Genomic DNA, 226,118 nt, shown 5'->3' with positions numbered 1-226,118 from the left:
AAACCTGAAAATATTTTTCCAAAGTGCTATATGACAGTCCTGGCCTGACCATACAGGGATGAGTAAACTTCCCTGCCCTACCTGGGGGAGGAACGGATGATGGAAACATGGCATCTACTCAAGAAAGACAAAGAAGGCCCTTCTCCCCCACCACACTTTTCCTTTGAATATAAAACTGTAGCCCAGTGAGTTCTTGGGGCACAGCATTTCTCACCCGCCTGCTTGTAAGCCTGACAGACATCCTATTCTAATAAATTGCTTCTTACCTACCACATTGCTCTTGCTGAATTCTTTCATGCACCGAGGCATAAAGGACTATGGTACCAGAGCTCTTCAGAGCCCCTGAAGTGACATCAATAGGTTCTGAAAGGACCGCCTGCAGGCAAGCCCACTGGCAAGGGGTCCGCCCCTGGGTCTGCCCTGTGCACTGGGCATGCTGAACCCTGGGCATCAGCTTTGCCAGCCAGAGCAATGATTCCCAGACCCTGAGAAAGCACTAACAGCCCCCAAATCAGAGGCCTGTGGAGTGCTGGATGAGGAGGAGAGAGCATGACATGGTGGGCCGAGTGTGAGAGGCCCTTCCTGCCCCTGCTTCCTGACTCTAAGAAGCAAGTCTGTGGAGCTCTTGAGACATCTTGGGGAAGAGAAGAAGCCTTGATGACCAAGGAGATTAAATTCCCCACCAGTTTGGGACTCTGAGTTAGATTTAGGTTGGTTCCCGCCCCGCTTCTTTTCCCTTTTTTTTTTAATAGTGATCTTGGAGAAGCAGGAGCAACGAGCAGTAGCTTGAAGTGAGATCTCAGTTCCCTGCCCAGGAATTGAACCTGGGCAGCCTGGATGAAAACCAGGAATCCTAGCCACTCGTACAGCAGGGGCTAGAGACTAGAAGCAAAATTCCCCTGGCCCTTGCCTCCATTGAAAAGTGCATTCCTCAAGGAGGCGAAAACTCTAAAAATAGATTAAAAGTGTATTATTAGAGACACAGCACAACAAATGGGAGAGTACACAGAGAAACAGCTTGTTTAGTTAAGACAGAAGCAACACAGAGATACACACCCAGAAAGAGCGGTTGGGTGTCCCCTCTATGAGAAGGAGCGCGGTAAAGAGGTGGTTAAGTCATTTATATGGGGAGTCTTTGCTTATCTTTGGCCAATTACCTGGTTTCTTTTTCCTGACCTGCCTTAGGACCCTCCCCAACATGCATGCACAACTTTTTTCCAAGAAGGATTTCAGCCCAGAGGCCTATATAGAGGGGCCTTGGCATCACTTGTTCTGAGATGATACCCCTCCTTCTCAACCACCAAGGAGCCTCTCCACACAGGTGCAGTGTCTCCCCTGCTCCAAGGATGAGAAATATGTGACCTCTTGATCTTCTAGTCAGGTAGGGCTTAGCCCCTCTCCATCCCTGCCATGGCTATTATCTTCAAGTGTCCTCAGGAGACAAAGCCTGGCTAGTCAACCTGTTTTTGTTGCTTATTTCTAAGTGCAAACAGGAGGCTGATTGTAAATATCTAGCCCTGAGCCCACCGGCTCCTTCCCCAGGAAATGTAAACAGGAGACTAATTGTAAATGCCTACCCTGAGTCCATTTATCTCCTGCCTCAATAGGATATCTTTTGTCCACCTGGGTTTCTGGAGGAAGGCTCATACCTCCCATGCAGACAGCACTCAGAACACTAGTGGCTGTCCCAGGGTGCACCCCTGAGCCAGGTGAGTATGGGCCCCACAGTCAGCCTCCTCTGTGCCCTTAGGGATGGAGCTGAGAAGACCCTGGCCTCGCTGACCTTCAGTGGTGTGTGGTAGATTATCAGTTCCTTGAACACACAAGCCCCTGCATCCCCGCTGTCTTCCCATCAAGGTGACCTCTCTAGGCAGAGTTCCCTGCCTCCAGCTGCCATGGGCTCAGCACACAGGGAAGCCCCCCATCCAGATCCCTTTTGCATATAAGCACCTTCTGGGTCACTACTCTTCCTAGAACAGGCCTGTAAACCTACTTCCTGTGACCATTCTTCATAGGATGCTGCTGCTGCTGCTGCTAAGTCGCTTCAGTCGTGTCTGACTCTGTGCGACCTCATAGACAGCAGCCCACCAGGCTCCCTCGTCCCTGGGATTCTCCAGGCAAGAACACTGGAGTGGGTTGCCAGTTCCTTCTCCAATGCACGAAAGTGAAAAGTGAAAGTGAAGTCGCTCAGTCGTGTCCAATTCTTAGCGACCCCGTGGGCTGAAGCCTGCCAGGCTCCTCCATCGATGGGATTTTCCAGGCAAAAGAGTACTGGAGTGGGGTGCCATTGCCTTCTCCATCTTCATAGGATACAGCACAGTAAAGTAAAAAGAGGTGGGGCTTGAGAGCAGAACACTTTTGATCCAGTTCTGACCTTATCACTATGGCTAGGGCAGTCAGCCTCCAGGACTCAGCCTAAAATGGAAGTAACGGCTGCTTCCCATCTAAGGAAGTGCCAGGTAAGTGGCAAAATGCTCCACTGCTAGAAGAAGTTCTTAAAGGCAAGGGACCATCTTCTCTCCCTTCTCCCTCTAGACCTTCCTAGTGCTACCGAAAGGAATTTGTGTGGTGGGTCTGGCTGCTCATCGCTCAAAAGCCAATAAACAGGCCAGGTTGGTGGAAAGGAAAGTTTGCTTTACTTCAGATGCTGGCAACTGGGGGTTGGGCAAGGGGAAGGTTGTAGATGTCTGTCCAAAGGCCGACTCCCTTCCTGCCACTGCCCCCAACAAGCAGGGGGTGAGAGCTTTTATAGACAGGGTGGGATGGGGGGCTATGTGTAGAAACAGCACAGTCACCTCTAACAGTCATCTTTAAATTGGTCATCAGTGGTCTTACCAGCATCATCTTGATTGTTGTAGGTACAGGGCCAGTTCCAGGGTCAGTTTGTTTCCACTTCTTTGCAGTCAGTTCTTAGAATTATGGCAGCGCATGTCCTGGGTACAGTCTGGTCATCACGTAGTTATCTTCTCCACCTGGGGTTTTGGTATCTATAAGACAGCTCACAGGATATGGCTCAGAATATTATCTATAGCCCTTGAGAAAGAACTAAAGGTCCTTGACTATGCTTAAGAACTACATTATTATTATTAATTTCCTTTGATTGTTTTCCTTTGTTTCAGCATTTCTCACTTCTCTGATTAAACTTATTTTTTGACTAAAGTTTTCCACAGGCAAAAGGCAGGCAGAGGATATGGGGGGCAGGGCAAAGACCATACGGTCCTGCTCCATTTCACTAGAACTAGACCAGAAATCTTGGAGGGAAGGGCCTATTATTCCTCTTTATCTGAACAACGCATGCGCCAGTGCTCTGCACTCTGAAATCTCTGAGCTAGAATAAACACAGAATCCTTAAATTAAAAGGGTTGTTTGCCCCTTAAATCTGCCCTTGGCCACAGTGTCTGCAGCAGCCTCTCTCCCTACACTGTAGTGAGTCCCCAAATCTCTTTGGAAAGCATACGGAACAAGGCAATGGCATATCTGGTTCCGGTCTATATTTTTAACATCAAGCAAAGTTTTCTCTGGACTTTCCTGGTGGTTCAGTGGTAAAGAACCCACCTACAATGCAGGAGATGCGTGTTCCATCCCTGGGTCAGGAAGATCCCCTGGAGAAGGAAATGGCAACCCGCTCCAGTATTCTTGCCTGGGAAATCCCATGGACAGAGAAGCCTGGTGGACTACAGTCTATGGGGTCACTGAGTCAAACAGGGCTTAGTGACTAAACAACAACAGTAAGTTGTCTCCACTGTGTGAATTAACAAAGGGCACAGGATGAAGACCATGAAGAACTCTGCCAACTTTAAGCACCCACTTTCCTCATGTGCAAGGCCTTTCAGGACGGCAGCCACTCGATGCATGACTCCCCTCAGCCTGTGGGGCCAGGGGTACGTGATGCTCATGGAGAAACCGAGGGGCTGGGAGGGCAGGGATCTCTGGTTGGTCCCACTCCGCTGCCCCCCGCCACCGCCCACCCCTAAGAGCCCCGGTGAGCTCACGTCTGCAGTAACCTCACTGCTCATAACCGGATGCTCAGATAACCTTGGAAGCCAGGCACAGGTGAGAAGTGATGGGTGGCTCTTCAGGAATGTGCTGCCCAATTAAAACAGCCACCTGGATGGCCATGGGGGATGCTGAGACTACTCCCCCAGGCAGTGCAGGCCAGGCTCCAGGTGAGGTCATTCCGCAGGCATTTATTGGGGGCCTACCACACACAGGGCTTTGAGCTGGGTGCTGGGGAGACAAGGAGGAATAGGAGGGTACAGTCTGTTCCAGACAACAGACTGTCAGAAAGCCTCATGGGTTCTGCTGGTTAAACCCCCAGACCCCTTTTATATTCCCCAGCAACCTGAGCACTGATTTTCCTCACATGGGCCCAAGCCCTTAGCCTGTCTCACTTCCTTTATGAAGCATCCACAGCCCTCAATCTTCCCCTGGCCTTCTCTTCTGCTGCCTTCCTCACCCTCCCTGCTCCTGGGACAGCCTGGATTCCCTCCGCAGTGTCCATCCATAGGGCAGACATTAGGCTCACTGACACTTGCCCTTGGCAGGCTTCCAGCAGAAGTCACGAAGTGAGGCCCCACGTGACTGAAGGATGGGCTCATTCTCCAGATGCCCCAGGTGAATTTCCTGTGAAAAGGGGGTCTTCAGATAGGGAAACTGAACTTGGTAGATGGGCCTCAGACAAGCAAGGGTGGCCTGAGGGCAGATGTTAGAAGATGATAGAAACATACATGGTGCTTGGGTAAAGCAGTCAGACTGCCTTGTGAAAATCCAGGCTTTCCCTTCAACTAGCTCCATGTCTGTATCTTTTAAGACTGCACCCCACTATGAGAACGACACACACACACCACAATTTGTAGAGGTGGGGGTGGTTATTTTTCTCATGTAATGAAAAGTCAGAAGATAGTCCAGAGCCTGACTGTGGTTCCAAATGTCATCAGCCACCTGAGCCCTTTTAATCCCTCTACGCAGCCTTCCTTAGCACACACTTCTTGCCTCACGGGCAGAAGATGGCTGCCCCATCTCCAACATCAAGTCCAAAGTCCAAACAGGAAGAATAAGGTCAAAGCACCAGTTGAATCTTCATCCCTTATAAGGAGCTTTCCTGGAAGTCCCACACATCTCATTGACTAAAACTGTGTCATATGGCGAGTAAGGTGGGGAAACATATTTTTCACTGAACATACTGCTGCCTCCAACGAAATCAGAATTGTGTAAACAAGGAATGTAAACTGGTATAGAGCTTGGAAGGAGAGAAGTGAAGAACAATTTCATGAAGGAGAAGGTGTGGGCCAGAAATGGAAAAAGAGGAGCAATGGCTCCTTGTTGCTTCTGACAATTAATCTTTGCTTGACCAAACTTTAGTCAGGTTCCTGAACCTTTTCCCAGGTCCATCTGTGTACCTATTATAAAATCCACTTTTAGCATGAACCCTCATAAATCAGGGCTTCCCTCATAGCTCAGTCGGTAAAGAATCTGCCTGAAATGCAGAAGACATGGGTTCAATTCCCAGGTCACGAAGACCCTCTGGAGAAGGAAATGGCAACCCACTCCAGTATTCTTGCCTGGAGAATCCCATGGACAGAGGAGCCTGGCAGGCTACAGTCCATGAGGTTGCAAGAGTCAGACATGACTTAGCGACTAAACCAACACCACCTGATAAATCAGCTTTGTAGGACTCTCAGGCCCTCAAAATCTGATCACCTTCCATATCTGATTGGATTGCTTGTCCTCCTCCAAGCCCCAGGTGATGTCTAATCACCATGGCCTGTCTTTAGCAAGAATCCTGTTGGGTCTGTTTAGCCAGGATTCCCCTTACCCATGATGCTGTCTCTTAGTAATTTTCCATCCACTGACCCTCACCTGCTCCTTGGCTCTAAGTTCCCACTTGCCCTGCTGTATTCAGACTTGAGCCCAATCTCTCCGCCCCAGGGCAAGACCCCATTGGTAGCAGCCGTCCTACACCCATCACTGTATCCCCCCCCCCTTGAATAAAGTCTGCCTTACTGTCTTCAGCGTGTCACTCAGTTCTTTTCTTTAACATTTCTCACTCTAAATGTTCTGTGGGCTGACTGTGACCAGTAGTTGGCAGGTGGCTAGACAGCAGCAGGGACATCAGCCCTCCTCACAAGAGAAGGAGGAGAGAGGGATGGAGGTGGCACGAAGCTCACAGGTCGCTATTTTCACTTCCCATTGCAGGGCACGCCCCCAGCTCCGAATCTCTTCTCTCCCCAGCATCATCTTTATAATTTCATGCGGTTAATGTATGCTTCGGAGAAGGAAATTGCAACCCACTCCAGTATTCTTGCCTGGAGAATCCTGTGGACAGGGGAGCCTGGTGGGCTGCTGTCCATGGGGTCGCACAGAGTCGGACATGACTGAAGCGACTTAGCAGCAGCAGCAGCAACCGATGTTCTTGCCTGGAGAATCCTGTGGACGGAGCAGCCTGGTGGACTGATGTTCGTGGGGTCACACAGAGTCGGACACGACTGAAGTGACTCAGCATGCATGCATGCATTGGAGAAGGAAACGGCAACCCACTCCAGTATTCTTGCCTGGAGAATCCCAGGGACAGAGGAGCCTGGTGGGCTGCCATCTATGGGGTCGCACAGAGTCGGACACGACTGAAGCGACTTAGCAGCAGCAGCAGCAGCAGCAATGTCTGCTTCTGCGGCAGGTGAAGCTCAACCAGGCAGTCTCTACAGAGAAACTCGCCCTTTAAAAAGTGTCCTCTAACCCCTCATGTGCATGGTGTGTGTGTGTGTGTGTGTGTGTGTGTGTCTGTCTGTCTGTCTCTAGGGCTGAGGACGCCCTGAAACAGGTTGAGGGCAGGTTCTGTGATGCATGTTTCTACCCTCAGCGTCTACACAACTCCTGTGCTCAAAGACTAGCTGAGAATGGTTTTGGCTGCCAGCGCTTTCCGCCTCCCTCTTCATCTGGAACTTTCACTGGCATCTTTCCCGGTGTTTCTGGGGGACCGCGGAGCATCTCCACTGGTCCACCAGCTTCAAGCCCCGAGCGGCGCTGCTCCCCACCCCGCCCCGCTCGCCTCTCTCTGCTGCCCTCTATCGGCGCCGCCAGCTGGGCGTCGAAGAGCGCACGCGCGCGCTCACGCCGGCGTCCCCGAGCTGGCTTGCGCACCTAGTGCATGCGCACCGAGAGCGTGCAGCTCTAAACACCCGAGAGGCAGGTAAACCCGCAGCGTCCGGCGGGTGGCAGGGGGGTCCGGCCCGGAGAGGAGCTGCCGGGAGTTCGTGTCCTGCAGGTCTGGGGTCTTCGATGTTCGCTCCCGCCTGGGCGACTCTGGTGGGCTCGGAGCGCGCTTTTTGACAAGGGGCGTGAACTGAGCCCGCCTCCTGGAGCTGGGGGCGGAAGACAGTGGGGACTCTCTGAGGCCTGTTATTAATTTGGGGCTTGTTGTTTATCCGGGAAGGTATTTTTTTCCAGGAAGACACAGAGTTTGCAAGTAGCAGACAGGAGGGGTGAGCCTGGACCTCGTGGGAGCTGGGGTGCCCCGATTCCCGGGGCGATGAGGAGCTGGGCAGATAGGCAAATGCGGCCCCTGTTCCCCCAGGCTGTGTGTCGAGAGTCGGTGGTGGGTTAGGGAGCCGTGGTAGAAAAGGAGGGGCCTGGTAGAAATTGTGCAGGTGTTCAGGATCACACTCGGGAGGGGAATTTGGTCATTTTTGTGTTACACTTTTCTCATAGAGATGCACAGCCAGTAACACGCACTCACTTGCCTCTTTGCATCCTAGGACATGACACAAGGCGCACATCCTGGCCATGGGGTCCCCTCATTCCACCTATGCTCACCAGCCTTTCAGCAAGCGAAGGAAAGCAGATGACACTGAGGATTCTCTGGCTGAACGGGAGCAGCAGGAGGCCATTGCTCAGTTCCCCTATGTGGAGTTCACCGGGCGAGATAGCATTACCTGTCTCACGTGTCAGGGGACAGGCTACATTCCAGGTGAGAATCTTTGGTGATCATGGTAAAAGGTGATTCCTCAAGGAGAATCCCAGAGTACCCACAAGACTTCTCCTTTCTCCCAGACTGAACTTTTTTCCTTGCAGCAGTACCACGGTCATAGACCATGCCCTGAGCAGGAGCCAGCTCAGCTGGATTGATAAACTTGGGCAGGTTCCACAGCTTCTCTGCGTTTCCTGATATTTGAAAGCCTTACTTTTGTTCACTTTCACTCTTCTGTTTCTTGTTTTCTTGGTTTGGAACACGTGGTTTACTCTACATTCTGCAGTTTGATGACAGGTACATTTCTTCATTGCTGGCACTCAGGGCCTGGCATGGCTTTGTGGGGGAGGAGGAGCAGACACCATCTTGGAAGCTTCTATTCAAGGAAGCAGATAGTGAATCTTTAACAACCTAAGGTCTGAAAAAAAAATCAAGTCGGGGGAGAAAAACATGCCTAGGACTGGAGCCTGGATTGGGTAGAGAATTATCTATCACTGAGTTGGCTCTCAAAAAGTCTTAGCAGCTTAGATGGAGAGTCACAGAGATTTAAAGCTAGTAAAAACCTTAGAAATCATTCAATCCAAAACCTTCATATTATAGATATCCAAAACCTTCATATTATAGATGAGGACACAATGGCCTAGAGAGGTAATGACTTACCCAAGGCTAGGCAGCAGTTTCTAACCATGCCTCAGCTCAAGGCCATGCAGTAAAGCCAGAACAAGATCCGAGATTGCTTCTTCTTCTTAATATTTATTTATTTGGTTGCGCTGGGTCTCAGTTGCGGCATGCAGCATCTTTAATTGTGGCATGTGGAATCTCGTTCCCTGACCAGGGATAGAACCTGGGCCCCGTGCATTGGGAGCACCCAGTCTCAGTCACTGAACCATCAGGGAAGTCCCGAGATCCTAGATTTCTCAGCTTCCATGTCACCGCTCTGGCAGCACTGATGGATGTTTTGTAATTTGTAGCACTCTCTACAGATTTATTTGTTGCTTGTTCGTGAGACCCAACATGTGAAACTGGTATCTTAGAAACAAATAATCCCGGACAAATATATGTTGTGGCAGGCTACTGTGTATGTGAAGGAAAGTACTGTCACACGTGGGATTTATTTAACCAAAATTGTCAATTGTTTCTTTTCTAGAGCAAGTTAATGAGTTGGTGGCTTTGATCCCTCACAGCGATCAGCGGTTGCGTCCTCAGAGAACGTGAGTCATCTGAGTCTCACATGTTAATGCCTACAGCAGTCCCTAGTCTCTTTTTTTCTGTGTATGAATGCCAGTTCACTTTTTGAAAATGTTATCTGTTCTTGTAAAATTCCCCACTTCCTTTAATACTTTTTGCTCAAGCAAGATGTCTCTGCCCTGATCGCAATCTGAGAAAGGAAACTTGGAGCTAGAAACATTCTGAGGGCCGAGGCTCGAGTGCAGGAGCTGAATTGGAAGGAATTGGAGAAGAGGGTGTCTGGCAGGGGAAGAGATGTTTGTGTCCACACAGCTCCTCTCATCAGCTTCTTTTCCCAGATTGCAGACAGCATTCAGAGGGCTTTGAAAGGCTTCTCCCGCTCTACCCCTTCTTGCTGGTTTGTGATTCCTGGCCTTGTGCACTTTCTTGTCCCGCCCCTCCTCGTTCCTGGTTTTGCATTTTATCTCAACTCCTTGGACCTTCATATCTGACTCCCTGGGTTGGTTGTGTGCTTTGTCATTTGCAGTAAGCAATATGTCCTCCTGTCTATCCTGCTCTGCCTCCTGGCATCTGGTTTGGTGGTTTTCTTCCTGTTTCCACATTCAGTCCTCGTGGATGATGATGGCATCAAAGTGGTGAAAGTCACATTTAATGAGCAGAGGTCCCTTGTCATCCTCGCCATCACGGTAAGATTAGGGCCACCCTTCCTGGGTTGTGCACCTGCAAGTCTTATACCCAGAACACTTAACGTGTTTCCTCACTTGCACTGACGCAGGCCACCCTGAAAATTAGAAACTCCAACTTCTACTCTGTGGCAGTAACCAGCCTGTCCAGTGAGGTTCAGTACATGAACACCGTGGTTGGGTCGTACATGACAACTAACATCTCCCTCATTCCACCTCGGAGCGAGCACCTGGTATGCCTGCTTTTAGGAGCCTGGCCCTGCTGGGCTGTGAAATGCTGTTGCCTCATCCCTCTCCTCTCCCTCTCCTCATTTCTACTTGTAGGAACTAGTTGATGAGGAAGATCTGACAAGCTCTGTAATTATGAAAAATTAGGGAAAAAGTCAGCTAAGAATTAAGTGTTACAGAAACAAGAATTTGTAGGAGAAAACAGTTCACCAACAATCAAGAAGAGGCCTTATGATAATCTGGGGCCCATTGACCTCTCAAAAGGGAAGAGGTGGGAAGTTTTGTTAGAGGCTCATGGTCTTAGGATTAGTGACAATCTGGGGGAAATATTTTATATGTGATAGAAGAATGCTCTCAGGTTCTTTGGTTGCTAGTAATAGAACTCTTCTGTGTCAAGCTTGCCTGGCCACAGACTGACTCTGGTGACTTGTTTTCAGGTGAATTTTACCGCGAAGGCCGAGATGGGAGGACCATATTCCTATGTGTAGTAAGGACAGTGTTCTCTATGTGTGTGCATTTTATGGGATGAAAGGGGTTCAGAGTTGAGCTCAATTAAGGGGAGCTGGTCCTGCCTAAAGTTCCAGCCTTTTAGCCTGTGGGTTTGCTATCTTGCGATTTTTTTGGAGGATGTGTTATTTGATATGTGACTCAAGTGCTCAGAAACCCACTCCAGTATTCTTGCCTGGAGAATCCTAGGAACGGGGGAGCCTGGTGGGCTCCCGTCTATGGGGTCGCACAGAGTTGGACACGACTGAAGCGACTTAGCAGCAAGTGCTCAGATTTCTGAAAAGAGAACATTAGACCACTAGAAATGTTTCCAAACTCCAGAATTTTGTGATGGGCATTGAAAAAAAAAAAACCAAGAAGATAGTGATGTGGGAGGATGGAAGGACACTGTGGGGACTCGGAACCAGTGAGCTGGGACAGTGCTTAGGCCAGGAGGGCAGGTGTGCTGGGGAAGCACCCAGGTGGGGCTGACTCCTCCTCAGTTTGACAGTGTAACTCAGCATTCCTGCTGATTCTCCTTTTTTAAAAAAAAAAACAAAAAACACCTAAACTGACCATTTCTCTGTTTGTTGTTTGACAGCTTCTTCTGCACGTTACCCTATAGTGGAGTGCACAGCATAGTGGTCTTCATTCGGTATGTTGCTCATTTCGTTGTGCCCAGGGCCTGGACTCTCAGGCCACGTGAGCTGGCCAGCTTTGCTCGAGAGAGCCTGTGGGACCCACAAGGCAAAGAGGTTATGCTGGATGCACTGTAGGTGCAGCCACGGCAGAGCCTTGCTGTCCTTTAGATGCGGTGTCCAAGTCCCTGTCACCAGTCACCAGACTCATAGGAAGCAATTAGATAAAGAATTTTTCCATGAAATGGGGTCAAGTTGTGTGAGTGCTTTAGAATTCTCATGGGACTAGTAAAGAGGAGAAAAGCTTTCTCAAGGCGTAAGCTCAGGGCATCCAGCCAGACTTACTCTCTAACCACACAAATTACCACATGTCATGGACCTGTAGGGTTATTTTTAGGATCATGACAATTAAATTTGCAAGTGACAAGGGTCTGCTGCGGACATTTGAAATATGAGGGTTTAGAGCAGGGTTTTTTAGCCTTGTTACTGTTGACATTTTGGGCCAGACAGTTCTTTGTTGTGAGGGGCTGTTCCGTGCATTGTAGGATGTTTTACAGCATCCCTGGCCCTTACCTGCTAGAGGCTTACCTCCTCCCCCGCTCAGCTGTAACAACCCCAAATGTCTAGACACTGCCAGAAGTTCCCTGTGGGGTAAAAATGTCCCCAGCTGAGAACTACTTATTTAGAAGGTCATCTCAGGGCACAGTGTCTCTGGGGATATGAAAAGATCCTCTGACTTCCTGGTTGTGTAACCATGAAGACATGCATCTGAGACCTGTGTGTTATCGCCTGAGCTTGCAAGAATTTATTTGGGCAATCTCTCTTACTTAATTTATCTCAGAAACAGAATTAATTCTTCTCAGTTTTCTTTTCCCTAGAACTTCGGTGAAGATTTCCTACATTGGCCATGTGACCCAGAGCTCCTTGGAGACACATCACTATGTGGATTGTGGAATAAATTCCACAGCTGTTTAGAAACTGCTCTCGGTTCTTCCATGGCAGCACCTGTCAGAAGAGACACAGCTTCTCTTCCCGGGACCTGAGCCCTGTACCTGCCCCAAGTGGTAGAACCAGAGGAGAAATTGATTCTCTCAATCCCCAGCCACTTGGGAGTAAAAGTCCTCCTTGTAGCACCATTGACCTTTCTCAGAACCAGCAGGATCACTGCCTAGCACCTAGCCTATGCCAAGCCAATAGTAGGCACTCAAAGAAGGTTTGAAGAGTTTAATTGAGATCTTTTCAGCTGTTTGGGAGGGGGGGTTGGTGTTATAAATTGAAATCATACTACGGTTCTAGGTTATCAGACGATACAATGATATGGAACTAGGACTGTCAGTGCAGCTGCAGAAAGGGCCTCCTCACAGAAGAGGCAGCAGGGAGGGAGCATTTGAATACATTGAAGAAGAAAGCACAGACTATTCAACATGTGAACGTTTTTCATCTGTTTCCAAATGCCTAGGAACTTTATTTTTAAAAAAAACTTTTTTTTTTCTGTAGAAAGTTAAAATTGTTTTTACTAAGAGTCTATGTGGGGTGTAATTTACCCTTCAGCAATTGGCTGGAACATGGATTGGGGAGTTTGGTAAAAAAAATAAACCCTGCTTTTGATTCATCTGTGTCACCTCTGATTTCCTGCATGTCTCAAGTAGGCACCTCTGGGGGACCGTAGAACAGTTGCCTGTGAAGTGGATCAGCACAGGATGGGAAGGGAAGAGAAGCCCTCTGGCTGTGAGCTCCTGTCACCGAAAGCAGCCTTCTGCCAGGGAAGCCTCGCTCTTGTCCGTCTGCCTCTGGTGGTGTCTGGCTGTCCTAGTGCTGTTTTAATGCCCCCTGGAGGTTGGAAGAGGTAGCGCCATGGTGCCTGAGAGGTGAGAAGCTGCTTCTCTGAGGAGGAATAGTAGTAGTAGTGGCAGTCGCTCAGTCGTGTCCATCTCTTTGCGATCCCATGGACCATAGCCCACCAGGCTCCTCTGTCCATGGGATTCTCCAGGCAAGAATACTGGAGTGGGTTGCCATTTCCTTCTCCAGAGGATCTTCCCAAGCCAGGGATCAAACCTGGGTCTGCCTGCACTGCAGGCAGATTCTTTACCGTCTGAGGAGGAATAACTTGCTGATTAAGAGGACCTGGTGTGAAGTTGCGGGTTTCTTGAACTTTTCCACCGTCTCAGCCACTGCAGAGCAGGCTCCAGCCCCAGGAGGGCAGAGCATCTGGGGGAAGCTTGAGTAGTCGGTTTCAGAACTCCGCTAAGATAGGCTCCAGCTCCTTCACGTACTCAGGAAATCCCTAACAACAGTAGGTGGTGGCTGGGGGTCTGTTTTTTTGCCCCCATTCCCATAGCTTGATTTTCAGTATTAATGATTTTTGCACTCTAAGTCTTTAGATGAGGCTAAATTTCCTAGCTGTTTGGCTGATTCTGACCATGATGAAAGTGAAGCCGCTCGGTCATGTCCAACTCTTTGCGACCCCATGGACTGTAGCCTATCAGGCTTCTCCATCCGTGGGATTTTCCAGGCAAGAGTACTGGAGCGTGTTGCCATTTCCTTCTCCAGGGGATCTTCCCAACCCAGGGATCGAACCCGGGTCTCCCGCACTGTAGGCAGATGCTTTTACCTTCTGAGCCACCAGGGAAGCCCTCTGACCATGATAGTGTAACCCAAAAGCTGAGTTTCCCTGTTAACCTGAATCCTTTAACGGTCTCTGTGTACATGATGATGATGACTGTTCTCTGTGTAAATGATGAAACATGACTTGTATGGAGGCACATGTACACCAGTTTTGAGAACATGCCCTAAATACTTGAAGATGTTCAATTGCTTCATTTTTTTCTTTTTCCATTTTCCAAACAGCCTCCAGCATATTTTTCGTGTGATTCTCAAAAAGCTACTCCTATTGGTACTTCAGTTTTGAGTAACTTTTTGTGACCGTGTGCCTCAATAGCATTTCTTGCACCTCAACATTATCTTTAAATGCAGATATAATGTTCAAATGAGAGCAGTTATATTTTTAAACATAAATAAGTCTGATCTAATGATGATATAAACTCTCATATCTGTTTATATCCTCAGTATCCCATCCTGCACTGTGGGATGCTCTCTGTTAATACTTGAACAAATGCATATAGAATTTGCTCTCGGCAATGCCAAAATAGAGGAAGTGGTTGGCTCAGGTGCCATTGCCATTACCTTTGTGTTAGTACTAGATTGAGATTTGCAAGGAATGTGTTTCTTTTTAAAATTTTATTAAAGTATAGTTGATTTACAATTTGTGTTAATTTCTGCTGTGCAACAAAGTGATTCAGTTATGCATATATATATATATATTTTTTTCATATTCTTTCCCATTATGCTTTATCACAGGATATTGACTTTAGTTCCCTGTGCTATGCCATAGAAACTTATTGTTTATCCATCCTATATATAATTGTTTGCACCTTAATTCCAAACTCCCAATTGTTCCCTCCCCTCCTTCCCTCCCTCTTGTCAGCCACAAGTCTATTCTCTATGTCTGTGAATCTTTTTTTTCTGTTTCATAAGTATGTTCATTTGTGTTGTACTTTAGACTCCACATTTAAGTGATATATGGTATTTGTCTTTCTGACTTTCTTCATTTAATTTCTGGGTCCATCTGTGTTGCTGCACATGGCATTGTTTTATTCTTTTTTATGGCTGAGTAATATTACCATATATTCCATGTGAGATATATACACACACACAGACATACACATAGCACACCTTCTTTATCCATTGATCTGTTGATGGACATTTAGGTTGTTTCCATGTCTTGACTGCTGTAAATAGAGCTGCTGTGAGCTATCTTTTGTGTGTGTATCTTTTGGAGTTACAGTTTTGGCCATTTACTCAGGAGTGGGATGCTGGATCATACAGCTACTCTATTTCCAGTTTTTTTGAAGAACTTTCATAATGTCTTCCATAGTGGCTGTACCAATTTACATTCCCACCAATAGTGTAGGAGGGTTCCTTTTTCTCCACACCCTCTTCCACATTTATTATTTGTAGACTTGTTAATGATGGCCATTGTGACCAGTGTGAGGTGGTACCTCTTTGTAGTTTTGGTTTGTATTTCTCTAATAATGATGTTGAGTATCTTTTCATGTGTCTATTGGCCACCTGTATGTCTTCTTTGGAGAAATGTCTATTTAGTTCTTCTGCCTATTTTTCCAGTTGGGTTGGTTTTTGTTGTTATTTAAGTGTATGAGCTGTTTGTGTATTTTGGAACTTAAGCCCTTGTCAGTTTCATTGTTTGCAAATATTTTCTCTCAGTCCATAAGTTGTCTTTTTGTTTTGTTTATGGTTTCTTTTGCTGTGCAAAAGCTTATAGGTTTGATGAGGTCCCAAACCACAAGAACACTATGCACAATTATATGCCAACAATACCAGGTCCCTTATAGGCTACAGTATACCCCCACTATCTGTTCTGCAACACTAGTTACTCCAAAGCAGGATCCCTGAGACCTCTAGGTCAACTGTCCTGCTAGGGTTTCTAGCCCCAGATGTGAAACAAATTATTGAAAGAATCAGTCCGTTTGTAAAAGTTCTGCATGAATCTAGGGGTCCTAAATATTCCTCTGGGCAAAAATAACCCTTATTCTTTGCCTTTTAAAGTAAGATTCTTCACCACCTCAAGTTTCATTCTATGTTTCTTCTCTTGTTTAGAAGAGGAAACTATTTTAGAAGTTGGTCTATGATGTACCCAGGATCTTGAGTAAGTCTTCACTGGAGTCAGACTCCTGGGTTCCACGCAGTGCCAAAAACTAAAACCCTTTGAGGCTGGACACTTTCATAGAGATGAGGAAGCTCCAGAAAGGGACAATAACCTGACTGAGGACTACAGCTAGTCAGTCAGGTTTGTCCACCCAGTCCTGCTGGGGTCAAAATGTTATTTGAGAGGTTATTGTGCCTGGAGAGACCTTCTGCCTTTCCTGGGTGCATTAGGGATCATGGGAATCAGTCCAAGCCTCTGGCCCAGTTTAAGACAAGGGGGCAGTAATACTGCATTGCAGCACTGCCGCCAAGGGTGGTTTTGATCTGACCGCAGATGCAGGGCTTTCTGTCCTGCTGCTTCTCTTCCCTTGAGCTCCACCTTCTGGTCCATTCATCAGTTACCTATGCAGCAGCTGCTATTATTTCTAGGTTTTAACTGGGTCCCCGGGAAATGGGTGGGCTGCGAGGGATCAACTTGATATCCTGGTGCACATGGGACCCCTCTTACCAGGGTCTGAGCTGATGGTTGGGATCTACTGAGCCATTGTAGAGTAAGTAGCTCTGATTCCACCATGGCCAGTGAAGTGAGCCAAGGGGCAGGATGGGCTTTGAGTGTGGCTGACAGGTTAGAACCAAACTCAACTATCAGCTCCACCTGTGGTCTGAGGAAGTTTTCATAAGCACCTGTGTACCTCTCCACACTGCCCCCATTAGCTCTTTTGGTATTTAGAAGTGTTGTTTAAATTATGAGAGAGCTCTTCTAATTATGTTTGCATTGTACCCTTTTAGTTTGTCATCCACCAGCCCCCTCTAGTGGAAAAGGTGTCCACTTCCTTATTTTTTGCCCCACATACACAAGTCTTTGAAAAGCAAGAAGTGGAAGGCTGTCCATTCATAAGCCCACAGTTGAGAAGACATCTGTGGAAGCTTCAAGTGCCAGCCCAGGAAGTGAGGAATAGGGGCCAGGAAAAAGGAATAAGGAGTGAGTGTTTAGCCCTAACACTTTTCCTTGAACTAAAGTCTTAGGGAAAGACAGATAAGTAGGTCAGCAAGATTGTCTGATTATGTGCACTTATGGGCCTCTGTGGATTCACTCCCCTCCCTACATCGTGCACTCCCCTCCCCACCTCCTCCTATGGAGCATCTCTGATCTCTCCCCAGTAGCAGGATGCAGCCTGCCCCCCCCATTCCCCATTCGAGCTCAGAGCGTATCTCTCCTCTTGCACTAATCCGCCCTGGAGGTATGCCCGGGTTTTATGCTCAAGAACAAGCCCCTCCACCTCCGCCTCGCGCCTCCCTTCCCAAACCTTGGGTCTCTGTTTCTCGTTCACCCCTGGGCTCCACTCAGTGCCAGGGGTTACGAAAAAAGGCAAATTTGTGTGAGGGGGCTAAACCAGGCAGTGTGGCTTCAGTCAAGAGAAGGCCTGAGGACAGCTGTTTTGTCCTGCCCACAGAATCCAGGACTCGTGGAAAATAAATAAAGCACAAAGCACAAGCCAGTATGTACTTTCCAATAATCTTTTTGTTTTTAATATCAATTGACATTTTAAAAAATACAGAGGTGTTTGACACAGAATAGCACCATTGTGTAGGACACACACAGTTCCTGCGCCCGGCACCTGCAGGGGGCCTCTTGCCTGGGCTGGGGGGCAGTCACTCAGGGGGCGTTTGACTCACACCAGTTAGTTTCCTGTCTCTGCCTTGACCCAAAGGTCTTACAGGAAGACAATAAATAAATAGAACACCGAGATTTTATTTTGCAGTCTGCCCAGTTCAGGTCTCTTAGAGAGGGGAGCAAAGTCCGAACTGTGAGAGGGTGGGATGAATGGGCATCAGGTCAGGTCAGCCATTCAGTGCAGAGTCCTAGAGTGACTGGGATTGGAAAGTACTTGGGTCCTTTGGGTTTGCAATGGATTGTGTTGGTCCTGGGTTCGGGTTTTTACAAGAAGCAGACAGGCCCTATGTCCACACCGAATTCCTGCTCGGGCCCTCCTATGTCCATGGGTGCAATGTCAATGATGGGGAGACGTGAGGTCTTCTGTGACCGGTACTCGATCATAGTCTTGCCCCACTTACCGGTGTGTTTCTAGGGGGGAACAAGAGGAGAGTCAGTGGATGCCCTGTGATTGGGAAAACCGAGCATCACAGAACACCAAGTGCAGAACACTCTGGGGGGCTCTATTTCTCTTATGGATTGACCTCCACCTCAACTCCAGACTCTAGTTCTCAGCAGCAGAGCCTCCCCCGGCCCCCGCCCTTCTCCTCCCCATCCCCTACAGTGAGCACCCCAACTGCAAGGGCAGAGGCCCTCACACATTGCATGACTGTTCCTACAAGTCACTGGATACACTGAGCTGAGGGAGGGGAGGAGACAGAACCGACAAGCTCCTCTTCCCCAGCTGTCGCTGGTGTGTCGTGCCTACACAGCGCCTTACATGTGTGCCCCTTTAGGACCACGATGCCTGCTGTGGACCAGCCCTCAGGCTGCTCCAGCCTGACCCCTGGGCCCCGGGAAGCTCTCTCTCTTTGGCGGCCCAGGCCGCCTGACTCACCGTGCAGCCATCCATCAGAACGGTGTATGTGAACCTGCTGTTGCCCTCAGCCCGGATCTCCACGTCATTGGAGCCCTGGATGAGCAGAGCCTTCTTGAGGTTGCCAGCAGCTTCGTCCAGGTAGGCAATGCTGTTCTTGCAGTGGTAGGTGATGTTCTGGGAGCCCTCGGTGGACAGCAGGCGCAGGAAGGTCATCTGGACGTTGGCGGTGTTGGGAGCCAGGTTGTCATCTCCGTAGCTGAACTGTGAGGATGGAGAGCAGTGGCATGAGGCCCGGGGATGGGGGCTGCCAGCTGACCGGGGTGAGGAGGAGCTGAAGGGGGAGGGGTCCCCGGGAAGACACTTTTGCTTCCAGAAAGTGGAGAAGGCCTCCGAGGACCTCTTCCTCCACCTCTAAATGGGGGGGAAAATCCTCTCTCTCCTCTTTCCTTCCTCTTAAGCCCCATCTCTCACCCAGAACTGGTGGGAATGTGAGCAAGGTGCTGAAAACTCCCCAGAAGAAAGCAGAGGGAGGTTTTGAGGCACCGTCCATGGCCTAGAGCAAGTGGGGGACTCACATGGAAGCCACCGTTGATGGTTTCTCCAAACCAGATGTGTTTCTTGTCCTTGCTCTTGCTGCTCCACCAGTTCTTCTTGGGAACGCTGGCCGGGTTGGGGTAGACGCAGGTCTCGCCAGTTTCCATGTTGCAGAAAACCTTCATGGCATCCAGGGTGCAGCCCTGGTTGGGGTCGATCCAGTAGTCTCCTGCAGCGGGGAGGCAACAGCCCATTGGGGCTCAGCTAGGCACAGACACATGCTCCCGAGAGGGCCAGGCCTGCCTGGAGTGACAGACAGGCCTACGGGGACACCCAGGGGGAGAGGAGCAGGGTGTGAGGGCCACATGCAGCCAAAGGGAGGGGAGAAGGAGGGAACGGGCGAGGGGAACGTCCAGGGCTAAACAGGGGTGCGAGCAGAAGGGCAGGCTCAGGGCCAGCCTGTGGATGCAACTTGACCCTGACGTCACTTCTGCCGTGTGGCCACGGCAGGACAGGGCCAAGGCTGCAGTTTCTCTGCCGTGAGATGTGGGGTGCAGGGGGACACCCATGCTAGACCCTTCCAGGTCTGACTCTGTTCTGAGTGGGGCTGGGTCCAGGGGGCTGACTGCCTGCTGTCTGTGGTGGGGGTCCTCACCGCTCTTCCACTCAGGGTGGCAGAGTTTCAGGTCTCGGCAAGTGCGAGCTGGGTTCTTGCGGGACCCCTCAGGGCTGCGGAGGCTCTCGATCTGGTTGTTGAGGGACTTGAGTGTGGCGTCCACCTCGGCATCATGCTGTCTCAGGTTGCCAGCTGCCTCGTCGGCCCGCATGTACTGCAGGGGGTCGGGGCCCTTCTCTCTCTGGCCGAGGCCAGCAAAGGCGGACATGTCGATGCCAGGGCCGGGGGGGCCAGGAGGGCCAGGGGGTCCAGGGTTTCCAGGAGGACCCTGCAGCAGGAAACAGAGAAATTAGCCAGGAATGACAGGGACGCCGCCCTTCCTGTGTCCATCCCCGCCTTCTAGAATGTACTATCAATAGAATGTCTTTTTCCCAGTCCCATGAGTTGGGGATGTGTGTGTACGTGCAATGGGAGAGGACCAAGAAAACTACAGAATGCTCCTCATTCTTTCATTAGTCCCTCTCTTCTGTTTCCCGTGGACCCTCTGAACCTCCAGGGGGCTTCCAGGATAAAGGGTGCTGTCACATTAGCTGTAGGTGGACACCCCGAAAGAAGCCCTTAGCATCAGAGAGCTCCAGCCTTCCAGTGCTGGGAGGGCCCCACGCAGCAGGCCGGGGTCTGCACACTCACAGCAGGGCCAGTCTCGCCAGAACGTCCACGGGGCCCAGGAGGTCCAATGGGGCCAGGGATTCCATTAGCACCATCTTTGCCAGAGGGACCGACGGGGCCAGGAGGACCCTGCAGACCAGGAGAGAGGTAGGCAGTAAGGAAAGAGCATCAACAAAGGGAAGGTTGGGGACAAGCTGGGGTTGGGGAGGGGGCCCTGCAAGCACTAGCCACTCTGTTCCCGATTTTCCTCACTTCTCAGTAACGGAACCCCACGCTGGCCCGTGTGTCACCGAGAACCAGCAGGGTGGCCTCACAGCTTTCCTACCCTCCTACAATCCTCTCTGTAAGCCCTTGTTCCCAGGGGGTGCTATCTGACAGCCGAAAGCCGCTCGTATGTTCATCCTGGGGTCTCAGGTTCTTCTCTGGCCACATTCTCACCAAGCTGGTCCCACCTCTGCTGCCCAGTGAGGCTCCCTGAGGCCAAGGCTTCCCTGGAAGCAGCCACACTCCCCTCCTCCTCAGACAACTGCCCAGCGCCCCAGCTCCACCCTGAGGGAGGGCTCACTCCCTCTCACTCACTCTGGGGCCAGAAGGACCTGCAGGACCGGAAGCACCCTGGTCTCCAGAAGGACCCTGTGTGGAAGGAAGAGGCCAAGGTCAGAGGTCAGCACAGACGGGCCCCAGGCTGGGAGGCCTTCTTGAATGGGTATATACATCGGGAGCTGGCTGGACATGTATCTGCTCCCCCAGGCCCACGCCACTTCCACGTGCTCCTCCCTCTGACCCGGAGGTAGGTCCAGGCCTGGACATTTCTTAGGATCATCCCAAGTCACTTCAGCAGCCTGGGAAATTCAAGTGGTCCCTGCGGAGCGGGAGGCCCTGGGGAGCCAAGCACAGACAACAGCACTCACAGGGGGGCCGGGCAGACCCTGCAGACCGGTGAAGCCACGGTGTCCCTTCAGTCCCCTCTCGCCAGCCTCTCCAGTTTCTCCTTTGTCACCTCGGGGGCCTTGAGGGCCCTGGGAACGAGACACACAGACACAGGTTGGGTCAGCTCAGCCCAGAGAAAGAGCCCTCTGCAGGCTTCACCTGAGCCAAGGAGCCCCAGGTCCCTGCAGCGTGGCCCCCCTCCGCCCCCCACAGCCTGCCCGTCAGGACCCAGCATAGGGCACTCAGATACTCACTGGCATTCCCCGGGCTCCAGCAGGTCCTGCGGGTCCCATGGGGCCTTGTGCACCCTGTGGGGAGAGTAGGGGAAACGTCAGCAGCCGAGGCAGAGATGGCCCACTTCTGCGTCTGCCCACGGGCTGGGCACCGAGGCAGCTGCTCCACAACCCAGACCCAGGGTTGTCCCCGGAGGCCTGGGGCAGGGCAGGGGAGGGTGGGAGGTGGAGGAGCTCCCTGCCCACCTGGCCACCCTCCTGCACCATGGGTTTTACTGACTCAAGATACTCACAGCTTCTCCTCGGTCTCCCTGCTTGCCAACTGGGCCAGCGGGGCCAGGAGATCCAGGGGGCCCGGGGGCTCCAGGGGCACCCGCGGCGCCAGTCTCTCCACGGTCACCCTATCAGGAGAGAGGTCCCAGGTTCAGAGAGGAATTTCCAGAGGAGGCAAGGAGGGACGTGGCTCTGACCCCGACCCTGCCAGGCCGACGAAGTGTCCTTCCCACCCCACCTGAAGAGACACTCACCTTGACTCCAGCCGCGCCATCTCTGCCAGGGGGGCCGTCAGCACCGGGACTTCCCTGTGCAAAGGGGAGGAGACACCATCAGAGCTGCCCACCATCCCCATCCTCCATCAGAAGTCCAGGTTCATTCCCCTCCGCCCAGCCAAAGCTTTCCCACCTAGCTTCCTCCTGCTGCCCTCCCGTGCACCCAGCTCTTAGTCTCCCTAGCCTTCTCTCTCCCGTCATGACCTTCCCACTGCATCTGGGCACTTGGGCTTGGCCCGCCCTGTCACCGCCCCCCACCTCCAGGGCTCCTCTGTCCCCACAGTGGGACCCACTGCTCACCTCACGTCCAGGCTCACCAGCAGGACCAGTCAGGCCAGGAGGACCCACGGGACCAGGGGGACCTCGGTCTCCAGATGCTCCAGGGGCTCCCTGCTTGCCAGGCTCACCCTGCGGACAGCAACAAGGTGGGTGAGTGTGCGCTCCGAGGCCCCTCTCAGCCCTTCCAGGAAGACAGCTGACGATGAGTTTGTTCCAAGGGTGCAGAGCAGGTGGCCGGGCCACCAAGAACACCCAGTGAAGACCATCCACCTGAGCCAGGCTGGGCCGGCTCGCCTGGAGGAAGGGGCATCCCCACTTACCGAGGGGCCGGGGAGACCGGGGAATCCTCGCTCACCACGCTGTCCAGGCAGACCAACAATGCCCCTCTGACCAGCCAGACCCTGAGGACCTGGAGGACCGTCGGGACCCTGAGGGAGGAGAGGAAGGAGGTGAGAACTTGAGAAGTGACATGCAGCCGCCTCCCATCTGTGCTGCGGCCAGCTGCCCACTGCGGGGGTCAGGGTCAGCATTCCTCCTGCCCTGCAGGGCACTTTCTGCAGCACCCCCCATGCCCTCCTGGCAGCCCCACAGCCCTGCTCCCCCCAACTCCAGGCTCTGGGAGCCCATGCCCTTTGCACCCCTTTCCCAGGGACCTTGACCCTGGGGTGGGACTTACAGAAGGACCATCATCTCCAGGCTCTCCCTTCTCGCCAGGGGGTCCAGCAGGACCCTGGAGGCCAGGGTCACCAGCTCGGCCAGGGGGGCCACTGTCTCCTCGAGCACCTTTAGGACCATCTTTTCCAGAAGGACCAGGAGGACCGGGGGGTCCAGGGTTGCCCTAGGAGAAGCAGAACACAGGAAGTGAGAATTCTTCTTACCCTTCTCCATCCCTCCAGGCTGCCATGACCCTCTGGGGGCTTCCTCCACAGTAAGGGCAGCTTGACCCCCTTGGTCTACCTCTTCCATCTTCGCTCCACATGAGCTCTGGACAGCCAGCCTGGTTTCTCCAGCCGCTGCACACTCTCCCTGTTCTGACTCTCCTGCTTCCTTCCCTATGGCCTCACTCCCACCACCAGTCCTCAAGGAACTGCTCTAGCCTCGATCCCCTCAGCCCGGAGCCTCTGTGCCTACCCCCCTGCACTTGACAGTGTTGGTGAGCCCGATGACTTATCATCTCTCCTCCCTCCACTGTAAGTTCCCTAAGGGCAAGATGCAGACTTTCTCATAAAGCACAGTGTGTTCAAGAAATGCGTGTCCACGGTGAAGCGGAGCCAGAAGCCCCATGGCCAGCGAAAGGGCCCCACGGTCAGTTAACTGCTCCTCCCAGGTGTGGGCCTGGGCACAAGATGTGCATGGGGTTGGGCCAGACTCTGTGACCCCTGCCTGTGCCTCCTGCTAGGGGTAAGGTAGAGTCCAGCTGGGGCGGCACTCACATTGGAGCCTGGGGGTCCAACGCGGCCAGCAGCTCCGGGGAATCCGGTGGCTCCCTATGTGAGGAGAGGGGAGACTCAGCACCTTGGACCCTCAGGAGGCCCCAGAATCAAAGGTGGGGGGGTGGTCTCACAGGCTGGGGTGGAAAGGGGCAAGGGGCTGTACAGCAGCCAGGGGAGTTAGAACGGCAGAAAGGGACCCCGGGGTGTGGCCACTGTCTCTCACTGCGGCAGCTTCTTGCCTCTGCAGGGGAGGATTGGACTGGGGCATTCAGACTTTAGGGGCATCCTCTCTCCCACCTGGCTGTGGGATGGGTGGGGGCAAAAGTGGGTGAGAAGGAAGGAGGTGGGGTGCAGCCTTTGGGGCCAAGCCTTCCCTGTGAGGCCTTGGGTGGGTGTGAGAGAAGCTGCCACTGCCCCCCCAACCCCAGTGCCCTCCACCGGGCCCAGCGACAGTGGGGACGGGGGCCCGACTTACCGGGGGCCCTTGAGCACCTCGGGCTCCTTTAGGACCAGTCACACCAGTAGGACCCTAAGGAGGAAGGAGGGAGACAGTGAGGCCCAGTCGTCCTGACCACAGACTCCTGAGAGCTGGGACCACAAAGATGCAGCTTTGTCAGCATGAACATCCCAGCCTGGAGAAGCTATCACAGGCGGGCCTGCTACCCTGATCAATAGAAGACTCATGTTCTAGGAGATCTTGGGAGGAGAAACCCATTAGGCTCAACCAGGGTCTCCCAGGAGACTGGCTGCTCCATCCTGAGCTGTATGTATACATCTGCGTTCCCTCCCCCAGCCCCCACCACGCACCCACACCCATGACAAGGAAAGCCAGTGTAGCGTAGCTCCTTGAACCTTCCATCCCTGAGTACAAACTCCTCCCTCCTGCAGCCTCTGCCCTCCACCGTGGCTGCAGCAGCCAGGCCTCCCAGCCACCTTTGGCCTGCTCAGGCCCCTCGCCCTGCACCCAGCCTCCCTGTCCTGTGGGGTCAGCTCCCAGGGGAGCTCAGTTTTACCCACCTGAGGCCCAGGAGCTCCAGAGGGGCCCTGAGGACCGGGGGCACCCGCATCACCTTTCTGGCCAGCCTCTCCTTGTTCACCTTTGGCACCAGGCTGGCCGTCAGCACCCTGGCCAGGGAAGAAGGAAGCCACTGAGTGGGGGGCAACAACTCCTCCCAAAGGACCAGAGACTCTGCGTGAGTGTGTGTCCACCCTGGGTCTGAGCGCCTGCTCTGAGGTCGGACTGTCACATCGGTGTGGAGGGAAAGGAGCCATTCCCCTCTTTAAGCCCTGTCCCTCCCTCCCCCGCAGGCTGGGGAATGATGCGGAGCTGACCAGAGTAGAAGGTGTGGCAGGGAAGGTGGACAGAGATACTCACAGGGGGACCGGCGAATCCAGCAGGCCCAGGGGGGCCAGTCTCTCCACGTTCGCCCTGTGAGGAAAGAGGCCCGGAGAGCAGAGGCTCAGCTGCCTGCCTGCTCAGTTCCCCTCCTGGGAGCCCAGAGCCTACCCTGCCCCAGTCTACTGCTCAGTAACCCCCAGAGAAAAGGGGTCAGGGAGCTCCATCCTAAACAAACCGAACCAGGTCAGAAGGCCTCCTGTGGCCAGAGGGTCTGGGGACCTGAAGGCCCTCCACCGTGATCACATCATGGGAGGGAGGTGTGTGCCTTCTCCCTTTCCTTTCTCATCTCTCCTCCCATCCCCAGACCCAAGCTGCAGGGAGGGAGCCACACCCCTGCAGGGCCAGGCTCCGGGCAGATACTCACCGGGGCACCTCGAGCACCAGCAGTTCCAGCAGGACCAGGGGGTCCAACTTCTCCCTAAGGTGTGGGGGGACAAAAGCCAGAGATGAAGGGTGTGGATTCAGAGGCGGCCCTTCCAGAGCAAAGTGCACCCAGGAAGCAGCCCTGACGGCGGGCAGGGGCTCCGGTCTCCCCAGCGACCCGCAGCCTGTTTTCTCCTTGCTTCAGCCACACCTGCATCCTCCTCAGGGCCTCGAGAAAGACACCTGTGCCCCACCCCTCTGCTTCTCTCAATGGCGCGCACCGCCAGGACTCTGCTGCTAAGAAGGCCTCCACCCTCACTCCTTACAGCAGTTGGAGAGGAGAAGGGTGACAGCTGTTGATCGAGGGGAGGAGAGAGCAGTCTTTGGCAGGAGGTGAGAAGGCGATTTGATGGGGGCAGAGTGAAGAAAAGGGTCCACGACTCACCTTCTCACCGTTGGCACCGGCTGGGCCAGGGGGGCCAATGGGGCCAGTCAGACCCTGGGAAGAGAAGGCCGAGTGAGGGCCGGGAGAGGCAGCCAGGGACGCGGTGCCCAGCAGGGAGCCTGGGGTCCCCACACCCAGGGAACCTTGGTGTGTCCTTCCATGGCCCCCATAACACCCTCTTACCCAGGGGTCCCAGTGTTGACAAGGAAGTCCCTGCGGATGCCCAGCCCACACAACTGAGACAGGACCAGGGACCACGCTCACACACGGCCCCTCTGTCCCGAGTGCATGGGATCCCTGCATCCATCCCCATCCCAACCCCGGGGAGCCTGCCACCAGCATCCACTTACTCGTCCACCGTCCTTCCCGGGGGCGCCCTCGGGCCCTTTCTCACCAACATCACCCTGTGGAATACAGAACACGGGCCATCTCAGGGAGGCACTCCAAGACCCCCTTTGCCAGCTCAGTGTCCTCCTTGAATGGGGTTCCGAACGGGGTTCAGAGCCTGGCCAAGAGGGGTTTTCTGTGGTCTCAGGGTGGGTGACGAGGAGTAAGAGAAGTGAGAGGGAGGGATATGTCAGGGGATGATGTCACTAAAGGTCAAACAGCCATGGAGGGGCCTCTACGTTCCTCAAAAGGGTGACTGGGTGCCGTGGGGAGCGGAAGGGAGTGGGGGGAGGCCTGCTCAGCCTGGTACTCACCCTGTCTCCCTTGGGTCCAGCGATACCAGCTGCTCCCCTCTCACCGGGCATGCCCTGCAGACCTGGAGGGCCCTGAGCCCCAGGGGGGCCAGCTGGGCCAGCTGCGCCCTGTGGGGGAGAGGACTCTGTGGTGGGCAGCTCCTTCTCTGGGCCCCCCCAAGCCCACTTTCCTCCTCTTCTTCCTCTGCCCAGGCCCCTCTGGGTCTCACCCTCTATCCCTCCCTCCTTCCATCTTCATCCCCCAAGCCCCCTCGCCTTCCACCCAGAGGACCACACCCGCCTCACTCACTTTTGGACCATCGGTGCCAGGAGTGCCAGGGAGGCCTCGGGGCCCCTGGAGGCCCTGGGAACCGGGGGAGCCACGTTCTCCTGGGAAACCTCGTTCACCCTGGAGCAGAGACACCACGGAGCAGTCAGGCAGAGGCCGGAAGAGAATGGAGAGCCAGGGAGAAGCAGGGAGGGAGGAGCGGAGCTGAATTGGGTGGATGGGGGGGGGGGAGGCACCAGGACCCGGGGCTGCGCTTCTGCTGGGACAGGCAGGCAGAACCGCTCAGAGAGGCCACTTGGGAATGGCCAACGGGACACTCACCCTGGGACCCACGAGGCCGGGAGCTCCAGCTTCACCAGGAACGCCCTGAAGATCAAAGAAGAATGTGAGAGAGCAAGGTTTTTCTGTCCCGGAGCCTTGGCCAAGCAGCCCTCTTGCTACTGCTGAGCTCAGACTGTGGAGAGCTGGGCTGTGGGTCCCAGACCCTCCCTGCTTCACTGGGCTCCTTGTTCCTCCTCCTGCCCTTGCCTCCTGGGCATCAGAATAGCCTTCCCACCTAAACAGGCTGCAGGTTCACAGAGCCACATACTCACCTGGTCACCTGGTTTTCCACCTTCACCTGGGGGGCCGGGAGGGCCAGGAAGTCCCTAGAAGCCAAGGTGACTTAGTTAGGAAAGGAGTGAGGTTGCTGCCCCACCCTCTGGGGAGGCCAGCACAGGGCAAAAGTTGGGGTGCAGGAAAGACCCATCCCCTGGCCCCCATCAAGGGGGCGCTGCTGCCACCCCACAGCCCTGGAGAGAGAATAAACAGGAAGCCGGTCCAGTCACCTACCTGGAACCCAGATGGCCCAGGAGCACCCTGCTCGCCTCGTTCACCAGCTGGTCCCTGCAGAGGAAGACAATGGTGAGCTGAGCCAGCTTCTGGAGAGCCTGGGCACCACATCCAGGGCTAGAGGGGCCAGGGGGCCACCCACGGCAGGCAACACCACCCTCACTGCCCACTGTTCTCCCACCAGTGAGTGACCCGCATCCCGGACCACCAGGGCGGGGTCCACACTGCCTCTGCTCAGGCTGGGTCAGGGGTCCTGGATCAGCCCAGATCCACATTTGTCAGCTCCATCACCACCACCCCCACCCCCCCCAAGCCCCTGCCCACAGGCTACCCGGAGAGGCTGGGTGGGTACTTACAGCGGGTCCAGGGGGGCCTGCAGCACCTGTCTCACCATCTTTGCCAGGAAGACCCTAGCGGGGAGAGAGAGGGGCGATATAATGATACACTTCTCCAGTTCTGCAGACCCCAGGCCCAGGCAGATGCACTATGTGGCCTAGAGTTTCCAGCCAATCCTCTGCCTGAACTCCATTTCCCCTTCTCCCTTCCCATCCCCCTCCCTTCCCTCAGTCCTTCTCAGCATAGGAGCTTTCTCCACCTCCCTGGCTGCTGTCAGCCACCAACGTCTCCTGGTGGAGACTCCTACAGGGCCCAGAGCAGCACGGGCTCAGCCATGGGCATCATGCTGCCAACCAGGGGTCCCAGGAGCATGCCACAGGGATGCTCCCTCCCTACAGGTGTCCAACAAACACCCAGGGTGGGCAGTGGGGAGGTACTTACTCTCAGACCAGGAGCACCAGGCAGTCCTTTCTCACCAGCTTTGCCAGGCTCACCCTGGAAGAAAGAGGGCAGGGCCATGAGGTGGAGGGCTTTGGTGGGAGTAGAGGTATGGCCGGCTGGGGAGACTGGGGTGTGGGGCCACTGCCTGATGGACAGCAAAGGCTAAAGTCGAGGATCAGCACCTCTCTTATGCTCAGAGGTGTGAGCTGATAGCACTGACCCGGGGATCAGTGTCATGGCTGAGATGTTCTGAGGGCTCTAAAGAGCTCTGGGATTCCCCTGATCACGGGCACTCCTCGGGGAGTGGAGGTCCGAGCCACCCAGAGCACCATGGATCTCGCTCATTACAGCCCTTGGGTCAAGTCTGTTTGGGAACCAGCCCTTTTCCCAGGGGCAGGGAGGCAGCAGCACCATGTGGAAGAAAATGGAAGGGCATACCTGCCCTTACTTACATTGGCACCTTTGGGGCCAGGGAAACCCATGACACCAGGCTGCCCACGAGCCCCCTGAGGACCTGGGGGTCCAGGGCGACCATCTTCACCAGGAGCTCCCTGAAAGAGAGGACACCATTCTCAGCACATGGACACGAGACCACATTTGTCCATCTACTGAGTGCAGGCTCAGGGCAGGTCACCGGCCAGACAAAGAGCATGTAGGATCGACCAAGGTCACAACCGGCAGCCCACATCACACACGGGACTCATCAGTGACAAGGCACTGCTTAGCTTAGAAGTTTTGTTCCTGAAAGTACACATCAGGCTTTATCTTCCCTAAAGGAAGGCCCAAATGTACAAGGGGTGGCATTTTTAGAACTTGCAGCCACTGCATAGGCCACACCTGGCCACAGGACCTATCATCCCATCCATTCCCCTCCCCAATTCTCAAAATTCCCAGGTTGCCCCCACCCAGCTCCTGTCTCTTTTCCCACCTGTCTCCCCAAGAGTACCCCCCAACCTCTCCCAATGACCCCAGAGGACAGACTTACGGAAGGACCAACTTTGCCTTGAGGACCAGCATCACCAGGGCGACCAGTGAGACCCTTTGTTTAGGAGAGAGAAGGGGATGGGTGTCAGCACAGGGTTGGAGGGACCAGGTGGAGTAGGGTGTTAGTCTTCTCAGAGTCGGAAGCTGAAAACAGAAGCATCTCTGCTACCTACCCGGGCTCCAGGAAGGCCAGGCTCTCCGGGACGGCCAGGGTCACCGTTGGCTCCTTTGGGACCAGCAAGGCCACTGGGTCCTCGTTCTCCAGGGGCTCCCTACACAAGAGGAGGCAGAGGGTCAGCAGAAAGCCACTTGACCAGTGATGTGTGGACCCCAGTCCTTGTTTCCCCACTCACCTTGGGACCTGCCAGACCATCCTGACCTGGGAAACCACGGTTGCCAGGAGCGCCCTAGGAAGAAGTGGAGGGGAGAGGCAATGAGTTAGAGAGGCCCTTGACCCAACTGTGGCTGCAGAGAGCCTAGTCAGGATCCAGGTGTCCATGCCACCAACCCTCCAACCACAGTCTCTGCAGAGCAGAAGCTATGTGCATGCATGCCTACTAAGTCACTTAAGTCGTGTCTGACTCTGCGACCCTATGGACTGTAGCCTGCCAGGCTTCTCTGTCCATGGTGATTCTCCAGGCAAGAATACTGGAGTGGGTTGCCATGCCCTCCTCCAGGGGATCTTCCTGACCCAGGGGTCGAACTATGTCTCCTGCGTTGGCAGGCGGGTTCTTTGCCACTCACGACACCTGGGAAGCTCCAGGTGCAAGATTCTGAGAGATTAACTTCTTGGGCCTGCCCCCACCTTTTGGAAAGGAATTCCCACTGCTTCGTGTCATCCAGGGGTGAGAGACACAAATAAGGAGTGTGGAGGTGGGTGGAGAAAAGGAATATGAGGTCCACAGACTTGGCAAAGACCCAGAGCCACAGGAACTCAACTTGCATCTCCAGGGCACACCCCAACGAGCATGGGGAAGGACTCCTGGCCCACTTACTCTTTCTCCAGGGGGACCGGCGGGCCCAGCACCACCAGGCTCTCCACGGGCACCTCTTTTCCCTTCTTCACCAGCAGGACCAGGGGCTCCTTGGGGACCAGCAGGGCCCTGAGAACCAGCATAGCAGAGAAACAGGGTGAGTCTTTGCCTGGCCCTGGGGCAAGCACGGGCCTGGCACGAGGGGGAGGTGGCTATGGCTGCTGTTTCAGGGCTGGGGGCCTGGGGAAGTGAGGTCACAAAGGATCAGCTGGGTGAGGAGAAGTGGCCCAGTGGGAAGTCAAGCTGGTCAAGCCAAAGATGGCAGCTGAGACTGCATCAGCTTCTCTGTCACATCTCATCACTGGGTACACCCTCAGAGGACCCAGGGTAGGGGACACGCCTGCTGTGGAGGTGGGCAGTGGGCCAGGGGTGGCAGCCAGGTACTCACCGGTTCTCCCTTGGGGCCTTGTTCGCCTTTGAAGCCAGCAATACCAGGCTCACCCTTAACAAAGGAGAAAAGCAGGTTCTCACACTCAGTTCTCCCCACGGCCCTAAAAATCCTCCACCACCCCCACCCTTAAAGGCAGCCCGCTAGAGAACACTGTGAGCACAGGAAGTAGGGGTGGCGGGTTTGACTTTGGGGCTGTGGGTGGGACTTGGAGTTCACTTGATCTTACCGTTTGACCTTTCGGGCCCAGAGGACCGGTTGCACCTTGAGGGCCGGGTGGACCACGGGGTCCAGGGAAGCCGGGAGCACCAGCAATGCCAGGGGCACCCTGTCAGCATGAGCAGAGAGAAGGGCATTAGGAGGGGGGCGGGAGGAGGGACTGACCCCACCTGGAGGAGCCGAGTCTGAGGGCAGCACTCACAGCAGATCCTTTGGCTCCAGGGATTCCATCAGTTCCAGGGTTGCCCTGAAAAAGGAGACAGTGCGTTATAAGATAAGCAGTGAAGAATACATTCCCACCTCTCATCGCGCTCCCAGGCCCCTGGTCCATTCCAGGCTTGGCTCTGCTGGACACTTCAAGGGAGGATGGGTGATGGAGGGAGACGTGTCTCTAGAGGCTGGCGGGGGGTGGCAGGCATTGAGCCAGAAGGAAGGTTTGATGATTGAGGCGCCAGTTACCTCAGCAGAGAGTCAAGTGTGCCAAGGCCTCAGACCCTAGACCCTTCAAGCAAAAGAGCAGCTACACTTACAGCGGCGCCAGCTGGCCCAGGTGACCCAGGAGTACCCGGTTCACCGCGAGGACCTTGGGCGCCTTCGGGACCTCGAGCACCGGTGGGGCCAGCTTCACCCTGGAAAGAGACAGGGAAGGATGCAGTGAGGACAGGTCAGGGGGACACAGACCCCGTGGGTAACAGTTCAGGACAAGCTGTACACACATACCGAAAAGTTCTGCACGGGAGCACCCGGGTTCCCATACAGGCTGCCTGGCTGAGCCGGCTGACCTGATGACTTTCTACCCACCCCACTCTACTCTCCATCTCTCCCCTACATGGTGACCACCACAAGCAGGCACACGGGTTCATGTTACAAGCTGGGCTTTGTGCTGGTTCCATCAGCACCCATCAGAAAAGCCTGAGCTGGGCAGCCTGCCAGTCCAGCTTTGGGGGATGATGGACAGATGGCTGAGATGGGTAGGCACCTTTACCTCCCCTTCCCCACCTATTTTCTCTTTTATTGAGGCTCTTGAACATCTCAGCTCAGGGCACCACTGGGCTTGTATCTGGCTAATGTGAACCAGGCTCTGAGTCAAGCCTGTTTGAAGGAAGCCAGGAAGCCAGGGCAAAAAGCAAGCTGGGGGACCAGCGCCCCGACACTATTTTTCCCAAAAGGGCTTCTGCTTTTACTTTTCATTTTTTCCTGAAAGTTACAGCTGGCTGTGAGCTGGGCTCTCTGGACGGTGGAGTCGCTGGGGAGGACTGCTAACCTGGAGGGAGGGCACAGCCTCCTCAGGTTTCTTCTCAGAACATTCTTGCTTTACTTTTGTAATTATTATTTTCTAAAGGTCAGGCCCCCTCACCTTCGCTGTCCCTCTTCACAATGGGTCTCCTTCACCCAGCTCCTGGGGCCTCAGACTGTCTGGTTGCCATGGAAACCCCCAGAAGGGGAAAAGCAACCTGATGCCAGTGACCACATGGAGGCTCCTTATTCATCTCCTGGCGGCACCAGGAGAGAATTCCCAGGGACGCACGTGTGTTAGAACCCCTCCTGGGCCACAGGGGCCATTCCCTCAACTGGCTGACCTCCCACTGGCCTCTATTAATCCTTGGAAGAACTCTATTAACACGGTTTGGGAGAGACAAGTCCCCCCCACCCCCCCGCCGCCCAGATGAAGCAGGGGTGAGAGGGAAGGATGGAACCATCTCTGCGCCCACTTCCCTCCAACTCTCTTCCGGGTCTAAGTCAGCCAAGCTTTGCCTTTTTTCCTCGGTTTCCTGATCTTCGGTCCCCTCCCAGGTCTCAGGGGTCCCCCCATCTTTTTCTGCCTTGTCCCACTCTGAAGCTGTAACTGTATCTCCAGCTTTTTATCATTCCATCTTACTTTCCCTTCCAGCTGGTGACTCTGCGAAATGCCTGGCTCTTTCCTTGCTTCCATGGAGAGCAGCCGTGGGGCGAGGGGAGGGGACACTCCTCCAAAGGGAAGGGCGGTCATCGGGGGGGGCAGTCAGCAAGGGTTATGGGGGAAGGGGGGGGTCCCGACTCGACAAGCAGGACACGCACCTTGGCACCAGGAGCACCGGGGAAGCCAGGACCGCCAGCAGGACCCACGGGACCCTGGAGGAAGCAAGCAGATACAGAGGTGAAGGCCCAGTCTGGGCAGACTACCTCTAGCCTCCAAAGCAAGCCACCCCCTCACCTCACATGCCTTCCCACCTTTGTACTAATACTGCTCTACATCCACTGTGGCCGGAAGTCCCTGGATGAAAATTGTCCCCACTGCCAGTGTCCCCAAGCCTCGCTTGGGGAAACCACGTTTCTGACGTGGTATATAGTTTCTGACTATATACATGGTGAGAATCAAATAGTTCTTGCACCTCCCTCTCTATCCCTCCCCAGAAAAACTACCAAAAGTGTAGCTGAGAAAATCGAATCATTGCTTCAAAGCTTGTTATCAACATACTCCCTTAGTAATGAAAAGTTGTTCCTCCTTTTCCAGAAGAATCCAGAGCATGACCTGGATCCTGAGTAAACACTGCCACTTCATTGGGCGGCTGTTTGGGACTCAGATAAACCTGCCGGGGGTGAAGTGAACTTACCGGAGGCCCTGCAGGGCCTGGTTGACCGTCGTTGCCTCGAGCACCCTGTGAGCGAGAAGGAAGCAGCCGTTATGAGAGACACCCACATGTCCAGTCCCTCTCACAGTGCCCCAGGGCTGAGCAGGAGGCCGGCAGGTGTGTGCTGCGGGAGGAAGCAGCCCCAGGACCCTCCATGGTGGCTTTGAGAACTGGGCCTGCAGTGGGCTTGTTCTCAGCCTCACAGAGCTTGGATAATTTCCCACCTACTCCTTCATTTCTTAAACTTCCATTTAGACCCCAAGTATCCCCAAATTCAAGACCATGTTATCATTTAAAGACTCAGTGAAAATGAAACAGCCAAGCATCGATTCTGACTCAGTTCTTCCTGCCTGTCGCAGCGGAAAGCCCTTTCAGGACTCTGTTAATCTCCTTGGTCAACTCTTGGATCTGTGTCCCCATCCCCAACCCATAGAACAACCTGCTTCTATGGAAGACAGAGAAGCTGCAGAGTGTCTGCTACCAGCTCAGGAAGAAGCTTGGTGATGAGGACAGGGCACTGGGCACAGCCCAAGGACCGAATTTGTCCTGAGACTTCTTTCACAGACAGGCAAGGCTGCCAGCTCTTCCTCTGTAGGCCATGCACTTTGAGGGTGAGCACCTCCAGGGTCTCTCTCTCGAGGCCCCTCCGGGTCCCGAGAATCATTAGGCCGGGTGGAGCTGGGCCAGGCACCTGGTCCTTGGAAGACCTCAGCTGAGCCCCGCTTGCCTGCCTCTGCCTCTCCTGGGAAGCTGAAGAAGGATGCTTTAGGGGGAGCTCCTGTTTTAAATAAGACTCAAGTCTTTCTCCTGGCTGTGGTCTGTTTCTCATGACTGAGACTCTCCCAGTTGGCATTAACCAGGGAAGCAGAAGACTTAACAGAAGAAAATGTCACAGGGAACATAAAGCCTCAGCATTGGCCAGAGCCCCTTCTGGGCTGGCTGCTTTGCAAAGCACCCTCCCTCCAGGGGTCAGCCAGAGGAGAGGCCTGGGCTGCTTGTGAGCAAGGGGAGTGTGGTGCTGCCCAAGAGGCCAGAGTTGGACAGGCATCCAGGGCTCCCCCTGCAGGAAAGCTGGGGAGTGGGCACCATCTGGCCCAAGGTGGGGGGCACATGACCACAGCCCAGCCCAGCCCCTGGCCAGCCGTGGACACCAGGCCTGCACTGGGAACTATGTGACGTTGTCAATCTTCCATGCCAAATCCTATGCACACCCTGCCAGTCTAACTACCGTAGGGACAGGAGTCAGCAAGGAGAAGCAAGAAGCAGGGCCAACTGGAGGAGGAAGGAGAACAGGAGTGCAAGGTTATCTGTGCCCCTCATGGAGTGTGGCCCCCATGACTCCAAGCCCGGCCAAAAAGGCACACAAGCCAGGTGTGGACAATCTGTAGCAATCACAGTACTTCTTGGCAGGCCCAGGGCTCTCTAATCCCCTCATACAAAGTGACCCGGGGACAAGCCACTTCAACAGCTTTGGCTGACAAATGGGGGTCGAGACTGTGTGCTATTTCACTGATCTGCTTCTGAGGGAAATTTCTGCCAAAACAGATACATTATCTGGACAGCAGCACAACCGAGGGAAGCTGATTTACTTTGGCCGGTCCTGCAAGGACCCATGAGGAGGGGCCTCAGAGCTTGGGTGGCTGGGGTGTGAAATCAACAGAGAGCATAATCTTTCTTAAACACAGCTTTCATCGCATCACTCGCCTGACCAGGCGCCCACAAGGGCTCTCTATTGCTAAGGGATCAGAGCTAAACACCTGCACCCGCCACTGCTACAAATCCCCACACTCTTAACTCCCCCATTAACGAGAGGCCACCGGCGTCTGAGGCTGCAGAGCACGGCTTGTCTTAGGTGAGTTAACCATTCAGCGCCTCAGTTTCTTCTCCTCTAAAAGGGGGAGGACAACAGAATCCACCTGGCAGGATTCGAGGGAAGGTTGGATAAGACAAAGCATCTGGGTATTAAACAGAGGACGTGCCCATGAAGCAGTGGCTACTGGTAAATCACAGTGTCACCAACAGTGCAGTAATGTAAACTATGTGAGTTGACCCTAGACTTATACTTTTCTAGGGCAGCATCTAAGCGACCAGAAAGAACTAAAAGGAACACAGTACTATAGCCAACTAAAGTCTGTCCATAAATTCAAACAGGATTGATTGGGGAGTGGGTAAGACTGTCGAGGGGTTACCTGAATAATCTAGACTGGTTAAAGAGACTCTGTCCTCACCCGCCAGCTCTCCCATGGCCTCCCCCCACCCCCCCCAGTCCTCTGACTGTGCAGACCCAGCCAGGGGATTTGTGACAGGCACACTCAGAGTGAATCCTCATGGGAGGATGATACTGTCTACACCTCATGGGGTTGCTTTGAGGGTCAGGCGAAATAACCCTGAATGCAAGTGCCTTGTGAACTCCAAAGAGCTGGGCAAATGGTGGCTCTGGGTCTTGTCAATTACTCACTGCAGCGCCGGCAGGGCCAGTCCGTCCTCTCTCACCAGGCAAGCCTCGGGGACCCTGGAACACACCAAGAGGCACAAGCATGAGTTGGTTCAAGGACCGCTTGGCACCATCACTTAACTTGCAGGCCCTTCGCGGACAGTGGACGGGAGGGAGCTGGTAGCACCCAGGAGGCAAAGGTGTGGACGCCCCTGGTCCCACCTTCCTGATTCAGGACCCTCCTATCACACCAAAGGTTTCTCTGCCATGACAGAACACACAGGTGCTCCCATTGTTACCTATTAGGAGCCTTGTTATAGGCACATCTTGCTCCTTGCAATAGATTGCTAAGTCACTTCAGTCGTGTCTGACTCTGTGCGACCCCATAGATGGCAGCCCACCAGGCTCCGCCGTCCCTGAGATTCTCCTGGCAAGAATACTGGAGTGGACTGCCACTTCCTTCTCCAGTGCATGAAAGGGAAAAGTGAAAGTGAAGTCGCTCAGTCGTGTCCAACTCTTAGCGACCCCATGGACTGTAGCCTACCAGGCTCCTCCATCCATGGGATTTTCCAGGCAAGAGTACTGGAGTGGGGTGCCATTGCCTTCTCCTTTGCAATAGATGAACTCCCCCAAATGTTGAAAATAAACAGAATTTGTAAAAATTGAAGCACACCTTAAGTGTGTTAACAGGGTTATTTCAAAGAAATGCTGGTGAGCCCTTACACAAACCATCCACTTGACACACTTTACTTTTTGCTCATAATCGAATCAATCTACAAAACTGAATATCTACTTTGCCCAAAGGGAGTGGTGGCATCTACAGTGGTGCCATCTGCTGGGCTTTAGAAGGTGTCTCAAGAGTGTCTGGAGGCCCTCCAGGGGGTGGTACTCATACTCACCATTGGGCCTGGAGAACCGTTCTCACCTGGGGAACCACTCTCACCCTGGAAAAAAGATGCAGAGGGTCAGTGAGCAGGGCCCCCACTGCCAGCCCACAAGACAATTCCCATAGAGGAAGCTGAACGTTCTGGTCATCTCAGCTAGCATTGACACCTCCAAGCTTTAGTTCCATGAGGGACAATTCCCGGAGCTCTCCGGACCTGCTGTTCATTCATTAGGATATAGCGCTGGGTGTTCCTAACCCAAGCTGTTCAGATGTCCTAACTCCACTGAGCTCAGCAGCATCTCCTCATCATCCGTCCCCCATGCCCATGTGCTTCTTGCTCCTTACCTTCACACCTGGAGCACCAGCTTCTCCCTTAGCACCATCTAGACCTGGGTAACCCTACGGGACAAGACAAGACTTTCAATTACACTTCTGGGAAAGCCGAAGAGGACGATTCATGTCCCCCCCAAGACTTTTTTCTCCCTTAGTCAATCTTTTCCTTCCAGCACTCTCCCCCCATGATACTTACTCTGTGACCTTTGACACCAGGAAGGCCAGGGGTTCCTGGGAAGCCGCGAGCACCCTGCAATCCAAAGAAGAGATGTTCAGAGCACTGAGCAGAACCAGGTAAAAGCTGCCTTGGGCTGATGGGAGAGGCCTTGAAGCCAGGTCCCTGGGTGGCCAGGAAGCAGGGGAAGCCCGGCACCAGGAACATCTTTCGGTCACTCCCAGAATCCCCCTCTCTGTGCCTCACCCCAGCTTAGGCAAGTGGCTGTAAATATCTGCCAGTGCCCCTGGACGCCCCTAGCCTGTGCTAGGATCAGAGACACGGTCATCAGCATGAAAGCGTGACATATGTGGGGACCGCTGGAACTTGAGGAGCGAGCTATCGGAGCTGGACAAGCTGGGTGGGAGGCCACTCATTTGTTGCAAGGACGGAGACGCTGGGAACGAGACTAGAGACTGGGAAAGGTGGGCTTTACCTGAGGGCCAGGAGGGCCTCTCTCGCCAGATTTTCCAGGCTTTCCAGCTTCACCCTGAAGGGAGAGAGATGTACCTCAGCTTCCTCAGAAGACACATTGGCATCACTGGTGCACTCTGGCATGTCATCACTCCTCCCAGCCTGCCATGCCTTTGCCCACCTGCTTCCTCATCTCCTCCAACCCTTGCAGGTCCCAGGCTTCCCTGAATGCCTTCCTTGCCTGTGCCCTGGGCAAGCTCCTCAGCCCCCGACAGCCTCCAGCCTCCCCTGGTGGGCTCACTGTCTCCTCTCATAGGCGCTGCTGACTAGCCTGTGTTCCCTAACCTCAGAGACGTTCACTGCCTAATGGGATTCTCACGAGCAGCTTCAGTGCCAGCTCTCCTCTCTCCCCTTCGTTTACATCCCTTGCAGACATCTTGACTCAGCCTGAGCTTTCCCCAACTCATTTACAATTAAGATAATCTTGGGCTCTTGAGTGTTTCTCTTTTGTTTTTCCTTCTCTGCATCTTTCCCCTTATGTTTTCCCTCTCCCTTCTCTCACTTCTCAATTTCCCTTCCTGGAGCTAATGATGTTTTAATTAGTTCTCTTCCCAGTGGGTCCAAAGCTGTCCCCAAAGGTACTTGCAAGCTAAGTTGCCAGTGGAAATGTAGATGGTGCAGTGTCCGAGTCTCCGACCGACTAGCCCCGCCCCCTGGGCCAAGTCGAGGGTGCATCCGCCCATCACCAGCCAGCACCCCCTCTCTCCAGGCCCTTTCAAGTGAGGCAGCCACTTGACTGACTCAGGTGTACTCACATCATCACCAGGTTTCCCAGGGGGGCCAGGAGGACCACGAGGACCCATGGGACCCTACAAACAAAATAAGCAAGCTTAAGAGATGGTTGGAGGGGGGAAGACACCTAATCAGTGGGCAAACTCAGGGATTATAGCTTTTGGAAGGTAGTTCATCTAAAAGGAAAAAAAGATGGAGGAACCCAGTTTGTGCTGAGAGGGAGCAGAGGCACAGAGCAGATCATAGCGGGAGGCAGTGGACAGCACAGGCCAGCAGGGGTGACCCAGAAAAAGGACTGACATGACAGAATTTTGGGTGGTTCCTGCCACATCTGGCTCCCTGTCAGAGTTCCCCCAGAGCTAAGAGGGGACATCTGAGTTTCCTTTGAGCCCTTCACTGTAGAAAGTGTTGGGCAGAGCCCAGAAGGTGATAGGACTAGGGTGTGAATAATGCATCACTGGAAGGTCCCCCTAGGAGGGCAGGGCCAGCGCCAGTACTCACAGAAACACCGGGTTCCCCAGGTTCACCAGGGTTGCCTTGAAATCCTTGAGGTCCCTAAAAAGTAAAGCAAGGACACCAGGTTGGCCCCCCAGAACTGACATCAGAGAGCTTGAAAGCATCTGTGTCTCCACTTTCCAAAAGGAAAAACCCAGTACTTACGGGAGCACCAGCAGGGCCTGGGGGTCCCCGAGGTCCCATGGGGCCCTGCATTGGAACAGAAAATGAGGAGCTTTACTGGAAAGGCTTCACCCTCGGCCTCCACAGTGCCGCCGCCTCCCAGCCAACAGCCCAGACAAAGGACAAGGAGTTACTCTGTGAGCAGGGGGCCTGCAGGGGCTGCTCCCTCTCATTTCCCTCTCCCCTCGCAACATTCTATTTTTATTTATAGGTACCATTTGGACAGAGAAGCTGGCCTTGCTTTCCCCTGGACAGCAGCCATGTTTACTAAAGTCTGAGTTTCATTTAGCATGTGCCAAGTGGGAGCTGCAGGGCTGAGATTTCCTGCTGGAAGTCTTGTGGATGCTGGAGAACAGTGGCGGCTGTCTGCATTCTTCAGTTCTCATTCCAAGAGCAATAGCAACTGGCCTTCTGACAGATCAGCCTATATGCCTCTCTCCATCCTCATTCTTCTTAGTCACTCCAGCGCATCATTAAAACTGGCATCCATCGCCATTAAAAACCAAATGCTCTGGGCTAGCTAAATGGGAGGTTATGTAACTGATGGTGAAGGGCTGCTCTAAGTAATTATCTGTAAAGTGAGGTTGTCAGAGTCCCTGGCTCTGCTGAGGGCCACCTCCTGCCATTTTGGCTGTGAAGAACTGGTGCTTTTTCTTACCATTGGTCCCTGCATTACTCCCATCTGGGCGCCACCAGCCTTCTCATCAAATCCACCAGCCATCTGGGCAGCAAAGTTCTGCAAATAAACCCAACAGCATTAAAAGCTTGAGAGGCTCTATGTTTTTCCTACATGGCTAGGTAAGCTATATCTGGATAGAAAAAAACTCTAATTGTTGGAGACTAACCTGGCATTGATCAGAAATGCTAATAATTCCTGAAAAATAGTTTTGGAAATGGCTTATTAGATGACAGTGGCATAACCATTTCCCTGGGAGATGAGGTGTTACTTGGAAGAATATCCATTACTTGCATTTCATTTTGTAATTTTTCTTTAATTCTAAAATAGTAAATATATTATTTCACATAAATTGAAATATATTTTTAGTTATATTACTAAAAATATTTTAGCAGAGGATATAGTAGGCATCTATGAGCCATTCAAGTTTAAAAATTTAAATCATAGCAAACATCAAAATGGCAAACCTGCAAAAACTGGGCAATAATGTAATTTGTTGATTGGTCTGATTCCAAAAACGACTTTACCCACACACCTTTACTCAGTGGGGCTCTTTCATGAGAATAAATAGTTGCTTGGAATGTACTTGGCAAAGATGAAGCTTCAATGTCTTCCAAGGACAGTGGTCACTCTTCTTCCAGGGAACCGCAAGTGCCCAGTCATCCTCTTCTCCAACCCCTACACCCACTCCCAAGGACCAGCCACACAGTAGAGGTGCCAGGAAGCCAGGTAACTGAAGACTTTCTTTACAGAAACCCAGTGAGTGAACAAAGTCACTCCTTAGCGCCACAGTCTCATGCCCACTATGCAACTCCACTAAATTACAGGCCTGGGGGCGAAGTCCATGTTCAAGACAGGCTGTGGACACACTTCTGGCAGCCCTGGGAGCCAGCCAGGTGAGTGTGACTAGCAATTTAGAAGCCACATTTCTGGAGGGACAGCCTGAAGGAAGAGGACATAAGGATACTTACTCCACCAAGGCCAGGGGGGCCGGGAGGGCCGGGAGGACCAGGGGGGCCAGGGTTTCCAGGGGTTCCAGGCTCTCCATCTCTGCCACGAGGTCCAGGAGCACCCTTGGCAGAAAGAGAAAGAGGCCCCAATGTGAAGCAGTGTTTATACAAGACCCATCTGTCTACGGGCTGCCCTTCAGGCATTTGGCGAGGGGTGGTCCTTAGAGAACCTGGGGAGTCCACAAGGGTCAGACAGCATTGTTTCTCTACTCACTTTTTCACCTTTGTCACCACGATCACCTCTGGGTCCTTGTTCACCTGCAGGTCCCTGAAAATGAAGAAAATATTGAGATGACAGCAAGACCGGGAGAGCCTGCTGATCAATAACTCAAGGAAAGCATGGAAAACGGGGTTTCTCTCTTTCTTACCTGAGGCCCAGGAGGTCCCTTGGGTCCTACGATCTGCGAGAGAGACACCCACAAAATGGCAAGTTAGAAGAGACCTCAAGGAAATGACCCAGTTAGAAAAGTTGACGCAACATGGGAGCAGAAAGTGTACTTACATCCTTGATGTCTCCAGGTTCTCCTTTCTGTCCCTGAAACATGAAACATTGTCAGGATTGAGTCAAGCAAGCTCACCAAACCTCCAGCACAAAACCTTGCCCAGCAGCCCCTGCATCAAAGTGCCCACTGAAACAGATCTTTTGTTGATGCCTGAAAACCACATGCTGAATGAGCACAGCATTGCTTTTAATGAAAAAAATATAGAGCGAAAAAAAAAAAGCAAACAACAACAACAAAAATCCTCACCTTTGGTCCTGGTTGCCCTGAAAATGGAAGAAATAGAGAAGGAACATGTAAGAGTTATGAAATGGATAAGTACAACTTCTTGTCATTCAAACATTCATGAAGGGATCATAGAAAGGGACACAACCAGGGAAAGAGGTAGCTTCCTGCTACTCCACTGAAGCCCTCTGTTGGGATGTTAGGTTTCACTGGGGTCTGGAGTTGCTGAGGTCCCAGGAGGAATGGAGATGACCCAGAATTTGTTATTGAAAGGCAATCAGCATGCAGGGGCCAAAAAGAATGCGAAGAACTCAAGGTCTATCAGCCACCAGGAAAGAAAGCACCCAAAACTGAGAAATGGAGAAGTTTAGTTTCCTCTCTTCCCCAGAGGGTAAGAAGACCCTCCCGTAGCCCAAGCACCCCACAACACATCCCGCACCCCAGAAGAAGAGTTAGGTAGTTAGGAAGGTCTTACATTCAAGCTGGGTCTCCATGAAGCAAGCACAAAAAAAACAGCAGAGCACAGAAGTTAGGGCATTGGAGCCAGTGCCCCCAAATCAATAACCCGTTCCCCGTTTGTAGCAGCAAAATAGTAAAGGTGATCATCACTTCACTCACACAGGTCCCCTCAGAAATGATCTGGGGAACTGGGCTAACAAAGCAGCTTCCCCGAGCAGCTTCCCATGGTGGGTGAAGTGTTAAGGAAAGGCAACTGCTCGCTTCCTTTTCAACTGTCTTCTCTGCTTGATCAGGAAGAAAATGGTGAGGGCCACCCAAAAGACCTAGATGTATGTCCCCATCCCCCTTCGGGGGATAGGGCATGGGTTCCAGAGCTGGGGAGGGGTCACCCGCACACCCACACATTCACCAGTCCCGGCTCCAGAGTGTAGGCACCTGGGGCTCTGTCCCAGGCCCAGCTCCGCTCTTCACCACTAGAACTCCCAGACCCCAGCTCTTCCTTCTACTAGGAAGTTGCTTCTTAATTGGCAGTCAACACCAACAGAGGCAAAACCAAAAGGAAACTGCCACCAATGCTCCATATTTTTCAAAAGGGGGCCTGCCCTTTCTGTCGCCCCATTGGCCAGCAGAGCTTGCTCCACATTGAAGACCACATGTTTGGAGGCCTTCTACAGAGAAGCCAAGGTGTAAGCAATAGAGGAGGAATGAATCTGTGTTTTGGCCAGAAGGAGCATTGGATCTCCACTGTGGCTCGAGGACTCTGCAGAGGTGCCTACAGCGAGGACGCTTGTGTGGAGTCCCCCCTGTCCTCCGGGTCTCAGTAGCATATTTTCTGGAGGTGTCAGGTGAGGAAGGACCTCTCTGGTGTGTTAGGCTCACTCAGTGTCATCCTGCAAGCGAGAAGTCACCTTTCCCTTTAGCCTCAGCTGCTGGGGTCCCATGGATAACCAGTCCCTCTGCTTCACAGAGATGACTGGCATCCATGGCAGGGCATTTGCTGCCCCTGCAAGTAATTTATTTATGTGGAACAGGAAATAAATAAATTACGACCACTGGCAGTGGGGAGGTCAGCTGAGCAGATGGGGCAGCACTCTCCGAAGGGGGTCTCAGGGCTGAGGCAGTCTTTCATGTCTTCACAGATTATGTCGTCGCAGAGGACAGTCCCAGTGTCACAGACACAGATCCGGCAGGGCTCGGGCTTCCACACATCCTTATCATTATACCTCTGCCCGTCCTGCACACAGCTGCCAGCCTTCTCTGCACCGAGGGTGGGGCAGGGGAAGCAGAGAGCCAAGGGAAGGAGGGGGTGAGGAGCCAGAAGAGAAAAAGAGAGTTTGCAGGTCAGCTTGACATCATTCAAATGCTGAAGAGTGTGGACTCTGGCCACCCAACATAGAGAACTTGTTATTTTTTCTAAGACATCATTCATTCTTCCATGTAGTCAACAAATATTATTGTCCACTTTGCACTCTGCTCTCTATTCACCAAGGAAAATCCTGACCCAGCAGGGAAGGTCGGGGGTGGGGGTGCACTGAGGATGAAATATTGTCTCCATGCATCTCACACTGGGGAGACATGATGATGTGGGGGTCATGGGCAAGTTAGAGCAGGAGGAGGATGAGCCTCTGAACTGGGGACTCAGGACTGTAAAGCCAGAGGGGAGGGGGAAATGCAGAGACGCCCACACCCCACCCCACCCCCAACACAGGGACAGAGGCCTTCTTTCTTCTGCCTGCCTCTAGGAATTATGGGATCTGCTGAATACAACTGACAGCTAAAATTCAGAAAGCGTGGAGAAAATTCTACCCACAAAAATTAGACTCTATCAGCAGCCAGGCTCCAGAAGTGGATATATGGGGGTGGAGTTGTGTGAAAGGAGGAGCTATTAGAGGTAGGATCTTGTCACATTCTTTAAATAATATTAGTCTTAGGACCAATTTGGGGAGGGGGTTTGGATCAGTCAAACAATACACCTGGATGGAACCCACGAGGGCTGATAAAATGCCCCTGGAGGCAAGCAGGGCCAAAGACCCCTCTGCGGATGCTGACCTCCAGCTGGAGCCCCTCTGGAGAGACCCTGCTTCCATCTGAAGACAACGGCTCAACGTGACGGAGGGGATATGGAAGGAGGCTTTGAATGCCTGGTCCCGGCCAAGAGTAGCCAGTCCAGGCCTGGCCCCCTCCAAGAATGCAGACCAAGAAGGGCACGGAGTAGAGGCCCTCCATAAGCGCCCTGCCGTCTGGAATTCACCCTGCAAACGAAGCCTGTGCTGACAAGAGCGCTCCGAAGAGCGCCAAGCGTGGCAGAGCCCGCACCACGTGCTAGGGAGCGCCCAGCGCTGTTTTTCTCATTAAAATCGTCAAAGCACTGGCGGCAGCAGGGGATGAATAATAGGAAAGGGCCACAAACCAGGTGGGCGGAGAGAGAAACGGGCCTGCCCCCTGCTCTTTAAGGAGACTCTGAAAGATAACCCCTTTTTTTTTTCCACTAGAAAAAAAAAAATCCACTCAGCCTTTAGGCAAGATAATGACTCCGTTGGGGGGGCGGGAAATCCTAGTTTAAGTATCAAAATTGCTGGGCCACACCCACTGCTAAAATAGGTGGAGCTGCAGAAAGCGAGGGGTGGGGTCCGGACTAGAGAAGAACCCACCCTCAGCCAGGAGGGCTGTAGGGGGAAAAGAGTAAAATGCAGGACGAGGGGGTTCACCCAGAAGGCAGATCAGATTTCCCTCGGAAGGGCGGTCCCGGGATGCGCGGGCGCAGGGGCGGGGCCGGCAGCGCTGGGTGTGAGAGCCCTAGGGTGACTCTTTGTGGCTGCGGCTCTGGACGCAGCTCGCCCACGGACACTGGGAGGGTGAAAAGTGCGATTAAATGACTGCCCCAGAAAGAAGCCAGCTCCGTAACCAGATCCCTTAGGTGTGGACGGAGGAGCCCAGCACCTCCATAATTGCTGTTCGAAACGGCGGCCGATAGCATCCCGGCGCGCCTGATCGGGTTCCCCTCATTACCGCAGGGCCGTATAAGCGACTCTTTGTAGCAGGCCAATTAAAAAGTTACCTCTTTTGGGGAACTGTTTTGCTTCTCGGCCGCTCCGCGCAGGCTGGAGCCTGAGAGGTGGCGGCGGGCGGGCACAGGGGGGCATTGTGGGAGAGGGGGTCGGGGAGTCCGGGGGAACCCACCGGACCTTGCCTCTCATGAATGGGGCTTTTCTCGAGCGCACACAGAGCCCGATTCACAGGTCTCCGCAAGGAATCAGTTTAAATAAATACGGGCAGCGTTTCAGCCCCATCTGGAAGCCATCGCTGCCAATCTCCTAACGCAAACAAGCCTCACAAAGACGGATTGAGGTCTCTCCCCTGAGCCGAGGGGCACTTTTCAGAGACGAGGGCTGTGAAATGCAGATGTGGGTCAAAAACGCAGCAGCCAATAAGCTTCTCAAACTTGTGGAAAGATGGGGAGGCGGGGCGTGCCCGAGCCCCAGGTTACTGACATTCCTGACGTCCACGCAGACTGCGTCCTTCCCCACGTCACGTCTTTGAGTCCACTGACCCAGGGGAGTGGGTTACCCGGCCAGGATGCGCTAGGGCGCAAAGCCAGCGGCTCCAATGGTCTGCCCCGGGGAGGGGGGAGGGGGGCGAGGAGCGACTGGACGATCTGGGCCCAAAGAGCTGTGGAATTCATTCCCTCCTAGGAAAGTTGCGGCGCTGAGAACGCTCTGCCACTTAAGTGAGCGCCTCTAATACCAGATGGAGAGTTTGAGGATTTTGAGAGTCACCTAGCTAATTCCATTGCGCACTATGGCAGAGATCAGTCAAGAAGACAGCTTTGTGAGTGTGTTCGTGCAAATTTAGGACAAATATACAGTCAATCCGAGCCGGGGCCACTTAGAGACACCGTATTCCAACAAGTGTTGTGGGCGTGCCTCCAGCTTAGTGCACCTTCCGACCCCCTGGCCTGAGGCTCCTTGCAGCTGCGCCACGGGCTCCAGTTCTGCCCCTGTCGACCACCCTAACGAATGGAAAGTCCTTCTGGGCCCGCAGCCTTCTAAACTCTCCAGAGATAGCCTGGTGGCAGGCGAGACTGCAGAGAATCGTCGGCAGACGGACTTTGATTTCCATACCTTCCCCCCAAATTTCCCCTGCGATTGATTTACAATCTGTAACATACAAAGACAGGGCTGGAATCCCAGCCGTCGGAAACGTGCCCAAACACGTGGAAAAAAAAATCTTCTCTACTTAATACACTTTCCAGGCTTCATTTGTCCTAAATATAATCCCAGACAGTGTGACTTTACCAAAGGAGATGATGGAAAGGTGCGGTTCGAACTGCCTTTGGACCAGATTGTAAAACTGCCATCTCTATCTACGGTCGAAATTGTTATAGCAATCGACCAACCGTGTCCCACTCCTCTGCTACATACACACACACACACACACACTCGCTCACTCACTCCTGGCAGAGCCTCGGCTAGTTTCAGAAACTTTTATAAAAGTAACTCATTGTAGTACCTGGGCGGGGGGGGGGGCGGGGGGGCGGGGGGGCGGGGGGGCGGGAGGGGACGGATGGGGGTAAGACGGCGGGGAGGGGGCGCTATTTTCCCGGACGTTTCAAAAGCAAGGTCTGGTTGGAATGTTATCGCCTTTCAGATGGCCTCTCCTGCGGGAAGTTTCTGTATCTTTTAGAGGGAAGGGGAAAGCCGAGATGCCAAGAGGGCTGCACCTTGCTCCTGGGCCAGTCATGAAGGGCAGAAAACCCACGAGGGGCGCTGAGATCTCAGGGTGTCTCTCCGAAGCCCTTCTTCGTGACCTCGGGTTTCAGCCTACTAGTTTCAGAGCATCTCCTTTGTCTAACTTCCCTTTGAACCCCAGACACCGACCCCTGGACACGACTGGGAATTCAACCCCTTGGCGCTTGCTCGCTTCTTCGCTCGTGCTCTTTCTCTCCTACTTTTCCTAAGATCTATGGGCCACAACCTGTTTTGCTGAACCCTGAGTGCTTGGGTGAGGCAAGCAGCGTGCGTGTGCGCTTAATTATCAAAGCTGGTTAAAGAGAGCGCGATTGAATCTAAGCGCAAACTTCCGACCCGACGCTTTGCTTCTTGAATATTCCTGCGCAACGCCAAGGACCGGCAAATGCCTCCAACCACGACCCGCAGGGAGGACGCTCGGACAGAGCCCCAGACTTGCACAATTCTACTCAATGAGCTTCTGCGCACCCGGCACCCGTCTCCGCGCGCCTTGACCCCGGAGCCGCTCTAACCCATACCAGCGGGCTCCACAGCGCGAGAGGGCCAGGGAAGAGGATGCTGAGGGTCGACACAGAAGGGTGGCAGACGGGGGCTGTGGACGACTTACGGACATCCTGGCCGTGACACCGAAGGACAGCGGCGACGAGCAGCGTCAGCAGCACCAGCGTCTGGGGAGCCCCGAGGCGGAACATGGCTCACCGCGGGGCCTGGCGGAGCCGGGCCCGGGCGGAGCGCAGCGAGGCGGCAGGAGCACGGCGTGGGTCCGGGTCTCTACCGCGCCCTCATGCAGAAGGCCTTCGGAGCAGGAGGAGGAGGCAGGAGACCCGGCAGCCCAGCAGCGCTCTGCGTCTTCTCCCCGCCGCGGCGCCCGTTATATGCGCCCGGCCTCTCTCGAGGCTGGCGAACTCGCCCAAACCGCGGGCCGCCCCGGCCCCCCGCGGGGTTGTAACCTGAGACCCCGCCCCCGGAGCCCGCCTGGGCCCAGCCAGAGCCCGCACCTGCCTGAACCGGACCCCCCTTCTCCGCTAGCCCTGCTTCCCGCCCCCCACTCTAAATGTGCAGAGTGGCCTGATCGGGCGGGGCGCAGAGACAGCCCCTGTCTACCGCTCCCCCCCCCTCCGCACCATCCCGGGCTTCGGCGCTGCCCTCTCCGACCACAGGCGGGAAGGGGGGCCTCCGGCCCCTCCCCTCGGAGTTCTGCCCGGATTGGAGGGGTGGGGGTGTTTGCAGAGGCGCAGGCCGCGAGCCCTAGACCGTGGACGGAAAAGACTTGGGAGGGAGGAGGGGAAGCGGTAGAAAGAAGCAGAGGGGGAGGGAGAGAGGGGCATCGCATTGGGTCCTTGGGTGGCGGGCGAGGGGAAGGGCTCAAGGAGAGCCCACGAAGTATCAGGAGTCCTAAATCTTGGAAACTGGCAAGCAGGGCCAAGCTTGGGGCGGGGGGGGAGGGTCGTCCCGATCTATTTTCTAGCCCCTTCTTGGAGCACCTGGCCCCTGGACTCCCACCTGGAGGTTCAGAACAACAGCGCCCCCACCTCCCGCCCCAACTCCTCCCCCATCCAACTATGCGGTGAATGAGCTTCCTCTGGAAGCTCAGCAGACGTTGACCCGAGCCGAGCGCCGGGAATGAGGCCGGTGTTACAGCACAGATGGAGACCTGTGTGAAGGTGTGGGGGACGGGCGCAGACCCTGGGGAGGAGGCGCGAGGAGACACAGAGGACGGGTGGGGGGCAGTGAGGCGAGACTACACCGTGCTCGCTGCCGAGGTGGGGGGCTGTCTAGTTCCAGGCTCAGCCTGGGTGTCTGCTCTCCCTGGCCGGGGTTCGGTAGTCCCTGGGGGGAGTGGGCGCTGCCGGCGGGGGTTGAACAGCTCTGGCCAGGGACGGTCGGCCACTGCTGCAGCCCTGGCCCGGGAGGAAGGACACCGCTCCAGCTGGACCGAGTTCTGTGAGCCAGGGGAGAAGCCAGAATTTCCTAGCTGGCCCCCTGGCCCTCACTTCCCACCTCATCTCACCTTGGCCTAAATGCTGCCTTCTCCCCTGGGCTCAGCTGTGCTGTGTTGGCTCCAGGTGTCTCCATTAATACGGGGAGGAAAAGTTCCCTAACAGACCTCCTTCCTCTTGAGTAAACGGTTTTCTATCCCTGAGGATTGTAAGGTCCCCCAAGGAACTTTAGGCAGAAATGCAAACTTTCACAAAACTCAGAATTTGGAGCTTGACTTAACCAGTACTCCCCTCCCCAGTGATGGGGTTTCTGCGGCGCTTTCCTTCCTTGAAGCTGAAGCCACTTAGAAGCTGCTTTTCCCACCCAGGTTTCAGTCTTCAAGGAGGCTCTGGGCTTCTCCTCCCTCTCTCTCCACCCCATCATGCTCTGATGCTTCTCAGAATAAAGCCCTGAATTCCAAGTGTGCAGAATTTAACTTCCGTGCAAGTGTGGGGCTGGAAAGTGAAGGGGCTTACATTGTTTAAAGAAATACATCCATACTTTGTCTGGATGGAGGTGGGTGAAGGTTTAAAGCACTGGTTCCAACTTCTCTACCTGCCCTAAGCCTTCCTTGGCTGTTTTCCTGTCTTCCTGTTCAAGTCCTTGTGTTAAGCTCTGAGCCTTGCCCGAGCCCCAGCCTCTGGCCAGAGAAAGCCAGTCTTACCCCCTGAAATGTCCTATGCCCTTCTTGGAGGCATGGTTTCTATTTTCTCCATCTAGAAGGTAGAAAGACCAAATTTCACACATTTCTCAAGACCCCCTATGTTGAAGCCCTTCTGAGAGTCTTTTCTGATAACTCTAGAATGCAATGGCTCCCTGCCTTTCTGACTGCATCTGGCATGTATAGCCTGTATCCACATCCTATATTCTAAGCTACATATGTTTTTTATGTGGTTTTCATTCCCTCCTTCCCCCCATATTCACTGGTCTTATATTAACAATGAGTCTAGACACTCCTTGGGGACAAGAAGAGTGCCTAGCACAATTTTAGCAGATAGGAGTATTTAAGTAAACCCCTTTGGATGAATGCAGTTAGATGTAAAATCTGATTTATTTTCTGATGCAAGCAATCCATAGACAGCTATAAAGCAAGGCATTTATACAACTGATTTTTAAAAAATCTGCCATAAAAATTCAACAACAACAACAACAAAAGTTTGGGTGAAGACACTCAGATGAAAAAATTAAAGCCTGTTTCAAAGTGATCTAGTTCAGTGGGCAACAAAGTGATACGTACTTCTTTTGGTCAGTTGCTTTTGATTTTGTACTCTGGGTGATTCATCTTTGCAGTAAACTGTATCTACATGTAAGAGCTCTAGAGTCTGTCCAATAATAATGGTTCATTTGTGAATACAAAATTTAGTTCTCTGCTCCTCATGAGAAAAAAAGAAAAGATTTTTGCATCAGAGATGAGAACTGACAAAAGCAAAATAAAATTAAATTGTCAAAGCCAAAATAGACTATGGAAATTATTTAAATTCTAAAGTCAACTAAACACCAATACCAATATTTTACCCACCCATGAATCCAACTACAATTTTAAAACCTCTAACCTGTGACTCACACTGGGACTGAAACTTTATGTGGGGAGAAAAAAAAAATCATTGATTTGGAGGTTACTTACCTAGTAATCTCAATATCCAGAACATAGCCAAGAAACTGAAAAAAAGGAGAAAAACCTGTGAGCTGGGGGAGAAGCAGCAGGCAGAATTCTGGGCAGACAGAATTTGTTATGTGCAAAACTTATCCATTTTATGTGTAGTAGAGTCCCTCTTATTCTGTCCATGTTTATTCATAGTTTAGATATTGTGTTAACAGATAGTCATCTGACCTCACCAATTAGATGCAGAAAAAATGAGGTCAGATAGGGGAGCAGTTGATGAAACACAGTAAGATAGCAAGAAGGGACAATAAGACGGGAGATAGAAAAGGAACCAATAAGATAGATAATAAATGAGAACGTACTGTACAGCAGGGAACTCTACTCATACTCTTTGGTGACCTAAATGGGAAGGAAATCCAAAAAAGAGAGGAGATATATATATATATATATATATATATATATATATACACATATGAATATATATATAGCTGATTCACTTTGCTGTACAGCAGAAACTAACACAAAACTGTAAAGCAACTATACTCCAATACAAATTTTTAAAAAATAAAGTGCAATTTTGCCCATGCCAAGAAAAAAAAGGAATCAATTAAAAAAAACCTGATAGGGTAGGGGTAAACAGCCCTGGAGTCCTTAATGATTCCAGGGAGTGTCCTGGCTTACAGCCTCTGCTGCTCTCCCTGTGGTTCATAATAATAAACTTATATGTCCAACAAAATGTTAACTCAAGCTTATTATGGTCTCTTTGGGGAGAAAGGGAAATCTGTATTCCATTTTAGAAAAGTCTCCATTAAACATAATGAAAATAAATGTTTGTTCGTTTAATGTGAAAAATCTTATGTCCTGGCAGTGTTGGATAGATGAGAAGCACTGAAATGTCTATAACTGTAGAAATGGAATCAAAGAGCTGCTGTTTCCCCCACTTAGTTGAAGAAGGGCATGGATGGCTAAGAATGAAGGTCCCATGTGGCAATCATTGTCCACTTACATCTTTAAGTACGGCAGACCTAATATTAGAACAGTTAGAAATTAAACAGACTTCATCAGTGTATCTACCCCAAATTACACCCATTCAGTGAGGCAGGTGGATTCAACCCGTCATCTTGTGTTGTGTAGACAAAATCCGTCATTTTGTGTTGTGTAGACAAAATAACCATTTCACTGTTTTTCTCTCTTTTATGGCAATATTAAATTTGGACCTATAGTGGACATAGCCTTCCCTATTGGGAAAGATATTTATAGGTAAACTGTAAAGAAAAGATCTCTTTCTCTCCCTCTACACAAATCCCATTTAAAAATAGTGATAGAGTGTGGAAGGATTCACATTCCAAAGAGGTAAGCCTGCCCCAAATATGGCAGGTGGTGAACGCACACACTTCACTCAGACAGCCGCGGTGGAGGGAGAGCGGGGCCAGCCTGCTTCTGCTGGTTGACTCAGTTCAGACATCCTTTCAAGATGTGTTTATGTTTTCCTTTGGCATTTTTGGGGCAGAGTAACAGGATCAGGACTGTCCAGGATAGGGCTTCTAGATTTATGATGTACATTCCATTTCATGAGCATAAATGTGTTACTATGTAGTCCCAGCGCAAACAGTGTTAAGAATCCGACCCTGTCTCTTCCGTCCTGTCCCAGCACCATCCAAATTCAGTTTAAGTGCTCATACTGAACACTCATTTCTGTACGAAATGAGGATTCAGAGAGAATTAAGATACTGTATTTTCATCTTCAAGGGAAATAAGAAAAAAAGACTGTGAAAGATGCTGCAAGCATGTTATCCTCCTCTTTAAAAATAAACAAACAAAACCAGAAAGAACAGATATTCTGGAAGTTGTAGAGCAAGCTTGGGAAGGTTTCCTAGGAGAAGTGAGTCTCCAAGGATGAGAGGAGTGTTGAAATGCGGAGGTACAGTGAGAGGACAGGGTGGCACCTATAAGAAGGCAAAGAAGAGCAGATGAAGCAGAAGACATGGCAGGGGGTCCAGACCAGTGTGGAGTCAGCCATGGGGGCCAGTGGGAGTAAGATGTAGTAGTAGGGGGACTTCCCTGGCGGTCCAGTGGTTAAGACTTCGCCTTCCGATGCAGGGGGTGAGGGTTCGATCCCTGGCAGGGAGTTAAACCCCACATGCCTCCGGGCCAAAAAACTAAAACATAAAACAGAAGCAATCTTGTAACAGATTCAATAAAGACTTTAAAAATGGTCCACATCAAAAAAAAAATCTTAAAAAAAAAAAAGATGTAGTAGTAGGGATGAGAAGGAGGCCAGACACAGAGGACTCTGTGAGTGCCACTAGTTGTCACTGGGTCTGGCTCAGACCTGCCTTTCTTACTTCTCATTCTTTCCTCTTCTACTTATCTCCTACTAGATAGACCTTTGGGGCAAAAGAGAAAGACATCTGGCTTTCTAAAACTTTCTAAAGTCTTACTTTTTGAAGAAGTAGCTGTACTTTTATATGCACATGACCTTCCTATTTCACTATTTTTTTTTTTTAAAGCACAGCCTGTTCATGCGATATCTCACATTCTCTTGAAGCATATGGCTTTCTGGCTTTAAGGAACATGTGTGTTCTCATTAACTCTTGCTGGTTCTGGGGTGAAAGGAAAAACATCAGGGCCTCGATGCAGAGATGCTGGACCACTCCCAGCAGGGGTTGCATTGAAGCAACTGTGGTTGTCCAGCCACAACTGTCTCCAACAACCAGGAAGCATTTACTCTGGACACTTGTCTGGCAATGGCATGGCGCTGTGGCTCCAGGGGACACACTCTGAGGGACTGACAACCCACCAGATGCGTGAAAGTGGGTGGCTTCTATCTCCTGTCTCCCTCCTTTGAACTCTTGCACTAATATATAGCCCATCCCATGCAGTTGTACCCTTATTCATTCATCCATCTATCCCTCAACCATGGAGAAAAATCCTGTGTGAATTTATTCACATGTCTTCTTGAGAACAGAAGCTATCATTTTTACATTTACAGTTCCCCCAGTGAAGTCTTCCCTGATGGCTCAGCAGGAAAAGAATCCACTTGCAGTGCAGGAGACACAGGAGATGCAGGTTCGATCCTTGGGTTGGGAAGATCCCCCGGAGGAGGAAATGGCAGACCACTCCAGTATTCTTGGATGAAAAATCTCATGGACAGAGGAGGCTGGTGGGCTACAGTCCAATGGGTTGCAAAGAGTTGGACATGACTGAGTGACTAAGCACAGCACCCACAAAGTCTATTTAGTATAGTGTGGTCACGTAGTGTTCTAAATTCTCGCTATGGTAAGAGTGGTCCACAGAATCCTCTCAATCAGATTTGACATTTTACTGGATCTCCAGATAACTCATGCTCTCATTAGGGGTGAAGAAGTGCCGGCCTAAAGATTGGTTTGAAGGTAGTGGTTTGCGGCACCAGTAGAGTGGGTGTTGTCTGCAGTTCCAGACGGCCGTGATCATGCGTGCACTGCATTTGCTGTCATGACAAGGAGGGGGCCTGAGTGAAAAGGTGCCAGACAGAAGTGAGTTGAGGGAGAGGGATGGACAGAGGTGGGAGAGGAGATGACAGATGCAGGACTTTGGAAAGACTGCTGCTGGGGGCGTGAGTGGGGTAACTCTCAAAAGCTGTCTTCTTCTGCCGTAGGTGAGGGGTCACTTTTCCCATGTTCCATTTCTCTGATAGGACGTGGAGCCGGAGCCAGGAAGAGATGAACACTTTCTGGAGCTCGAGTCCTGAACTCCATGGAGAGAGTGCTGGAGCTGAGCCGAAGCGGAGGCTGGTGTCTTACCTCTTCCCCACCTCTCGGGGACTCGTGACCCATGAACTCTCCCTGGATGAGAATTATCATGGAAAAGAGCCTCTGGGCCTAACAGGGTACATACCCCTCAGAGAAAGCCAGGCTCCTGGAAACCAAGTTTATTCTACCCCAGTGGGTAGGGTGGACCAGCCCTCCAGGAAGTCCTTGAAAAGCTCAAGGGAACGTGTGGTAAGCTTCTAGTGGATTCCTCTGCCAAAAACAACCTCGGGAGGGAGCAGAAGGACATGTGTGAGCCCTTCCCCACCCGCAAACCCAGTGAGGGCACCTCATGTGCCCTGCTGAGGGAGGCACCTGTCCAGGGCCAGGCAGGGCACCACCCTGCTCCGCATACCCGCCCCACATTCCCGCCTGCAGGCCAGCCGCTCTGCTGACACCTACCCACCACCCCTGACACCCGCCCCCCAGGCTCCTGGGCTCAAAGCCAGGGACTCTCCTTTGACTGTCTCCCCTTACTCTGTCCCCCTTCCTGCCCCTTCCACCTCCTGTGCCTCGGCCGGCATTCCTCCCACTGCACTGTGTCGAGCACCAACACAGAACCATCTATTTGACGTGGACCCTGTCCTAAGGCAGATCACCGCCTCGCAGGGAGACAGTCACAGAAGGAGCCAAACTACAAGTAAACAGGCTGCAATATGACGTATATCCGGTATGAGGCAGCTCAGTGCAACGCCATTTGTGGACGCACTCTGCTCTGGCATTTAGCCGAGAATAGCTCTTCGCACAGTTTTGGGTGGTAGAAGCAGCTTGGTCACATCTGTGCCACAGTGTGACTATTCAGTGGCTCCAGAGATCTGCCACCCACCCCCCTCCATCCCTAAATAGAAGTTTCTTCGTCTGGCAGCTCAACTGAGATACCAGCAAGGCCCCCACAATGGCTTTGCTCCTTGTCCTGTGGGGAGCCTGCCCGGGAATCCTCAGCTGGTTGTACAAGGACTCCATTCTGATGGGAACAAGAGAAATGAGTCCCTCTTGCACCCCTGTTCCTTCCTCTGCCAGCCTGTCAGGATGCCTGTCTAGTTTTAGCCTAAAAGTTCTTAGAAATGCGCATACCCTTCCTGTGGTTCTTGAACTTGCCCAGGCTGGACAAGGCGACTGCACTGCCCAACTCTATTCCCTTAGGCGAGTTACTCGGCTTCTCTGAACTTCATCCAGAAAGCAGGGATAACGGCAATTTGCTTCTGGGCTCATCGTGAGCATAAATGAAATACAGATGTTGAGCTTCAGCAAGGCGCTCCTCAGAGGAGGCTCAGAATCATGTTTCTTATCTTTATCCCTGCTTTCCGTGGTCTCCAACCTTTTTATTCCCCCCTGCCCCACCTGCCTACCACGCCATAAAGAAGCAATCTCGTGTCTCTGTTTTTAATTTAATTGCTTCCTATTAACACTTTTGTCTTACCCAATATGTTTCCTAGCGTTTGGATGACAACAATTGGGATCTAGCTTGACTGATGAAGATCCTGGGATGTGAGGTGTAGAACTAAAAGTGTTTTCGTTGTTTTGAAGTCAGTAACACAAACTCAGGATTCACAGACTTTTATATGACCTGGAAAGGAAAGTTGGCACTGACGATACATAGACTCAATACTTGGGCAAAACTTCTGCCTAAGAAAGAGAACAGAAACTTCTCAGTTTATCATGGAAGCTAGGAAGACTAGGATAGCAATTGAACTTCTCTATGAGTATCAGTTTAAACAAAAAGTCCAGTTTGCTTTAACTGTGAATAGACCAAGATTTGGAGAGAAATTTCCCTTCAAGGTTTTTTGATCCAGTTTGATGAGAAGCTCTGGAGAGAGAGAAGCTGGTTCTTCTCAGGTATCAATAGCACCAATGCCATACGGTTGAAGGGGCGAAGGGTTAAGGGCTCCAGCTCTCTGGCCATCGAAAACTAGCCTATAATTTACAGCTGACTCTCCTTATCTGTGGTTCTTACATGTATACAGCTCAGCATCTGTGGATTCAACAATTGCAGACTGTATAATTCTGTAATATTTACTATTGAAAAAATAGTGGGTTGGGAGAAGTTCAGTTATCCCAGAAGCAGTCTATGCAAGGTGAATCCAGCAGTAGGAAGTGGTGGCTGGAAGTGAGAAGACGAGAAAAAAGCGATTTCACAGTGACAGTCTAGACGGGTGGGATGAGGAGGTGAGGTGGGAGGGAGGTTTAAGAGGGAGGGGATATATGTTTACTTATGGCTGATTCACGTTGTTGTATGGCAGAAACCAACACAACATTGTAAAGCAAGTATCCTCCAATTAAAACTAAATTAATGAAAAATAAAAAAGCAATTTCATTATCATCCTTACAAGAAAATTTAAAGAAGACCTGCCTATATTATGTGTTTTACTGGAGATACAAATTTATGTAATATTCTATTTCTTTTCTTGAATGGCTTGCAAATCTCTTGGGCATAGAGCAGTGGGAAAAACACTGGCCTTGGAGTCAGGAAACAAATCTTACCCCTCCCCATGCATCTAACTGCTGATGCTGAAGCTGAAGCTCCAATACTTTGGCCACCTGATATGAAGATCTGACTCATTGGAAAAGACCCTGATGCTGGGAAAGATTGAGGGCAGGAGGAGAAAGGGATGACAGAGGATAAGATAGTTGGATGGCATCATCGACTCAATGAACATGAGTTTGAGCAAACTCTGGGAGATAGTGAAGGACAGGGAAGCCTGTTGTGCTGCAGTCTACAGGGTCGCAAAGAGTCAGGCAAGATTCAGCAACTAAATAACAGCAACAACAAATGCATCTAACTTGTCTTGTGATCTTGATCCAATTGCTTTACTCTGTGAGCTCAGATGTTTCATCTGTAAAATGAGGTAGCTGCACATGGTTTGTTTGTTTGTTTGTTTTTTGTTTTTTTGGGGTTTTTTTGTTTGTTTGTTTTGATGGGGACCGTTTTTAAAGTCTTTACTGAATCTGTTACAATATTGCTTTTGTTTTATGTTTTGGTTTCTTGGGCTGCAAGGAATGAGGGCTCTTAGTTCCCTGACTAGGGATCAGTCCAGCACCCCTTGCCTTGGAAGGCGAAGTCCCAACCACTGGACCATCACGGAAGTCCCTGCTTGTGGTTTTGTGATGAGAGGCACTTGGTTTCTTTTCCTCTCCCACTTCACTGTAATCCTACTTTCACTGTCAGTGGCCCCTAAATTGGATCTGACAATCAACCACTGTGAAGCTAAGAGGCAAAGGGTTTAGCCTTCCCACCCAGTATGACTAAGTCAGGTGGAACCTCCTCTACCAATGGGCTCAGCACCTCTCTCCCAGCTCCACTGGGGTCCATATTGGTTGCCTGAAGAGAAGCAAAGTGATTAACCAGGAATAGGAAGTAGGCCGTCTCCAGCACTCTCCTCTCCACAAGACCCAGAAAAAAAAAATCCCTTGAGAAGAGAGAATCTGTCTAGATTTGTCATGTCTGAATTGGGCTTGGAAGATGAAATGCCCCATTCACTGAACTTGTGTGTCCTAGTCCATCCTCCAGGCTGGAATGACTGATAACAGCAAATGCTCTGAGAGGTAATCACCTGGAACCCTGTACCTTCTGGCCTGAATCATGGGCTGGCCAGAGGTAGGGGAGACATTCCCAGTGCAACCTAGTCATACAGCTCTGCCGTGCCCATTGAGCTGTCCTGGATAAAACTCCAGGACAATGTTAATTGATGCCCAAGTAGACATCAGTCAATCAGCCAGTATTGATGTTAACACTTGCCTGTGGACAAAAGCATGAGTGTGCTAACCTGAGCGGGCATTAACCAAGCATGTTTCATAGGCCTAGTGCACAGGCACACTGTGAGGAGTGCAAAAGAAGTATTTTGTAGTCCCCACACCAAGAAAGCTTTGACCCACATTTCAAGAGACGGCTGCTCCAATACAGCCTCAAAGAGATGCTCTAGGACAGAACTGCCTAACAGAACTTTCTGAGATGATGGAAACATTCTGTATCTGTGTGTCCAACATGGTAGTCAGTAGCCACATGTGATGGGCTTTCCTGGTGGCAAGAATCCACCTGCAATATAGGAGACGCAGCAGACACGGGTTTGATCCCTGCGTCAGGAAGATCCCCTGGAGAAGGAAACGGCAACCCACTCCATTACTGTTGCCTGGGAAATCCCATGGACAGAGGAGCCTGGCGGGCTCCACAGGATGGTAAAGAGTCAGACACGACTGAAGCAACTGAGCATGCATGCAGTCACACATGATGATTGAGCACTTAAAAAGTGGCTAATGTGGGACTTCCCTGGTGGTCTAGTGGCTAGGACTCCAAGCTCCCAATGCAAGGGGCCCAGGTTTGATCCCTAGTCAGGGAACTAGATCCCACATGCCACAACAAGGAGTTCACCTGCCACAACTTAAGATCCTGTGTGCTGTAACTAAGATCTGGCTCAGCCCCAAATAAATAAATAAAATTTGTTTTGATAAATAAAACATAAATAATGCAATTGAGAAACTGACTTTTTAAGTTTACTATTAAATTTAATTGGTTTTCATTTTAATCATAGCTGTGTGGTTAGTAGCTACCATCTTGGACCATGTATGACATCCTTGTTACTCAAAGTATGGTCTGCAAATCAGTAGCATCACATCACCTGGGAACCTGTTAGAAATGCAGGGTGTCAGGCCCCGCCCCAGACACACTGAATCAGAATCTGTTTCTTAATAATGTAATGTGTTTGCACATGAAGTCCAAGAAGCACTAGTTCAGGGCAGTGCTTCCCAAACTTGACTGTGTATTAGAATTCCTAATATGGGGATCTTTTAATAGTCTCAATGCTGTGTCTGTACCCTAGACAAGTTAAGCCAAAATTTCAGGCACTGGTGCTTTTAAGTCCCCTCTTCATGTGATTCCAGTGTGCATCCAAGGTGAGAATGACTTCTCCTGGGCCATGCAGCCAGCCTAGGTCCCACCCTGAGGGACGAGTCTGTGTGAGGGCTAGCTACTGACTTCTCAGCCTCTAAATTCACTTGTTGGGCCTGGCTGACTGGGAAGCCAAAAGGAGTTATTCATGCTCAGCAAGTGTAAGAACTGGCTGGGGCTGATGTTTGTTTCCAACGCCTAAGTGAGATGTTCATTAGTTTTTGACAAAACACAACCAAATGCCACACCACCAGAGGGTACTGAACGGGCCTCTGACTGGAGGGCTGGGAAGGGCTGATTCACTTCCTCACTCATCGACCTGGATAACCCTGGCATCGTGGAGCAGCCCCATGAAGGGAGCTATTCTTCTTCTCCAGGGTGGAGGAGGCAGATGGTTTTTCCAATGCCACTGTCTTCCCTGAAACTCAGCAAGCGTCCGAGGGTCACTAGGGCCAAGTAGAAAAGGTGGGTTTTCCTGAAGAACCAGACTTTCTCATCCTGTTGATTTGAGCAGGACCTTAAAGGCCCCTGTCACTTTCTAGTGATGAGTGACATTTTAGGAGATGACTCTTCCTCTCCTAGCTGGCAGGCTTCCCTGGTGGCTCAGACAGCAAAGAATCTGCCTACAATGTAGGAGATCCAGGTTCGATCCCTGAGTCAGAAAGATTCCCTGGAGAAGGAAATGGCAACCCACTCCAGTATTCTTGCCTGGAGAATTCCATGGACAGAGGGGCCTGGTGGGCTACAGAGTGGGACACAGCTGAGCGATTTCCACTCACTCACTCACTCACTCCTAGCTGGCAAAGGCTCAGGAAAAGCACATCTGAACTCAGGCTCTGAGAAAACTAGGTCCCCTGTGCAGCATGGCTATCCCAAGGGACGGAGCCGTAGACCCTGTGTGGAGTGACAGTCACTCAGCCTCACTGAGGAATTCCACGGTTGACTAGGGTGATATGGAAATGCAGATGATTCACCATGGAAATGGAATCCACAACGGTATGATTATTAGCCCCTTTGTCATGACATGTACAGAGGATTTCTAAAGCTTTGTATCCATAACTCTCCTCCATGTTGACTTAGAAGACTCTGTTAAGACAAAAGCGCCCTTAGGAATGAGAGAATAAGCCATATGCTTTGCCCGTTTGGGGCCAGGGACGAGTAGGACCAGTACAGGGAGCGTCCTAAGACAGCCAGAGCAAGCACCTCTGCTGTCCTCTCCATGTCCACCTCCCCCTGGAGGTCACCAGGCATCCCGCAGACATCCAGACAGACACTCTGTTAACCAACAAGCCACATCTGAATGAAGCTCTCTCTCTGCTCTGACTGGGTGTGAACCCATTTCCAGGGGCAGGATCAGGAAAAGAGGCAGGGGGAGGCTTTTCTTCCCTCCAAGGCTGCAAAGGTTAGGTTGTGCCCGGTGGAAACAGAGAGAAAGCGGGCTAAATGTCGTCTCCTGCAACAGTCTCGATGCTACTGCAGCCCCACTGTCTTGATGAAGACTCCCTGTCACCCACCCTCACTGTTGTCTGGGGTGCACCACTAGCACTTTGCTAAATGCTCTCTAGTTCTTCAATGACACTTCATTCCTGAGTCATGAATCATCAGGGTCCAGCAGGCTCCCAGGAGGTCAAATGGTTCAACCCTGTTGATTTAAAGATGGAGCAGTGTGGCCTAGGGAACAGCATTGTGAGCTCGAATGGAGCCTAAAGCTAGAGGAGAAACCAGCAATGCTCCTCTCATCTTCATTTGAAAGCTTGGCTTTCTGGTCATAATGAAATTTTTTGCATTAGTTTTTATTTTTAAAATAGTATCTTTAAATGCTGTTTATCTTGATTCCCGAGGCTTTCTTACTGTTAGTCACTCAATTGTGTCCAACTTTTTGCGACCCCATGGACTGTAGCCCACCAGGTTCCTCTGTCCATGGAATTCTCCAGGCAAGAATTCTCTGTCCATTGCCTTCTCCAAAGGATCTTCCAGACCCAGGGATCAAACCTAGGTTTCCTTCATTGCAGGCAAATTCTTTACTGTCTGAGCCTTGTGTTCCTAAAAGTTTGCACCCAAAGCAAGTGCCTTGCTCCCCTCTAACCCTAGGCCTGGCTGGCCCTGATGGGAAGGATAGGGACTTGGCCAAGGCAGCATTAGTTTTGACCAGAAGCAAAAAGAGAGATTGAGTCTTCCAGCTACGTCTACCTCCTTCTTCTCTGTCGACTTCAAGGGCAAGATCCCGTTTCTCCATAAAAGTGGAGAGCTCCGGCTGGCAGGGAGCTGAACTGGTGGAGTAATACCACTGTTACTTGCTTATTATCCAGCCAGAGAAGTGATATTGGCAAATTCAAAAAACTGCAAAATTATTCCCCAGATAAGTTACTATTGATGACAGTATCAAAAGGGTGATACTGCAGTGAGGTTAGAAGAGATACAGGAACACAGGCTAAAATGCGGGCCAACTCCCTTACCCAAACCTCTCTCTCCTGCACTACCTTGGAAGCGAGAAAGCCCCTTCTATCCTTTCCAAACACAGGTTGGTGTTCTTCAAAGAGTTTGTTTCTTTGATCAAGCTTCACCACACCTGTGGTTCTTCTGCTTAGCCTATACTTGTGGCATAGACCACAGCCTTAGGCACATGAGGGTTAACAACATACAACAACCTGGGCAGTGAGGAGCACCCTTCTTCCGTCGTATGGCCACGAGACACAGCATTCCTCTGTATGGATGAACTGTGGCACACCAGTCCTGCGTTGATGGACACTTGGTTGCTTCTTTTTGTTTTTTCTCTGCTTCTTCCCTCCTCTCTCTCTTCATCTCTCTTTCTCTCTCCCCACCCCACTACCTTTTTGACTGGGGATAAGCCACTCTTTTCTTTCTCCAGGGCTCTCCACTGCACAGTCATGTAGAGCACACCGTTTTCTCAGAGTGAGTATGTGGTCTGTGCCCAGAATCAGTGCTGCTTGGGATTCACATTCTCTAGCTGAAGGATCAACTGTCCCCCACTCAGAGGAAATTCTTGCCTGGAGAATCCCAGGGACGGTGGAGCCTGGTGGGCTGCCGTCTATGAGAGGATCGCACAGAGTCGGACACGACTGAAGCGACTTAGCAGCAGCAGCAGGTGGGCATTTACAGACAACTGTTCCCTAAAACTCTCTGTTAGCACCGCTGCTGAAAGAGTCCATGAGGAAGGGGAGAGGAATGCAGTGAGGTGCCATCAGCACCAGGCTGCATCAGCTTTGCATCAGCTACTTGGTTTTCCTCTTCTTCCTTTGTCGTACCATTTCCTCCCTTCTTTTCTCTTCCTTTTTTTAAAAGAAAAAAATCATAGCATTAATATTATTTGTAATAGGTAATTCATCCACATGATTCAAAATTTCAAAGGTACAGAAAGTGAAGTCTCCCTCCCAGCCACCTATAACCCCTCCCAGAAGGAACCAACGCAAGCGTAGCTAAGCAACTGTGCTCCCCTCCTCCCATTATAAATGGTAAATACCACCCCTCCTCTTTCTCTCAGCACAAATGGTAATATACTCCAGGCCCTGGTCTACATGAGCCTTTTTTTGTGTGTCCTTTGGACAGCAAGAAGATCCAACCAGTCCATCCTAAAGGAGATCAGTCCTGGGTGTTCATTGGAAGGTCTGATGTTGAAGCTGAAACTCCAATACTTTGGCCACCTGATGCGAAGAACTGACTCATTTGAAAAGACCCTGATGTTGGGAAAGATTGAGGGCAGGAGGAGAAGGGAACGACAGAGGATGAGATGATTGGATGGCATCACCAATTTGATGGACATGAGTTTGGGTGGGCTGCGGGAGTTGGTGATGGACAGGCAGGCCTGGCGTGCTACAGCTCATGGGGTCGCAAAGAGTCAGACACGACTGAGCGACTGAACTGAACTGAGAGATGATTTCATATCAACACAGTAAAAACCACCTGATTATTTTAATGATTGCTTAGTATTTCGTTGTGAAATGTGAAATTTCATTGTGTGGATATACTATCATTTATTTAACCAATCCTCGTTTGATGGACATTTGGACCATTTCTAGTCTTTTGCTGAAATAATGCTGCAATAATAGTTGTCAATATTTTCTCATGGTTTGACATTTCATCTTTGAGTTTGCCTATGGTGATATTTTTGGTTTTGCCATGAAAATTTTTTTTTTGCTTTTCATGGTCAAATTGATCATTATTTTATTTCTGGCTTAATTCATACGTTTAAATTTTTTCTCATTGTTTCTTTGAGTTTTTTTTTTTTAGATATAGTTTTAATTTTTACATGTGGGGCCTTCCCTGGTGGTCCAGTGACTGAGACACCACGCTCGTAATGCACAGGGCCTGGGTTCAATCCCTGGTCAGAGAACTAGATCCCATGTGCCGCAACTAAGACCCAATGCAGCCGAATAAATAAATAAGTAAATATTTTTAAAACTCCTTAAATTTTTTTTAACATTTAAACTTTTGATCCACATGCAATCTATTTCATTTTAAATGTGTAAGGTATAAATCTTACTTTAATTTTTGTTTTCCCTAAGTGTGTACTCAGTTGTTCCAGAACATTTATTGAGAAGTCTGTCTTTCCTCACAGGTTGAAATGCCATCTTTACTATGCTGTCTCTTCAAAGCGTGTTTGTGCCTGTCTCTGCGCTTCTTCTGCTGCCCCCCTGGCTCACGTCTCCAGGCACCAGCTACAGGCTCTGTCTTTTCTTTAGGTGCCACCTGGACTTGACTCAGGTCTCTGGGTTTGCAGATACTAGTGTAGGATGGAGTCGGGATTGGGGAACAGCAAAAAGGCTGGATATGAAGGTCAGAAAGCTTCTAAGATCTTTCCAAAGAATCTCACATGAACAATGGCCTTACTCCCATGCTGCTGCTGCCAAGTCGCTTCAGTCGTGTCCGACTCTGTGCGACCCCATAGATGGCAGCCCACCAGGCTCCACAGTCCCTGGGATTCTCCAGGCAAGAACACTGGAGTGGGTTGCCATTTCCTTCTCCAGTGCATGAAAGGGAAAAGTGAAAGTGAAGATGTGCAATCGTGTCCGACTCTTAGCGACCCCATGGACTGTAGCCTACCAGGCTCCTCCGTCCATGGGATTTTCCAGGCAAGAGTACTTACCTCCTCTCAAAAGAAAATCAGAAAGAGAACAAAGTTCATTTCCTCATTAAAAAATCTGGCAGTTTGTCCAGCCCAGAGGGAAGCCCTTCTCCCCTGTGCACTCAGCGGATGCTCTCTCTCCAAGTGTCTTCCCTCCCAGTTTCAGCAGCCTGGGAAGGACTTTGATCACCTCCTTGCTTCCCCCATAAGCTCCCTACACCCCAAGCCCAGTTCTTGAAGGCGGGTGTAAACTGAGCTGGTCCTTATCTTAGAGACATTAGAAGAGACCCTAAACAAACACACTAACAGCCACTAAGAGACCAAACTAATGCCAGCCAATAAACAACCCCCCAGAAGATATTATGCAGAAGAGGTTCTTCCTCCTCTCAGGCTGAGTTCTTGCTCCCTCAGCTCACTGGGCTCCTTCTCATGCCTCCTCCCACCCCAACCACTGGACTGAAAGGACCAGGAAGGCAGCTGCTCTGCCCTGCCTTCTTTTGCCTCCTCCTACAATCACCCAGCCTGGTCCTCTACACTCAAAAAACAGCCATTGCAAGCAAAACAAGGAAGTTCTTCTTAGAAGGAACAGACAAAAGGAGACCTTTCATCTCCAAGACAGAGATTATCCTGTATAATAGAGGTTTTCAATTTCAGGTCTGTAGATGCACTTCAGACATTCCCTGAGCCCTGCAGTGATTGGCAAAATGTATACATAGGCCTGGCCTTCCCCGGTGGCTCAGCGATAAAGAATCCACCTGTAATGCAGGAGATGTGGGTTCTATCCCTGGATCAGGAAGATACCCTGGAGCAGGGCAGGACAACCCACTTCAGTATTCTTGCCTGGAAAATCGCACGGACAGAGGAGCCAGGTGGGCTACAGTCCACGGGGTCCCAAAGAGTTGGACACAACTGAAGCTACTGAGCACACATGCATGCACATACATAGGCCTGGGGTGAGGGGAGGGTTCTTGGTGTTCTTCAGTGTCCAATACTTAAAAAAAAAAAGTCTAAATATCTATGGATAAGATGATGTCAGGGATTTCCAGGTGGCGCTAGTAGTAAAGAATCCACCTGCCAATGCAGAAGATGCAAGAGACATGGATTCAATCCCTGGGTTGGAAAGATCCCCTGGAGGAGGAAATGGCAACCCACTCCAGTATTCTTGCCTGGAAAATCCTATATGGACAGAGGAGCCTTGCGGGCTACAGTCCATAGGGTCTTGAAGACTAGGACACAACTGAGTGACTGACACTCCTCCAAGATGATGTTGGGAATTTGCTTCAAAACATTCCAGTTGGAAGGCATAGAGTGGGTGGAGTAGGTGTAGTTATCGATGAAACAAGATTGGCCGTGAGTAGATCATTGTTAGTGCTATTGATGGGTGCTTGGGAGTTTATTATATTATCTCTCTCATGAAATAAATGAATGAAGGGAGAGATGGAAGGAGGGATGGAGGGAAGGAAATCCTTGCTACAGACCACATTGAAATAACCAGATAGCCCACAGTGGGTAGCTGCCGTCTCACAGCTCCAGCTTTAAAGGAACTTCTGCCCAGTGGTTTCCTCGATTAGTGTTTGGAAGCCTGGAAGTATCTGTGGGTGCAGAAGCATGTCCCCTTCACTCTCACCTCCACCCTCTAATCTCAGCATCACCCAGAGAAAGGGACCAGAGTCCCTGAAGCCATCTTGATCCATCTGCATCCTCTCTGCTAAGCCTCCAACACCCCAGCACAGTCTTCATGGGGACCAGGGAGCTGGTCATCTGAGGCCCTTGGCTCTCTAGCTCCACCCCAAGCAGATGGAGCCCCAGTTGCCCGAGCAAGCTTGTGCAGAAGGGGGCTCTGGTTGCTCCGTTTGGATGTGCTTGGAGTAGAAAATTCACAAATTCCAAGCTCTGCTCCCAAAGCAAACCTCCTCAGCCCAGATGCTACACCCTTCACCCCTCCGATGAGCTATGTGGGGCCGCCAAGCAGGAGGCTTTGAAAACCAGCTTGTGTCTGGGTTGTGAAAGCACCAATGTTTGCTATGTTTGCCCAGCAAAAAGGGAGCATATTTTCTCCCTTCCAAATGCAAGCTCAAAAGATGCTCCACGGATTTTTCTTCAGACTTTCCACAGGAAACATAAATAAGGAAGAAAAATGACTTTAGTTGCTGAGACCTGAAGTGGAATTTCAACCCTGAGGAGCTGCTTGTAACAAGCACTCTCTGTCCTTCAGGAAAGTCACCGTCTACAGCCTGGTCCATGATTCTTCTCTCTGAGCAGCCCTCACACACCAGGCAACGGGAGGAACTGGGCTGGTTCTCAGGCCTGATTCCCAGCCAGGGCTGCACCCTCATGCAGTAGATGGCCAGTGCCTGGGCTCATTACTTGCTGAGATTCCTTAGCTAATGTTATATCTTTCCAGCCTTGCTCTTTCTTGATTGTGTTAGAGTAGAACACATGTGGGTGCTCCAACCCTGGAGGCCCACTGCCCTTTAAGCCAAATGTTGATCAGAGCGTGAAGTGAGCCCACAGCATCCTCGGACCCTGAGGCCCTCTGTCCTGATCTCCACCTTGGAGGGAGAAGGACTGCTCTGGTCCATGTTCTCCACCCTGAGGAAGCTTACAGTCTGCAAACACAGAGTGAGGAAGGCCATAAGGCAGCATTTGAGTGCACACATATATGCATCAGTCAATCCAGGGTTTAGAATAATCTAAATTGACGTTTTTTCTGCACAGAGGATCAGAGTACTTTCTATTCATGGGTTATTACTATCAGCTAACTGCTTCCTCACTGGGGGTTTTGAAAATTATATATCTATAGATCAAATGGGCCCTACAAGAGCTCCAGACCCTAGAAATACAGGATTGAAGTCAGTTTGGGTAGTTTTAGTGGACTACGTGCAACAGGCTGATTGATTCATTAGGAGCTGTGTTGTTAAGGTTTTACTAGGGCTATAAATGGAGTGCTTCAAGGCTGCCATTTCTGCCTCTTGACACATGAGAACCTTTCTTCTCAAGATGTTTTCCTCTCCTATAACATTCTATCTTTAGAATGGGTAGCATAGGTCTCTCCTTGTTAGGATAGACCCAACAAGGCCATTGAGCATCTATAATTTTTTAAAAATAATTATCAATTCATATACATCAACTAAACAAAGCAAGGTACACCTTTGGAAGATGCTTGTAAGAAGTTCATGCTTCCAACTAGAACTTGGTTGTCTCTGATGTACCAAATTCAGAGAAAGACCCCAGAAACCATTTCCTTTTAGGCTGCAGTTTATCTGTTTATTTGAAGCCAAAGCCAATAATCCAAGTGGCTTTCAATGACTAAGAAGGTTTCTCAGCATAGATTAGTCAGTCCCATCACAGAAAAGTCAGCTGCCCTATGGACTGGCCTGCTGTATTCATGAGTGGTACCAGTTCTGACATCCAGGGGGTGGGGGAGCAGGCAGGTATTTCCCTAGCGATGTCTGAGAGGAGAGGCACTAGCTGAGTCTAGCTCTGAAAGGAGAAGTAGAGGAGGAAAGGGCAAGCAGTGTGCTGATATGAGCAAGAAAGAGTAAGATACAGAAGTTGTCAGGTGGCTGAGAGCATGCACTTGGGGGTCACTCAGATCTGGGCCCAAAGGGCTAGCCAGCCTCTGCCATTAAGCAGCTAGGCCACCTGACGAGCTCATGTGTTTCCTGACATGTTAAAGTGGCACAGCTATAGCACCAGCCTTATAAAGTAATTACGAGGGTTAAAAAAGACAGAATGTAGACTTCAACGGGAGCTGCTGGGCTCAGTCAGCTTTCAGCATATGGAAGCTGTCCTAACCATGACAAAAAAGAACAAGTGGACAAGTCGAGGACAGGGAGAGGACACTATGGGACATGCATGAGACACCAGCCCCTCACCCAGTCCCGTCTCCAGGCACCCGGGACAATGCATGTCCCAGTCCAGACAGATGGCTCAAATGTTTATTAAGAAATCATCCATTAAAGTTATTGGAAGCTTCACACTTGCAGCGTGGTCTCTGCACACTGCCTAGCTGCCACAGCTCTAACAAGGCCTCATTCACTTCCCTGGGGCAGCTCCCTCCAGTGCCCTCAGCCCCTCAGTCTCACATCCACCAGCACCCCCTCCCTGCTGGGCCTGGTTTACAGAGCCCCACCCCCACCCCAGGCCTGGCCTCCTCCCCTCCCTTGGCTCTGAGTGATTTCTGACTTGCTTTTTCCAAATGCGAAATCTTTGAATGAGGTCACTCCAAGTAGGGGAGCAAGGGGAGGGTCACCAATATTTCCTAAGTGCAGAGGTCCCTGGGGTGATTTTAGGTGGAACACAGGTAAATATTTTTGGTTTCATACTTATACATTTTGGTAATGTATTTATTTTGATGTGCATTGGAGAAAAAGGTAGAATATCAATGCTATGACATAAAGTTTTCAGTTCGTGTAAACTTGAGTAAAGCAAAAGAGAATGAGAGCGTTGACTTAAGGAAACAATTACATCAATAGTAGTCTAGGTGGTTGGGAAGGGAGTTTGGGGGAGAATGGATACTTGTATATGTACCATCCACCCTTCAGTTGGACCAGGTGTGGTCCACCTGAAGCTATCACAACATTGTTAATCGGCTATGCTCCAATATAAAATACAAAGTTAAAAAAAAAATAGTAGTCCTGACGTCCTCAGATCTGACAAATCCACCTGAGAACATGGCATCCTGTTTAGATCAAAACCTTGTTCATCAAACCACCATGTCTCAGGGGCTGCCCTGTGTCCAAAGAGCTCCAGGGACAGGTCACAGATTCCCAGATGGTGGTTCTGTCTGTCCCCTGTGGTCTGACCTGCTACTCTCATCACATCTCAGACTGCTCAGAAGCCCGCTGTAAGTCCCCATTGCCTTCAGGATGGAGGCCAACTCCTCAGCCTGGCACTCAAGGCCCTGCTTAATCCATCTTTCCAGTCACTGCCCCAGGCCCAGTGTACTCAGTGCCCAGACATCTGGTCTCCTGCCTTTGGTCTCTCTGCTCATACTGCTTGACTTGGGTGAACTGCCCACCCACCTCCAACCTGTCCTGCTCCCTCAACCTCCTCCCAGGCCCCCAAACCACCTCCTCCCTGCAGAAGGACAGCTAGCACAGCATAGCACTCATGAGTTCCGATCCTGGCACTACTGCTTACCAGCTGTGTGTCCTTGAATCAGTCACTCACCCTGTTACCCAATTGTCTCATCTGTAACGAGTGGGTAATGACAGCAACATTTACTCCCTCCCAGGTTTGTCGGGGAGCTGAGTGAGATGCTCCTGGCTAAGCACCAGGTACACAGTAAGAGCAAGTAAACTATGGCAGCTGCCCTTCCTTGAACCTGAGTTTAGTTCTTGCCAAGAGCAGCCTTTTGGCACTGGTTTTCCAGGGAGTAGGTGCTTGATAGATCAATCTGTTGATTGATCATGACTGTCCTGTGATGTGTTTTCTTACTTTCTCTTGATAGTAGGCTCCACGGAGTCTGAGACCCTTTCCTGGCTCTAAGGACACTTTGGAGCCTTGAAGAACATCTATTCCTGAGCAATCTCGTAGCTGTCTCTTCTCTGGACCAAGTTTTCTTTAGCCCCCAGGGGTCTTTGTGAAACTACCTTCCTCTTATCCTTCAAATTTGGCAGGACAGCTCGAGTCTTCCCAGGAGCAGGTGAGGCCAGTGGAGATGACACAGGAAGGGTCCCCAGAGCAGATGGGTGGAGATAGGACCGTGGCTGGACACACACAAGGCTATCTGCATCCACCCAAGGGCTCCTTCCCCCAGGCCCTGTGCTGGGTATACCCTCCAGCTCCAGGACCTGCTCCCAGGTCTGGCCCCTCGACCCTTACTCAGGTTGGCTACAGAAGCAGTTCCAGAGCCTGAGGCTTAGGAAGAATTCTCCAGCAACTGGCCCGGCCCGTGGCCATCCTGGAGCCGGCCTGGAGGTAGCAGTGTGCCTTCCTTCCCCCGCCCAGCCTGCAGCCTTTTCTGAAAGAAGTGCTGTGTTCCCTCGGCCCTCCCCCTACCCCCCACATCCCCTTCCTCCCACAGAGCCCGGGTCCCCAGGCGGCGGTCCAGCAGTCCCTCTGTGAGCAGACTCCAGTGACGCAGGGCTTTGTTAGAAAACCTCATTAGCAGAGACAGAAAGGCTAGAGCAGCTCAGAGCAGCATTCCAGGTGTCAGATGAGAGTGGCCGCGGGAGGAAAAGGCCATTAAACCATACTGAGGTCAGCCCCAGTCGAATGAAAATAATCAACTGCGACCCGGGAGAGGGGGTGGGACGTGAACTGGGGGGTTAAAAGGGGATGCCCCGGGCTCAGGACGGAAGGGGAAGGCCTAGGTTCCTGGAAAGGCCACCAGCTCTCTTGCCTGATCCTGAGGGTCCCAGAGGCGAGGTCCAAACAGCCTCCATTATGTGAACATCTGGAGATGGAGGCGGGGCCTCAGGGGACACTGAACCTCCATTGCCGGCCCCAGCTTGTAATCAGGAGCAGCGCTGGCAGCAGCTCTGACCTCCTGTGTGGATGCAGTGCTAAGTCCTGCCTGTCTAGATACTCATAGTAACCCCACCACCTAAGTGTCATTAGTTCCATTTTAAAGATAAGGGAGTCGAGATACCAGAATGAGTTATTGGGGGCTCCCTCGGCTCTTTAGAAACTCACTAGAACTCGACCTCCTGACACTTGAAACTTTTGAACCGAGGACACATTCCTTCACTCCACAATCAGCCACAGAAAGGCAGAATGAGCACTGGGGCTGAGGGAGCACTCATGCTCAAAGTTAGTGTGAATGCTGGGATCTGGAATTCCCTGTTCTGGGCGGGAGGGGGAGGCGTGGCGCCCCTAGTCAGGGACTGGCTGTGCTGAGGCGTGGAGGACAGCGCTGGCCTGGGGGGGACTCCTGGCCACAGCCATGAGCTGTTTGCCTTCGCTGGGCAGGGATGCTCAGGGGCTGTAATTTCGGTCCTGCCCAAAGGGGAATGTGTGTGATTTATGAAGCCTTTTAACCTGAGCCTTCCTCATAAAGGAGCTTTGAGGAGACTGCAGGGCACCTAGTTATGAAAGGCCCTCCTTTCTGGGGATCTGGGGGATGAGGCACTGCCGCCTACCTGCCTGCCCTCAAGGTTTGGGGACCGTGTGTGCCCCACCTTAGGTCTGGAATCCTGGGGATCGGGGATCCTGGGAAAGCTGGAGGCAGGCTCGTGCCTTGTCCTTCAGGCCTGCTCAGGTTTCTTGCCTTCCTCATCCTCTTGGCAGAAGCCCACCCCCAGACATCCCCGATGCCCTGATTTCCAAGGCCCAGGTTCCCTTGGACAGTACCTTCCAAGGGAAGGTCACTTCACCTCATTTGAGCCTCAGTTTCTCATCTGCAAGATGAGCATGATGGCAACTACCTCAGATTCCTGTGGTCCTGTTATCTCGCCCTTCCCCCCTACCCTCCCCCAATCCAGAAAGTGCCCCGAGGACACACCTCTGTGTTGTGTATTCTTGTCTCTCAGGCACCTGAAATGGCACATAGCACTGGATGCAACATGGCAGAGTGCTGCACTGAATTCTATGGGATATGATGATGATGATGAAGAAATGAAATGTGCATGAAAGCTCCAAGCACGGTGCCTGGCTTTTGGGAGGCGTTTAGCAAATGGGAGTTAAAGCTGAATTTGAATGACTCTCCCCTATGAAAGCAGAGCTGGAGCCCCTGGTCTGGATTATGAGATGGAGCCCCAGGGTTTCAACCCTCTCCTCTGGGACCCCCTTCAGGCCAGCCGCAGAGGACCTTTGTCTGTCCCCCTCGCAGGGGCCCCTCCCCCAGCACGGACCTCCCGGCCTCTCTCCAAGCAGGCAGCTTCCGCGGCTCCTCTGGGGCGGTGGGCGTCCCTGTGTCGGCACAGCCTGGCTGGGCCCCTCTCCAGGGAAGAGGCTGAGGGGTGTGAAGGACTGGTGTGTGTGACTTTGTTTATTTTCTCTGAAGGATCCTGCCTGAGCCCTGCTATAAAAATAACCTGCCTGGAAACCTCATCTCCGAGGGGGAGAAAGAAGCTTTTGTATCCAAAGAAGTGGCTCTGAGGGCCTCCCTGTACCTTCGTCCCAGCCCCACGCATCAAGGAGGAGCTGGCTGAAGCAATGGGGGGCCAGGGCCCAAGTGAGAGGGGCAGGGGGCAGCTGCCGATGGAGGGCATGGGGGGGTGCAAGGGAGGAGAGGAGGGGTCGGGGGGAGGAGAATGGGGAGGGGAGGCGCTCAGCAGCCTCTCTGCTAGCACGGCTGAAGCATCTCCATGTCTGCTTAACCCAGGAAGTTCTAAAGAAGGAGAGACAATGAGAGGCGAGAAAGAAGAAATCCACAAGAGATACTCTGGATACCAAAAGAGGAACAAAGAGGAAAATCAAGTTCAGTAGAGAGGAGAGACACGAAGTTAAAGCAGAAAGGAAACAGTGAGAAATGTTATGAGAAACAGACCTGGAGCTCGAGGGGTCAGAAGAGACCGTGGCTGTGTTTTCAGATGAAGCTAAGGATCTGGTCCAATTCCTGGGATCCGCACTGTGTGCACCACCCCCCTGCCCCCACCCCCACCCAACAAGGGGGAAGGCCGGGCAGGGGCAGACCTGGGCTCCGGGGGCCCATTTCTGCTCAGCTGCAACAGCTTCTGCTCTGGCTCAGGCTGGGCAAGGCCTAAAGACGAGACTGACTCAGGTTTCTCAGGATATTCCTTCCCCAGAGCCAGGTCCAAAGGCGAGAAACGAATCTATAGGAGTAAAGGGAATAGGCCTTGGATTCAGGAGGCCTAGGTTCAAGTCACAACTCTCCCACTTTTGAGCTGGGTGGTCTTGTACAAACCATTTAAAGTCTTATCTGTAAAGCAGAAAAATAACAAGTCCCCCCACCCCAACCTCCCAGGATCATGGGGCAGATCCACCAAAGGGTATCCAATGGACTCTCTAAGCTGCACAGTGCCAGCAACACCATAAGAGGGGATGGCCCAATTGGACACATTTCTCCAGGCACTGGCAATGGGCTGATGTTGACCTAGAAATTATCATCAGAGTCTTAGTAACCAGACCACTCATGCCACCTGAAAGCTGCAGGAGATGCTCTCCCTGCTTCAGGAAGAAGGTCAAAGAGGAGCCTCCAGCATCAGTCATTTGGAAAAGAGTAGGTTCTAATACTAACCATGTAAGTGAAGTCCCTTGCTGTAAGAAATCACCCATAGTTCTTCAACACCAAAACTTGGGATGGGGCCACTTAGAATCAGAGTTTGGTAGGACATGTGCCATCCAAGACACCCTTGAAACTTCTGTTTAGGAGGAAAGTTTATGGGGTGAGCCTAGGGGGACATACAATCTCCCTGGGACTTGGAGCTGGTGTTCTTTGAGTGACATGGATCAAAGAGGAGAGGGGAGTCTAGGATACCTTATAGCAACTTCCGGAGGGAGAAATTAAAACGTGGAAAGTCTATAGAGGAAGCTCTACTTTGGGAACAAAGAGCCACGCAGCACAGCTGTCCAGCAAAGCTAGGAGAGGGCTCGACCACAATCACAAGCAGGCTGTTGGCACTGCAGGGCCTAAAGTGTTCCCTGTGGCCTGAGGCTGAACAGAGTCCTAAGGAAGATAGAAACAGGGAGTGGGGCTGCTGCAACAGGGCTGCTGTGACATAGAAAAGAGAAGGTTTGGTGATGCTTCTGGGGCTGTACCCCAAACTGGTCATCAGCAATGCATCTGAAAACTGATTACGGCATGTGCTCAGGATGCACAATGATCATTCAAAAAAAAAAAAAGGTTAGCACTCCTATTTGCAGAGCAGGACTAGAGACTCAGACATAGAGAACAGATTTAGGGACACAGTGAGGGAAGGAGAAGGTGGGATGAATTGAGAGAGGAGCATTGAAATATGTATATTACCATGTATAAATTAGACAGCTAATGAAAGACAGTGAAAGTCTTAGTCACTCAGTCTTGTCCGACTCTTTGTGGTCCTATGGACTGTAGTCTCCTCTGTCCATGGAGTTCTCGAGGCAAGAATACTAGAATGGGTTGTCATTTCTTTCTCCAGGGGATCTTCCCAACCCAGGGATTGAACCCTGATCTCCTTTGTGGCTCAGCTCGTAAAGAATCCGCCCACAATGTGGGTAGACCTGGGTTCAATCCCTGGGTTGGGAAGATCCCCTGGAGAAGGGAAAGACTACCCACTCCAGTATTCTGGCCTGGAGAATTCCGTGGACTGTATAGTCAGTCCATGGGGTCACAAAGAGTCAAACACGAATGAGTGAGATTCGCTTTCACTCCTTTTTGGCAGGAGAATTCTTTACTGTCTGAGCCACCCAGGGAAGCCTCAGCTAGCTAGCTAATGGGAAGTTGCTATATAGTGCAGGGAATTCAGTCTGGTGCTCTGTGACAACCTGGAGGGGTGGGATGGGATGGGAGGTGGGTGTGAGTTTCAAGAGGGAGAGGACATATGTATACCTATGATTGATTCATGTTGATGCATGGCAGAATCCAACACAACATTGTAAAGCAATTATCCTCCAATCAAAAATAAATAAATAAATGAAGTGGTTAGCACTTACTGCATGTCAGGTGCTGTTCTGAACACTGCATGTCTTATCTCATCCAGCCCTGACGGATATCCTCTGCAGAGGACTCCCCCAGCATCCATCACACCCTGCCCCCACTGTGGAGCAGACTTGCAGTTTGGTAGGGTTGATGCCAGGCCCAGTTTCAAGGGTAGGACCTGATAGATCTGAGCCAATCAGGGTAATCTTATCACTCATTCCTGAGAAACTCCTTCAGGATGGTCCAAGTGAAGCATAGGCAGAAGTTGATTTAATGATGAAGAAAGAAAAGACCACTCTTCTCTTTCCTTTTTATGTTAGACTGTGATAGATGCAGGTGTGTGGGCTGGTAGCCATCTTAGAGTTATCATAGGTGAGGTCTAATCAACATATCAGCAAAGCCAAGCCAAGCTAGGAGAATCAGAGAACAAGCTGAAGCCCTGATCAGACTACTCCTGAAACCCTCATGACCTTAGGATTATCTGTTATATGAATTAGTGAAGTCCATTGTTACTTTAGATAGTTGAGTTGGATTTTATTTTATTTTGTGTTTTTGGTAACTTGCAAGTATCCAGACTGATGCAGAATATGAGGCCCAGGGAAGTTAGCAACTTGTTCAAAGTCAAGTATGATACAAAAGTGATGGAGCTGGGATTTAAATGACAGCTGTGAATCCAGGGGCTTCCCAGGTGGTGCTAGTGGTAAAGAACCTGCCTGCCAATGCAGGAGTCTTAACAGACGCTGGTTCAATACATGGGTCGGGAGGATCCCCTGGAGGTAGGCATGTCAAGGCACTCCAGTGTTCTTGCCTGGAGAATCCTATAGACAGAGGAGCCTGGTGGGCTATAGTCCATGGGGTGGCAAAGAGTCGGACACAACTGAAGCGACTTAGCACACAGGCACAGACACTCACAATGTGAATCCAGAGCTTAGGCTCTTCCAACAGCATTAGCAAAACCATACTGGTTGTCTTCTGATGAACACCAGCTCCGTACTTAATCACTTTTCATGTAATCTCATTGCATCTTCACGACAGCCTTTAGAGGTGGAATTTACTGTTACCCCTGTTTTTGCAGATGAGGGAGCTGAGGTTCTAATGTGCTCACCATCACATAGCTCTCAAGCAGGAGAGTGTCATTTGAATCCAAGTGTCTGTGGTGAGGCTGCCGGGTCTGCTCTCCGAGTTGGTGGCAGAGGCTGCCTGGGAAAGACCCAGGACAGTCTGCTCCAATCCCTTTGAGGATGAACTGGTTTTAACTTGTTCCCTATGGGTCAATTGTATCTCTCCATGGAGACTGCACAAAAAGATGAACCTCAAAGGGAAGCTGGAGGTCAGTTTTAGCCCAATACTAGGAAGAACATTCCTCTTGTTCCAGCAGTGGAGTGGGCTGCCTGGGAGAGTCTGAGCTCTCCACAGCTGAGAGGCCAGTGGGCCAGGAGGAGTGGTGCCTGCCAAGGTTAAAGGAAAGGCTGCCGGTCTCCGAGAGCCTCCCCCTCCTTGGGCCTCAGTTTCCCCATCTGTACAGAGGTTGGGGCAGGACTAGGTGACAGCTGAGGTATCCTCCAGCTCTAACATTCTCAAAGCCTGGAATTCCCGGAGGCAGGACTCCAGGCCCCAGGGTCTGGCTGAGAGAACAGAGCCGTGGCTGTTTGGCCGACTCCATAGAACAGTGCAGCTCATTGAGCTAGCGGGTCCCTGAGACAGAAACAGCCACCGCACGCAGGGAAGATAAATCCATCTGTGGGTCTGGTGAGAGTTGCCGAAAAAAATGCAGTGCTTGAGGGCCATCCAAGGAGAGCCGGTCTTCAGTTAGCAGGCTGTGACGGCGCACTGACACGACAGCAGCAGCACACGGGGGCCTGTGCTCTGCCCCGGCCAGAAGAAAGAGGGCGAGCGTGGAGATGACAGTCCCCACCGACAGACACCACAAGGGCCAAGAAGGCCTACCTGGATAGGGCTCCTTACGGTGGGGTCCACTCCCTCTGGAGGCCCCCTGGGGTTGTGTTTATAATTAGCAAAGGGAATCCTTTTGGAAATTTACCTTGAATTAAACTGCTGCTGTTCATGTAGCCCAAAAGTGTTTACTTCAGCAATATAGAGAGACCACCCTCACAAGGTGGTGAGGACAGAATTAGACTGAGAACGCCTGGGGTCTCCTTCCATGCATATCTTTGGGTTGGACTAGAGACTCAGAGGTGGGCAAGACACTATTGTGAAGCTTCTGAGGGGCTTTCTGGGGTATTTCCTCCACCCTTTGCTCTAATGATGACTTCTGTTGATGTGGTGACTATTTTCAACGTGCTTGGACATCTGCAGTCCTACTGACCTTCATTACAATTCACTGAAGTAGAGTCAGATAATACTATACTGCCTATAGAGAGGAGAACGCAGGGTGAGCCAAAGGCCCCTCAGGCAGCACACGGTGGCTCAGGAGCCTGAGCCTAAGCCCCTTAGCCCCAAAGCCTATGCCCCTTATTTCTGGCTTGCTGCCATCCCTCCACTCTCATTTTGGGGGCCACAGAGGGCTGACTTTTCCAGGCTGATTTTCTTCCCACTTAGGGACAATGCAGAGCCCTTGGAGCTGGATTAAAACTTCGACAGGTGCCAGCTTTGAAAAGATAGGTATTCAAAAGAAAAGCAACTCAAATGGTAAAGTATGTATAAAGAAGTCCAACAAAGTTTTGCCTTTTATCATGATGACTACCTGAGGGTTTTTTTTTTTTAATCAAATATCAGAAATTACATGATTGATTTTTTGTTTAGTGACTCTGACCTACTGGTGTCCCAAGTAGTTTCTAGCCCACTTTGGACTGCTCAGCCCTGAGGACATCCCACCATTACAGGCCCCTGGGCCCCTAGGTCACAGCACCGAGAAGAAATCTCTAGAACTATGAACTTGGGCCAGGCTGTCAGGGCAGGAAGATGCCTGTGCAGAGCAGGAGGTGACTGCTAAAGGGAGACCAGGGGTACTTGAAGGGGATGCATGTGGGGGCCGGCAGGGCGTGGCAGTCAGATAAGCAGGAGGAACAAAGCCTGTCTAGGAACAGCCTTGTGCCCTCCCTGGCAGAGGGGGCAGGGAAATAAGGCCTTAGAAACGGGGGTTCCTACCGAGCCCTCAGTCATGTTCTTCCCGGGCTCAGGAAATACCACCATAACCACCATCCCTACCCTCAGGAAGAAGATGGAGCCCAAATCTGGAAGGCCTGAGGTAAGAGTGCAAGAAGAATGGAGTCTTAGGAGTGTCCAGAAAGGGGACCAGGAAAGGAGGTGGAGATTCCCTGACCCCCAACTCCCTAGTGGAGTGGACCTCATCCTCCAGAACTCCCTAGGGGTAGACCTCCTTCCTAGCCCTAGGAATGAATGAACCTCCTTCATTCAGCCTTGGGTTCCTTCTAGACTCCAGTCTGGGGACAAGGAAGCTGAAATTAAGTTCTGGGATATCTATCAAGAATCCAGGGACTTCCCTGATGGTCCAGTGGCTAAGAGTCCAAGCTCCCAGGGCACAGGTTCAACCCTAGTTTGGGGAACTAGATTCCCCCATGCCGCAACTAAGAATTCGCTTGCCACAACTAAAAAACCTGCAAACTGCAACTAAGACTCAGTGCAGTCAAATAAATAAATAAAAATAAATATTTGAAAAAAATCCAACTGGCATATTTTCCCATCTTTTTTCATTGCTGCAGAGGCTGAAGGGGGGCAGTGGGAAGGATTACAGGCAGAAGATGAGGAGCAGTATTAACAAGTGGGTGGAGGAGTTCTGAGCCCTTTAATAGGAAATTAATAGGAATTTGCAAAACTCTTTTTAAGTCATACAGAAATAAACAGCTAATAAGTCTTTGAGTCTCTGCCTCAAGAGAAGTAAAAGGTGTTTGTTTGGGGGAGCAGCAGGCACACAGTCCCTGCAATATCTGGTTCTCCCTGACACAGTCCTTCCTGCCCACCCAATATCCTGAAGTCCTGTCCCTGATCCCTGAGCCCCCCATCCTCGTAGGGACCCCGAGGCATGATGGGTGCTGGCTGAGGGTGGGACAGACCGGAGACCACCCTATGCTGGTGAAGCAGCCCAAGGTTCCTGAGGATGGAGACGGAGGACCATGTAGAAGTCAGGGCAGTGAACAAAGAGGCCTTTGCACGAGGTCTTGGTGAAAGCTCTGAAGAGCCAGTGCCTTTGGCCCAGCTTTCTTGCTGCCCTCAGACCCCCAAGGACCAGCTCAGGCAGACTTCAGACTCCAGCTCTTCTCTCCAAAAAGTGTTTCTTGCGTAGCTTTGAACCCCAAACACCGCAGTGTTGTGCCCAGTTCCTCTGAAATGTCACTGGAGATGGGCTTATCCCCTCAATGTCCTTCTGTTTGAAAAATAAAGCCTTTGGGGACTCTCCTGGTGGTCCAGTGGTTAAGGTTCCATCCCTGGTTAGGGAACTAGGGTCCCACATGCCGTGTAGCATGGACAAGGTTTGATTTGTTTTTTTTTTAAAGATTGCTTAAAAAACAGAGTAAAGTCCTTGGACTCTGGGAGTCCTGCTTTCAGTGTTAGTTTCCACCACTTAACTAGTTAAGTGATTCTGAGTAATGGACAATCTCCCCAAGCCTCAGTTTCCTCATCTGTAAATGAGAATAATGATATTATTCACTTTGATAATTGGTTGGTTTCCCAAGGCCTGGCACACAGAAAGCACTAAATAGACATCAGTATCATGGTTATTATTCCTAATACCCACCCCATCCTCCATTCTTTCTTGTTCCATGACCCCTACCAGGCTTGACCCTCCAATCTGATGACCCCACCCCAGTACATGGGTTCATCAGATAAGAGCATCTCAGTCTGAGCCTGATCTCAAGTCTTCATGGAGGTAATGGGCATGGGATTCCCAACCTGGATTTATGCAAATAGTGGTCATATGGGAGAACTTCAGACACTGACCTTAGATGGTAAGTGGACTTACAATGGCCACATTTGTGACACTTACAAAGCACATAACTCACGCAGGTAGAGTCCTGAAAGCTCAGGAAATTCACTGATCTTGGGGTTTGAGGGAGATAAAGGGACCTATGAGAAGCTGGCTAAACTTACGAAACCTCTTTCCAGCAAAATATAAAATTCTACATGTCATGCATATAACTTCAGTAAGTGTACCTGTGAACCTTAATTTTACTTCTATTTATCTCACAGTCCAAAGACTGAAGCCCAGAGGGGTTAAATGACTTGTCCGAGGACACACAGCTGGCAGACAACATAGCTGTAACTTGAACTCAGACCCTCAGAGTCCTCTCTCTTCCTCCACTTGAAGGAATGCCTCCATCCAGTTCTTTGGCTGAGTTTTCTCCCTGATACACCGAGGCTTTGCAGGCCCACGGTGGGCTCCCTAGGGACCTGCAGGAGGTTGTTCCAGGGTTAAATCAGGTAGGGCGAGGCTTGGGTAAAAGGGATTGAGACAGGCAAAGCCAGAGCCCAGGCTAGGTGCCAAGAGGCACCCACACATGGTGGTGAAGGGTTAACAGAGCCCAAGTGTGGCTTTTTGTGTGTGCTCGAGGGCAAGGTGGCGTGTGTGAAGGCGCACGTCTCCCCTCGTGTGTGTGGGAGCCACGGCCTGGGACAGCAGGCCAGCCTGGGAGAGAGGTGCCGCCGTGTCCTGAGATGAATGGGCCTCTGTCTTCAAGGCTGTGTGAGCCTCTGTGTGTGCAGGTCCCATTAACTCGCCACACGTGGAAAGAGGAGCAGAGGCCTGGAGAAGCCCAAACCACTCAGAGTCCTGATTTTAGAATGAAGCAGAAGACACTGAAAAAAGAAAATCATACTGATCCTAACTCACATATTAATAGAGCTCCTGGGCACACACATGCATGCACACACACACATTCACATTCTCTGGTGCCCTGTCATAACCTCCTCTTCTCAACCCTATTGTCACCCTCCTGTTGCCCATCTGAGTACTTTGTCTACTAATAACACTTTAAAACAGATTCTAGAGAGCTGACCCTATTTGCTTTTGTGGTGGTTTCAGTTTTGTATGGTATGTGTCTGTCTTCTCCTTGTCTTGTGAGTCTGGGCTTCTCTTTCCCTTGTCTCACCTGCAGCTCCCACGATGCATGCCCAGACATCCAACCCAGTCCGCAGGCCTCACTTGTACCACTGTGCCTGTGGTGGACAGATTTGGCCCAAGTCCTGTCCTGAGCCCCATGTTCCCATTCTCCCCCTCTTCCAGTCCTCCCTGGGCCCTTGTTTCCCTTGGCTGTGATTTGTGTAATAGAGTGACTCCTGTCTGGGAGCAACCCAGAGCTCAGGACACAGGGAGACACTTGTCTAAACTTGCTATTTTTTCACCAAAAGAGCCAGACCACAGTGATGGGCTCAGTGGCCTGGCTAGGAGCCTTCCGCATCCCTCCAACCACTAACCTGGCCTCTATTCCCCTTGCTGGCCCCGATTACCTTTGGTTCAGGACTTCTAATTAGCCACTGGGACAACTCCTCAGTAGGAGTCTGGCATCTTATGTGAGAGGAGAAGGGAGATCTGGGTTCCGTGTGGAAATAGCTGAGGCTGACAGAGATGCCCTGGGGACCAAAGAATAGGCCCACAGAGACCAATGACCAGCCATATTCATCCCTCTCTCCCCAGTGCCTGGCCCAGAGTAGGTCCTAAAAGAATAAGTCAGTGAATGTTGCATGGATGAAGGGATAGATAAGCAGATGTGTAGATGGGTGAATGGGTAGAAAGATAAACAAATGAAGACTCTTAGATCCAAGTAGACATTCTGATAAAACTAACCTGAGTTTTTGGTCCAAATGTGGGAAAGAAGAAATCTGGGTCTAGAAGGAGCAGCCAACTTATTCCTGAGTCTCAAGAAAATTTCTCTTTCCAAGACCCTTTATAGGATGTCCTTGAGATTCTCCTGGAGGGCTGGGTTGAGTGAAACTGGCCTTTTCTCCATCCTCATGTTTTTATTCAGGCCCATTCTTGCAGAGGCTTCTCTGCCCAGCAGGAAAGGTACTCTGAAGCTGGGTAAAGGGGCTCAGAATCTGGGAGGAAGTGGATGGAGAGGCTGCCATGAAACAGAGCCCCAGGGACAAAATGTTTTTAGGCTGGGGCTAGAGAAGTGTTATGTGCTGGGACCAGGAGTTGCACAAAGTTTTCCTGAATGCAACACAGGGGCCTGATGTAGGTCACTCGCAATTTTTGAATGAATGAAACATTCTATGTCCTCTTTACTCTGGATAATACCCCCAAGCCCTTTCCCAAAATGTATATAGAATTCTCAAGAGTGCTAGACCACTAAGGACATCTCTGCCCCCATTCAAACTCTTCTCACCACCCCCTCCAATACCCATTGTCCCACTCCCTCATCTTCCTCCTCCAGTCTCACCATTAGCTACTATGGTATTGATCCAGAAGCTGGGGGTGACAGGAGGGAGCAACACAAAGCCACCATGTGTCCCTGTGCGCATGTATGCATGCATGAGTGGCTGTGATGAGCTCAAGCTTCAGCAAAGGGCTTCCTCAGTCCACTCAGGATGGGGCTGAGGGTTGTGGGGGGCAGGTGAAGTTGGTCCTCTGGCGGAGAGGGAGCTTGACTGATGAGATGGCCAGCTCCACACCACCAAAAACCGGCGCTATGGGGCTCAGAAACACCTTTCAAGGGTTCTGCCCCTGGCCAGATCCAGTAGATCTCTGCTGCTGAGATCTCCAGGAAGAAAGTACTCCGAGCTCCTCGGGGGCTCTTGTCGCTGGAACAGACTCCTGAAGTTTAATCACTATTTCTTGCTGCAATTTGCCTTGAGAGAGTCGAGTGGAGCCTTCCCTTAAAAGTTTATCCATGGTCAAATCTGTCCTCTGAATTAGACCTAGAAAGTCTGAGCTTTGAGGCCCGAGAGGGCTTGCCTCTGGCCTGTGCTAAGCCCATTTTCTGAGCAGAAACAGAACTGTTGGTTCAGGGCTGGTGAGAAAAGGCCTAGTGCGCCAAGGGAAAACAATTAGGAGTAATTACCATCAAGAGCAGCCCCCAGTGAGGGGTGAGGGTGGGAAAGGCCGTCTGTTTAAGAGGAAGCCGAAAGTGGCAGACAGATTTTGGGGAAAAAATCAGGGAGAGGGTGGGAAGAAGGGTTAAGTGTGTGCTGTCTTTCTTCTCTGGGAAGACAGGAGGACCCCTCCCCCTCGGCCTCGACAGGGGCTCTGTGTCCGGAGGCGGGAGGGGAGAGCAGGAGGGCACTGGGCTTCACATTCCTGAGATTCTCAAACCAGTCGGGGGAGGAAACTCCATACTGAGGGGACAGAGCCCGAGACACACTCAAAAGTGAAAAGATAAAATGGAGTGCACTGTGCTGTGCTCAGTCATGTCCAACTCTTTGTGACATGTATTCTTGCCTCGACAATCCCCAAGGAAAGAGGAGCCTGGCGAGCTACAGTCCATGGGGATTCTCAAGGCGAGAATACTGGAGTGGGTAACCATGCCCTCTTCCAGGGGATCTTCCCAACCCAGGGATCAAACCCAGGTCTCCTGCATTGCAGGCAGATTCTTTACCATCTGAGCCACCAGGGAAGCTCAAGAATACTGGAGTGGGTAGACTACCCCTTCTCCAGTGGATCTTCCTGACGCAGGAATCGAACCAGGGTCTCCAGCATTGCAGGTGGATTCTTTACCAGCTGAGCTACCAGGGAAGCACAGAGCACCCAGAATGCCTCGAAATGTTCCCCCATACATACCCCCTTGATCCCTGAGCCCCGGTGGGGATGCATGGGGTCTGCTTGGTGTCTCCCTACTTACCACCCTCCAATAATATGGGTTATCTGGGGTTGGGAACAAGAGTCGGGATCAGAAAGAAGGGCAGGTAGGGAAAGAGCTATCAAAGGAGGGGTGAGGAAATTCCTTAGTACTCCTTTCTAAAGAAGAGGAAATGAACCCCAGAGGAGAGGTGCCATTTCCCTTGACCCTCCTAAGGTGAGTAGACAAGTAAGGGCCTCAACCCTGCTCCTGAAGGAAACGAGGAAGGATTGGCCTGGGCGGACCTCATCACTGGAGGCTCTCCTTGGCTTCACGCTGGTGGAGCCCATGAACCCTCCTGAGATGGAGGAGTGGCAGGTCACAGGCTTCTGGAACTCAGGCTCTTGGCTTGGAGGCCCTGTTTCTGTCAGTGACAATCTGTGAGACTTTGGGCAAGCTATTCACTCTCTACACTCCTCGTCTTCTCATCTGAGAAATGAGGATAACAGAACCTACATCATACACTTGTAAGGGTTAAATCAGGTAATATATATATATATATATATTATATATATATAAAGATTTGGTACATAAGGCTGGGGCCAGGCCTCAGTAAGTGCTCACTCTTATTATTATTATTGGAAGAAGACAGCTCCAAGTATTAAGTGGATGATGAATTGGAAGCCAGAGGCCCTGGGGAGGGTGCACTGTCGACCACAAAGGAGGAAGTGAGTGAGGACTTGAACAGGGTGGAGGCTGAAGCCCTGCTCAGAGATGCTCAATAACTGTAATTCATTCACTCCTTCAACAATTCTCTCCTGCAGCTGTTCTAGGCACCTAGGATGCAGCACAAACAGAATAGACATTTTAGTGAGAGGCTGACAAAGCAAATGAGTAAACAATATAGCCAGATATGAACTGCTACAGAGAAAAGATGAAGGGAGCTAGGGAATGTGAGAACTGGGGTGTGGGGATGATGGAGGAAGTAGGGGGGTGATTCAGGGAGGAGGAGGTCTGGGGACAAGCCCTCCGGCTATAGGAAGCTACAAGAAGAACGACCACAAGAGAGAAGCAAGGTGGGCTTGTTAGACAAACACCAAGGAGGCTGTGCAGCCTGTGTGGTAGGGGAAGCTGTGGGAGAGGTGGTGAGCTGAACATGCAGGCCTCATGAGCCCTGGTAGGCACAGATAAATTGGCTGGTGACGGGCTGATGGGAAATGGGGCACAGGTGTGCAAGGAAGCAAAACTGTTTTTTATGGGGTTCAGAAGAGCATCTGGTACAAACACTATGTATAAAATAAACAACAAGGCCCTACTATCTAGCACAGGGAACTATACATTCAATATCTTGTAATAAATTACAAGGAAAAGAGTTTGAAAAAAAAATAAAAAGAGCATCTGGAACACAAGTTCATTAAGGGATGTGACTCCTGTCCCCACTTCCCTTTGTAACTTTCTGCAGTGCCCAAGACCAATCCCAGCATCTGCTGGCAGAGGCTGACTGACCGCTATCAGGTCCAGCTCCTCACTGTGACGGAGTCTTCTCCCTATGCAGACCCAGGTAATTATCAGCTATCATTAACCACACTGGGGAATCAGAAAACAAGAGTGGCTTGATGGTTTCTTTCCTCACTCCAATCATTTTCATATGGCTGAAAAATTTTAACCATGTTGGAAAAATGTTAGAACTCAAGAATGCCCTGAAGATGACAAGGGACTCTTCTAACTCAACACAGATAAAACTATTTCATGGTGGGAGGTGGCAGAGAGGGAGGGAACTTATGTATACCTATGGCTGATTCATGTTGATGTATGGCAGAAACCCATACTACATTGTAAAGCAATTATCCTCCAGTTAAAAATAAATAAAACAAAACAAAACTAAAAAGAAAAAACTGTTTCACCAGGATAGTGGAAGATTTTTTAGATGTTGGTGGATTCTTGTTTTATTCTTTGGAGTGTGAGTTTAACAGGTAGAGTAGTGGAAGCACTTCCTGGAGGTTAGGTTGTGAGGAGAAAGAGGTGTGGAAGGGGGCAAGGAGACAAGAGACACTGTCGGCAGGGTGGGTTGGAAGTCCCAACTCGTCTGCTTGGCTCAGGAGGGCTCTCTTGCCAACTCCACAGACAGGTCTGGTTTTAAAAAGTGCCAGGGAGCCACGGATTTGCATGTTATTTGTGTTTCAGGCTTCAATTCCAGGTATGTGGAATGAAATGAATGAATGAACAGTATTCAGACTCCTGGTTAAGGGGTGGACTCAAGAATCCAGACCACATGAGGATCCAATCACTGGTCCAACTTGGATCAGGAGACACACAGACACAGACAGAGACAGAACAAACAGTCAAAGAGACAGAGAGACAGTCAGAGAGACAAACACCATCGAGTTCTTTTTACTAGGGAGTTTCCAGTCAAAGCAAGAAAACGAAATCTACAGAACTTATTTTCAATAAATCAACACATAAAAACTAGGGAGTCACACATGGATAGTCAGACTAAGGCAACATCATCTTTGACCTCTCTCCACATCGGCCTTCCATCATCTACACCCAGCTTCAAACTGGACCATATGACTGTGTCTGCCTTCTTGACAATGTCCATTGCTTGGTACCTGTGTGGTTTTCTAAATTAGGTTCTAAGGTTCTTGAGGATGGGTGGCTTTTATTTCCTTGGTCAAATCATCTCTTTACTCCACCCTCCAGGGCCCCCCAAGCCTAGTGCTTAAACACAGGCCTATTTAAACACCTAGCGTAAGGGGCTCTCCAGAAGCAGTGGATGAGGCAAATGCCCTCCAGGAACTTAGCTCTGCCCAATAGACAAGACACAGGCAGCATGTGAAACAGTCCATTTAAGGCACAAGGATAACAGAAGGGGACCCACAATCCATGATGGATGTACTGGAAATAAAAAGATGGAGAAAACTGTATATAATAGAAAGGTGTGTGGTTAGGGAAAAAATACTTTGTTTAGCCCCCTGGCATAGAGACTGAGACTCTGAAGGACATGCTGAACCGCTGAGGAAGTGGGTTTTGTTAAATGTGGAGTGAGGCATTAGGTTCGGGGCACAAAGGAGGTACAGCCTCACTGCAAGCTTCTGTGAATGGACCTTCTTCCCTGACTTCTGCAATGTTGTCTAAGTAAATGTTTAGTCAGTTGCCCCTATTCCTCCCTAGCAGGCCAGAGAGAAGCAGCTTGAACTCCTGGCTTGAAAGAAAAGCATCAAATTATTCACCTGCCTTCAGTGGTTACACACATCTCAGTCCATTTCTGATGTAAAGGGCAGATTACAATACACATGCCACATGGAGTTTTATTGTTTGCTGATTCTAAGGGCTGCAGATGTCCAGGTAAGAGATTTTAAGATAATGTGATCAGGGAAGGCTTCAAGGAGGTGGGATTTGGGTGTGTGTGCACTTTGAGTATGTGAAAGCAGTGAGTATGAACTAGTAAGGGGTGCTCTGGACTCCTTCTGCACCTCTCCCCCACATGCTTTCCTTTCCCAGCACCAAAGTTTTGCGAAGGATGGAACCAGACTCTCCAGAAGTCAAGCGGTTGATGGTTACCCCTCAGTTTAGAATGGAGAAAAGTCAGCAGCTACAAACTATTCCGTTAGGGAGGACTGACCTGGGCCTTACCTCTAAGATTAAGCCAGTGCTAATACTGGCCTTAAATTTGACTTTGAATCTCTACCTTGACTAATTTCTATTCCAAGCAGCATTATGGGTCTCAATAACATTTAAGAATCTTAGACCTTGACAAGACCCTGGACATCCGGTCCAACCACTCCCGGTTGGAATTACCCTACCCTCTGACAGGCCAGAGCAGCAGCCTGCACTAACATTTCCTCAAGGCTTATCCTCCAGCTCAAAGTCCCTTCGTTTCACATTTCTCTCGCACATGCATGTCTAAGCACTTCCTTCTCTTAGTGTTGACCAGCATGACCCAACTTACCTCATGTTACGTCTCTCCTCGCCTCCACAGCTGGGAATAGGAATTATGAGCTCTTAAAAGACTGCTGTTAGAATTCAGCACAGGCAAAATTGGCCTGGGCTGTTAGGAAAGATACTGGGCTGAGCCTTACCCATCCCTTCCCAAATGTTAGGATGAATTTGAAGCTGTGGATAGATTTTTCCTGGGCAGGGAAACATGGCCACTTGGCCAGGAGCTCAGCATGTAGTCTGTCAACAGGGCCCAGTAGTTTTACACATCCTTTTCTGATGCTCTTGGGTATGTGAACTCCCAGGGTGAAAGCATCATATTCCACCCTCTCCTCCCCCCTACCTTAGTCCATCCAGGTGGAACATAGGAGAAGACAAAGCCCAAGTATCAGCTGTCTCTTACTCTGGGTCAAGACATTTGAGATCTGGAGGGATGGCGTGGGAGAAGGACCAAAGGCTGAAACATTACAAACACTGGGGCTCTGAAGTGAATGCTCCGTCTCTACCCACTGGAGCCTTTTATGGGCTACGTAAAACCAGGTGGTGATGGACAGACTATGGAATATGGTTGCTGGCAGTGCTTTTCCAGGTTTCCTGTTTCTATCCCAGAACTTTGGGGCTAATATTACTAGAGGTAGTGGGTAGAAGATGCTAGCACAATTACAGGGGCTAAACAAGAAAGAAGTTGACACCACAGAGAAGTATGAAGCACCTCATATACAGAGGAGTCAATTTTCACACCTGCCAGGCTAGATGACGAAGTACTCTTGCATTCAACCCTAAACAGGGCTCCAGGGAGCAACGGTGGGTCTCAGGGGGCCCAGGTGACAAATGGGATGGAACTAGTCTTGAACCATGCATACTCAAACGGGCACGAATGGTCTTTCTCTGTATAGGGTCCAGAAGTGATTGGTGAAACTATGGTTTCTACTGAAGGTTACATATCTGGCATCTAGAGCTTATCATCCATCAATGTTCCTTTTTTTAAGGGAGGTAGGTAATTACGGGGCTTCCCTGGCGGCTCAGTGGTAAAGAACCCGCCCGCCAATGCAGAAGACACAGGTTCAATCCCTGGGTGGGGAAGATCCCCTGGAGGAGGAAATTGGCAACCCACTCCAGTATTCTTGCCTGGGAAATCCACTGGACAGAGGAGCCTGTACGGTCCATGGGGTCACAAAGAGTCGAACATGATTCAGAAAGGAAATAATGACAAACAACAAGGTAATTATGAGCACTGGGCACAGGAGAGAGGGGAAGATTGGAGAAAACGAAAGTAATAGGCTTTAGTTTAAAGCAGGTTAAATAAGATGCTGATAACATGCCCTTGTCCATGGAAGGCAGGAACATCACATTCCTCCACCCTCCCAACCCAGTCATCAAGGCCCACCCTTAAAACAAAGAAGAAAGTTTCCAGATGCTAGTTCTGCTCTTCTTGGGCAGCTCTCTGGAAAGAATGGCCTCCACTATTGGTTCCCACTCTGGACCCCAGTCTGTGTCTCAGCCTGGCCCACTCACGGGGTGGTCTCAGGATCACTAACTTCACCTTGTACAAAACTGTATTGGTCAGAAAGCGGGGCCAAATTCAGACAGGCTTAACAATTCCTTATATATTTTTCAAAGTGCTTTTGTTGCATGTTTCATTTTCTGCTATACATGGCAATAAATATTTGTTGCTTTGGTCTGTACAAAAAGTCGGTGAGAAGGTAAGACAGATGTTATCTAAATGGACAAACAATAAATACAGAGAACTATCTTGTTCTGAGTTCCCCAGACAATAGCAAATGTGCCTGAAAAACTCAGGTCTTTTGATTCATGGTCCAAAATCTATACCATATTGCCACCTTTCAAGTTGTCACTTCAATACATTAAGTACCAAGAATCAATGTACAGGAGTCCCACAATGAGCCTGCATGCCATACCTTTCTAAGAGAATGTGAAAAGTCCCAGCAACTCATATGTAGAAAGCTATTTATTACCTACAGAAAACACCAAAAAAAAAAAAAAAAAAGGAAAAAAAGGGGGGGGAAAAAAGGAAGAAAGAAAAAAAAAGAAAACAAACAAAAGGTGGTCTTCCCCCCAAAGGCAGGCAGTATGAAAAAGGTAGGACATCTAGTTGCTGGAGTGGAAACAGTAACATTCAGTTAACAATGGAATATTTAAAAAAAATAGTTTTCTTTTCAAATTGTAACCTGTGGTAACACATAGAAAAATGTACTAAACAAGCTTGATATAAAACAGAGTAAAATTTTCAAATAAGCCCAGGGAGAAAGCACAATGTTGGAAAGGATGAGGTACAAGGGAAGAGAAGAAAAGATCTCATACAAAACTACCTATTACAATACAGAAAAAAGTATAAAATGTTCCTATTTTGGAACTTAGGTACAAAATGACACTGGCATTGGATCGTTTCACTATCTAGCCTGAGGAGCGCTCAAAAGGTGGGGGAGATGCTACAAGGAACACAAAAAGAATAGCAGTTTTTCAATCTCAAGTTGATCAGTCCAAATTCCACCCGTTTTCCAGTTGAAAATCTCACCTTCCTCTGTAACCTCTACCCCAAGCCAAAATTCGTCCAGGCCTCAAAATACTCTGTTAGGAAGTCCACAAACACCCTACACATAGGGGCTGGGATCTCTGTGTGCTGGAGCTAAATTTGGAAAATGGTAATAAATCTATAGGCTAAAATGGTGAACACATTCAGCCTTAAAAAAAAAAAAAGCATATCCCTGTGAAATATATATATATATTAAATTCTCTGTGGTTAGAAACATATTTAAACTAGCTAGCCACAGACCAAACTAGACCTGCATTCATCCAAAGCTGGAATTTTATGCTGAAGACTGAGGTCCTTCTTCTTCTTGGTCAGAAGTAGGTAGCAGTAAAAGTGGCGCCTTTGTTGCTCCACTAAACCACTCCCTGGGTGGGTCTTCCCCATATCATGTGTTGTGAGCACATGCAAACCACTGCTTCTAAGGAAAGGACTGCCTGGGACTTTGGGGTCCACCCAGGGCTCACATGTGGTGCCTCAGGAGGGGAAGAAGCTACAGATAATAAAACAGCCTTGTACAGAAGCAGACGGACTTCACAAGGGGCATATAAAAAGGATAAGTCCTGGAGGACGGCCTTTTGCAGGTGCCCCAAAGTCCAGTTTACAGTCACTATCCTGGTGACACATTTTGAAAATCCTGTGTATACGTATGTGTGCGTGTATATGCTGGTGGTTTTCATCCCTACGTTTTTACCCACATCCATTCCTACCTCTTAGTAAGGCCTAACAACAACAGTTTATACGAAACCAAGAGTCCTTCCAAGCTTCTCTCAGGCCCCTAATTAAGAGACTGAGTGAGGCTGGAGCCCTTTGAAAACAAGATGGCAGAACTGAAGAAGTGAAAAGCAGTCTCTCTCTTCAGATTAGGGATGTCCCTCACCCCTTTCACAGCACCAAAGTTTCTTTGCAAAAATAGTATCTGAGATACAAAAGGAAAGGCAGATGTGCTTGTGAGTGCATCTCTCCAGGGCCTGGTCCAGGATCAAGGACTTTACAAGAAGAGAGGGTTGGGAGCAGCTGTCTCCAAGGTCTCTGGCTGTAGACAACAAAGAGCTGGTCCATCACAAGTCCATGTCTGCTAACTGAGATGGTGTTCACAAGAGCTTTCGGTGGAGGATTTCCCAGACCATCCGCTTCCGGAAGTAGGGCATGTGTTGCTGTACGGACACAGAGATACCTTTATTTTCATTTCTTGCATGCAGACCTAACATTCCTTTCCTTCTTGAGGTTTTCACCTAAAATAGTCTCAGCTGCATTTTTGGTCTTTCAAATTGCTCATTCTTCATTACGCGTGATTTTTTTTTTCCAGTGCTTTTTCCGATTACTATCGCTATTGCTACTTTTCGTTGTTGTAAACCTAGAGGTTTAATTAGGCATTGCCAGGAATCCCCAGGCTATCCTCAAATGTCTCCAAGAATTTTGAGAATGGTGTTTAAATTCAACAAAGTCCTCTGTGTTGAACTTTTAAGAGGATATGGGATCTGAGGCTTGAAAATCAAAACTCACTTTGCCCCAAAAGAGTTAAACGAACTGCAAGAGTCAGCTCAACCCAAGGGCTGTGGTGGAAACTCTAGTAAAGTCATTACTTTAAACAGAAGCAAAGGGTTAAGCGGAGGACACCAAATAAACTATAATCTCTAGTCTCAATTCACTTTGGTCTCCAAAGGACCATGTGGACAGAAATTAACGATCACAAACTGTAAGGAAGACTGATCAGCTGCATAAAGCGAGGGGAAGAGAGCAGCATAACAAACTACATTAGATCAAGGTGTGGCCTGTTCCAAAACTTCACTGCTACCAAATAAAGGGAAACTGAGGAAACTTGCTCTGGTCCCAGTTCTCTGCTTCTTACAGGATTTGAGGTAGGCAGGGTATATGAACAGAGAAGGCTTTCCCATTGGCAGGGATTGCTTAACTACAATATATGATGTATGGTGACCCAGGATGTGGCCTATCATTATCCTTCCTTTTCCTTCGACACGGCACAGGTAGAAACCACCCCGGGTCATGAGCCACAGACTGAAGCAGAGCCCCCTAAGTGGAGCAAATGGAGAGAAAAACATCTATCAGGCAGCCTGGAGACAGGGTGGTCACAGAGCCCCCTCCCAAAGGCTTGGCTTACCTGTGTGAAGTTGATTGGTCTGTCTTTGGTAATGCAGTCAGCATATTTGCAGGCAAACATGCCACAGTCACTTCCATTCATCTGCTGTGGAATTTCCTGAAAGGCAAAAAATAACAAAATGGTGACATCTTTCCAAGCTTCCCTACTTCTTATTTGATTATAAATAAGAACCAAAGGATATAAATTTTCCAGGTTTCCCTGAATTCTGAAGAGATGGTCCTGGTCCCCCACTCAGAACAACACAGGCTCAGAGAGCAAAAAATTCAGTGTCTCAGTCCAGCCTGTATACTTCATGTTTATCACATAGGAGACTATTTGAGATTTCTATGACACCCAAGGGTGTAAAAGCTGGTCTCTCCCACAAGGGCCAAGCAGTCTGCAAACATTTTCTCCCATAGATGAAAGTTTAGCAAAATAGCCGGGCATTTAGAAAACCTAGCTCTTCATAAGAAATACATTACTGATTTTCCCACAGATAGCTTACTCTACTCTATCTTCCCCAGCTGAGGTCAGGCTAAACACTTAGAAGGACGCCAGGGCCCAAGAAGTATACTCCTTTTCTAACCGATACTCCAATCTCAGGATTTCCATCTCATCAAGATGAAACGTACCTGGCTTTTCTTGCTGAAGAGCTGCCAGCCATTGGTGTCAAACTCTTTTCTTTTCTTGTCAATGCTTTCTTGCTTCAGATATTGCCTAAGGTATTGGGAGAGAATGAGATGAGCTTGGGGAGCTGCCACTGCAAGAATGGGGCTGACAATCGTCAGGAAGAATTTTCTTCTGACGTGTCTAAGGAAAACAGTATATATTGCTGGACAGGGAATCTTTAGAACTCCCACAATTCATGCCCACTCTGTCAGCTCCAGAGAAGCAAGACCTCTGCCTTCAATATCCAGGGTCCTTCTTCCTACTGTCACCACTGAGGAACGAGTTTTGAACTTTTCCTTGGTTTATATGGTCCTTTAGAATTCAAGCTAATGGAAGGAAAATATTTCTCTAGCAATGCTGAGGTACGTATTTATTTATAGTCTTGATTCTTCTGTATAAAAATTCAATCCAAATCAATTAATTCACCTCATGGAACCCACCCCCTTCCTGGCCACAGACGTTTTGGAAAGAGAAACAGATGGAATGTAAAGAGATTTGCATTCTGGTTCCCAGTTGAGCCATTAACTAGAAGGACCTGAGCAAATCAAAGTCATCTCTGTGGGTCTTGGTTTCTTTATCTGAAAAATTAGGAGGTTGGGGTAGATGACTTCTAAGTAGTTTCTATATCTATATGTCTATATCCACTCTTTATTTTCATGCACTGGGACAGTAATTATACCCATCAGGATGTATTTTTGGTATTTTGTATTTTGTATTTGTATTTTTGGTATTATTATTATTAAACTTTACTTAGATGGAAAATACCCATCTTAATCAATATAAAGTTTTCCTTCATTAACCACTCCATTGAAGGTATCAGAGAATTGAGTTCAACAGCTAGAAAAACATAACATATATCCAACACCAAACTCTTTGTCTTCAACTCCCTACTTACAAGAGGATTCTGCAAGCTTCATTGTTTATCCCACCCATAGAGTCATAATAGGTAATATTCTTCTTTCTAAAGTCCACAACCTGGGAATAAAAAAAAAAATCTGTGTTTATCAACTGAAGAAAATCTCAGCTTTTCCCTTCCCTGGAACTTGGAACCTTCTGCCAGATTTCCTATGAAATCACGACAAGTTTGATGGATACTTAGCATTATACCATGCTTCATCTGCAGAGGAAAGAACAGCGTGATTATTTACTCAGAACTACACTGGGGGCTGACTTACTAAGTGGCCCAGTAATTGCCCTGAAACTTTTTTCTAGTTTTCAGGGTCTCCATTTGCAACGGAGGCAACAGTGAAGACACAATGTGCTCTTCAGAGAATGTAAATAAAGTGAGATCATTTCCACACATTTTCAGAAAGATGGTAAAAGACTCTAGGTTTTGTTTCTTGGAGAATTTCCTTTTGACTTAATTCTTTTCAAATATAATTCAAAGCAGGCTGTAACTTGTATACTTTTATTAATATATTAAGCTAGTGTACCCAAGTTCTCAGAGTCATGTTTGTGTTAGTTGCTCAGTCATGTCTGACTCTTTGCAGCCCCATAGACTATAGCCTGCCAGGCTCCACTGTCCATGGAATTCTCCAGGCAAGAATACTGGAGTGTGTAGCATTCCCTTCTCTAGGGGATCTTCCTTACCCAGGGATCGAACCTGGGTCTCCCACATTGCAGGCAGATTCCTTACTGTCTGAGCTACCAGGGAAGCAATAAATTATTAAGTATGCAAGGCAAATCATGATTAGGCAGAAAATAATGGTCACAGAATCTTAAGTTGGCAGCACCATTAAGAAGTCGCTTTTTCTCCCCATGTGTTCCTTGCCTTTAGGTTGCTTTGACTATAACTCCATTTTTAAGTATTTCCAGAAAAGGAAATTTCATAGCTTTTTTCAAAGTCTAAGTATCTCCCACTCTTGACAGGGAGTTTCCTAATCTATCCAACTTTCAGATAATTAAATGCTGCTCTTTCAATCATCTATGTAGAACCAGTATTCAGTGCTCTCTGTGTATTCTATTCCATAGACTTCTTTTCAATGTTATCAGTAATGAAAGAGGCACTCACAGCAAGACACCAGTGCACTCCCAGGTGAATAGGCACCAAAAGAATGTCAACAGAAAAGACATCCACTTTCTTTGTCCAACGTTTCACTGCTTGATAACCAGCCGTTTTTAACTTAGGGAAAAAAAAGGTATTAAATGCATGTACACTCGGCAATCCCTTCTCTTTACTTCGCTCCATCAGCATATTCATGTAGAAATTGATGATCTGTGGAAATAAAGTATACATATTAAAATAGATACTCCAGCCTTTCAAAATAGTTGTGTTGTAAGAAGGAAACATAGTTGCTATACTGCACAGCATAGGCTAATTCCCTAATCAATTCAGTTATGATCTCAACACCCAACAGCCTAATAATATCCCTATATCAAATTCTGACTAGAAAAGAGGGGGGCTGAGGTGGTTACAAACAGTGAAAACATAAAAGGCTGATATATATATATATGGTTCAGGATACATATGGGAAGATGTTGGCCACACTTGTAGAAGGCTGAAGATTAGGTTAAAAAAACCTGGAACATGAGGAGGAAGAAGTACTACAAGATGAGAGGACAGGAAGGAGTGTAAGCAGGTACACATTACAAGCAGGAGTTCAGCAAGGCACACATGAGCAGTTCCTTTAGTCTGCTGGGACTGTGCGAGCAATTTAAATAAACTCTGAACTCAAGAGTCTAGTGTTAACAAAAACTAAGATTACTAGTTCAACCCTTCGGTGTAGGTCTCCTGATTTTGCACGAAGATAGAAAATTCTGCTCCATGACTAAAGACTGTATTTTCAGCCTAACAAGTTACTTAGCAGAAGCAAACTGCTTTGGTCTCAAGTAGAACTAAGTGACAGAATACACCATCAACTATATTGGAACAACAGCTCTAAACTTGTAGTAGCTTGGCAACAACACCTTTATCCAGGCAGACATGGATATGCTATAACCTACATTACGTAAGACCTGAAAGTAAAACCACAAACATGAAGAGTCAAGTTTTCTCCCAGAACCTATAAGGTTAGCTGCCTCATATTTGTTGATTCCACTTATTTCTTCAATATCAAGTATAAGTGAAAGAAATTAAAATGCTTGACATGGGAGATATGTTAATGAAATGATGTGTTCGCTAATAGTGACTACATTGTCCACAGTTCCTTTAGGTCTAGGACTCCTTGGTACTAAAGCTTCAAAGTTACTGTGCTGGAAGTTACTGCATACTTATTTTATGTGGCCAGCTGAGGTCAGGCCAGTGTCTGTCAACTACAAGGAATGAATGGGCTAACTGATCCAAAGCTTGGAAATATGACTAAGAAAACAGGCACATTTTTCAGAATGCTTTTTGGGGAATGGGAAAACACCCCCGTCCTTTGACAAATATTTACACACTAAGATGCCAGAGCAGTGAGCTACTGCCCAACAGTAGGCAACTACATACTGGGTAGGCAGTAAGGAACACAGCCAGGAACACACTGGAGCGCGGTCTAGACTAGAGAAAGGGCCTATAGATGAGGATGCCTAGGCAGCTGCAGGGAAACCACATTCACCAAGAAGCAGGACTCTGAGGGTGGTGGGAAGGAAAGTCAAGACTGAAGAAAGACACTGTTTTTCCTGCATCTCTGAAGACAGAGCAATAGGCTCAGGTTGTGGTTGATTCTCTCCCTAGTGTGATGCCCAACAGGTAACTAGAGCTCAGTTATATAAAACAATGATGATGAATTAGGACACAATTAGGATCATAGATTTCTCCAATCCAGGTTTTTAATCTCACTTTATCTTTGAGGTTGATGGTGCTAAAGGATGCTTGTAGGCTTGTGAAGGCAGCCAGGAATGCAGGAGGATCTACCTGCTCAGCAAGCACAGATTTCTTGGCTATAACCTACATCCTCTGGTGAGAGAAAATTAGCAAAAAGGGATTGATTCCTCTGGTATTCTATCCCATGACATTACCCATGCCATGAGGCTAAACCCTTCAATTCAAGGGGTGAAGCGAATAGGCAGACAACCTGTCAATCACCGTAAGCCAAATCCTCCATGGGGGCAGACAAGTTAAATACTGCAACAGGCAATAAGGACTTAAGATGGAGGTGGAAGGAACAAGAGAGATAAGGACAGCCAAGCACATGAAAGCCACAGAGATATATCTCCCCCAGGTGTCCCTCAGAGGGGTATATCTAGGATCATTACTCTGAAGTGAAAAGGGTGACATAAATGAGTGTCACGCTACATATGACTATCCTATTTTTCAGGGGGAAAGAGGGCCAGAAACCAATTAAGTTTAGCTGGGCCTACACAGCCTGAGATGTTTGGTTTCTTATGTTACTTTATTTTGTTATTTTGACAGAGTGACCTATAAAGTTAAAGACCAAGCCAGCTGAACAGGAACAGAGACCTAGTGATCAGGGCACCACACTGAGAACCCCCTCTTCTCTGCTTTAGTTCTCCCTCCCACCAAGGTTTCTCCACTGTGAGGGAAATGGCCTCCTCCAAAGTCAGCTCATTACTTAGCTCTAGGGAGTGATCTGGGCTCTTTTTCATTTGCCCTGCATCCTAGGAGGAGGGGGCTTGGTGGCCTCACTGTTCCCTCCCATTAGCTGAGGATGTATAATCTGACATCTGAAGCAGAATTTAGATCCAAGTTTCTCTCCTCAGTTTTTCAGCTATTTCTCAGTCCAAATAAGGAAAACTGCCATCGTTCAGCCAAGATACAATCACATCAAAAAAAAAAAAAAAAAAAAAAACCTAGAAGTTAGAAGAACAAAAAAAATCCTACACATCATCTCACAGAGGAGGGCTAAAGATGAACGAAAAAGAAATGAGAGAAGGGATCACAGTGTCTAAGATGAGAGAGAAGCAATGATGGTGAGAGCAGTTGCTTGTATTTTGTGACAGCAAGGGTCCCTCCCCTCCTGTGGTAGAGTCTTTCTGTATATGGGACTCTCTTAGTTCCAGAAAATCTTGAATTCCCTTCGGAATTGGGGACGAAGAGTAACAAGTCTGCTTGTCTGTGCCTACTGTTTGTCTTGCACTTGCCACTCTTTTGGGGGCCCACACTTGCCTCTGCTTGCTGCAATCCCTGGTGCCTAAAGAACTGCCTTTCCTGCTGCCTTCACAGCCTTGGCAGTGAGCGTCTGCTTGTCTGTGCAATCCTGTTTGTGGGTGGAATGATTGTTTATGGTGTCTTTTTCCTTTGTGACTTTATGTGAAGAGCTGCCAGGCTAAGCTGAAAAAAGTGTTTCTTTGAAAGAAAAGTCTACAATGTTTTCAAACTGAGGACTCAATCCCTTGCCTGTATGTTTCCACAATGACACAAATGACCACTGCTATTTGTATCCTCCTTCTCAAGCAGTAAACCAGCCAAACTATTGTTTTCTCACGCACTGAGAAGTAAACTACATCACTAACAGTAAAGTCTAACTTTTAACCCTTCCCAATTTCACACACTGAACCCTTACAACAGACTTTGGAAAAAAGTATTCTAAAAGTCCTGAGCATGACAGTGTTCTGAAGCAGAGATCAAGATAACTTTTAGGAAAAAAAAAAAAAAAAAGCTGTTTTCCTACTTTATCCCTCCAGACTTTCCCCTCTACCTCCTCATTCTTATTTTTAAATTAGACTTATCCTTGTCAAGCACAAAACCCAAAGGACTAACTCAGCAACAACCTCTGAATGTTATAAATCAGAAGGTCACTCACTCCTAAGACATAACCTAATAATACTATAGAAACCAAGGTAGCAGACTTAAGGGAAGCTCTGAGTTACGGCATCCCTCACTGTGCCCAGGACTTTTCTCAGATGCAAATTAAAGTAACGAACGATTAAAATTACTGTGCAAGTTTTAGAGAAAGACAGGCAGCGTCTATTTTTATGGAGTCATGACAACCGCAATTACTATTCTCCCTGTGACCTGACATATAATACCTAGTTTATCAAAAGGACTAGTTCTATTAAGAAACACTTTAAAGAGGTGATCTATAATGATGTGGAATTGTCCAATAAGTCATGTTAGAAAGACTACACTGTAACTTCCATCCTGATCATTAGCATATGGTAGACTCCATCATATTCACTTAACTAATTTATTTCATCTTGTCTAATTTTCTTTCCTTCTGACTCAATCAGTTTTTATTTCCTAAGAAAAATCTATTTCCTGTGCTAGGTTTGTCTACTTGAGCTTAATGTTTTATAAGCTGCTTCTTCTCTTACTGAGCATCACTTACATTTAACATCTCCTTGGAAGCAATTAATAATTGAGACAGAGGTGTTGAAATCTTCAATAGTAAGTATGAATTTGTGTTTTTTCCCGTTCCAGTTTTTTAAGTTTTTAGTTCGTGTATTTTGAAGTTCTGTTATTAGGTGCATACATACTTAGGTTGTTACTCCTTTTGATGAATTTCCTCCTTTACCATTATGAAATATCTATCACTGGTAATATTCCTTGCTCTGAAATCTACCAGTGTGATATTAATATAGTTACTTCACCTTTCCTTTGTTTACTGTTTGTATGGTATATTTTTTCCACCCTTTTAATCTATATGTGTCTTCACATTTAAAATGTTTTCTGTAGACATATTTTTAAATCTAATCTGTAATTTCTGCCTTTTAACTGGAGGCTTATACTGTCCAGTATGGTAGCCATTAGCCAAATGTAACTCTTGAGCACTTGAAATTTGACCAATTCAAATTGTGTTGTAAGTGTAAATGCATTGTAAGTGTAAAATACATATATTTTAGAGAAGGCAAAATATACCATTAATAATATTTTAATATGTATTACATGCCAAAATAACATATTTTAGATTTATTAGGTTAAATAAAATATATTATAAAAATTAGTTTTACTTGTTTCTTTTCTTTTTAATGTGACTATTAGAAAACTTTAAATTACATATACGGCTCACATTATATTTCTACTGGGTATGCTGGGTTTGGTCATTTAAATTTAATGTACTGAGATTGTTGTTGTTTAGTCATTAAGTCACGTCCAACTCTTTGTGACCCCATGGACTGTAGTCCACCAGGCTCCTCTATACATGGGATTTCCTAGGCAAGAATACCAGAGTGGGTTGCTATACTCTCCTCCACAGTATGTTCCAGACCCAGGGATTGAACGAGTCTCCTGCACTGACAGGCAGATTCTTTACCACTGAACAACCAGAGTATTGACATGGTTGGTTTTAAATCTATCATCATGTTCTTTTTGTGTCTGTGTCTCATCTGTTCTTTGTATCCTTCTTTCTCTGCCTTCCTTTGGATTGAGTATCTTTTAATTGCATCTTATCTCCATTACCAGCTTCTTAAAATACCTCTTTGTTTTTTACTGGTTGCTCTAGGATTTATGTCTGTAACTTATTGTAGTCCATCTTCATAAAACATTATACAACTTCATATATTGTGCAGAAATCTTAGACAAGTACATGCTTTCATTTTCCCCCTCTTTTGTGTTATGATTATCATATATTTTACTTTAACATGTTGTAAACCCTACATTATTGTTGTTTTCTTTTTATTTGACTAGTCACTTGTCTTCCAGAGATAATAAAGGATGAGAGCATTTCCACTGCTCTTCATTCCTTGTGTAGATTTAAACTTTCACCTCAATTTTTTCTTCTGCCTAAAAAATATCCTTTAATATTTCTTAAAGAAGTCTGCTGGTGATGAATTCTTCAGCATTTGCTTGCCTAAAAAAGTATAGCCATATTTCTTCAAAGATATATTTGGTGGTATAGAATTTAGGTTGATGATTTTCTTTTTTCTTCAGTGTTTTTTTTTTTTCCCTTCAGTGGTTTAAAGATGTAGCTACACTGTCCTCTGGCCTACGTGGTTTCTGATAGATCTTTGTTCCTCTGTATATAATATGTCTCTTCCTCTGGTTGCTTTATTTTTCTCTTTATCAGTGGTCTTTAGCAATTTGATTACTATATATTTCAGTATGTTTTTTCTCTTACTTGGGGTATGCTGACTTTCTTGAATCTGTCAGTATGCTTCCAAATCTGGAAAATCTTACACCATTATTTCTTTAAACATTTTTTTGTGATACCACTTATACCCCATCTTCCCTTCTGGGACTTCAATTACATGCTTAGACTTGATACTGTCCCTGAGCTCACTAAGCTCCAGTCATCTTTTTTCAGCCTTTCTTCTATTTTACTTGGATGGGTCACACTGCTCTATTTTCAAGGTTACTAATTTTTCCTTCCACAGTGTCTAAACTGTTAATCTCATCTCATGTATTTTTAATATCAGATACTGTATTTTTCATCTCTAGAAATTCAGTTTGGATCTTTTTTTATATTCTCCATTTTTCTCCTCATAATGTCCACTTTCCTCTACTTACCTGAACATGTGAAATATTATTTACGGTATCTGTTTTAATATCTTTGTTGGCTAATTCTAACATTTTTTTCTTTTCTGGGTATTTCTATAGTGATTGTTTTTTTCCCCTTTGTTATATTTTTCTTCTATTTCATGCCTGGGAATTTTTAATTAGATGCTAGACTTTGTGAATTTCAATGTTGTTGGGTTCTGTTGTTACCAGAATTTGTTGTATTCCTTTAAATATTGTTGGGTTTTATTCTGTGATACAGTTAAGTTACTTGGATCAGTTTCAAGCTTTTAAGACTTGTATTTAAGCTTATTACCATGGGTCCAGAGCAGCCTTTACTCTAGGGCCTGCCTTTTTGGCCCCACTCTTGAGGCAATGCCCTTTTGAGGAATTGCTCTTCAATGCCCCACAACTCTTCTACTCCAGCTGGTTGGGACATAAACTATTCTTGGCACCTGTGTTAGCTCTCAGGCTTGTTATGATTCCTTCTTTCTGGTGGTTCTTTCCACAGCCACTGGTAGTTTCTTGCCATATATGTACAGATCAGTACTCAGCCAAAGATTCCAGGAGGACCCTCTGCACATCTCTGGAGCTTTCTCTTTGTTCAGCAACTTCCCCACCAGTATTTATCTCACAAACCTTAGCCGCTTTGGCCTCCATGAACACTGTCTCCTCTACTCAGCAAGACTGCCAGGCATTGCCAGGTTTTTACCAGTTCTCTCCCTTCAACACACCACCCCAGTAAGCTGTGGGAATCATAGGTTCATGCTTTTCACTTCCATCCTCTCAGGAATCACTGTTATCCAATGTCTGAAAATTATTGCTTCAGGTGTTTTATCTACTTTTCTATTTGAGAGAATAAATCTGATCTACTTTATTCTATCATGACCAGAAGATGTCAAATTTATTTGTATGCCTAAATAATTTTCACGTATTTCTAAATTTATCTGATGCTTTATAAAACAACTATTAGGCCCTCTAAGAGCAGAATTGGCAGGCCATAAAGAGAAACACAAAGCCTAAAGTAGTCCTCACTTCAGGATCATTAACCTAAAATCTTAGAGTTGGATTCCATAAGTTATTCAACTCTATCTTCAGGAAATAATACATAATTTCTACTGTTTGTTATTTCAATTGACATGTACTTAAAAGTACTTCCTTTTGTTTCTTAATTGTGACTTTCAATCTACTTTTGCAACTAATTCCTCCTCTTTTTAACCCTGTCTTCCTTCCCTTTATTAGATATTTCTATCACTAATCACCAGACCTGGTATAGAAATCTCCATCTATATGTTCTCACCTTTCTAGCCTCATTTTGTAATTCTTTACAAGGCAGCCAAAGTTCCCACATTGCAACTTTGAGAAGTTTCATTTTCTTACAGTTAGGTACAATGTGAATCCTGTCATTAGTCCTTTGAATTTGTATAGAATTTAGCTATTCACTTATATATAAATCCATTCGTGCAAATATGTTGGAAAGCTTATTGCAAGAACAGGCACTGTGGCCTACTCTTCTTTTAGAAAAACGACCAGAGAAAGAGTAGCCTAATGGCTATCTGTACGTATCTCAAATATAGGACTTCTTTTTTTTTTTTTACTACACACTTATTAAAATGATTAAAATCCAATAAAACAAAACAAAACAACCTGATTACACCCATTGCTGGTAAAGACGTGGAAGAAGAGAAACTGTCATTCATTGCTGGTGGGAACAAAAAATGGTATAGTCACTTTGGAGAACAGTTCATCTGTTTATTACAAAGCTAAACACAGTCTTCCTATATGACCCCAAAATCATAGACAATTAAGTTTTATAATGATTAACAATCTTCCACTGATCATTTATAAAACACAAATGCCAAACTTAAAATAAGTAAAATACATAAACAATATAGGACTTCTTGATTTTATTTTCCTTATAAGATAAATCTGATCCCTTTCATTTCTAGGATTTTATATTGTCTATAAACTGTCATTCACCTTTCTTGGGAGAAAATTTTAATGAAGTCTATCAAACTGACATGAGAAACAAAAATAAAAGAAAGGCTATTAATGAAAATATCTATTTGAGGGAAGGAGAACAGAATTGAAAAGAGAGCAAACTACTTGCAAAATATTGAGGGTTCACAATTCAGAAACAATTAAGTATTTCAAAATGAGTGTGAATACTTAAGGATATCTACAAATTCCCCTTCAGAATGTTATCAGCTTTTTAAGGGCAGTAACTCTGAAAGTGTGAGAAGTGTGGTACTTTGAAAAGGATGCTTTTTACAACAGTTATTAAAGTACTTATTAAAATAGTTATCATCATCATCATGGACATGTGAACTGGCACCTGCTTTCAAATTTAACATTATTCTCAAATGAACTGGCACCTGCTTTCAAAGTTAACATTATTCTCAACTCAGAAGACAAGGACTCCTTACAAAAGTTATGGGTAAATGTGGTAGAGATAAAGTAGACAAGGAATCTTTCCTTCTCCTTTTCTCTTCTAAATAATGTAATTTCCATTAACTTTGCTTGCTAAAAATCCTCTGATGCACCCAGGGAATGGAAAATATGTCCTGATGAATGCTGCCTCTATAAGGGAGCTCACTGAGGTAACTACCACAGTATATATAGCAAGAACTCAGCTCATATCCTGCTCACTGCTGCCCCCTAGAAGTTTTTGGATAATTTACAACAAACAAGCTGCAATCCCAATAGAATAACTGGGTCTTCCCCATTTAAAAGCAGCAGGGAAAAATTGGCAAAAGACCTCACATTAATATCTTCAAAAAAAAAAAAAACTTAATTGGTGGATATTTTTGACTGTTCTTGATTTTCATTTTGCACTTTGATTTGGTGAGCTCTTTTTTTCCTGTTATTTTGACCAAATGTTCTAATACCACTATTCTGGGCCACAAGAAGAGCTGTTTCCCGTAAAGCAAGATGGTATCTCAAACCATGCCTTCTTTACTATTCTTGGTCAAGATATTATTCAAGGAGTGATGAACTTCTGAAATTTTATCTTATAAACTCACCAAAGGCAAACAGAATGGGCTAGTTCAACAAACCCCACAGAAAATCAACCTACTGGACATGACCTATCGCTCTAAAATTCTCTATATCTAATCCTGAAACGGGATCCAACTTAAGATTCTAAGGCAGTATGATATAACAGATAAGACCCAGTGCTTTAGTCTGAATCTTGGTTTGCTATTACAAAGTCGTAACTTTGCAAGTTTCTTAATCTTTTTATGTCTTATTTCTTCATCTATTAAACGGAGATGATAAAACTATAGCGTCCATCTCCAAGAGTTGTGGTGACTATGACATGAGGAGAACACATAAAACACTTAGATTAGTACCTAACATGAGGTAAATGTCCAACAGATGTTTGCCAAATGTTAGTATTTGGAAGGTCATAAACATAAAGGCCAAGGTGCTGGTATCTAGAATATTTGGTTTTTGTTCAGTTGCTAAGTCAGGTCCGACTCTTTTGTGACCCCATGGACTGTGGCTCGCCAGTACATGGGATTTCCCAGGCAAGAATACTGGAGTGGGTTGCTATTTCCTTCTCCAGGGGATCTTCCTGACCCAGGGATTGAACCCGTATCTCCTGCATTAGCAGAAGGATTCTTTACTTCTGAGCCACTTGGGAAGCCCCCTAGAATATCTGCCGCTGCTGCTAAGTCGCTTCAGTCGTGTCCGACTCTGTGCGACCCCATAGGCGGCAGCCCACCAATCTAGTGCTTACTATATTGAGTATCTAAAAAGTTTCCATAGCGATGAAACTTGAATACACCCAAGATTTTAGGCAGGAATGCTCCTAGTAAGGAGGCAGGTACTTAGGAAAAAACCCCAACCCAGTTCTCTTCTTTTGCTGTGAAAATATCCTTCAGAAATAAACAGGCTCCTACAGGTTTAGGAATAGGACAGATCAGTTTGAAGATTCTAACGCAACTAATCTACGTAAAATAATTGGAACACTCAGGAGCCAAGAGCCATAACACCTTTTAACTTAATACCTCAAATATTTAATAAAACTTCTTCAATGTCAGTTTAAAAAATATTCATGTACAAATGTAGGCTATTTTAGAAAGCTTACCACTCATAACCTAAATGACCTAAATACAGAGAGAAAGGGTAACAGAAATGGATTCCTACATGGAAATCCCAAAGTATTCCTTCATGCTGTAACATGGTCAGCTATTAAATATTTGCTTAACAAAAGATGTGAACTGCATGTCAGGTGCCTTAAAGAGAGTAAAAATACCAATGAGTAAATGTCCTCTCTATCAGTATCCAAATCTTCGATACATAAAAAGGTAAATCAGCAGTTCCCAGGCATTAAGGTATATAAAAAAAAAATCACTTGAGATGTTTGTTTAAAATATGTATCTCTACAACACTGCCTCATACTTACTTAGTCAGGAAAATGGAGAAAGCTATGACAGCTGATTCTGAGCAGGTCATCAAGGGCCACATTTTGAGAAACAGTGAAATAATGCCTTTAATCTGCACTTGATGTTCACTTTCTATTTTAATATAAAAACAAGTGTGAGATTACCTCATCGTTGAGCCAGTTAAGGTGATTTAGAGTTTGAATATCTTTGCGTGTAATGGTCAAGCGGAATGCTTCACTCAGAACTTCATCCTGGTTCCCATTACGAAATACATTCTTTATTTCTTTCTCCATTTCCTAGGGAACCAAGAAGTGTCAGAGATTAGGCATACATGGCCTTGGACATATCAATTTCTCATTAAGCCCCATGCAATCCCCAGACTTACATCAACTATTTACTCCTAACATTTTGGTTTCTATTCCTTCCAGTAATCTGATTACTTCCCTCCATCCTAGCTCTTCCTTCCTTCTCTTTTTTTAGCACATTTCAGACCCTTATTTCATATTATTCCTTGAGTCTGAAATAACTGTTATCAAATTTCCTAAGCCCATAAAAAGATCTAATTATATATCTTCAGTCCAAACAATTTCCTGAGAAACAGAATCTTTCTCAAAGGTAATAAGGAAGTAAAGGTAGTGATGTCTTTTAGACACATTTTCCCAGAAAAATTTGTTTTTTTTTAGTGTAAAAATGTAGAATTCAGCACAACTATAGTGTTAATAAATGTGTTATAATAAATGTGTTATACTCACCAGCTATATGACATGTTTTCAAACAGAAGAATGAACTAAGAAACAGATTATTTTTAAAAGTATGCCAACTTTTATGTATTTTCCAAATTTTTATACTGAGTTTTTATTACTTAAAAAAATGGTAAGGCTCAACTTACTATTTGATGTAAAAGTACTATACATATGCATTAAGTAAAAATGCATATGAAATGAAACAAATTTACTGAATGCTTTTTCACTGAAATCACTGCAAGTCATGCACAATTCTTTCCTGAATTTTCAGTAATTTTTTAAAAACAAAGCCAATATTGTTATGCAATACAAATGAAAGCAGGAGTATGGAATACAATTTAAATACCAGGTGATCTATTACTTTTTTTTTCCTGTCTGTTTTTCGGCTGCACCGCTCAGCATTTGTGATCTTAATTCCCTGACCATGGATCGAACACCTTGTAGGTGGAAGTACTCAGTCTTAACCACTGGACCGCCAGGGGAGTCCCTGGTCTATTACTTTTATGTTTGGAATTTGTCCAAAGAATTCTCTCTAAATACAACACTTGCCAGTGTAGGAATTTATACTATATAATTTACCTCTGTAATTTCAGGAAATTCGTCTTCACTGTCAGTTAATTTATGACCTTTTTTTCCTGTTTCTTGGGCGATCGTGACCGGGATCTCCTTTTCAAGAGGCACACGAAGATGCAGTTCTACTGAATCATGTACTGAATGTTCCTGTTCCTGCAGTCTCTGCAAGACAGACCTTCAAAATAAGTGGAGTACAGAAATCTATTGCTTGTCTATGTACACTGAGTAGGACTAGCTGGACAGACCACGAACACAGAGCATAGCAAGGCTATGCTACCATACTATCTTGCAATTCAACAGCTTTGATTCCAAATCCAGGTAACCTTCCAAAATTAGTTTTAACTTGGATGTGCTATTCATTTATATCTCAAAAAAACTTTTTTACCTGGTTTTGAAGCTGTAATGCCAGTGCCTTCTGCTCTTCAATCTGGCGTAATCTTTCCCGTGCTCGAGAATCATAAACACTAGTTCTAGGAAACAAAAAATGCAGACCACTCGCTTAGCATCAAGAACGTCGCTGATGCACAATGAGCATTAAATATAAAACTCTCAAGAGAAAAAGTCTAAAACCCTTATACTAACCTATCACCACACTTGCTTTAAGACGAAGTGAAACTACATGGTATTACTGAAATTACCTTCCTATTTTTTTGAAATGATGTAAATTATTAGTTTGTCGCTAAACATGAACAAGTGACTTTTGTGGATATTTGTAAACGTATAGTCTTTTTTTTTTTTTTTGACCATGCTTCTAAAATTAAGGAGAAAGTGAAGCTTCATTCTGGAAATCCAAAAATGAGACTGAACCCCAAAGATGAAAATAATACAAAAGATGTGGGTTCCATTGCTGGTTGAGGAACTAAGATTCCACATGTCAAGTGGAATGTCCACAAGTTCCTGGGACAACTAGGTCCACATGTCACAGCTACTAAGCCCACCTGCTCTGGAGCCTCATGTCAAGGGTAGAGAGCCTTCATGCCACAATGAAAGATCCCATATGACATGACAAAGATCTTGCGTGCCATAACTTAGACCCGATGCAGCCAAATAAATAAATATTAAAAAAAAAAAAAATTAACCAGACCAGGGGATTCAGATAACCAAAGTGAGTCACTGAAACTAGAAACTAAATCTTCAGTGATTCTTCAAACTCCAGAAATAAATGTTAGCCAATAAATTAGTTTTATCAATATGAAAATAAAGGCATTATTTTCCTTTCTGTTTAAAGCTAACTGAAATATTCTTCCAATTCAATTTAGTTTCAACAATTGTTACAGATTTAATAAACCTGAACATAGAAATGTCCCAACTCCAAAAAACTTTTAAAACTCAGTAACTTAAAAGTTATTTTATAAATAAATAGGAAATTTTTACTGACTAAAAATAGGTAGCAAGATTGGCTAATCGATTTCTTCTAACTGAAAAGAAAGTGATGAAGAGGCAAAATAATACTAAAAATAATTACTTACAATTCTTTGATCCACAGCTCTGCCTGGAAAAAAGTAGGACTATGGGCAGGAAAAGAAAAATGTGACAAATGAACAGGAGACTTAGAAGAATATAAAATATTTTCACCAAGAAAACCAATCATTTAAATAGTTTATACAAATGCTTTAGAAGTATGGGATAAATAAAAGGACCTAAATTACATAAAACAATTCTAACTGGGAAGCAAAGGAAAACAAATACATGAGTCATTTGCACACATACAGTTAAAAAGATGACCCAACACTCAGCAGAGAAATTAAGTTTAGCATGCTCCTTACTTATAAGAGAGACCAACATGATGTGAAAAATACATCATTTATCAAGGTAATATATTAAAACTAGAATGTTCCTCTTTCCAGTGAACCAACGTGGATAATCAGCAATACAACGCCCTTCCAAAGATGAGAGACCGGTTTTATTCCATGCAGCTCTTGTTGACAACCCAAGGGAATAATGCTAGCAGAGTCACAGATATGCTATCTGTTCTAGAGCCTTTTTGCTCTTCTCAAACTTTCTTATCTCATTGCTCATCTCCCCTCTAACTGAAGGAATTCTCACACAACCAAATGAAAGGCAAGTGAGCACTTTTCCAAAGAAAACTTTCAGATATGCAGAACAGGTTAACAGAGTGTCAAACTGAAAGTTGAGAGACTGGAATTTCTTAGAGCTGCCCCTGATTAGCTTTGTGACTTTGAGCAAGTCACTTCCCTTTCCATGGGCCTCAATTTCGGGGTTTGTAAATATGGAGATGAGAGTCCCTTTCAGTTTTTAAACTTCTACAATCTGTCCTGTAAAGGCAAAAATAAGGGCTCAGAGGTAATCCTTTGCTCTTAGCCTAACTTCTGAGAATCAGTATTCCCAGTAACCCTTAGTTTTGGGGTTTAGTGATAAAAATGCTGTTCTATTACCTATTCACTGTCACTGAGGTCAATAAGAGGAGAACACAGTAGTGAACAACTGATGTAACAGCTAAGAAAGAAAGTCACAGCGATCAGTGGAAGCACTGTGAGAGACTACTTACTGTATGACACTAAAAATAAATGAACGTGAGAACACATCTATTGCACAATATGACAACATGACAAGAAATCACCCAGAATTTCACGGTACTGGATCATGCTATTCAAATCTGCTCCCCGTGAAAGTGAAAAAGAATTCTCCAGGTCAGAATACTGGAGTGGGTAACCTTTCCCTTTTCCAGGGGATCTTCTCAACCCAAGGATTGAACCCAGGTCTCTTGCATTGCAGGCAGATTCTTCATCAGTTGAGCCACCAGGGAAGCCCAAGAATACTGGAGTGGGCAGACTGTCCCTTCTCCAGCGGATCTTGCCGACCCAGAATTCGAACCAGGGTCTCCTGCACTGCAGGCAGATTCTTTACCAACTGAGCTATCAGGGAAGCCCAATGCTCCCCATATAAGAATATAAACTTGATGAGGATAGGAATTTTTGTCTTTTGTATTTACTACTGTATCCTCTGTACCAAGAATAATGCCTGAAACATAGTAGGCACTCAATATTTGTTGAATAAATAAATAATGTAAAGGACAAGCACTTCTCTTTAATGGATCAAGGTATCTATTGGTGTAGGAAAGCAACACACAGAAGGAAAAGCAAAATCCCTTTGCTTTTCAGAGACTATATATTACTTCCCATATAACTGATGCAATAAGTACCTACTTAGTGCTTTATGTACAAAACTCTCTTCGGGAGGTTTTACATATTGGCGAAGCCTTATGATAATCCTCAAATTATTAAGCCTCAATATAATGTGTAATAGGGAAACATTACTTATACTGTACAGAAAAGGAAACTGAGTTCAAAAGAATAATTTGCCCTGGAAGAGTCAGGATTAGAAACTACTGCAGTCCAATCCCAAAGACTGTGCTCTATTATTGTGAAGTGTCTTCTAATAAACCAAAGCATTAAGCCACAATGGCGATGATGAATATTTGGACTACTTAAGAGAGTATTTCAGGCTTTCTAGGAAATTAGTTATTTAACAAAGATTTATTTACTAAGTACTTTTAATGTGCCATACACTATTATTGAAAGCAGGTGGCAGTGCGAAGATATTAGTAACACAAGGTACAGAGACAGAAGTACTGGAGGAAAAGACTAATGATATCTTGAGAAGCCAGAGAAATGTCCTGAGGAAAAAAACAACACCTGAGTCAGAGTTTAAAAAGCAAGATAAGAGTGTAACAAGTGGACAAGGAGAGAAAGCAAACTCCAGGCAGAAGGGGAAGGGGTTGGAATGTATAATGACGCAAAGGCATAAAATGCATGGCATATTCTGGGAAATAAGGGCAGATCTTCATTGCTGGAACTTAACTGAGAGGCAGTGGTAGGAGATTAAGAATAAAGAGCCAATCAACCAAGCCTTGAGAGAGCATGCTCCAACTGTGATAGACAGCATCATCCAATGAGCCTCACCCAAGACTACTTATCCATCTCACTATTCAGTCATCAGTAAAAGAAACTCTCCATAAAGGAAAGACAGACTCAGTAAAGAAGAACTGAGAGCATTCATTATCTGAAATCAACTTTTTCCCAAGAAAGAACACCTATTTTTGTGCATACATAAGTGTTTTATCTATAAGTTTATCTTCACAACAATTCAATAGTAAGGTATTAATACTGGCATTTTATTGCCAAGGAAACTGAGGTTTAGAAGAGTAACTTGTTCAAAGTTACAAGAGGCCTGGAAAAGGCAAGATCAGAACCCAAGTCTAACTCAAAAAATCCCCAAAACTATAAAGAATCTAAACTGTAAAGTCTCCTTGAGAAACTATACTAACTAGAGAATATTTTTTTTTTTGAGAATACTTTGAAAATATCTAAAAAGTTCAGAACATACTGGGAAATTGCAAAGATGTAGGGGAATTGAGATGAGAAAGAATATCTTATTATCCCTAATCGTCTCAATGGAAAATTGATACTATTATTATCCTAGCAATTGATTGCTAAGGCCAGATATGGCAGACATAGCAATCTAAGTATTAACAGTAACCTACTGGATCACAGAGGAAGAAATACTTGGTACCTCTCAGAGGGGTTAAGTTTCATACAGAAGACCACACCTGAACTGAGACTTAAAAGATAAGAAAAAGACTACTGAGAGGGGGGACATACCAGGCAGAAGAAACACTTCACAGATTCATGTGAAAGTATGAAAATACCTATCATCTTGTAAGTCAGCATATAATAAAAGAACCCAGTATTTTGCACATGGCTTCTTCTCTCACCTCCATTGTGTCTCTCCTTAAATGTCAGCTTAGCAGAAACTCGCCATGACCATCTAGATAAATAGCACTCTCAATCCCCAGTCTATATATTACCCTGCTTTATTTTTCTTCATGGTACTTATCACCACCAGGTATACGTATATTTGCTTATTTGTTATTATTTGTCCCCCATCCCTCTCTTTTGTTGTTGTTTAGTCACTAAATCATGGTCAACTCTTTGCGAGTCCATGGACTACAGCATGCCAGGCTTCCCTGTCCTTCACTATCTCCCCGAGTCAGGTCAAATTCATATCCACTGATTAGGTGATGCTATCCAACCATTTCATCCTCTGTCACCCCCTTCTCTTCCTGCGCTCAACCTTTTCCAGCATCAAGATCTTTTCAGTACAATTAGGATGTAAACTTCTTGAGAGTAGGAACTTCATTTTGTTAACTGCTATTATCTCCAATGTCTGTACCAGTACCTGCACCCCTAGGCTATCAATAAATACTTGTTAAAGAAAAAATGTATGACAGGAAGCAAGGCATGTGGAGAAGTGTTGAATACCGTACTAGGAGTTTGGGCTTGATTCCACATCTTATCAGCCACTCTTGAGGGAGTTTAATGAATGATTAGATAAGCATTTTAGAAAGTTCACTCAGGAGAATTGAAGATGGACTAATGAACAAAAAGAATGGGTTAGAGAACATGGTGGAAAACGGCATGAAGAATAAAACGGAGGTTGGAGGAAAAAAGATCAATTAAGAAGTTATTGAAATAATTCAAACAACACATAAGAGAGGTCTGAGTTGAGGCTGTTTTATATTACTTAACTCTTAGTGAAGAAATTGTGATTAAAGAGAGGGAAAACAATGTTAAGAATGTCCTTTAACCAAAGTTTACCTGGGAGTTGGAATCTGGGAGTCTTTCACTTTGAGTAAAATCACAGAGTCTGATCCTAAACAAAAAACACAAGAGCCTATCATTATTAACAAAATTCCACATGGCTGTACCTTCTAGATGTCTGTAGCTTAAGTTCCCATACTTTGCTATATTCTATTTCCATTAAAATAACACAGCATAAGGATAAAGGCAAGATGGAAGAGAAAGACAGGCAGGTCCATTTTCACTTAGCCACACATAGGGCTTAGTGAAGAGCCTGTCTCACAAAAAAAGCCAAAAAAAAGTATATATGCCCTTCAGCATCTTCTCCTGGGCTGTGCTTGTTCCCTGTGCTTCTTCCTTCTATTCCCGGGAAATAAGAACATGCCAAGATTTCTCAAAAGTGTTTAGTTCATGAACCAGTATGAGACTGAACAAGGTGCAGGAGGGAAGGGGAAGGAGGAGGGGGAAGGAAGAAGGAGAAAGGGGAAGGAGAAAGGGGAAAGAGAAAGGGGAAGGAGAAAGGGGAAGGAGGAAGGGGAAGGAGGAAGGCAGAAAGAAAGAGAGCAACAGCTATGTGAGAAGCAGCAGAGTCCAAACAGTACAAATTCTAGCATTTATTTTCTATTGATAAAGGTAGGAATCATGTCCTTCTAAAGCACTATGATTAGAATCTCATTTAGAATATTTAATAAACGGTATAAGGAAGTAACTAAACCATTCAATACTGTATATTTGTTCCAGTTTAGTTGTATCTAAGCATCTGACATACAATAAGTGCTTAAGTTTTTAATATAGTTCTCAGTGAATCACCTCACAAAATTTTAAGTTTTTGTGAATTTGTGTAGCCATATAACGATGTCACCAACAATTTTTATCCCCAAGTAAGGCTTTTAAGAAAGTAAGGAATAGATTAAAAAACTTGTTTTAAGTTACATGCCTAAATACATACCATAAATACACACATAATACCTACCTAAAGGAGGGGAAAACTAAGCAAACAAACAAAAAACTACCATAGGAAAACCTTTAATTAACTGGAATTCTAAGAGACTAAATATTTTGGTTAGCTGAAAGTTAGATAGAAAATTCTGTTTTCAAAACTTGCTGACAACCATTCCAAAATGCATAAACCTACTACACAGGTTTTATAAGTACTACTTATTTAAGAACTTTTACTTCAATTCTTAATTGATATTTCAAAACTCCTAGAATTTCAGAGTACTTAATTTCCATTGTAAAGTACTAGAAACAGAGAAAGTACTAAAGTAAGTGGGCTTAATATACTCTGACACAAGACTATTCAGGAAGTTAACCTTTTAAATATTATATGAAATTATCTGCCTCTCCATTTAAGAAAAAAGTAAGCTATTTATATGTTTCATTTACTCATGGCATGGCTAACTGAATTAAATGTATTTAAGGTATCTTGTATCTTATATCTTAATTAATTTACATGTGTATTACTACCTTGCCTGTAATTCATACAGTTCTCATAGATCCAATAAACCGTTCATTGGTTACTGAAACTATAGCTATACAATTCCATTTTTACCTTCAGATTCTGTATTTGAAGCTGGTAAGTTATCTGGCTGATGTGAAAGAGAGTGGTCATGTTCGGGTTGATGGACAGGATCAGAATCTTTGGATCCAAATGTACCAGCATCTGGGGTGTAAGATGATAAGGAAAATACACTGTGGGACAATTGTTCCTGGGCAGTTAAAATGCTGGCAGATCCAGATGAAGAAGTATCAGAGCCAATGATCTGAGTTGCACAAGAGTTTCCATTTTTAAACAGTGGGTCTTTCAAAGTATTCTTACTGGAACTAAGACATCGAGACCTAGCAAGAAAAGAAAACAATTTCAACATCCAATAACAAAATACAGAATAAAATTCATTTGAAATATGTTTCTGTGACTCACAGGAGTAAAGGAAAATGTGTGGTGGGTTTGGCTATAGAGAACTGCTTCCCTGTGACCATCTGTAGCAGCTGTCTGTAAATCTCTCGTTCTCCCTCTTTAACTGTCTATAAAAGAAGAAAAAAAATCTTAAATACATTCAATGAGGCAATGTTTCTCTAAGTAATATCTAGACTCCCAGAGCTCTGTTAAAGCTCTGGCAGTGTCCTGACGGTAATTAAGAGTTATGGTTCATTAATTATATTCTACAAAATTATAAAGCATATATAAGAGAAGTGAGTGAAGCAAATACTCGATAGTATATTTTGGAAAATTATGGGGCATATATGTAAATAGCAGCACACAGAAACTGTAGGATATGAAACTAGAAGGCCATTTTTGCATCACTGATAGTCCCAGAAATAAAATATTTGAGGACCTCTAAACAGGACTCCAACAAAGTCCTTGACTCCTGATACCTGTTGGAAAAATCACAAGGGACATAATCGCAACAGTCAAGATCAGAGCTGTTTCCTATTCTACCCAATTTTTAAGGGTGTAAGTATTTTCCAGAGATGGTTTTCATTGCCAACTTTTTTTTACTCTTTTTTTTCCCCCATGAAGCTCCAATACTGAATTTAGGGAAAAGCACATATTCCACAGCATAGTTCACTTACCGACCTAAACACCTACTATGCGCCAGTCACTAGAGATGCTGCACTGAATAAAATAGTCTATGCCTTGGGGAGCTTACATTAAAGCTGAAGGATTGACAAACAAAAAATCAGTAAAGTAGTATAAAGAAAATTGAGAAGAGAAAGTGATGGAGGCAGAACAGCAAGAACAGATAAGACTTCTCTAAAAAGGTGATATTTCTACAGAAACTTAAATCAAAGGAATAAATCAGTCATAGAAATTTAAGGCAATGGCACCCCACTCCAGTACTCTTGCCTGGGAAACCCCATGGATGGAGGGGCCTGGGAGGCTGCAGTCCATGGGGTCGCAAAGAGTCAGACATGACTGAGCGACTTCACTTCCACTTTTCACTTTCAAGCACTGGAGAAGGAAATGGCAACCCACTCCAGTATTCTTGCCTGGAGAATCCCAGGGATGGAGGAGCCTGGTGGGCTGCTGTCTATGGGGTCGCACAGAGTAGGACACGACTAATGCGACTTAGCAGCAGCAGCAGCAGAAATTTATAAAGAGTATTCCAGGTATTGGGAGAATAAATGCAAAGGGCCTCGGACAGGAATAGTAAGGTCAGTGTGAATCAGGAGAACAAACAGTGAGAAATGAGGCCATTTAGCAGAGAACCAGTTTACCTGAGAACTTGTAACTGTAATCATGTACCTACTCTGCACAGATCCCCTGAAGTAATGGGCTGCATTCATTAAATAACATGCCCCAGGATTTAAAAAATCTTATATACAGTTTAATACAACCATCAATCTTCACAAAATAATCTTCCACTTTGTGCCAGTGCTAGCAACACCCTACACTGTGACATTTCAATAAGCACATAAGCATTTCATTCAATTACAAAAGTTTGTTAAAAGCACAATGAATAAAGTAATGATCGAGGCAAAGGTAAAGAGACACTAAGTTTTTTCTTCTTCAATCTTTTTTTGGTACATAGTAAATTTCAGTTACATTGTCAGTATAATGTTACCAATCTAACAAGATACACCTTGCACTGTGCAACTTGACAACTTCTGAGAAAGAGCTATCCTTGAATCTGAATAGCTGAATGATCACAAAAGAAAGAAGTAGTTGAGCATTTGGTGGCAAAATAGAACCAAGAGAAGAAACAAATTTGCAATGCCCTCTGTGAAGAAAATAAACACCACTGTCTTACCCCTTAGACATTAATATATTCAAGACATGGTGGTCCTCTTTTTTTTTTAGTGTTTGTTAAGAGACTGTCTATATATTTTTATAATTAAAAATCATAATTAAAATAAATGCCTCTTTATCCAACTCCTTGCAACCTCATGGACTGTAGCCTGCCAGGCTCCTCTGTCTATGGAATCCTCCAAGCCAGAATACTGAAGTGGGTAGCTGTTCCCTTCTCCAAGAGATCTTCCCAACCCAGGGATCAAACCCAGGTCTCCCGCATTGCAGGCAGATTCTTTACCATCTGAGCCACCAGGGAAGTCCTTATTAAAACACAAATTTGCTATTATGAAAATTCTTCAAGTACCTAATCGAAAGAAAGAAGCATCATTACATATTATCAGGGTGTAAGAGGGATCTTTGCCAACTAACTCTACTTTGATCTATATATAGGAAAGCTGTGCTATCTGGCACTTTAATGACTGAAATTTTGAATACTCCTCTATATAAATCTTGATTCCACTTTCCCACTATATTAAATAACCTAATTCACAAGACTATGGGGTTAACAGTATGTTGTTTTCAAAGGTGGTAAAATGGAGGGAGGGAAGGGAAATCAGAAGTGGAATGCTACACCTGAGTCATGGATATCAACTCTAAATCATTTTAGTACACTTCCACTATCCCAACAAACTACATCTTAAAAAGCTTCGGCTATATTATCTTATCACAGGAAGAAAAGTAAAGCAGATACATTGGTGTAAGAGGCTACTTTGCATATGAAGGGAAGGCAAAGAAATACCCGAATCACTTAAAGACCTCAAGAGAACACCAAGAATAGATGAGATAGAAAGGATCTTCGCGGTACCCTAAATACTACAAACAAAAGGGTAAAAGTAGTGGGAGGAATAAATCAGCTTGAGATTAACATATACGCACTACTATTACAAGACACATAACCAGCAAGGACCTACTGTATAGCACAGGGAACGCTACTCAATATTCTGTGATAACCTATATGAGAAAAAAATCTGAAAAAAGAATAAATATATGTATAACTGAATCACTTTGCTGTACACCTGAAACTAATACAATATTGTAAATCACAATTAATTCAATTTTTAAAAAAAGAATTAAACCATAAAAAGTTAGAAACATTTCCCTCCTTCCTTCTATCACATAAAAAATGTTTTCTTGGAATAAATTTTTATACTTATAAATAAAACATGAAGAACCAACGTGCCATTAAGTGATTCATCTAATGCAAATTATAAGAAATCTAGATTAATTCAACACAAAGTTGACTTTTAAAAATAATTTAACACACACAGAAGTCCCCAACAAATCACTTCCTTCAATAAATATATCTTCAAAGAAAAGCTTCTGTCTGAGCCTGAACAAACTCAGCCATTAGACAACAAAAAATTAACAGAAATAAATGTCCAATATTTCTGCTTTATTGACTATGCCAAAGCCTTTGACTGTGTGGATCACAATAAACTGTGGAAAATTCTGAAAGAGATGGGAATACCAGACCATCTGACCTGTCTCTTGAGAAACCTGTATGCAGGACAGGAAGCAACAGTTAGAATTGGACACGGAACAACAGACTGGTTCCAAATAGGAAAAGGAGTACGTCAAGGCTGTATATTGTCACCCTGCTTATTTAACTTATATGCAGAGTACATCATGAGAAACGCTGGGCTGGAAGAAACACAAGCTGGAATCAAGATTGCCGGGAGAAATATCAATAACCTCAGATATGCGGATGACACCACCCTTATGGCAGAAAGTGAAGAAGAACTAAAGAGCCTCTTGATGAAGGTGAAGGAGGAGAGTGAAAAAGTTGGCTTAAAGCTCAACGTTCAGAAAAGTAAGATCATGGCATCTGGTCCCATCACTTCATGGGAAATAGATGGGGAAACAGTGGAAACAGTGTCAGACTTTATTTTTTTGGGCTCCAAAATTACTGCTGATGGTGATTGCAGCCATGAAATTAAAAGACGCTTACTCCTTGGAAGGAAGGTTATGACCAACCTACATAGCATATTTAAAAGCAGAGACATTACTTTGCCAACAAAGGTCCGTCTAGTCAAGGCTATGGCTTTTCCAGTGGTCATGTATGGATGTGAGAGTTGGACAGTGAAGAAAGCTGAGCGCCGAAGAATTGATGCTTTTGAACTGTGGTGTTGGAGAAGACTCTTGAAAATCCCTTGGACTGCAAGGAGATCCAACCAGTCCATCCTAAAGGAGATCAGTCCTGGGTGTTCATTGGAAGGACTGATGTTGAAGCTGAAACTCCAATACTTTGGCCACCTCATGCGAAGAGTTGACTCACTGGGAAAGACCCTGATGCTGGGAAGGATTGGGGGCAGGAGGAGAAGGGGATGACAGAGGATGAGATGGTTGGATGGCATCACTGACTCGATGGACATGGGTTTGGGTAGACTCCGGGAGTTGGTGATGGACAGGGAGGCCTGGTGTGCTGCGATTCATGGGGTTGCAAAGAGTCGGACACGACTGAGCGACTGAACTGAACTGACTCCAAATTATCTGAGGTTTCTTCAAGCCCCATACTTTCAGTTTAAACTGATTTATGGTTTAACAGACACTTGCCCCTTAGAAGAAAAACTATGACAAACCTAAACAACATATTAAAAAAAAAGTTCTCTACTTCAAATAATTATCTGAGATCTCTTCAAGCCCTGTACTTTCAGTTAAAACTGATTTATGATTTAACAGATGCTTGCTCCTTGGAAGAAAAGCTATGACAAACCTAAATAGTGCATTAAAAAGCAGAGACATCACTTTGCCAACAATGGTCCATATAGTCAAAACTATGTTTTTTCCAGTAGTCATGTCTGGATGTGAGAGCTGGACCATAAAGAAAGCTGAATGCTAAAGAATCGATGCTTTGGAATGGTGGTGCTGGAGAAGACTCTTGAGAGTCCCTTGGACAGCAAGGAGATGAAACCAGTCAATCCTACAGGAAATCAGGCCTGAATATTCATTGGAAGGCCTAATGCTGAAGCACTAATACTTTGGCCACCTGATGCAAAGAGCTGACTCATTAGAAAAGTCCCTGATGCTGGGAAAGACTGAGGGCAAGAGGAGAAGGAGGCAACAGAGGATGAGATGGTTGAATGGCATCACTGACTCATTGGACATGAGTCTGAGCAAACTCAAGGAGGAAGTGATGGACAGAGAAGCCTGGTGTGCTTCAGTTCATGGGGTTGCAAAGAGTTGGACACAACTTAGCGACTGAACAACAACAATATTACTTACTAAACCATTTTCTATTGAGTGAGCAAATTAAGAAATTAAGAGGAAAGGAAGCTATAATTGGGTAAAATGTTAGAGCAAAGTTGGCTAATGTTATGTTATAAATTAATAAATGACCAAAGAAAGTTTAATAAGTTTAATGATAATTAGTAAAGTATGTTTTTCTTAAAAAAAAAAAGAATAAACCCACCAGTGTTATCTATAAGGCAGCCCAACATCTTAAAATGCTGCTTAATATGTAGCAGTGAAGCATGTCTGAAAGCAACATATAACTGAAAAGAAACTACTTGTGTTATTGCCATTTAACATTTCTATCTTTTTCTTAGTATTTTTTCTTTCCCAAACAGAAACTCACCTCCTCTGTAATAGTACTAAGAGAACATTCTGTGATCATGGAAATGTTCCTAATCTACACTATCCAATATAGTAGCCACTGGCCATGTATGGCTAATGAGTACCTGAAATGTGGCTAATGTGACTGAGAAACTACATTTTTATTTTATTTAAATTAACTTAAACAGTGCACATGGCTAGAGGTTACTATTAGTTAGATAATATTGTTCTTTAATGTTGCCCTTGAATTAGCCATCAGCCAAGTGGTAGTACAGCCACCACATGCGTATTTCCAAATTCCTCTTCCTCGTGTATTATCTTCAAATCTCTGTTGTAAAACTGAACAGTACAGTGGTGACATGTCAATTCTATAGATGGCTTCATATTCCTGAAGATGAGAGACAACTCCAGAAGTAAGATTATATACAATTCTCCTTCTTTAAACATAAGCAACAGCACCTCCTTTGGAGATCCCAATATTTCCATGGAAAATAACTTTTCCTCCAGTTTTAAGTTTACAGCAAGGAGATCCAACCAGTCCATTCTAAAGGAAATAAGTCCTAAATATTCATTGGAAGGACTTATGCTGAAGCTGAAACTCCAATACTTTGGCCACCTGATGTGAAGAACCGACTCATTTGAAAAGACCCTGATGCTGGGAAAGATTGAAGGCAGGAGGAGAAGGGGATGACAGAGGATGAGATGGTTGGATGGCATCACCGACTCAATGGACATGAGTCTGAGTAAGCTCTGGGAGTTGGTGATGGACAGGGAAGCCTGGCGTGCTGCAGTCCATGGGGTCATAGAGTCGGACATGACTGAGTGAACTGAACTAATAAGCTCCCATCAATGATCTTACTTCAGTGGGAAAAAAGTAGTATTTTAATCTGTATTATCTGTAACACGTAAGACTAAACATCTAAATAATCTGTTGAGAGTTTCATTTAATAAAGTTTGGTCCAATATTTTATCTTATTCATATAATACAGACTACTTCATATTTCTATACTACAAGTACCTTGCTTTTCACAGCAGATTATAGGCCTAAAAACAACTAAGATAAAATTTTCTGCAACTTTTATTCCATAAGACAGGTTCAATCCTTGGCATCTTCTTGACACTGCACAAGGAAAGAGAAACCAGCCTCCCATCCTCCACTGACCCAGCCTGTGGCCTGGAGGGTAGATTGGAAGGATGAAAGTATTTGGTCAGCCCAAGTCCTCAGGTTGCGAGTGAAGGTGAAAGAAGGAGGGGGGGTGCTGAGTTGTCCCCAATACTGGTTGGCTTGTGGGTGAATGGTGTGGGCTTACAATGTACATGGTTTGGAGGATACTTGTGATCCTAGCAGCTGCCACATGGGGCAAGAAGGGGTCTGGGAGGCCTGTGTCCTGCTGCCATGTCACTCTTTTCTCCTCAAGTCTCTCCGTACTCTGCAGACTGCCTAGGCTCTAGCAGAAGCACAACTCCTACAACTCCAGTAATTTTAAAAAAATTACATATGCAGTAACTGATGGTACTAAATTCAGTGTTACAAATGGTTCAGTGAAAAAGAAATAGTTGTTGCTCAGCTATCACCAAAGGCAACTGTTGCCAGTTTTTTCTATCCTTCTCCCTGATGATTCACTAGTTTTTTCACCCTCTGTGAATACTGCAGATTCAATACAAATTTAAAACCAAAAAACATACAGCATTTTTAACTAACCATGTCACAAATAATCAAGTTTTGCCACCTAAGAGATCTTCACCACCAAATTACATAATTATTTAGCACATAACATTATATTCTTGACTTCAGACTCTGGGAAGCTCTTAATGGGCAGGAACCACATCACTATGTTGTGTAGGAGAAATCATACCACACTGGACTCATGCAGAAGAACTGGGTTGCAGGCTGACCCCGTTTATTAGTTGTGTGACTTCTGACCTTTACTTTCCAACCTTGTAAAATGTGGTTATTACCTCATCTCTACCTAATTCACAGATTAAAAGAATTCAAAACAGTAATATATGTGGAAAGTACACTGGAAAATCTAATGCTATCTAAGTGTGAGGTCATTATTATTCATTTGTATCTCCACAGCAACCAGTCCAAAGCTGACTAGATGCATAATAAATATTTAATTGAACAGGTATAAGTACATTTCCTTACTGTATAAATTATACGTTATATTTACAGAAATGATTTTTTCCTTTAGGTTTACTGAATGAATATAACACCACAGTGTCAACACATCTTTCTTGTGGAGAAAGTTTATGATCTCAAAGATTTTACTCATAATGAAAAGATGTAAATTGTTTAAGTGACTTCTTGATTTTTCTTTTATATTGAGGAAAAATTATCCTGGTAAGAAGGGCAGGCAGGTATTTTTTATCAAATCCAGCAAGGTTAACAGTTTTGTCACATGAAGCTAGAGTTTTAGGAAGGGTCCAAAAGAGAAAAGAGATAGTTTGATGTATGAGAAGCCACTCAGACAATACTGAAGATTAAGTCTGCTATCCAACAGGAATAGAAGATGGTAGAAAAATACTGCTAAATTATCTCCTTAATCTTTTTAGAACAGATGACAGCACTCAGAGAGTAATCAAGAAAAAAAAAAACACAGAAAGGGTTAAGTAAATGCAATGATTAATAAACATCTAAGTCAGAGAGAACAAATAGCTGAATGTAGGGCGAGTTTAACTTTTAGCAGCTTTTCCTTACCTCTTCTGCTGTGCTAATATGTCGTCTCTGAGTTTTCTTGGGGCTCAAAAGATTTCGACGACATGAACCACTCCAAGATGGACTTGAAACAGGTTTAATTGGAAAAGATTTTTCATATGCAGACACATGGCAGTGATGGTTTGACTTGCCTGTAAAACTGTTTGATAATCCACTAAAAAGAGAGAAGAGTTTGTAAGAAAAGACATGAAAATCTATGCAAGCGATTATTTCCACTTTCAAGAAATAATAGAAACAAAAAATTAACAGGTAGAATGACAGATATACCTTGTGAGGGAAATACACAGGAAATGATACATGAGTTGCTGTTTCAAGTTCTGTCATTTATGAAGTCTTAAACTGCCAAACTATATAATTATCAAACACCTAAAATTTTATTTCTTAGTTTTGCCATCTATGACAGAAAGCACATTGGATTAGATTTCTTCAGAAAATCTGGGTTCAAGGCACGTTAATATGCACACATTTTCTATTTATTCCCTGCGGGCCCTCTTCCAGCCTTTTGGAGGAAAATATTTTAAGACTGAATATGCAAAGATGAATAAAGCTGAAGCTCAAATGAGTTTTCCAATTGAATTTCAAAGTTTCCTAAAAGGCCAACAGAGGGCTCCCATCTATCACTAAAAACAACTAGAAGGCTTATTATGAGGCTGCATCACTGTGACTTCTTCTGGCCTCTCTGCTTACCTCTTTTGAAGAATTGTTTCCTTATACCATATCTGCTTCAAATAATGCAGAAAACTGACAATAAAAATATTTTTGTGGACTCAAAACCCAGTTATATCTCTAAGGTTAGGTTAATAATTTATAGCTATTTCCTATGTATTCTTCATCTATTATCACCCAGCATAGCTACTTGCACTCATATAATTTTCTTTCTGCTGAGGATGAAGAATAATGTACATAACTAACTAAGCTGAATTTATTGAAATGAACTTTTTAAATCAATACATGTGGTCTGAATCCAAAGGAAATCAGATTAGGTCTAAAGAAAATGAAAAGGTACATATACTCTAACTCTTTCAAACTCTGATGATTTCTATGCATGATGGAGTGGGGAAAGGAGCAAGAACTTAGAATCTCAGGAACAGGCTTCTTAGGATGGGTAGATGCAGCCAGGAAAAGATGCCAAGGACAATACAATTTACTTGGTAAGGATATAATGAGTCCCCACAGTGTCTTTTGTATTTATTCTTCCTAGAGTGTGTGTGTGTGTTTTAACGCAAAGATTCTTTTACCTAAAGAAACAGCATGAGGGCATCCTGCAATGCCAGAAAGCAAGGGAGCTACCAACAACCAATGAGGTTGAATCAGACACAGACAGAAGCATGAAGGAGCTCCAGTCCAACGTTGTGAGAATGTAAGCATTAGAAGAATAACGATTGTCATGGATTGAATTCATCTGAATTGATCTGAACCACATGAAGTGGCTAAAACTTACTTTGAAAATTGGTAATGAAAAAGAAAGATATCACGTACTCTACCTTCCCAGAGGGTAACCAAACAGCCCTAACTAATGACAAAAAAAGCTCTCCCTTATAGCAGAGTGCCAATTAATTAGTACAAAAGAAATGATAAAATCAGAAAAATACTATTTCATTAACTCTAATAAAATTATTATCAGGTCAAAGGGGGCCAAAAGGTACAAACTTTCAGTGACAAAATAAGTAAGTCACGGGGATGTAATATACAGCATGGTGACTATAGTTAATAATACCCTATTTGAAAGTTATTAAGAGAGTAGATCTTTCTGTATGATGATGGGTGTTAACCTATTGTGGTGATTATTTCATAATATATACAAATATTGCATCATTACGCTGCATACCTGACACTAATACAATGTTATATATCAATTATACCTCAATTAAAAAATTATCAGATAAGGATTATCAATTAATATTAACAACTCTTAGGTTGATTTAAAACTGTTCATATAATGCCAAAACATCATTTAGGTGACATTCAGTCAAAAGGGGAAAGAAAACCTAACAACTCAGGACCAGAGTGTTATCACTCTAATCCAGAGGTCAACCCAGCATCACTAACAATGTGGTTGTAGGTGTTCTAATGTGATTTAACACAGTATCAGCTTTTATTCAAGCCAAAAATCTAGTTTATAAAATACATGCAGGAAAGAGGACAAAATAATGATACTATGAGGAAGTAAGCTGTCAAATCCAACAGGTAAAAATTATGCAGAAAAACATCATGTCATAAAAAAGGGGGCGCTAGTCCGTAGTAGAAAAGCTTTTGTATACATACATATACACAGTATGTATAATATATATATTTTATAAGGTTTATGAGTTTTTGTCTAGCTAAAAGAATTTATGACATTTTGATTCCATAATTGTTTGACTTAGAATGAACAGAATGCTAGATTTCTAACTTACAGTCACTGAAAACTTTGATATAGTTCTATGTATTTTGGGATCTAGTATTACTGCTGAAAGTCTAGAAAATTTATTATCTTAGTGATTTTTAAAAAAAATTTGAATGAGGTTTAAAACTTCTAATCCAATTCTGATAACATAAACAAATACTATGTTGTAAAAAAAAAACAAGAAATTAACAAGTGATGCAGTATTATTAACTACAGATTTTGTTCATATTTCACAAAATGTTATGCTAGTGTCTACTGTTTGTTTTCATTGTCTTATTCAAGACTCCACATTGTATTTAACTGCACTGAGCAGCTTCAGCTACATGCAACAAATTCTGGTAAATTCTCTTTTCATTTTTATGCTATTACAAATATTTTCTAATTTTCCTTGTTATGGCTTCTTAGATACACTCATCATTTAAAAGTGAACATTTAATTTCCAAATACGTGGGATTTTGTTTAAAGTATCTTTAATATTAATTCCTCATTTTGATACTAATTTCCCATTTAAATGCTTTCTTCTCTGCAATCACCCTCTAACTTTACTGAGGCTTTCAATGGCTAAGTTGAAGAACTCTCTTGGTAAATGTCACATTGCACCTGAAAATATGTGGGTTATTTTCAAATATCTTTTGATATTGATTTCTAACATAATTCCATAGTAATAAGAGAACAGACTCTGTATGATTTCAATACTTTTAGACCATGAAACTTTTGCACCTAATCTTATGTCCCTGGATGCATACACATACATAGTGTCTCCTAGTTTATAGTCTATAGGAACTCGAATAGAATTTATATCCTACTACCGTGTGAAAATCGTATAAATCTTAATTATGTTGAATTGGTTCACAGTTCTTTTCAGGTCTGCTATATCCTTCTACACCTCAGTATATTCATTTTATTAATTTTTGAGAGTTTGATATTGAAACTCCAACAAAAATCTTAATTTATCTACTTAAAAAATAATTAAAACACATGGTGGAACTATCAAGAAAAGTGAGTGCTAGTCAAGACTACAAGAAACTGAAGCGGGATAACTACTGATACAATTCTAGACTGTACACTGGTTTGGACAAACTAGCTGTAAAGGATACTTTTGGGTCAACTAGGAAAATTTAAATATATTCGGTGTACAAGATAAAATTTACTGAATGAAAGAGATGACTGACTAAAAAAGATTACAGAGGTGTATGCACAGTATGAACTCATTTTGGAAAAAAATGAGTGTAAACAGAGGAAAATATCTGGAAGGATATATATATTAATGTAAGACATTACAAAGGTGATCTCTGATTGGTGAGAATATGATGTTTTTATTGCTTATTTTGTGCTTATCTGTATTTTCTAATTTTGTACAAAGCATGTGCCCTGTTTCTATAATAACATTATTTTAAAAAATAGCAGTATGCCATTATTGGGTAAAAAAAAAGCAACTTGCCAAATGATGCACACAGAATATCTTTAATGAAGTCAACATATTATACATTCTATAGTATTACATAGCATATATATCATTCTATATCTAAGAAAGAGAGAGTGAAAGAGAAATGAACACAGGAAAAGATTTGGAAGGAAACACATGAAGAGGAAGGGAGTAAGACTGTCAGTAGGGGTTAAGGGATTTTTGGCTTTATTGGCAATGTTTTCATTTTTACAGTGCAACTGTATTAATGAATTCTTTTTTTATATTAATGAATTATTTTATAATTTTTTTTTAATATTAAGAGGTAGGGAAGATAATTCCTAGGGGTACTCACAGATGTTTCCAGAGGTCATGTGCTAATAATCATATAATAAAAACTATCTGGTTGGTTTCAATCAACACCAGAAAGCTTAGCTTTGACTAAGCAAGAAACTAAATGACCCTACATGTCTAAAATCTATCACCAGAAAAAAATAAAATAAAATAAAATAAAATAAAATCTATCACCAGAGTAATATTTAAGAAATCATAAATACCATATAAAAAATTTAGTAACATAAAGTATTTGAGGGGAAAGTTTCTAAGCCAAACTTCATCTGCCTTTAATAATCAGTATAAATTTGGTGAGGGAATAAGCGGGGCTTATAAGGTAGGCTAACTACGATGAAGTTCTTTATGAGTCTATTATCTAACAGAAATAGTGGACCAAAGTAAAAGGCTACTTTGGTTGAAGTCACGTCTCTGCTCATGTCAAAAGTCTGCAAAATGAGGTTTCTTTCCTACTAAAGTTGCAGAAATTGATCCATTTTCACTTTGGCTGTTATCAAAATTCAGCACCAAATAAATTAAAAGTTGAAAGTACAAAATGAATTTGTCTACATCTTTGAACTAAAGAACATCTTTACTACATCTTTGTAGTAAAGAACCCGCCTGCCAATGCAGAAGATGTAAGAGATTCGGGTTCAATCCCTGGGTTGGAAAGATCCTCGGAAGGATGGCATGGCAACCCAGTCCAGAATTCTTGCCTGGAGAATCCCATGGACAGAGAAGCCTGGCGGGCTACAGTTCATAGGGTTGCAAAGACTCAGACAAGACTGAAGTGACTTAGCATGCACACGTATGCACTATGGTTTAAAGTTCAAAACTGGTGTTACTTCTTAAAAGTGCCAAAGTAACAACTATCCTATGGCCATTTTCCCTTATAATGGAGAAAGGGCTTGTGAACTAAGCAGCCAGAATACTTACCTTGAGGTCTTTCGGGTTTCGAGGTAAAGACTTCGGCTGTTTCTTGATTTTTGTGAAGTTGAACCTGATACCGGAGTGGAATTTCTCCACTGGCCATTTGCACTCTGGCCAAAGGTTCTTAGGTCTCCTGAGCCAATAAAACTGTCTGAGGAAGTGTTTTCTAGAAGAATAAAAGTTTGAATAAATTAAATAAATACCTACAGTGGTTCTCCATATGACTGCAACCATGTCCAACATCGTATTCCAAAGTAATGTGGCATATCACCATGTCTCTCATGGAAGAAAGATACCAGTCTCAACTGCCAGCAAAGTCTGCAGTAAGGGAACTTCTACAAACTATAAGTGATTCAGCCATACTAACCTGAAAATTGATGAAGGAGCTGAATCCTGCCACAGCCATGTGCCTTATCTGCATCAATGTGACTCCGTGGTGTCCACCAAAAGTCAACATTTTACCCCAACTATATCTTGCAAGCACTCCCAGGCCTGGGCCTGAAAGAAGGTAGGCCAGACCAGTAAGAAAGCAGGTGGAGGGCCAAGGGGAATTTTAATTCAAATGAACAACAGTTATTGCTTAATAAGCAGCTGGTGTCACTCTGTTTTTAATTACCATGTTCACGACTCAGGGGCTCTGTCTAAGAGCAGAGATAACCTAATTGCTGCTTATTCTGGCCGGCTTATGGCAGGAATGACCCATCATATGCATTTGGTTCTGGTATGATAACTTCAGTCATTGAATGTTATGATCAAACATATCAATACTCCAATACTTGTTACTGCAGTCAGACTAAGTGAGGATTACTTATTATTTCAATGTTATGACTTGTGGCTTACAAACTGGGGTGATAAAAATCTTTCATTTTCAGCTAAGAGTAGGATAATTTTTATACCCTCCTCTGTCTATCAGCAGGATGGGACAATTTAAAACAGCACCTTCAAAATAAGTTCAGATGTTAGCCTGTGTGACTGAGGAGCACCAGTGGAAAGATGAAAATGTAATTCTCTACTTTCAGAATTTTTGTCTAATGCCCACATCACTTTGAAGATCCTCTTTCAAAGCATATTACTATAGAATTTTGCACAATATTATGTATTTGCTGTTTGAATTACTTAATATAGCTTTTGATACTCTTTATCTAAAAAGTAAGGCAACTGGCAAAAACACTAGTTTTGTATTGTGGATTTTTTTGAAGTTGATCAGGATTATCAGAATTTAGGGTAAATAAGAGAAATAAAAAAAACAGTCAAGGGTGGTATTAAGTACCACCATTACTGTACCAGTGTATGATCTAATCTAATAATTAAATTTATTTCATAATGAATTACAACTTTTTCCCTCTGAAGCCAACAACTATGCTTGACTTGACATCTATTACTATTACTGTAAAAATAGAGACATGAGGCTAATGAAAACGAGTTTCATTAAAGGACCAGAAAATCTTTAAGCAAAGTAATAATGATAGAAATTTGTTTCTCATACTTTTTGCTAAAATTTGATTAAGGAATGGTCTAACTTGAGATGTCTACTTGAGGAATAAGTCTACCAAAAAACACAAATTTGAGATCAAGGATAAACCAGAGTAGCCTCTTTGATGGTATCTGACAGATGCCACAGGTTTTTTGGCTTTAAAATTAAAGGAAAAAGCATAGGATCAAGCAATCTATTTCACCATAATCACTCAGTGAAATTACTGAACAGTGCTCTACTGCTGATGTTATCAAGCAAAGCTACAGAGGGACCACCAACAGGAGGCTGCACTCTCTTTTAGTATTCTGTCATCATTAAGAAGTCAGATTGCAAATGCCACAAATAAGATTACCTATGTGTGTGTGTACACACACACACAGCACTATAGGGGAACACACCAAAATTTTAATTTGGTGATGGAATTATGGGTATTTTTCTACTTTTCTATACACATTTTCTATAGAGACAGGCAATATTTTTATGGACACAGTGAAACTTCATATTAAAAAAAGTGTGTCAGGCAATCACTTACTATGAAAGTAACCATCAGTTGCTCCTGTTAAGTTTCATGTTTATTTAGTTCTTATGAATACAGGATGCTTCAATTCATCTTACCTACTAAATGTCAGTTTGGCAACCTAGTTTAACATATTTTACAAAGATAAGACATTGATAATGATTGTAATTATGAGACAAATCATTTCTTTTCATCTTAAGCTATTTTTACTTAAGGTTTATAATGTTTTAATTTTTTTTCCAATTGTGCTCTTAATAAAATCAAGAGGTCTTGAAGTCTGGTCAACAATAAGTCATTAAAGTGAAAATGATGTATTTTCTCTGCTTTCTAAATTTTTCTTTTAAAATCAGCTTAAAAAAAAAAATCAGCATTTTAAACAGTCTGATCTTGGAAATATTTTAAAAGCTTGATACAGAGAGGCAGATCCAGTAAAGTGTAAATGGGAAGCTGTAGACTAGATTCTAGTTTGAGGTTTTCCTGTATTTGTTTTCACCTTAGTGGAGGAGTAGATGATACGGTAAGAGAGGAGACAAAGACCAATACAGTTATAATGAGGAGGCTAAGGCAAGTAAACTGAGGACCCACATCTAGCCCAATCATATCAAGGTGAATGACCACAGAAATGAATGTGGAAATTATCAGAAAAGGAGATAGCAGAAACAATATTCTGCAGGACTTGCAATAAACAAGAATGGGTGTAGCAAGGCAACCAAGTAAAAAAAAAAAGTACACAGTAAAAAGATTTGAATTACAGTCTTCAGTATAAGAAAAAAAAAGTATACAGATCTTTGGCATTCACAGATTTAAATTTCTAATTGTCAGAGAGCAACCTTAATGGTCTGTGAAATGCCATAAATTTGTTTGGTCACAGACTAGATTAAATTTGGCAGAGGCATAAATCTGAATCCTCTGCTTCAGGTTTTAATTTAGAAAATGAATCTAATGGCTCAGCATCCCCATTCAATATGGTTTTATTACTCATTGTTGATATTCTCTAGTCATCATCACATTTAAAGTAACTGTTACAAATTTTTTTCTTTCCTAAAAAAAAAAAAAATGGCGTTTCAAGTGAGAGACAAAAACTCTGACATAAGATTTTGATATAGGGATCAACTTGTGGTATTAGGACAAACATAGAAAAATAACCCTCAAGAATCATGTAATTGAGTAGAAAGCCAGCAATTTGTTAAATACCACCACAGTCAAGAATATAGGGACCTGAGATGATATCAGAAATATCCTTTGTGAATATCAAGGTCTACTGAAATTTAACCAAAAAAAGCTAAAAACAAATGTTTTTAAGTTATGTATTTTAATAGCTAAGAACAATGAGGGTGAAGGGGACCTAAACCATAAAGAAAATGAAGGAAATGAAGACACACGCCCATTATCCTAAATCACAGCCCCTTGGATTCAGTTGTATTTCTACATTTAAAAAAATTTTTGAAATTTTACAAAGATAATCTGGCATATACTATGTAGTGCTTCTAAGTATAACCTGAAGCAGCACCTTGTTATCAAACATATTGATGTATCTATAGTGAAATATGTAAATATTCATATTTACAGAGATTTTTTAAAAAGTAAAACATAAAGTTAAATATCAATTCATGTAGTTTTTTGCCAAGAAATGAATACAGCTCAGTCTTGATGTCAAACAAATTATGATAAAAATTTTTGGTTTTCAGAGCCTTTTGAATTTTGGGATTGGACGTAAAGGACTGTGAATGTGCATATAAATTCTGTGGGTTATTAGAAATCAACAGAAAAAGGTAAATATGAAGAATAATAGGTAACCAGAGAATTTTTTTAAAAACTGGGTTAACAAAAGATTGTATGTTTTGAATCATACAATGTGTACATGGATATATACTGACAAAAAAAACCAGAAACGACCACAGATTTAAGTAAGAGTTGAGTTAGCCAGGAGATATCGAATATAATTGAGTATAATTTTCTATATATGATTGTTTATTATTAAAGAATTACTTTAAACTGAAACCAAATATTCTGTCCAATGGTAAACCAGCAAACAAAATTACGAGCATATATAGCTTGAGTTCAAATGAAAATATTAATGATCTGATTTCATTATCTGCTCAACTGTCCTATTCGTAGTATTAATACTAATGACCTATGAAGCCAGATTTTCAGGGTCTCTGCTCATCAGAAAGAACTTTTCAACAACAATGACGGCAGAGTTACTTCCTGAAAAAATTAACTGATTTTTCTATACAATTAAGCACATACTATGTGGAGACCATTTCCCACCCTGGGAGAGGAAATCCAGTGCCCAAGGTAAAGTACCACCCACTAAATGATATTTAAATATAATATAAATCTCAAAGAGCATCATACTAACGTCTTTTTAGGGGAGGAGATCTCATCTTGTTGACAAAGAATCCTGAGGAAGCCAAATAACAATAATTATTATTTGCATTTCATATTTATTATCTCAATTTATCCTTATAAAAATCCCACTGAAACAAGTTCAATGGTATGGTTAATATTCCCATACTTGTGGTCAGGTGAAGAGATGAAAGCATGAGGAGTGAAAAACTTTGGAAGACCACTACAATCTTCCTGGGTCATGCTGCCAGGAGGCTAACCAATAAAAAAACTCTAAGTTTCCCCAAGACAGAGCCAGATCATTGGAAACCCAAACCTTAAGAAGGGGGCAGATGAAAAGTAAGGCAGGCCAGGGGCCAGGAAGAGCCTAGAGAATGCTGATTTCTGTTATGGATCACAAGTTGAAAAGGCAAGCCCTTGAATATGCAAGCATGGCTGTGGCAGGTGCTAGACAGAAACATGTAGTGAACATTTCCTGCCCTAAAGGAAGGACAAACTTGGGTAGAAATAAGTTTTCAGAATTTATGGTTTCAAGCCAAATACAAATAGGCTAGCTCTGTGCTTTAAATCAGTATAAAACAAGTATCCTTCACATTACATACACATATCTTAAAAAAAAAAATCCAAAAACAGAGTTGTACTGCTTTTTACAATGGCATAATAAGCAAGTAGAACTGATTCAAAAAAAACAGTTTCTCTTTAAAAAATGTTTGGTTGAGACTAGATTAGTGAAGTATTATAGAAACCACAAATAGAGAGCTTACTAAAATGATGTTTTAGTGGAGAAAATACCATTTTGCTTTTGACAATGTTTTCACTTTTAGAGACAGTAAACACAAACTATTTGCTAAGAAGAAGACTGAAAGGTAGGAATGCCTTGATTCCAAGTAATGTGTCATACCTGAATAATAATTTGGACTATAAGCTGCACTTCTTGTAGAACAAGTATAAGACTGGTCCAAATTTCCTTGCCTAGAAGGTAAAATCTAAACAAAACAAAAGATTTTTAAGCCATATTTTTTAACAATAAAATGCAATAAAGATTGACACTAGGAAAAATACACAATAAGACAAGATTATGACACATTTCAGAACAATATAATTAAATATATGTATATATATAATAAACTGCATACTAGTAAGAAAGGAAGACACATAGACAATCTGATGAAATGACTAAGGCTTCAAGGGGAAAAATGCGAAAATATTTGTTAAACAACTTAGTTCAAAGAATGCTCATTACAAGGTAATATGTACCTAGTATATCCTATTCTCAAAGCCAGCTGTATCACACAACAAAGCAGCTGAAAATTTGATAACTTAACAGGACAGTTCTTAATCAGGGGAGCTCCTGCATCCCAGTACAAATCTGTAAATGTGGAGATATATATTCAGTTATCAAAATGATTACTGGGGTCAGATGCTACAGGTATTAAGTGCCCAGGGGTTTGGGATGCTGAACATTCTGAATACAGCAAAGAACAGTCTTATCTAAACTAGTAATGGCTTCTTACTGAAAAAGACTGCTTTATTAACAGTGATCCTCAAATCTTAATGTGTATATAGATCAGCTGGAGACTTTTTAAACTATAGATTCTGATTCAGTAGATATGGGGTAAAGCTTGAGATTCTCTAATTCTCATAAGCTCTCAGACGATGCTGATGCTCCTTATCCCTGAGAAACTAAGCTTTATGGAACAGAGAAATCTCAGAGCTGTTGTATATTTTCAATTTCCTCCCATTTAATGCTCAGCGATTTTAAGACATCAGTTTAAGAGATCACTGATCTGTGTATTGGTAATAAAATATTGAGGAATAAGAGTTTTCTAAAAGGTATCATTGTCCACGAATTCATACATAGCCTGGGCTCTTATCTTAACTTTAACATATCGAACAAAATTCCAAATATTAGTATGCAAAAGTTGCTCAGTCGTGTCCAACTTTTTGTGACCCCATGGACCATACAGTCCATGGAATTCTCCAGAACAGAATACTGGAGTGGGTAGTCTTTCCCTTCTCCAGGGGATCTTCCCAACCCAGGGATCAAACCCAGGTCTCCCACATTGCAGGTGGATTCTTTCCCAGCTGAGCCACCAGGGAAGCCCAAGAACACTGGAGTGGGTAGCCCTTCCCTTCTCCAGCAGATCTTCCCAACCCAGGAATCGAACCAGGGTCTCCTGCATTGCAGACAGATTTTTTTACCAGCTGAGCTACCAGAGAAGCATGAGTATAATCAATTCTAAAAAGTTTACATATTTGCCTGTGTTTTCAAGTGCGGCATTTAAACTCTATCAGATGAAAACTTAAGCCTAAATAATTCATTAAGGAAAGACAATTATTACTAACCTGATGGTCAGAAAGTGAAAGCTGGTCCTCTGAAAAACCTGTTTGTGACAGGAGATGGGTTTTGAATATGGAGTTGTGGTTCACTAAAGTTACTTCTCCAGCATCCATCCTCATCCTATCAGCAATATCATCTAGGGAGAGTCCAGATTAGTTCAAGTCACATAAAGCTTCAATATTTATTTCTCCATGAACCAATCTTTTCACCCAATAAAAATGAATTCTCCCAAACACCTCTACAGTCAAATAAAACCTCTCCTTCACAACTATTGGCAAGAAATGTCAATATGTCCCTGTCAAAAAAAAAAAAAGAGGCCCATGTGCAGAAATTGGTTAATTTGGAATTGAGACCATCTAGTAAACAGTTCAAGACTTGTACAAGAATAAAAAGAGCTTAATTCAAAGTTTTAAAAATAATGAAATCTTCCCAAAAGAAAATTTTGACTGTTTTAACTGTAGGAAAAATTTTAAATATTAAAAAAAATAGGGAAAAATTTTACCCTTCAAAACAAATACTCTTAATCCAGTTTATTTCCTATTTCAACTCAAAAAGGTGCTGTAAAATTTAATCCATGTGAAAATTTTTTCTGCAAGAAGCATAATTTATCCATGTAGCTCTTAATAGACATCAGCTCAATTACTGCAATACTGTGGCAGAACTTTACTTTTATAACCATTTTTGAGGGCTTTATTACTATAAAAGAGCTAGAACAGAAACAAATGAGAGGAAGGGAATTCAGTGATTCACACTGCTATCAGCAATGAGAGAAAGGGAAACAAATGACCAGGAGAAAGAAGAGAGACTGAGCAAAAGGAGAAAACAGTAGAGAGAAGACTAATGTGGACTTCAAAGAGGCATATGCGATGTTATAAGATCTAACTGTATAGGTTTTTCACCTTATTCCTAAACTGACTACTAGTCTTGACCTTACTTATATTGCTCCCATTACAGACATAAACTACTATGAACAAAGGAAAATGTTCCAATCACAATTAATTCTCAATGCTACTAGCTAAATGAAATTTAAATTTTACCTTCATCAAATTATTTATCATATAATAAGCAGTATGAAATGAAGTGAAAGTCACTCAGTCATGTCCAACTCTTTGCGACCCCGTGGACTATATACAGTCCATGGAATTCTCTAGGACAGAATACTGGAGTGGGTAGCCTTTCCCTTCTCCAGGGGATCTTCCCAACCCAAGGATCAAACCCAGGTCTCCCACAATGCAGGCAGATTCTTTATCAGTTGAGCCACAAAGGAAGCCCAAGAATACTGGAGTGGGTAGCCTATCACTTCTCCAGCAGATCTTCCCAACCCAGGAATCAAACCAGGGTCTCTTGCACTGCAGGCGGATTCTTTACCAACTAAGCTATCAGGGAAGCCCATAATACACAGTATGACACAGTACTAAAGAACCAGTCTGCCTGAGCTTAAATCCTGGCTTCGCCAATTATAGTTATGTGATCCTAGGCAAGTTTCTTAATCTCTGTGTCTCAGATAATAACAGTACCTACTAGATGCTACTGCTCTTTAGTGGCTAAGTCGTTTCTGACTCTGTGACTCCATGGACTGTAGCCCACCAGGCTCCTCTGTCCATGGGATTTCCCAGGCAAGAATACTAGAGTGGATTGCCATTTCTTTCTCCAGGGGATCTTCCTGATCCAGGGATCTAACCCTTGTCTTCTGCATTGGCAGGTGGATTTCTTTACCACTGAGTCACCAGTGAAGCCCACCTACTAGATACTATTAAGTATTTTAAGTAAGGCCTTGCACATAGTAATACTTGGTACTATGTAGTTGGCTTTTTAATACAATGAATGAGAAAATGCTTTAAAATGTTGCTATAAAGAACAGCCCAACCAAAAGAAAATTGTTTGATATGCTATATTATATAATCAGGATGAGATCTCCTTTAAAATTGTTATTAACACAAAAATCCAAATATTGAAAATGTTATTAAGCACAGATGCAAATATTCTTTCATTTCAGCTTAACTAGTTAGAGTAAAAGGACTGAACACTACTTCATAATCAGTCTTACCCATGTCAGGTGCTTTCACATCACTGACTTCAGCAAAGATACAAAGTCCTATAAAAGAAGACAGAAAACAGAAATATTACATTCTGAAACATCTCTTTCACATAATTATAGAACATGAAGCCACTCAGAAGTGGTGCTTTTATTCTTAGTGAAGAAAAAAATAAGATGGTAAGGCAAGTTGATGGTGAGAGAATGGAAACTAACATTAGCCTAAGGTAGTTCCAAACATTTCTGCAACCTGTGCTATACTAAAGAGCGATTATGGGCTACCCACAGAATACTACAGTACAAAGCAGGTCAGGAGAGCCTTTGGAGGTTAATTTGCATAGGATCATAAAGTTAGTGACAGCACTGAAATTATAACCTAAACGTTCTTCCCAATCCATTGCTCTATCACCTCATGCTAAACCATTTTATAAACAAGTAACAGATCTTATAGTAGTCCTATTAAGACTTCTTTTCCCCATGTCTTACAGGCCAAATAAAAAGCAGTAAGACATTCTAAGGACAATCAAGGAACTCATCACAGTTGTACTAGATACTCCCCCACCCCCATCATTAATCAAATGGTTACAAATCAAAGCCCCTTTGCCTATATGAAATTATTTTCTCCTCGATATGTCTAATTTGCCCAGAAAAAGAAGTTAAAAGCCTAGCTGGTGGAACTAGGTTAATAAACACATCCCTGGACCAAGGCTTCTTGGCAGATTTACAAGGAGGTGACTAGGGGTGGTATACTTATTTATTCATAATCTTATCACATATTTTTTAAAAGACTGAGCACTTCACAAACCACATAGCACTATCAGAGCTTCAATCTAAGGAGACTGAATGATGATAACAGGAACCTTTTTTGGTCCCAACACCGAAGTGCACACATTAAGAAAGGCTGCTTGAGCGTTTCTTGGCATAGGTACAGACTAAGCAGAGTAATCATCTGATTACCTAGTCTTGCCAGGGGAGTTTCCCAAAGAATTTAAGCCTTAGATTAAGGCTTCAAATATATTTCCAAATGTTCAGCTTACTATAAGGTTTCTATCTGGAGAATTTCCCCTTCTTTCTTTTTTAATAAAGCCAAATTCCCTGGGTCCCCTGTTAAGGGAAAAAAATCCTATCAACCAATAAACTAGCAGTGACTTTTTCACATTTCACTCTTTCAAGCCATTCCATAACTATCACCACTAGTCTTTTTTGAAAAGAAAAAAAACAAAAAACAAAGCTGTATTTTCAATATTTATCATATTTAAAGTTTCAAAACACACCTGTTTGGCTTGGATGGGGAGGGGTGAGGGGACATTTATTTTAGGGCTAGTTTTAAAATATTTGCTCATTTTCTACTGTCCAATCATTCCAGCACTTCCAAAGGTCTCTAGGACACTCTGCCTCTCTTTTCTTCCTATCCCCCAGTTGCCCCCAGTTCTGAGGGCCCACGGGCCAGGAGTTACCATTAGTCTTTTTTTATCATATTAAGAGGAATACCAATTTAAAAGCCTGCTGCCCAATAGAACAATCCCATGTTAACTTCCTTTGCACTGCTGAGATAGAGGTGAAAGGGAAGCAAGCAAGAAATCAAAGAATGTTGGAAATTATGTCCAGAGAGGTTTAGTGACTTGCCTGAAATCACAAAGATGGGACAAAGGAAAGATAAAAATCCAGGCATCCTCACTTATAAGCAGATGCTCTTTCAACAAACATCACAATATTTCACATCCTTCAACATATCCTTATTCAAGGATTCATACACTTTGGCAAGATAAAAGTAATCCCTAGCTAAATCTGGGGAATCCACACTTTTTTTATGCTGCTGCTGCTGCTACTATTTGGTCGCCAAGTCCTGACTCTTTCGACCCTACAGATTGTAGCCCACCAGGCTCCGCTGTCCCTGGGATTTTTCCAGGCACATCCAGCTCCTTTGGTGTGCTTATGCTACTTCCTTCTTGCCACTGTGCAAATATAATGGGAGAAAGGATATTTTACCCCAAGATTCAACATGAAATGTTGGACCTGGAACTTCTGATGCCACCAAATTCTTTCAAGTATGAGAATTTTTCCCTCTAAGAGTATTCTAGTACTTCATTTTCTACCTCATATCAGTCATTTAATTTACGAAAAAACATAAGTAATTACAGGTATTCAGCTGAAGTCAGATAAGCGACTGAGCACAAGATAACAAAAAATCTGAAAGAAAAAAAAAATGATGGCAAAGTCCTGACGATAACAGAATGTAATGAGTATAGATAGTAAGACATTTATAAATTTACATACATGCAAAGAGGTGATTATAAAAGTGAACGTTTAGAGCTACCATGAAGCTATTTGAAAGTATATATTGAGGAGAGGCACTGTACAATTAGCTTTTTGCAGGACCAAGATGTAGTAAGAATAATTTCTGACATGACAAGGGTGTGGAAGTGATCATGTGAACCACCCTATTACAAACTCTGGAAAATTATGTATATGAAACAGTCTGCACTATATCATTATGCAATTTTTGGTTGTCTTTCATATTTCTACAAGGCATCACTCAAATTAGACTCTAATACCTTAAAATCCTTAAAAAAAGGATTCACTTCCTTTCACACACACAAACATTTACTGTGCACCAATAACACAGAGTGGACTGGGGATACAAGGATGAGTAAGAACTGGTCCCTGCTGCTGAGAATCTCACTGTCAGATGAAGGAAACCAGATTCATCAACAGATACTTAAAACAAGATAATCAAGCTGGTGCAACTGGTAGAAGGTGTAGGAGTCAGGTATTGAAAAGGAAAGACTTCCAAAGCAGTAGTCAAGAATTACATCACCTTAGCTTGAGGTAGAAGAACCTGTTTTTTAATTCATTTGCTGCCTCTAGATCTATCATCAGATGGGTGATAGGAAGGCCATCTTTGCAGCTGGGATAAATAATTGGAATTAAGTAAGAGTGAGTGAGGCTTCTCCACAACAAATGAGACTTCCAACATGGGACTAAAGGAGAAAAGGGAATCTCTAAACTGGCAGGTTAAGGGATCATTCTTAAAGATATGCTTAAAGTTTCACTGTAACTGTAATTCCAAATTCAGTGTAATGTATTTCTCAGGAGAGAGAGTCCTTAACACAAATTATCTTTATAAAGATTTAGGAGATGATGCGATCTAAAATCATCCACTTGGAAGAAGGACCCTAAGTCAATTAGTTGGGGGCGTCTAAAAGGCATTGTATAAATTTCACAAGACTCATCACCACCCCAAATGTAAAAAGCAAACAAACGTGAGGTGAAATGACTTTAACAAGGCTGACGAGAAAGTGATAAAGCAGCGAGTTACTGCCAACAAGATAGTGGAAATACTGCAGAGGCACCGATAAACAGAAATCACCAAGCTCAAGAGAAACTGGGCATATATTCAGAGACATCACGTTATAGGAGACACCAAGAAAGAGACGGTTCAAGGGAATTACCAGGAGGCGATAAGCCAGGTAAGCAAACGGCGGCAGTTAAGGGGATTTTCATAACCTGGGCAGGAGGGTCCAGACGTTTCTTTCTGGTGGTGGCACTAGCGGTATCACATCTCTGGGAGATACCACAGAGTAAAAGAGTTGGAGAAATGTTTACATGAGACGCAGAAGTAGTCGAGAAATATCTTTCAAGCCTCAAGGAAGGCGGGAGGTGAAGCACGTATAACAGAAAAGCTGAGCTTCCCGATGAAAACAGCTTTCCCCTGAGAGAAGACCTGCTCTGGCGGGAAAGCCCCGAAATCCCAACCGGCCTTTTCCTCACGAGTAGGGCTGGGCGCTGAGATGGGGCTGGCCGCGACCGTAGGGAGACGGCCTCTCCTCGACCCCGGAGAAAGAGGCCTCAAGGAACGGCCTCGGGAAAGCTAACTAACGGCCACCCGCCAGATCGCGGCCTCGGACAGCAGGGGGGAGGGGAGGTGGTCCCAGGGGGCGGGGCAGAGGAAAAAGCGCACTCCCCACAGCTGTCCCCGCTTCCGTCCAGCCCACCCCAGGCTGCTGGGCCCGGGCCCGCTCTGCCTCCCGGTCAAGGCTCCCTCCATCCTCACCCCTCCCCCAGCTTCCCGCCGCCACTCACCGAACCGGAACCGGCTGCTATGCGAAGGGGTTTCCGGCCGGGCGCGGAACGCAAAACCCGGGAACCGCCGCGAACCGGAACCGCCTCCACAACACCGGAAGAGCCGTTCGAGGCTGCGGAGGGGGGGTGGGGCGAGAGGTCAAAGAGCAGAGTTGAGGACCCGCGGAACGCCTGCGCAGTGTGGCGAGGCCCGAGAGGCCAAGGGAATCATCTAAGGCTGTAGTCATAATTTCCTCTTTCAGTTTGGGCTTTTTCTCCTTCTCCTTTTTAGAATACTGTTAGTGTGCCCATCGTCCTTCGCTTTTCTCTGTTCCCTCGGACCCCTTACCCGCCACCTTCTGGTTCCGCTTGGCGATTTCTGCTCGCGCTTTGGTTTCCATGGCAGCTTCTCTCTGTGGCCCTGAACTGCAGGAACCGGTGGCCACCTTGCCAGTTGTAGACCTGAACTAAACCTAGCTCGGGCAAGATTCATGTTTTAGCGAGAATCACAAAACGTTAGTGCTTGTAGAGGTTTTTTGCCATCATTTAGTCTACGAGTTTCAGAGAAGTGGAATCATTTCCCAAAGTTATCAAGTACATGGCAGATCTGGGACTAGGAAACAAGTTTCTTAACTTGTAGTCCTGTACTCTTTGCAGCCTATCATGCATGATTGGCTATCGGGGAAAAGGTGGGGCGGGGGGGGCAACTTGGGATTGGCTTAGGCTAGACTCTGGAAAAGTGGAGAAGCTTCCAGAACGATGGAGGAGTTTGAAACGCTCCTCCAGGAGGTGTGAGGAAAGTTATCCAGAGATCCGTCCCAGGATTCTGCTCTCTGAAGAACTAGATGACCATGTTGTTGTTCGTGGGACTGAACTGATTAACCTTTATTCTCTATATTTAAAAGAAAATAATGAGAAGACATACGTTTGTTCATTTAGACTTGTCACCAACTCCCTCAGCTTGACGGGCCTCAGGACCCAGGCCCGTCTAGAAGTCTTGGAGAAATGCTTCTGAGTAAGCACTCTAGACCCATATGACAGCCACAGTCTGAGGTCAGCCTTGGCTGAGCTGGAGGCCTCCAGCCTTTTAGCTCCTCTCAGCTGCTGGAGAAAATATTTGCTGAGTTCAGGATATCTTGCCCTGTCAAATGTATAAAAGTAGATAATATGTATCACTTCATATACTGACATTTTATACTATCAGAACCTAAGGCCTATTAGTATTGAACATACCTGGTCCATGTCATTTTTGTCCATCGTAATCATTCCACAGATCTGTTGATTTGCATTATATTCTGTCTCTTATTTCTAGGAGGCAACCATGCGTAGAGCAGAATTGCATCTGAAATTTTTCATGTGTGTAATTCAGTCTCGCCAGTTAGTCAGGACTCCTCAGAGAACAGGTACCACTGTCTCCTGATCATATTCCAGTAACAGAACGGATTCTCTTGCCGGGAATCTCAGTACAGGATATGAGACTTACTAGTGCAGAGGCAGTCTTTAGCAGTCAACTGATCTTGTTTATTCCATTCTCACTATGAAATGTTTATGACTGACCTGTTTATGACCTGTCTTTTTCCCTTCACAAGTGTCAGGTGAGATTTTGGCCTATTATGCGAGGATAGTCCCCAGGCGGATAAGAAGGACTCGGGAGTTGAGAGAGAGCAAGATTTATAGCACATGTGCTGGTAGTAGGTATATTAAATGTATGAACACTCCAAAACCTATAAGATAAATATAATCCCAAAGGAAAATGGCTTTCTCTTCCACCCCAGTCTTAAAGTTCTTAGGTATGTGTTCTGCTTTCATTTCTTTTATGTCAAGAGTTTATGTTTGGAGGTGAGATAGTTATTGATAAGAGCCAACACTTCTCTAATTTTTTTCACTGGATTTATGTGTAAAATGCCCTGGACAGCTAGCTGAGAGCCATAGAGAAAGTGAAAGAGAATAAAGAGCACTCTCCTCCCTGAATCCCACCTTGAGGATAACCTAGAAATGTTTTTTCTCAGCTGACGAAGCTTCAACTTCCAGCATGCTCATACAAAAGCCACTGTCTGGGACAGACGCCTTGAAGAGCCTAGATACCATGGATGATCGAGACACTGTGGAAGGCATACCCATTCTTACAACTGGTGAGGCATGTGGTTAAGCATGGGGAGGAATGTGGAAAGGGAACATTGGAAAGTGAAAAAATTGTGAATATCATTATAAATAAGGGTAGACATACTAAATTTGAAAAATGAGTTAAGACACAAGAGAGAAAATTGTGTAGGGTGGGTGGGGAGTGGAATCTGTGAAACTGTGAAAAGAGGGACAGTTCCTTCTATGAAGAATAACTTGATTTAGTCAATAGTAATCATTTGGCTCCCCTATAACTGTAAGCTGCTAATCTGGTTTATCCTATTATTAGGAACTTCGATACATAAAAATGTGAAAAACACTTAAGAAAAAGATTAAGGAGTTATTATATCACAAAGTTATTTCAAATATTGTAAAAAAATATTCACCTTCAGACTCCATTTAATTACGCATTTCTTTTTAATCTTTTAAGTAGTGTACAACTCTTAAGCAATTTATGTGAAACTTCAGAAACACTTTTCTGTGTTTCTTCTCAGCTTAAATATATCTGTAGTGGAGTCAGTTCACTGCAAACATTTATTGAGTTCCCACTATGTGCCCAATAATATACTAGAAATGATAGGTTGTAAATATATATTTTTACATAAATGACAATGACATAACTTTGTCTCAGTAGTTTACAGTTTGGAAATGTTTTAGAGATTAATTAGTCCAATTCCTTGTATTTTTCAAAAAGAATTCAGGTCTAAAAAGATTTTCCTCAAGAAGTTAAAAAATTCTTTGGTGTAATCACTCCCAGCATCTATGAAATATATAGCAATATTTATTCAATAATGTTTGAGCACTTACTGTTTGAAGTAATTGTATTAATAATACTAGTTGCAGTAGGAGATGAGAAAATGAACTAGATGCTTTCCCTCTTGCCCAGAAACTGACGATCAAGAAGGGAGATAATATGAGACAGTGTGTAACTCAAAGAGCTTGATAACTTTGGTTCCAAATGTTGAATTTCAAAAGAGGATGCCTTGGAGATGCAGAAAAGGGAGGGGCCAGCTGACTGCTCTGGCAGAGCTTCACTGCGCTCCAGTATGTGGGCAGGGCTCCGTGGGGCAGGATCCAGCCCTAGGCTTTGAAACCGCACACACTCTAACTTAATTCAGTCTCCTCAGTGTTCTGAGAGCTAACCAGACTCACAGGCAAATGGTTTGTATACAGTAGTCCCCATTTATTAGGCCACTGGAACAATATGTATCCATATATGGCAACTAACTATGTGTGGTCTGTGTCCCTTTAATCAGACTTGCGTTGCCCATGCATAAAAAGCTGCTAGGTCAAGACGTAAGCCCTGCTGGTGGACTTGTCCTACAGTTTCCTGAATTTGTATAGATTATTTCTTATTTGCCTTCTTCTTCCCTGCTTTTCCTGTTCTCATTTTGCTCTATACCTAATACTCACCTCAGACCCCCTTTGCTCTGATGACCCATTTGGACCTGCCTCTGTGGTTTGAACTCAGAATTATCCCATGGACAATATTTTGCTGTTCAACTTCTGCCTTTGAGCATTGAGGCCTCAGGTAAGAGCTACATTTAACCCTTCCAGCTCTCCCATTAGAAACTGAGAATCAAGTATCTTCCCAGTTTGCCCCTTTGGGACCTCCATTCCTCCTTTTCTGCATTTCTCCCTGCCTGCCTCCCTCCTTCATTCCCTGCTTCTTTCCTTCCTTCTTCCCTCCCTCCTTTATTCTTTCCTTTCTACCTCCCTCATTCTGTCCCTCCTTCTTTTTGTTCCTTCCAAGAAAACTTGTTTAGGATATACTATGTCAGGCACTGTACTTGGCACTGGGCATAAAGTAAACAAAATTAGTACATTGCCTGCCCTCATGAAGTTTTTGGTCTTGTGAGTGTAAGGCAGTAATCACATAATCACACACATGCTTAGATAATTAGAATGATGCTAGTACAGTGAAGGAAAATAATACTCTATAATCAGAGTGTAAAACATGGGATCTAACCTGGCCTGAGAAGTCAGAAAGACCCTTTCTTAGGAAGATTTGAGAGATGAGTATGTATTAGCCAGGCAAAGGGGGAAGAAGAGTTTTTAGAAAAAGGGACTATAGGCTCTGAAATGAGAAGGAGTTTGGCTCATTGGAGGAGTAGAGAGGCCAGCACAACTTAAGGGAGGGGAGGAGTAGCTGTAGCAGCAACTCTGAAAATGGTAGAAGAGCCAAATCATGCTCTCCTTCTAGGTCTTGCCACTCCCAAGCTATTGGAAGTCACTGAAGAGTGACAGGGTCATATTCATGTTTTAAAACAGTAATTATTTTGAGGATGCATTGGAGGGGGCAAGAGTGGCTACCTGCTTTGGTGGGATGGGTACTGTCCCTGTCTTGCTCAATTCCTCAATCTAGGTAATGCAGCCTTGTAGGGCATGAGTGAGGAAGTCAGCCATCAAATAGCATGGTTAGCAGAGGTGTGCCCAGAGCTATTGATGCCAAAAAATCCCCAGACCCTGGCTTGATGTCTCTCTGTTGCTGCTGCTGCCAGCCTGAAAAATTCACAGGGACTCCATTCAGGATCTTTTGCTCCTTGCTTAAGTGAAGCTATATATGGAGGTGCTGTGCTCTGGTCCTCAAGAAAAATGGAATATATTTTTCTTCCAGTCTCACACCAGGCAGGCTGGCAGCTGCAGCTGTTATTTAACTCCCTGCCCATCAGTGTAGACAAATCAGCCTATACTATAATGAGGCAGGCTGAATGTGTATGTGTGTGCTTCTGGCCTGTAGAGGACTAGTTCTCAACATAAGGAAGTCATTTGATCTTGCACTGGGGCACAGCAAGGGAGTGAGTTTCCTAGGCCCCTGACCTTTGTAAAGAAAGGTGGTTAGTATTCCCAGACAGCTGAGGTTGTGGGATGTCTACTTTGATGACAAGTACCCAGAGCCAGTAGGCAGCTTGGTGGGCCAGACTATAGTTCAGCAGATCCAGCTGCCCACTAGACCACAAGCTTAACTTTGAAATAGTGGAGCTATTTCAAATCATAAAAGATTATGCTGTTAAAGTGCTGCACTCAATATGCCAGCAAATTTGGAAAACTCAGCAGTGGCCACAGGACTGGAAAAGGTCAGTTTTCATTCCAGTCCAAAGAAGGGCAATGCCAAAGAATGTTCAACATACCACTCAATTTCACTCATCTCACACGCTAGGAAAGTAATACTCAAAATTCTCCAAGCCAGGCTTCAACACGAAGTGTGAAATTCCAGACGTTCAAGCTGGATTTAGAAAAGGCAGAGGAACCAGAGATTACATTGCCAACATACGTTGGATCATAGAAAAAGCAAGAGAATTTCTGAAAAACATCTACTTCTGCTTTATTGATTACACCAAAGCCTTTGACCATGTAGATCACAACACACTGGAAAATTCTTAAAGATATGGGAATACCAGACCACCTTATGCCTCCTGAGAAATCTGTATGCAGGTCAAGAAGCAACAGTTAGAACTGGACATAGAACAACAGACTGGTTCCAAATCGGGAAAAGAGTACATCAAGGCTGTATATTGTCACCCTGCTTATTTAACTTCTATGCAGACTACATCGTGAGAAATGCTGGACTGGATTAAGCACAAGCTGGAATCAAGATTTCTTGGAGAAATATCAATAATCTCAGATATGCAGATGATACCACCCTATGGCAGAAAGCGAAGAAGGACTGAAGAGCCTCTTGATGAAAGAGGAGAATGAAAAAGCTGGCTTAAAACTCAACATTCAAAAAACTAAGATCATGGCATCCAATCCCATCACTTCATGGCAAATAGATGGGGAAACAGTGGAAACAGTGACAGACTTAATTTTCTTGGGCTCCAAAATCACTGCAGATGGTGACTGCAGCCGTGAAATTAAAACATGCTTGCTCCTTGGAAGAAAAGCTGTGACCACCCTAGACAGCATATTAAAAAGCAGAGATAGTAGTATGCTGACAAAGGTCCATCTAGTCAAAGCTATGGTTTTTCCAGTAGTCATGTATGGATGTGAGAGTTGGACCAAAAAGAAGGCTGAGCGCCAAAGAATTGATGCTTTTGAACTGTGGTGTTGGAGAAGACTCTTGAGAGTCCCTTGGACTGCAAGGGGATCCAACCAGTCCATCCTAAAGGAAATCAGTCCTGAAAATTCATTAGAAGGACTGATGCTAAAGCTGAAACTCCAATACTTGGGCCATCTGATGCGAAGAACAGACTCATTGGAAAAGACTGTGATGTTGGGAAAGACTGAAGGCAGGAGGAGAATGGATGACAGAGGATGAGATGGTTGGATGGCATCACCGATTAGATGGACGTGAGTTTGAGCAAGCTCCAGGAGTTGGTGATGGACAGGGAAGCTTGGCCTGCTACAGTCCATGGGGTCACAAAGAGTCAGACACGACTGAATGACTAAACTGAAGTAAACTGTGCATAAGCCTCTTCTGTTCACTGATGGGAAAAAAGCCTTGGTAACCTGTGACTACTGAGCCCACTTCTTACTGGGCTGCAAATGGGGGAGAATGCCAGGAGAGCAGTGTTACCCTCTTCTGCCTCTTCTATCACAGCTCCCCCCACCCCTAACCCAGAAGCATAAGACTTAGCTATCATATTCTTTGCTTTGTCTAAGCTATCTGTCACCAACATGGCCCATGCCTCCACCTTCAGTTCCTTTGATAATACACTTAAACCTTGGCAGTTTATGCAGGCCAGGACATGAAGTTACCCCAACACTGTGAGCACAACTCAATATAAATGTTTGCTGCCCACAACCTAAGTTCCTTCCAAACAGGCATACTCGCTTCCTGCATCAGAGACAGGATTCTCCACATATAGATGGTATGCTATCATGATCCCAGAACCTGTATTCTTGCTAAAGGAAAATCAGTGGGAGCTCTGCCTCTATCAAGATTACCTTCATCTCAACCTAGTCACCATTCAACATTGACCTCCCAATCCCAACCTCCCAGGAACAACTCCAAGGAACTTGTGTTTTGCAAAGCTAAAATTCTCAGAGCTTTTCTAGTGTCAACTAAATTGGAAAGATCATTTAGTAGGAAAATAGCCTTACAGATGCTTTTCTTCCAGTCAGATATTCAAGGACACCAGTAGACTTGAGGAACACTTTTGTTCATCTTCCACTGATTAATAGAAATAATTTTATTTATCCTCTTGGAGCACCCTACTCTGAATGGTTCCTTATTAAACTACCTCTCAGTTAACCCTCTCATTTCCCTCAGAGGGAAATGTATTTAAGAGTCTAAAGATATATCCCTTGGACTTGCTAAACTGCTCGGCCTTTCACGTTATGCTCCATGAGGTGTCAGCAGATCTGAAGTAGAAGACTCACGCCCAGTATTGTCTTATATAATGATTATTTGTCATCTCTTCCTTGATAACCCTCAAAATTTGCTTCTTTAAGAAAAGAAAAAGTGTGTCTGGTTCAAGCTTGAGTCTTCATACCTCAGCTTCATTCACCTCTGCCCTTATCAAGATTTGAAAGTGGTGCTTCAACTGTGGTGGGGGTCATCTTGTTACCTGTGACTTCTGCCTGAGCTAACTTTCTTAAGAAGTTGATCCTTATTGGCAGAAATGACTCCATAGGAACCACCCAGGCCTTTGAGACATGCAGCTTTATTCTTCAAGTGATGGTGTTCCTAGACCTCCACAATCTGAATCACTTGGAGGGCTTGTTAAAGAGCAATGCTGTGCCTCAGCCCCAGAGTTTCTGATTCAGTAGATTCCAAGTAGGGCCCAAGATTTTTCATCTCTGACAAGGATACAGGTGATGATGAATCTGCTAGACTGGAACTGAGAACCTTTAATCAGTGCACTGGGTCAGAAACTTTAATACTTATTGCTAGTAGAGACTGCAATGTGTCCAGGGGTCATCCTATTCCAACTCAAGCTCCAGTGTAGATGGTGGTTTCTTGCTTATACCCGGGGACTGTCCTCAGGGAGCTTCCATTATAGTGGAGGAAAACAAACAAATAGCATGTTAGTCAAGTAATGACCAGATGAGGTCCAGGGCTTGTGTAGAAGTGAGAGGAACAGGTAGATACTTGTTTTAACCCAGAGAGAGATGTTTCACAGTATGAATCCACCAAATCATAGTAACTCATTTTCACTTCTGGTTCTAGTCCAAAGGACATCTTGGTGATCCTCTGGTATGATACTCCTAACTTCTTCCAGCCTCAGAACCTTTGCATTTGCTATTCTTCCCCATCCAAATGGCAGCATGGTTTTCTCTCTTGTTTATTCAGACTTCTTCCTAGAATGTCATTTCAGCAAGATTTTCCCAGAATACCCTACTTAAGATGGCACCCTTGTTGCTCCCCTTCTTTGCCCTGCTTTATTTTTCTTCAAAGCACTTGTTATCACTACTTGACTAATTTGTTCATTGTCTCCTTTCCTCACTATTATGTAGGCTCCATAAGGACAAATGGGATTTTTTTTCCAATCCTGGATCCCTTTGAGTCTAGAATGGTGTCTGACATGTAATAGGTGCTCAATATTTGTTGACTGAGCACATGAAACCTATAGTATGCTGTTTCCTGTTCTCCAGGGCTAGAATCACACCCGGATAACTGACATACCTACTTCTCATTCCTAGATGTCCTGGTATACTGTCACTAACATCATCAGTATAATCTTTATCATCTCATCAGAGTGGTCTAAATATAGATATGTATCCTTTCCATAGTCATGACACCATTCTAGTAGAAGTGAATGGACTCAGGAGTATGCCATACAACATCCTCTTTATTGTCTTTAATCTATACCGGCCTTTAGTAGTCAGTGTCCAAGTGATCTGTCTTTAAGAGCTACTCAACTTCCTCGCAGTACCGTCTAATTTTATCCTAGTTTGAAGGGTCCTCTCCAAAGCTGTCTATCTCTTCATTTCCTACCATTCCTTAACAGGGTTAATATGTAGAGCATATGAACCAAGGTACTTTAGAATACCTCAGCTGGTTTACTCAAGTGCTCTTCCTGTCTAGGTACTATAGAATTCTCTTTAAACATCTTATACTTCTCTCCCCTAGAATGCCTTCTTTCACAATAATTATCACTTTTTGCCCCTACTCTTTGCCTGGACTTCATGCCAACACCCCAATAGCTGTCTGATACCCAGAGATCTCTGAGAAGTCTAAGAGGACCTTCTGGATGCCTCCCTGTATTTTGAGGATCTAAAGAATATGTCTTTCATTGCTTAATACCAGGATATGACATATAAGGTGAGCTCTCATATAAGGTAGTTCTCCTTTGTGCACATTAGCTTTACCTGATATGCTGAAAACAAGAAGACCACCACTAGATAGGACACAGTATAAGAAATAGTAGATTTTAACCACATGGCCTTCTATATCCAAATGACTTTCTTCTTATGGGTTCACCTCTTATTTTCCCCTTACTCTGTGCCAAGTTCTCTAAAGCCTGAATTCTAGCTACCAATCCAAACAACTGAAAAAAGCTGATTATATTTTGGAAAAAATTCTAGACTTCCAGCAGAACCCTAACTAATTCCTATCCTTAAGTCATTAGAATAACATAACCCCCCATTAGACATAACCCCCCACCCTTCACCACTTGAGAAGTTTGTTTGAGAACCCCAGGTTCTTTTTGAGTGCAAACTCAGGAAATTTCACTATTCTCTGGAGGCGGGATCCACAGTATCCTTTCCAGCCCCCTTAAACTATACCAGCAATGAAAATAATCTTATGATGAAAGCAAATTCAGCTACTGGCTTAGTTTGGTTGCTTTGAGATGTGTTTTGGCACCAGCTCTTGTTTGACTGTCTAACATGCTGCTTTGTTTTATGACTCCTGGTCCTTACCTCTGCTAAGCTGTGCACTTTACTCCTTACTCTTTCCTTAGGCACCCTAAGGTATGACAATGTTTAGACCCCTTTTTCCGGAGAAGGCAATGGCACCCCGCTCCAGTACTCTGCCTGGAAAATCCCATGGACAGAGGAGCCTGGTAGGCTGCAGTCCATGGGGTCGCAAAGGGTCAGACACGACTGAGCGACGTCACATTGACTTTTCACCTTCATGCATTGGAGAAGGATATGGCAACCCACTCCAGTGTTCTTGCCTGGAGAATCCCAGGGACAGGGGAGCCTGGTGGGCTGCTGTCTATGGGGTCACACAGAGTCAGACATGACTGAAGCGACTTAGCAGCAGCAGCAGCAGCAGCAGACCCCTTTCTCAAAGTCTTCTTCCTCAGTCACCATACTATGTTTACCCATAGGCTCCACACACCAGCACCCTGCCCAGAAGGATGCTTCTCAGCCTCCCCATTAGAGGCCTGAGGATTAGGTATAAGATATATAAGTATTTTCAAGAATTTCCCAGATCTCAAAATTCTATCATCAGTCTACCATCAAATTATATGTCCAAATTTTGAATCATTAGTCAACCAGAGCTCACTAACATGCTCCTTCCAAGTCGTTAAGTTTCCTGGGAAACTATATTTGAAATTTAAAAGTTGTTTGATAAACAGAAAATTACAAAAAAATAAATGTGTGGTCTTGGAGTTTAAGATTAAGGGAAATCCATTTATAAGGAGCTATCATGATTTTATCATATCATCCATCTCTCTAATGCTGGAATATATATCCTCTGGCGTTCTTCTCTCAAACAGTACTAAATAAATACTGCTAGAGTCTTACTATCCAGGCCCCATTTTTTTTACTCCACATGCCCTCAATTAATATATTTTTGTCATAAAAATTTGATGTATTACAGTTTGTGATTGAATTATTGATTTCTCAATTATCTCCCAGGTCCAGTGAAATATAAACTTCCTTTGAACCTTTGATAGTTCCTCTAGATGAGCCTCATGAGAGCTTATTATTACCTCAGTACCTGGCACAGTGACTGGCACATAATGAGTCCTCAATAAATATTTGTTGAATGTATAATAAATTAATAACAAATTGGGGTTTCTCAAAATTCTTATCAGGAAGGCATTTATAGCCATTTCTTAATATGATGTATTTCTTCCATTAGCTACTCTCTATTTTGTGTTGGTTTTTTACTAATTTAGCTCAGAGAGCTAAATTAACACCTTCAGTTTTGGAGATTGCACTAGGATGACAATAGGGAGGCCTAGTACTTCTGAGAAAATTCTTTTCTGTCACTCCCACCTCCAGCTGACCTGAAGTTTCCCTGGGTGCCTTTTGAGACGATGTTTCTTTGAATGGTCCTCATGGGGGTGATTGCTCCCTGGACAGAAAAAGGGATCTAAAGGATCAAGTATCTGGGGATAAGGCTGAGTAAATGGCATTTCCTTGTCTTCACCTAAGTAAGGTAGACTCAGTAATGCAGTAATTCATTAAGAACTCCTACATTAAGATGTAGGAGTTAATAGTGGGTAGAAAGGGGAAGGGGTGGATTGACTTAAATTTCAGCCTTTAGATTCCCTTTTGGAATTAAAAGGCCCAGAGTGTATGGGCAGCTCTTCTAGCTTCTCCTTTTTCAAATTTTAAGTGCATATTTATCAAGATATAGATTACATATCATAAAATTTATCCATTTAAAATGTGTAACTTGGGTTTCTATCTACCAGTTCCCCATTCCAGTCCCCCAGCTTCAGTTCAAGGAGCTTGAAAGTCACACTCCATGCTAACAACAAGTAATAGTAAAAAAAAGACTGAAAAGCCAGTAACTCTTCTTGAATTCATAAGAGAGGGGAAGGCACGGGGCAAACTGCTAACTCCAAAATTGGAGAAACGAGCAAGTGAATACAGTTCATCACAGCTTACTGAAACAGAGACCCAGGAGTGGAAACCTTGGGAAACAGTGAAGGGGTAGGAAAACCTGAACTGTAATTGACAAATTGCTGGAGACTCAGCGCAGACAACTCTGGGAGTTAAAAACTATAGGAGGATCCAGTCAAAGGGGGGCCCTCACAATATTGTGAGATTTACTCCCAGAAGTTTGACCAGATTCGCACAGTAAGTATTAGAGAAAAATCTGGTTGGGCTTCCAGCAGGGGGAGGAGAAGAGGAACCATTCTGAACTAAACCAGAGTGTTACCAAGTTTTAGCTTGTATTTCTCACCTCAAGACAAGCCAATAAATTGAGAGGCAAGTTGATGTGGCAAGGAATAACAGCTTTATTTGGAAAGTCAGAAGACTGAGAAGATGGTGAATTAGTGTCCCCAGGAAAACCTCTTCCCTTAGTTAGAATTCTGGCTTCTTTTTATAGTAAAAGGGGGGTAAATTCTGGTTTCCTACATATATTAATTTCTTCCTTGTTGTAACCATTCACAGGTGGGCCTGGTCAGGCGGTTTCATGTGAGCTAAACAAAGGTATATTGGCATAACATTATTATACGGGAGGCAGAGTTTTCAGAGATGGGCCATTATGTATAATTTAAGCCTACAGACAACATCCCTTTAGTGAATAACTTGTAGCAAAAGCAATAGAATACAAAAGTTAAAGTAAAAGAAACATCCAATATGGAGTCAGATTTGTTCTTCCCTGTTACAAGAATACTTTGTTCTTCTTAACAAGGCCTGCGTTCAGGAGAAACTAGTTAACCAAAGCCTAACTTACTGGAGTAAGTTATCAGAGTCTAACTGATCCGAGGAAGGGTAATACCAAAATCCAGCCCACTCTAGCTGTCCTATTCCATCTAAGGGGGGCAGGGAGAAAAAAAAAAACAATCCGAGAAACACTTGTGAAATTCGTAGTCCAGAGGCATAGGCACAATAAAAGGCTGAAATCTAATCACAGGACTATAGAATGCTTTCCCTCCCTAACACCTCACCACTACATTATTAAGGCCTATTTACAGCACTTTCTTTTACCCAGTATGTCATGTCTGGCTACCAAGAAAAAAATTATAAGGCATATAAAAAGGAAAAAAACACAATGTGAAGAGACAGAGCAAACATCAGCACCACACATGGCAGGGATGTTAGGATTATCAGACCAGGAATTTTAAACACCTATGATTAATATGCTAAGGGTCCTAGTGGATAAAATATATCAATAGATGGCATGTAAGAACAGACAAGCAATATAAGCAGAGAGATGGAAATCTTAAGAAAGAGACAAAAAGAAATGCTAGAAATGAAAACCCCTGTAACAGAAATGGAAAATGTCTTTGATGGACTTCTTAGTAGACTGGACATGACTAAAGGAAGATCTTTAGGCCAGAGGATATATCAATATAATCCTCAAAAACTGAAAAACAAAGTAAGACTGGAAAAAACCCCAACAGAATATTGAAGGACTGTGGTACAACTACAACAGATGTAACATATACATAATGGGAATACCAAAAGGAGTGGAAGGAAGAGAAGAATTATTTGAAACATTAAAGACTGAGGATTTTCCCAAACTAATGTCAGACATCAAATCACAGAACTGGGAAACTCATAGAACACCAAACAAGCTAAAGGCCAAACAAAAACACCCCTACACCTAGGCATATCATTTTAAATTACAGAAAATTGAATATAAGATTCCTGAAAGGGGGAAAAAACACCTTGCTTATAGAGGAATAAAGATAAGAATTATATCTGACTTCTCCTCAGAGACCATACAAATAAGAGAGTGGCATGCATGCTCAGTCCCTTCAGTCATGTCCAACTCCTTGTGACCCCATGGACTGTAGCCTGCCAGGCTCCTCTGTCCATGGGATTCTCCAGGCAAGAATACTGTAGTGGGTTGCCATGCCCTCCTTCAGGGAATCTTCCTAACCCAGGGATCAAACCTGTGTCTCTTATGTCTCCTGGGTTGGCAGGCGGGTTCTTTACCACTAGTGCCACCAAGTGGAGTAAATATTTTAAATGTTAAGAGAGAAAACCCCCCACCAGTCTACAATTCTGTACCCTGTGAAATTATCCTTTAAATTGAAGGAGATATATGCGAGACAGCAAAAGAGACACAGATGTAAAGAACAGACTGTTGGATTCTGTGGGAGAAGGCGAGGGTGGGATGATTTGAGAAAATAGCATTGAAACATGTATATTAGTCCAGGTTTGATGCATGAGACAGGGTGCTCAGGGCTGGTGCACTGGGATGACCCTGAGGGATGGGATGAGGAGGGAGGTGGGAGGGGGGTTCAGGATGGGGAACACATGTTACACCCATGGCTGATTCATGTCAATGTATGGCAGAAACTACTACAATATTGTAAAGTAATTAGCCTCCAATTAAATTAATTTAAAAAAAGTGAAGGAGAAATAAAGACTTTAAGTAGACAAGATGATTGGATAGCATCACCAACTCAATGGACATGAGTTTGAGCAAGCTCTGGGAGATGGTGAGGGACAGAGAAGCCTGGTGTGCTGCAGTCCATGGGGTTGCAAAGAGTCAGACATGACTGAGTGACTGAACAACAGCAACAGTAAAACCAAATTGAGGGAATTTTTTTGCTAGTAGACCTGCCTTGCAAGAAATGTTAAAAGCAGTTCTTCAGAGAGAAGGAAAATAATATAGGTCAGAAACTCAGATCTGTTTAAAGAAAGAAGAGGATCAAAGAAGGAATAAGTGAAGATGGAACAAAACCTTTCATTTTTCTTAATGGATCTAACAGCAATTTTTCAAAATAATAGCAACAGTATATTCACTTATGTACACTTATGTGTTTAACATGGACTTCCCAGGTGGCACTAGTGGTAAAGAACCCGCCTGCCAATGCAGGAGACATAAGGGATGAGGGTTCAGTCCCTGGGTTGGGAAGATCCCCTGGAGAAGGGCATGGCAACCCACTCCAGTACTCTTGCCTGGGGAATCCCATGGACAGAGGAGCCTGGCAGGCTACAGTCCATGGGGTTGCAAGGACCCAACTGAAGTGACTTAGCATGCACGCACGCATGTGTTTATCATACGTATGCTTTTTTATGTTTATATATAAGTGAAATAAATGACAGAAATGATACAAGGGATGGGAGGAAGGAATTAGGCTTATTTTGTTGTTATAGGTATTCATATGACCTGTGAAATGACATAGTGTTATTTGAAAGTGGACTAGAATTAGTTGTAAACGTATGTTGCAAACTCTAGGGCAACCACTAAAAAAAGTAAAAAGGTATTACTGCTATGCTAAGAAAGGAGGGAAAAATAGAGTCATATAAAATACTCCATTAAACCCACAAAAAGCAAAAAAAGAGTGGAAGACAAAATAGAAACAAAAACCAAGGACAACAAATAGAAAATTGTAATGAATATGGTATATATTAATCCAATACTCATTTTGAATGTCAGTGGTCTAAATGTACCAATTGAAAGACATATTGTCAAAAGTCGATCTGAAAACATGACCCAACTATGTGTTGTCCACAAAAAACACACTTTAAATATAAAGATATTTATAGATTAAAAAGTAAATGGATGAGAAGAATATCCCATGCTAGCACTAATCAAAAGAAAGCAGGGGTGGTTGTATTAATTCTAGACATGGCAGAGTTCAAAGAAAAGTTATCAGGGATGAAGACAAGCATTACCTAATGATAAAGGGGTCAATTCTCCAAGAAGATACAATTCTTAATGTGTATGTGGCTAACAACACAACATCAAACTACGTGAGGCAAAGACTGATAGAACTAAAAGGGGAAATAGATGAATTAACTATCACAATTGGAGACTTCAACTTCTTTCTCTCAGAAGTGGACAGATATAGCATACAGAAAATACGGATATCAGTGATCTCAACGTCATCAGTGAACTGAATAATATTGATTTCAGCAATTCGTCCAACAATAGCTGAATGTAAATTTTTCTCAAGGTCACTTAATTCACCCATGCATTCATTCATACATACATGATAATGTATTCATCATGATAGACCACATTCTGGGCTATAAAAAACATCTTAACTAACTTAAAAGAACAAATTATATAATTGCTGCTCTCAGATCACAGTGAAATTAAACTAGAAATCAGTAACAGAAAGATAACTGGAAAATGCCCCAATACTTGGAAGTTAAACAACACAAATCTAAGTAACACTTTAGTCAAAGAAGAAATCCCAAGATAAATTTAAATATATTTTAAACTATATAAATGAAAAGCACAATTTATTAAAATTTGTCAGATGCAGAGAAAGCAGTGCTTAGAAGGAAATTTATGACATTGAATGGATATATCAGAAAAGCAGGTGATCTAAATCTCTTATAGTTTCCTAAATTTCCATCTTAGGAAACTAGGAGAAGAACAAATTAAATCCAAAGTACTCAGACAAAAAAAAAAATTAGAAATCAATAAAATTGAAGACAAAAAATCAATAGAGAAAATTAATGTAACTAAAAGCTAGTTTTTAAAAAAGGTCAATAAAGTTAATAAATCTCTAGATAGGTTAACTAAGAAAAAAGAGAGAGAACACAGATTACTAATGCCCAAAATGAAAGAGGGGACATTGCTACAGATTCTGTGAAAATTAAAAGGATAATAAAGGAATACTACAAACAACTCTGTGCCCACGAATTTGATAACCTAGGTCAAATGGACCAATCCTGTGAAAGATACAATCTGCCAACATTCACACAAGGAGAAATAGATGATTTGAATAGGTCTATATTAAAGAAATAGAATTAATAATTAATAACCTTCCATAAAAGAAAGGGTCTTTTCATGCACCTATCGGTTGTTTGTATATTTTCATTAGATGTATGTCTTTTCAAATGCTTGCCCATTTTTCTTTGTTACTATCACAACTTTATTTGATATTTCATTGAACAGAATATATTTTTTGAAATTAATAGACTTTGTTAGAGAAGTTTTAGACTTACAGAAAATTGAGCAGATTGCACAGTTTCCATGTATCCTGGCTGTTTTCTGCTCAGTTTCCCCTATTATTAACATCCTGCATCGGTGTGGTACATTTGTTACAATCAATGAACCAGTATTGATACATTATTATTGACTAACATCCATACTTGACATTAGGGTTTACACTTTGTGTTTTATGATTCTATAACTTTTGACAAATGCATAATGTCATGTATCCTCCATTACAGCATCATACAGAATAGTTTCACTGCCATAAAAATCCCTTGTGTTCCGCCTATCTATTGCTCCATTTCTACTCTGAACCCTTGGCAACCACTGATCTTTTTGCTGTCCTTATAGTTTTACCTTTTCCAGAATGTCATATAGTTGGAATCACATAGTATGTAGTATTTCAAACTGGTTTCTTTCACTAAGCAGTATGTTTTAAGATTCCTCCATGTCTTTTTCTTGACTTGGTAGGTCCTTTTGTTTTATTGCAATATCCCATCAGATGAATGTACCACAGTTTGTTTATCCATTCACCGTTGGAGGGACATTTTGGTTGCTTCCAGTTTCTGGCAATTTTGAATAAAGTTGCTATTCAACATTTATGTGTGGGGTTTTGTATAGGTATAGTTTTCAACTCACTTAGATAAACATCTCAGAATATGATTGCTGGATCATATGGTAATGCTGTATTTAGCTTTGTAAGAAACTGCCAAAGTATCTTTTAAAGTGACTATACCATTTTACATTTGTATCAACAAAGAGTTCTTGTTGCTTCACATTCTTGTCAGTATTTGGTACTGTCAAGTTTTCAATCTAATAGATGGTAGTGGTTTCTCTGTTTTAATTTGCAGTGCCTAATGATTTTGAGCATCATTTCATATGCTTATTTGCCATCCATCTGTCTTCTTTGGTGAGGTATCTGTTAAGATCTTTTGCCCATTTTTAAATTGGTTTATTATCTTTTTATTGTTGGGTTGCAAGAGTTATATATTCTCAACACCTGGTCCTTTATCAGATATATGATTTGCAAATATTTTCTCCCGTTCTGTGGGTTATCTTTTCACTTTTTTGATGGCAACATTTGCAGTGCGGAAGTTAATTTTGTGTAGTCATGTGTTTTTATCTGCTCGTCACTTGCATTCTTATTGTTTGCAGTATGTGCAGGTGCAGAAACAAAAGTAAGCAAGAGAAGAGGCGGTAAAAACAGCAAGGAGATGGGAGATGGCTGTGGAGAGGGGCTGAAACCAGGCATGGGTGGAGCAGTGGAAAGAGTAAAGAGGAGCTGGGTGAAAGGATGCACCTCTTGCTCAAGTAGTACTTGATCAATGTTCCCAGGATGGATTCTTCTTGCTTTGTAGCCCAACAGATACGATTGCCTCACTCTCAGAATCCTGCATCCGCTTCTACTGCAGGCTTGAGAATGAGGCTTTCAAGGCAGGGTTCTTGCCTCTTAGTTTAGCGACTAAACAACGAAAACAACTCTCATTCCTCGCTAGCTTCCCTGTATTTTCTCTGAGAAAGGTATGTAAATGCAAAAGGAGTTTTTGAGATCCCTCATGAGTTTGAGGAAACTCAGGGAGATAGTGAAGGACAGGGAAGCCTAGCGCTCTGCAGTCCATGGTGTCGCAAAGAGTCAGACCCGACTGAGCCACTGAACAACTACATAGAAAATTTCAATACCAGTGATCAATGTTCCTTAAGGGCAGGGATTCTGTTTCACTTATCTTTTCATCTCTCAGAACCTAATACAAAACCTGGCACACAGACTTCCAATAAATGTTTGTTTAAAGTGACAGAAGAAAAAAAAGAAGAAAAAAAAAAAGTGACAGAAGGCTTCCCTGGTGGCTCAGACGGTAATGAATCTGACTGCAATGCAGGACACGCGGGTTCAATCCCTGGGTCGGGAAGATCCCCTGGAGGAAATGGCAACCCACTCCAGTATTCTTGCCTGGATAAGTTCATGGACAGAGGCTACAGTCCATGAGGTCGCAGAGTGTCGGACACGACTGGGCGACTAAACAAAGTGACAGAGGTGGGAGACAATTGACAGGGCCAGAGAGGGAGGCTTATTTTTAGTTGCGGAGGATGTTTGAATGCAGAAAAGCCCTGGCTAGGAAAACAGTGCCTCTGAGGACAACAAGGGGAGCAACTAAAGAAATTCTGGTTCCTACTGTGTACTGGAGCTGATGCCTCCCGAGCTGGATGCGGGAACCCTCTGGGGAGCGGAGAAACTAAGCCCCTGTCACATTTGTGCTGTGTTCTTAGCGGGAGGGGGAAGGGGAGGAGAAAGGCGAGCAGGAGCGGGAGGAGCCTCGCGGCGGGCATCAGCTAAGTGGAGGTTGGAAAGCCTCTCCTCTTTCCCCTCCCCAGCTGCCTCCACCTGGCTCCTCCCAGTGTTCGCCAAGCTCCCCTCCCCCTTTCCCCAAGGACAATCTGCAAAGAAGCCCAGGCGGAGGAGAGCTAAGACTATAAGGCAAGAGGGGCCCTTGGGTGAAGAGCGAGGGGGATAACCGAGAGCGAGCGAGGTGGGAATGAACGTGCTGGGAGTTGGCGGTGGGAGAACAGAAGGGAGCAGACGGGGAAAGAAGAGGTGGTGCGGCATCAGAAGGAGCTGAGGGGGGATGGGTGACGAATCCTAGCCCCTCGCTCGTCTCCCTCGCGTGCACACCCTGTCTCTTTGCCTGGGAATCAGGGATGGGTGGGTGGTGCTCTGACCTAGTGGCTCTCGGCAGCCTGACTCCTACCCTGGCACTCATCCAATTCAAATCAGTGCACCTATGATGCTGCCTCGCCTGTATTTCTACCTCCCTCGTGCTTCTCTGCGCACCTGTGATTTTATATATAGGTTTTAACATGTCTGTTTCTACATGTGTGTCACTGTTGATCCATTTATTTATGACTCTGCTTGTATATCTTTGACTTGTGCCTCTATAACAATTTTAGAGATGCAGCAGAATTTGAGCTGGTTTTTTTTTTGCAGGTCAGCACTCCCAACCTTCCCCCCCCACCCCCATTTATGATGCATTCTCTCCATCACTGAAGCCTGTGTGGGTGGAAGATCCCTGTATGGATTTCTATCAGGGATGAGCTCCCAGAATGAATAAGCAGAGGAAAACTCATGGAAAAAGGGATTGGCACAGTACTCAAACGTTTTGTTCTTTTCTTTCCAAAATTTTGCCTTCCTATTTGCAGCAACCACTTAGGCTTTCTTTTCTTGAGAACTGCAGAAATTTGCACATGAACACTCTAATTAAATAGGAGAGTGTCTCTATTCTTGTGTGTTTGTATTCCTCTCACTATTTGTTGCTATCGGCTTTCTTAAGTCCTGTTTGTATCTATGTGTTAGAAGGAATATGTATCCAAGCATATTTAAATTTTTTTCTATGTTTGTGTGCCTTTCCTGTTGTCAGTTCATGATGCTTTGCTGAATGTCTGTTGTTATGTGCATGAGCTTCTTTAGGCTTTGGTAGGCTGTGGGAGGCTTTAAAAAATGAAAATGATCCCCCTACCCCCCAGGAGTTTTCAGTCTAGTTAGGGAAAATGACGTTAGCAATCTTTACCCCAGGTATCTGCAAACTTTTTCTGTTGAAAGCCAGATAGTAAATGTTTTAGGGCCTCTGTCGCAATAATCTTCTCTGCTCTTGTAGCACAAAAGCAGCCATAGATAATTATCAAAAGAATGTGAGTGCTATGAGCACTGAAATCTGAATTTCATATAATTTTCATATGTCATGAAATTGATTTTTCAACCACTCAAAATGTGAAAACTTTTCTTAGTTTGCTGCCATACAAAGACATTGGAAGGGTTCAACTTGGCCCCTGGCCTGTAGTTTGCTGACTCCTTATTTAGTCCGACCTTTTCAACCCATAAAAAACAACTAAAATATCACATAAAGCAATAATTAAGTGCTAAGCGAGTGATCTGGTTTCAGAAACACTATGTGATTTGAGGAGGTTCAGAAAGAAGCACTCCTTGACCTGTGGTAATCAGTGAAGGCTTAATAGGTTTAACAGGGATGTGACTAGGACAGGCCTTAAATAATGGAGTAGGATATTGATCTGTGGAAAGAGCCAGGATAGCCTTCCACACAAGTGATGCAGTGTGCACAGGCATAGACGTGGGGAGGAACAAAGTGATATTTAGATGTTAATGGAGCAGAAAATTTTCAGGAGCCAAGGTTGGAGCTCCAGGCAAGAGTTAGGTCATGGAAGCTTTGAATGCAACCCAAGAAGTTTGGGTTTAATCTGTCAGTACTGATTATATGCAGCATATCTGTGAACCTGTGTTTGTTAACAACACTATGTATGTTTGTGTATGTTTTATTCATGAGTGTCTCATTGCATATATTTTCTTGGCATGTGTATGGATTTATATGTGGATGTGACCTGTGTCTTTATCAGCAGCTACCCTGATTGCCCCGGGGTTCACATCTGAAACATGAGCTGTACTTAAAGGTCATCAGCTCCTGATCATGCGAATGAATCCTGTCTCCACTGAGGCTTCAGAGGCCTATGACCTTCCTTTGGAGGTTTATTTGGTGTCTGAAATAGAGTGGAGAAGGGAAGCACAAGCAGAGGGAGACCAGCTATTGAAGAAAACAATTCAGATGGAAAGAGGCCATGAGGACAGAAAAGAAGGATAAAGGAAGATAATAAGAAAGAGAATAATAGGGTTTGGCAACTGTTTTGATTCTGAGAGTAAAGAGGAGATAAATTTAAAAAATAACAGCGGTTAGCCTGGATAACTGGGAGAGTGATGATTCAGTTGGCATTTTTATGGATGCAAAAGTATGTCTTGTATTTTCATTTGAGAGAGATAAGTCCTAAAGACAAAAATATGAAGGTGTTCACATGTTATGTGTACATATTTATGTCTATGTGGCAGTGATTTTTGTGTTACTCTTCCCATTTGGTAGTGTTTAGTGTGAGGGGCAAGGCCTGAAGATAAAGGATCAAGAAATGCATAGGAGGCAGAGACCCTGAGAGGGATGGGAAAAGTCAGAGAAAGTCCCCCACCATTCCTAAGCCTGAACTGTTATTTTGCCCAAGCTCCAATGTGCCTGTATAACTTGGAACTCCTGTTCCAACTTAGCCTATTTCCATAACACCCAACCCAAATCTTAACCAAAACCCAGCCTACCCTTGTTTTTCTGCTTCTGCTTTGCTGGTTCGCAGTGCCCTAAGCCTCTTTGATTTCTGTCCTCTGCAATAGCCCTTTCCTGCATTAAAAGGGAGGATTCTGTGAGGCTACCTTAACTTTTCTCCTTTCTCATTTTTGTTCAGTCACCCACCCTTCTCCTTGACCTTAGCTTCTTCTCCAAATAGGCTCCAGTTGGGGTGGGAGGGATTAGCCAGGACTTTTGCGGTCTTAGGCTTGATTTCTGTGACATTTCAGCCTGTCATTCTGCGAGGGTGTGGCTCTCTTCTGGAAGAAGTCCAAAGATCCTAGGCTGCAAACCTCAGACTCAATATAGTGGGAGAGCCTGACTGAGGTGGCTCTAGCCAGTCTAACAGAGCCATCTTCCAAGCTTGTAGCACCTTGATCCCATTGTTGTCCTAACTGGGCACTCTTTTGAATTCTAGAGTGGATCATGACCCATGAAGAGCACCATGAAGCCAAAACCCTGGGAATCGGCAAAGCCATCGCCGTGTTAACCTCTGGTGGTGATGCCCAAGGTAAGGAAGAGGGCCCAGCTTGGGGAGAGGGCCTGGCTAGGAGGCCCTCCGAAACCAACGAAAACCATAGTTGGGAGGCCCCCTTGAATTTCCTGACTCCCTCAGCCTGAGCCTGTAGAACAGAGCTATCCTCTTGCTGTACATTTACACAGGGACCTGGGGCTTTCCCCAAAAATGTTAGGTCTAAGTCCACAAGTGCTTTTGGATTTCACTTGCTCTACTTTTTTTTTTTCTAACTTTTTATTTTATATTGGGTTATAGCCAATTCACAATGTTGTGATAGTTTTGGGCAGGGAACAGAGGGACTCAGCCATATACATATACATGTATATGTATATGTATATGGCAAAGGCCACTCCTTTTCCCTCCCCTCCCCTAAACTTACTTAGATCTTCATAAAGCTTCTTTCAAAGTTTTCTGAAGATCTGGGTCCATTTGTGTCCTTTGGTACTCAGAAAACTGGTGTTTTCTCAAGCAGGATTGGAAAGAAGGAGACTAAAAAGAGATACAATTGTTGAGAAGGCAGTAGGTGGATTCACTTCAAGTACATTGGAAATGTTGGGAAAAGGAGGAGATTTGGAACTGGTATTTGGTGGGCTCTAGCAAATCATCAGGAGCCAACTCTGGTGTCAGCAGGGCTCCTGCGAGGACCAGGGTCAGGTGCCTCACTCTTACAACACGTTTCCTTCTAGGCTCACGTCTGCGTCATTCTGCTGTTCTCTGTTTTCTCTGACCTCTCCTCCGCTTCCATTCCTTTAACCCTTAAACAAACAGGAACAGCAGCAGTTAATCAGTACATACCAAGGGGTGTGTGTGGGGTGGGTGGGCGGCAGGCAGAAGAAAGCAAAGCCCTTTGGCTTGAGTCCAGGAGACCTGGGAGTCAGAACTGTCAGGTATATGGAAAGATGAAGAGAGAAAGAAGGGGATCTCAGCTGGCCTCCCCTTCCCTCTGCACCATTCTTCCCTTGGGTTTTTAAACACCCGCTTTGTATAGAGTCCTGTCTTATGTGTTGTGGAGAAGCTGATTTCCTTTGGGAACTGTAATTTAATGAGGAGAGATGTCATACATTACTAAAATTCCTAATAAATAACATAATAACATAAATAACAATAATCAAGTGTGTCTTAGCCCAAATAGAATTCAGTTATGTATTGAAATGGTAGGCCTTGGTTGGACTAACCAGGGAAGGCTTCGTGGAAAAGATAGATTTCGAGAAACTGAACTCTTCATTCAAGTAAAGTGCGTAAATAGTGCATGATGCAGTAAATGCAACACTAATTCAATAAAGTGAATTGTTGAGCATCTGCTATGTGCCAAACAGGATGGGAGACGCTACAGCTTCATCAGTGGAAGACTCACCCATTGTCTTTGTTGTTATGACCCTTCTAACTAGTATATTAGTAAAGCTAGACTTTAAGAATATTTTAAACTAATGTTTAATTATAATTGTTATATCTGTTATGAACAGGAAAACAGAGGAAGGAAGGCACAGAGGCCTGAGTTTAGGAATAGTAGCCAGATTAGGAATGCAGACCTGGTTTCTGTTGCTTTTCTCTCCTCTCCTGGAAAGAATCTCATGCCAGCTCTGAGTTCCTCAACATAAACTCTGAGTGTTGATCCTAAAACCTTGGTAGGATGGCCTGTGGGATTGGATTGTCAGATTAGGGGAAGCAAGAGCCTGCTAAAAATCCAGATGAGGTCCACAGAGTTATGAATTTATGAAGAAGCAGAGCTTTCTGGAGAGGGAAACAGGTTTAAAAAAAGAAGTCTAGGATTTAACATGGGTCCAAGAGCAGCAGTGGTCATGTATGGATGTGAGAGTTGGACTGTGAAGAAAGCTGAGCACCGAAGAATTGATGCTTTTGAACTGTGGTGTTGGAGAAGACTCTTGAGAGTCTCTTGGACTGCAAGGAGATCCAACCAGTCCATCCTAAAGAAGATCAGTCCTGGGAGTTCATTGGAGGGACTGATGTTGAAGCTGAAGCTCCAGTACTTTGGCCACCTGATGCGAAGAGCTGACTCATTGGAAAAGACCCTGATGCTGGGAAAGATTGAGGGCAGGAGGAGAAGGGGACGACAGAGGATGAGATGGTTGGATGGCATCACTGACTCAATGGACATGGGTTTAGGTGGACTCTGGGAGTTGGTGATGGACGGGGAGGCCTGGCATGCTGCGGTTCATGGGGTTGCAAAGAGTCAGACACGACTGAGCGACTGAATTGAACTGAAGAGCAGCAGAGCCCTTACAGCTTCTGATCCTGAGCAGAGAGACCCTCATTCTAGAGACAGGCACAGTGTACCCAGGGACACATCCCACTGCAAAGCCATATAACATCACAGGTGCGTGTCAGTAGGGACTGAGAGTGGTAGGATAGAATTCTTGGGAGGAAGGAAGTGAAACAGCAAACTCAAGGTAGAGCTGAGAGGTCCCAACTGAAAGGTCCCAAGTGAAACATTTTGAACAAATGTTTAATTATAATTGCTCAAATGTTTAATTATAACAGCTCAAATGCAGAAGTGGCCTGCCCGGAGATAGGTTTGAGAGGCCCTCGTTCTCCCAGGGAGAGGCACAGAAAGGTTTTTCCCTAGAGGCTGTAGGCCACATGGCAAAGAGGGGTCAGCTCTCTAAGATCTAGAGGAGCTTCAGCTCTGTCATTCCCTGACCTCAGCAAGGTTGCTGCTGCTGAGTTGCTTCAGTCGTGTCCAACTCTTTGCGACCCTATGGACTATAGCCCACCTGCAGGGCCCCTCTGTCCGTGGGATTCTCTAGGCAAGAATACTTGAGTGGGTTGCCTTGCCCTTCTCCAGGGGATCTTCCCAACCCAGGGATTGAACCCACGTCTCTTAGGGCTCCTGCATTGGCAGCCAGGTTCTTTACCACTAGCGCCACCTATTAGCAAGGCTAATAGCATCTTAAAATAGAAGAGTGGCCAAGAATCAGACATCCTGAACTAAGAAACTGGGCTGATTAGATGCCAAATCCTAACCCCCTTTCCAGCCCAGAAGTGGTCCCAATCCTGAAACCACACTACATTTGGCCTAATGAAATGGGCATATTCTGCTGGAAAGGACCTCAGTCACCTGCTCTATCCCTCTGTCCTCAGACAGGCAGTCTATTCCAAAAGCATGTTTATCCTATTTTTAAAGGTTCATTGGAATAGAATTCTATTCCTTCTCCATGGCTGTTCTAAGATTTACAACTTTCAATTACATAGCCATCAGAAAGTATAATTCACATCTAACAAACATTTGCTCTTCGTGTCCTTTTTTTTTCTTATTCAAAGTTCAGTTAAGGTAGAAAAATTTTAGCAAAAAGATAGTGACCAAGTCATTTATTTGTTTTCTCCTATCTCATGTCATAGACCCATCACCCGTAGTCCTCCCTACAGCCTCTTCCCAACAGGCTGTAATTGGAGACTCCACAGTACGTGCTTCTGATGCTTTCCAGAGTCCCTCGTGGCTGTGCCCAGAGTACCCCTGGGTGGTGCCTGTAATCTTATCCTTCGTCTTGCTTCTAATAAGGCAGACAGCTGCTCATGGAGGGTTATTTAGGGCAACATGGAATAGCTAAGGACTGGCCTGGGACCAGAAGAGGCCAGTGACGTTAAGTAGGAGAGCCCAAAGCATTACTTGGACTTTCTAGTATAATCTATACAGTCCAGTCTGTGACTTCTAGGGAACTAAGGATACACAGAGGCACAAAAGGGGTCGTAAAACTTGATTTCTAGGAAACACTCAGATATCCAATTCTGAGGCAGGGAGGATGACCTCTGAAAGTTGGTGTGGTAAAAAGGCAGAGGGAGGGGAAAGGAGAATCTTCTTTTCTTGTGGGATGTTTCTTGCCCACCATCTATTGTTTGCTTTACACTTAAAACCTTTGAAGTGATTTGTTTTCCTTGAATTTTTTTCTCCCCTACCCTTCCTCAGCTCAGGAGCAGGAAAGAGCATTACAACATATACATTTCAGAAAAATATTTTTTCCTTATTTCTTAAGATTACAGATTTATACTCCAGGACTCCAAGTATCCAAAAGAGACTCCCATAGGCCTTGGGAAAGTCTAGAAAATAAACAGTAGTTTCACATTTGTCCTGATTTTTTTAAATTGAATTTATTCATTTTTCCTAAAGCACTGATGGCTTTCCCTTGACTCCAACTTTATGTTTTTTTAATACACACAGTCTTTTCATAAAGCTTCTGAGAAGGCCTCTCCCTTCACAGATTTTTTCACTTTTGACTCCTTCAAGTCCATCAGTGAGATGTCTAGACTTTGCCTTGGTGATGTAATAAGTACATTTTGACATCAGTGCTGTCCAGTGACCTCTTGTTAGCAAGCCCAACCTTCCCGTTCTCATCTCAGATCAATTATCAGACGCATATGGCAATGTTCCCACTTCTTGAAACTGTCCCCTTTGGCTTCTAAGACGTTGCTGAGTCCTTGTTCTCCTCCTGTCTTTCTTGCTACTCCTTATTCCTTCAACATTGGTGTCCCTCAGGATTCCATTCCTTGCCCCTTTCCCTTCTAATTTTACCTATTTTCTCGAGACGGTCTTCCGGGTCCACATGGATGACCCACAAGAACTTCAAACTCAGTGGATTCAGATACAACTATAGCATCCCCACCCCGATCTTCCCAAACCCAAACCCACCTCTACAGTTTTCCCTGGGGCCCAAGGCAGTCATGGGGCATGTCCTTCTTCCTCTCCAACACCTTGAAATCTAATCACATACTGATTAGATGGAAGTCCCATTGCTTCTGTTTCCCAGGTTCTCCTGTCCAGTCTCTGTTTTGTCCCAAATGCCCAGTCTAGGCCCTCATTGTTTTTGTCACTGCTGCCAGGTAGCCATCTAATCCTAGCATCACCTCTTTCAGTCTGTCTTCCACATTGCTGCTAGAGTGATCTTTCTGATCCACAGATCTCATTATCTCCCTCCACTCTTCAAGATTCCCCATTGACTATAACTTATGTTTTTTTAAGTTACAGACCTCTTTAAGAATCAATGAATGCTGTGGACCTTCTCTCAGAAGAAATGCCCTTGCCCACAAAGCTTTTCATACAGTTTCTTGGGGTTCATGGATTCCCTGAAACCATCACCCATGGATCCCCAGTCAAAGCCTGGCTTCCAGAATAAAAACTAGCCTTCCCTCAGTGGGCACACAGGTGCCTGCCAGCTGCATAGCTTCATCTCTCTGTAGTTTTCCAGTTTATTCTTTATAATACGAGTTACATAAGGCTACTGCTTGACCCTCAACTTTATTTGTGCTATTCATCCTGCCTATAACACTCTCCCCAGATTCGTCCATCTGACTAAAAGATTTGAAAGGAAATTATCCTTTAGGTCTCAGGACAAATGTAGTCTTTTCTGTATCACCTTCTCTGACTTCCTCCTGGCATCATAGATGCTTCTTCTCCTTGTTCCCATTGCACTTTGTACCAATCCCCTCCATATGAATCCAAATTAGAACCATACTGTAATTCCTCCTGTCTTTTTTTAATTTTTTGGCCTTGCTAAGCAGCATGTGAAATCCTAGTTTCACAACTAGGGATTGAACTCATGCCCCCTGCAGTGAAAGTACAGAATCTTAACCCCTGGACCACCAGGAAAGTCCCTCTTCCCTAGTCTTGAGGACCATTCCCAAGTCCTTTATCTTTGTATCCCTAGACACTCCGTCATCCCCTGATGCATCTTTCCCAGTGCCTGCATCGAGTTAGGAACGGGAGAGGTATTTGTTAAATATTTGTTAAGTAAGTGAATAGTAAGGCATTCAGTTTGATTTGGAGTTTAAAGCCATGTAATACCAACCTTGTTGACCTGCAAACACACCAACCTGAAAAATAGATATTCTGGCCTTTTTAATTCTATTCAGTTCCAGATAGCTTTGGATTATGCAATAGTTCATGATGGATTTTAGTCTGCTGCTGCAGATTTTTCCAGTTACTGGCTTCTCTAGTGCTCACTGATATTTCTCCAGGCAGGTTAAGGACCATATGAATAGATTTTAGGTTGAAACAAAAATGTGTAATGTGTACAGGCCTACCTGAGGAAGGGTGATTAAAGTGGTTCACAAGAAGTTGATCTGCCATGGCATCACCCTGAGCCCTTCCTCACATTACAAGGTAGGCAGGGTTACCAAGATTAAGACCCAGGAATGTCTCACCAGTGAGACTGCTGAGCACGGTAGCAGTGGCATTGTTTCTACTGTGTTAGGTGTTGTGACAGGTCAGCTCCTCCCTGTACTCTTGGAAGACAGGGTTCTTGTCATTGAGCAGCTGCTAGGAGAAGGATGGTACTCACAGACAAGGATGGGGGAAAGGGTCTCCCCTCTGTCTCAGGCCTAGTTGTTTCTCCCAGTGGAAACAATAATTGACAGCATGATGTTTAGGTTCGTCATACACATGCCACACACAGGGTCACAGGAGAAGATCAGCATGGGAGAAGGAGAGCATAGAGGCTCTACTAATTGTGCCTGCACACTTGGTCACAGCCTCTTCTGGTAGTTTGGGAGCCAGAGGATCTCAGTGCGCAGCACACACTGGAACACACACCAACGCAACAACACTAAAAAGCTGTGCATGTGTGGGGAGTTGGAGGATCCACCAGCCAGTAATGGACATACTCATGAATAGCTTGCAAAGGGTCAGGTCACTGAGCCCAGAGAGTCATGTCTTTGTCCTGAGAAGCCTATACAAGCCGGATGCTAGATTCACTGCAGAAGACAAGGAAAAGCCTAGTGTAGCCATTGGGATTAGCATGGAGGTCAGCAATGTTGGTTTAGACATTTCGAATTTGGATTAAAAGTTGACCTCATCTTTGCTCTGTAACCTCGACCTATTTGAGCTTCAGTTTCCAACTCTAAAATGGAGGCAACTCCTGGGTTGTGGGAAGGATTAAATGAGTTGATGATTGACAAGCATCTAGCAGCATCTAACCCCACAAAAAGCATATGAGATGCTTATTCCCCAGGTTGCCCTGGCATGGAAACATTTTAGGAAAGATGGAATTTTGGGACGTTGGGGAGGTAAATGGAGGTAAGTTGTATAATGTTAACATTGAATGAAGTAATTCAGGGTTAATGGGGAGCACAGAAGACTTGGATGAGGGGATTCTAGATTCAGAGAAAAGCCTTGGAAAAGGACTGACTCAGATCTTAGAGCCCAGGACTACTTTTCTTAGGAGTAACCTCTCTCTGACTCTTTCCTCCTCGCAGGTATGAATGCTGCTGTCAGGGCTGTGGTTCGTGTTGGCATCTATACTGGTGCCCGTGTCTTCTTTGTCCATGAGGTTGGTTCTCTGCTCTGCTTCCCATCGCTCTTTGTTTTCTACTCCATCTCCCCACCCTCTCTCCTTATCTCCTGGCTATGTGTCTAATTTCTCTTAATTCTGTGTCCCTAAGAATCACTCCTTCCCACTCTGGGCTCCAGTAATGATGGTGGGGCCCAGAGATCTACAAACCAGGTCCTCGTGTTGCCTGTTCAATTTAAAGTAAGAAGTAATTCCTCCTTCCCTTCACCTCCCCCCAAACAGAGAGGGAAGCTGAAACAACTTAGTATTTCACATCCAGAGTCAGAGCCTCAGGAGGGACGAGTCCCACTCTGTTTCTGCAGTTGTCTTACTTTCCAAGGTTCTAACTCCTCCTTGCTTCCCTTCTCTCCTTTTCCTCTCATCCTTTGTCCACTTTTCTTTCCATAAGGTCTGTCTCCCTTTCTTCTCTGAAGTGTTATCGTCTCTTTTCAAGTCACGTTTCTCTCCTTTTCTCCTTCTAACATCCCCTTCTTTTTTTTCCTCCTTTGCTGGTTATCAAAACCGTCTGTCATCTAGTTCCCCTGGGAGGAAATGGGATGAGCCACAAATAAGAGAAATCAAGATTAAATGTTAGGAAAGGCATCCTGATGTTTCAAGAATAAGAGAAACTAGGAGAGGGTATTGGAACAACTGCCGTCTCCTTCCTTGGACTGTGTTTTTCTCAGGAGCACCCAGGCATCAGTAATGGGAGGTGACTTGATTCTCAGAGAACCTCTTCCCAGGGACCCTGTCGTAATCCTGGGGGTTTGGGGGAAGCCTAGCAGAGGCTGAATGGATGTAATGTACCCCACAGGGTTATCAAGGCCTAGTGGATGGTGGAGATAACATCCGGGAAGCCACATGGGAGAGCGTCTCGATGATGCTTCAGCTGGTATGTTCCAGAGGGCTCCATCCCGTTTGTGCTGGCCTTGTCTCACCCCATTTGGGTGGGGCTCATGGTTTCCCGAATTCCCTGCCATGTGGCTTAGTTGGAAGGGATTCTATGACCACAGAGGGGCTACATTTACCCTTTACTCTTTGCATTTGAAAACATCACCCTGGTTTCCTGGGGCAGGATGTAGGGTTGGGATGTGATCACAGGACGCTTTGTTCTTTATAGAAAGGTCATAGGTAAGACTTGAGGAGCTGGCGTGTAATGGTCCTGCTCTGGGGTCATGGGGAAGGTCAGGCCCTGAAAATAATCTCATCAGGGGACTGGAGCCAGAGCCAAAAGTAGAGCTGAAGTTTGCCAGTCCTCATGTGATGATGATGATGAGGTGACCTGAAACCAGACCTTTTAAGGAAGGAAGGAACCAAGATAGCCTTTTAGAGTTTTAAAAAAACCCTGAGATGATCATGATTGTATCCACAGCCCCTTTTGCTACTTTCTCTAAGTCATTCTATACCCATTTTCTGATTTACTGAAAAATGTACACATTACATTTGTATCCTCATTCTTTACCTCAATCCCCTAAAAAAGTCCATGAGGAGAAATTTAATGAACAGCACTTAGTGAAGATTTTAAACAGGCAATGGCACCTCCATAAAGCAGTCTGAGAATGAGCCAAAATTTTGCATCAATACCCGTGAAAGCATGGATGCCCGGAGTTCATATGATTTGTGAAAACCCTAGGTGCGCTGTCCTCTGTCGGGGTGTCTACAAGCTCCTGGGAGTTTAGGGCTTTCCCTACTCAGAGCTGCTTTTCTGTGAACGCCTGGGTCTTGTGGTCCTCCTGCTGGCACACAGATCTCCATGCGCAAAGGGGAAAGGACTGGCAGTGCTTGGCCCCTGCTGAAGTCACTGCTGCTGCTGCTTACATGTCTAAGATGAGAAAGATGGAGGTCATTTTAGAAGCCTACAGATACGTGTGTATTCCCTAGGTCTCTTTAGGTCAGTCACCATGACAAAGCCTTCAGTGGCATGGGTCCATCTTAACCATCTTCTAAGAAGTGTAGCAGACCGTGGGAACGTGGGAATGACCCCACGATGCCTCAGCCAGCACCATCCCACCTTTCCTTTAGAAGGGACCAGTGGGGAAAAAAATCTCAGTGAACTACAAGGAGGTGAAAAACAGGGAAAGTTCCATGTAGGCTCATGCAAATCAAGCTGAAAATCAAGATAAAGTGAATAACCTTGAATGTAGCCAAAGAAGCTAGCTAGGCAAATGAAATAGAAACGCGTCAAAGGCAATTGAGACTCACATGTCTTCCACTAATGGCTGAGCTTGTACAATTAGACAACAGACTTAAACATCAGTATTCATGACTCTGGAGTTTGAAACTCATGTGAATTTCATTAACCCTCTTCATGAAGAATAAAACTTTAAAACCACACACACACACACACACGAAGGGGCCAGTGACTCTTCAGGATATCAGGGAACTTCCTAGGGAGCCATGTGGTGATGTTGGGATGGGGGAATCCTAGCCTGTTGAGCCGAAATTTGGCCTTTGTCACCTGGGGAGCTGACTCCTACCTCTTCCCCAAAGGGAGGCACGGTGATTGGAAGCGCCCGGTGCAAGGACTTTAGGGAACGGGAAGGCCGGCTCCGAGCTGCCCACAACCTGGTAAAGCGTGGGATCACCAACCTGTGTGTCATTGGGGGAGACGGCAGCCTCACTGGGGCCGACACCTTCCGCTCTGAGTGGAGTGACTTGCTGAGTGAACTCCAGAAATCCGGTAAGCCGCTGCTCTGTCAGTGTGGTTTTTGCGCATGTGCACACCACGCCCTTCCGCTCACGGGAGGAAGTTGTTGCCCAGACGCAGAGGGCAGTCTTTGCCCTCCTCTTTCTGCCATTGTTGACAATTGCCATGGACTGCAGCCCCTGCCCTCTCCAGTCATCTCCTTCCTGGCATTGGGGACCTCACCCAGGGTCCCCTGCTTTGCTTCTCATCATCAGACAAGATCACAGCAGAGGAGGCTACCAAGTCCAGCTACCTGAACATCGTGGGCCTGGTTGGCTCAATTGACAATGACTTCTGTGGCACTGATATGACCATTGGCACTGACTCTGCCCTGCACCGGATCATAGAAATTGTAGATGCCATCACTACTACCGCTCAGAGGTGAGGGCCCAGGAGGAAGCGGTGTGGGAGGATGGAGCTGAAACAGATAAGCTGGCTGAGGACTAGAAAAGATGAAAGTGCTTGAGCTGTGGTACTATAGTGATCAGTTTTCTGGGGACTAGAACACTGTTTTTAACTAAGAATTATCCCTAGAGCACTTAATTTTACTGCTCTGTAAATACCATAAGACTCACCCCGGCCACTGGCTCCTCACACGTGTTGCTCTCCAGGCTTTAATACCTGTGGGGTCTCCTAAATGACTAAGACAATTCCAGGGCCCCCCAAACCGTTCCAGCCATATCACAGAGATCGTAGAGGCCATCATGCCACAGGTCAGATGGGAGGGACTCAGGAAGAATGGGGATAGAGAGGGGTGGCAGTCTCCCAAGGGTGATCCTGGAGGATTCTAGGTCAATTGAGTCCTCTGTCCACTTTTCCCTTTGCTCCTTCCTTTCTTGGTCCCTCCTTCCCAGACACAGTGCCTCAGTACTGACACCATTTCTGCAGTGCTATCTCAGGCTTGGGAAGGACACCCTGTGGCTAAAGTGATTCCCCTGGGTCTTCCAGGTCTCTCAGAAGGCCCACAGCATAAACATATACCAAAGATAGGTTCCTGGGCCTTGATATGGGTTGGGAACCTGCAGGTCTGGCCATAGGAACATTTGGACTGTGTAAGCCCTGTGTCTCTCTTGCAGCCACCAGAGGACCTTTGTGTTGGAGGTGATGGGCCGGCACTGTGGGTAAGACTGCCCCCACCGTCTTAACTCATTTATTCTGTGTGCTAGCAATAGCCCTTTCCTCTTCTCCGGAGACCTGGGGGGCTCCCAGTGGGGGCAGATCAGGAGGTCTACACACTTCTCTCATGTGGCCACCTTTCCTCATCCCCACCCACCTCCCTTACACACCCACATGTGCACATGTGTGTGCCATGCACACATGCAGTGTGAAAGAGCAGACAGTGCTCTGAGACTGGGAGCCATTGAGGCAGGTGAGTGTGAATAGAAGGGCCTCTTGAGGGGCAGAACCTCACTGAGTAACTGTCTCGGTGGGGCTCCTGCCATCACCCCAAGGGTGAAATGGGGGCTCCTCAGACCTTTCACCTCCAATGGGACTAGATGGCCTTGTCGGGAACGGGGGAGGCTGGCTGTGATCTGTAGCTCCTGCCGTGACACTACTGGCTCTCATCTCAGATACCTGGCCCTTGTCACTTCCCTCTCCTGTGGGGCCGACTGGGTCTTTATTCCCGAGTGTCCACCAGATGACGACTGGGAGGAACACCTTTGTCGCCGGCTCAGTGAGGTACTGGCACTTTGTCTTGCCCTTTGAAAATCCCCTTGCCCTGTTCCACTGCTGATGGCTTTCCTGTCCATCAGTTTCATGACACTGACCATTTTGCCCTTTGTTCTCAACCAGACAAGGAACCGTGGTTCTCGTCTCAACATCATCATCGTAGCTGAGGGTGCGATTGACAAGAATGGGAAACCAATCACCTCTGAAGACATCAAAAACGTTAGTATGGATGGAGCCAGAGGGACCGTGACACCTTACCAGCCCCGGCCCATTGCCCAGTAGTTTGCGAGTCTCCCCTTAGTTCTTGTGTACATCTCTCCCCAGGTGCCCAGCCCCCTGGTTTCCTCCCACCCAGGAATCGTTGCAAGATAAGAGGCTGAGTCATCCTTGGTTTATCTGGGTTCCTGCTTGATTCCTCTCCTTGACTCTGTCTCTCTCTCTGTCCCTTCAGCTGGTGGTTAAGCGTCTGGGATATGACACCCGGGTCACCGTCTTGGGGCACGTGCAGCGGGGTGGGACGCCATCGGCCTTTGACAGAATCCTGGTAAGTCATGGGGCTCTGTGGAACCCTCAACTTGCTGTCCTTCCCCAGCACAGGGGCTTCAACCATTGCTCACACTGCTCCGTCACCAGCCTCTGGACTGTGGGCCTTGACCCATTGCCATATGCTCAACAGTTCTCTTGTTGCAAAAAATGATGGGAGACTCTATGCTTCATTAGGGTCGAATTATCTTACAGCATGAGTGAAAGGTTAAGATCTAACCTTAGACACTCAGTTTGTACCCCCTATCCTACTTTCATCAAGAAGGGAATCTTACTCAGCCCCAGTAATCCTCTTGATAACTATAATGGATATGGTTCCCTGGAACCAGGAAGAATCCTTAGGGGCTCTTCTGGCAAAAGGAGGAAGCATCATCAAGCTTTAGATGAAATGTGGGTGAGAAGGTAAACCCCAGTGAGTTCTTGGCTGTAGTCTTTAAATGTGGAACTCAGCTCGTAATTTGAAAAGGGCCTCGAATGACCAGGTCCTCCAGGCTGAGACCAGATGGGAGGCTTGGACCAGAGTGGCTTTGCTTCCTGCAGGGCAGCAGGATGGGTGTGGAAGCAGTAATGGCGCTTTTGGAGGGGACCCCGGACACCCCAGCCTGTGTGGTGAGCCTCTCTGGTAACCAGGCTGTGCGCCTGCCCCTCATGGAGTGTGTCCAGGTGGTAAGTGCTGACCCCAACCCACCTTCTAGCCCCCAGCCCCTGTCCGTGTGAGATCTGATTGGGAGAGAGAGTAGCTTCCGGGGCTGCCAAGGCAGGTGCAGGTGGGGAGGCTGTGTGCCACAGGAAGGAACACGAGGGGAAGGCACTCGGGGGGCTCTGTGCAGGAGCTGTCCCCTCTCCAAGCCTCAGTTTCCCCATCTGACAGATGTTCCTAAAGAAGATGCAGACCACTACATCCTACCTAATGAGACCCAATATCTCCTAATATCCAACCTCAGGAGACCAAACCTTATTAAAAACGGGAATATTATCAAGATATGGCTGGATGGCTCATCCCTTACTCTGATTTCTCCCTTGAACCATCACGAGGTTACTGATAAGTATTCACCTTGAGTGTGAGTGTAAGGATTGGAGAGAAGATGTGTAAGTGGTCTGGAAGATGCTGAGTGCTCAGGAAATATGGCTCTAATTATAGAGGAATCGCTCCTTTGATACTACAGAGCAGATGCAGTGGCTGGGAGCTGAGGTGTCAGGTTGCCTCTCAGGCCTGGCTCCCCAGCTCCTGAATGCTTCTCTCTGAGACTCGGAGTCTTAATGACCTACAGGCCAGACAAGCTCCAGCCTTGCCTGGAACCGTATCTCTGAAAGCCCCCCAGCTAAAGCACTGGCTCACAGAGCAGAAAGCAGTAGTTGGGAAGCATGGGGCAGGGATCAGACTTTCTTCCTAAGTGGTCATCTGCAGATGACCAGTCTTAATTTTCTTATTAGCTTAGAGGCCACCGTGAGGCTGGAGCCCTGGGTGTAGAATGGAGGGAGAGGCTATGTTATTTGTGTGTGCTCTGCCATCCTGCACATCTTCTAGTAAATAGAGCATAGATTTAGCCCTTTTCTTCTGCTGCTTGTTACTCAGAAAATTAAGGAAAAACACAGACACGTCTCCTGTGAAAGTCTGTTGGGGAGTGGGTACTGGATGGGCAGGGTCCAGTCACAAGCCCAGAGCCAGGCAGAGTCTCTGTGTGGGATGGGAACCCAGCTGTGTGCGGAATCCTGCCCTGATTCTGACTGTTGCCCTTCTCCTCCCTCAGACCAAGGACGTGACCAGGGCCATGGATGAGAGGAAATTCGATGAAGCCATGAAGCTGAGGGGCCGGTGAGGAAATGACCAGGAGTTCGCTAGCCACAGAAATCAGATGTCAGAATGAAGCCAAAAATCGATGTAGCCCAGACCCAACATAGGAGCTTCTGTTTTCTTTTCTTCTTATTGTCTGTGAAACAGTTTTCTTCCCCAAGAGAACTAATGGTGAGGTGGCCAGGAGGCTTGGTTCACCCCCGGGATTCTTTCCCTGGCCTTAGCTTTTCACAGTTTGTTATTGCTGTATGTGGACCCAGCTAGATCATGAGGGTCTCTAGGCAAGGGGGGGGCAGTGCTCAAGGGTGTTTGGTGAGTTTATGGCCTTGTTATACCCACCTGCTCCCCGCGCCCCACCAATCCTTGCTCAGGCTCCACTCCTGTCCTTGGAGGCTTGCTCTATGGAACTTCAGGCTGGTTTATACCCACCTACCCCCAGCCCCCAATCCCTGCTCAGGCTCCACTCATGTCCTTGGAGGCTTGCCCTGTGGAACTTCACACTGGGAACAGAACTGCAGACCAGATCCCCTTGGCTGCTGGCCTTGGGGAATGGTCTGAAAACACTGCTGTCTCTCTCCTTTTTTAGGAGTTTCATGAACAACTGGGAGGTATACAAGCTTCTGGCTCACGTCAGACCCCCAGTGTCTAAGGTACTGGCAAGTTGCTGTCTCCCCTTCCCCCTCTTTCTCCCTCATCCTCCCATTATGAAGTGCTCCCCTCAATCCACTCAGCCTTCAGCCTTGGTAACTTCTTTGCCTGCCTGTGTCTTCAGTGCTGAGACCTGGACACCACTAAGTTAATTTTCTCTCACCCCAGATACAAGCCTATGTTCTTAGCCTGCCCTGGATGTCTTGAACCCAAGACACACATCCACTTCAGGGCTGTAAGATAGCATGCAAGGAAGGGGAAAGAAGCTCATGTGTTATTTCTCTGGGCCAATCTGAAATAATCACATCTAAGTGTATTTGAGCCATCTCTTCCGTTGGTGTAGTGGTTCTTAATATGTTATCTACACTAGCATGATCTGAGTTGCTTATTAAACATGCATATTCCCACCCTCCGAGGGAGATCACACCAGGGGTGGGCCAGGAATATGCAGGTTTAATAAGCTCCCTCGGTGGATCTGATACAGCAGGTGGTCCAAGGATTCTACTTTGAGCAACACTGCTCTGGAGGGTCTCGTGTTCATTGTGCACTGATGTCTGGGATCGGGACTGCAGCTTTATTGATCTGTGGTGAAGACTTCTGGTTCCCTGCTGTGGAGGAAGGGGCAGACTGTGCTAGCATTCCCTGGGGGAGGGATGTGCCATCAGGACCGTGAGGGACTCAGAGGCCAGCTCCCCTCACTGACCTGTCCCTTCTCCCTCTCCACTTCCTTCCGTAGAGTGGCTCCTACACGGTGGCCGTGATGAATGTGGGAGCGCCGGCCGCAGGCATGAATGCCGCCGTCCGCTCCACTGTGAGAATTGGCCTCATCCAGGGCAACCGAGTACTGGTGGTGCACGATGGCTTCGAGGGCCTGGCCAAGGGTCAGGTAAGGAGGGCGCTTGCTGTGGGACAAGGAGCAGTTGTGCAGAGGAGACATGTAGCAGCTGACCTGTCTGTTCTCTTATGTTCCTCCGTCCCTCACAACCTTTTTCTTGGGGTTCAAGCAGAAGTAGATACAGTAGTCCCCCCTTTTTTGCAGGGGACAAATCCCCAGTGGATACCTGAAACTGTGATAGCACCAAACCGTATATACGGTATAGTTGATCCTTGAACAACTTGGATTTGAACTGCGTGGGCCCACTTACACGCAGAATTTTTTTTTTCAATTTGGCTGTGACACACATCTTCCATGATCTTAGTTCCTCATCCAGGGATTGAATCTGGGCCCATGACAGTGAAGGTACTAAGTCCTAACTGGACATCTAGGCAACTCCCCAGAACTTTTCAATAGCAAGCACTGTGGTACTATATGATCCAGGGTTGGTTGAACCCATGGATACAGAGCAGTGGATATTAAGAGCCGACTGTAAATTTACACGTGCATTTTTGACTCTGTGGAGGGTGGGCACCCCCACCCCCATGTGTTCAGGGGTCAGCTGTGTACTACATGTTTTCCCTATACTAACAGGCAGGTAGTGTATCCAGTGTGGGCACACTGGACAAAGGGATGAGTCACGTCTCAGGTGGGATGAAGCAGAATGGTGCAAAATTTCATCACGCTACTTAGAACACACAATTTAAAACTTAGGAATTGTTTATTTCTGGAATTTTCGACTCAGTATTTTTGGGCCAAGGTTGACGATGGGTAACTGAGAGCTTGGAAAGTGGGATCGCAGATAAAGGGGAGCTACTGTATTTAATTTTATGGCAGTGGGAAGAGGCAGGAGGCACTGAAATGAGCCCTTTGCAAAATATGTGTCTGATATAATTCTCTATCCCAGAGTTCAGCACAGGGCCCGGTGTAAGATTTGTGAGTGAGCCATAAGGGTGGAGGATGTTCAGTGAGGTGGGAGAAGCCGGTGCCTGGCACAGCTCTGCCAAGGGGATGGGCTCAGGGTTCAAGCAGTGGTGTCAGACCACGATGCAGACCTGTGTGACCTTTCCCTGCAGATCGAGGAAGCTGGATGGAGCTACGTTGGGGGCTGGACTGGCCAAGGTGGTTCTAAACTTGGGACTAAAAGGTGAGTGGCATTCCAGGATTACCTCCACCTAGTCACCCTAAAGGCAGCCCTTGCACGTGGGCGTCAGTTCATTTAGTTGGGGTCCGCCGAGACCAGTGGTGTCGTCTGGGTCCTCAGAGGGCAGACGTGTCCATTCAGACATCCATTAGCAGCTCTGGCGACTCAGAGCCCCAGCGTGTGTCCTTGGATGGGGTGAGAAGTGGAGTAGGAAGGGGGCACAAATTAAGAAATTATAAACACAGTGCCTTCTAACTCTCGCTTTTCTCTCCCTCGATTTTGCTGTCTCTTCCCCCAATTCTATTCCCCTTCCCTCACCCCAATCAACTAGGACTCTACCCAAGAAGAGCTTCGAACAGATCAGTGCCAACATCACTAAGTTTAATATTCAGGGCCTTGTCATTATCGGGGGCTTTGAGGTGAGCGTCCCTGCCATTTCTTCCTCTCCTCCTGCCCCCGCTCCTGCCTTCTCCCCCTCATTCCTGCCCCCGTGGCTCTGTCTTCTCAGGCTTACACGGGGGGCCTGGAGCTGATGGAGGGCAGGAAGCAGTATGATGAGCTCTGCATCCCCTTCGTGGTCATCCCTGCCACGGTCTCCAACAACGTGCCCGGCTCGGACTTCAGCGTGGGGGCTGACACTGCCCTCAACACCATCTGCATGGTGAGGGTCCCTGCGGCTTCCCAGCCTCTGGCTGGGATTCCAGTCCCTGGACCGAGTCTGGGCTAGGAAGTGAGCCACTTGATTTGTACCAGCCAAGTGGCAGTGTGAGAAGAATACTTCTCAAGCTCTGCATTTGCCCACACTGTGCTTAACATGTTGTGTCCATTCTCCTCGGTGTGAGTCCTCTAGCCTAGACTCTGCACACCAAGTGATTTTTCCTTTCTGAGGTCCTACATCCTAGTTCCCCTAGTCCAAGCACAGAAAGGGTAGGAACAACTTCCTTCTGGGGGAGGAGGTCCGCACTGCACTTGCCAGACGTGCCTGCCATCCTTGTTGGCGAGAACTGGAGGGGGCGCTGGGGCCCTGCTGGCCTGGGGGGACATTGCTCCGGAGTCGGGTGATGTTGGGGCCAGAGGAGTGACAAGAGTCACATCCCTGACCCTGTCTTTCTCTGACCTGTTGTCTTTGCAGACGTGTGACCGCATCAAGCAGTCAGCGGCAGGCACCAAGCGCCGTGTGTTTATCATTGAAACGATGGGCGGCTATTGTGGCTACCTGGCCACCATGGCAGGCCTGGCAGCCGGGGCTGATGCTGCGTATATTTTTGAGGAGCCCTTCACCATTCGAGACCTGCAGGTAGACGGCTGCCCAGAGCTTGTTAGGAGGCTCTCCCCTGCCCCGTTGGTTCCCATGTCCCCACGGCGACCTAAGCTGTGAGAGCTTAAGGCAAGGACAGAGCTGATGGTCTGTGGAGTCCTAGGAAGAGCACCGGGCAGGCGTGCTGTGGTGTGACATTCTGTATGTGGTGCCACTCCTGTTGGAGCGTTCATTTGAAGGGTGGCTGCAGCTAAGCCCTTTATGTGCTTTTTTTGCATTTTATTTTCACAACAGCCATGCATGGGAGGTATTATCTCCATATTACAGATGAGCAAGGTTCAGTGAGGTTATAAAACTTTTCTAAACTTTGAGTAGGTGGCTTAACTGATTGAAAAAGTCATGTCCCCCCTACTTCAGATTTTCCTTGGTACCAAACGGACCCCTAACTGCATTTTTGAGGGGATTCCCTTATGATCCTCATTTCTAAGATCTTCGTTCAGTGGAGCCACAGAGAGGAGGGTGTCAGGCTGCGCGGAACTCACTACTCCAAGGGCCCAGCCATCAGTGGAGGGTGACCCTCTCCCTCCTTCACCCTCGACTCAAAGCCTAGATGGGGGTGTTTTCTCTGCAGTGAGTCGCTGCTGTACACGAACACCACCCATTTAGAGACCAACACCAAGAGCAGGGTTGGCTCTTTGAGGGTGCAAGAACTGAAACCCCTAGAAAGGGAGATCGGGACGGGGTGGAAAGGACCTTCAAACTGACAGTGACCACGCTCTCTCCAGCTTTCCCTCTGCCTGCCCTGCTCATCTCAGCTGGGTCTTCGCTTATCTGTCTGTATTGACCTTCTTAAAGGGATTAGGTGCGGGTCAGCCCTGAGCTGTCAGCAACCCTCCCTCCTCATGTCCCTCTCCTTCCTGTAGAGGCCTGCTCAGCTGTGTCCATGCTCAGCTGGGTTTAGGATTTTCCATTTCATTTTCAGGTGAATGTGGAACATCTGGTACAAAAGATGAAAACAACTGTGAAGAGAGGCCTGGTGTTAAGGTACCTCATCCCTGGTTTGCTCCTGAGGGAAGAGGAGCAGCAGTCAGGCTTTGGCCCTGGTCAGACTGCATCCCTGGCTGGCACACCCTGTGGTGTCTGTGGATACAGAGTGGGAGAGCCTGGGCCACGGGAGGAGATGGAACTGGGAGAGACAAAGTCCACAGAGCTTGGAGAAGGCAGGGGGAGGGAGGGGGCCAGCGCCCGGCACAGGCTTCCATCTCTCCTGCAGGAACGAGAAGTGCAATGAGAACTACACCACTGACTTCATCTTCAACCTGTACTCTGAGGAGGGGAAGGGCATCTTCGACAGCAGGAAGAACGTGCTGGGCCACATGCAGCAGGTGGGGCAGACACACCATGCTATCACCAGACGGCCATAGAAAACCCCCACCTAGCAGCCAGAGTCTCCCACTGGCCTCCCACCTTCCGGAGGCTGTTGGGGCCACCACAGCACGGGCCTGCAGGCTCTGCAGTCACAGAATCACAAGTCTTTACCTTGGAAATGGCCTGAGAGATTCTGTGGTTCATCCTCTTTATTGAGGGCGGAGTTTCTCCACCTTGGCACTCTTGCCATTTTGAGCTGGAAAATTTTTTGTGGTTGTTCTGTGTGTCGTAGGATGGCTTAGCACCTCCAGACTCTACTCACTAGATGCCCTCACTAGTAGCATGCCCTCCCTACTTGTGCGACTGAAAAAAAGTCTCTAGACATTACCAAATGTCCCCTGGGGGGGCCCAGGTCATCTCCAGTTGAGAACCACTGCTTCAGATGAAGAAAATGAGGCTCAGATAGAAGTAATTTTCCCAGAGCCACTAATCAGGCTTGAGTGAGGCCAAGATGAGCTGGCCCAGTGCTTTCCCCACACACCACGCTGCCTTCATGGGCACCCTGTGAGATGAGTGCAGGCACCTTGCCAGGGTTGGGCTCTGTCTCCGCTCACTAGGGTTTCCAGGGGAAAGGAATCCGCATCCAAGGCAGGCCTTGCTCACAGATGCTGCTAGTGGTCTGAGACCTGCCCCATCCCAAACCTTCCTTGCTGATGCTGCTTAAGTGTTGACCTCTGACCTTTCTGTACCCACAGATGAATTCACATTATCTGTTTGAATGGGCTTATCAGCTCCTGAAGGAATGGGGTACTATTGGATAAAGTATGAAGACCTCTTTTCTGTTTTTCCTTCCTTCCCATTTTCCCACTTACTTTTGCTTTGTTCAGAGAAACTGCATCATGTTTTATGTTATTCTGAGGTGCTACCAAGGCACCCAAATTAGGTCACAAGGAACACTTGTTCATCAATGGTGACTGACAAAAGCTGCTAGGCTAGTGAAGGGCAGGGAGCTGACCGAGAGGCCAGTAAAATTAGGAGTAAATGAACAGGGTCATGCAGCCATGGAGCTAGAAGAGGCAACTGGGAAACCAAGCATCCCCTCATACTAATTACTTCTAGAGCTGATAAACTGCCAGACGTGCCAGCCCAGCTTGCCCAGGTTCCCTGCCCGGTTTCAGGATTTCCTTTCATAGTGAAGACTTCTGGATTCCTGTTTCTGGTTATAAACCTGAGACCCATCCTTTCATTTTTCTCTGTGTATTAGCATGTCTTTGCCACTTCATTAGAGTCCTGCCCCTTGTAATTTTTATCACTCTTTTTCCAGGGTGGGAGCCCAACTCCATTCGACAGGAATTTTGCCACTAAGATGGGTGCAAAGGCTATGAACTGGATGTCAGGGAAAATCAAAGAGAGTTACCGTAAAGGTAGGTGGGGTAAGAGGGTGAGCCGCTTTCTCAGAGGCTGGTTCCCAGCATAGAAGCTGACTGACTATCCCTGTTGCAGGGCGGATCTTTGCCAATACCCCAGACTCGGGCTGTGTTCTGGGGATGCGTAAGAGGGCCCTGGTCTTCCAACCAGTGACTGAGTTGAAGGAACAGACGGATTTTGAGTGAGTACATCTGCTTCTTGGGGTGGTTCCCTCCCCAGTAGTTGCTGAGATCTACTCTTCCCAGGCTGTTCATGTCTTCAGTCCTTTTTTCTTAGGATTAACACCTGTAGTCATACCTACTTCAGATCTGATGCTCAGGTCCCAAATTCAGCCTCTGCTGCTCCACTTCTTCCCATAGCCTCGGATAGAAGTCAATCAGGGTGCTGAAGATTAAATCATCATCTACCTCGTTCCTCTGTAGGCACCGCATCCCCAAGGAACAGTGGTGGCTGAAGCTGAGGCCCATCCTCAAGATCCTCGCCAAGTACGAGATTGACTTGGATACCTCAGAGCACGCCCACCTGGAGCATATCAGTCGGAAGCGGTCCGGAGAAGCTAACGTCTAAGCCTCTTTGCAAAGAGAGGAACGGATTGTCTGATCATGGTCAGCTCACCCCAACAGATCCAAGTCCATGTATTCTCACGTGTTTCAGCGCATTTTCCATTAGGTTTCCTTTTACTCTGTAACTGCAGCCATGGTCAGCTCTAGCCAGGGAGCTGGGGCAGGGGCCGTAAGTGGAAGCCCCCTGCACGTAGAATTTCTCCTGACTTCTACCCTGGCTTCCTGTGTCACACAAGGCTGGACTCCTCTAGTACTACTGCTCGATTTCAGTTACTTGGTTAGAATTTTCCTAAAAATAAGCTTTATTTATTTCTTTGTGATAACAAAGTCATGGTTCCTCTACTACTGTCACGACAGTGACACACCATAACTACACTAATAAATGCCAACTGGTCACTGTGCTTTGGATTCTCCTCTTATCATCTTCACAAGTGCATTCCTGTCAGCCCCAAGCAATGGACTCTGCCCAGACGGACACCTGGGAAAAGGCAGCCCATGTGCTAACCCCATGTACTTCTATTTTTGGGCTCTCTTGGCTCTGTACGCAGGGTCCCAGAACGCAGGACACCATCCTCACCCTCATCCCACAAGCAGTCCCTCCCACATCCTCTGTAGCCAAGGACACTCCCATCTTCCCTAAGCATAAAGTTTATGTTTTACCTCTTGATCATACACCCATTACCCAGCTTTACTTTTTTTCCAGCCATTCCCTAATCTCTACTTCGACAATCCAGGGTTCTTCCTTCTCAACTTTTTCCCCTGTGCTCCTTTCTGGATGAAAGTCAGACTCCATCCCAGTGGGGTGACATGTACGTTTTGAATGCTTGGAAAACAGACATTCAATTCTGGACCTAGTTTGGTGGGTTGGTTGAAATACTGCTTTGGAAAACCATGAGATCTTGTTCAGCTGTTTGTTTTCTGTTCCACACTTCCTCATTAGCAAGTACCCATGTAATACAGTTGGTCCTCAGGACTGGGTCTACATACTGTGTCCTGAACTGATGGGATGCTTCCCTGTCAATGAGAGGCTTGAGATTAGTCTCCAAGAATCAGATCCTGGCTCTTGGCACAAGCATACTTATCTCTCCCACTAACACAGCTTCTTCACTTGCTTGCTGAAGCAGGAAGGAGGTTTGGGGTTTTTCAAGGAACAGAGGGAAGGATTATCTAATACTTCACTTTTGCTGTCTCTCCAAAGTATAACTGCTACCCCCCTAGAAACAGCTCTAAAAAATGACTGAGAAGTCTTGTCAGAGTCCAACATTAATTAAAGCAGCCAAATGTTCTTTGTACGGTTCTTTAAGGGGAAGAGAAATTAATAAATATCAAGCACTGTTATCACTGATTCTTCAAAACAGCCTATGAAGGTGGTGTGACAGCCTCAGAGATGAGGAGACACTGGGGCTCAGGGCGATAATGTTGAGAAAAGTAGGAACAGCAGAAATTTCCAAACTTGCTTTTAGACCTTTTTATTTCCTTTTTTTTTTTTCTTACGTGAGCAAAGAACACCAATAACAAAAGGACAAAAGCAGACATACTTTTTCAAATTAGCTGTGTCAGCAGATTCTGTTCATTTTTATTTAATAGTTCCCAATCAGTTAAAAAAAAAAGTTTCACATTTGCATAAAGTCATCTAGAATCAACAACTTGATCTAGTTTAGGAACATGAAGAGGAAGAGTACTTAGACTAAGTATTGTTCACTAAAACAGATCTCTTTTGGGTAGGCGGGTCATCTCAGAGGAAGCTCGTACAAGTGCTCTTCCCCCACTCCCCAACTCCACCCACACCACCAATGTCTTCTTGTGTAGATCAGTAAAAAGTAAAGTTTCCAAAACAACTGAAAACAAACTCCAAACTCTTAGCAGAGTGAATGAAAGACCCATGAGAAAAGGCAACCCAGCCCACGTCCTCCCCTGCTAGAGCAGACACCTCCCTCTATGGTGGGCGCAGGAAGAGCCTGTCAAGCCCACTAGCACAAACTGGCTGTCAGGAAGAGAAAGAACTGCATTCGAAGAAAAGTTCCTAGGACTGCTTAGAACCTCCTATCTTCTACTACATGGAGAGCAGCAAGATAATCTTTCTAAAATAACATTGCTGAACTACTGTAAGCCTTGGGCACACTCATGGAAAAGCAGCAAAAACTGCCCTTCCCTTCAGTGGTGAGAAGGGGCCAGTCCCTTTTGAATGCCCAGGGATGATTCTAGGGACATCCGGCCCAGTTCTGAACCTGTGCGCCATCTGAGGTGGTAGAATCTTCATCTTTGGGCTGCAGCTGTTAGCTGGAATTTTCTTAAACTTCTTTGCAGATCAATTAAAATGTTTCTAGAGGGATTCTTCCAAAAGTTAATCATGTTCCCAAAGGCAAACCAAATGCACATGCTATAAATACTCTTCATCTGCCCAGAGAAATTCAGTCTCACTGTTGATTTCTTTCCCTAATGAGGGTTGGGGAGACCTCTTCCTTTGCAGGGTGCAATATAAAAGGCCCAGGAAGCAAGAAACAGAAACAAAAGTGAGGGACATTTCTTTGTTTGTTTGCTTGGTTTGGGGAAGGGAGGTGATGTGAAGGTTACTGTTGTGACATGTTGCCTTGAAATATAAACCACTCAACAGGAACAACTGCTTTTCCTGTTTTCCAAGACAGACGGTGCTGCAGGGCAAAACCTTATGCAGAGTTGCCGGCCTGACGTCTCCTCCGGGCTATTCTACGAGTAACAGGTATTCCTTCAGAGAAGCTGGGAGAGGAAGGCCCTTGACGGCATCCGGCAGATACTGGAGTCCCAGACTCCGGCGCACAGCATAGCGAGAGAGTGTTTTTAGAGTCCCTGGGGCTGAGCACAGAACAGTCAGCTTTTCACACAGCTGCTGGTCTTTGGCCACTTCTCGTGGCATGGTGCCATTTTTCCTTAATTCAAAGTGTCCAACAGCTCTGTGGAGGAGCTCAAAGCAAGAGTCCTCTTTCTCTGTCCCAAGTCCCCTGACTAGCAGAGCCACCAGGCGGGAGATGGGCGTCTGGCCTTTTAGGTTGATGACTCTGACCTCTGCACCATAATCAAGAAGGATGCTGACGCTCTCAAGATTTCCCTTCATGGCAGCCCAGCTGAGCGGGGTGTCATTGTTGTAATCCAGGGCGTTGACAGAGGCCCCGCTCTCTAGGAGGGCCCGCACACACTCAGCATTGTTCTTAAAGGCTGCCCAGTGAAGTGGGGTGTCTCGGTTACCATCCAGTGCATTGGGGTTTGCACCATACTCCAACAGGACCTCCACACAAGCCTCATCTTTCTCAGCTGCGTAGTGGAGGGCTGTTCGGTTGTAACCATCCAGGGCATTCACCTGTGAAGAGGGAGCGACTATATTATAGTGTATGGATGATGGGTGGGCAAAGAGGCTTGCATGTGCCTATCCACTGTCTTTGCTATGTAATTTTTTGAACATGCAGGTCAGCAAGTAATTCCCAGGGAGTTGTGATCAGGATGGAGCTGAGAAGCAAGTAGGAAAACAATAGTCCCCAAACAACCAACACTCTATTATGTCCATTGGTTAGCTGGCCTGCATCATCTAGGATTTTGCTGCCACATTCTTATTTACTGTCCACTAGAACCTCTACCACACAGTAAGGGGGAAGAAACAACATGAAGTCTAAGTCCTTGTAACTACTCTGAAAGACATTTATTGGAAAGCAGCTTGAACATACTGGCCAGAGTAAAGGTTCTGGATTATTCTACTTATCCTGACTCACTCTGTATTCTGTGGCTAATGGCAACCAGACTGAAAAATAATGAAGTCAAGGTTCTGCCCATGTAGCTCTGCTGTGTCTTTTAACCACACAGAGCAGCTCAGAACTATTCATCCAAGTCAGCCCCCTGCAAACATGTTGTGGGGTCATGAGAGAACCTGGAGGAAAGCATGCTGAGGAAAGAGCACAAATCCTCTGATGCTGAAAAGTTGCTGGCTTGCTAAACTCAGCATCTCCTATAATATTTGGAGGCTACAAAGATTTCATTTAAATCCTAGGTTTAAGTAGCGAATTTTCTCCCCCATAAAATGCACTAAAAAAAAAAAACCACCCCTGAAATACTTAACTGAGTTCAATCTTCTATTTAGCTAAAAACTCCCCCCTCACCCCAGGCATAGTCTCACTTTCATCACTGCTATTAATCACTGGCTTTCACTTCAGGGTCACTCACAAAAGTTACGGGATAGTTCATGTCAGGCAGAGAACAGCATGGTTGTGTGGAGGTGGGGATGCTGGGGGCTAGAGCAGTCTTACCCACCAGCATGTCTGGGGCCTGCACACCTGCTTCGTGGCATCTTTGATTCAAATGACTGCCTCAACCTGTGCACCCTGAAGATGCCACAAAAATAGTCAAAACTGCTACTTTATTTATTTAACAAGCACTTACTTAGTATAATAATTACTACATGCTAGTGTTCTAAACAGTTTCAGCCTTATGAAGAACACACCATTTATCATCCTCGTTTTACAGATGGGGAAGCTGATGCAAAGAAAGGTTAAGTAACCTGTTCAAGATCACAAAGCTGGAAGTGACAGAGCTGGAATTCAAATCCATGAAGTCTGGTTCCAGACTCTCTATTCTTTTATTCATTATACTATGCTGCTTCTTGCTAATGCCAATAAAAGTTAATCTATGTTTTTTTTTTATGTTAAGATACATTAGAAAGAAGACAACTCTAGAGTTGTCTGTTTACCATATCTTGGTAAACAGAAAAAAAAGCGAAAACAGAAAAGATATGGTAAAACAGAAAAAAAAGCGAATGGGCAGAAAGAGCACAAGTAACTCAATCCCGAGGAAGGGACTGACCTAGTGACTTATTTTCCAGTGATAGACATGTGAGAAGTGCATGCTGGTGGCAGGTCTCAAGTGGTTTAGATTGAATCAGGGTTAAGGGGACTGAACAGTCAAGAGGATTAAATAGAAATATAAACAACCCCAGAAGGAAGGCTGGGAGATTAAGGGGAGATAAAAATTCCCTCTTCCCGGAGCCACAGTCAGTGTATAAAAGAAAGGCAACAGAGTGAAGTACTTAAGATGATTTGCCATTACATTTTGTTTGAATATTGGCCACACCAAAGTTACCTAGAAGGTGGGAGCAAGAAGGTGGGAAGAGATAGGAGAAGAGACAAAACATTTTAAGGAAGTGTGAAGCCCAAGTTTTAGTGAATTACTGATGTGACAGTGTTAAAAAACATTACCTCAGCTCCCTTTTCCAGCAGTAACTCCACACAGTCAGCATCGGACACCATGCAGGCACAGTGCAGGGGCTTCAGCGTGCCGTGGGTACAGTTTACATCTGCTCCCTACGGACAGAAGGAAACTTCAATTGGTGTGCTCAGCTCTGACTCACCATACAGGACAAGACTCAGATCAATGTCTGGGGCGGGGGTGGGTGGGGAAGGGGTCTAACTCTGACTGTATTGTAAATATACTATCAGCCCCAGTGCCTATTTATATTATTAAATGAAATTACAATGCCAATATCCAAACCAAGAGAATACACTGAAGATGAATGAAAGGAACTGTCGATGCCTTAGATCAAGTCATTAAGTTTCTCCACAAGCTAGCCTGAAAGATGGCCGTGGGGATGGACATCACTAAGGACATAACCTTGTATGTAAAAGCAGTGGAACCTCATCACCAGGCAGGAAAGCTGGAAAAGCAATAGACTTTCTCTGGCTACCATGCTCTGAAAAAGTCAAGAACGCATCTTTCAGACAGAAGCCAGAACTGGCATGCTCTTCTTGCCATCTGACAGATGACCATCACTAACAGTAAGGTCATCTTAATGTTATATATTTGTTTATAAACATATATAGCATATACTTATAAACTAAGTGGCCCCTTGGTATCAGCATTCTCTGCCACCTAGCTCCCACTGGTACTTCTGTTTCATATCTGATGAAGGAGCTGGAGACACCACGGTCTGACCAAAGTCACAGAATGACTCAGCAGCAGAGCTGGAATTAGAAGTGACAAAGTTTCTACTGCTGAGTCTTCTGATACCACTTTTGCTGAGAACAAGCTAATGCTGTCTGACTTTTCTTCTCACAGCTGTGCCACACAACTCTGAGGCAGCTATAGAGCTCTAGGTTGTAAACAGGATTCTAGAGTTGTTTAAAATAATGTATAGAAGTAGCCATCTGGATGCATTCTCTAGAGATTAAAAAAAAAATTACCCTGTAACTTCTCTTCAACAGCAATAATATACAGAAAAGCATCAACATCCTTCCAGAATACTAGCCATTTAACAGAAGTACAGAATAGTAGCAGTTAGACAGCAGACAGTTAAGGTGTTTCCTTAAGTCAAAAATTACCATGCATTTTAGGGATTGATAATCTCTATAGAACTGTAAGTGGTAGCTGTTGTTAGGATAGAAGGCCAGTGATATCTCTCCATGTAATTATTATTATAAACTGCAAGGGTTTGAAAACCACTAATGCTTTGCTTGCCTTCTTCCTCCCTTAGTACAACATGTGTAGAAGAGTTTGAGCTTGCTGGATTCCATATGCACCATACCCAGACAGAGATTTTAGAAAGAGCATGAAACTAGGGTTATCTAGAACATAATTCCCAAAGAAAAATATCATTTGCACAAAGTGAAAGGCAGAAGGGAAGAGAAGCAAAACATATGTTAATGGTCAAGTTAATACATTTTAGAATATTGTAAAAACTGTAAAAACTCCCTGTGATCTTGTGGTGAGTCAGAGCTGCAAATCTTTTATCCATTAGGATTCCCCAGGAACTTTCCCACCTCACCTCCCCAAGGACTCCTGCGTCAGCCCAGCACACTCACCCCTCTGATGAGGTCCTCTACATTGTCGTGTGGGAAGGAGCGAATGGCAGCGATTGTTCGGATTAAGCGCTCTGAGAGAGAGTATTTGCTCTGAATGCTCTGCATAATATACCACATACTGGAACTCATCAAGGCTCAGAGTACGTTCACATGCTCCAAACTGCCTGAAACAAAGATGTTTTAGGCATACACAATACCACTGAGCACACCTGTCCTTAGGGTTAGAGGTTCTCCAAGGCCTTCCCACTACTAAAACCAGATTTCAAAGAGTCAATGACTCATTAATACCATTTTTCCTAATCACAAGGAGAATATGATAGTTGCTGAGGGAGCTGGGTAAACTGGACGAAAGTGTTCTGACCTTGGGAACCCAGGCTCTACTCTCTGACCTCGTCTAGCACAGGACTTCCTCAAAGGCTCCAAGGGAGCTCTTTATGGTTTAAAAAAGACCAAGCCAGGAAAGGGATTCCTGTAAAGGCTAAGGATTTCACAAAACATCTGTTTTCCTCCTCTGAATTATGTGGTCTTTATTATCAGCCTCCTCTTTAGGTTACTTGTTAACGTTTGACCTTGCAGTATAGTTATGTTCATACTGTTTTTCCATCTAAACTGTAATCAATTGGGAGGCAAGATTCTTGTCTTCTACTTTTTTAGACCATCTCAAGCCAGCCACAGAGTCTCACAAAAAGTAGGTATTTAGTAAATAGTGGTTGATTGACTAAAGGTTATAGGAATGATTATTACCTGTGAGAAGAAACAGAACAAATGCATTTATGTTAATGATGACAAGCCATCTGTGAAATAGTTTAAAATGTCTTCAGCAAAGAAAAAAATGAGAAGTTTTTGAGGTGAAATTCTAAAATAAGGAAGGAATGCCAAAGTATAATTACTCTGGGGTCATCTATATAAAATTAGGAAAAAAGTTTAAAAGTTCTGACTAATGATATATGTTTGCAGTTGCAGGAAAACAAGCAGATTTAAGAGTGAAAAATGAATTTAAAAATTTAATAATTGGCCATTTGTGACAACTGAGAAGTAGACCTGAGTTCTGTGTTGGAAGAAGAAAATAATACAATATTGGCTCAGATGATAGAGAATCTGCGGGTCTGGAAGATCCCCTGGAGAAGGGAGCAGCAACCCACTCCAGTATTCTTGCCTAGAGAATTCCATGGACCTGGCAGGCTACAGTCCATGGGGTCATAAAGAGTCAGACACAATTGAGCGACTAACACAACACAATCAAAACAATACTTAAATTCAACTATGATAAAACGTTTTGGCTGTCTAAGAGCCATATACCAGTTGGGGAACATTTAAGATTACAGCAAAGAAGGCGGAGCGTTTCTATGAAAAAGCATATATCAAAAACTGTAAAGAAAACATGGTATGCTCTCTAGGTGTAACCATTTAGGAATCCATGATCCTATCAAACCATAAGCTCCTTGCTGGTAAATACAGCATTATTTTTAATAGTGCCTGGTACATAGCAGGTTCTCAATAAATATTTGTTGAATCAATGTAAAGCTTATTACTTAGGACCCTAGAAAAATTTAAGACTTGCAGTAATTAGACATCTTATGCATATGATGATTACTAAAGGAAAAACACTAAAATTATTTTGGTCATTTCATATTATGTAATTTTTGTGATGGACTCTCCTTATACATTATGTAATAATACTATAAACTCTTCCATCTTGCTACTGGGTAGCCATTTATCTGTTTAAAATATATACAGCATTAATTAATCGAAGTTAAAAATCAATTCATAGATATCAGTGATTCAAATTAGGGTATTCTCCCTACTTTATTAAGAACAAAGCTTATTTATTCTTAATAAATAAGCTTACACACTTGTTTATATGCCTCTCTGAAATTTTCCAAATAGTTTAGACTTGGAATACGTTTTAATCTTTGCAACAGCCATGAAACTCCTCAGAGACAGAGTCTGTATCTTACACTTCTTTGTTGCAAGGAAAAAGGGGAAAAGGTACAGATGCATTTGAGTCAGCGATTCCAAGAACAAAAAGAGCATCCAAAGTGGAAGGCTTAGCCCGAAGTGGTTCTGTTAACCATTTCTGGGTCATGATAATATGAAAAAAAAAAACAAACAAAAAAACCCCTAGACTCTTGCAATCATTTTCGGAGGTCTCTTGGACTCCAGGCTAAGAAATCCTAACTCAGAATACGACCACTAGTCCTCTGTGGCTGCCTCAAAGCTCCTGCTGAAGAGTGAAACTTCGGGGCACGTGGACAACATTCACTGTCAGGAAGGATCACGAAATCTAGACTCGACCTATCGCCAGGCAGCACCCTGTGCAGTTTGACCCTACGTGGCCCCTTTCCTCTGCTGGAGCAGAAAGCTCCCTCTCTCCCATTTTCTTCCACTTCGGATCCGAAGAAAACACCAAGGGGGTTTTCTTAATGAGAAGCTAGAAGCAAAGGAGGGGAGAGGCGACCTTCAGCAGCTCTGATGCTAGGGAGGCCGGGCTTTTGCCCACGGGCTGGGAGGCCCGCGACCCGGCCAGGCGTGTCCCCGCCCCACCGCACCAGCTGAGAGGGCTCGCGGCAGCTAGGTCTCGGCGAGTCTAGGGGGCGGAGGGCGAAGACGTGTGGTGTCACTTTCCGCACGGGCTCCGCAAAGACCACAGCAATCCCAGCAGGTCTCGCGGGGCCGGTACTGAAATTGGGTCACGAAATCTGCCGGGGAGCCCCAAAGGCGAACCAATCCCCGCCCCGATCGCCTTAAGGCCCGGGACGAGATCCTAGCCTCGAGGGCTGGCAGATAGCGAGCGGGGAGTGGAAGTGTTACTGGGGTGGTGCCCGAGGTTAGGAAACCTGACTGCAGACATTCCTGCAGCGGGGCGACACTCACCAAACCGTGGGGCTGACCTGGGTGGTGAAAGCGGCTGTCAAGGCGTGACCCGGAAGCAGAAGTTGTCTCCCGAGGGCTTCTCTGTTTACAGGTTGGGCGACTGGGATGCGCGCCTGCGCACCGACCACCGGCCGAAGGCGGAACGCGCCTGCGCAGACTTGTGACGCCGCTTCCGTCTAACCGTGGCTTAATTAGTTTACTTTCTAGCCCAGGCAAAGGCTTTTGCGCAAGCGCAAAGTGGCGCTTGGGGCCGCAGCTGCGGGGCTTGGTGCGTGGCGGTGGTGGGCAAAGAGCTCATCAGCTGCCGGCTGTTGGCCCTACTCTGGGGGGTGTTGTGCCTACGTGGACAAGGCTTGCAGTTAGTTCGTCTGAACCCTCCGCTGCCTCCCACTGTCCCCATCTGATAATCGGACCTGAACACCGCTTTTCCAGATTATTCCCAAACTCGCGACGCTGATTCTATTGGTTTGGAGACTAAACTGTTAATGAGAAGTGTCTTTGGCAAATAAGTGACTTCTAGCATTTTTCATAAAATATTGGAACGCATTTATGCTTCTCCGAGCATTGTCCACCCTCTCTCAAAGGAAACTATATTAAAGATAAACAAGCACTCAAGAGGAGTACTAGTCTAAATGTTGAAGGCTGAAAAAAGATGTACATGCTTAACATTAACCTTTCCCAACCAAAGATGCTGACACCTCCGAGTGAAGAATTTTCCGTGCAAAACATAAACATTTCGAAGCCAGCGGCATGTAGTGGTCCATGCATAGAGTGAAGCAGCCCACACAGGCAGCTGCTGCTGCTGCTGTTGCTGCTGCTGCGTCGCTTCAGTCGTGTCCGACTCTGTGCGACCCCATAGACGGCAGCCCACCAGGCTCCCCCGTCCCTGCGATTCTCCAGGTAAGAATACTGGAGTGGGTTGCCATTTCCTTCTCCAATGCATGAAAGTGAAAAGTGAAAGTGAAGTTGCTCAGTCGTGTCTGACTCTTCGCGACCCCATGGACTGCAGCCTACCAGGCTTCTCCGTCCATGGAATTTTCCAGGCAAGAGTACTGGAGTGGGTTGCCATTGCCTTCTCCGCACACAGGCAGACTAAGTGCTATATCTACCCTTCAGCCACTCCCCAAAAGCTTGCTCAGAGAAACAGTACTTTACCAGTTTGAGAGTGAAGCAGAGCCCAGAAAGTTCTGTTTATCGGTGAGGAAATGGCGAACTGGAAAGGTTCAGCGAGGATCCTGAGTTCCAAACTCAAAAAGAATTTTTCTGTGCAGGAATGTGTCCCCCCACCTCCTACCACTCTGCTATAGTGAGATGGTTCAGTTTTTCAAAAGGAGATGAAACCTAGATTTTAAAAATGTGAATTGCAAATGTTGGCAATATTTGTTTTAAAGAAAAATTTTAGAAACAGGCAACATGCAATTTGCAAGCCACCAATTCCAGACACTGGGACTAAAGGCTGCTTTGGTCATTGGCGTGCGTCCTAAGTTGCTTCAGTCGTGTCTGCTCCAGGCAAGAAAATTGGAGCGGGTTGCCATGCTTTCCTCCAGGGGATCTTCCCTACCTGGGGATAGAACTGGCATCTAGGTGTGTCTCCTGCAGGCGGATTCTTTACCATTTGAGCCACTTGGGAAGACTTGGTTATTGGAAGCTCTGTGGAAGAGGGGTTTAGGGGTAGCCCTCTGATTGGGAGTGGTGGTGGTTTATTTGCTAAGTCGTGTCCAACTCTTGCAACCCCATGGACTGTAGCCTGCCAAGCTCCTCTGTTCATGGGATTTCCCAGGCAAGAATACTGGAGAGGGTTGCCATTTCCTTCTCTACTGATTGGGAGTGAGTCTGGGGAATTGACTTGAAACTGTAGCTACCTATTAACTACATTGTTTTTAATTCATATGTTTACTTGAGAAAGTTTCAAGGAAATTGAATGAGATTATGTGAAGGCTAGAGGAAAACAATAGAATGGGAAAGACTAGAGTTCTCTTCAAGAAAATTAGAGATACAAAGGGAACATTTTATGCAAAGATGGACACAATAAAGGACAGAAATGGTATGTACCTAACAGAAGCAGAAAATATTAAGAAGAGGTGGCAAGAATACACAGAAGAACTATACGAAAAAGATCTTCATGACCCAGATAACCACGATGGTGTCATCACTCACCTAGAGCCAAACATCTGGAATGCGAAGTCAAGTGGGCCTTAGGAAGCATCACTACAAACAAAGCTAGTGGAGGTGATGGAATTCCAGTTGAGCTATTTCAAATCCTACAAGATGATGCTGTTAAAGTGCTGCACTCAATATGCCAGCAAATTTGGAAAACTCAGCAGTGGCCACATGACTGACTGAAAAAGGTCAGTTTTCATTCTAATCCCAAAGAAAGGCAATGCCAAAGAATGTTCCAACTACTGCACAATTGCACTCATCTCACATACTAGGAAAGTAATGCTCAAAATTCTCCAAGCCAGGCTTCAATAGTATGTGAACCGTGAACTTCCAGATATTCAAGCTGGATTTAGAAAAGGCAGAGGAAGCAGAGATCAAATTGCCAACATCTGTTGGATTATTGAAAAAGCAAGAGAGTTCCAGAAAAACATCTACTTCTGCTTTATTGACTATGCCAAAGCCTTTGACTTTGTGGATCACTACAAACTGTGGAAAATTCTTCAAGAGATGGGAATACCAGACCACCTGACCTGCCTCCTGAGAAATCTGTATGCAGGTCAAGAAGCAACAGTTAGAACTGGACATGGAACAACAGACTAGTTCCAAATTGGAAAAGGAGTATGCCAAGGCTGTATATTGTCACCCTGCTTATTTAACTTCTATGCAGACTACATCATGAGAAATGCTGGGCTGGATGAAACACAAGCTGGAATCAAGATTGCTGGGAGAAATATCAATAATCTCAGATATGCAGATGACACCACCCTATGGCAGAAAGCGAAGAAGAACTAAAGAGCCTCTTGATGAAAGTGAAAGAGGAGAGTGAAAAAGCTGGCTTAAAACTCAACATTCAAAAAACTAAGATCATGGCATCCAGTCCGTCACTTCATGGCAAATAGAAGGGGAAAGAATGGAAACAGTGACAGATTTTATTTTCTTGAGCTCCAAAATCACTGTAGATAGTGACTGCACCCATGGAATTAAAAGACGGTTGCTCCTTGGAAGGAAAGTTACGACCAACCTAGACAGCATATTAAAAAGCAGAGATATTACTTTGCTAAAAAAGGTCTGTCTAGTCAAAGCTATGTTTTTTCCAGTAGTCATGTATGGATGTGAGAGTTGGACTATAAAGAAAGCTGAGCACCAAAAAATCAATGCTTTTGAGCTGTGGTGTTGGAGAAGACTCTTGAGAGTCCCTTGGACTGCAAGGATATCAAACCAGGCCCTAGGAAGGTTAAGCCTCCAAACACAGGGGCAAGAGATATCCATGTTGGTGCTAACCCAAAATGGGGGAGTTCATCCTGTGAACCTATCCTTCCACCAGCAGGCAATGTCACAGGAAAGATCCATCCACCTACAGATACATGTCTTGTTTAAGCTCTTAAACTCCCTTCCCTGTATCCAGAACTGTGTGACTCGCATGAATAACCCAATGGCATATTCTACCTTGAACTCCTTTCAGTCCTACTTGGCTGAGGAATTAATGAGGTAAGAAGCAGAGTTGTAATACACTCCATTCCATGATGCTGTGGGCCCAGGTTTGTTAAGTCTCTCTCTCAAGATCCAGTAGGGTGATACTCTCCACAGCACCACCCATAGCTTTCTCAAGTAGAGCACAAGCCACATAACTATCCTACCGTTCAGCCCTTCATATCTTATTGAATCTAGCTCTAGGAGATCCCAGAGAAGGCAATGGCCCCCCACTCCAGTACTCTTGCCTGGAAAATCCCGTGGATGGAGGAGCCTGGTAGGCTGCAGTCCATGGGGTCGCTAAGAGTCGGACACGACTGAGCGACATCACTTTCACTTTTCACTTTCATTCATTGGAGAAGGAAACGGCAACCCACTCCAGTATTCTTGCCTGGAGAATCTCAGGGACAGGGGAGCCTGGTGGGCTGCCGTCTATGGGGTCGCACAGAGTCGGACACGACTGAAGCGACTTAGCTGCAGCAGCAGCAGTAGCAGCTAGGAGACCCACCATTCTTTTTCAGAGAAGCCAGTGCACAAAAGGAGAAGGTCCCCACCTGTTCACAGCAAAAATGGACCCAGCAAATGAAAGTACTGCTTTTGAAGGGTGGGATCCACCCTGTCTCAAAGGTTCTATGCTTTGGCAGCTCTTGTTCAAAGTTATGTGCCAACCAGGGTGGTAGGAAGAGAAGCTGGAGTACAGAAGACCTAGGTCTTTGTCCTGGTTCTAAGATTCATAGTTATTTCATTCCATTTGTTTGGGTATCAGTTTTCTAATTTGTAAAGTAAGAGCATTGGCTGAAATAACCTCTAAATATCCTTTTATTTCTATAAGTTCTGAAACTGCCTAATTCCTAAGCAAAAAAAAAAAAAAATCCTGCTTCCAAATTTTTACCCCCTAGCCCATATAAGAACAGCCTTATGGCTATCATGTGTGCTAAGTTTCTCAGTTGTGTCCAGCTCTTTGCGACCATATGGACTGTAGCCCTGGAGGAGGAAATGGCAACTCACTCCAATATTTTTGCCTGGAGAGTCCCATGGACAGAGGAGCCTGGAGCACTGCAGTCCATGGCGTCGCAAAGAGTTGGACACGACTGAAGTGACTTAGCATGGATTGTAGCCCACCAGGCTCCTCTGCCCATGGGAATTCTCCAGGCGAGAATACTGGAGTGTGTTGCCATGCCCTGCTCCAGGGGATCTTCCCAACCCAGAGATCAAACCCGAGTCTCTTATGTCTCCTGCATTGGAAGGTGGGTATTAATGGGACCCGTGAAAGCTTATATATAAGATGGTAAAATCTATATAGTATCTGTTCCATTTTTGTCTTTTTTAAAGAAATAATTTTACCTACTTTCCAAAACAGGGTAAAGTCTGCTGTTTCCAAGCTTTCATTTTTAAATGTTATTTGTATTATGAAAATGTTCAAGCATACACAAAAGCTAAGTCGAATAGAATGATGAACTCTTTATATCATTACCTATGTTTAAGAACCTCTAAAAGCACCTTACAAGAAAGACAGTACCCATCTGCCAGTACACATTAACATTTTTGCTAGATATTTTAAATCTATTTTTTGTGTTTCTTTGTTTTGTCCAGCTTTAGGGTTTTGAAATAAACCACTCAAACAATATCCATAGTACCCACAGCTTTAGGGGAAATCTTTTCTGAGGTTTGACTTGACATCCCATAAGTTTTCTAAAAACCTGAACTATCTCATTTATGTATCCATTTATTCCTTGAAAAAAGATGAAAATTTCCCCCGGTCATTATCTCATTCATTAAAATTTCTTGGTTGCTAACTGCTAAAGTGTACAGATTCTGGGAAACACCCAGCATCGTATAAATTAGGGATGCTTAGTCTGCCATGGAGTGAAAAATAGCCCATCCATATGTATTATTTTATAGATGTATAAAATACATGTATAAAAGACTCTGTTTTATAGAGTCTCTGAGAATCCACTGCAAAATCAAAGGTGGTTTCAGACCCTTTCATTCATGTATTCAGCAAACATTTATTGGGCACCTACTTTGTTCCAGGCTCTGAGCTCAGCAATGCAGGGAGGACAGAGATGGAGAAGCACATTTCCTTATTATCAAGGATTGAGGACAGTCAGTGGCAATTAAAGATCACTATTTCAACTAAAATTTTATGTACAAAGTTGATGTTGAAGAACAGTTCTACTTTGTGGTAAGATCAAGACAGCATAGAGAGCGAGGGTCTGTGGAGAGGTTTCTTGTGTTTGTTTTGTTCAGATCCTCCCATTGCACCCAGAATGAGGTAGTGCTGGTGCTACATCTTCTCAAGCCTAAAGAGGGGCTCTGTGGAACCCAAGAGCTTGGGGTTTGTTTTTCATAGTTGTAAAACACAGAGAATTGCACTGACTCTTGCATATAAATTAAAGAAGGCAGTGGCCATAAACTAGAGGTGACTGCCCTGGGGTTCACCAGCACTCCCAGATTAGGTAGGGATGACAAATGTGCACACGTTTTCTTGGACCTGATATGGGCCACACAGAGGACAGTCAGCATTAGGCCTGCTGGCCCATTCAAAAGACTTGACTAGAGGTGTAGAGGTACCTAGTGACCAGAAGCTAGAGATGAACACAGGAATCCTAGAATCAACAGACGTTGTTGTAGGCAAACACTTAATGTTTGTCTAGACCAAAGGCACTCAAGGAAGAGGTCTCTAATGATGGGAATCTCCAAAGAACCTCTAAAAGCACAAAAACACCCATCTGTCAGACCCAGTTGTATAGACCAATCCTATCAAAACAGAACTTCCCTATCCCCTTAGCTGTCCTGCCTCCTCCCACTTTCACACAGCAGATGAAATAGCAGTTATCAAGTGGAAAACGAGGCAAGTTGAGGAGAAAGCTGAAGGCAGGACTTGCATGGGAGAGGGGGGAGAGGGCTTACACTAGCCTGTTAGAATGAAGACTGAAAGATTTGATTGCCATCTTGGACTAGAAACACTGTAATTACTAAATCGACTCTCTCTCTTTCTCTTTTTTTTAACTTAAAGTGGCCATTACTTAAAATACATTATTAAAGAATAAGCCAAAAAGTCAGAGAATCTGCTCAATTTTTCATTTAGGGGCATAAGAAAATTATCCCTTTCAAATAAATCTTTTTAAAAGATAGCAAAAGTAAAAAAGTTAGACTGGTATATGTATATGTATAACTGATTCACTTTGGTGTACAGCAGAAACCAATGCAACATTGTAAGTCAACTAACTTCAATAAAAATTAACTTTAAAAATTAAAAAAATTAAACTGGCAATTTGATAGTATCCCATTAATGTTGCATTCAATATCCCAACTCTATCTCTATAAATTTCAGTTCGTTATTTCTGATCTTCATGCTTCGATGACAAGTGATTCCCTGAGTTTTTTAAAAAAATACTTTGTATCTCTCATAGACTTTTATTTTTTCTTCTTGCCCTTGCTAGTTCTAGTTCTGTTTTGAAGAATTGTTCATTAGATGATGCTGACTGACAGTACAACTAGTGTTCCTATTTTCAGACCTTGGCATAAACTCGAACTTGAAATTTGATAATGATGTTTTGCTTGTAGTGATTGGTGCTATCACCGTTCAACATGTATCAGTATCCAGTCTCCATGGATAGACCCCATCAAGCTTGCAGATATGCATGTCTTGCTCCTTGAGCACTGCAGCAGCTTCACAGCCGTGAGCTTTTTGAACAGTTTCTTTTTGGAGTGAAAAACTCCTTTTTTTCACCAGCTGGCTCCAAACCCTTTCCTTCTGAGTGCAGTCCTCTAGAGTGACAATTCCTGGAGGAGAGGAATTCTGCCCTGCAACTTCTCTAAGTGGTAACATGAAGCCTTTCACAACAGTTTTCTGGTTTCTGGCCAGAACTCATCAATAAGTCTTTTGTCTAAAAAGGCCTCATCCTTTTTCAGGGGCTGCTTCACAAATGTTGAGACAAAGTTTTCCTGACACCCTTCCTAGAGAAAGGTGAGTTAAGTAAGAAGAGATTCCTTCCAAAGAAGCTTTTTCCTATCACCAAAGGAAAAGAACAAAAAGGAAGTTTGAGAGACCCTAAGAGTGAAGGTAAGAGAGGGGATCTGTCAAAATTAACAATGTAGAGTGAAAAAATAAGATCCAAAGGTCAGACTAGTTGGGAAAAATAGCTGTCTTTCATTAGTATAATAGTGCATTTTCTCTATTTTGAATTTTTTTAGTTTTGGGGTTTATCACTTGTAGTGTATTCCTTAATTTAGAAATAATGAAATATCCATGCAGACACCATAGGGACCAGGGTTCCAGTTCTAATAGTAGCTCTATTTACCTTACTTGTCTAAGCAAGTTACACACCTAAGCCTCAATTTACTGATGACTTAACAATAGGATGAGGATAACACCTACCCCAATAATTAATTTTACAAAACTTAGATCATATTTGTGAAAAGTGGTTTTGTAAACTATATAAATATTGGTCCTTATCTATGTCATCCTTGTATTTGTTCAAGGAGGTTACCAAATGTCTCGTCCCCACAGTTACACTGTAAGCACCTCTACTGCAGGCAGTTAGACTTCCTGCACTCACCTCTCCCCACAGCACAGTCCCAAACACACAGTAGGTAGTGGATAAATGCAAACGGAATTGAACTAAGATGAACCAATTTATCAAAGCCTGGGGTAGCGGAATGCCTGTATGTACTGGTCCCTAATCTTGAGAAATAAGTCAGTGGTGCATTTACAAGGAGAATTGAAAGAGGATTTTCGAAATAGAAAAAAAAAGTTTGGGAAAGTATAATGTAAACCTCGTGAAACTTTTTATAAACCTTGTCCTAGAGAAAGTAGTTCAGGGAGGAAAAGAGCAGCATTAATGTGCAGCAGGAGTAGTTTCCCAAGACATGTCATCAGGATTAAACAAGGACTTCTTTCAGAATTGCTCAAAGGCAGACGTGCTCTCAGTATTCCAACTCTGTTTCTCCTCTTTCCTTTTAAATTTCTCTAAGGCTTAGGGAAATTTATGAATCACTGTTTTTTAAATTAGCTTTTCATCAATATTTTATTATTTTTTTGAACCTACAGATTACCAATATTTTCCAGTATCATAATGATTTTGCTAATTTTGAGACTTTATAAAGAAAGACTGTCTGAAGGATTTTGAAAAACAATGCTACAGTAAAAATACAAGTAACAATTTTAATGATAATATTCAAATTACAAATGTGCTGTGTTTAGTCACTCATTCGTGTCCGACTCTTAGTGACTCCATGAACTGTAACCTGCTAGGCTTCTCTGTCCGCAGGATTTCCCAGGCAAGAATACTGGAGTAGGTTATCATTTCCTCCTCCAGGGAGAAGATTTTTCAAGATTGTGCTCAGGTAGACTTCCTAGCAAACCAAGACCGGAGTAGACCAACTCTAGCAGGAGAATTTTTAAGATTGTTCAGGGATAGGAAATTAACAGAGGAAGTGCCCACTTGCTTGGTTTCAGTGGGTGGTTCAGACTGATCTGATGAGTCCAACTAGCAAGGAAATGATTCGATTCTCTGAATCAGTTTTAGGGGTTGAGAAAGGACTTACGGTTGATCTCATACTTTTGTGCTGTCTTCAGACCTGTGCTACTTCTAGCAGGAGTATGTCTCCCCCTGGAGGGCAAATAGAGCATTTGTTCCTTCAGGCTTCTTACTCGGAGTTCAGTAATTAATAGGTTTTCCCCCTTTCCTTCCTTCCTTCATCCATTCATTCAACAAATACTTATTTAATCCTATTACTTTGCTGTTTGTTATAAGAGATGCTGAAGATACACCTGAAAATAAAGTCAACACGTTCATTGTCTCCATGGAAATTATAGTTTAGTGTGAGAAATGAACGTTAAAAAATCACCTGAATGCCTAAATAATGACAATAGTGATAAGTTACATAGAGGAAAAGTGTGGAGGAACGTTAAAAAATCACCTGAATGCCTAAATAATGACAATAGTGATAAGTTACATAGAGGAAAAGTTACATGACTTTCAGTAGAAGACCTCAATTGTACAGGGAGAGTAAGGAAAACTTTCCTGTAACCTGGAAGATAGATGGATATAGCCAGATGACAAATATGGAGGAGGTGTAGGGAGTGGGCCTTCCAGCAAATGGAAAAGAGTATTCAAAGATTTTGAAGAGGGAAAAAGCTTAGGAAGTTCGAAGAAAAGAAAGAGGTCAGAATAAGTAGGCTGGGGCACAAGTTGAGGCTAGAAAGGTGCAAATGCTCGAGATCAGGCAGGGTTTGTGGGACATGTGAAGGATTCTAAACTTTATCCCAAAAGAATAGGAAGCTATGGATAGATTTTGTGCAAATGACATAATCACAGCTGTGTTTCTAAAGAATTACTTTGATTTTATGATGAAGAATGGATTACAGAAGGGACAGAGTAGGGAGTAAGATAGAGAAAAGAACAACTAAGAGATGCAGGCAAGAAATGATGGGAAGTTGAACGAGAGTAGTGGCCACAGGAAGGGAGAGAAGTGGGTTCATTCGAAATATTTTAAGGTCAGAATTAATAGAACTTGGTGACTGACTACAAGCCGAATTGGAGGGGTTACAGCTTGCCAAGAATAAATCCTAGAGTTTTGCTATGAGCTCGTGAATGAATTGAGGAGCTGTTTACAAAGATAGGAACTGAAGAATAAGCAGGTTATGTGTGCTGTGTGTGTATGAGGGTGTTGGGGGAATCTGATTAAAGATCAGTTTATCAAATATTTACTGAGACTCCTACTATATGTCAGCCACTGTGTTTAACACTAGACCCTAGAAGTGAAAAAGTTGGAGGCCATACAGGATCCTCATCTGCAAGAAACTTTCGGCTCACAGAAGATAATGATACCATTAATAGATTACTTCAATATAATGTAGCTTTGCAAGAAGGAACAATGTCCAGAAGAAGCCCAGAAAAGAGGCAGCTTAGCATAACCCCGGGGTTAGGGATGTTCAGAGACTTCTTAAAGGAGATGATAACTGAACACGCATGAAAGATTAGAAGCAATAAAATACGGTAAAGGCAGGTGGGAGTTTTTCTTCAGGAAAAAGAAGTAATAGCTTATTTAGACCAGTCATTCCTCTGAAAACAATTAAAATACTAGATAGAATATTCTTTTAAAAACTTCCTAAAAGTATCCAAGATGTGTTAAAATGGGATTCTTTAAGGACCTATATTTTATTTTTAATTGAAGGATAGTTAATTTACAATATTATCTGAGATTCAAGTGCACAACATTGTGATTCAATATTTTCATAGATTATATTCCATTTATTTTTATTTTGTTTTATGTCTATTGATTTTTTTAATTTATTTATTTTAATTGGAGGCTACTTACTTTACAATATTGTAGTGGTTTTGCCATACATTGACATGAATCAGCCATGGGTGTACATGTGCTCCCCATCCTGAACCCCCCTCCCACCTCCCTCCCCATCCCATCCCCCAGGGTCATCCCAGTGCACCAGCCCTGAGCACCCTGTCTCATGCCCTGGACCGGCGATCTGCTTCACCTATGATAATATACACGTTTCAACACTACCCTCTCAAATCATCCCAACAGAGTCCAAAAGAGCCTTCTCCCACAGAGTCCAAAAGACCGTTCTTTACATCTACGTCTCTTTTGCTGTCTCACATATAGGGTCATCATTACCATCTTTCTCAATTCCATATATATGCATTAGTATACCGTATTGGTGTTTTTCTTTCTGACTTACTTCACTCTGTATAATAGGCTCCAGTTTCACCCACCTCATTAGGACTGATTGAAATGCATTCTTTTTAATAGCTGAGTAATATTCCATTGTGTATATGTACCACAGCTTTCTTTTTTTTTTTTTTAATAAATTCATTCATTTTAGTTGGGGGCTAATTACTTTTACAATATTGTAGTGGTTTTTGTTATACATTGACATGAATCAGCCATGGGTTTACATGTGTTCCCCATCCTGAACCCCCCTCCCACCTCCCTTCCCATCCCATCCCTCTGGGTCATCCCATTGCCCCAGCCCTGAGCATTTGTCTCATGCATCGAACCTGGAATGGTGTTCTGTTTCACATATGAAAATAAACATGTTTCAATGCTATTCGCCCAGAACGTCCAACCCTCACCTTCTCCCTCAGAGTCCATAAGACTGTTCAATGCATCTCTGTCTTTTATTCTGTCTCACATATAGGGTTATCATTACCATCTTTCAAATTCCATATATATGCATTAGTATACTGTATTGGTGTTTTTCTTTCTGGCTTACTTCACTCTGTATAATGGGCTCCAGTTTCAACCATCTCAATAGAACTGATTCAAATGTATTCTTTTTAATGGCTGAGTAATATTCCATTGTGTATATGTACCACAGCTTCCTTATCCATTCGTCTGCTGATGGACATCTAGGTTGCTTCCATGTCCTGACTATTGTAAACAGTGCTGCGATGAACATTGGGGTACACGCGTCTCTTTCAATTCTGGTTTCCTCGGTGTGTATGCTCAGCAGTGGAATTGCTGGGTCATATGGCAGTTCTATTCCCAAGTTTTTAAGGAATCTCCACACTGTTCTCCATAGTGGCTGTACTAGTTTGCATTCCCACCAACAGTGTAAGAGGGTTCCCTTTTCTCCACACCCTCTCCAGCATTTATTGTTTGTAGACTTTTGGATAGCAGTGAAAATGAGTATTACTACCCAAAGCAATCTATAGATTCAATGCAATCCCTATCAAGCTACCAATGGTATTTTTCACAGAACTAGAACAAATAATTTCACAATTTGTATGGAAATACAAAAAACCTCGAATAACCAAAGCAATCTTGAGAAAGAAGAATGAAACTGGAGGAACCAACCTGCCTGACTTCAGGCTATACTATATTCCATTTAAAGTGATTATATTGACTATATTCCCTGTTCTGTACAGTATATCCTTGTAGCTTATTTATTTTATACATAGTAGTTCTTGATCTCCTACCCCTATCTTGTCTCTACCAGCTTCCCTCTCCTCACTGGTTTGCTCTCTATATTTCTGAGTAAAAGACTATAAGCTCAATTCTATTCCAAACCACAGAAGGACAAACTTCAAAAATTCTTTAAAGAAATAAATATAACATTGGAACCAGAATCTGATGAAGATTGTACAAACGGGAAAACTACACACTGATTTCATTTATGAATATCAATGCAAATAGCCTAAGTAAAACATTAGCAAATGGAATCAAACAGCATGGAATGTCATGACCAAGGGTAAACTGCTTTAGGAATATAAATATGGTTCAATGTTAGGAAATATATTAATATGTTTTAAAATGTTATTATATATATGAAAAAAAGATCTTGCAATTATTGCCAAAGTGCTGGGAAAATATTTGAGAAAATTCAAGATGTATTCCTAGTAAAAATAACTTTCATATGAGAAATAAAAGACTATTTTCTTAACATCACAAAGTCTCTTGCTCACCAACTCCTGCTTATCTTGCTCATCTCTTGCTTATCTTACTATTTTCATGGGAAAACACCAGCAGCATTCATATTAATGTCTAAAACAAAACGAGGCTATCCACATCTACTATAACATCAAACATGGTATTGAAGGTATTTGCCACAGCTTTGTTACAAAGAAAGCAATTAAATATATGAGAATTGTAGATAATCTGATGATGTGTCTAGAAAATGAAATGGAAAAGCTACTACAAACAAAAAGATTATTCAGTAAGCTAGCAGGATATAAAAGCAATTTACAGAAGTCAGTAAGCTTCACAGAAACAGGGAAGAACCAGTTAGCCAGTTAGGAGGTACCATAGCAGAGAATATTCACGTCCCATTTAATAGCAATGATAGTTACAAAACTCGTAGGAATGAAGTTAAGAAAAAATATGTAAAAATATATGAGAAAAATTTTATAATACTCCCCAAAGACACAAAAGTGGACTCAAGCCAATGAAAGACACACCTTAAGTGAATTCGTAAATTTAATATAATTTCAATAAAAATTTCAACAAAATTTTTGGTTTTTAGTTAGCAAAATTGATGCTTATGCTCATGTGAAAAAATAAATAAGAACTGCCAGGGAAACCCTGAAAAGAAGAGCACTGAGGAGGGGCCAATCTTACTAGACGTGTAAAACACTATAAAGCCTTCATACTTAAAAGGATGTAGAACTGGTGCATAAATAGACAGACACTAGTGGAACATGATATAAAGTCTAGGCATCAATCCAATAATAAAGAAATTTATTATGTGCTTCAAAATAATGAAAAATGGATTCAAATAAGTGTTCAGTTCAGTTCAGTTCAGTCGCTCAGTCGTGTCTGACTCTTTGCAACCCCATGAATCACAGTATGCCAGGCCTCCCTGTCCATCACCAACTCCCGGAGTTTACCCAAACCCATGTCCATCGAGTCGGTGATGCCATCCAACCATCTCATCCTCTGTCATCCCCTTCTCCTCCTGCCCCCAATCCAAATAAGTGTTGCTGAGACAATTATGTATCATTTGGAAAAAGATAAACTTGTATCTATGGCTTATACTGCACATCAAGATAAACTCCACATGGATCACTTAATTAAACATAACAAAAATGGAAAGTGTACAAGTTATAGAAGAAAACATGTAGATTCTGTATAGTATACCCATGGGGGTAGTGGGGAAAGCATTCATATGACTCAAAATCTAATTTTAGTATATGTGCTGCCGAAGCGAGCACCATATGACTCAAAATCTAGAATCAATAAAAGACTTGATAAATTCCCTTACACACAGTTTTTAAAAATTTCATGGCCCAAATACTGTAAGACCAAAAACAACTCACTGGACAAAATATTCACAACTCTACTATAGAAAAAGTTAAATCTCCCTAATATATAAAGGTGTTCTAGAAATAAAAAGACATAGCATAGTGTTAGTCGCTCAGTTGTGTCTGACTCTCTGCAATCCCACAGACTGTAGCCTGCCAGGCTCCTCTGTCCATGAGATTCTCCAGGCAAGAGTATTGGAGTGGATTGCCATTCCCTTCTCCAGAGGATCTTCCTGACCCAGGGATCAAACCTGGGTCTCTTGCACTGCAGGCTGATTTTTTACTATTTGAGCTACAGGGAAGACCTAAAAACAGAGACATAAGTCCAGTAGAAAAATGAGCACAAGACATAAACTGATAGTTTAAAAAGATTCATGCAAGTGGCCCTTGAAATAGTAAAACACACTCAACTCATTCACAAAGGAAAAGCAAATTACATTACATTGGGATAGAATTGCTTGCTATGCTGGCAAAAATCCAAAAATTTGAGGGAACATTTGTTGCCAAAGCTTTAGGGAAAAAGACACTGACATGCTACTGGTGAAAAATGTAGAATGTACAGCCCTTTGGAGGGAAATTTCCTATTTTTCATAAATTTTTTATTGGAGTATAGTTGATTTACAATGTTATGTTAGTTTCTCCTGTATGACAATCAGATATATATATATATATACTCTTTTTTTTTTTTTAATTCTTTTCTCATATAGGTAATTTACAGAGTATTGAGAAGAGTTCCCTGTGCCGTAGAGCAGGTTGTTATTTATAGGGAGTTTTGTATTATCTACCAAAATTGCAAATAGATGCATTCACCCTTAACCCTAGCAATCACATTTTTAAGAAATCCATCCTGAAAGTGGCACAGTGGTAAGAATCTGTCTGCCAATGCAGGAGATGCGAGAGATGGGAGTTTGATCCCTAGGTTAGGAAGATTCTCCTGGGGTAGGAAATGGCAATCCACTCAGTATTCTTGCCTGGAAAATTCCATGGACAGAGGAGCCTGGTGGGCTACAGTCCATAGGTCACAAAGAATTTGACACTACTGAGTACACTTGCACATGTAGTGCTCATACTAAAGGTACATCTGCACAAACTTGAAATAATACGTGCACAAGGTTAGTCATTGTGGCATTATTTTTAATGGTAAAAATCCTAGAAATGCCCCAAATACTATCAATAGTGGGGAGCTGAATAAGCTATGGTACACAATGGAATACTATGAAGCTGTAAACATTGTACATATATATTTATGTATACATTATATATAATGTATATATATAGTACATTATATAATTATACACATATAGTACATATATATGTATAATGTACAATATATATGTTATATATATAACAAATATTTTTATATGTTGCTATAGAATAATCATCACATGTTTTATGTGAGGTGAAGGGCAGAACAATGTATATAGTAGCTATTCTTTGAATAAAATGAAACATCAGAAAGATTAACCAGAAGCTAATGAAAATATTTATTCATAGAAAGTGATGGGGGAACTAGGATAAGGGGATAGGAGTGGAAGGGGGACTCCTCTGAGTGTATTTTTAATGTAGTTTTGACTTTAGAATCATATAACTATTTTACATATTCAAAAAGTAAATTAAACCAAACAGAAAAAAAGGTCAAGCCCTAAAATTGAAAACAAACAAAAGAGACCTAAATGTGTATAATATTGGTAACATAATCAAAAACAAAGATTTATTTCAATTGCCCTTCGAACATAGGAACTTGTCCTTCTTTAGTAGGACTGCAAGGAGATCTAACCAGTCCATCCTAAAGGAGATCAGCCCTGGGTGTTCATTGGAAGGACTGATGTTGAAGCTGAAACTCCAATACTTTGGCCACCTCATGCGAAGAGTTGACTCACTGGGAAAGACCCTGATGCTGGGAAGGATTGGGGGCAGGAGGAGAAGGGGACGACAGAGGATGAGATGGCTGGATGACATCACTGACTCGATGGACATGGGTTTGGGTAAACTCCGGGAGTTGGTGATGGACAGGGAGGCCTGGTGTGCTGCGATTCATGGGGTCACAAAGAGTCGGACACAACTGAGAGACTGAGCTGAACTGAACTGAGTGGGTCATATTCTAAGAACTAAACAATTCTTAAACTTCATTTTGCAGTTCTTTTGTTAGTACTAATATTGGCACTGTGATACTGTTTTGTGTATGCTATAGGATAGAGCAAATAAGTTCAATATAAGAAGTAATAAAAATGTTAAACGTTAAAAATTTAGTGTTTTAATTAAAGTTAAATTAAACCCACAAGATACAGGTATTCTGAAGAAGCCAATAAGCTCACTGAAGATATGAACAAGCTGAGTAACACAGAGTTTGGCGTGAACCTCTAAGTGAGGAAACACAGAAAAGTTCTTCAGTGGATCAAGTATGATGATTCCTCAGACAGCCTCTGTGAAACTGACGACATATCAGCTGAATATGATAGGTTGGCACTGAATATGTAGATTGTTCTTAATCCTAAACATTACACAGTGAGAAGGGACCAGATGCTTGGAAGATAGGGAATATCATTGTTTATGAAGAAAATAAAGTCACAGACAATAAAAGATATTTAAATATTTTGGCTTCTAGTCAAGGAAAACATGAAGAGAACATTTTTCACAGATGGCTAGAAGGTCTTTGTGTAAAATAGTGGTGTACTTCAGATATATATGGACTACATGCAAGCAATAATATGTGTTTGAGTGTGAGAGAGTTTTTACAAGATAGCTGTTTGGAAAATGGGGACACACATTGCAGAATTTCACCAGTGGGTTTGATGGAATTTTGACTGAAGGACAAGAAGGCCTAAGAACATGTATTTTCCTTACTTAAAAGAATTAAGGCCCTTATCTAAAATGCTACTATCCCCTGGGCACCCAGATTTCCAACTATTCACTGAAAATGAAGTTTAAGTTTCAGACAACAAGATTCAAAAATTAGTCTTGGAAATATTTAATAAAGTAAAAAATTTTTTTTACATTTTTATGGAATTCATTTTTTTTTGGCTTGGAATTAAAAAAAGAAGCAAGTTAATTATAGGTACATTTTAGGACACCGTTTAGAAATGTTTCCAAAATTATGGATTGTGTTGGCTGGTTTAAATGTTGACTGTGGAAAATATTCAGACTCAGGGTTTCGGCACTGCCTTAAAGGTCTTGTTTAGAGAGACATTGATAGCAAATACACCAGAAAGTGGGCCCATGTATGAAATTCATCCAAATTGACAGGAAATAGTATCATTGTCTAATGCATTTGGAAGAATTTCTACAAATATGAAAGAACTGGAAAACTTCAGAAAGTTGTTGCAAAATATCCCTTAAAGAAATGAGTTGAAATGTGCCTGTTTCTGGACAATGGAGGCCAAAGAATGAAACAGCAATGAAAGTTTGAAGTTGAGCCTTTTATTTAAAGTTATTTTTATTAGAGGAGAATCCTATTGTTTAAGTAAACAGTTTCATTTTGTAATTGTGCTGAGTTTAAATATGTATAATATTATTGTGAGTCAAAGTAATATTTTGATAATTTAGCACACATTTTAAAGTTTAATATTGAATAAAATGAAGATCATAAAATTTTAAAAATGAATAAAATTTTAAAATTTCATGAGGGAAATATAACAAATTATGGGCTATGGAAGAAAAGATTAGAGAACTTAAAGACATAGAAATAGAAACTATTCAAAATGAAGCAGAGGAAAAAAATATTGAAAAAGAAAGGATCAGAACAAAAGTGATCTGTGAGACATATCAAGCAGTTTAACATACATGTAACTGAAGTTTCAGAAGAGCTGTGCATGCATGTTGTCACTTCAGTCATGTTTGACTCTTTGCAACACTGTGGACTGTAGCCCGCCAGGCTCCTCTGTCCCTGGGATTCTCCAGGCAAGAATACATGGAGTTGCCATGCCCTCCTCCAGGGGATCTTCCCAACCCAGGGATTGAACTCGCATCTCTTATGTCTCCTGCATTGGCAGCTGGGTTCTTTATCACTAGCACCACCTAGGAAGCCCCAGAAGAGCTAGGAACTATACAAATGTTTAAAGAAATAATGGCTAAAAAATTCAAAATTTGAAAGGTCAATGAAATCCAGGCATAATAAGCTTAAAGAAAACAAGACCAAGGTACATCATAATCAAACTGCTAAAAACCAAGGATAAAGATATTCCAGAGACAAATTACATACTGAGCAGGGATTGGCAAATCATGGCCCTGGGTCAAATCTGATTCATTTCTTGTTTCTGTAAACAAAGTTTAGTTGCAATACAGCCCCAATGCATTCATTTATATATTCGCTATGGTTGCATCTGTTCTACAATGACAGAGTTGAGTAGTTTCAAGAGAGACTATATGGCTTGCAAAAACCTAAAAGGCTACCTGAAACTTTACATGAAAGTCTGCCATCCCCCAGCTACAGAAGAACAAAGGAAATAGTAACCACAGAGTTCTTAAAAAAGCTATGCAAGGTGAAGACAAGGGTCAACCCAGAACTTTTTACCCAGAGAAAATATCTTTCACACATAAAGATGAAATAAAGGCCATTTTAAACAAACAGATGAAATGCTAAATGAAGTTCTTCAGACAGAAAAAAATAACATGAAAATTTGGATCAACACAAAGGAATAGACCATGCAAAAATTGATAAATACTAGGTAAAATATTTTAAAATATTTTTCTCAAATTGCATCTCTTAAGAAGGTAAATGATTAAAGTAAAAATAAAGTGCATTCAGGTTTTTAACTTGTATAGAAGTAATATGTGTGACAACAAAACCAAAAAGGAGAAAATGAAAGTATGTCATTGTAAGGTTCTTACATTGTGACAAGTTCAGTTCAGTTGAGTCGTTCAGTCATGTCCGACTCTTTGCGACCCCATGAATCGCAGCACGCCAGGCCTCGCTGTCCATTACCAACTCCCGGAGTTTACCCAAACCCATGTCCATCGAGTCGGTGATGCCATCCAGCCATCTCATCCTCTGTCGTCCCCTTCTCCTCCTGCCCCCAATCCTTCCCAGCATTTGGGTCTTTTCCAACAAGTCAACTCTTCGCATGAGGTGGCCAAAGTATTGGAGTTTCAGCTTCAACATCAGTCCTTCCAATGAACACCCAGGAATCTCCTTTAGGATGGACTGGTTGGATCTCCTTGCAGTCCAAGGGACTCTCAAGAGTCTTCTCCAACACCACAGTTCAAAAGCATCAATTCTTCGGCGCTCAGCTTTCTTCACTGTCCAACTCTCACATCCATACATGACTACTGGAAAAACCATAGCCTTGACTAGATGGACCTTTGTTGGCAAAGTAATGTTTCTGCTTTTAAATATGCTATCTAGGTTGGACATAACAGGATGTATATTGTAGACTCTTGAATAACACAGTCTGATACAACAGCTGCTTGCCACACGTGGCTACTGAAATTAATAAAAATTTAAAACTCAGTTCCTTAGTCATACTAACTATACTTCAAGTCTTGAATAGTCATATGTAGGTAGTGGTTACCATACTGGACAACGCAGATATAGAATTCCATCTTCACAGAAAATTCTATTGGAAAAGAACTGCTCTAAAGCATTAACAACAAAACAAAACAAAGAGAAAAGCAAGAACTAAAAAGCCAAAACCCAAGGTAAAAAAAATAATTTTAAGGTTCACTTAGTCTAAACATTGGAATGGAAATAAGAAAAAAGAAACAAAGAAAAGATAAGACAAATAGAAAACAAAATAGCAAATGATAGATTGAAACCCAATCTATTAACAGTTATAATAAGTATAAATGATCTAAACATTCCAATTAAAGGGTAGAGATGGTCAAGTTGGATAAAAAGTAAAACTCAAGTACATTCTGTCTATAAGAAAGCTACATAAAATGTAAAGGCACAGACATGAAAAAATAAAAAAATGGAAAGAATATAGCATGCAAACACTAAAAAGAAAAGCTGAAGTGGTTCCTTGAATATTGAACTAAGTAAAGAGCGATGAATTTTACTAGAAATTAAGTAAGTCCATTTCGTAATGATTTTAGTGGTCAATTCAGCAAAAGGACATAACAATCCTAAACTGTTAAACCTCTAATAAAATAACTTCAAAATATAGGAAGCAAAACCCAACAGAAATGAGAAATAGATAAATCCACAAATTTGGTTTAAATCCAAATTATTAATACTAAATATAACTGCACTAAATGAGCTAGATAAAAGAAAAGGCTGACAAAATGGACAAAAAGCAAAACAAAACATACTAGCTATCAGAAATACACTTAAAACTTTGGAAATTGAAAGTAAAGAAATGAAAAAGGAGAAATCATGCACCCCATTCAAAGAAAGCTGGTATAGCTATATTCATATCAGTCACTTTAAGGCAAAAGCATTACTGGTGAATAAGAAAACTGCCCAATAATGAAAACTGTTCAAGTCACCAGGAAAATACTATAATTTAAAATTTTAAATCACACTTACAGCACAGCACTAGAATATATAAAGCAAAAATTATCAGAACTACAAAAAATTTATCAGAAGGATGAATTCACAAACATAGTAGAAGATTACAAAAACCTCTTTTTAATAATTTGTAGTATGTGTAAAAAAATCACTTAGGGTATAAAAATTTTAATAAACACTTTATAAATTTGTTTTAAATTTTGTAATAATGGATGTCTCTAAACTTTACATCCAACAAACGCAAAACATATATTCTTCCTTGATGCATATATATAACAATTACAAACAACTTGTCTATTATACAAATTCCAACAAATTTCCAAAGATTGATATTGAACAGGAAAGGTTCTTCAACTACAATGGAGTTAAGCTATTAATAAAAAGATAACCACAAAATTCCTGTGTTTGGAAATTAAGAAATACTAGTTTATTCAACAAATATTTAATGCATGCATACTATGAGCCAGGCATTATCTAGACACTTGATATACTATATCAGAGAGAAATTTATAATTAAAAGTCTGACAACACCAAATGTTGGAGAGAATGTGGAGTAATGAGATCTTTCATCCTGCTAGTGGAGTGTAAGTTATTATAACTGCTTTTGAAAACAATTTGATATTTTCTAATAGAGTGAAGCTCATATCTTATGATTCAGCAAGTCCATCTGTATGCATATACTTCATAAAAATTTTTTTATATGCACCATAAGATATGTACTAAAATATTCACCCAGTAATAGCCTAAATTTTAAAACAACTGAAATGTCTACCAATAGTAGAACATAGCAGTAGAATATAGATATATACACTGCAGTATATCCATGTAGTGGAATACAGTAGAACAACCAATATGAACAAAGCACAGGTATCCCCAAAATGCTGATGACTTTGACACATGTAATGTTGTGAAAAAGAAGCAAGACACAAAACGATAAAATGTATGGTTCCATTCATATAAAATTCAAGTGAATGAATAAATTCATTGTGATTCCATCCATATAATGTTCAAATACAGGCAAAATTGCACTATATTGTTTAGCAGTGTATAAATATGTGATAATCTATAGAGAAAAGTAAGACAACTATTATCATGGCAATCAAGATAGTGGTTTCCCACAGGAGAGAGAGTTTTGACTCCAGCATAGCAGTGACGTACACTGGGGCGGGGAGGAAAGATGACTGCAATACTCTTATTTCCTGACCTGGGGAGAGTGACTGTGCATTTATTGCCTTTATTCACTAAATTTTATGTGTTATGTTTATTTACTTTTATATATTTGCATTATATTTTCACAATTAATAAAGGCCCAAAGGAAAAGGAAAGAGAAAAAAAGATGAGAAAACTTAGAGAACAGCATGAATGAGGTGGGGAGGAATGAAAGTGTGCTAGCTGTATGTGCATCTAGAAGGCAAGCTGTGAGGCAGAAAGGAGTAGGAAGGAGGCTGGAAGCTATGGGAAATCTTGGGAATATTTAAGCTGTGAAAAAGGCTCAAACCTGAATTTAAGGTAGATTTCTCTAAATGCTGTGATGCACAGGAAGAAATGAAGGGAGGGCCAGAGGAAAGGCTGCAAGTGGAACTTTCACATTCCTCCAGGAGTGAGATAACCAGGGCCTGAACGATGGCACTGCCTATTGAAAAGGGGAGGAGGAAATGGACTAGGGAAGGGTCTATGGAATCAGAGATTACTAAACTTCTTATTTTGAAATATACACAGTCACTTCAGAACTCTTTAAGCTTTGGGTTTGTGGTTCAAATGTGGGCAGTGGGGTGCCAAAATATCACAGAGCTGGTCTCAAGGGTAAATAAACCTATTTCTTTCCAAGCTAAATGCAGACAAGTAAGACTCTCCCAGTTTTCAAGTCCTCCTAGAAAGGAAATTCAAGCTCCTTTCTCTCAGTTATCTGGCACTCTCAAGAAGTACTCTAAATACTTTGCTTAAATGCTTCATTCTGCTTCTGGTCCTCATAGTAGAATCAGGGGGTGATGCTGCCCTTTATCCTCTGTGCTGGTTTCAGAGTTTAAAATTTATTTAGGATCTCCTTCTAGCTTTTCCTTCTCTTTCATCTCTGTTTATTATTTCCTTTATTCCCTTAGACTCAAATTATAGCCCTGGTATCATTCCATGCTCCATCTCCATCTCCTTAGAACCTGTCTCCTTAATTACTCTTTTTATGAAAAGAATGCCCCCGAAACACTAATAAAAATCCACAAGCACGAAGCAGAGAGACATTATGTCCCAGAGATCTCATTACAATTGAAACACCAGTGATTTCAGTGATCTAATAATGTAAACTTGTGGGCAGTTTATTGTCTTTCACACCTACAAGTGTCTCAGATGGTACTCATTGTTCTGTTGAGAAGCAAAAGCCACTAATGTCCCTGGTAACAGGGAATTGATTTTTAATAAAATATGAGGCCCCTGGAAGTGTGTGTGATATGGTGATAGATGAGATGGGATGAACAGGAGATTAGATATGTGACTCAGGATCACCCTCTGAGGGGAACTGAGTTCCAGATTAATGCATTTGATCTGGGCAATTACCAGTGAAATTGCCCTCTGCTTCTTAGAGACCTAGATAGCACTATTGAGAACAGCAAGTTCTTATTGAAATTGTCCTACTAATATTGATTGAAGACTAACCTCAATTCCTGGAATATTGCTTTTCTGATCTATGTTTGATGTTTGGTTTTTAATTTGATTTTACTATCCTGGAAAAACTGATTTTCATATCTCTTCTCTTATATATTTGATCAACGTGGAGAGTTTTTGTTTGTTTTGTTTTGTTTTTTATAAGTAAGGAAGGGATAAGCAGAGGACAAAAAGGCCTCAATTTTTTTTATAGTATAAAGTACCCTGGGCTAACATTACACTAAATTACTAGTCTATCAGCTCAGGAACTCAAAGGGAAGAGAAACCCTAACTTTACAGCATAGTAATCTTTCTATTCATAATATCCTTTCTCAGTTAGCTACCAATCTTATAACCAGTGGCAGGGTACTTTTTTGAAGCCTGTTTCTAGTAGAATAAGAGTATAAATCAGGACTTCCCTGTGACATATAGGATGCAGGCTTGGCATCATTCCATTCTCAAACATTTGAGGGGAGGGGAGAGCATGCAATCCTCTGACCTTGACATTGGACTAAAACTTGGCCCCAACCTTTGAGACTCTGATGGGGATGGTGGCAGAATATGCCACTGGGGATTCCAGTGGGTGGCTGGCTATATGGTAATTCTTATTTCAAAGTTACAAGTACTTTTCTGTTTTGTAAGAGGTGGGGACTTCCATGTGTCTTATAGTAAGTATTCCTTTATTCAAGGAAAGCCACTAAAAGGGCCATTGAATTGTGTGAACACAAGCCATCGATCATAGAAGTAGATGGCTGAAACCAAAGATAACCTGCTCTCTAAGATAAGGCAGAGTTGGAGCTCTGCAGGCTACGTGTGCTTAAGGGAGATGTTTATTTTTCCAGGTATGGATTCATTCATTCATCGATTCAACAAATATTTATTGAGCACCTCCCAGTACAAAGCAGTGAGCAAAACCAAACCTCTGCCCTAATGGATCTTTAGGGATCTTTCACCTCACACCTAGTGGGAGGTAAAAGACAATAAATAAATATATAAATAAACAAACAAGTAAAAATACAGTATTACAGATGTTACCAGCTGTGGAGATGTATAAAGCAGAGAGACTAGAGAGTTCTAGAGTGAAGGGGATCCTTGTGCCTTGAAACAAACAAAACAGGCATTACGTCTATAAACTGTGAGTGTGTAGTTGACCACAGAAGATAGAGCTGGTTTCCTGTAAGACTTCTTAAACCAGGGGCTTCAGAGCCTCAGTGAAAAAGTTGGAGAAAAGGCCCTTCTCCTCACTTCTGCCTAAGATGCAGCACCATTGCAGTCCTTTGAAGATGTGGATTACTTTTGGGGGACCCTGTTCATGACACAGTCACAAATACTAGTGTAGTTGTGTGTGTTGAGTAGAACCATAGTGCACCCTCTCAGTGGGTGCTCTACTATTGCAGCTGGCAGTCTTGTTGGCCCTGGGAATACCACCTCAAAGCAAAAGGGAAGTGGTAGGTAACCACTTTTGGCTGTACTTTTAGGGCTTCTGAGAAGTCTGGAGAGAGCATGAGTAGAGGCATTAGTAAGAGTGAGACCTGAACATTTTTGGATAAATTGTCTACAGACTTTCTTAAGATATGACAGGTGAGAAGGGATCTGGAAGTTTGCATAAGTCAATTTCTAAGAATTCTTTAAATGGAAGAGAAGTCAGAGGTAGAAAGATATAACAGGTGAGAAGGGAAAAAAAAAAAAAAACAACAGGTGAGAAGGGACCTGGAAGTTTGCATAAGTCAATTTCTAAGAATTCTTTAAATGGAAGAGAAGTCAGAGGTAGACATACCACAGTCCATACCCTGTCCAGACACTTGGACATACTTTTCCTCCAAATTTGACTGATATTCTGGGAGAGCCAATTTGCCAAAAAAAAATTGCACTATGGCACCAGAAACTGTGGGTGTTCTCAGGTGATGCAACGTTATTCATGCCTGATAAGGATACTGACTTGGGGACAAACCAGGCCCTAAGCTATGGGCAACTTTCTAGGGGTAGAAGATACATGGAGAGGATGCATGAGGAGGGTACATGAGACCCTGCACCAGAGGTCATCTTGGAATGTCTGTATCTATGGCCAATTGCCCGGTGACACCTGGACTAGAACTAGTCATGTCTAGCATGGTACAGGATAAATAACTAAACATGCACTGAAAGGTGAAAAAGCCTGTCCAAATGTTGATTCAAGAGAAGCTGTTGCAGTGGACAATGAAGAAAACCAGCCAAGCAGGGTTTAACTGAAATGACAGGTTATTTTCAGTGGTACTGCAAACTGTGTGAGAGTTTAGAAAGTTCCCCTGGAATTTTCGCTCTGAGTAAAGTTAATACGGGTGAGAAAGAAATGGGGAGGGGTGACTTTTGGGATTCCTAAAATTAGGTTGAAGGCACAAAGCAAGCAACTGAAAGTCTAGCTCAGGCCTTTAGTATGACTGTGTATATCTGTGTATGTCACCTCATGATCATGTCTGTGACAGTAGAGACATCAGAGAGTGTGAACAGTTGGACCCCACTCCCTTCAGTCAGAGGCTCACATGGTTTAGGATTCTTGCAAATGATCATGCCCATTTCTCTGTACAAGTGTGGAGGAGATGAGCCAAGCACGTTGGCTGTAACACCAGGCAAACCACTCTCTCATGCTGAGAAAATTTAGTCTATGTGACAGACAAAATCCACAACAATGTGAGTATTCTCAGTCTCTTGATCTTTCTTATCCTCTTGGAAGGAGACCCCTGTCATTGACAGCTGGGGCTCCCGATACCTGTGCAGATCAGGGGATTGAGAGACAGAATCCAAAGAGCTGAAAAGGACAAGGAACTTCTTCTTGCAGAAGAGAAAAAGAATACGCTCAAGAAGTAAAGGGGGCAGAGGAGTGAAAAAGCAAGGGCCAGGCTTGAGTGGAAGTTTGGAGGTGTTTGGGAAGAAAGGAGAGAGAAGGGTAGCAGCAGCTATGGTCATGTGAGCAAGATGAATAGAGCAGGAGGGATGAGAAGTTTAAGATGTTTTGCTCTGTGCTAAGAATGTAAACCCCTTTAGAGTTTTTCTAGAGACCATAATAAAAACCTCAATTGCTTTTTAATTCTTTTTGGTTATTAGATGTGCTTCTTTTGAATGTGGTATCATGCTGAGATGGGCTGCAGGGCAACTCAGCTTCATAAAATTTACATTTGGGGAGCACTGTCTGGGATTGCAGACCTGTGGTGCAGTAGTCAGCTGTTCCTTGACTTTGACCATCATTCTAGATCTGAGTCAAGCTAGCAGCTTCATTACGATTGCTGGATTTATAGTGCAAAAAGTATACAAGTTATATAAAATAAAGACTGGAGATATACAAGACAGCAGACAGAGGAAAATGGCAGAGACTACTAAGAATCACAGGTTTAGTGAGAATTCAAGGCTTGGAACTAGGTGTACCTGATGGAGACCTTTACCCATGCAGCATGGAGTCTCCCCCCGCCCCTCACCCCCCATAGTCTGATGAGATTGGGATGAAGAAATAGAACAGCTAAGTTGATTCCCAGAGGACAAGAAAAAGGCAGGAAGCAGAGAAGAGTGCACAAGGGTTATTGTTTTCTTGCTGTGTGTGAATACCCTAGTGATATGGACAGAGTACCCATTCAGCTTGGGGAGTGACCCACTTAACAAACCCCAGGACACTGACTTCCAGAGAGCTCAGTTCCGTAACCCAGCCAGCTGACTGAGGCTTTGCTCCACTCTCTGCATCTGCCCCCTTGCTTTTCTGAGACTAGACCCTTCTCCTATTTCCCCTTAGGTCAACTCCCCACAGAATTCCTAAAATTATCTGGTTTTGAATCTGAGGCACCAATTTTCTCCTTGTATTTTCAAGTCCTGTAACTAGTCCACACCCCCAATCCCACCTACCCTTGGCTCTCAAATATCTGACCTGGAACTTGACTGGATCAGCCACACCCCTTGATCTCTGCACTGTTTCCCATGTTCTTTCGTGCTTCTCCAATAATTTCCCCTCCCTCTACGCTCAGACCCCCCGAACTCTCAGCAGACCTCATGCCAGCATTTCTGGGCATCATGATGTAATCTTATGCTGAAAGCCTTGACATACATGATATCCTCAACAATAGTGGCAAAGGGCCTTGTATGATGGCATAACCCAGGTCCTACTGTATGGGGACTGTGTTTGATGTAAGGTTAAGGCTAATGTGCAAGGCCCTGTATTGGGGACAGGGTTAGTCTTTATAGGTAGAAGGCAAGGACCTCTCTGAAGAGTGAGGGAGCTAGCAAAGTGAAATCATCCATATGAAGTGCTGGTCAAGAGATGTAAAGCAACAGATCTAGGCAAAAGTTTGAAAATCATGCCATTTTTTTTTCTGACTATAGCAAAGGCCTCCAGGGAAAGATGAACAGCAGGGCTGAACCCTGGAGAAGGAAATGGCAACCCACTCCAGTATTCTTGCCTGGAGAATTCTACAGACAGAGGAACCTGGCAGGCTATAGTCCATGGGGTCACAAAGAGTTGGACATGACTGAGCAACTAACACACACACACAGGGTTGAACCCATAAGCCCTAAGAATATGCTTGCTATCGTATGATCAGAAACTCATGCTGTGTAAGCTCAGTTGTTGTTGTTTTTGTATGTCTTGTATATTTCTAGCTTTCCTACAGTTTCTTTTTGGTAAAGTCTGTTTTTGTGGATACCAGTGCACTTTGACTGTGCTTAGGGAAACCAAGGAAAAGCATTTCTGTCTTCTCCTTAGCTTTAAGAATAACCTGTAGGTCACATGGTAGAGGTGGGGATGATAACCAAGGTGAGAGTCATAAGTTTGTGGAATGAAGGAAAGACAGAATGAGCAAGCAAATAAGATTGAATCATAGAAAATACAATATAAAGAACATAAATAGGTTTTTAAATTTCGTTCATATATTTGTTTTGGAATATCAAATTTTTAAGGGTTGTATAATACTTTATTATACTAACAATGCCTTAGATTAAACATTCTACTGTTTAGGATGCTTGCCCACTTATTCCTTTTTTTTTTTTTAATTTCTATTTTAATAGCAGTAAGACAAGGAATAAGCCAAAAAGTTCTTTAGTGCCAGCAAAGTTTCTCTGGGTCAGCCCCACTCCTCATCACTAGGGTATGCAACAAGGGAAACCTCAAAGTAACCCATCCACTATCACTGAACCACTAGTATACAAAACACTCACCCAAACCCAGCTCTTCCCCATCTTGAAGTGTTACATCATTTCTCTTCCCCAGATTTATTTCTTCTTGTGAACTTCATTTGTGGTTTCTGATCACTTGGCTCCTCCAATTTATTAAGGTCATTATTAGTATGCTGCTGCCCAGGTATTGTTTGCTTTTCAATCTGAAGTCATCTGTAAATATATTAAATTCAACTTTTCTTCCTCCTCCTCCTTTCCCACTCCACCCCTCAAAAAGAGAAAGGAGTTGTCACAAAGGTTGAGACACTCGGTGCATGTCTGTACCTGGACGCTGGGCCTGGGGACAGGGAATTACCCTTACATAATCCCCCCACACCGCCGGGCCTTCCCGCCATCCCTTCCACACACTGTCGACAGTTCACCCTTTCAACTGTGAGCTGACGCAGTGTTACTCAGAGTTAGAAATAATATTACCAGATATTATCCAGTCCGATCCCCTAACAGATGAGAAAAACGATTTATTCAAGGTCTCTGAACTAATAAATGGCAGAAACAAAATTGAATTCAGGCCTCCTAAAATCCACTACCTGTGAGCTGGAGAGTTCTGGACAAGGGAATGGGACACAGTGGTTCTTGTTAAACATTCATCCAACAAATGTACTGAGCGTTTACTTACTATGCGCCAGGTTCTATTTTAAGTGCTGGGGATTCCGTGCTGGAGGACACGGAGGAGACAAAAATCTCTGTTCTTACGCAGGTTTCTTTCTCAAAACTGAAGCACTTGGCCTCACCGTCCTAAATGAGCCCCCAGTGCCCTGGGTAGGAGCGATTGGGTCTCATATGGGAGGGAATTCCATCTTTTCTCGGCTTCGATACCATCTTATCTACAGCGAGGGCTGATTTACTGCAGAAGCAGAAGGGAATGACGGAAACCTCTGTAGTGCCCTCCTGCGCCTCTGCACCGCTAAGGCCGGGCGGGGCCGGCTCCAGGGCGCCGGCGCACTCCAGCTCAAGTCTGGGTAATAGCATCGGCATCTCTACCCTCTCTGCTTTCCTGCAGCAGGACAGAGAAGCAGGACTCGGCTGTAACGCCATTCTCAGGGAAAGGATTGCGGGCAGGTGAAAATGCTTCCAAGGTAATCTCGCTCGGTGTCTACTACCCAGACTAGGGGAGGGACGATGTCTCCTCGACCTGGGGATTTATGCAGCAAACTGCTCTCTCATGCTTCCCTATTAAACATTGCGGCCACACGCTCTTTCAGCCTCAGCTGAGGCCACTGCAGCGTCCCCCCCCCCCTCCCGCTCCACCCACAAGCTCAGAATCCAGAGCCCCACTGCAGCTTCCCAGCCGTCCTCCCTTTTCTGCTCCACTTCCTGGTTGCCATGGAGACACACGTCATTTACGTGCAGTGCGTCGCCTTGGAAACAGAGGAGCAACCGCGGCGCCGCTGGGAGACCCGCCCCTGTCACTTCCAACCACACTCGCGGGTGCTGCCCGTTAACGGCCGAGGGGAGTCCCGAGGTCGACCCGCTGCTGGCCTCGGCCTCAACCTGGGCCCCTGTGCGAGCGCTCCTGTGACCCAGGGAACCAGCGGGCACTTGACGCTCTTGGCGCCCAGAGGGCGGCGCTGACACGGGTGCAATTCAGGAGTCGAGGCAGGGCAGGGCGCTTTCGCCCCGGGGCGAGCCGGAGAGACGCCGGCCCTGGGACCGTAGCCCAGCCCTTGTTCCGCCGGCTCTTTCCGGCCTCCCCAGATTCCGCCCGCACCCCCTGCCCAGGACTCACCTCTCCATCCCTGTCTGGAGCCTCCGCTTCCCTCGGATCCTCCCACCCTCTCCGGGCACCTCTCCCCCTCCCCGTACCTTCCCCCACCCCGAGGCCGGACTGGACCGGACCCTGAGCCGCCACCGCCTGCTTCTGCCATTCAATGGAGGAAGGTCTGCTGGAGATCATGACCAAGGACGGCGGCGACATGCCGGCCCCTCTGGAGGTGTCCACCGTGCCGGCCGTGGGGGACGTGATCTCCGGGGAGTACAACGGCGGCATGAAGGAACTGATGGAGCACCTGAAGGCCCAGCTGCAGGCCCTGTTTGAGGACGTGAGGGCCATGCGGGGGGCCCTGGACGAGCAGGCCTCGCACATCCAGGTGCTCTCGGACGACGTGTGCGCCAACCAGCGAGCCATCGTCTCCATGTGCCAGATTATGACCACCGCGCCCCGCCAGGGTGGCCTGGGCGTGGTCGGCAGCAAGGGGAGCTTCCCGGGCGCCCGCCGAGATCCGGAGACCCCTTCGCCTGGGATCGGGGACAGCGGTTTGCTGGGTCGCGATCCAGAGGACGAGGAGGACGACGACGACGAAGAAAAGGAGATGCCCAGTTCCGCCACACCCACTAGTCACTGTGAGCGCCCGGAGAGCCCCTGTGCTGGCCTCCTGGGGGGGGACGGGCCACTTGTGGAGCCCCTCGATCTGCCCGACATTACCCTGCTGCAGCTGGAGGGCGAGGCCTCTCTGTGAGGGGACTCCGAGGGGGCACTACTTTCCCGGGCTGGCTTTGGGTTTCCGAGTGCATAACATGAGGGGACTGAACGGCGCGATGCAGCGTGCTTCGCTCCGACCGCTGCTCTTGTGGGTCAGGCAGAAGAGACTTCCTTGAGGAAGCATTTATAGGGTGAAGGACTTTGGGAGCATCAAGAATTCTTTCTGCCTCACCAAGCGAGAAGTAGCAAACTGCGGAAAGGTGAGGTTCCGGGAGAGGAAGCGCCCACCTCTGGACTCCCATCCAATCCCCTACCCTGCCCTTTCCCCCGCCCCGGCCAACAGGAGAACCCTTGACTTGTGTAAATAAAATTCTGCTTTTTCTATTCTGAAAAAGGACTTATCTAGGACTATGGCAAATAATCTCTAACGATTTACCTAGAAATTAAGGAATTGGGGGTATTCTGTTCTGGCAACAGAAAATTTACCCTTCTGATGAAATCCAAGCTATTCAGCGTTGTGCAGAAGCCTCTCCCCCTCACAGACCTCTGCGGCTGCTGATTGGTAAAAGAAGCTTGAGGAGGGAACTGCAGCCCTAGAAATCTGGGTGAATGGAGTTCCCAGGGCCCCTGGGCTGGGAGGAGCTGGCTCTGAATGTGCATGAAGACTTTATAGCTCAACCTCTAGGATTTTGCATGCAGAACGGATCCTGCCTTGTCACTGACTTCATCTGGGATTGCTTTATCCACTCACTGGGGCTTAGAGAACAAAGAGCCCAGTTCACAGGCAGAGACTTGGTGGGGGGCGGTGCTCAGCAACAGCCCAGATTTAGGGGACATTTGAGGGACTCTTGGGGGCCGCAGCCAAAAACTGTCTCTCTCCTGGCTATACCTGCTTAACTTCAGTTCCTTTTCCTGTCAATATTTCCCTGCCCGCTGACTCTTGGTGTTGCCTCCATAATGTCTTGTGTGCATTCTGTGTGTTGACCTGTGTAGTAGTGTGTGAGCCCTGAGGGGCAGGGCTTGTGGCTCTGGTGTTAGGTTCAGGGGGCTTCAGACCTTCTGTGGGCCCCAGGCTCTCATGACGCTTTCCCCTCTCCTCTCCTCTTTCCCCCCACAACCAGGGCATGAAGCATGCGGCTGTCCTGAGGTTCCTAACTGATATGCCTCCCTCCTACCTCCTCAAG

At 45.0% G+C, this 226,118-nt stretch overlaps 6 protein-coding genes, 3 long non-coding RNA genes and 1 pseudogene across 122 annotated transcripts; 7 read left to right on the top strand and 3 right to left on the bottom strand.

The window, feature by feature from the left end:
- The first annotated feature begins 7,153 nt into the window (after positions 1-7,153).
- TMEM106C (transmembrane protein 106C) lies at positions 7,154-12,798 on the top strand. 6 transcript variants are annotated; one of them, XM_081589111.1, is made up of 8 exons: positions 7,154-7,182; positions 7,752-7,963; positions 9,111-9,174; positions 9,678-9,837; positions 9,927-10,067; positions 10,500-10,549; positions 11,150-11,203; positions 12,065-12,798. In XM_081589111.1, exons 2-8 carry the CDS (start codon positions 7,780-7,782, stop codon positions 12,159-12,161), a joined length of 750 nt encoding a protein of 249 aa, XP_081445237.1. In that variant the 5' UTR covers positions 7,154-7,182; positions 7,752-7,779; the 3' UTR covers positions 12,162-12,798. The 6 variants fall into 6 exon arrangements, with proteins under 6 accessions (XP_081445237.1, XP_081445236.1, XP_081445235.1 ...); XM_081589110.1 differs by having other exon boundaries at positions 7,154-7,186; XM_081589109.1 differs by having other exon boundaries at positions 7,154-7,261.
- A 4,843-nt stretch (positions 12,799-17,641) lies between these two features.
- Positions 17,642-47,995, bottom strand: COL2A1 (collagen type II alpha 1 chain). Of its 3 annotated transcripts, XM_081589106.1 has the most exons (54): positions 47,682-47,980; positions 43,377-43,583; positions 41,892-41,908; positions 41,645-41,677; positions 41,511-41,543; positions 41,357-41,410; positions 41,104-41,205; positions 40,115-40,192; positions 39,439-39,483; positions 39,280-39,333; positions 38,802-38,855; positions 38,009-38,062; positions 37,555-37,608; positions 37,371-37,424; positions 37,039-37,083; positions 36,164-36,217; positions 33,688-33,732; positions 33,152-33,205; positions 31,624-31,722; positions 31,296-31,340; positions 31,104-31,202; positions 30,875-30,928; positions 30,448-30,555; positions 29,806-29,859; positions 29,626-29,724; positions 29,454-29,507; positions 28,921-29,019; positions 28,469-28,522; positions 28,048-28,101; positions 27,692-27,745; positions 27,454-27,507; positions 27,182-27,226; positions 26,882-26,980; positions 26,593-26,700; positions 26,242-26,295; positions 25,892-25,945; positions 25,448-25,501; positions 25,060-25,113; positions 24,702-24,809; positions 24,160-24,213; positions 23,685-23,738; positions 22,928-23,089; positions 22,572-22,679; positions 22,273-22,380; positions 21,952-22,005; positions 21,718-21,825; positions 21,446-21,499; positions 21,173-21,280; positions 20,841-20,894; positions 20,283-20,390; positions 19,632-19,920; positions 19,018-19,205; positions 18,461-18,703; positions 17,642-17,994 (listed from the first exon to the last, which is right to left on the bottom strand). In XM_081589106.1, exons 1-54 carry the CDS (start codon positions 47,764-47,766, stop codon positions 17,848-17,850), a joined length of 4,464 nt encoding a protein of 1,487 aa, XP_081445232.1. In that variant the 5' UTR covers positions 47,767-47,980; the 3' UTR covers positions 17,642-17,847. The 3 variants fall into 3 exon arrangements, with proteins under 3 accessions (XP_081445232.1, XP_081445234.1, XP_081445233.1); XM_081589108.1 differs by lacking the exon at positions 41,892-41,908 and having other exon boundaries at positions 43,374-43,583; positions 47,682-47,995; XM_081589107.1 differs by lacking the exon at positions 43,377-43,583 and having other exon boundaries at positions 47,682-47,766.
- LOC145545198 (uncharacterized) lies at positions 30,718-41,884 on the top strand. The gene is made up of 7 exons (XR_014081940.1): positions 30,718-30,813; positions 31,940-32,064; positions 32,985-33,230; positions 33,588-35,557; positions 37,575-37,652; positions 40,885-41,028; positions 41,407-41,884. It is a non-coding gene; the product is annotated as an uncharacterized LOC145545198 (long non-coding RNA).
- A 30,690-nt stretch (positions 47,996-78,685) lies between the features above and the next one.
- SENP1 (SUMO specific peptidase 1) lies at positions 78,686-140,510 on the bottom strand. 50 transcript variants are annotated; one of them, XM_081589022.1, is made up of 20 exons: positions 139,842-140,480; positions 136,347-136,394; positions 134,305-134,435; positions 132,860-132,944; positions 131,972-132,013; positions 127,982-128,116; positions 127,625-127,784; positions 122,550-122,721; positions 114,425-114,528; positions 114,056-114,342; positions 112,522-112,576; positions 108,373-108,411; positions 107,289-107,373; positions 106,910-107,065; positions 105,752-105,883; positions 94,897-95,100; positions 93,781-93,860; positions 92,849-92,933; positions 92,238-92,333; positions 78,686-80,713 (listed from the first exon to the last, which is right to left on the bottom strand). In XM_081589022.1, exons 2-20 carry the CDS (start codon positions 136,348-136,350, stop codon positions 80,627-80,629), a joined length of 2,139 nt encoding a protein of 712 aa, XP_081445148.1. In that variant the 5' UTR covers positions 136,351-136,394; positions 139,842-140,480; the 3' UTR covers positions 78,686-80,626. The 50 variants fall into 50 exon arrangements, with proteins under 50 accessions (XP_081445148.1, XP_081445195.1, XP_081445196.1 ...); XM_081589019.1 differs by lacking the exon at positions 78,686-80,713 and adding an exon at positions 84,245-84,468 and having other exon boundaries at positions 139,787-140,440; XM_081589054.1 differs by lacking the exon at positions 78,686-80,713 and adding an exon at positions 89,153-91,272 and having other exon boundaries at positions 134,301-134,435; positions 140,418-140,510.
- A 76-nt stretch (positions 140,511-140,586) lies between these two features.
- Positions 140,587-184,559, top strand: PFKM (phosphofructokinase, muscle). Of its 50 annotated transcripts, none has more exons than XM_081588985.1 (27): positions 140,587-140,636; positions 141,336-141,411; positions 141,709-141,799; positions 141,986-142,186; positions 142,406-142,528; positions 162,805-162,897; positions 170,107-170,180; positions 170,995-171,072; positions 172,671-172,860; positions 173,082-173,247; positions 173,943-173,987; positions 174,438-174,546; positions 174,661-174,756; positions 174,989-175,081; positions 175,621-175,746; positions 176,832-176,896; positions 177,462-177,525; positions 178,260-178,409; positions 179,474-179,544; positions 179,873-179,960; positions 180,050-180,202; positions 180,674-180,838; positions 181,782-181,843; positions 182,073-182,184; positions 183,492-183,591; positions 183,671-183,776; positions 184,018-184,559. In XM_081588985.1, the coding sequence occupies exons 4-27, from the start codon at positions 142,150-142,152 to the stop codon at positions 184,160-184,162; spliced, it is 2,511 nt and encodes an 836-aa protein (XP_081445111.1). In that variant the 5' UTR covers positions 140,587-140,636; positions 141,336-141,411; positions 141,709-141,799; positions 141,986-142,149; the 3' UTR covers positions 184,163-184,559. The 50 variants fall into 50 exon arrangements, with proteins under 50 accessions (XP_081445111.1, XP_081445089.1, XP_081445094.1 ...); XM_081588963.1 differs by adding an exon at positions 152,763-152,801 and having other exon boundaries at positions 140,587-141,411; positions 141,986-142,087; XM_081588968.1 differs by lacking the exons at positions 141,336-141,411; positions 141,986-142,186 and adding an exon at positions 152,763-152,801.
- Positions 184,560-185,696: 1,137 nt separating this feature from the next.
- Positions 185,697-221,341, bottom strand: ASB8 (ankyrin repeat and SOCS box containing 8). Of its 8 annotated transcripts, XM_081589086.1 has the most exons (5): positions 193,848-193,898; positions 191,718-193,404; positions 190,974-191,137; positions 189,375-189,479; positions 185,697-187,492 (listed from the first exon to the last, which is right to left on the bottom strand). In XM_081589086.1, exons 3-5 carry the CDS (start codon positions 191,100-191,102, stop codon positions 186,860-186,862), a joined length of 867 nt encoding a protein of 288 aa, XP_081445212.1. In that variant the 5' UTR covers positions 191,103-191,137; positions 191,718-193,404; positions 193,848-193,898; the 3' UTR covers positions 185,697-186,859. The 8 variants fall into 8 exon arrangements, with proteins under 8 accessions (XP_081445212.1, XP_081445213.1, XP_081445215.1 ...); XM_081589087.1 differs by lacking the exons at positions 191,718-193,404; positions 193,848-193,898 and adding an exon at positions 221,215-221,341; XM_081589089.1 differs by lacking the exons at positions 191,718-193,404; positions 193,848-193,898 and adding an exon at positions 221,215-221,341 and having other exon boundaries at positions 190,974-191,133.
- Positions 186,773-188,815, top strand: LOC145545194 (uncharacterized). Its single transcript, XR_014081938.1, has 2 exons — positions 186,773-186,877; positions 188,647-188,815. It is a non-coding gene; the product is annotated as an uncharacterized LOC145545194 (long non-coding RNA).
- On the top strand, positions 194,072-210,491 carry LOC145545193 (uncharacterized). Its single transcript, XR_014081937.1, has 3 exons — positions 194,072-197,495; positions 201,396-201,546; positions 210,002-210,491. It is a non-coding gene; the product is annotated as an uncharacterized LOC145545193 (long non-coding RNA).
- On the top strand, positions 210,569-211,582 carry LOC145545663 (ERO1-like protein alpha; annotated as a pseudogene).
- A 2,116-nt stretch (positions 221,342-223,457) lies between the features above and the next one.
- On the top strand, positions 223,458-225,328 carry CCDC184 (coiled-coil domain containing 184). Of its 2 annotated transcripts, XM_081589096.1 has the most exons (2): positions 223,458-224,855; positions 225,092-225,328. In XM_081589096.1, exons 1-2 carry the CDS (start codon positions 224,384-224,386, stop codon positions 225,127-225,129), a joined length of 510 nt encoding a protein of 169 aa, XP_081445222.1. In that variant the 5' UTR covers positions 223,458-224,383; the 3' UTR covers positions 225,130-225,328. The 2 variants fall into 2 exon arrangements, with proteins under 2 accessions (XP_081445222.1, XP_081445221.1); XM_081589095.1 differs by lacking the exon at positions 225,092-225,328 and having other exon boundaries at positions 223,458-225,054.
- Positions 225,329-226,118: the final 790 nt, after the last annotated feature.

This window comes from Giraffa tippelskirchi, chromosome 4 (genome assembly GCF_054371585.1).
Source record: "Giraffa tippelskirchi isolate mGirTip1 chromosome 4, T2T-mGirTip1v1.2.pri, whole genome shotgun sequence".
NCBI lineage: Eukaryota > Metazoa > Chordata > Mammalia > Artiodactyla > Giraffidae > Giraffa > Giraffa tippelskirchi.
The sequence above is the reverse complement of the archived record's forward strand: the minus strand, read 5'-3'. Positions and strand labels throughout refer to the sequence as shown.

Excerpts from the sequence above, each read along its gene's own strand:
- TMEM106C (XM_081589111.1), top strand. The coding sequence starts at position 7,780 with ATGGGGTCCCCTCATTCCACCTATGCTCACCAGCCTTTCAGCAAGCGA. Across the intron at positions 9,838-9,926 it reads TTGTCATCCTCGCCATCACG|GCCACCCTGAAAATTAGAAA; the intron begins GTAAGATTAGGG and ends GCACTGACGCAG. Across the intron at positions 11,204-12,064 it reads AGCATAGTGGTCTTCATTCG|AACTTCGGTGAAGATTTCCT; the intron begins GTATGTTGCTCA and ends TCTTTTCCCTAG.
- COL2A1 (XM_081589106.1), bottom strand. The coding sequence starts at position 47,766 with ATGTTCCGCCTCGGGGCTCCCCAGACGCTGGTGCTGCTGACGCTGCTC. Across the intron at positions 29,860-30,447 it reads CCGGTCCCCCTGGAGAAAGA|GGCGCTCCTGGCAACCGTGG; the intron begins GTAAGTGGGCCA and ends ACTTCTTCCTAG. Across the intron at positions 28,102-28,468 it reads CTGGTGCTCCTGGTCTGAGA|GGTCTTCCTGGCAAAGATGG; the intron begins GTAAGTACCTCC and ends TCTCCCCGCTAG.
- SENP1 (XM_081589018.1), bottom strand. The coding sequence starts at position 139,838 with ATGAAAATCCCCTTAACTGCCGCCGTTTGCTTACCTGGCTTATCGCCT. Across the intron at positions 107,374-108,372 it reads GAGCTGTGGATCAAAGAATT|AACTAGTGTTTATGATTCTC; the intron begins GTAAGTAATTAT and ends TTTGTTTCCTAG. Across the intron at positions 95,101-105,751 it reads TTAACTGGCTCAACGATGAG|ATCATCAATTTCTACATGAA; the intron begins GTAATCTCACAC and ends TTATTTCCACAG.
- PFKM (XM_081588963.1), top strand. The coding sequence starts at position 141,718 with ATGCGTAGAGCAGAATTGCATCTGAAATTTTTCATGTGTGTAATTCAG. Across the intron at positions 179,961-180,049 it reads TCATTATCGGGGGCTTTGAG|GCTTACACGGGGGGCCTGGA; the intron begins GTGAGCGTCCCT and ends CTGTCTTCTCAG. Across the intron at positions 180,203-180,673 it reads CCCTCAACACCATCTGCATG|ACGTGTGACCGCATCAAGCA; the intron begins GTGAGGGTCCCT and ends TTGTCTTTGCAG.
- ASB8 (XM_081589087.1), bottom strand. The coding sequence starts at position 191,102 with ATGAGTTCCAGTATGTGGTATATTATGCAGAGCATTCAGAGCAAATAC. Across the intron at positions 189,480-190,973 it reads TAGAGGACCTCATCAGAGGG|GGAGCAGATGTAAACTGTAC; the intron begins GTGAGTGTGCTG and ends TTCTGTCCGTAG. Across the intron at positions 187,493-189,374 it reads TGCTGGAAAAGGGAGCTGAG|GTGAATGCCCTGGATGGTTA; the intron begins GTAATGTTTTTT and ends CCCTCTTCACAG.
- CCDC184 (XM_081589095.1), top strand. The coding sequence starts at position 224,384 with ATGGAGGAAGGTCTGCTGGAGATCATGACCAAGGACGGCGGCGACATG.